This window comes from Cynocephalus volans, chromosome X (genome assembly GCF_027409185.1).
Source record: "Cynocephalus volans isolate mCynVol1 chromosome X, mCynVol1.pri, whole genome shotgun sequence".
Classification (NCBI taxonomy): Eukaryota; Metazoa; Chordata; class Mammalia; order Dermoptera; family Cynocephalidae; genus Cynocephalus; species Cynocephalus volans.
Window position 1 is genome coordinate 67,100,997 of NC_084478.1, and position 265,674 is coordinate 67,366,670.

The 265,674-nt window shown below is 40.2% G+C and overlaps 2 protein-coding genes and 1 pseudogene across 4 annotated transcripts; 1 reads left to right on the forward strand and 2 right to left on the reverse strand.

Annotated features, from left to right (window-relative positions):
• Positions 1 to 55,101: 55,101 nt before the first annotated feature.
• PHF8 (PHD finger protein 8) lies at positions 55,102 to 157,793 on the forward strand. Of its 3 annotated transcripts, none has more exons than XM_063084365.1 (22): positions 55,102 to 55,704; positions 56,607 to 56,796; positions 76,245 to 76,330; positions 76,697 to 76,805; positions 78,920 to 79,080; positions 80,062 to 80,203; positions 82,008 to 82,194; positions 84,213 to 84,375; positions 92,805 to 92,892; positions 93,234 to 93,340; positions 94,773 to 94,864; positions 97,593 to 97,682; positions 99,501 to 99,803; positions 100,588 to 100,691; positions 107,479 to 107,657; positions 107,955 to 108,040; positions 108,551 to 108,684; positions 109,263 to 109,576; positions 133,369 to 133,464; positions 149,966 to 150,075; positions 153,958 to 154,294; positions 155,213 to 157,793. In XM_063084365.1, exons 2-22 carry the CDS (start codon positions 56,699 to 56,701, stop codon positions 155,299 to 155,301), a joined length of 3,075 nt encoding a protein of 1,024 aa, XP_062940435.1. In that variant the 5' UTR covers positions 55,102 to 55,704; positions 56,607 to 56,698; the 3' UTR covers positions 155,302 to 157,793. The 3 variants fall into 3 exon arrangements, with proteins under 3 accessions (XP_062940435.1, XP_062940437.1, XP_062940436.1); XM_063084367.1 differs by having other exon boundaries at positions 153,958 to 154,014; XM_063084366.1 differs by lacking the exon at positions 99,501 to 99,803.
• Positions 157,794 to 213,517: 55,724 nt separating this feature from the next.
• LOC134368028 (HIG1 domain family member 1A, mitochondrial-like) lies at positions 213,518 to 250,473 on the reverse strand (annotated as a pseudogene).
• A 3,063-nt stretch (positions 250,474 to 253,536) lies between these two features.
• LOC134367342 (large ribosomal subunit protein uL14) lies at positions 253,537 to 254,004 on the reverse strand. Its single transcript, XM_063084064.1, has one exon. The coding sequence runs from the start codon at positions 253,983 to 253,985 to the stop codon at positions 253,563 to 253,565; it is 423 nt and encodes a 140-aa protein (XP_062940134.1). The 5' UTR covers positions 253,986 to 254,004; the 3' UTR covers positions 253,537 to 253,562.
• Positions 254,005 to 265,674: the final 11,670 nt, after the last annotated feature.

Consider the following 265,674-nt stretch of genomic DNA (forward strand, 5'->3'; position numbering starts at 1 on the left):
TACACTTGAGAGCAATGACTGTGCTAGACCAACTCTGTACTCTTGGCACCTACTACACAGCATGCACTTGGTAGATGTTTAATGAATAAATCAAGGACGGCTAGAACACCTTTGAAAATGTTCTTTGGGGGCCGAGCCCGTGGCGCACTTGGTAGAGTGCTGCGCTGGGAGCGCGGCGACGCTCCCGCCGCGGGTTCGGATCCTATATAGGACTGACTGGTGCACTCACTGGCTGAGTGCCGGTCACGAAAAAACGACAAAAAAAAAAAAAAAAAAAAAGAAAATGTTCTTTGGAACAAAGCAGATTATAAACTTTTGAGGCAAAGGATATGTTGGTGTCAAAAACACAGATAGATTGAGTATGAAGGTTCAGCCCTGAATGATATTCATGTTAAGTGTGTTTTAAAAGTGGAGTCTGAAAAAAAATTGAGCTCTGAGTCACCTTTGAGGGATGCTTGGAGCAGAGTCTGAAACCAGGACTCTAGGGCATTCTTACCTTACTGCTTCTGCTGAATGATGCTAGCTGTGCTTAGCCTCCCTAACCACTTTGTGCCTTCTATATACAGACTATAAAAGGAAACAGCTGAGCCTAAAGGTGAGCATTAGAGGTCTGCTGAAGCTTGCAAACACTTTATCATTAAATGAAAACTCTTATTTATAACATACTTTGTTTTATATAGCTTCATTATAGCTACAGTAGATGTCTTTTCCTAGCTTTTCATCTTTGGGTGTTGGGACTCAGAATTTAATAGGAAATCTTTAGCATTTGGCTTTTAAAAGTTACCATTTAGAGAGGGCCTATTAGGTACTGGGCATAGTACCAGGTTCTTGTACATTATTCCTAATTCTCAAACAACTCTGCAAAGTAAGTACTATCCCTACTGACAGAGTTTAGATGTATTGTCTCCCAGAACTCATGTGAAAATCTGATCCCCAATGTGGCAGTGTTGGGAGTTGTTTGAGTCATGGGGGCAGATTCCTTATGAATAGAATAATGCTCTCCCCCGGGGATGTGGGTAGTGAGTGAGTTCTCACTCTTAGTTCCCACGAGAGCTGGTTGTTTAAAAGACCCTGACACCTCCCCTCTCTCTCACTTGCTTCCTCTCGTCATGTGATCTGCTTGTACCCACTGGCTGCCTGCCGTTTTCCACCATGAGTAGAAGCAGCCTGAGGCCCATGCCAGATGCAGCTGTCCCAGAATCATGAGCTAAATAAACCTCTTTTAAGTAACCCAGTCTCAGGTATTCTGTTATAGCAACACAAAAACGGACTAATGCACCTGCTTCACATACGAGCAAACCAGTTCAGTGGTTCCCAGTTTCACACACAGCCAATAAGTAATAAAACCAGGCTTTAAATCTAAGTCTGTTTTGACTTGGTAAATAACTCTCGTTTCTTCTTGCCCAGCATTCCTTCCTCTTTCTGGCAATTAAACCCAGTTTTTTCCTTTGGGGAATTGCTCTTCTCTATCTTGGGGTTGACCATCAGTCATGTCTTCACCTCCCCCAGCATGGAGATGGAGGGGTGTGTGACCCAAGCAGGGCCGATTGTAGTGCTTTTTCTTTTTTTTTAAAAGATGACCGGTAAGGGGATCTTAACCCTTGACTTGTTGTTGTCAGCAGCATGCTCACCCAGTGAGCTAACCGGCCATCCCTATATGGGATCCGAACCTGGGGCCTTGGTGTTATCAGCACCACACTCTCCCGAGTGAGCCACGGGCCGGCCATAGTGCTCTCTTATGTACTTGAGAGAGAAAGTAACAAAGAATGAAAATATCTTCTAAGATCACAAGCATTAGGAATGATGTGTGCCTGGAACATTGCCTTCTATTTACATTTTCTACAGCTAGTCTTTATTTGTGTGTAAGAAATATGGAAATTCTATAGTCATTTAATAGCAGATACCCAGTGGCATCTGTTGAGGGCTTAAGTGCCAGAGAGAGAAAGTTCTAGGTGCTTTTTGTGCATTTTCATTTCATTATTCAGTCCTTACACATTCAAAATCTCTAACTCTTAGGAAAGAGGAATGTATCAGTCAAGATAGGGTGGGTTTTGCTACAACAACCCCCAAATCTCAGTAACTAACAAAGGTAATACTTGCTGCTTATATTTTATATCCAGCAGATTGCAGGGGAGCTCTGTTAATCCACATTCACTTGGGAACTCAGACTAATAGAAGTTCCATCACTGGGTCAGGGGAAATCATGTGACCAAAACATGCATTGGCTCTTAAAGCTTAGAATATTATACATCACTTCTCTCTTTTCATTGCCCAAAGCAAGTCACATGGTTGCAGCTAATTTTACTGAGGTGGAGAAGTACATTTCTACTATGTGCCTGAGAAGGAACAGAACTGGATGTTTGGTGAATCACAGTGGCAGCATCACAGGGAGAAATGATTCATTTCTGGGTAGACTTGATTCATTACCTTCTGGTTTGTTTCTATTACCTAACCACTTGAGTCTTTGTACCTAATATTTGGAATGGATTAGTGAAATATTCACTCCCATTTTAGTGTTATAGGGATTCTCTGCATGTGGTGGTGGTAACAAAAGCATTGAGCTTAGTTCTCTTAGCCCACCTCGTGGGGCTGGTTGTGAGGATTAAATGACATAATGTATGCAGAGTGCCTGGCATATAATACAGCCTCAATAAATGTTACCTGTTGTCGGTTTGGGAGGAGATGGTGGTAGATGAAAGACTTGTCTACGTGTCACCAAACCCAAGTCTGGCTGCCTGCCCCATACAAAAACCCTGGCTTGGCTCACCAAAATCTCTTACAGAACCCAGGGCATTCAGCTTCTGGCTGAGGCTCACCAAAATCATGTTACCAACCCAAGTCTGGCTGCCTGCCCCCAAAAACAAATGGCCCAAAAGTCAAATGTTGGTGAAAACGGAAGTCAGCTTTTATTCAGGAATACCAGTAACCTGTGGAGAGATGTTAGGCTAACCCATCACTCCCGTAAACCTGAAGGAGAATGGCCAGACCAAAGCCATCTCAAAGTCTCAGATTTACTGAGGGATTTTTAAAAAGGGGGTTGAGGGGATGGAATACGGGAAGTGAAAAGCAGGACGGAGGGGGATGTAAGATGTGGGGGCTCCATGCAAGGATCCAGGTGCAACGTTCCATCTGGTATGTTTTCATCCTTGACGTTATCTTAGGGTCCTGCAAGATTTTGATTTGCTTCAGGGTGGAATCAGCATAGCTTTGTTGATGTCCTCCTTGGTTTCTCAGGGTCTGTACAGTACATGTCTCTTGGCAAGTCTGCAACTCCAGGCTGACTGGAAAATAACTTTACATTTATGTAAATAATGTCATCTTGCCCTGTAACCAAAGTTCAAAATATCTAATAACCACAGGAAAAGAAGGAACTCAGAGAAATACATGCTAAGAAAAAAAACTATTAGAGCAAAGCCTTATAACACCAGAGTCATGGGTTACGATCCCCGTGCCACACAACCGCCAAACAAACAAACAAACAAACAAAGACACAAATTTATTATGTGCACAGGAGCATCACAGGAAAGAAAAGTGAGTACCCCCAAACCCAGTGAGATCCAGAAGCTTATATACCCCCTTCATAGGGGAGAGGGGGGATGTAGGTAACTTAGGGGAGAGTGAGTGACTTTTGGGAAAAATGAATGAACCCTCTGAATAGGTGATAGCCTGTGATAAAGTCTGTCTGAGTGTGATGTCAACCTTCACTCTCTTTTCCTGCGATATGGTTAATCTTTCTTGGTTGATGAGATTCCTGGGCAGAAGACTCATGAGAATTACATTTCTTCTGTCTTTAGTCAGATAAGGGAACTTCAGAGAAAGTCCCTCCCTGTGCTTCAGGGGAGAAAGGAGTGAGAGACGAGGGCAGGAGAAGGTCAGAGAGACTTGGTTCTGAATCGGCTAACAAGGCCTTCCAATCTTCTTTAGTTCAAAGTAATCAGCATGCCGCAGGGGATAGCCAGTTAGGTCAGTTGGTTAGAACGTGGTGCTGGTAACACCAAGATCTAGGGCTTGATCCCTGTACTGGCCAGTGGCAAAAAAAAAAAAAAAAAAAAAAAACAGTCAAAGTACTCAGGGTGCCAAACTGCCATACTTTGGGGTATCATTTTCTGATCTCCAACAGCAGTGTGCCGTGCTCCCAGTCACCAATTCCAAGATTTCCATACAGGTCTTATCTTGCTAAGGACTTCCATAGTATTTAACAGTGAAATACAACTTGCTTCCTGAAACTCTCTGGCTTCCCTGACATTTCTCTCCTGTTTCTCTTTTTTTGACTACCTAAAAAAATTATGTAATATTTGATAAACACAAAAGGATACAGGCAGCATACTTTATGAAATTCAATAATAAAATGGACACTCATTGCACTAAAATAATAGTTGACTTCGGGAAAAAAAAAAAGACACTCAAGAAGAGCCCACTGCCTAAATTAAGAACTATCCCATCTCCCTACCTTCCACCAGAGGTAACTAGCCTCTTTAATTTTTTTATTCCTTTGTTTTTAAATAGTTTTATGGCATGTAATTTATCTGAAAAATATATTGTTTTACTTGCTTTTTAATTTTATAAAATTGTTATTTTTATGTAGTTTTCTGCAACTTCCCTTTTTCATTCAACTTGATTTCTCTAGGACTTGAACATGTTGCATGTAGCCATTGTTAATTCATTTTCACTTCAGTATAGTATCCCATTGTGTGAATATACAATTAATCTACCCATTCTCCTGTCCAGTGGAAATATGGATTGTTTCCATTAATGTTGCAATGAATACTTTTGTACATGTCTTCTTCTGGGACCTAAGGCATACGAATGTTCACATTTATAAGTGAAATTTTTTTTTTTAAAGTATGTGAAATTTTTTTAAAAAATGTAAGGGTTGGCTGGTTAGCTTATCACAGTGATGACAGCACCAAAGTCAAAGGTTTATACTGGCCAGCCACAAAACGAAACAGAGTTCTGATCAAGATGGCTGAATAGATGGTCCCCAGTGTCACCTTCTCCCACAATCAATCAATTTACAACTATTAAAAAGTAACAACTGCCAAGCTGGGGCCACTAGAGCTCAGGGGAAGAGGAGGAGAGACCTGCAGAGTTCATGAAGGCAGGAGAAGCCACGGTGAGAGAAAGAAAGTACCGCTCCGACTGTTTCGAGCCCTGACTAATTCAAGGCTGGCCCTGCTGAGCACACGGAGCAAGAGCTGGCAAAAGCCACAGATGTGCCATTCTCATGAAGTTGCTTGGAGTCTGCAGAGGAGAAGAGGGCCTTGGTGGCCCCTGGGCCAGCAAGACCACTAACAGGGTTCCTGTGGACATACATAGGAGGGGCCACAGACAACTGAAAAAAGGAGCCACTTAAGGCCGGTGAGTCATTGCAAGGGACTGGTACATGGCCCATCCCATGGGAAGTGTTTGGAGTGTGGGGAGTGGGGGAGAAGGGCCCACTGGGAGAAAATTGGGGCACAGCAAGGACAGCTTATCTGCCCTCCAGTCAGCACAGGACTACTCAGTGGAGACTGGTCAGGAATTTAGAACTGCAGGGGTGCAGTTTGCTGAAAAGACTCAGACCAGACCAGAGTTTCCACACAAGCCAGGAGTACCAGACCTCACAAGACCCAGAAGTGGTAACAAGGTCAACAATTAAACCCTGAGCTGCACACAAAGCCTTTCCCAGAGAATCAGCAGCAAAGCAGCAATTTATATCAACCACAAGGCTCAAGTGCTGGTCCCCATAGGAAGTTCCCCCATCTTAGAAGTAACCAAAGGACAACAAATTAGTTCTAGTGCAGAATTTAAGTGGTGGGGGTAGCAAATAATCCAATACAGAACTGAAGGAAAACACAAAACACCCACAGATCAGAGACAAAGTTCTGATGTTAACCAGTAAATGTCTAACACCACTAAAGAACACCTATAAAACCTAGAAGGACCAGAAGCCTCCCAGGCTCCCAAGCTGGGGTCGTGGAGGGGCCAAGGGCCTCAGCCATGCCCCCTGACATCTGTACCTGACCCAGTGACAACCACCAAGCTACTGCCAGAAGCGCCCTTGGCTCCTTTGGTGGAGGGGGGCACCAAGGGCCTCACCACAGCCCCCAAAGTCTGCATCCAGCCCAGCCATGACGGAACTGTTATAGTGTGTTACCTCAAACTCACGAGGAGAGGCAGGACACTGAGGCTTCAGGCAGGAAGCAGAATTTATTGATGCCGGCACCAGCCCAGCGAACGCATCACAAAGGCTGAGCCCCAAGTACAGCGGGGCTGTTTCTTTTATATAGCTTTTACTTCCCGGTTTTTTACAGTGGGGCAAAGGGCAACCTTATAGGGTGATGTTTTTCTCTCAGGCGTGGAAAGTCCTAGATCAGTTAGCCATTGCAGCAGAGCAGGGCGCAGCTGGGCATGCATGATAGCAGGGTGGGGCGCAGCCGGGCAAGCATGGGTGCCTCAGAACCACTGCTGGAAGCCCCCTGGGCTCCCCTGCTGGAATAAGAGGGTTGCCACGGGCCTCAACCATGCCCCCACGTCCTCCTTTTCCAAACCTGTCCCCCACCCCTTTCCCTCCCCCCAACTGCTCCACGACATCTTAGAATGTAAAAAAAATATTAATAAATTTTTTTGGAAAATAAAACAAAAAAGTAATATTAAGTGGGAATATTAATACCCGCCTTACCTCCCTTGCAGGTAGATTTGAGAATGACACAAGATAGTGGATGTGAAAACACTTTCAATACATTAAGATGACATGGTTGACATACTGGTTTTGAGTCTAAGGTCAAACTCCTAAATGTTGGCCCATATGCATACTGGTTTCACAGACTAGAAAGATTGAGACTTTTCCATCTCAATTTCAGGTATTCCTAAACTTTTCTAATGAAAAGGCTAGACTTTTGAATTCGGAGGCAGATGTCTGTTTGTTTTCCTGTGTAGCAGCTTGTTTGTTTGTTACCTGTGTAGCAGCTTTTCTTCATTTCTTCCAGTAAGAGCACCTTAGTTTGCCAAGGAAATACTTCTATCCCAGTTTTGGAAGTGTTGTCATGTGCACTGCTCTCCCCAACAAGCTCGTTGGGGTTTGTAATTATTGTTGTCATGGATTTTTTCTGTTTGCTTGCTTGCTTTGTTTTGTTTGTTCCTCACAGATTTATTTTATTTCTGGTAAAACCAGCATGATAGATTGGTTACAAAAATGGCTAAAATTGTTCACATCTCCCTGTATCTATACCCTTTGCAACTCCTCCCATTAAGAGATGGCACCTATTTCTCCACCCTTAGAATCTGGACTACTCCCGTGTTTTGCTTTGGTCCATAGATTATGGCAGAAGTGATAACAGTGTCAGGTTCAAGCCTAGACTTCAGGAAGCCTTGCATGATTCTACTCATTCTCTTGGACCCCTGGAACTATACCATGTGAATGAGTCTAGGCTAGCCATCTGGAGAATGAAAGAGGCCCAGTCATCCAGATATCCCAGCCAAGACGACCCTAGACCTCTCAGTCCCCAGCCAACTCACCAGTGGACTACAGATACATTAATGAGCCCAGCCAAGATTAGCCATGTATAGTCCAGATTAGCAGAGTTATGTAGCCAACCCACAGACTCATGTGCAATGATAAATGGTTGTGGTTTCAAGCCATTGAGTTTTGGGATGATTTATTATAAAGCAATTGCTAACTCACATATCCAGCAATGCAATAAAAAAATAAAAATTATGTTTTACGCAGAATCTAGTTGCTCTGTAGCTGGAGGGCCCTTCAGAGTATCTAGTCTTCTGTACTGCCTCCCTGACTACTTCATTTCCTTCCTTAGCATATCTCTTAAGATTTGTATTTCCCAAAGTGTCTGTTCTCAGCCATCTTTTCCTTATATTCTCCCTGGTCATTTTCATCCTAGTCCATGGCCTCAACTCTTACCTTTACAGATGACTCCAAAATATACCCTCTAACTGAACTCTACTGAGCTCCAGATGGAAAGTTCAAATGTACTGCTGGACAAATCGACATAATACTCTCCCAGAAAATCACAACTCAATGTTTAAATGTGAAGTCCTGTTCCTACCCCTCCACTGTTTCCTACACTTCCTCCTCCAGCTTGGTTCTCCTATCTCTGGTTAACCTTACCACCTCTTCATAGTCCCCCAAGCCAGAAACCTCAGTCATCCCAGACTCTCTCCTCATCCCACATGCCCAATCATTCTACTTCTGTAGTGTCTTATATCTGTCCCCTCTTCTCCATCTTCATGGCCCCTCCCCCTCTTCCTTCTTCTTCCTCTTTCCTTTTTTCTTGCTATTCAAAGTGTGATCAGTGGTTCCGCAACATTAGTATCACCTGGGAGCCTATTAGAAATTCAGGGCTGGCCGCTTAGCTCACTTGGTACAGTGTGGTGCTGATAACAGTGATAGTGCCAAGATCAAGGGTTCAAATCCCTTTTCCAGCCAGCTGGCCCCTAAAAAGCCTTTCTTTTCAGTTGGTTAGATTACAGTGTTACAACACCAAGGCTCAGATCCCCATACTGGTCAGCCACCAGAAAAAAGAAAAGAAGAAATGCAGACTATTGGGCCCCACCTCACATCTACTCAATTAGAATGTGCATTTTAACAAGATTCCTGGATAATTCATATGCACGTTAAGGTATAATAAGCGGTACCCTAGTTGAGTCTCAATCTGTCCTTACCAGTTTATAACCTATGCCCCATGTCAGTGGCCCTCAAGCCTGGCTGCACATCAGATTACCTGAGAAGTCTTTAATTTTGCATTCATCTCTTCATAACTTATAATATTTATGGGTTGTTTTTTCAATATAGAAATACAGAGAAGTTAAAATTGGCTTATGCCTTGCCCAGATAGCTCCAAATGACATTTTTTTTAAAATAGGAAAACTTACCTAAAGTTAGACAAGTCAAACAGGGTAAAAATGTACAAAATAAAGACTGAAAAACCTGTGGCACCACCTCAATCCCAACCCCTCTCCCCAAATATAGCCATTCTTAATCATTATTTTCTTCCAGGAAATAGTTAAGCATATACCTGCATATATTTATCTGTTTTTTGTTTGTTTGCTTAAAAGCATAAAATTTAGTCACCATGATTTTTTATACTTAATATATCTTAGAGATATTTTTCTAACAGCATGTGCAAACTATTTCATGATTTTTAACACTACATAGTATTCCATTAGATGGGTGATTCCATTAGATGGATCAATTCGCTATTGATAAGTGTTTCAATTATTTCCAGTTTTAGCTATTATAAACAATGCTGCAATGATCATCCATGTACATATATTTTGGTGAACTTCTGCAAGGACATCCATAGGGTAACTTTTTAGTAATGAGATTGCTGGGTATATTGTTAGGATGCTTTTCATTGCAAGTAACATGACACAATTTCAGCAGTAGGGTGAGCTCGAGATACTAGGTTTCTTTTAGTCTCTCTGCTCTGCACTTCATACTTTATCCAAGTAGTTTTCTAAGCGTAATTGCATCACTCTGCCTCTATCCCTGGACCAGCAGCGTCACTATCACCTGGGAACTTCTTAGAAATTCAAATGTTTTGTAATGATAAATATGCCAACTATCCTGATTTGATTATCATATACTGTACACAAATACTGATAAACTCTACACCCCACAAATATGTATAATCAATTATTAAAAATTTACTTGTTAAAAAAAATAGAAATGCAAGTGATAAGTCCCTACCTCAGACCTACAGAATCTGGAACTCTGGGGGTGGAGACCAGCAATCTATGTTTTAACAACCTAGGTGATTCTGATGCACGCTAATGGTTGAGAACCATTGCTTTAGCCAAGGTGGCCATACGATGGCAACGGAAGCTCTGAGTCTCTTCCTTTAAATCCAGCAGCAAAGAGAAAACTTCTGTTCTAGCATTCCAAAGGCTTAGGTCACAAGTTCTCCCTCTGAACTAATAATCTGTGACCAGAAGAACTGGGAGCAGGATTAGTTTACCCCAGGGCTGGCCAGTTACCTCATTTGGTTAGAACATGGTACAGATAACACCAAGGTCAAGGACCAGTTTAGACCAAAGTATATATACTATGAGTGGGAAGAACAGATACACAAATAAAAATCTAGGAATTGTTAGGAAGGAAAAAGTGGGAAATGATTGTTGAGAATGCACTAGCAAAGCCCACACCATTCAGTAAAGGAATGTGTGCATGTTTTATTTATTTTTTATTTTATTTATTTTTGTGTGTGTGGCTGGCCAGTACAGGGAACTGAACCTTTGACTTTAGTGTTACAAAGCCATGCTCTAACCAACTAAGCCAATCGGCCAGCCCAATTTTCTTATATTGAAAAACTGTACCCTCAAAAGCTTGCACTTATAGTCCCACCAGCAGAGTATGAAAATGTTTCCTCATATCCTCACTAGCCATGCATATAATCAGACTTAAAAAAAATTTTACAATCCGATAGATGAAGATGGCATTTTATTGTTTTGATTTCTATTTCTTTAATCATGGATGAAGCTGAACATCCTTTCAAATCTCTGTTGAGATGTGTATGTCTTTCTCTGTAAACTACTTGCTTATTCCTTAGCTCACTTACTATTGGGTTTTGCTGTTTTCATATTGATTTTTCTGACCTCTTTGTAAATTGAAGAAACTAGCCCTTTGTCATATGTGTTGCAAAGATGTTTCCCCAGTTTTGTCGATCTTTTTAATTTGTTTATGGCATTTTTTGCCTCACAAAGCTTTTATTGTTGTTGCTATTTTTGGGTTTTTTTGCAACTGGCTGGTAAGGGGGGTCGTAACCCTTGACCTAGGTGTTACCAGCACCACACTCTCCCAAGTGAGCTAACTGGCCAGCCTCTCACAAAGCTTTTAAATTTTACACAGTCAAATTCATCAATCTTTAGCTTTATGGCGTCTAGATTTGGGATTTTGCTTTAAAGAGCCTTCCCCATTCCTGTTACTGCCAGACCAGGCTTGGCTTGCCCTCTTACATTAAACAAATAACTTGAAAGTCAGAAGTTGGTGCAAGGATTAGAAGGTTTATTCAGATAACTGGCATCTGGGAGATGACCAGGCTAAAATCATCCCACCTTCTGATGCTTGTTCTGGTGTTTATAAAGGGGAAGAGGCAGGAAGATGAGGTAAGGGTCTTTGTTCTAAAGAAAAAAAGTGGGGGAAGAATCTGGAAGCAGCAGATGGTCTGAGTCAAATGTCAGGGTCCCATGATAGACTGGAAATTTAAGCATCACAGAATCTGTGGTCAGCTTCAAGTCCTTGATGTTATCTCAAGGTTGGAGTCCTTATCTCCCAAGGAGAGCTCAAGGTTAATAACCTTAGTCAAACATCATAAAAATACCTGACTTGGATTTCTGATTAACATGAATACAGTTTTCCTTTAAGTAAGAGGGGGAGTTTACAAACAGCTAGGTTGTCTTGCCTCTCTCTTATATCTCCTCTTGTTTGCAGCCAATTAGAGAGGTAAGAAAAACAAGAAACTTAGTTTCAATTCTTAATTGTAGGTGCATCCCCTCTGAAGTAAATCAACATAAAAGGCAGTGATTTCATCTCCCGGCAGTCTCAATTCTTCTGCCAACATCAAGGAATTGATAATTATCAGTTTCCAGGTTAAGGGCTGACTGAAATGTTCTGCTTGGTCTTAGTTACCCCAAAGATGGTTGTTTTCTGGCTAAGGTCCCTTTCATTCCTAGAGTACAAATAAAGTACATTCATATTTTCTTCAAGAATTATTGTTTTCACTTTTTTGTATTTCCACTTCTGATCCATCTAGTATTATATTTTGGTATAAGGAGTGAGATATGGATACTTGCCCACTACTCTCTCACCACCAAATAGTTAGCCAGTTATTCCACTTGTGGAATAAGCCCTCTTTTCCCCCTCTGATTTCAATTGCCACCTTTATCATAAATGAAATTGCTTTATGTATTTGGGTCTACTTATGGAATCTGTTTGTTCCATTGATCTAATTTTTTCTTGTACCAAACTGTCTGAATCATTTTAGTTTTGTTGTAATTCTAATATCTGACGGAACTAGTTTTCTATCACTTTCTTTTTTTCAGATATGTTCTAGTTATTCTCCCACATTTACTTTTCCAGGTGAAAATTGCTGTTATTTGTCTAGTCAATAAAGCTTTTTAAAATTAGGGATACTGGGCCTCTGCACCAGACATAGTAAAGCAGATTTTAAAAATATGACACTCTGTACTGGGTTGGCTAGTGTCCCCCTAAAATTCTTTTTCACCCAAAACCTGTGATTGTGACCTTATTTGGAAATAGGGTCTTTTTGGATGTAATCACATTAAAATGAGGTCATACTATATCAGGGTGGGCCCTAATCCAATTCCTGGGGTCCTAAGAAGAAGAGGGAAATTGAGACACACAGGGAGTAAACCATGTGACAATGGAGGCAGAGTGATATGCCTTCAAGCCAAGGAATATCAAGGATTATACCAACTGAAAGCTAGAAAGAGGCAAGGAAAGACTCTTCCCTAGGACCTTCAGAGAGAACATGGCCCTGCCAAAACTCTGATTACAGACTCTAGCCCTCCAGAACTGTGAGACAATAAATTTCTGTTGTTTTAAGCCACACAGTTTGTGGTACCCTTGTTACAGCAGCCCTAGCAAACTAATACATAGTCTATATTTGAATAAAAAAAAAAATCTCGACCAGGGCTCAGTCTAAGGCCAGGAGGGAAGCACCCATACCCCAGCAGCCACCGAGGTGAGCTGAGGTCAGACCCTTGCAACACTGGGGCCCAGTCTAAGGCCCAGAGGGAAGCACCCATACGCCAGCAGCAGCTGAGGTGAGCCTAGACCTGCATGGCACCAGGGCTAACTCTAAGGACCTGGGGGGAAGGGAAGTGCACATAGCCCAGTAGCCCCCAAGGCAAGCTGAGACCAGACCCTTGTGGAACCAGGGTATGGTCTAAGGCCCTGGGGAGGGGAAGTGAAGTGCACACAGCCCAGTAGGCATTGAGGTAAGCTGAGACCTGCACAGCACCGGGGGCTCAGTCTACAGTAACAGAAAGCTAGAACAGGAGCCAAGGTGGTATAATGTAGATACTGCCACACCTTCTGTCACCACAATGACAGTTCACCATCACAGTAGCAGCCAGGGCCACTCTACAGGCAACCTGCCACAAACTTGACTACAATGATATAAGAAGGGTCAGCAGTAGAGACTGCAAATAAAGGAGGAAGTCCTTATCCTCACAGCCAACCCAAGAGTAACAGAAAAAGCAAATCCTCTATCAGATGACCAAACATCAATGAAAAAATACAACAACAACAAACAAACAAGAAGATATGACACCACCAAAGGAATACACTAATGCTCAAATTTCAGAACCCACAGAACAGGGAATCCTTGAAATGTCTGAAAAAGAATTCTAAGCAATGATCTTAAGAAAAGTCAAAGAGAAAAAAGAAGACTCAAGTAGAGAATACAAGGAAACAAGAAAAAGTATCCAGCATATGAAGGAGGAAATTTACAAAGAGATTAATACCTTAAAAAAGTATGTAGCGGAACTCCTAGAAATGAAAGATTCCCTCATTGAAATAAAAAATACAACAGAGCTTAAGCAGCAGACTAGAGCAAGCAGAAGAAAGAATTTCAGATCTTGAAAATGGTCTTTTTGAAATAACCCAGGCAGACAAAAAAAGAAAAACAATTAATTAATTTAAAAATCTAAGAGAGATAATAGAAAACCTCAAGCACTCTAACATCCAAATTGTGCATATTCCAGAAGGGGAGGAGAAAGGAAAAGATATTGAAAACGTATTCAAGGAAACAATAACAGAACACTTCCAAGGTGTAGGGAGAGATGCAGACCTTCAGATCCAGGAAGCTCAAAGGTCCCCAAACAGATTCAATCCAAAAAGATCTTCTCTGAGAGACTTTATACTCAAATTTGCAAAGTTCAAAGACAAAGAGAAAATTCTAAAAGCAGCAAGAGAAAAGCGTCAAGTCACCTATAATGGAATCCCCATCAGACTAGCAGCAGACTTCTCCACTGAACCCTACAGGCAAGAAGAAAGTGGACTGATACATTTAAAATGCTAAAAGAAAAAAATTGCCAGCCAAGAATTCTTTACCCAGCAAGGCTCTCCTTAAGAAATGGGGGAGAAATACTGTATTTCACAGACAAACAAAAATTGTGAGAGTTCAGCAACACATGACCAGCACTGCAAGAAATTCTCAAGGGAGTCCTGCATCTGGAATCTGAATAATAAGTGTCACTATCACAGATATACAGGAAAGAGCAAAACCTCCTATTAAAATAAAAATGCCAGTGAGAAAGAGCAAGAAGCTAAATCATGCCACCTCAAATTTCCAGCTAACATTGAAGAAGAGAAATAAAAGAGGAAGGATCAAAAGTTTCTTGAAACATCTAAACAAAAAGCAATTAAATGACAGGAATTAAGCAATACCTGTCAATAATCATGCAAAATGTGAATGGATTAAACTCCCCATTCAAAAGGCATAGAGTGACTGATTTGATTAAAAAGCTAGACCCAAGTATATGCTGTCTTCAAGAGACCCATCTCACATATAGAGACACACACAGTTAAAAAGTGAAGGAATGAAAAAAGATATACTATGCAAATGGAAACCAAAAACGAGCAGGAGTAGCTATTCTTATATCAGATAAAATAGACTTTAAATCAAAAGACATAAAAAGAGACAAAGAAGACCACTATATAATGATAAAAGGACCTATCCAGATAGAGACATAACAATCATAAATATATATGCACCCAATACTGGAGCACCGAAATATATAAAGCAAACACTCTTAGACCTAAAGAAAGATATTGGCCCTAATACGTTAATAGTGGGTGACCTGATCACCCCCTCTCTAAGGAACATACCTTCCAGGCAACAAATCAACAAAAAGACACAGGATTTAAACTACACCTTAGGCGAACCGGACCTGGCAGAAATATGCAGAATATTTCACCTAACAACTAAACAATATACTTTCTTCTCATCAGCACATGGAACATTCTCCAGCATAGACCACATATTAGGTCACAAATCTAGTCTCAGCAAATTTTAAACACTGAAATCATATCAAGTATCTTTTCAGAACACAATGGACTACAACTGGAAATCAATACCAAGCAAAACCCTGGAAACAATACAAATACACAGAACCTAAACAATAGGCCCCTGAATGACCTATGGGTCTAAGAAGAAATTAAACAGGAAATCAAAAAAATTCTTGAAACTAATGAAAATAAAGATTCATCATACCAAAACCTGTGGGATACTACAAAAGCAGCACTAAGAGGCAAATTTACTGCAATAAACGATTACATAAAAAGAATGGAAAGACTTCAAATAAACATCCTAATGCTATGCATCAAGGAACTTGAAAAATGACAATCCAATCCTAAAGGTAATAGATGGAAAGAAATAATTAAGATCAGAGCAGAACTAAATGAAATAGAGATTCAAAAAACAATAGAAAATATCAACAAAACAAAAAGTTGGTTTTTTAAAAAGATAAACAAAATAGAAAAACCATTAGTTATATTAACAAAAAAAAAAAAAAAGAAGAAGAAGAGAGAAGACCCAAATAACAAAAATCAGAAAGGAAAAAGGAGACATTACAACTGATACCACAGAAATATGAAGAATAATTAGATACTATTATAAACAACCATATGACAACAAATATGAAAACCTGGAAGACATGGATAAGTTTCTGGACACACACAAACTACCCAGACTAAATCAAGAAGAGGTAGAAAACCTGAATAGACCAATAACAAGCAATGAGATTGAAGCAGTAATTAGCAATCTTCCAACAAAGAAAAGCCCAGGTCCGGAGGGCTTTACAGCTAGATTCTACCAAACCTTTAAAGAGGAATAAATACCAGTTCTCCTCAAACTATTCCAAAAAATTGAAACAGAAGCCATTCTCCTAAACTCATTCTATGAGGCCAACATAACTGATACCAAAACCAGATAAAGACACAACAAAAAAAGAAAATTACAGCCCAATGACGTTGATGAACATAGATGCAAAAATCCTCAACAAAATATTAGCAATCAGATACAACAACACATCAAAAAAAATTATACACCATAATCAGGTGAGAAACATCCCAGGGATGCAAGGATGGTTCAACATATGAAAGTCAGTTAATGTGATACACCACATCAAAAAACTCAAGGACAAAAACCATATGATTATCTCAGAAGATGCTAAAAAAGCATTTGATAAACTTCAACATCCCTACATAAAGACTCTCAACAAATTTTTGTATAGAAGGAAAGTATCTCAACACAAGAAAAGCCATCTATGACATGCCCACAGCCAGTATCATTCTGGATGGGGAAAAACTGAAGGCTTTTCCCTTAAAAACAGGAACCAGACAAGGATGCCCACTCTCACCACTTCTATTTAACACAGTACTGGAGGTACTAGCCAGAGCAATCAGGCAAGAGAAAGAAATAAAGGGCATCCAGACTGGAATAGACAAAGGCAAAATGTCCCTATTTGCCAATGACATGATACTATATAGAGAAAAACCTAAAGACTCTATCAAAAAACTCCTAGAACTGGTGAATAATTTCAGTAAGATTGCAGGATATAAAGTAAATGCCCCCAAATTAGTTGCATTTATATTCTCCAATAATGAGTTAACAGAGAGATCAAGAAAGTAAGCCCATTTTCAACAGTCACACACAAAAAATACCTAGGAATCAATTTAATGAAGGAAGTGAAAGATCTCTACAATGAGAACTACAAACCACTATTGAAAGAAATTAAAGAAGACACAAAACGATGGAAAGACATTGCATGCTCTTGGATTGGAAGAATTAACATTGTGAAAATATCTAAACTACACGAAGCAATCTACAAATTCAATAAAATCCCCATCAAAATACCAATGACATTCTTCACAGAAATGGAAAAAAAAATCTCAACATTCATATGGAACAACAAAAGACCCCAAATAGCCAAAAAAATCCTGAGCAAAAACATAAAGCCAGAGTCATAATAATACCCAACTTCAAGTTATACTACAAAAATATAGTAACCCAAACAGCCTGGTACTGACACAAAAATTGACACTCAGACCAGTGGAGCAGAATAGAGAACCCAGAAATCACCCCTCAAGCTTACAGCCATCTGATATTGACAAATGCAGCAAAAACATACATTGGAGAAAAGACTGCCTCTTCAACAAACAGTGCAGGGAGACTTGGATGTCCATATGTAGAAGAATGAAATTAGACATGCACCTCTCACCATATACTAAAATCAACTCAAAATGCATTAAAGACCTGAAACTACAAAATTACTAAGTGAAGATATAGGTGAAACACTTCAGGAACTAGGTCTGGGCACAGGCTTTATGGAGATGAGCCCAAGAGCACAAACAACAGAACAAAAAACAAACATATGGGACTATATTAAACTAAAAAGCTTCTGCACAGAAAAGGAAACAAGAGGGTGAAATGACAGCCTATAGAGTGGTAGAAAATTTTTGCTAACTATGCATCCGACAAGGAATTAATATCTGTAATATACAAGGAACTCAAGCAATTATACAGTAAAAAAACAAATAACCCAATTAAAAAACGGGCAGAGGAACTGAATAGACATTTTTCAAAGGAAGACATAGAAAAGGCCAATAGGTACATGAAAAAATGTTCACCATCACTAGTCATCAGAGAAATCCAAATTAAAACCACACTGAGATATTTCACCCCAGTTAAACTGGCTATAATCAAAAAGAATGAGAATAACAAATGCTGGTGAGGACGTAAAGAGAAGGTAACACTCCTATACTGTTTCTGGGACTGTAAATTCGTACAACCACTATGGAAAACAGTATGGAGTTTTTTCAAACAATTACAGATAGATCCTCCATATGAATCAGCAGTCTTACTTCTGTGTATATACCCAAACGAATGGAAATCATCATGTCGAAGGGATACCTGCACTCCCACGTTCACTGCAGCTCTGTTCACAATAGCCAAAATATGGAACCAACCTAAATGCCCATCAATGGATGATTGGATAAGGAAAATGTGGTATATATACACCATGGAATAGTACTCTGCCATAAAAATGAATGAAATTCTCCCATTTGCAACAACATGGATGAGCTTGGAGAAACTTATGTCAAGTGAAATAAGCAAAGCACAGAGGGATAAATACTGTATGTACTCTCTCATAAGTGGGAGCTAAGAAATAAGAAAGGAAAGAAAGACCACAGTGGTGCCCTAGACTTGCAGAGGGAGAGAACATACCTAGGGATACAAAGTGGGGTGGGGATGGGGGATGAGGAAGGAGGTCGGGTATTACTGAGCAGATAATTGGGTGGTGGACATGGGATATAATCACGATTTGTGGTAATGGACATGCTGCCATTAGGGTCTGGCCATAACATCTTAGGCATGAGTGGTGACAATTTGCTTTGTAACCCATGAATATTCATAACCAATAAATACAAAACAGAACATTTAAAAAATAAAATGTCCAAGAGTGATTCTTTTTTTTATATATATTTTTTATTTTATTTTATTTTGTCAAAATACAATGTGTTTGATTATTGTGGCCAATTACCGAAACCTCCCACCCTCCTCTCTCCCCCCCCCTCCCTCCCAACAATGTACTTTCTCTATGCTTGTCGTATCAATTTCAAGGACTTTTAATTGCTATGTCTTCTTCCCCCCTGCCCTGGTTTTTTTGTGTGTGTGTATTTATTTATTTATTTTTAGCTCCCACAAATAAGTGAGAACCAAGAGTGATTCTGATACACACCTGTGTTTAGAATAACTGAATAATAATTGTAACCATCTTTGACTCATTTAGTATTTAGTACATTAGAAAAACAGGCCTAAACGGGCTGGCTGCTTAGCTCACTTGGTAGAGCATTGTGCTAATAATACCAAAGTCAAGGATTCAGATCCTCCTACTTCATGAAGCTTGCAATCTAAGCAGAGACAGATCATAAAGAAATAAACAAATAAATTGGATAACTTTAGAGAGAGATAAACAAACAAATAAATTAAGGTAAGAAATAGGGCATATCTTAATGAAAACTGGGGTGGTTAATTTAGTTAGGGTGGTAAGGAAAGGCCTCTTTGAAGAAGCAATGTTTAAGTTGAGCTCTGAAGTTGTCAGAAGCATAAGAACATCTGAAGATCTGGGGGAAGAGAGTTTCAGATAGTAGAAATGCAAAGGTTCTGAGGAATAAATAATTTTCACATAGATTAAAGACCTAAATGGAAAGCATTCATAATGAGAAAAAAAGATAATACGGTTGTTACCTTGGATAAGGTCTTCTAAAACAATAAACAAAACAGAAGAGCCATACAGGAGAAGATTGATATAAATATATCAAATGCCTACATAAATATTTAAAATTTCTGCATGATAAAGCAAATCATAAACAAGTTACATACTATGGTACAATATTAGCAACATACATAAGAGAGAAGGGGTTAATATCCAGAAATATAAATGACTTCTAACCTCAATATGGAAAAGACAAACAACCCTGTAAGTGAAAAACAGGCAAAGATTACAAACAGTTCATAGTGGATGGGCCAATATGTGTCACATGAAAAGATGCTCAACTTCACTAGTAATGGGGGAACTCAAATTAAACAAACAAAGAAACATGAACTACTATTTTTCCTTCATTGGACTGGCAAACAATTTAAAGGCCAAGGTCTTAGTAAATGAGAAAATACACTGTTGATGGGAATGAAAACTGGCATAGTGCTTTTAAAGGGCAATTCAGCAGTGTGTATTAAAATAAAAAATATCCATACTTTATGACTCAGTAACCCACTTTTGAGTGTCTACTTAGAGAAACATACCTGGACAAAAGGAGGTCCCTCCCGGGATGTTCACTGCAGCTCTATAATAGTGAAAACTTGACATGCAGGCACTGCACCATGGGAACCCCAGCCCAGGCCAATCCATGCTGCTCAGAGAGGCCCGAGAGCAGCCGGGCCCAGAGGTCCCAAGCCACATGTGTGGTACAGGCAGGCACAGCTTTGGGACTCCCAGCCCAGGACAGTCCCCATGGCCCAGAGAGGCCTGAGAGCCACTGGACTCACAGGACCCAGAGCCACCCACACCAGGACAGACAGGCACCATGCTGCAGGACACCCAGCCCAGGCCAGTCCCATCAGTCCAGAGAGGCCTAAGCCGCCAGCCCACAGGCCCTGAGGCAGCTGCCCTGATTTGGCAGTCGCTGCAGGATCCAAGCCAGACACTAGGGTCGAATGAGCAGACCATGAAATCCCCTGCCATAATGACTAAACACCAAAAGAAACATAAGAGATATATGAAAAATAAAGAAAGTATGACAACACCAAAGGAAAATAATAACTGTCAAACTCTAGATCTTATAGAACAGGAAGTCTTTGAAATGACTGACAAGGAACTTCAAGCAACAAATCTAAGGAAAGTAATGAGATACAAAAAACTCAGACAACACAATGAAATGAGAAAAAGTATACGGGATCTGAAAGAAGAAATGTACAAAGAAATCAATGCCCTGAAAAAGAATGTAGCAGAGCTTCTGGAGCTGAAGGATTCATCCAACAAAATAAAAAGCACAACAGAGATTTTAACTAGCAGGCTAGAACAAGCAGAAGAGAATTTCTGACTGAGAAGACAGGCTGTGCAAAATAACACAGGTGGACATAAAAAAAAAAGAATTGAAAGAATTGAAGAAAATCTAAGAGAGATAACAGGCAACCTGAAGCACTCAAATATCTGAATCATGGGTATTCTAGAAAGGGAGGAAAAAGGAAATGGTATTAAAAACATATTCAACAAAATAATAGCAGAAAACTTTCCAGATATAGGGAAAGACACAGATCTTCAAAATCAGGAGGCTCAAAGATCCCCAAACATATTCAGCCCCCAAAGGTCCTCTCCTTTTATAGTCAAACTGGCAAAACTCAAAGACAAAGAGAGAATCTTATTTCTTTTTTTTTCTAAAAAGATGACCAGTAAGGGGATCTTAACCCTTGGCTTGGTGTTGTCAGCACCACGCTCAGCCAGTGAGCAAACTGGCCATCCCTATATGGGATCCGAACCCATGGCCTTGGTGTTATCAGCACCACACTCTCCCGAGTGAGCCACAGGCTGGCCCAAAAGACAGAATCTTAAAAGCTGCAAGAGAGAAGCAGCAAGTCAACTATCAGGGAACCCCAATCAGACTAACATCAGACTTTTCACTGGAAACCATAAAAGCCAGAAAAGAATGGATGATATATTTAAAATATTAACAGACAGGGCCGACCCCGTGGCGCACTCGTGAGAGTGCGGCACTCGGAGCGCAGCAGTACTCCTGCCGCAGGTTCGGATCCTATATAGGGATGGCCGGTACACTCGCTGGTTGAGCGCGGTGCGGCTGGTCACAAAAAGACAAAAAAAAAAAAAAAAAAAATTAAAAGACAAAAATTGCTGGCCAAGACTAGTTTACCCAGCAAGGCTATCCTTCTGAAGTAAAGGACAAATAGTATATTTCTCAGACAAACAAAAACTGCAGGAGTTCACTACCACATGACCAGGCTTACAAGAAATTCTGAAGAGAATACTGGGTTTGGTACCAAAAAACAAGCATGACTGCCATAAATACTAAAGAAGAAAACTAACTGGTAAAATAAAAATGCTAACAATAAAGAGAAAAAAAGTTTATCTACCACCAAAAGAAACCAACACAGAAGACAAACAGTAAATCAGAAAGAAAGAAACAAAAGATAATTAAGACATCCAAAGAAAACTCAATAAAATGCTAGGATTAAATCAACACTTTTCAATAAGAACTCTTAATGTAAAAGAATTAAATTCCCCACTCAAAAGACACAGACTGACTGACTGGATTAAATAGGTGGATCCAACAATGCTTCCTTCAAGAAACACACCTCACCTGTAAGAACTCACATAGACTAAGAGTGAAAGGATGGAAAAAGATATACCGTGCAAATAGAAATGAAAAATGAGCTGCAGTAGCTATTCTTATATCATATAAAACAGACTTTAAACGAAAAACCATAAAAAGAGATAAAGAAGGGCACTATAAAATGATGAAAGGATCTATCTATCAAGAAGACATAACAATCATAAATATATATGAACCCAATGTTGGAGCAGCCAAATTTATAAAGAAAGCACTATTAGACCTAAAGAGTAAGATAAACACTAATACCATAATAGCAGGGGACCTGAACACCCCACTCTCAACACTGAACAGATCACCTAGGCAAAAAATCAACAGAGAAACACAAGATCTAAACAAAACTTTAGAACAATAGGATTTGGCAGATATCTACAGAACATTCCATCCAACAACCTCAGAATATTCATTCTTCTCATCAGCACATGGAACCTTCTGCAGGATAGACCACACATTAGGTGACAAATCAAGTCTCAACAAATTCAAAAAAATTGGAAATATTTCATGTGTTTTTTCAGATCACAATGGATTAAAATTAGAAATCAGTAACGAATGAAACTCAGGAAACTATTCAAGCACATGGAAATTAAACAACAATCTACTTATACACAGGAAATCAAAAAATTTCTTAAAGCTAATGAAAATAATGACACATCATAGCAAAACCTGTGGGATACTCCAAAAGCAGTACTAAGGGGGAAATTTATCACATTAAATGCTTACTTCAGAAGAATGGAAAGATGGCCAGTAATCAACTAAATACTTCACCTTAAAGAAACAGAAAACAAGAACAATAGAAACCAAAAGTTAGCAGATGAAAAGAAATAATTAAGATTAGAGCAGAATTTAATGAAATAGAAACCCAAAAAATGATACAAAAGAACAATGAAACAAAAAGTTGGTTCTTTGAAAAGATAAAATTGACAAACCATTAGCAAGGCTAAGAAAAGGAGAGAAAACCCAAATAACAAAAATTAGAAATGAAAAAGGTGATATTACAACTGATACCGCAGAAATACAAGGAATCAGTAGAGACTACTATAAACAACTATATGCCAACCAATTTGAAAATCTGGAGGAAATGGATAATTTTCTGGACACACACAAATGTTGCACTCTCTTGTCCTCACATGGATTTGTCACCTCTCTCCCTCTGGGTGATGCAAAGGATTACTCAAAGACCATTTCTTCTGAGCAGTGGGAAACCCCGAAGGGGTTAATTTCCAAGAACCTTCAAGAGAGAGGCATTCCTCCACAGGAAATTAACCCTGATCTGGGGTTCTAATTCAGTATTTATTCTTCAGGCCAGAAAGTTACAGAAAAGGAACAGAGGTGGAGTTATGGCTAAGGATAGTTTAACAACAGAGGCTGGTAACATCAGTGCAATAACAAAGTGACATTCCATAATGCAATTTGCAAAAGGTTAAATCGATCCACAAACAAAAGCTTGTTCTTAGCAAATACCATTTTATCCTACAGCAATTTCTTCAGCATGTTTACATAACAATAAAGCAATTTAACCTGCATCAAGGACATCTGTCCTTGAGCCTGCAATTTTGCTGTATTTAATTCTTTATTTAAAACAGAGCCTATAGCCTGGGGAAATTTTCCGGTCTTTGGCAAGCTTAAAATTTCTATGTGTTATTTTATTTTTTATTTTTTATTTTTTATTTTTATTTATTTATTTATTTTTTTTAAGTTTTATTTTGTCAATATACATTGTGGCTGATTATTGCTCCCCATCACCAAAACCTCCCTCCCTTCTCCCTCCCCCCCTCCCCCCCAACAATGTCCTTTCTGTTTGCTTGTCGTATCAACTTCAAGTAGTTGGGGTTGTTATATCTTCTCCCACCACCCCGGTTTTGTGTGTGTGTGTGTGTGTGTGTGTGTGTGTGTGTGTGTGTGTGTGTGTGTGTGTGTGTGTGTGTGTGTGTGTGTGTGAATTTATATATTAATTTTTAGCTCCCACCAATCAGTGAGAACATGTGGTATTTCTCTTTCTGTGCCTGACTTGTTTCACTTAATATAATTCTCTCAAGGTCCATCCATGTTGTTGCAAATGGCAGTATTTCATTCGTTTTTATAGCTGAGTAGTATTCCACTGTGTACATGTACCACATTTTCCATATCCACTCATCTGATGATGGACATTTGGGCAGGTTCCAACTCTTGGCTATTGTAAAGAGTGCTGCGATGAACATGGGGGAACAGGTATACCTTCGACTTGATGATTTCCATTCCTCTGGGTATATTCCCAACAGTGGGATAGCTGGGTCCTATGGTAGATCTATCTGCAATTGTTTGAGGAACCTCCATACCATTTTCCATAGAGGCTGCACCATTTTGCAGTCCCACCAACAATGTATGAGAGTTCCTTTTTCTCCGTAACCTCGCCAGCATTTATCGTTCAGGGTCTTTTCGATTTTAGCCATCCTAACTGGGGTTAGATGGTATCTCAATGTGGTTTTGATTTGCATTTCCCGGATGCTGAGTGATGTTGAGCATTTTTTCATATGTCTGTTGGCCATTTGGATATCTTCCTTAGAGAAATGCCTACTTAGCTCTTTTGCCCATTTTTTAATTGGGTTGCTTGTTTTCTTCTTGTAAAGTTGTTTGAGTTCCTTATATATTCTGGATATTAATCCTTTGTCAGATGTATATTTTGCAAATATTTTCTCCCACTCTGTTGGTTGTCTTTTAACTCTTTTAATTGTTTCTTCTGCTGTGCAGAAGCTTTTTAGTTTGATATAATCCCATTTGTTTATTTTTCCTTTGGTTGCCTGTGCTTTTGGGGTCATATTCATGAAGTCTGTGCCCAGTCCTATTTCCTGAAGTGTTTCTCCTATGTTTTCTTTAAAAAGTTTTATTGTTTCAGGGTGTATATTTAAATCCTTAATCCATTTTGAGTTGATTTTAGTATACGGTGAGAGGTATGGATCTAGTTTCATTCTCCTACATATGGATATCCAGTTATGCCAGCACCATTTGCTGAAGAGGCAGTCCCTTCCCCAGTGAATAGGCTTGGTACCTTTGTCAAAGATCAGATGGCAGTAAGTGTGTGGGTTGATTTCTGGATTCTCTATTCTATTCCATTGGTCAGTGTGTCTGTTTTTATGCCAGTACCATACTGTTTTGGTTATTATAGCTTTGTAGTATAGCTTAAAGTCAGGTAGTGTTATGCCTCCAGCTTTATTTATTTTGCTCAGCATTGCTTTGGCTATGCGTGGTCTTTTATTGTTCCATATAAATGTCTGGATAGTTCTTTCCATTTCTGAGAAAAATGTCTTTGGAATTTTGATGGGGATTGCATTGAATTTGTATATCACTTTGGGTAGTATGGACATTTTCACTATGTTGATTCTTCCAATCCAAGAGCATGGGATATCTTTCCATCTTCTTGTATCCTCTCTAATTTCTCTCAGCAGTGGTTTGTAGTTCTCATTATAGAGATCTTTCACCTCCTTAGTTAACTCAATTCCTAAGTATTTTATTTTTTTGGTGGCTATTGTAAATGGGCAGGCTTTCTTGATTTCTCGTTCTGCATGTTCACTATTGGAGAAAAGAAATGCTACTGATTTTTGTGTGTTGATTTTGTATCCTGCTACTGTCCTGAAATCATTTATCAATTCCAAGAGTTTTTTTGTAGAGGTTTTAGGCTGTTCGATATATAGGATCATGTCATCTGCAAACAGGGACAGTTTGACTTCATCTTTTCCAATCTGGATGCCCTTTATTTCCTTCTCTTCTCTGATTGCTCTGGCTAGTACTTCCAACACTATGTTGAATATGAGTGGTGAGAGTGGGCATCCTTGTCTAGTTCCTGTTCTTAAAGGAAAGCTTTCAGCTTTTCCCCATTCAGGATGATATTGGCAGTGGGTTTGGCATATATGGCTTTAATTATGTTGAGATATTTTCCCTGTATACCTAACTTATAGAGGGTCTTTGTCATGAATGAGTGCTGAACTTTATCAAATGCTTTTTCAGCATCTATAGAGATGATCATATGGTCCTTGTGTTTGAGTTTATTAATATAGTGTATCACACTTATTGATTTGCGTATGTTGAACCAACCTTGCATCCTTGGGATGAATCCCACTTGATCGTGGTGAATAATTTTACGTATGTGTTGCTGTATTCTGTTTGCTAGTATTTTAGTGAGGATTTTTGCATCTATATTCATCAAGGATATTGGCCTGTAGTTTTCTTTTTTGGTTATATCTTTACCTGGTTTTGGTATCAGGATGATTTCTGCTTCATAGAATGAGTTTGGGAGATTTGCGTCCGTTTCAATCTTTTGGAATAGTTTGTAAAGAATCGGTGTCAATTCCTCTTTGAATGTTTCGTAAAATTCTGCTGTGAATCCATCTGGTCCTGGGCTTTTCGTTCTTGGGAGCCTTCTGATAACAGCTTCAATCTCCTTTATTGTTATTGCTCTGTTCAAATTTTCTACGTCTTCATGGTTCAGTTTTCGGAGCTTGTGTGTGTCCAGAAATTTATCCATTTCCTCCAGATTTTCAAATTTGTTGGCGTATACTTGTTTATAGTAGTCTCGAATGATTCCTTGTATTTCAGATGTATCAGTTGTAATATCGCCTTTTTCATTTCTAATTTTGGTTATTTGAGTCTTCTCTCTTCTTTTTATTGTTAGCCATGCTAATGGTTTGTCAATTTTATTTATCTTTTCAAAAAAACAACTTTTTGATTCGTTGATCTTTTGAATTAATTTTTGGTTTTCAATTTCATTCAGTTCTGCTCTGATCTTAATGATTTCTTTCCGTCTGCTAACTTTAGGTTTGGATTGTTCTTGTTTTTCTAGTTCTTTAAGGTGAAGTGTTAGGTTGTTCACTTGCCATCTTTCCATTCTTCTGAAGTGAGCATTTAATGCAATAAATTTGCCCCTCAATACTGCTTTTGCAGTATCCCACAGGTTTTGGTATGATGTATCATTGTTTTCATTAGTTTCAATAAATTTTTTGATTTCCTGCTTGATTTCTTCTTGGACCCATATGTCATTAAGTAGAATCCTGTTTAATTTCCATGTGTTTGTATAGTTTCCAGAGTTTCGTTTGTTATTAATTTCTAGTTTTAATCCATTGTGGTCTGAGAAGATACATGGGATAATTCCAATTTTTTTGAATTTATTGAGACTCGATTTGTGACCTAATATGTGATCTATCCTGGAGAATGATCCATGTGCTGATGAGAAGAATGAATATTCTGAGGTTGTTGGGTGGAATGTTCTGTAGATATCTGCCAGTTACAATTGGTCTAGAGTCTTGTTTAGATCTTGTGTTTCTCTACTGATTCTTTGCCTAGATGATCTGTCTAATATTGACAGTGGGGTGTTCAGGTCCCCTGCTATTATGGTCTTGGTGTCTATTTCCTTCTTTAGGTCTAATAGAGTTTGTTTTATAAATCTGGCTGCTCCAACATTGGGTGCGTACATATTTATGATTGTTATGTCTTCTTGATGGATCACTCCTTTTATCATTAAGTAGTGTCCCTCATTGTCTCTTTTTATGGTTTTTAGTTTAAAGTCTATTTTGTCAGATATAAGAATAGCTACTCCAGCTCGTTTTTCTTTTCTGTTTGCATGGTAAACCTTTTTCCATCCTTTCACTCTTAGTCTGTGTGAATCTTTATGGGTGAGGTGGGTCTCTTGTAGGCAGCATATAGTTGGGTCCTCCTTTTTGATCCAGTCAGCCAGTCTGTGTCTTTTGATTGGGGAATTTAAGCCTTTTACATTAAGAGTTGTTATTGAAAGGTGTTGATTTATTCCTAGCAATTTATTGGTTGTTTGGTTGTCTTAGGTGTCTTTTGTTCCTTGCTTTCTGATTTACTGTTTGGTTTCTGTGTTTGTTGGTTCCTTAGGTTGTAGATAGTGTTTTTGTTTGTTTGTTTTCTCTTCATGGATGCCATTTTTATTATACTAGTGGGTATTGATTTTTCTTGGGTTTTTATGGCAGTGGTAGTTATTTTTCAGGATCCAAACCCAATACTCCCTTGAGAATTTCTTGTAATGGTGGTCGTGTGGTAGTGAACTCCCGCAGTTTTTGTTTGTCTGAGAAATATACTATTTGCCCTTCATTTCGGAAGTATAGCCTTGCAGGGTAGAGTATTCTTGGCTGGCAATCTTTGTCTTTTAGTATTTTGAAAATATCATCCCATTCCTTTCTAGCTTTTAGGGTTTGTGATGAGAAGTATGATGTTAGCCTGATTGGGGCTCCCTTATAGGTGATTTGACGATTCTCTCTTGCAGCTTTTAAGATTCTCTCTTTGTCTCTGAGTTTTGCCAGTTTGACTATGACATGTCTTGGAGAACGCCTTTTTGGGTTGAATACGTTTGGAGATCGTTGAGCTTCCTGGATCTGAAGATCTGTGATTTTTCCTATACCTGGGAAGTTTTCTGCCACGATTTTGTTGAATATGTTTTCAATGGAATCTCCATTTTCCTCCCCTTCTGGAATACCCATGACTGGGATATTTGAGCGCTTGAAGTTGTCTGATATCTCTCTCAGATTGTCTTCAATGTCCTTGATTCTTTTTTCTTTCTTCTTGTCTGCTTGTGTTATTTCAAACAGCCCATCTTCAAGTTCAGGGGTTCTCTCTTCAACTTCGACAAGCCTGCTGGTTAAACTCTCTGTTGTGTTTTTTATTTCGCTGAATAACTTCTTCAGTTCAGCAAGTTCTGCTACATTTTATTTCAGGACATTGATTTCCTTGTACATTTCCTCTTTCAGATCCTGTATACTTTTCCTCATTTCATCATGATGTCTACCTGAGTTTTCTTGTATCTCATTCAGTTTCCTTAGAATTATCACTCGAAATTCCTTGTCAGTCATTTCAAGGGCTTCTTGTTCTATAGGATCTAGAGTTTGAGATTTATTAACTTTTGGTGGTGTACTTTCTTGATTTTTTGTATTTCTGGTATCTTTTTTTTGGTGTTTATTCATTGTGGCAGGGGGTTTCACAGACCACTGGTTTGAGACTGATGACTAACTAGGATGTTGCTGTGGTTGCCAATTTCATATGGCTCCCTCCGTGACTGCTCAGTTGGCCTCTAGTGCCTTGTGTGTGTGGTTGCCTCGGGTCTTGGGCTTCTCCAGGGAGCCACCTTTCTGGTCAGCTTGGACTCTGCTGGGCTGGTGGATCACATACCACAGGGTGTGTGATCTCTGTTGAGCTTTCACTTCTCGTGCAGGACTTCTCCCTGTTCCCTGTGCTCAGGCCCAGGCTGTTGGATAGTGCAGTGGCGCCCCCACCAGGTGTGAGTTTTCTGTTAAGTCTCTGCCTCCCAGGTCGCACGTCTCCCCACTCTGTGCGCACTGTGCTGGGCTGGGGCGTGTCTTCTGCAACCCTCACCTATCAGCTGGGCCTTCAAGACCCTGCTCGGCACCACCTCGCCCAGGAAGTCTACCAGGTTTCTGCTAGGCACAGACGACCGGTCTCTCTGGGTGCCTTTGTAGCACTGTGTAGATCTCTCTCGGGGCTTGTTCACCTTTGTATCCCCCCAGCGTAGACCAAATCTAGCGCCCACCTGCAGCCAGCTCTCCGGCAGGTTGAAGTGGACCTGGGAACTCTCCTACCACGCTATTCCCAACCAGAAATGGGTTAGGCTTTTTTCCGAACTGGTGGCTGCAGAGATGGTATCTGCCTCCCAGTAACAGGAAGTTTACTGGGGGCCGGAGTCCAGGGTGTGGTGGAGTGACAGTCGGCCCGCCCGTACTTCCTTGCCCTCCCGACACTGGCTGGGGATTCCCCCCGCCACCAGCCCCGCCAGAGAACCGCGCGGAGGGAGTGGGAGGAGAGGCCGGTCCTCAGGCTCCGGAAAGCCCCGCGCCAGGCCAAGCAAGTGGGAGGGCTCAGTGATGGCCGAGCCGGGCGGGGCTGCGAGCACCTGGGAAAATGGAGGCAGCTCCGGGGCGGTGAGTGGCCTGGTGGTGCAGGCAGGAGTCGGGTGGGCGTAATCCCCCCCAAACAGATCTGAGCCCGGGGTCACTCACAGGGTTGTGCCAGGTTGGGTGCTCGCTCTCTGTCTCTGATTTGTCGTCTTCCCTGTTCTCGGCCGCTGCCGCCTCAGTCTGTTCAGTTGCCGCGCGGCTCGGGCGCTCCCAGGAGTCTTCTTTAATGCCGGCCTGAAACCTCGAATCCTGAGTAGGGCAGCTGGTTGCCTTCAGCGCGGCCCTGGCCTCCAGGATCCTGTCTGCATCCACAGCAGCCCTGGCGCCGTGTTCCCTGTTTCGAGACTCGCTTTTGCAGCTAAGAAACATTTCTTTTCCTGCTCCACACTTCAAAGCTGTTGCCTGTAAATGAGGCAGCCTCTGCTGCCGGGGGCAAAGTGGCGGTCACCCCCCACGACAAGCCAGCAGCAGTGGTCCTCCCTTAAGAGATGGCAAGAGGAAGGTTCACAAGTTTCCCGGCTGCCTGAGGCCCAGTGGCCGCCTTTTCCACCTCAGCTACTCCGCGCCAACCGTCGCAGTCACCGCCATCTTGAAACCTCTATGTGTAATTTGAAAAGGTTAGGTTATACCTGAAACTACAGGGCTTTGGAAACCAGGCCCTGTGAAATACATTTCTTTTATAAATGTTAGTATACTCCACAATCAAACTACCAAAACTGAGCCAAGAAGATATAGAAAATCTGAAGAGACCAATAACAGTAAAAGAGACTGAAGCTGTTATCAGAAGTCTCCCAATGAAGAAAAGCCCAGGACTGGATGAGTTCACTACAGAATTCTACCAAACCTTCAGAGAGGAACTGATAACAATTCTCTACAAACTATTCCAAAAGATTGAAACAGAGGCCATTCTTCCAAACTCATTCTTTGAGGCAAACATCGCCCTGATACCAAAACCAGACAAAGATAAAACAAAAAAAAGAAAACTACAAGCCAATATCCTTGATAAATATAGATGCAAAAATCTTGAATAAAATATTAGCTAACAGAATACAGCAACACATACACAAAATTATCCACCATGATCAAGTGAGATTTATCCCCGGGATGCAAAGTTGGTTCAATATACACAAATCAATAAAGGTGATACCCCATATCACTAAAATCAAAGACAAAAACCATATGATCATCTCTACAGATCCTGAAAAAGCATTTGAGAAAACTGAATATTTGTTCATGATAAAGACTCTCTGCAAGTTAGGTATAGCTGGAAAGTATCTCAACATAATAAAGCCATTTATGATAAGCCCACTGCCAATATCATCCTGAATGGGGAACAGGAACTAGACAAGAATGCCCACTTTCACCAGTGTTGGAAGTACTAGCAAGAGCAATCAGAGAAGAGAAGGAAATAAAGGGCATCCAGATTGGAAAAGATGAACTCAAACTCCCTGTTTGGAGATGATATGATCCTTTATATCAAACTGCCTAAAGTCTCTACAAAGAAACTCTTAGAGTTGAGAAATGATTTCAGCAAAGTTGCAGGATACAATATCAACACACAAAAATCAGTAGCATTTCTATACTCCAACAGTGAACATGCAGAAAAAGGAATCAAGAAAACTAGCCCATTTACAATAGCCACCCAAAAAATAAAATACATAGGAATAATGTTCACAAAGGATGTGAAAAATCTCTACAATGAGATCTACAAACCACTGTTGAGAGACATTAAAGAGGAGACAAGAAGATGGAAAGATACTTCATGCTCTTGGATTGGAAGAATTAACATTGTGAAAATGTCCATATTACCCAAAGTGATCTACAGATTGAATGCAAACTCCATCAAAATTCCAATGACATTTTTCTCAGAAATAGAAAAACTATCCTAACATTTATATGGAATAACAAAACACCACAAATAGCCAAAGCAATTCTGAGCAAAAAAAAAAAAAAAAAAAAAAACCCAGAGGCATAACACTATCTGACTTTAAACTATACTACAAAGCTATAATAACCAAAACAGCATGGTATGAGCATAGAAAAAGACACTCAGATCAATGGAATAGAGAATCCAGAAATCAAGCCACACACCTACAGCCATCTGATCTTTGACAAAGGCACCAAGTCTACAGACTGGGGAAAAGACTGCATCTTCATGAAATGGTGATGGGAAAACTGGATATTCATATGCAAGAAAATGAAACTAGACCAATATCTCTTACCATACATCAAAATCAACTCAAAATGGATGAAAGAATTAAATACACATCCTGAAACAATAAAATTCCTTAAAGAAAACATAGAGGAAAGACTCCAGGTAGTAGGAGTGGGTACAGACTTCATGAATATGACCCCAAAGCACAGGCAACAAAAGGAAAAATAAACAAGTGGCATTATATCAAACCAAAAAGCTTCTTCTTCTTTTTTAAATTTTTTATAAAAAGATGACTGGTTAGGGGATCCTAACCCCTGACTTGGTGTTGTCAGCACCATGCTCTCCCAAGTGAGCCAACCGGCCATCCCTTTATAGGGATCTGAACCTGTGGCCTTGGTGTTATCAGCACCACACTCTCCCAAGTGAGCCACAGGCTGGCCCAAACTAAAAAGCTTCTGCACAGGAAAAGAAACAATCAACCGAGTGAAAAGACAAACAACAGAGTGGGAGAAAATATTTGCGACATATACATCTGACCAAGGATTAATATCCAGAATATACAAGGAACTCAAGTAACTTTACCAAAAAAAAACCAAGCAACCCAATTAAAAATCGGGCAAAGGTGCTGAATAGGCATTTCTCAAAGGAAGATATACAAATGGCCACCAGACACATGAAAAAATGCTCAACATCGCTCAGCATTCAGGAAATGCAAATCAAAACCACACTGTGATACCATCTCACTCCAGTTAGGATGGCTAATATCCAAAAGACTGAGAATGATAAATACTAGTAAGGTTGCAGAGAAAAAGGAAGCCTCACACATTGTTGGTGGGACTGTGAAATGGTGCAGCCTTTATGGAAAATGGTAAGGAGGTTCCTCAAAGAATTACAGATAGATCTACCATATGATCCAACTATACCACTGCTGGCAATATACCCAGAGGAGTGGAAATCATCATGTCAAAGGGATACCTGTACACCAGTGTTTACTGTAACACTATTTACAATAACCAAGAGTTGGAACCAGCCCAAATGTCCATCATCAGATGAGTTGATAAGGAAACTGTGCTATATCTACCGAATGGAATACTACTCTGCTATGAAAAATAATGAAATACTTCAATTTGCAGCAACATGGATAGACTTTGAAAAAATTATATTAAATGAGATAAGTCAGGCACAGAAAGAGAAATACAGCATGTTCTCACTTATTTGTGGGATCTAAAAATAAATAAATAAATATACAAACAAATGGTGGGGATGTGGAGAAGAAGATACAACAATCAGAACAATTCCTTGAACTTGTTAAGACAAATGAACAGATATGACGTTGATGTGGGGGAGGAGGAAAAGGGAGGGGGTAAAGAGGAATTGGTAAAGGGACATGAAAATCAACTACACTGTATATTGATAAATTTATTTTAAAAATACTGAAAAATTAAAACCACTTTAAATAACCATCAGAGCAATGGAAAAATCAATTAAGACTCACCTAGATGATGGAATTCCCTGCAGTACTTAAAAAGAATAAAGGTGATTTTTTTTGATAGAAAGATCTCTATCGTAAAGTGAAGAAAGCAATTTGCTTCTGTGTTATTAGCCTGCCTCTCTCCACTACACAGTTGGAGAGGATTTTTGTTAGAGCAGTGAGGCTGTTTTAGCGGCTACAATCCCAGTTCACTCTAAATTGCCACCAAGCAGGAGTGGGGCCTAGGGTAAAATGAAAATGGAGAAGCATTTTTTCAAAAAGCAGAGGCGGGGGGAAGTACAGCTAAAGGTCCTAAAATATGAAGTTTTTTCTTTTAAAATTATTTTATTACTTAGAAAGCATAATAGGGGTAATAGTGATACATAAATAATGACATAAGCTTACAAATTGCAGTACAATAATACTTTTGTCATAATTATATAATTCAGTAAATAATCACATTAGTAATTTGATATCTTGATCATAAGATTTTTTTGATTCACTCTTCTGAAAATTCAATTATTTGGTCACCAAAATTTATATTTTTAGCAAATCATGTTTTGGGGGGAAGGGGGTAGCTGGCTAGTATGGTGATCCAAACCCTTGAACTTGGTGTCACAACACCATGCTCTAGCCAACTGAGCTAACTGGCCAGCCCTAGCAACTCATTTTTAATGGATGTAACTGCAAGCAACACCAGTCACAGGATCACAATAATTGATAATATTTCATTTTAAGTTTTCTGGTTATATAACTGTTACTGGCGCTGTTAAGAGTATTTTGTAGGCTTTGACAATATTGGGATAAAGTTCCAAGTTATACCAAAACACAGATTTTAAAACATCTAGAGCTGATCATTCTTGCAGAACTTTTCTAAAAACATTTAACTCTCCATATAAATCAGTTTAATGTAAGTCTGAATATAATTTTAAATATAATTATACAATGGCATTTTAATGTTTCCTGACATTTCCTGTAACTTGTGTAGGTCATATAAGAAATGGAAAGTGGATTCATGATCTGTATATAATTCAAAATGCCTGTTGGGGCCGGCCCATGGCTCACTTGGAAGAGTGTGGTGCTGATAACACCAAGGCCACAGGTTCGGATACCATATAGGGATGGCCGGTTAGCTCACTGTGTGAGTGTGGTGCTGACAACACCAAGTCAAGGGTTAAGATCTCCTTACCGGTCATCTATTTTAAAAAAATGCCTGTTTATTATCTTCCTTATTAATAATTGGTTCATCTGAGACAGAAACTCAAGATAGCCATATGAAAAATGGAAGGAAATACCCAGCCTCCACCCCACATGTATTGGTCTTTTTTTATGTTGCTATAACTGAATACCTGAGACTGGATAATTTATAAAGAAAAGAGTTTTATTTGGCTCATTATTCTGGGGCATCTGCATCTGGCATGGGCCTCATGCTTTTTCTACTCATGACAGAAAGCAGAAGGGCACACCCTGGGGAATTAGTGCTTAGCCATGCCAAGCACCTGTGCATCCCAGGGTTGAGATGAAGTAGTACCCCATGTCCCAGGGAAACAGAATAGTGGCTGACCTGAGACACCCTGCCCTAAAGGCTGAACAACTCTAGTACCTTACCTTCCTGGAGCTGGACTAACCCCCTAGAGATTGAGTGTTGAGACACGCTTTCCCTGGGGATAGGAGGCAGAATTGTGCTTCTCACTGCCCCCCAGGGCCCAAATGACAGCTTTACCCTGCCATTTTTGGTCCTTGTTGCCACTACACTTAGCCTCAGAGGCACTAGGAAAGTGGTAAGTCCCACTGTCTCAGTGTCTAGAATCACCACTACATGGTGCCTCAACCCCTGGGATCCAAGTGACTACTGAGCCCCATTTGCCCTGGTTCCCAAATTGCAGCTGTACCCTGTTCCCTGGGGCCAAACCTCCAGAGTACCCCTTCTTCCCCAGAGCCAGATATCTCAGGGTCGGAGTCACAGCTACAACCCAGCCCACTGGGCCGGAGCTTCCAGAGGGTCCCTCAGAGTCACAGATTCTGGTTCTGCTGGCAATCTACATCTAATCTTGCCACAGAGTGAACCTGTGCCCAAAGGCCTAGGTGCAACAGTAGGCTCAAAAGACCTTGAGCCCAAGACCCTGACTCCACAACTGCTCCAAGCACCAGTACCTGAAACCCAGCACCACAGCAGCTGCTTGTAGGTCATGACACACCTAACTCGAAGAGGGTCTTCTCAGTGAAGTCTCCCCATTGTGGTTAAAATGAGAATAGGAGGACACTAGATGCCCTTGCCATGGAAGAAATTAACAACCTATGCTGCTGCTGCTGTTGACACAAACTTTTACAGCCCAGGTCACTGAGACACCCACAGTTATTGATGACATTGACCGCAGCTGAAGAAGGTGCTCAGAGAGTATACCACTGCATCTATGTGGAACCAGAATCACAACACCTTTCCACCTTTCACATTCAGATCCATCAGCAGGTGAAATACTCTGTATGAAAGCCGCTCTGTAAAGTTTGGAAGAGGTGATTGTTCCAGCAGATACACAGACATTAATACAAGGACACAAGAAACATGAAAAAGCAAGGAAATATGACATAACCAATGAAATACAATAACACTCCAATGACAGACTTCAAAGAAAAGGAAATTTATGAACAGCCTGAAAAGGAATTGAAAATAATTATCTTAAGAAAACTCAACCAGATACAAGAGAACACAGACAGATAATTCAATGAAATCCAAAAAACAATTTATGATATGAAAGAGAAATTTAACAAAGTGATCAATATAGTAAAAAAGAACCAAACTGAAATCCTTAAGCTTAATAATTCAATGAATAAAATAAAAAAATACAGTAGAGAGCTTGAACAACAGACTAGAGCAAACAGAAGAATCTCTGAATTTGAGAATAGTTTGCTTGACATTACCCAGTCAGAGAGAGAGAGAGAGAGAAAATAAAAGAGCATGAAGAAAGTCTACAAGAATTATGGGATACCAATAAGTAAACATTTGCACTATGGTAGTTCCAAAGGGGAAGAGACAGGAAAGGCATAGAAAGTCTTTGTAAGAAATGATAGCTGAAAACTTCTCAAGTTTGGGAGAGATATAGGCATACAGATCCAGGAAGTACAATGGTACCCAAATAGATTCGACCCCCAAAGATCCTCTCAAAGGCACATTACAGTCAAATTGTTAAAAGTCAAAGAGAGAATTCTAAAAACTGCAAGAGAAAAACATAAGGTCACATACAAAGGAATCTTCATTATACTAACAGCAGATTTCTCAGGAGAAACGTTATAGGCCAGGAGAGAATGAGATGATATATTCAAAGTGCTAAAGAAAAAAAACTGTGAGCAAATAATACTATACTTAGCAAAGCTATCCTTCAGGTGACAGAGAAATAAAGTCTTTCACAGGCAAGTAAAAACTGAGGGAATTCATCATCAGTAGACTTCCCTTACTCATGGGAGTCCTACAATTTGGAAGCAAAAGGACAATAACTACCATCATGGAAGCACTCAATAGTACAAAACTCATTGATAAAGCAGATGCACAAATGGGAAAGAGAAAGGAATCAAACCTTATCATTACAGAAAACTACCAAATTGCAATGATAAACAATAAGAGGGGGAGGGAAAGAAAGGAACAAAGGAACAAAGCAACAAGAAAATAATCAACAAAATGACAGGAGTAAGTCCTTATCCAACAATAATAACATTGAATATAAATGGACTAAATTCTCCCATTAAAAGACATAGACTGGCTAAATTGATTTTCAAAACACAAACAAGACCCAACCATATATTGCCTACAGCAAACTCATTTCACCTATACACACATAGACTGAAAGTGAAGGGATGGAAAAAGATACTCCATGCAAACAGAAACAAAAAGCAAGCAGGGGTAGCTACACTTACATCATATAATACATACTTTAAGTCAAAATTTTAAAAAGAGACAAAAGATAATCAAACAATGCTAAAGGGATCAATACAGCAAGAGGATATAACAACTGTAAATATATATATGCACCCAACATTGCAGCAATCAGATATAAAGCATACATTATTAGATCTAAAGGAGGATACAGACATCAATACAATAAAGTGAGTGACTTCAATGCTGCAATCTCAGCATTGGACAGAACATGTAGACAGAAAATCAACAAGGAAACACTAGATTTAAACTGCAATAAAGACCAAATGGAGCTTACAGACATTTACAGAACATTTCATCCATCTGAAAGCTGCAGAATTCAGATTCTTCTCCTCAACACATGGAACATTCTCCAGGATAGACCACATATTAGGCCACAAAACAAATCTGAACAAATTTTTAAAAATAGAAATCATGGGACGGCCTGTTGCACACTTGGGAGAGTGTGGTGCTGATAACACCAAGGCCACAGGTTTAAATCCCTATATAGGGATGGCCAGTTAGCTCACTTGGGAGAGCGTGGTGGTGACAACACCAAGTGAAGGGTTAAGATCCCCTTACCAGTCATCTTTATTTAAAAAAAAAAAAAAATCATATCAAGTACCTTTTTTGACCACAATGGAATAAAACTAGAAATCAATAGGAAGAGGAACTTTCAAAACTTCCCAAATACATAGAGATTAAACAACATGCTGCTGAATGACAAACAGGTAAATGAAGAAATTAAGAAGGAAGTTAAAACATTTCTTGATACAAATAAAAACAGAAACACAACATATTAAAACCTATGGGATACAGCCAAAGCAGAACTAGAAGGGAAGTTTATAGCAATAAACACCTATATATAAAAAAGAGTAGAAAGATTTCAAAAAACAACATAATGATGTATCTCAAGGAACTAAAAAAGCAAGAACAAACCAAACCCAAAATAAGTAGAAGGAAAGAATAATAAAGATCAGAGCAGAAATAAATGAAATTGAGACTAAAAAAAAGAAAAAAGTCAGATCAACAAGGGCTGTCTCATTAGCTCACTTGGTTAGAGTTTTGTGCTGATAACACCAAGGTTAAGTATTTGGATTCCCTATCCAGCCCACAACCAAGAAAAGCAAAGAAAGACCAACAAAACAAAATGACAAAATGTTGGTTTTTTGAAAAGATCAACAAAAATCAATAAACCATTAGCTAGACTAACCAGGAAAAAAAAAAAGAAAGAAAGAAAAAACTCAAATAAAATCAGATAAAAAAAGGAGACATTACAACTGATATCACAGAAATACAAAGAATCATTAGAGACTATTATAAATAACTATGTGTCCCCCCAAAATGAGAAAACCTAGAGGACATGGATAAATTCATGGACACATGCAGTCTACCAAGACTGAACCGGGAATAGAAAACCTGAACAGACTAGTTATGAGTAATAAGACTGAATCAGTAATAAAAAGTTTCTCATAAAGAAAAGCTCAGGACTGAAGCCTTTACTGCTGAATTCTACAAAATATTTAATAAAGAATTAATACCAATTCTTCTCAAACTCTTCCAGAAAAATTGAAGAAGAGGGGATTTCCCCAAACTCATTTTACAAGACCAGCATTACCACAGTACCAAAATCAGACAAGGACACAACAAAACCTGAAAACATTAAGCCAATATCTCTGATGAACATAGATACAAAAATCCTCAACAAAATACTAGGAAACTGAATCCAGTAGCACATTAAAAAGATCACTCATCATGATCAAGTGGGATTTGTCCTAGGGATGCAGGGATGTTTCAACATACACACATAACGAAACATGACACATCAAATCAACAGAATTAAGTACAAAAACGATATGGTCAGCTTAATTAGAGCAGAAAAAGCATTTGATAAAGTTCAATATCCATTCATGATAAAAACCCTCAACAAATTAGGTGTAGAAGCAATGTACCTCAACACAATAAAGGTGGTATATGACAAACCCACAGCTAATATCATACTGAATGAGCAAAACTAGAAGCTTTTTCTCTAAGAACTGGAACAAAACAAGAATGCTCACTCTTCCCTACTCTTATTCAACATAGTGCTAGAAGTTGTAGCCTGAGCAATTAGGCAAGAGAAATAAATAAAAGGCATCCAAATTGGAAAGGAGAAAGTCAAATTGTCCCTGTTTTTAGATGACATGATCTGATATACAGAAAACCCTAAAGACTCCACCAAAAAACTCTTAGGACTTATAAACAAATTCAGTAAAGTTGCAGGACACAGAATCAACATACAAAAATCATTAGCATTTCTGTATACCAATAACAAGCAAGTTGAAAAAGAAATCAAGAAAGCAATCCCATTTACAATAGATACAAAAAAAGAAATACCTGGGAATAAATTTAACCAAGGAGGTGAAAGATCTCTACAAGGAAAACTATGAAACACTGACGAAAGAAATTGAAGAGGACACAAAAAATGGAAAGACATCCCATGTTCATGAATTGGAAGAATATTGTGATAATGACCAGTCTACCAAAAGTGATGTAGATTCAATGCAATCCCTATCAAAGTACCAATAACATTCTTCACAGAAATAGAAAAAAAGATCCTAAAATTCGTATGGAATCACAAAAGACCTAGCCAACACAATTTTGACCAAAGGCAACAAAGCTGGAGACATCACACTGCTTGACTTCAAAATATACTACAAAGTTATAGTAACAAAAACAGCATGGTTCTCACATAAAAACAGATATACAGACCAATGGAACAGAATAGAGAACCCAGAAACAAAGCCACATATTTATATCCAACTGATTTATGACAAAGGCACCAAGAATATTATTTGGAGAAAGGACAGTCTCTTCAATAAATGTTACTGGGAAAACCAGATATCCATATGTAGAAGAATGAAAATAGACTCCTATCTCTCACCACATACAAGTCAACTCAAAATGGATTAAAGACTTAAATGTAAGACCCAAAATTATGAAACTACTAGAAGAAAACATAGGGGAAATGCTTCAGGATATTGGTCTGGGCAAAGACTTTATGGAGAAGACCCCAAAAGCACAGGCATCAGAAGCAAAAATAGACAAACGGGATTATATCAAACCAAAAAGCTTCTACACAGCAAAGGAAACAATCAGCAGAGTGAAAATACAACCAGTAGAATAGGTGAAAATATTTCCAAACTATATATCCAACAAGGGATTATTGTCCAGAATATACGTGGGTACTTCATAAAGTTCACGGAAAAATAAAAATTAAAGAATTAAAAGACAATATGAATCTTTCCGTGAACTATTTGAAGTATCCTCACACAAGGAACTCAAAGAACTCAACAGTTAAAAAGAAATAATTGAATTAAAAAATGGGCAATTGAGGGCTGGCCGGTTAGATCAGTTGATTACAGTGCAGCCTTGCAACACCAAGGTCAAAGGTTTGATCCCTATACGGGCCAGCTGCCAAAAAAATTAAAATTAAAATTAAAAAATAAAAAATAAATAAAATAAAAAACAATTATTTTGGAAAAAATGGGCACTTGAGCTGAATAGACACATCTCAACAGAAGGTATACAAATGGCCAATTGGTATATGAAAAAATGCTCAACATAATAATCATCAGGGAAATGGAAATCAAAACCACAATATCATCTCACTGCAGTTAGAATGGCTGTTAATAAAAAGACAGAAAATAAATGGGAGTGAGGATACAGAGAAAGAGGAACGCATATACACTGTCAGTAGGGATGTAAATTACTACAGCCATTATGGAAAACAGTATTGAGGTTCCGCAAAAAACTAAAAATAGAACTACCATATGATCCAGCAATCCCACTGCTGGGTGTATATCCAAAGTAAAGAAAATCAGTAGTCTGAGGAGATATTTGCACTCCCATGTTTATTGCAGCACTATCCACAATAGCCGACATATAGAATCAACCTATGTATTTATCAACAGACAAATGGATAAAGAAAATGTGGTGTAATACATAATGGAATACTATTCAGCCTTAAAAAGGAATGGAATCCTGTCACTTGCAGCCACCTGGATGAGCCTGGAGGATATTAAGTGAAATAAGCCAGGAACAGAAAGTGAAATGCCACATGTTCTCACTTATATGTGGAAGCTAAGAAAGTTGATTACATAGAAGTAGAGTGTAGAATGGTGGGAAGAAGCTGGGAAGGATAAGGGGTGGAGGATAGTGAGAGGTTGGTTAACAGATACAAAGTTACAGCGAGGTAGAAGGAATAAGATCTAGTGTTCTGTATCACTGTAGGGTGACTATAATTAACATCAATTTATTGTATATTTCTAAAGAGTCAGAAGAGAGGATTTTGAAGGTATCCAAGACAAAGAAATGATAAGTGTTTGAGGTAATGGGAGAAAAAAAGATCAGTGTATGCCAGGGTTTCAGGGGGGAGGGAGGGAGGGTGGAGCAAAGAGGATTTTTATGGCAGTGAAACTGTTCTGTATGGTACCGTAATGGTTAATACATGACATGAGATATTTGGCAAAACCCATAGTACTGTACAACACAAAGAGAAAATCCTAATGTGTATTTTAGTTAATAATAATGAACAATATTGGTTCACAAATTTAACAAATGTATCACACTAATGTAAGATGTTAATAATAAGAGAAATTGGGGGGGGGGGGTATGTGAAGTGTCTGTACTTTCTGCTTACCTTTTCTGTAAACCTAAAAGTGCTATAAAAATAAAGTCTATTTAAAAAATAAAATAAAAGTAAAGTCAGAGAAGGGGTTCATAGATTTCACCAAAGTAACAGGGGTGTATTTCTTCCCAGGTCAGACTCAATACTTGTACATGAGATATTTAGGAAAGGTATGAATTTAATTTTTGTTCTAATTTTGTAACCTTCCCCATTAAATTCTGTATTGATTTTCAGCAATGTTAAAGATAAAATTCTCTTCGAAGAATTCTAATAACCCCCTCATATACTGTACTTTACTGCAAAATCCATGGGTACACTTTTATTTTGTAATAATTTCCGGGCAAAGTTTACTGACTGAGGACCAGCAGTTTCTGTCCCAGTGTGCAAGCCAAAGAGTTAGTCCTGGAGGGATCAGCTCTGTTGATGGAAGGACAAGCTTGCCTCTCACTCTGGGTCCGCTCGTGGCCCCTATGCAGAGGCAATCCTCTCTCCCAGGGCTATGGTCACTGCTACCTCTACTGCTGCTGCTTCTGCTACTACTGCCAACGTTGTCACTGGCCTGATGTTCCCCTCCAGGCCCTTTGGTGCCCTGGAGTGCCCTAGATGTGCTTGTGCACACCAGGTGGCCTGGCCAACAGCTCAGCATGCACACTGCCTGTGGGGCTGCCACTAAGTATATCTCCTGCTCAGACTACATTTACAAAATACAACTTCAAAAATAAAATTATTAAGAATTTCAGGACAGTGACAGCAGTGCATTAAACCAAATCTGAAGCCCCTTATGGGAGCAGAGCTCTGCACAGGTGGCATATACATGAAGCCAGCCATGGAAGAGTGGGTTGGTATTCTCAGCTACCTAGTTTGGTACCTGGGGCATGATCCTGCTAGTTTTTATTCCAAGTGTGTGCAAACATGCAAGGGTACTTCAAAACGTTCATGGAAATATAGAATTTAAAAATAATATGAATCTTTCTATGAACTTTTTGAAGTACACTCGTATTCTGCTCCTGTGATTCACATTATACAAAGAACCATTGATTTATTACCTTTCCCCATCATATCTATAAACCAGTTGCTGTTAAATCCATATCAGTGGTACAATGTAGTTGTTAAGAGCCTGGACGCTGGACCTGCATCACCAGGAACTCCAGCTCAGATACATACTAGCTATATGACCTTAAGCAAGTGAACTAAAGTCTCTGTACTCAGCTTTCTCATCCAAAAAATGGGGATAGTCCTAGTATCTACCTCAGAAGGTTGCTGTAAGGATTAAGTGAATTAATGCATATAGAGAGCTTACAACAGTGTTTAAGGCAAACAATAAGTTAAATTCTCAGGCCACATTATTTGTCATTATTTTGTCTTTTGTTCTTACTGTACTTGTACTTTCAAGTCTGTTTGGGGGCAAGCCTGTTCTTTGTCATGTGATTGTTTTCTTTTTTCCCTATTTCCTCCTTTTATCCTCAAGTACGTTATAGTCCATTTTAGCCCTCATCATTTTCCGGTGACAGCTGTATGGACATACATGCAGAGAAATGTATTGGAAAAGATCTTGCTGAGTTTCCCTCTAGGGAGGTAAGCAGAGATTGAGTGGTGGTCAGTTGGGACCTTCAGCCTAGCTGTTTGCTTATAGTGGGAATGCATTTTACCATTATTGGTGTAATTTAATATAAATGTTTACGACTGTTAAGTGGAGGTCGGATAGGGGAGGAAGGCTTCCAGGGCAGCCTATTCAGTCTATAGCAGCCAATTCAGATCATGCACTTCATCCTGTGAGAGACATGACCAGACCACGTATTTCCAGGGCAGCAGCTGGCTGTCTCCTGCCCTTGGTAGTGCGAAGACTTCTTTTCTCTGCAAATCTGACTGCCTCTAGTAAGGCCCCCAGCAGCATTACCCTTGCCGGTATCCTTTAGCACCCTCTGCCCATCTCTAAAGAACACTGGGCAGGAACTTTTAGTGGTGGGTACCACTATGCCTAGGTCAAATGTTACCTCTTGCGAAGCCTTTCCTGACATACCCACTGAACATGTTTGAGTTAATTGTGGCTCCCTCTTTGTTCCCACACAGGTTGCTGATGCATCTAGGTAGCACTTTAGGTTTTGATCTTTCAGCCTTGTTAATTTTACCTCACCTCGCCTCCTCCATTAGATTGTATACTCCTTAAGAGTACACACAGGATCTCCTATTCATGTCTGGAGACTCCAACCCCCCCCCCCCCCCCCCGTGCCCTGCCCAATCCTCCCACCACCACTTTAGGGCTTTTGCACTTTTGATTCCTTTTACCTTTTTCCTTAGCTAGCTCTTCTTGTTATTCATATCTTAGCTCATATGACACCTTCTCCAAGAGGCTTTCCTTGACTACCATATCTTAAATAGACTGCTTTCCCTCTACCTCATAATTTGCTTTATTTTCCCGATAGCACTCACTGTAATCAGAAATTCTCTTATTTGACTCACTTTATATTGTAAAATAGCACCCCAAGGGGAGACAGTGGGAAGTGAAGAGTTACGCTTTATGAAATCAGGAGGACCTTACTGGATGCTGACCTGTAAGGCCTCTCAGTTTATTTTAGGTTCCTTTTTATAAGCCAGTGAAAGTAACAAATTGTACTGATTAAATCAATTATATCTGGTACCAAACTATTTTTTTTTTTTTTTTTTTAAGATGACCGGTAAGGGGATCTTAACCCTTGACTTGGTGTTGTCAGCACCACGCTCAGCCAGTGAGTGAACCGGCCATCCGTATATGGGATCCGAACCCGGGGCCTTGGTGTTATCAGCACCGCACTCTCCCAAGTGAGCCACAGGCCGGCCCTGGTACCAAACTATTTACAGAACTTTTCAGCTGCCATGACACTTGAAGATTCATAGCTAACTACTTATCAACAAAATAAGAACATAAGTTTCTCATTTACAAAGCTTCCAAGGGCCTGGGTTCAAGCAAAGGTCAGACCTCAAAGGGAAGGAGTGTTGGGTCCGCAGCCAGCCGACCGGAACAGCCCTAGCCTCGTTCCTTTTGGTGGGCGAGCAAATGGCCCGGGATTCCCCTTTCCCTCCTGTCCCCTTTGGAAGGAGACGGGGGAAGAGAGCCGTGAAGAGAGGTGAGCACAACCGCCGGCCCCAAACCAGCCCAGTTAAAGGACACTCAGATGCGGTGGGGGTTCTGTCGAGCAGTTCTGTTTATCATCACACAAGCACTTGCTTTTAAAGGCAAATGGGGAAGGGAGGTTTTTTACATACTCTTATCAGCTTAAAGGTCAAGAGAGCATGCATCCTGTCTCAATGCCTAGCTATTGCAACCTTGAGCGCGGAAATGCGTATTTGGCCAATAAGGGCTAAGGCAAGGTTCCCGCAGACACCCCCACCCTACTTCCTCCCGGAACCATCTTAGGCTGCCACATTAATACGCCCTTGTGGGCCCATAATGGCGCCACTTGTAATGTCACTTAAGGTGGCGTTAGTTTTTAAAGCCCAACATCTCCCCCTTTCTGTTTTAATAAGGCAGCTGGAGGCGGCTAACCTTCCCAGCCTCGCCTCCATTCCCTCTGGTGGCTGTGCCTGTCTTAGGTTGTTTCCCTCTGGAAATCTTACCCGTCATTGACTATCCAGCCAAGCGGGGGTGGGGCAGAGCCTTAGATTCATGTTGATTTTTTAAAGGACCATATTGATCCAAGGGCTGTCAGGGCTTTCATTATGGGCCACCTCCTCTACCACCTGGGTAAGCATTACAAGAAAAGTGGTGTTGCGCCTTATAAGGGACACAACCTGGCAAATGGCGTAAGGCCCCAAGATGCTAGGGGGCCTGCCAGGGAGGACAGCAGGGTGGTGAGCCATGGGGAACTTGAAAGCCAGCTTTGGAACCAATTACTATTGGCTTCTCGCTCTTTTTTTGCACTTTTCTAGCCCTTCTCTAAGCTTAGCTAGGGAATCTTTGACCACTCCAGAGTGGTCAACATAGAAGCAACACTCTTCTTTGAGGGCGGCGCATAATCCTCCTTGCTGTAAGAACAACAGGTCTAGTCCACGTCGATTCTGTAAAACAGCCTGACATGCAGGTGGATTACTTCACGGCGACTACTGCGGTTGCGGGGGCCACTCCGCTGGTTGATCACCCTTCGTCGACCTTCTTTCAGGACCGAGCAGCCGGGGGCCTCACTCACTTGCCTTTCACCCACGAGTTTTAAAAACTCCTCACATGGGGCACCTCTCTGTCAGGTCTGCCGCCAGCCGACCCGAACAGCCCTAGCCTCGTTCCTTTCAGTGGGCGAGCAAATGGCCCAGATTCCTCTTTCCCTCCTGTCCCCTTTGGAAGGAGACGGGGGAAGAGAGCCGTGAAGAGAGGTGAGCACACCACTGGCCCCAAAAGCAGCCCGGTTAAAGGATACTCAGACATGCCGGGGGTTCTGTCGAGCAGTTCTGTTTATTATCACACAAGCACTTGCTTTTAAAGGCAAATGGGGAACAGAGGTTTTTTACATAATCTTATCAGCTTAAAGGTCAAGAGAGCATGCATCCTGTCTCAACACCTAGCTATTGCAATCTTGAGCGCGGAAGCACATATTTGGCCAATAAGGGCTAAGGCAAGGTTCCCGCAGACACCCCCACCCTACCCCCTCCCGGTGCCGTCTTAGGCTGCCACATTAATATGCCCTTGTGGGCCCATAATGGCACCACTTGTAATGTCACTTAAGGTGGCATTAGTTTTTAAAGCCCGACAAAGGAGAAGGGGGAAAAGGGCAAAACAGGGAGCCAGCCTTGCTGGCTTTTTCCCTAGAACGGCAAGGAATAGGTCAGCTTGCCGCTCAGCTCCCCACAACTTTATTGTCTGTAGGCCTAGGGCTCACAGATCCCTCAAGCCCTGTGGAGTATGCATAAAGCAAATGTACTTCACAGGGCCTGGTTTACCGAAGCCTTGAAGTTTCAAATATTAACCTTGCAAGGGACAGGAAAATTTCCCCAGGCTATAGTCTCTGTTGAAAGATAAAGCATTGTAACACAGCAAGATTGCTGGCTCAAAGACAGGTTACTGATTGATATGTAAAGACGCTAGGAAATTGGTATAAGAAGAGAATGTTTGCTAAGATCAGGCTTTTGTTGGTGGATCAACTTAACTTCTTGAAAAATTGCATTATGGAATGTCGCCTTGCTTTTCTTACTGAATGTTACCAGCTTCTATTGATAAACTTCTTAAACTGTACTTAGAAGAAACCCCACCTATGTTCCCTTCCTGTAACTTCCTGGTCTAGAGAATAAATGCGGGACGAGAACCCCAATCCGTGGTTAATTTCCCAGATGGAAGGAATGCCTCTATCTTGAGGGTTCTGGGAGATTAACCCCTTTTCAGGGCTTCTCACTGCTCAGAAGAGATGGGCTATGAGTAATCTTTGGCAGCTCTGTCACCAGGGGACAAGGGGTGACAAATCCATGGGAGGCAAAGGAACAGAGCCCATTTTCCAGACTGGGTCACAAACCCTTCACACGCAGGTCGACAAGCTAGGTAATAGGAACAGGTCCTTGAAGCCACGGGTGAATAAATAATAGGCTTTATTCAGAACTAGGAACAGTTGACCTAATATGGCTTCCCGGAACATCCTCTAGAAGCTTCATGCATCTGCAGCGTTAGTCCTTTATACTCAAGTCCATAATCCAAAAGAACACCTGGATGCACATGCACAATCACATTAGACAATAATAAGGAACACCCGTGTGCACACACATACCCACCTCAGATGCTCAGCAAGACTCCAAACATCCGAGGCACTCTGACCATTTTCCTTACATTTTCCCAACAGTCCACCCCTTCAGGGTCCCTCACCATACAACCTACGTGTTCAGAATCTTCCAAAATGTTCCCTTATTGAGCATAAATGACCCTTACATTCATATAACCTATTGTCTGTTCAATATGCCTTAAGGCTTGTCCTGTAGTTCTGTCCTTTCAACTACTAGCCTCTCATGTCCGGTTAGTAGTCATCATTGGTGTGATTTTCCATGGGAATCCTGTAGTCATACTGATGGGAAGTTCAATGCATATTCAGTAGGCTAACACATTAATCATGTGACTCTGGTGTGGTGCCTGTAGCCAGAACACTTAGCCAAGGCATCGGCTTCATCATTTCCTGGACTGACTAAGGGGAAGTGTCCTGTGACGTGGAAAAGAGTTACTTCTTTCTCATGTCCCAATTCCCATAACTCTTGCCACATGGCTTGTCCCCACAGGGGTCTGTGGCCTACCAACCACTGTTGATATTACCAAGTAGAGATCCAAAGGGTTAAACCTTTGAACACGGCCCAGCTGTCAGTACAGATGTTTAATGGCCCAGACTCAATTTTTATCACCATCCATACTGCTCTCAATTCAGCCCATTGACTGCTTTGCCCTGTGCCATCTTCATACCACATAGTATCTGTTAAGGGCTGGACAGCAACAGCTGTCCTTGATGCTGAGGGCCCCATGCTAGAGCCATCTGAATACCAAGCTTGCTCTGTAATAGGTCCCTGTACCTCATGTGGGGTTTAGCCTCCACTTCCATGGGTAAGAGTTGTGCCAAAGTTTCCTCCACAACCTCTAATGGTCCTAGCACAGTTTGCAACTCTTTGGACAGAGGACTCGTTGACACAGTGCTACTTTGTTCTATATATGCTCCCCATTTAGACAGAGTGGGAGTCTGAGCTATGCCCATTTTAGGGCTGGTTGTCCACATGCACCAGCCAACCTAGTATGGGGTATGTCGTCCTTACTAGGATTTTAGCAGTTCCTGTGATAGCTTCAGTGGCCATCAAGGCAGAATACACAGCCACTAACTGTTTTTGTTTTAGAGAACACACTCCAGTGCCCTATTAGAGGTAAGACCAGAATCCTACAGGTGTTCAGAATTGGTGTTGTCTCTGCCACAAACTCCATCCTAACCCTTCTTGGGTTATATGTATGTCTAATTCAAAAGGCTTAGTGGGATCAGCCACTTGCAAAGCCTGTACTTGCTGTATTGCCCTTTCTGTAACCCAGTAGGCTTGTTCTACTTCCTCAGTCCAATCCCAGGGGGCTCCTTTCTTTATTAATGCATACAGTGGTTGTGCCCTTTGGGCCGTATGGGGTACAAAAAGTCTCCAATACCCCAGAAGTCTCAAATATGTCTGTAGCTGAGCTACAGTTGTGGGTAGAGGGTATGCCTGTATCTTGTCTATAATAGCTTCTGGGATGACTCTTGTCTTACCCAACCAGACCACTCCTAAGAATCTGACTGACATCCCAGGTCCTTGCACATTGGCTGTGTTCACGGCCAACCTACATTGTTCCAAATGACTTAGCAGCATTGGAGCTGCCTGGGTTAAATCTGTAAGAGAATCAGAATTTAGTAACACATCATCAATGTAGTGAAACATTGTAACCATGCTGGGCCTAGTCCACTTGGCTAGGTCCCCAGCCGCTAAATCATGACGGATGGTTGGGCCACACAGATAACCTTGGGGCAATACTTGAAAGGTCCATTGCTTCCTCAGGTGAAGGCAAACTGATCTTGGCTATCGACCGAGATTGGAATAGAGAAAAAAGCATTTGCAAGGTCCAATACATAATGATAAGTACCCAGCTGAGTGGTCAGCTGATCCATCTAGTAGTGAACTGAAGGCACTGCTGCATGCAAAGGAGGCACTACTTTGTTTAGTTCTCGATAGTCTACAGTCATTCTCCAGGTATCATCAGGCTTTTTCACTGGCCATACCGGAGCATTAAACGGGCTATGAACTGGACGAATAATGCCAACTTTCTCTAACTCCAATATAGTGGCACCTATCTCTGCACGTCCTTCCAGTAGGCGAGAGTGCTTTACGTTAACTACACGTCTTGGCTTGGGTAACACCTGTGGGTCATGTTTAGCATATCCTCGTAACACGGGCTTTATTGTCCGTATTCACAGCCAAAACTCTCCAACTGTTGTTTGCAGGTGCAAACCATAAAGTACATCCACCAAGATGTATTTGGCTACTGAGGATATATATACAGTATACACATGAGGGGGCAATCGTCATATGCCCAATAGCAGTGACACAGCTTTGACTTCAATAATGTGTCCTCCATGGTCATCTATATGAACTGTGGCCACCCCTGGAAACTTATCTGGATTGCCACATATCAGGCTACATTCTGCGCCTGTATCCACCAACACCAAAACACACTGCAGATTAGTCCTTGACCAATGTATTGCCAATTCAATGTGAGCCTCCAGTCCTTGCCTGCCTGCAAAAGACGAGTACCTTGGCCTGTTCCCTAACTGAAACAGAACAGTTCATCTGCCTCCTCGGGAGCAACCAAAAAACCCTTTAAATCCACTGAGCATACCTTGCTACCTGTTTCTGGATGTTTAGTGAAACACTGTTCAGGGTGCAATTGCTGCCACAATGCAAACAGGACTGCACTTGGCTGCCGGTCAGTTTTCTTGCTATCAACCCCTGCTGCAAGCAAGTCAAGCCACATCTGCTTACAGGTAGTCTTACTTGGTCCCTTCGGGATAAAATCCCAAGCATTTCTTGGGGGGTTGGTCTTAGTCACCTTTCAGATCCCTTTTGCTTGTCTCCTATCCTCTACTTCATCGAAGCTGACTATCGTGGTCATTACTTCATGTATAGGATGACCAATGTATGGGGCTAGTATGACCATCAGTGACCCAAAGGACGTTGACGGGGCATTTTGCAGCACTATGTCTGTCATGCTGCCTGTAAAATTTTCATCGTCTAGGCCACAAGTGTTTACATTAAACACGGACTGCTGCATCCCCAGCTCTTGAATGATGTGAAATAACTCAGCATACATTTGACATTTACTAATGATCTTGGGCAGTTCTCCAGCATTTGCCCACACGGTTCGGGCAGCCGCTTTCACCCATTCTATTAAGGAGTGATTACCTGGCCCTTGTGCATATCTGTGGCTATTCTGTAGCAGCTGCCTCAGGGATGGGTGTATGGTAATGGAGGGCAATTTTTCCATCTCCTCCCCAGAGCACATCACACCATCCACCCCTAGGTCCCACAACTGCAGCAGCCAAGCAGCCAGGGGCTCCCCGTTTCTGCCAGTACTGTCTCCCCAAGTCAACTAATTCAACTTGGGTATATGGGACATAGGTAGTGAAATGGATCATCTGCGGATTGGCTGCTGATTGTCTGCCCAGTCCCATAGGCTGCTCGTGTTTCACTTTCTGATGCACAACAGGTCAAGCCTGGAGACACATGGTCTCCCACTACTCACCACTGGGTTTGTCATCCTCCCTGGTGTGAGAGGCAGGGGTGGCCAGTCACTACACGTCACCCTCCAGGACATTTATCTGCGCTTCCAACAACTCTGCTTTCTGCTTCAAATCTCAATCAGTTTGCAGTATAGTGAGCAGTAGCCAGGCTCCAGTCAGCAGAAAAGTGGCCACTGGCACCACATACTAAAGGATAGCCACATTTCCTCCCCCTCCCAAGGGGTTCTCTGCTGTAGTGCCTGGTCTATGCTGACTTGCAATATAGTGAGCAGCAACCAGATCCCAAACAATAGGAAAGTGGCCATAGGGCACAACATATTCAAGAATAGCCACATTTCTTCCTCCTCCCAAGGGCTTTTGGCTCCCGTACCTGCTCAGAGTCCTGCCGTCGACTATGCCAATTGTAGAGCTAGGGCTAGGGCTCACAGACCCCTCTAGCCCGTTGTCCAGACTGGGTCACAAACCCTTCACATGCAGGTCTACGAGCTAGGTAACAGGAAAAGGTCCCTGGAGCTATGTGTGAATAATAAGCTTTATTCAGAACTAGGAACAGTCAACCTAATATGCTTCCCAGAGCGTCCTCTCAAAGCTTCATGCATCTGTGCTGTTACTCCTTTATACTCAAGTCCATAATCCAAAAAACACCCGTATGCACATGTACAATCACATTAGACAATAACAAGGAACACCTGTGCGCACGCACATACCCACCTCAGATGCTTGGCAGGACTCTGAACACTCAAGGGGCTCTGACCACTTTCCTTATATTTTCCCAACAATTGCCTGTCTCCCTTGCTGAAAAGTGAGTCACAGGAGGGCAGGCACCTTGTCTGTTTTGTTCACCCCTGAATTCCCAGTGCCTCGAACAGTACCTGGCATAATACCAGCTGCTCAATAAACATACATAAAGAATTTTGACAACTGACCCATTCCCCCTGTAGAATGTCAGCTCCATGAAGGCCAGGACCTTATTAGGGGTCCCTCGACTCCTCAGTGTTAGGTTCAGTGAGATGGAGAAAAGGGAGAGAGACCCGAGCGAGGCGCTATTGCAGCCAAAAGCTTTATTCCACTCGCATGGAGGGCAGACTGAACCAGATCAGTTCCCCCAAATCAAGGAAAGCAAGAGGTTTATGACTTTTAGGGAGGGTTCTGACAGAGTAATGGGCAATTTCTAAATCAGTGGTATGCAAGATGACACAGCCCTTATGATCCAATAATATCTGGTTGGTTAGGGCATAGGCTTCTGAAGCACTCCTTCCATCCCAGCCCAACTGCCTTAAGCTGGCTAGGCCTAAGACTCACCACCTAGCACAGTGCCTGGTGCAGAGTAGACGCCCAATAAAGAATTGTTGCATGAGTGAATTAATGTTTCACACACACCTTAACGCAACATATTCCAAATTAAACTTGGTCTTTTCTTCCCCACCAAACCTTTTCCTTCTGTATACCCCTGCTCAGTCAGTGGCACCATCATCTACTCTGACACTCAACCCAGAAACGAACTCACCTCTTTCATCATCCACACACCATTTTTAATTAGCCCCCAAGTCCTGCCTATTCGACCTCCAAAATACCCAAATTATCTGATCGTTTTCTACTGCAATTATCCTGGTTCAGGCCTCATCTTTTTCCAGACTAGTGAAACATCCTCCTCCTTCTGCCTCCTTGTGAAGCTAAGAAAGATTAAGCTCCTGCAGGACCTGTCACTTGCCATATGGTCACATGGTCATATGTTTTATAAAGTTCACAAAATATACAGATGGTCTGCAACTTAAGATGGTTCAACTTACAACTTTACCATGACGTTAAAATGATATGAATTTAGTAGAAACCATACTTTGAATTTTGATCTTCTCCCAGGCTAGTGGTATGTGGTAGGATACTCTCTTGCAATGTTGGGCCAAATCATCTAACACAAAGCTTATTTTATAATGAAGTGTTGAAGATCTCATGTAATTGAATACAGTACTGAAAGTGTTCTGAGCACATTTAAGGTTGGCTAGGCTAAACTATGATGTTCTGTAGGTTAGATGTATTAAATGCATTTTCAAGTCCTACCCCCTCCCCCAAACTGTATAAGCTTCAGGTCCCACTAAAACATGGACATTCCTCTGGCTAAGACACAAAATGTAGGCTGGCCCGTGGCTCACTCGGTAGAGTGCGGTGCTGATAACACCAAGGCCACGGGTTCGGATCCTATATAGGGATGGCCGGTTTGCTCACTGGCTGAGCGTGGTGCTGACAACACTAAGCCAATGGTTGAGATCCCCTTACCGGTCATCTTTTTTAAAAAAAAAAATAATAATAAGACACAAAATGTGACTCAGTTATTCCTGCTCAAAAAACTTCAGCAGTTTCTTATTGCTTACAGAATGAAATCCAAACTCTTTTACATTTTTGCAATCTTTCATAACTCTGACCCCTTACTCAGTTTGACCTACCCATCTCTCTTTTTTCCTTCCTCTGTTCCAGAAATATTTAGCATCGTTTAGTAAATGCTTTCCTATGTGCCTCTATGCAGTTGTACATGTTGGTGCTTTTGTGTAAAATGTTCTTGCTTATTTAGTGATCTTTTATCTACCCTCCAAGTCTCTCCTCTCCTCACAGCAAGAAACATCTCCTGAGGCTCTTAGCTTCATTTTGCAATTTCAAAGAGGTATTTGTGTGCTTACCGGGCATTGTATTCCAATTGTTTACTTGCAAGCTTGTCTCCTGCACTGGCTGGTGATTTCCCACTGCAGAGACCCTCTTTTCAAGTATCCCCAGGGCCTAACCCACCCTCACTGGTTAGGAAATTGGTGTGCACACATACATTTTCTTTTTTAAAGCAGTGGGACCCTTTAAGAAAGTGAAATAATAAGATAACTCCTAGAGAATTTTCTGGAATGTTTGAAAAAACCAACCAGCGCCATCTTGATGCATATGTGTTGGCTCCACTCAACATCTCCTCCCTCCCCGCTCCCCCCTCCAGGCTGTGGTCAGAAAACTGTGGAACAGGTGCGTGGACATTCTTGAGCTGTATTTGAACAGATGTGAAGTGAAAGAGGGTGGAAGAAGGGAGAGTTGAGAGGAGGAAGCTGGGAAGCTGGCAGCAGCTTTAGGGAAGAACTACACTGAAGGAGTGGGGCAGGAACGCAGTTAATAGAGGTCGCAAGGTTCAACTTGCCCGTGCTGAAACGCGAGTCACTTGGCTTCTTTAAGCCGGTGTCCTCATTTGGGGATAATCACAGACCCTTCCTCACAGGGTGAAGAATAAAGGACACGGAGTCCGTGAGAAAGAGCGTCGCTCGCTGAACGTGCTCAATGAACGGGAGCCGCTGTGAATAGTGCGCCTCTACCTCAGCGAAGCCCGCCCCCCGTCGCCACCTATTAATTTTACAGTTTAGAGTCACAGAGTTCACCTCCTCTAATAGGAGGAGAAGGCTGAGGAGGAGGAGTATGAGTGTGGAGTTGCTTAACTCCCTGTTTGCCCGAAGGACGAGGAAAGTTAGGAAGTTTGTAGCCCCACTCAAAATGGAGCCAAGGCCGTGCCTCGCCTAAGATGGCGGCTTCCCCGCCTCTCGGCTCAAGGTTCTTAGCGGCGATTGGGTACCTTGAAGAGACGAGCGGGTCCAAAGGTAGCTGAGCACCGCCCTCCTTTCTCAAGGTGGTGCCCCGCCCCCGGTGAAGTCACACAGGAATCAGCGGCTCACCGTTCCCCGCCTCCGCCGCGGTTAACTCGCGTACCCGGCCCTCATAAGATGGTGGTTGGCTCGCCGCCCAGCGGCCGCGCAGCCACTCTCAATATGGTAGCTGTTTACCCTATATTTCTCCTCCCCTCTCCGCCTCAGCTTCCTCGTTTTGGATAAACTTTATTGACTACTTCGAATTGCCCACCACCGCCGCCGGGCTTCTCCCGGCGACTTTTCGGGCCGTCTTTCTCGGACCTGGCGCTTAGTTCGTACCATTTCTGGTTGGTTTGCTCACAGCTATCTCTTGCCGGCCCAGTGACGACGCCACTTGCCTGTTCGCTGGGCGGCCGCCGGACTAGGCCCGAGCCGCGGTCTCCAGTAGGCCCCAAGGGCCGGGCCGGGAAAAGCGCAGTGGAGAAGGCTGCCCTGAAGCACCGCCGGCAGCTGGCGCCGCGCGGCCCAGCTGGTGGCTCGAGGGGAAGGCTACCAAGGTTCGCAGTTTTACGGTGCAATCCCAGAATTCGGTGCGCGCCGGCGCTGGGGCCGGAACTGCCGGGCGAGCCTCTGCTGAGTGAGGCTCCGCGCTGCGCCGCCCCGAAGCGGCCCGGCCGCCGGCGTGTCGCTGGGACTGAGCTTCGCGGGCGGAAGGGGTCCGTGCAGCTCTGGCCATGAGGACATCCGCGTAGGATTTGGTACCGACGTCGTTCTTGTCAGGTTTGGGGCGTGAGGAGATTCCTGTCCTTTGGGGAGGCGTGAAGAGATTCTCGTAAGTTTCATGGGCTGCGAGGATATTCCTGTCAGTTCCAGAATCCAGGATTAGATCCCTGTCAATTTGCGGGGGAAAAGGGAGCCCTCATCACTTTGAGGCGACTGCGAGGAGATGCTTGCCAATTTGCGAAGGGTGAAAAAAAAAATCCTTGGTTTCAGGGTGTGAGAAAATTCTAGTCAGTTTCGAGGGATTGAGTTGCAGGGGCGCGACGAGAACCCTGTCATCTTTGAAGTAGAGGACGAGCTGATCAGTTCTGAAATTGAGATTTACTTCAGGTTGGGGGGGGGGGAGTAGGGTGATGAGACTCCTGCCTGGTCGGGGAAGGAGTGATACTGAGAGTGACGAGAAGGATCATTCAGAGTCTCGGAAAACGACCCTAGAACTGTGATTTGAGTTGGGCTCTTAGTCTTGTCTACCTTGTTCTAAAGGTTTTGAGATAATGTTCGAATAACGTGGCCCGGCTTTCAGGGACCCCTCACCTCTCTCTGGTTTGGGGGTGAGAGAAGGATCTTTCCTGAGGTACCTCAGCCTCAGTTTTTAGGCTGTGGTTTGTGTCATAATAAAAGGAGCCCTGAAAAGCCAGGGGCGAACAGGGAGAGGGCTCAGTGAGGGATTAAAGACGTTTCCTGAAAAGACTTCAGATGTTTCCCTGAAACCCGGAAAGAAGTTATCCCAGGCTCCAGGGCCAAAGAAGGTGTGTGGGGGGGGCGGGCCTCGACGGCCGAGCGCCGTTTTTTTCGTGTGAAAGAAATTCTGAAGGGGGCCGGACCTTCCCCGATTGCCCCCTACAGCCGTACCGACTGTGTTGCAGCCCGGCGGCTGTAAGTTCCCATTCGAGAACTGAGGGTGGGTGCCCCGGGGCCTTGATTCACTCTGTAAAAAGTGTTGTTTGTGCCCAGCCCTCGTCCACAGAGGACGTGTGCTGCTGCCTCCCGCCCCTCTTGACACCACGACCCTGGCCCGTCGCAGAACGCTCCAAGGCCAGGCGAAGATGGCCTCGGTGCCAGTGTATTGCCTCTGCCGGCTGCCTTATGATGTGACTCGCTTCATGATCGAGTGTGACATGTGCCAGGACTGGTTTCACGGCAGGTAAGGAGAGCAGGCCAGGCGGGACAGGGTGCAGCAGTGGCCAGATGTGGCTCTGTTTTAGGTTCTGGCCCAGACCCCCCCCCATTAATTTCACATTAATTCCAAACCCCCTCCCAGATCCAGGTTCTTCTATCCCTCCTTGCAGACCACGGCCTAGCTGACATAGGCCTCTGTTTTCTACTCTTTCTCTGTTTTCCCCGATGTACTTCTTTTTTGTACCCTTCTTTTTATTTTTATTTTTATTTTATTTTTTATTTTTTAGATCTATAAGCTCCTTCTTTCCAGCCACAAAGTATCACTTTTGTGTTCTGGCAGTTGTGTTTCGCCTCAGACACTGGCTGTGGGGGAAGATATTACTGCATTTTTTTTGAGACATTTGAGTCCAACAACCGTGGATTTGAGTCATAGCTTTGCAACTTGATATCAGGGTGACCTTGGACAAGTTGCTTTCCCTTTCTGAGTCTCATTGTTTTCACCTATAAAATATATCAAAAACATCCTTCTCTACTCTGTAAAGCAATTTGCATGCACTGAATAAACGGAGGTAGAAATGCAATAGTATTTTATCTGCAGAACCTTCCAACTAAATTGAATTAAGCAGAAGAGATATTGGGTAAAACAGGAGTAAAACTATTAATGAATTACCTCTAGTTAACCACATGTGCACATAAGCATTTGTCTCCCAGGATTCCAGAGAGGTTAGGATGTGGAGTAAAACTACAGTTTATTATTCCATTATTGGGATTTGAATCCCATCTATAGAAAGACAATCATGAGGGTGTATTTGTACATTGGAATAAAACAAAACAATATATGGAGCTCTACTCCTGTGGTATGTTAGATTTCAGAATTTAAGTTGTCACCTGTCCCTTCCAGAAGAGCTGTTTCTGTTACCACACCCAACACTGAACTAAAGGTGCTGGTGCTGCTAAAATCCTGCCCTCAGCAGGGATTGCTCTCATGAAGTGTATACAAATTCATATTTAACTGATATTTATTGAGTATTTACTGTGTGCTAGGTACAGAGTTCTGCTTACTGCCTCATGTTATTTCTTTTAAGAGGGGACAGGCCTTGAGGGTGGGGCCTTTTCCTTTGCCCTGGAAGTAAATGGAGATTAAGATGTCTTTGAGGATTACTGGTACCTTTGCTAGTGCTGATCAAGTCACTCCTCAGCTTAAAATTCTTCTTTCAGTGATTCCCCTGCAGGATAAATTAAATCTCCTTTGTGTGACAGACAAGACCTTTTGTGATGTACTTTTTCAGTCTCATTTCCCGCCATTCCTCTTACTTTGTTCTTTATGTCCCAGCAAGGTTGAACTATCCAAAATTCTGGGAAATTTTTATACTCTTTTATGTCTCTTTGTCTTTGCACATGCTGTTGCCCCTAATGTCCTCCCCTTACAACTCACAGAATATCTCCTTTGTAAAAGGCCTCCTTCCTCTGGGTCCCCATTAAACTTTGTGTTCATCCTTATGAAAAAGTAATTTTTCATCATATCATAGTTATAAGTATGTATGTGTCACTCATTTTAGCTAGAGCTCCCTGAGGGCAGAGATGTCATCTTTTTATTTTTGGTATCCCCAGAAACTAGTTCAATGCTAAACATGTAACAGATGCTGAGTATGTTTTGGAATGAATGAATGAATGAATGAATCTTCTTGAAAAATACTATTGCCTGTGGCCCCTAACTTTGGATTGTATGGGAAGTATGTAGGTTCAGACCTGGTAAAGGGGCTTCTGCCTGCAATATATAGGGACCTTAGCTCCACGCTCTGGAAACAGGGAACAAGAACAAATGCTTCCTGAGTGCTTACTGTGTGTCAGACCCCATGACAGGGACTTTGCATAAATTATTTAATCAACACCCAAGCTTGAAAGTTAGATATTTTTATTTTAAATAATGTTTTTTATTTTTTCCTGATTATATAGGTGAGACATCCTCATTGTAGGAAGTTCAGGAAAATAATAAAGAAGGAAATAAAAGTCACCTATGAATCCACTATCTGGCACAATCCACTGTTAAATTTTTTGGTGCATTAACTCCTGTCTTTTGACTTAAAATATGAACATATATTTTTACAAAGTGGGATTGTATTATAAATACCATTTTGTAACCCGTCTTTTATTCCTACTTAACATTTTAACGTGGGTATATGCCAGATTGTTAAATATTCATCTAAACCTGATTTCTGATATTCTACCATATATATGTGTCACCAATTAGTTACTTAGTTCCTTTATGGGTGGGCACTTAAATTATTTGGAATTTTTTTGAGGAAACTTTGGGAGTTCTGGAAAGATTTTGTATCTTGGTAAAAGTACTGGTTAAAACAAGAAGAAAAAACATTATTGTGGTGAACATCTTTGCACAGTAGATACTTGACATTTACTCAGAGCACCAGAGAGGGCTTTCAGAATTCCAAACTTACAAATATGGAAATGGGTTTATGGTCCAGGCCCTTTTAAAATTACATTTCTATGGTAAGTCCTGTGTTTCTGTGCCCTGACACAAGTTAACTGCCTTAATTTTTTTTTCCGTGAAAGAAGCCAATTTTAAAAAATCTCTTCTCTCTATGGGCTGCTGGAGAACAAGGAAGCTAGCTGAGAATCAGGTCCTTGGTGGGTGGCTGCTCTTGCTTATTCAGTGCATTGCACGTGCGCGCACATGTGGCTCTGTTTAAGTTTGTACTTCAGCACAATTGAAAATTAATATTGATTTTTCGTGGTTGCTTACAATAGTTAAGCCCACACATTTTAAATCCACAAATGCCTAGAGGTGATAGAAATCTGTTCACATCTCTGATGACTTCATAGGATAGATTTCTTGAAGTCCAGGTATGGATTATGGTATGTAATACTAAGTTACTCCCTGGAAAGATTATATAGCAAGGGAGGCAGCTATTCCATTTTGCTGATGAGGATCTGGAACTCATGGAGGTTAAGTGACTTTCTGAGTGTGGATTTGAACTTTGAGTTATCTAATTCCAGAGCCCAGGTTCTCAAAAGTGGGAAAAGTTATGAGAATACTTCAAGAAACTTGTGGAAAAATGGAATAAAAGATAGTATGAATCTTTCCATGAACTTTTTGAAGTATCCTCATATAGCGTCATTCCTCCTGTAATAGTCTGGGTTTTGCAAAAACACTTTGATTTGTAGAGCAGTGGCTCTCAAACTTTAGTGTGCATCAGATCACTTGGAAGACCTGTTAAAACACAAGATAGCTAGGCTCCAACTGCACTGTTTCTGATTCAGTGGTGAGCAGGGTCCACCCTCAAGAACCAGTGATTTAGAGCATTTATCCTGTCTCATTTACTTCCCCTTCTGTGGAGTGTGATAGCCTCTGATATTGCAGGATGGATAAGCTAACATATTACTGTGCACCAGTTGTTGGGGCTTACTAACTGGAAATTTGTTAAAAATGCAAACTCTTGGTCTGGGACTGGGACTGAGTAATCTGTATTTTAACAAACAGGTGATTCTGATGCACCCTAATGTTTGAAAATAATTGTTGTACACTAGTGGAGAAAACTAGTTGGTGAGCATCTATTGATGTCTGGGGTTCTGGCAAAAATCTCACTCCTTTACAGTTTTCCCGTTTATAAAAGAAATATTGGTTGACACATCCCCAAGGAGGTGGTTGTGGTGTGGATTTTAAACTCTAGAGGAGAGGGCACTGATTTCAGATCTGGTTTCAAATTCTGGTTCTGTTACTTATTAGCAAAGGATTTTCTCTCTGTGAAGCCTCAGTTTCCCTGAGAGTGGTTGTGATGATTTAAGTAAAATGGTTCTAGCAATCGTTTATTGAGCACTAGGTAATATGCCAGTCACTATGCTAAACACTTTGCTTGATTATCTTTCTTTAATCTTTTTTTTAAATTTTAATTTATCAATATACAATGTAGTTGATTTTCGTGTCCCTTTGCTAATTCCTCCTTTTCCTCCCTCCCTCCCCTCCCTCCCATCAACATCATATCTGTTCACTCGCCTTAACAAGTTCAAGGAATTGTTGTAATAATTGTGTCTTCTTCCCCACCCCTCCCCCCACGTTTGTTTTTATATTTATTTATTTTTTATTTAATCTTTTTTGGGAGCTTTAAAATTATGAATTCTATTTGATAGTTATAGGACTATTCAAATTATCTATTTTATATTGGGTGTGTTGTGGTAGTTTGTACTTTCCAAGGAATTGATTCATTTCATCTAAGTTGTCAAATTTATGTTTGTAGAATTGTTCATAGTATTCTTATATTATCCTTTTGATATCTACAGGCTCTGTAGAAATATCTCATTTCATTCCTGATATTAAAATTTGTGTCTTCTCTTTTTCTTTGTCAGACTTGCTAGAGGTTTGTCAGTTTTATTGATCTTTTTAGAGGTGGGAGCTTAGATTATTGATTTGAGACTTTTCCTCTTTTTTAAAGTAAATATTTAATGCTGTAAATTTCCCTCTTAGCACTGATTTAGCTGTGTCCCTCAAATTTTGATAAGTTATATTCAGTGCATTTTTATTTTATTTTATTTTATTTATTTATTTATTTTTAAAGATGACCAGTAAGGGGATCTTAACCCTTGACTTGGTGTTGTCAGCACCACGCTCACCCAGTGAGCTAACCGGCCATCCCTATGTAGGGATCCGAACCTACGGCCTTGGTGTTGTCAGCACCACAGTCTCCCGAGTGAGCCACAGGCTGGCCCTTGTTCAGTGCATTTTTAAATTTCCCTTGAGACTTCCTATTTGACCCATGAATTATATATGGGTCACATACACACACACACACGTGTTTTGTTTAGTTTCCAAGTGTTTGTAGAGTTTCCTGTTCTTGTTCTGTTATTGACTTCTAGTTTGATTCCATAGTGGTCAGAGAATGTACTCTGTATGATTTCAATACCTGTAAATTTATTGAGATTTGTTTTATAGTCCAGGATATGGTCTATCTTGGTAAATGTTCCATGGTAACTTGAAAAGAATGTGTATTCTGCTGTTGTTGGGTGGAGTGTTCTGCAAATGTCAATTAACTACTGTTGATTGATGGTGTTACTGAATTCTTACCTATCCTTGCTGATTTTCTATCTAGTTGTTTAGTCAGTTGTTGAGAGGGAGATGTGTCCAACTGTAATTGTGGATTTGTCTATTTCTCCTTTCAGTTCTATCATTTATTGCTTCATATGTTTTGGACTTTGTCATTTGATGCATATGCACTTAGTATTTCTATGTCTTCTTGATGCATTGATTCTCTTATCATTATGTAGTGTCCTTCTCTGTCTCTGGTACTTTTCTTTGTGTGGAAGTCTACTTTATCTGATACTAATGTAGCCACTCCTGCCTTCTTTTGATTAAGGGTTACATGGTATATAATTTTCCATCCCATTACTTTCAACCTACTTATGTATTATATATGAAGTGAGCTTCTTGTAGATAACGTGTAGTCTAGTATTTTTTTAATTCACTTTGCTAATCTCTTTTAGTTGGTATATTTAGATCATTTATACTTAATGCAGTTATTGATATGTTAAGGCTTAATTTAAAATTTCTGTTTGTTACCTCTGTTCTTTGTGCCTCTGTTTTCTTCTGCCTTCCTGAGGGTTACTTAAACCTTTTTTAGAATTCACTTATTTATTTATTTATTTGGGCAGCTGGCTGGTACCGGGATCTGAACCCTTGACCTTGGTGTTATCAGCACTGTGTTTTAATCAAGTGAGCTAACCAACCAGTCCCCTTTTTTAGAATTTAATTTTCATTTATCTATAGTGTTTTTGAGTATATCTCTTTGTATAGTTTTTTCAGTACTTGCTGTGGGTATTACATTATAGATACATAACTTACCACAATCAACTGATGTTGACATTTTACCAGTTTGAGTGAAGAGTAGAAACTTTACTTCCCTTTAAATTCCTTTATGCTCCCTTGTTTATAATATAATTAATCTTTAATATTTGTTCTACATTGAGAACCACATCAGACAGTGTTACAATTTTTGCTTGAACCATCAAACATGATTTGGAAAACTCAAGAGGAGAGGGAAAGTATACTGTAAGTACTCTTTCCCTTGTTCTTTTCCCTTATTCTCTCCTATTTCCTGATGTTCCAAGATTCCTTTTTTTTTTTTTTTTTTTTGACAGCTGGCCTATATAGGGATTTGAACCCTTGACCTTGGTGTTATAAGGCTGCACCCTAGCCAATGGAGCTAACCAGCCAGCCCTAAGATTCCTTCTTTTATCATTTCCTTTCTGTTTAGAGAGCTTCCTATACACGTTCTTTTAGGATAGGTCTTTTGGCAACAAATACTTTTAGTATTCCTTCATCTGAGTATGTCTTGATTTCCTAGAGGATCTTTTCACTTGATATTGAATTCTGGGTTTCCAGTTCTTTTCTTTCAGCACTTGAAAACTGTTGTGCTACTTCCTTTTGGCCTCCGTGGTTTCTGATGAGAGATCTTCTCCTTTAGGTAATGTGTCATTTCTCTCTCTCATTGCTTTCAAGATTTTTCCTTTGTCTTTTGCTTTCAGCCATGTCTAAGTATGGATTTCTTTAGGTTTGTCTTGTGTTATAGTCCTGTAGGTTGCTAAAGTACTGTTCATTTTTTTTTTACCTATTTTCTTTCTGTTGTTCAGACTGGGTAGTTTCTATGGTTCTATCTTCAAGTTACTGATTCTTTCTTCTGTTATCTCCATTCTGCTATTGTACTCATCCAGTGAGTTTTCATTTATTACTGTATTTTTCAGTTCTAAAAGTTCTGTTTGGTTCTTTTGTATCTTCTGTTTCTTTGCAGAGCCTTTCTATTTTTGGCTGACACTTTCTATTTATTCATTTGTTTCAGGAATGTTTGTAATTGCTCACTGGAGCATTTCTATGATGGCTCTTTGAAAATCCTTGACAGATAATTTCAACATCTGTGTCACATCAGTGCTGGCATCTGTTGATTTTCTTTTCTCATTCAAGCTGTGATTTTCTTTGTTCTTGATGTGATGAGTGATTATTTTAATTATATCCTGGGCAGTTCGTGTATTATATTATGAGACTCTGGATATTATTTAAAACTCCTGTTTTTGCAGGCCTCTTCAGACAGTGCACTTCAGTGGCAGGAAGGAGGTACCACTTCATTACTGCCAGGTTGGGGGTGGAAGTTCAGGTTCCCCACATGGTCTCTGTTGAAATCCACCACCTGTTAGGTGGGTGGGTCTTAGTTGGTGTTCCTTCTTCTCTCTACCTTTCAGAGTCTTCTTATGTTTGCTTTGTGTATAATGTCCAAGGTTTATAGCTGTACTTAGTGGGAGGAATAGGGAGAAATGTGTCTACTCTACATTGTTCCAGAACCAGAAGTTACAGAACCAGAATCTTTGCAACAGCTCTTTGGAGCTACTATCTTCCTCCATGAGGTTAAATAACTTGCCCAAAGCTACACAGCCAGTTAGCTGCTGGGCCACGAGTCAAACTTGGGTCTCTTGGACTCTTGCTATAAAATATAGTACTATAGATTGTATAAAGCACTGTTCATGTCAAGTTGTTAGAAAGAAGTTGGGGAAGATAGCGAAAATCAGGGTTTATAAACTCACACACGCACTCCACATTTTTGTTCTAAGTGAAATTAGGTTAAAGTGAACACCATTGTTTTTGGAACAGCAGAAGAGCAGAAGGGTAACCTGCAGCTTTGGGAGTGTGTGGCAAAGAGAAGTCCTAGCATTCATATTCAGGGCCTACTAGATATAATAGATAATGTATAGGCTACAGAATTTCTGCCCTGGAGAAATTCTTGTAGGGTGTCTTGTAGGGTGTGGAGTTAGAAGGGTCAGAAGGACAGCCTGCACTGTCAGGGTTCATAGGATGTCTTTTGGAATGGCATAATTTTTTTTACAACTTTTTATTTTAAAATAATTGTAGATTTGCAGGAAGTTGCAAAAAAATGTATGGGGATGGGGGTCTCTATACCCTTCACCCAATTTCATCCATGGTAACATCTTCTATAACTGTAGTGCAATATTAAAACCAGGAAACTGACATTCATATAATCCACTGATCTTATTCTGATTTCATCAGTTTTACATACACTCGTTTGTGCATGTGTATGTTCTGTACAATTTTATCACATTTGTAGATTCATGTAATCACCACAGTCAAGATGTAAAACTGTTCCTCAAACACTGGGGTGGCATAATTTTTGCCCCAGGCCACCTGGAAGGAGTTTGGGATGGCAAACATGTACCAAAGCTCAGCGTCCCTCAGAGGGGTGCCATGGAAATTCAGGATACTGTGGAAGGTCTGATAGGCATGATGTCCAGGACTGAGTTATGGCAGCTAAATGAAAGTCTCTTTTGGAAACAGAGGCAGTGGTGCACAGTGCAGAAAGCATGACTTGGAAGTCAGGAAAACCTGGCTGGAATACCATCTCTTCCATTTACTAGCTCTGTGACTGGGCAGGTCATTTCACCTCTCTAAGCTTCTGTTTTCTCACCTTTAAAACACGGATAGTTCTTATTTCATATGGCTATTGTGAGGCTTAACAGATATCTATAAAGCATCTAGCACAGTCCCTGGCACAGTAGATACTTAATCCTCTCTGTCACCTAGAATATTCACGCAATAAATACTTATAGATTAGTTACTGTTTGCCAAGGAGTAAGCTAAGAACTGTGGGAGATAGAGATGAATAAAATAGGCTGTGACTTCTAGATAATTTCAGGCTAGAAAATAAGATGGCTTCATTCATTTATTCACTTATTTATTCAACAGATGTGTGCTGTGGGCCAGCCATTGTTCTAGACACCGGGGGATACAGCAGTGAACATGAGACAGTAAACTAACAGCTAACTATATAGAATGTCAAGTTATAATAAATGGTATAGAGAAAAATAAAGCAGGGTGAGCAGGAGAGGAGTGCCACTCCCAGAGCTGGGGGTGTGGTTATTTTATATAAGGTGATTATGGATGGGTTACATATGAGCAGAGGTCTGAAGTAAAGTGAGGGAGGGAATGGTGCTGGTAAGTTGGGGAGAGGTTCCAGTAGAGGAAATAAAGGACCTGAATGGTGAGCAATCCTGGCATGTTACCATTCTGGTCACAGCAAGGCGGCCAATGTTGTTATAACAGTAAGCTAGGGGAGGGTAGTAGAAGCTGAGGTTAAGGGTGAGGGGCGGCGGTGCAGATCACATAGGGCAGTGATTCTCCAAGTGTGGTCCCTGGGACAGTGGGGTAAGCATCACCTGGGAACTGGTTAGGCCAATTCTTGCATCCCATTCCAGACTTAACTGAATCGGAAACTCTGGAGGTGGGGTCCAGGAATCTATGGTTTAACAGCCCTTCAGATGATGCTGATGCACATTAAAGTTTGAGAACCACAGGTATAGGGCCCTGTGGGCCATTGTAAGGATTTGGTTTTTACTCTGGATGGGATGGGAGCCACAGAAGGGTTTGGAGCAAAGGAGAGTTGTGATCTGATTTAGGTTTTGGCTGTTTGAAGACAGACTCAAAGAGAGGACCAAGGGTGGAAGCAGGGAGAATTTGAGGGCTATTGTAGATCGTTATTCCTTAAAATGTGGTCCCTGGACCAGTAACATCAGCATCACTTGGGAACTTGTTCGAAATGCACATTTATAGGCCCTACCCCAGACCTAGTGAATCAGGGTCTTTGGGGATGGGGCCCAAATCTGTGTTTTAACAAGTCCTCCAGATATTTCTGATGTTCTCTAAAATTTGAGAAACACCGGTGCTCTGTTTGGTCAAGGTTATTTCAGGAAAGCAGAAATTGACTTGGGTTTTTCTGATATTTTTTAGTGAAGGAAGGTAAAATGTGCTCTTTTTTATTCATGAATGAAATATTGACTTTCCAGGGCATAGGTGATGACAGGACCTGGCTCCTTGGGCACCCTCAGAGAGCAGAGGTTGAGCAGATAACAAGCCAGATAGGATCTTGAGCAATCTCATCACATCTCAGGCCTCTCCACTCCTCAGCTTCCACTCATTTCCATACATCTGGAGGAATTGAGTACCCACTTTTGTATTCTCAACAGCATTTGACTCTACTAATTACATCACATATTCTAGTTATATATTATAGTGTTTCAGTGGAGTCACGAAGACTTGAATTTTTATCCTGCTCTGCTACTTACTACTTTTGTAATTGCCAACAATTTATTTAACCACTCAGACTCAGATTTCTTACCTGTTAAATTTGAATAATATTAATGATGATAGCTAATACTTATCATGTTTGAGGTACTTTAAGTACTTTACCTTTTTACCTCATTTAATCCTCATAACAACCATATAAGGTGGGTACTTTTAATATTTCCATTTCACAGATGTAGAAATTGAGGTAAGAGAGGTTAAGTAAATTGCCTAAGTTCACAAGTGGCAGAAGTGAAATTCAAACCCAGGCAGTTGGCTCCCAAGTCTGTACTTTTTTTCATTGGTTATGAATATTCATGAGATGCAAAGCTGATTGTCATCACTTGTGCCCAAGATGTGATGGCCAGATTCATACCAGCAGCATTCCCATTACCACAAATTGTGATTATACCCTGTGTACCCCACCCAATTATCCCCGACCTCCCTACCCATCTCCCTTTCCCCTGCTCCACTTTGTATCCCTACAGGTGTGCTCTCTCCCTCTGCAAGTCCAACACACCACTGTGGTCTTTCCTTCCTTTTTTCTCTCTTAGCTCCCACTTATGAGTGAGTACATGTGGTATTTATCCTTCTGTGCTTTGCTTATTTCACTCAACATAAGTTTCTCCAAGCTCATCCATGTTGTTGCAAATGGGAGAATTTCATTCTTTTTTATGGAAGAGTAGTATTCCATGGTGTATACATACCACATTTTCCTTATCCAGTCATCCACCAATGGACATTTAGGTTGGTTCCATATCTTGACTATTGTAAACAGTGCTATGATGAACATGAGAATGCAGGTATCCCTTCAACATGATGACTTCCATTCCTTTGGGTATATACCCAAAAGTGGGATTGCTGGATTGTATGGAAGATCTATCTGTAGTTGTTTAAGAAACCTCCATACTGTCCATAGTGGTTGTACCAATTTACAGTCTCACCAATGGTGTAGGAGCATTCCGTTCTTTCCACACCCCCACCAGCATTTGTTATTCTCCATCTTTTTGATTATAGCCAGTATAACTGAGGTGAGATGATATCTCGGTATGGTTTTAATTTGTATTTCCCTAATGACTAGTGATATTGAGCATTTTTTCATGTACCTGTTGGCCATTTGTATGTCTTCCTTTGAAAAATGTCTATTCAGCTCCTTTGCCCATTTTTTAATTAGGTTTTTTTTTTTTTTTTACTGTATAATTGCTTGAGTTCCTTGTATATTATGGATATTAAGCCCTTGTCAGATACATAGAATTTTCTCCCACTCTGTAGGTTGTCATTTCACTATTGATTGTTTCCTTTGCTGTGCAGAAGCTTTTTAATTTGATATAGTCACATTTGTTTATTTTTTCTTTTGTTGCCTGTGCTTTCAGGCTCATGTTCATAAAGCCTGTGCCCAGACCTAGTTCCTGAAGTGTTTCACCTGTATTTTGCCTTAGTAATTTTACAGTTTCAGGTCTTATACTTAAGTCATTAATCCATTTTGAGTTGATTTTAGTATAAGATGAGAGATGCATGTCTAGTTTCATTCTTCTGTGTACGGATATCCAGTTTTCCCAGCACCACTTACTGAAGAGGCAGTCTTTTCCCCAATGTATGTTTTTGTTGCCTTTGTCAAATATCAGATGGCTGTAAGCCTGAGGGGTGATTTCTGGGTTCTCTATTTTGCTCCACTGGTCTTAGTGTCTGTTTTTATGCCAGTATCATGCTGTTTTGTTTACAATAGCTTTGTACTATAATTTGAAGTTAGGTAGTGTTATGCCTCCAGCTTCCCCCCCCCCCCCCCCCCCCCCCCCCCCGCTCAGGATTGTTTTGGCTATTCAGGGTCTTTTGTTGTTCCATATGAATGCTAAGATTGTTTTTTCCATTTCTGTGAAGAATGTCATTGGTATTTTGATGGGGATTACACTGAATATGGAGATTGTTTTGTGTAGTTTAGATATTTTCACAGTGTTAATTCTTCCAATCCAAGAGCATGGAATGTCTTTCCATCTTTTTGTATCTTCTTTAATTTCTTTCAATAGTGGTTTGTAGTTCTCATTATAGAGATCTTTCACCTCCTTCGTTAAATAGATTCCTAGGTATTTTATACTTTTTGTCACTGTTGTAAATGGGCTTACTTTCTTGATTTCTCTTTCTGTTAGCTCATTATTGGAGAATATAAATGCAACTGATTTGGGGGCATTTATTTTGTATCCTGCAGTGTTACTGAAATTATTAATCAGCTCTAGGAGTGTTGTTGTTGTTGTTTTTCCAGCTCTAGGAGATTTTTGATAGAGTCTTTAGATTTTTCTATGTATAATATCATGTTATCTGCAATTAGGGACAGTTTGACTTCGTCTTTTCCAGTCTGGATGCCCTTTATTTCTTTCTGTTGCCTGATTGCTCTGGCTAGTAATTCCAGTACTATGTTAAGTAGAAGTGGTTGGAGTGGGCATCTTTGTCTGGTTCCTGTTCTTAAGGGAAAAGCCTTCAGTTTTTTCCCATTCAGCATGATCCTGGTGGTGGGCTTGTCATAGATGGCTTTTATTGTTTTCCTCTAATACCTAATTTGTTGAGAGTCTTTATCATGAAGAGATGCTGAATTTTGTCAAATGCTTTTTCAGCATCTATTGAGATAATCATATGGTTTTTGTACTTGAGTTTGTTGATGTGGTGTATCACATTTATTGACTTTCGTATGTTGAACCATCATCCTTGCATCCCTGGGATGAATCCCACTTGATCATGGTGTATAATTTCTTTTTGATGTGTTGCTGTATTCTGATTGCTAATATTTTGTTGAGGATTTTTGCATCTATGTTCATCAAAGACATTGGCCTGTAATTTTCTTTTTTTGTTGTGTCTTTGTCTGCTCTTGGTATCAGAGTTATGTTGGCCTCATAAAATGATTTTGGGAGAGTGGCTTCTGTTTCAGTTTTTTGGAATAGTTTGAGGAGCATTGGTATTTATTCCTCTTTAAAGGTTTGAGAGAATTCAGGTGTAAAGCCCTCCAGACCTGGGCTTTTCTTTGTTGGAAGATTGCTGATTACTGCTTCAATCTTGTTGCTTGTTATTGGTCTATTCAGGTTTTCTATCTCTTCTTGGTTCAGTCTGGGTAGTTTGTATGTGTCCAGAAACTTATCCATATCTTCCAGGTTTTCATATTTGTTGTCATACAGTTGTTTATAATAGTCTTTAATGGTTCTTTGTATTTCTGTGGTATTGGTTGTAATGTCTCCTTTTTCATTTCTAATTTTTGTTATTTGGGTCTTCTCTTTTCTTTATTTTGTTAACCTAGCTAATGGTTTGCCTGTTTTATTTATCTTCTTGAAAAACCAACTTTTTGTTTTGTTCTTTTCTATTGTTTTTTGGGTCTCTATTTCATTTAGTTCTGCTCTGATCTTAATTATTTCTTTCTGTCTGCTGCCTTTAGGATTGGAGATTGTTGTTGTTTTTCTAGTTCTTTGAGGTGTAGCATTAGGTCATTTATTTGAACTCTCTCCATTCCATTGATGTAATCATTTATTGCAATAAATTTCCCTCTTAGTACTGCTTTTGCAGTATCCCACAGGTTTTGTATGATGTGTCTTTATTTTCATTAGTTTCAAGAAAGTTTTTGATAGCCTGTTTAATTTCTTTTTGGTCCCACAGGTCATTCAGAAGCCTATTGTTTAGTTTCCATGTATTTGTATAGTTTCCAGGGCTTTGCTTGTTATTGATTTCCAGTTTTAGTCCATTGTGGTCTGAAAATATACTTGGAATGATTTCAGTTTTTTTTAATTTGCTGAGACTAGATTTGTGACCTGATATGTGGTCTATCCTGGAGAATGTTCCAGGTGCTAATGAGAAGAATGTATATTGTTTAGTTGTTGGGTGAAATGTTCTGTATATATCTGCCAGGTCCAGTTGGTGTAAGGTGTAGTTTAAATCCTGTATCTCTTTATTGATTTGTTGCATGGAAGATCTCTCCCATACTGAGAGAGGGGTATTCAGGTCACCCACTATTAATGTATTAGGGCCTGTTTCTTTCTTTAGGTCTAAGAGTGTTTGCTTTACATATCTGGGTGTTCCAGTATTGGGTGCATACATATTTATGATTGTTATGTCTTCTAGCTGGATTGATCCTTTTATTATTATATAGTGACCTTCTTTGTCTCTTTTTATGTTTTTTGGTTTAAAGTCTATTTTATCTAATGTTATAATAGCTACTCTGCTCGTTTGGTTTCCATTTGCATGGTATATCTTTTTCCATCCCTTCACTTCTAGTCTTTATGTGTTTGTATAGGTGAGGTGGGTCTTTTGAAGACAGTATATACTTGGGTCTAGCTTTTTAATCCAGTCAGTCAGTCTGTGTCTTTTGAATGGGGAGTTTAATCCATTCAAATTTAGGGTAGTTACTGACAGATATTGTTTAATTCCTGCCATTTAATTGCTTTTAGTTTAGATGATTTAAATATCTTTTGATCATTATTTCCCCTTTTATTTCTCTTCTTCAATGTTAGTTGGAAATTTAAGGTGGCATGATTTAACTTCTTTCCCTTTCTCACTGGCATTTTTGTTTTAACAGTGGGTTTTTCTCTTTCTTGTGTATTCATGATAGTGATCATCATTTTTCATATTCCAGATGCAGGACTCCCTTGAGAATGTCTTGCAGAGCTGGTCGTGTGGTGATGAACTCCCACAATTTTTCTTTGTCTGAGAAATACACTATTTCTCCCTCATTTCTGAAGGGGAGCCTTGCTGGGTAAAGAATTCTTGGCTGGCAATTTTTTTTCTTTTAGCATTTTGAATATATCATTCCACTTTCTCCTGGTTTCAGTTGAGAAGTCTGCTGTTAGTCTGGTGAGGGTTCCCTTATAGCTGACTTGACACCTTTCTCTTGCTGTTTTTAGAATTCTCTCTTTGTCTTTGAGTTTTGCAAATTTGACTATAATGTGTCTCGGGGAGGATCTTTTTGGATTGAATCTGTTTGGGGACCTTTGAGCTTCCTGGATCTGAAGGTCTGCATCTCTCCCTACACCTTGGAAGTGTTCTGTTATTGTTTCCTTGAATACGTTTTCAATATCTTTTCCTTTCTTCTCCCCTCCTGGAATACTCACAATTTGGATGTTAGAGTGTTTGAGGTTGTCTATTATCTCTCTTAGATTTTTAAAATTATTTTTAATTGTTTTTCTTTTTTTTTGTCTGCCTGGGTTATTTTGAAAAGACCATCATCGTGCTCTGAAATTCTATCTTCTGCTCGCTCTAGCCTGCTGCTCAAGCTCTCTGTTGTGTTTTTTATTTTGTTAAGTGAATCTTTCATTTCTAGGAGTTCTGCTATACTGTCTTTTAAGGTATTAATCTCTTTGTAAATTTCCTCCTTCATATTCTGGATATTTTTCCTTGTTTCATTGTGTTTTCTAATCGAGTCTTCTTTTGTCTCTTCGACTTTTCTTAAGATCATTGCTCAGAATTCTTTTTCAGACAGTTCAAGGATTCCTTGTTCTGTTGGGTCTGAAATTTGAACATTACTGTATTCCTCTGGAGATGAGGTCTCTGCTCACCTCGGCAGCTGCTCTGGCTGTGGGTGCTTCCTTCCCCTCCGGGCCTTAGACTGAGCCCTGAGTGCCACGCGAGCCTTAGCTCACCTTGGCAGCTGTTTCAGCTCCCGAATCTGTACTTTTAACCTCTGTGTTGTAGTGTCTCTTAATATTGTACAGAATGCCCTGATTTGTTATGGAGATTAAATATAATAATATATGTAAAATTCATAGCTCAGTTTTCTTCTCATTTCCTATTATGTATGCTTCTAATTCACTCATTTACTTACCATTCTGTTACTCTGCTTTATTTACTTTGTAGCACTTAGAAAACTTTCTGGCACTGCGTGTCTTCCCCTCTAGAATGTCAACTTCATGAGGGCAGTATCTGCTCAATAAATATTTGTTGAATTTATGTATTTCTTTACTTAACAAATATTAATTAAGTGCCCACCTACCATGTGCCAGGCTCTGTGGTTCACATTGTGGATAATTCATCTTAATCTTGAGACCTGGTGCTGTGATGATTGTCCTCTTCACTAAGGAAGCCACCCAGAGGAAAACATCATTTAGCACCCTTGGTCCCTGGTGATAATTATCGACACAGTGCAACCAGAAGTCTGATTTTCATTTATCTACCTCCCTGATGTGAGGTGTTAATCTAGCACAATGAACGTTTGTTGAATTGGGTGGAATAATAAGTAAAGCAAGACTGGGAGATAGAGAAAGTGAGGACTTTTGATAGTGGCGGGAGACAGTAAGTAAATGGGCAGTTTAAGTCAGTGTGGTGAGAGCTGAAATAGGAATGGTGTGTGTGGTGGTGCGAATGGAGCCACGGCAGAAGGGGCCACATGTGATGAAGCCGGGATGCCAGAAACAGCATGGCACTCAGGTCCAGCTGGCTTTTTAGAGCATGGTCAGCTTTGTGGGTGTGCAATCACTGTAGTCACATGGGGCCACGTGCTTGAAATTTAAAATGCTCTGCGATTGTCTTGAAATTCTATATAATTTTACCTTTGTGTTCTGTATGTGATGGGACAATGGAGTGTGTGCTGTGGTCTTAGAGCCTTGGCTCATGTGTGGTCCTACCTTCTGCTGCCTCCCTAAACAGGTTCTTGGCTGGCTGCCTGGGGCTCTGGACCCAGGTGCAAGTGTGGAGAAAATCAGGTCAAGTGTGTATGCACACTGTATGCTGAGTCATATGCTGGTGGAGAGAGACCATGGAAGAAAGGGAAAAGTTTTTTTTTCTGTTTTTTGAACAAGAATCTCCTGCTTTTCATTTGCACTAGGCCCCACAAGTTATGTAGCTGACACTGTGTGTGAGGGGCAAGAGGTGAGCCCATAATAAGTTTATACTTTACCTTAAGAAAAATAAGAAGCCTGTGAGGGGTTTTAAGCATGGGTTGACAAGATCAAATTAGTGTTTTTAAATGATCGCTTTGGCTGTAGTGTGGTGGACCAGTTCGGTAGGGACAGAGTAGAGGCCAGGAGCCCAGTTAGGAGGGTAGGACAAGAATCCCAGTTAGAGATGATAGTGGCCTGGTTTAGGGCAGGGGCAGGAAGGATGACAGAAGGGCACAACTGAAAGCTAATTAGGAGATAGAATTGATAGGACATGGATTAATAATAGCAAACATATGTGGAGCACTTACTACGTGCCAAGCGTTGTTCTAAACACTTTACATAAATTAATTCATTTACTTTTGATAACAATCTTCTGAAGTAGGTACAGTTTTTATCCCCGTTTTACAGATGAGGAAACTGACGTCCAGAGAGGTTAAGTAACTTGCCCAAGATCCCACAGGTAGTAAGTGGCATAGCCAGGTTGGAAACCGAGACAGTCTGGTCCTAAAGTCTGAGTTCTTAATTGGATGCTAGAATGCCTACTTCAGGGTATAGTGGAGGGAGAAAGTGAGAGGTAAATCAGTGGCTACCAGGTTTTGGTTTTCTTGTAGGAGAAGCTGCATTCAGTTAAGCCAGGAAGGTGAAGGAGGGTTTGTTGAAGGGGATACAATTGTAGAACTGTTTGTTTACCAACAGATGGGATTGCTGAGGTACTACAGAAAAGTTAGGAAGGGAGTTGAGCAGTGGGTGTTTGGTGTAGAGAAAGCACATAGCCATATGGGATGAAATTTCAGGAGAAAAAGATGACTGGAGGGACTTCCTTCATGAGCAGTGTCCAAGGGTAACAGGGGTATGAGGCAGAGCATGCAGTCCAGGGATGTGAGTTAATGCTACAAGGTCTGGGGAATGTATTTAAAGAAGGTTTAGGCAGGTGAAGGGTGAGGGTTTGACTAGGTAAAAGAAATAATATCGGTTATCACTTATTGATTACTTACTGTGTACCAGACTCTGTGTTCACTGTGCTACATACTTTATATGCATGATCTGATTGAGTCCTTAAAGAAGTCCCTACAAAGTTGTTGGTGATAGCCCCCATTTATTGATATGCTATAGGTTTACAGGCATAGGATTATTAGTCGGGAAGATGGTGGGGTGATGGGGTCCTGATCCCAGGAAGTCAGTTTACGAGCATGATCTTGGCTGAAACTATTTGAGCTCTGCCCTATTTTTATGCTTCCTGCTGTGTGTGGCCAACCAAAGGTTTTAGGAAGTTAATCTTAGCCAGAAGTTATTTGGAGCACTGCTGGTGCCTTCCCTGGTGAGGGACAGGTTTAATTTTGTGAGATTACCATATGTATTAGTCCTTTTCTGTTACTTGTAACAGAATACCTGAAACCAGGTAATTTTGAAAGAAAATGAAATTTATTTCTTACAGTTTTGGAGGCTGGGAAGTCCCAGGTCTAGGGAACACATTGGTGAAGGCCTTCTTAGTGATGACTCTGCAGCGTTGCAGGTTGTCACATGGCAAGGAATGGCAGGAGCAAGCCAGCTAACCTTCTCACTCACTCTCTTTATAAAGCCATCAGAACCACGCCTATGATAACTCATTACTCCATGAATGTATTAATCCATCCATAAGGGCACAGTCCTCATGATCCAGTCACCTCTCAAAGGTTCTACCTTTCAAGTACCATAATTGGATTTCCTACCCTCTTAAAAGGCTGTTAACAATGAGTGTTAGGTTTCCATTACATTAACTTTTGCGGGATGCATTTAACCCTTAGCACCATCTCACATACATGCAAAGTCAAATTTTCAAAATTAAATAAATCTTTTTTAGACTTTAAAATATGAAATAACATATGTTCATTGTAGAAAATTAGAAAATACAGATAAGGAAAAGAAAAATGACTACCTGTAGTCCTTTACTCAGATCAATTGTTGACTATAAAATATGCTTTTTAATCCCTTTCGTTTAATAAAGTATCACAAAGTTTAAAATTTGGGTTATATGTTGAAATAATGTTTTGTGTATATGGGTTAAATAAAATATTGTTAAAATTAATTTCACCTCTTTCTTTTTACCTTTTTAATGTGACTACTAGAACATCTAAAATTACATTTGGCTCACATTACATTTCTATTGGATAGTGCTGCTCTAGAGTCTCTCCCAGCTTTGACCATTCTGAGGTTTAATGAATCTTTACTCTGTGTACATTTTTCATTCTGTCATAATTGTTTTAGACTAGTGTAGTCCATTAGAATTTTTGCATTGATGAAAATGTATTATAATTTGCCCAATATGATAACCATTAACCACATGTGGCTACTGAGCACTTGAAATGTAGATAGTGTGATGAAGGAACTGTATTTTAAATTTTACTTAATTTTAATGAATTTAAATGTAAATAGCCACATGTACCTGTACTAGACAGCACTATTCTAGGCCTTATAAAACATAAAATTCCCATTACCCTTGGCTGGTTTTCTCTTTTCCAGTTGTGTTGGTGTTGAAGAGGAGAAGGCTGCTGACATTGACCTCTACCACTGCCCCAACTGCGAGGTCTTACATGGGCCCTCCATTAGTAAGTAGATCTTAGGGTTTCCAAGAGAAAAAAGTCCAGAGGAGAGACAAAGGAAAGGAAGCTTGGGAGGGCAATTGCCTTTGCCCGAGTGCTTCAGATTCATCTTTATTAGGAAATATCAGAAGCCTGTGCAGGCCAGCAGCTGAGGGTAGAAGTACATAGCTTCACCTCCCTCCGTTTCTAGGGATTGCCTAGAGGATGCACCCATCTTCGTTGGGAACTTTCTTGAGTCTGTGAGTGCCTCATTGACTGCAGGTACTCCAAAGGGTTGTTGGATTGGTAGAGGAGAAGGATCTGCTGAGGCATTTGCTCTTGGAATCATAGCTTATGGCCATTCTTACAATCTCATGTCTTTTTGTGGCTTAGTGAAAAAACGCCGTGGATCTTCAAAAGGGCATGATGCACACAAGGTGAAGCCAGTGAAGACTGGGAGTCCTACATTCATTCGAGAGCTCCGGAGTAGGACTTTTGACAGGTGAGAACCCCTGGCTGAAGGGCTGGTGAACACCAGGGCTCTGGGAGACTGGGACCCATCTCTTCCCAGCTTACCAACATACTGAGGCTTTTTGTGGATGTTCAGGGCTCTACAAGTTCCCTCTATGGAGGGAACTTCTGTTTTGGTCAGTTTCTGAGAAATAGTAGGTAGAGTTTCATTTGATGTACAGAGTACATTAAGGTCCACTTGTAGAAATTTTTGGTGGTTGGGAGACAATATTTAGTTAAGTCTGCAGAGGACACTTACGTGGACCCAAGAAGTACTAGAACTAGAAGGAGTCTTAAAGATCAGAAAGTTTAATTCTCTCATTGTAGAGAAGAGAAAACTCTTTAAAAACAAAAAAAAATTTTTTTTTTTTTTTTTTGGTGGCTGGGCAGCTCGGGGATCTGAACCCTTGACCTTGGTGTTACGACTTCATGCTCTAACCAACTGAGCTAACTGGCCAGCTCCCCCTAAAAATTTTTTTAGTAGTCATGTATTTCTTTTACAATCAGAGTTTTTTCTATTAAGCTGAGCTTATTAATCTTCAATTGAGCAAAACTAATGAGTTAAAAATTAATGAGTAAAGCACTCTCTCTTGCTTGGTTTTTAATTCACTGGACCATTTTTAGCTTTCTGTAACTGGAATATTCTTAGGAATAATTGTTTCTTCAAAATATTTTTTGTTTAATTTGTTTATTTAAAGGCAGTGAATCTCCTCTCTACTCCAGACCCATCAGGTCCCTTCTTTAAAGTCAACCAATTTCTTGTGCATTCTTTCAGAAATAGTTTTTGCATAATCAACATACATGTGTTTGTATATCCTTCTTTTTCTTTTTCTTTTTTGACACAAATGGAAATGCTATATTGTTCTGCATCTTGGTTTTTTTTAAAAAAAAAAACCTAAACTTTATATCTTGGAGATCAATCCATAACAGCACATACAAATGTTCCTCATTCTTTTTTATGGCTATTTAGTATTATATTGTATGGATTTACAATTTATTTAACCAGTCCTCTATTGATGAACATTTGATTCCAATATTTTGCTATTAGAAAAAAAATGCTCCACTGAATATCTTTGTACTTAAATTTTTGCATGTGTGTTGATTATGTGTGTAGATTTACTGTCTAAAAGTGAAATTATTAGGTCAAAGAGTATTATGTGCTTTAAAAATATTTGTAAATATTGCCAATTGTTTCCAAAGCGGCTGTACTATTTCACACTCCCACAATGTACAGATTTCCCTATATCCTAGCCAACATTGTTTATTGTCAAACTTTTTTTGCCCTTTTTGATAAGATAAAAAATGAAATCTTGTTGTTTGCATTTCTTTAATTATGATGGAGGTGAGTAGATTTTTGTACATTTATAAGCCATCTTTATTTCTTTCTCTGTGAACTGCTTCCGTGTGCTGAAATTTTTCTATTATGTTACTATTTTCTTACTGATTTATAACAGCTTTCTGCGCAAAAAATTTTAATTTTTATGTAAATTTGTTTATTACTATTTTTAATTACTACTTGGCCTTGTCTCTCCCATGTTTTTTCTAGTACTCTTACGGCTTTATTTTTTGCAATTTAATCTTTGGACCATCTAGAATTAAGAGTGAGATAGACATTGAGCTTAATATGTTTGTCTCAGCAAAACTTGTCAAATAGTCTATCTTTTCTCCAGCATCATTTTTTCTCCTGTTTTCTAGTTAAGTGTGTGTGTTGAGAAAGTGGTTGTAAAAATTGTTGGGTTTTTTTTTAAATCAGTCTTTTCCCTTTATGCCAGTGTTTTAAATTGGATGATGCTGTTCTAAGTTAGAACAAATCAGCTAAACTTGTCAGATATATCTTTTCTTCCTGGGCAGGCTGTTGAATGATTTCTTCCTTTGTCATCTGTAGAAGAGCACCCTATTGACAGATATTCCCCACTTTTGCCAGTGACCTGGTCTCTTGCCTTGGACAGGTCATTTCTTCCCCAGCATATGAGGTTAATGCCATTAGTTGCCAGCCCACATTTGGTCCCCTGAGGAAGACCCCACCCCTTGAGTGAGTGGCAGTGTCCAGTGAGTCTTTTAGTGGGTAGGGCCTTGGGTTCAAGCTTTCTCTCCTGTGGTCTGCAGCTCAGATGAAGTGATTCTGAAGCCCACTGGAAGTCAGCTGACTGTGGAATTCCTGGAAGAGAATAGCTTCAGTGTGCCCATCCTGGTCTTGAAGAAGGATGGATTGGGGATGACGCTGCCCTCGCCATCATTCACTGTGAGGGATGTGGAACACTATGTTGGTAAGATACCATGGACCCTTTTAACTATGACATTGTTTATTCCTGTCAAGACCTGTGTCCCTTCCCTTCCTATCTACCTTTTGCATTTCCTTTTTAGCCATCTTGGGAATCTGAGGTAAAGTGCCTTGCCCAAAATCATTCTTTGGCAAAACTAGAGCCAAAATCCTTGTCTCCTCTTCCTTCTCCTCTTAAATACAACCCCTAGGTTGAGCCCCATTTTGTTACCTGGGGAATTCTAGGGATCTTGGTCTTTCTGTCCTCTGTCGATATGAGAAAGCCTTTGACTCTTGTTTTCACATGCCATTTGTCTTCTGGGCATGTGTTTTTGGAGTAAAGAGGAGAAAAAGTGAGGAAACAGGGTTCAGATAGGTGGGCTATACTATGTGTGAGGCTGTATGCCAGGTAGTTCCATAGCCCTACCAGTCCTGGATCTAGCACGTAGGTCTAAGGAGAGTGTGATGGATTCCTACACCCATCCCCAAACACACACACACACACACACACACACACACACACAGACACACACACTAAGGAGAGTGTGATGGATTCCTACACCCATCCCCAAACACACACACACACACACACACACACACACACACACACACTGTCTAAGGAAAGAAGCTTTGAGTGTAAGTCCATTCTAGGGACTGGTGGGGGTACCAGAGAGGCTACACACACACACACACACACACACACACACACACACACACACACACACACACACACACACACACACACACACACACACACACACACACACACACACACACACACACACTGTCTAAGGAAAGAAGCTTTGAGTGTAAGTCCATTCTAGGGACTGGTGGGGGTACCAGAGAGGCTACACACACACACACACACACACAGTGTCTAAGGAAAGAAGCTTTGAGTGTAAGTCCATTCTAGGGACTGGTGGGGGTACCAGAGAGGCTTCCCCAGTCCCTGAGACCACTTGGTGCAGAACCCATCTCTTTATTCCAGGTTCTGACAAAGAGATTGATGTGATTGATGTGACCCGCCAGGCTGACTGCAAGATGAAGCTCGGTGATTTTGTGAAATACTATTACAGTGGGAAGAGGGAGAAAGTCCTCAATGTCATTAGTTTGGAATTCTCTGATACCAGGTAGGAGGGGTAGAGGTAACAAAAAAGCCTAAAAAAGCGTGGAACTTGTGATATACTGAGTATATATTCATATTCCTTTCCCTTCCTCCTGGTGGTTTCTTCCGTAGAGATGGGGAGCTGGGTTATACTTTCTAGGGTAGCTGCTCACATTATAACAACCAAGTCATATTTTTCCTCCACAGTTTCTAGCATTGAATAAATTACACAGTAGTTATTTTAATTAATTTTTGTCTCCTTCAAGTCCAGGACAGCTTTGTTTGACCTTTTTATCGTATTTAGATTGTGGCATGGTCACTGTCTGACTGATAGGATAAGTCTTCTGTCCCTAAAAATAGATTTATTGAAATTACTCCCAAGTAATTTCTGTAAGGATAAGGTTTCTTATCACTTGGGAGAGTATAGTGCTGGTAATACCAAGGTCACGGGTTCAGATCCCCATACCAGCCAGTCACCAAAAACCAACAAAAGGAAAGGATTTCTGAGATTCACTTAAAAAAAAATTTTTTTTGTATTTCTTTTTTTTTTTTTATTGAAACATAATTGATTATACATGTCTGTGTGGCACAGAGTTGAATATCAATACCTGTGTACAATATATAATTATCAAATCAGGATAATTAGCATATTCATCATTAAAAAACAGTCATTCTTTGTGAGGTTTCTTTGATTTAAAAAGAAAAAACAGCTATATTATAACTTCTAAATGATCTATCTGGACTCATGCACTCTCTCTCTCTGTATATATGTATATACGATCTTCTCTGTACTCAGAACTGTGAGAAATATCAAGAAATCATAACGTATCTTTTTGCCCTTAAGTTTACTGTCTGATTGTTTACTTTTAGCTTTTAGTTTTGTCATAATTATAGATTCATAGAAAGTTGCAAAAAGATGTACAAGGAGGTCCTGTGTACTCTTTAGCCAGTTTCCCCAATGGTAACATCCTATATAATTATAGTACACTATTAAAACCCTTGGTGTTGTTTTTGATACAAGGCTAAACAAACTGAGTGTGTTTAAGAAACTTTATTTATACCTCACTTCATCCTAAAAGAGTATTTGAGGTAGCTTATAGAGATGCAGAGAAAAAAAGAAAATTGGAACAAACGGAAAATAAAGGTGGGAAAATAGGATGCATCTGGTGGGTACTCTACATATAAAATGCGTGTATAAATGTCTGATAGTTGGTGGAGATGGACCGTAGAGTTTCCTCTACAGTCTGAATTTCCTGAAGGTCAGAACAAAGAGGGGAGTGCAGTGTAAGATTTGCAGTGTAAGATTTGTGGTTTTTTGTAGGATAAAAACAACCAGATGTTTCAGAGAAACACTTCTTTACCTAGAACTGAGCCCTGAGAGGTTTCTCTAATGGTTTCTCCTAAAGAAGACACTGTGAGATGGGGCTAGTTATAAACCAAGTGCCAAGTGAGTTGACTGGGGTGGGAGGGAGTATAAACATTTAATGGAAAAAATGACCACCTTCAATGAAGAAGGCTGTGGAGCTGATAATTCTGGAGTTGGTTGGAATGAGAATGTTTACCAGATTTATAGAAATAAGTATCTTAGGGGACAGGGGAGAGGGAGGTGGAGAAAGAGGAATTGGTAAAGGGACAAGAAAATTAACTACATTGTATATTGATAAATTAAAATTTTTTTAAAAAACGTATCTTATGTGCCTTGGCGATTCTGTGGAGAGAACTTGTTCTCTGTCTTATCTGACCTTTACAGAGATGTGGGGTATTTTATTCAGGCTTCAACCTTCAATTCCCAATCAGCTGATATCTGCTGTCTACCCCTTCCTTGTTAGGCTTTCTAATCTGGTAGAGACACCCAAGATTGTTCGAAAGCTGTCATGGGTCGAGAACTTGTGGCCGGAGGAGTGTGTCTTTGAGAGACCCAATGTGCAGAAGTACTGCCTCATGAGCGTGCGGGATAGCTATACAGACTTTCACATTGACTTTGGCGGCACCTCGGTCTGGTACCATGTGCTCAAGGTAGGAAGGCATATAGCTTCTGGAGGCAGCCAGGCCTTGGGTCTTCCTGTTTGTGTCAGCTGTCAGCACAAAACAGGCTGCTGAGGCCCACCTGTCTCCCAGATTCTCTTTCGTTGTGACATTTGGTTTGAAATTTCCACATAACTCCTCTATCAGAGTTGATTGAGTACTTGGTGGATGTGCCATAATACCATATACACTGATGATGGCCTGTCTCTACAGTTTTGATGCTTAATCCAAAAGTGTTTTGAGGGCCAGCCCGTGGCTCACTTGGGAAAGTGTGGTGCTGATAACACCAACCCCACGGGTTCGGATCCCTATATAAGGATGGCTGGTTCACTCACTTCAGAGAGCGTGGTGCTGACAACACCAAGTGAAGGGTTAAGATCCCCTTACCAGTCGTCTTTTAAAAAAAAAAAAAAAAAGTTTTGAATTATAGCAGATACCTGGGGTTTTCCCAACTGTTACTTTACTTTCTAATTGAACCAATTTATACTCCTATCAACATGTATGGAAATATCCATAGTACTTCAAAAATTCCTGGTAACATGAGAAACTTCCCCTCCCCCCAACTTTATTGAGGTATAATTTATATACTATAAAATTCAACCATTTTAAGTGTATAGTTTGAGTTTTGACAATTGCATAGTCAGTTAAATGCCACCACAGTCAAGATAGAACATACGTATATGGGAAGTCTTTTTAAAGTCATAATTCCTATAGACAATTTCCTTTTTAGTGGTTGTTACAGGTTTGTAATTAGCATATTAATTATCAATGACTGTAAAGGATTTTTGAGGTCTGGAAAACAAATTTCTTGAAGAATTTTGATTGTTTTTCACCGTTGTTCACTATTTAGTTTTCTTATTGGAAATGCCAAGGAAGGAGCGGAAAACTTGAATTATGGTTCTTGTCCAAGTGATCACAAATCATCAGCTAGTTGTTTGGTTTATCATGAAGAAATTGGACCATGTATATGAAAGTACTGTTATGCAAATGTTAGATTTAACTTTTTAATTTTTAAATAATTTTATTTTTATAGAAAAGTTGCAAAAATAATGGGGAGAATTCCTGTGTCCCACCCAGATTCCCCAAATGTTATCATTTTATTATATTCTCTCTTTCTCTAAAGCAAACATAATAAAATGGGTATTTTTTTTTTTCCTGAGACATTTGAGAATAGTTGCAGACATGTGTCCTTTTATCTCTTGATAATTCAGTGTGTAGTTCTTAAAAACAAAGGTGTTCTCTTATAGTCACAGTGTAGTTATCAAAATCAGGAAATTAACATTGAAAATACTACTAATCTACAGGTCTGATTCAAATTTCTCCATTTGTACAGTAGATATTTCTAGTGTTGTTGCTTTTCTTCATTGAAATTTATCATTGTGAAATGTTGATTGAACCAGTCAAGCTGTGGGGATATCTTTGTGTTAGTGGATTTTTGTTCCTTTTTTGCCAAATTATGTATCTGGTGATTAACCAGGAAAAACACAATTAGGAAATAAAATGTTTTTCCAGCAGATAATCACCTAGCATGTAATCTTCCAGAAATCCTTGGCAATTGTTGAACTTGTAAACTTTTATTGGCTTTGATTGCAGGTGTGAGAAGGAACACTCTGTAAATGATATTTAAAAGCAAATTCAATTTTCTTTTCATCAGTAATGTGGCCTTAAATTCTCCTAGGGCTAGTAGTATTGATCTATTCATCTACAGAGGCCATTTTTCATTTGACATTGCATCTAAAGTAGGAGCACTTGGTGTACATTTGTCCTGACTTGAACAATTTTGTTTGAAATGCCCTTTCCAAATTGTTTTTGTCAAATTTATAGAAACTTAGAAGTGCAGAGGGCAAAAGAATCTTTTGAAGTTTTCTAAATCCACACACAAAAGATTTTTGAATGGGTTTGGGAAAGAACTTTGCCATGGTCTGGGAGCATAGGAGAGAGAGCAGCCTTTTGGAGTGCCCCTGAAGGACCCTTGGTATTTTTGGCACTTCAACCTCTTTTTGTTTCAGGGTGAGAAGATATTCTACCTGATCCGCCCAACAAATGCCAATCTGACTCTCTTTGAGTGCTGGAGCAGTTCCTCTAATCAGAATGAGATGTTCTTTGGGGACCAAGTGGACAAATGCTACAAGTGTTCTGTGAAACAAGGACAGACACTTTTCATTCCTACAGGTCTTCCCTGGGCCCCTCTGGGAGGGTTTGGGGAGGGTGGAAAGAAGAGAGCTTGTGGCACCACAGCCAACCCCTTCCCATAATCTATTAATCTGATTATGTGGGCTATCTTATCTCTCTCATATCACCTGAAGGCTAAGAATTGGGCATTAAGAAAATTCATGTGGTTGTCAGTGGGCAGCATGTTGCTTGGGGAGGCTGCAGGTGGTAGTGTCCAAAGGGAGGCTGGTGGACTCCTTTGCACTGGGTTGATGTCAGCTTGGTAGACAGAGAACTGGACTCTCAGCTCCATGATTCTGGGGATAGTGACTGGGAGTCTGGTATTGTAGGCTATAAATCAGAATGACCTGAGGTGGGGGTGGGGCTTTTTTCCCTAAACAATACATTACTGGGTGAGCTTCACCCCTAGAATTATGAATTCTTAGGTGTGGGACGGGGTCTGAGTATATTTATTTTGAAAAAGTCCCTCAGCATTTTTACTTGATTCTTTGATGAGCATAGTATGTCCCTTCATTTATTTAGATTTTCTTTGACTTCTTTAATCAAAATTAGTGTTAACTTTTCTTGAAATGTTTGGTAGAATTCTCTTGTGAAATCACATGGACCTGGAGATTACTTTTTCAATTTCCTTGATCTTTATAAGGCTATTCAAACTATCTGTTTCATATTGGATGAGTTATGGTAGTCTGCTTTTCAAGGAATTGGCCTATTTCATCCACATTGTCAAATTTATGTGTGTAGAGTTGTTCATACAAGGGTGCCTCAAAAAGTTCATGGAATAATAGAATTGAAAGATAACACAAAGCTTTCTGTGAACATTTTGAAGTTCTCTTATAGTATTTCCTTATTATTCTTTTGATGTCCTCTGGGTCTCTAGTGATATCCTCTGTTTTATTCCTGTTATTTGTGCCCTCTCTTATTTATGTCAGTCTTGCTGGAGGTTGGTTGATTTTATCAGTCTTTTCAAAGAAACACTTTGTGTTTCATTGATTTTTCTCTGATGTCTTTCTGTTTTCAATTTTATTGATTACTGCTTTTATTTTTATTTTTCCTTGCTTTTGCTTGCTTTGGGTTCGTTTTGCTGTCCTTTTCTCTTAGTCTTGGGATGGGAGCTAAGATTATTGATTTCTGACTTTCCTTCTTTTCTAATGTAAGCATTTAACACTTTATTTATTATTATTTTTTTTTTTGTCTTTTTTCGTGACCGACACTCAGCTAGTGAGCGCACCGGCCATTCCTATATAGGATCCAAACCCGCGGCGGGAGCGTCACCGCGCTCCCAGCGCCGCACTCTCCCGAGTGCGCCACGGGCTTGGCCCAAGCATTTAACACTTTAAATTTCCCTCTCAGAACTGATTTAGCTATGTCACACAATTCAGTTTTTTTTAGTATATTTACAAAGCTGTACAACTACTATCTAATACCAGAAAATGTTCACCACCTTAAAAAGAAACCATATATTCATTAGCAGTACTTCCTTTGTATATGGATTTGCCTCTTCTCAATATTTCATATACATGGAATCATGTAATATGTTGTCCTTTATGTCTTCTTTCACTCAGCGTAATGTTTTCAAGGTTCATCCATGTTATAACATTTATCAGTACTGCATTCTTTTTAATGACTGGATAATATTCCATTGTGTCGAATACCATATTTTGTTTATCCTTTCATCAGTTGATAGGCATTTAAGTTGTTTCCACTTTTTGGCTATTATGGATAATGCTGATATGAACATTCATGTATAAGTTATACATATTTAAGGTTCTCTTGGGTATATACCTAGTAGGGAAATTGCTGGATTATGGGGTAACTCTATGTGAATTTTTTGCCAAACTGTTTCCAAAGCAGCTGCATGTACTAATTTACATTCCCAACAGCAATGTATGAGGGTTCTAATTTCTTGGGGGGAAAAAAAAGATATATATATATCTTTTTTGGAGAAATGTCTATTTAAATTCTTTTACCACTCTTTAATTAGGTTGTCTTTTTATTGTTGAGTTGTAAGAATTCTCTATATATTTTGGATGCTAGACCTTTATCAGATATATGATTCACAGTTTTCTCTCATTCTTAGGGTTGTCTTTTCACTTTCTTGATAGTGTGCTATGAAGCACAAAAGTTATGAATTTTGATGTCTAATTTCTATTTTTTCTGTTTGCTTATGCTCTTGATTTCTAAGAGACTGTTGCCTAATTCAAGGTTATGTAGATTTATGCCTATGTTTTCTTCTAAGTGTCTTAGTTTTTGTTTCTACATTTAGATCTTTCATCCATTTTGAGGTTTTTTGTATATGGTGTGAGGTAAAGGTTCAATTTCATTCTTTTGCATGTAGATATCCAGTTGTCTCAGAATCATTTGAAAAAACTATTCTTTCCTTATTGAATTGTCTTGATACCTTTGTCAAAAAGTCAATTGACCATAGATTATGGGTTTATTTCTTGACCATGAATTCTGTTCCATTTGATCTACATGTCTCTCCTTATGACAGTATCCTACTGTCTCAATTACTGTACATTTTTAGTAAGTATGGAAATTAGGAAGTGTCAGCCCTTCAACTTTGTTTTTCATTTTCGAGATAATTTTGGCTAGTCTGGCTCCTTTGATTTTTTTTCTATGATTTTAATGGTTGTTCTAGTTGTTTTTTATTTTCTCTTGTTATATTTTTTACTAATTGCTCTAGTTATTACATTATACATACATAGCATATCACAGTCTACAGGTGTTTACCAGTTTGAGGGAAGGGTTGAAACCTTACCTCTGTTTACGTCCCTTTACCATTCCCATTTTTCTTACATTTTCCCATGTATTTTTCTTAAGTATTTCCTCTGAGTACATTGAGAACCCCATCACACAGTGTTAAAATTTTTGCTTCAACTGTCAAACATAATTTAGAAAACTCAAGAGAAGGAAATTCTATTTATTTACCCATTTTTTTTTTTAACTTTTATTTTGTCGATATACATTGTGGTTGATTATTGTTGCTACCCATTTTTTTTTTATTACTTTTTTATATTGGAAGATGTTGTAGAGCAGTTGGTGGGGAGGGGGAGAGGGAAAAGGGAAAGGAGATAGGTTGGAAGGAGGAGAAAGGAGGGGGTTGTGGTTGAGGCCTGTGGCACCCCCCTCATTCCAGCAGGGGAGAACGGGGCTTCTGGCGGCAGCTTAGTTGTTGCTGGGCTGGATGTGGATGTTGGTGGGGTGGGGGGTGTGGCTGAGGCCCTCGGCCCCCTACCACCCGGCTAGGGAGCCCAGGGCATTTCCAGCAGCTGCTTGGTGGTTGTCACTGGGCTGGGTGCAAACATCAGATGAGTGTGGCTGAGGCTTTTGACCCCCACTGCTCTGGCTCGGGAGCTTGGGGGCACTTCTGGTGGCAGCTCAGTGGTCATCACTGGACTGAGTGCAGACACTGGGGGGCCTCAGCCACACCTCAGCCCCCCACTGCCCCTGCTTAGGAACCTGGGCTGTTTCTGGCAGTGGCTCAGTGGTCGTCACTGGGCTGGGTGAAGATGTCAGTGGGGGTTGTTGCTGAGGCCCTCAGCCCCCCATCGCACCAGCTCCAGAGCTTGGGTCACTTCTAGCTATGGCCTGGTGGTCATTGTTGGGCTGGATGCAGTTGTCAGAGGTGCGTGGCTGAGGCCCATGGTGTTCCACCCTCCCTGAATTGGGACCCCAGGGGGCTTCAGGTCCTTCTAGGTTTACAGGTTTCTTTGGTGAGTTAGACATTTACTGGTTAATATCAAAACTTTGTCTCTGATCTGTGGGTGTTTTGTTTTTTCTTTCAGTTCTGTGTTGGATTGTTTGTTCTTTCCACCACTTAAACTCTGCACTGGAACTATTTGTTGTCCTTTGGTTACTTCTAAAATGGGGGAACTTCCTCAGGGAACCAGCTTTTGAGCCCTGTATTTGAGCTAGATTGCTGCTTTGCTGCTGATTCTCTGGGGAAGGTTTTTTGTGCAGCTTGGGTTTTAATTGTTGACCTTGTAAGCACTTCTGGGTCTTGTGAGGTCTGGTACACCTGGGTTGTCTGCAAACTCTGGTCTGGGCCTGAGTCTTTTCAGCAAACTGCACCCTCTGCAGTTCTATGTTCCTGACCAGTCTCCACTGAGTGGCCTGTGCTGATTGGAGGGCAGATCAGCTGTCCATGCTGTGCCCCAGTGTTCCCCCAGTGGGCCCATCTCCCCCACTGCCCATACTCCAATCACTTCCCATGGGATGGACCATGCACCAGTCCCTTGCAGTGATTCACCGACCTTTGAGTAGCTTTTTTTTTCAGTTATCTGTGGCCTCTTGTTCCTGTGTGGGTCCACAGGACCCTGTTAGTTGTCTTGCTGGCCTGGGGGCCACCAAAGCCCTCTTCTCCCCTGCAGCCTCTAAGCAACTTTATATGAAGGGCACAGCTGTGGCTTTTGCCAGCTTTTGCTCTGTGTGCTCACCAGGGCCAGCCTTGAAAGCTGCCCGGACTCGAAATGGTCGGAGCAGTCCCCTCCTTCTCCCATTGTGTCTTCTCCTGCCTTAATGAACTCTGTAGGTCTCTCTTCCTCTTCCCCTGAGCTCTAGTGGTCCCGGGTTGGTTGTTGTTGCTTTGTAGTAGTTGTAAATTGGTTGATTGTAGGAGAGGGTGATGCTGGAGACCATCTATTCCACCATCTTGACTGGAAGTTCCTGTATGTACTCATATTTTTACTCTTGTATTTTTTTTTTCTTCCTTCCTGGTGTTCCAAGATTCCTTCTTTTACCATTTTTTCTGTTTGGAGTTTCAGGGTACGTTGACAGCAACAAATTCTCTTAGTTTTCCTTCATCTGTAAATGTCTTGATTTCCCTTACGTTCTTGAAGGATTTTTTTTTTTTTTTTTTTTTTTTTTTGTGACCGGCACTCAGCCAGTGAGTGCACCAGTCATTCCTATATAGGATCCGAACCCGCGGCGGGAGCGTTGCTGCGCTCCTAGCGCAGCACGCTACCGAGTGCGCCACGGGCTCGGCCCTTGAAGGATATTTTTGCTGCATATAGAATTCCGGGTTTAGTTCTTTTCTTTCAGCACTTGAAAAATGTTCTGCTTCCTTCTGGCCTCCATGGTTTCTGATGACATTTGGGCTATCATTTAAATTGCTTTTCCCCTGTACATAATGTGTCATTTTTTTACTACTTTTAATGTTTTCCTTTTTCTTCAGTTTTCAGCTGTTTGACTATGCATGGCAAAACATGGTATGGATTTCTTTGGGTTTAAAATGGTATATGAGTTCACTGAGCTTCTTTAATGTGTAGGTTTATTATGTCTTGCCATATTTGTGAAAATTTTAGACATTATTTTTTCAAATACTTTTTTAACCTCATGCTCTAACTTCTCTTCGTTTGGGTCTCTGATTATACAAATGTTATGTATTTTGTGTTAGTCCCATAGGTCTCTGAGTTTATTTTTCTATTTGTTAAAGTTCGGGTTGGGTAATTTCTCTTGCTCTGTCTTCAAGTTCTCTGTATTTCTTTTCTCTATTGTCTCTATTCTGTTCAGTTCATCCACTGCATTAATTTCAGATACAGCATTTTTCAGTTCTAAAATTTCCATTTGTTATTTATGTCTTCTCTTTGGATAGCCGTTTCATTGAAGAATTTTGAGCAGGATTTGTATTTTAGACATATCACTTAGGATCAGATATAGAGGATAGATTTGAGATGGGTGTAGAGCAGTGGTTTGTAAACACTTTGTACTCACTCCTTTATACTCTTAAGAATTATTGAGGACCCAAAAGAGCCTTTATTTATGTGGGTTATATTTATCAATATTTATCATAGAAATTAAACAGAAAATTTAAAAATACTTATTAATTCATTGAGAAATAATAGTAAACCCATTACATGTTAGCATAAAAAAGTTTTTTATGAAAAATAACTTTTTAAGTGAAAAACATTTAATGACTGGGTTAATAGAAAATGGCTGAATTCTCAAGTGTGCTTTTGCATTCAGTCTGTTTGATATTATGTCATGTACCCTCTGGACGACCCCACTGCACACCCTTGAGAGAATGAGGGTGAAAAAGGCAAAGAAGAGCCCGTGGTGCACTTGGTAGAGTGCTGCGCTGGGAGCACGGCGACTCTCCCGCCGCAGGTTCGGATCCTATATAGGAATGACCAGTGCACTCACTGGCTGAGTGCCGGTCACGAAAAAACGACAAAAAAAAAAAAAAAAAAAAAAAGGCAAAGAACATCTTAATGCTATTATGAGCATAATTTTGGCCTCTCATATGCTCTGAAAGAGTGTCAGGGAGCCCAAGGGTTTCCTGGATCACACATTGAAAATAGTTGTTGTAGAGGAGCCAGTTTGCAGTAGCCTAGATGAGAGATAGTGAGGGGTCTGAACCAAGGCATTGGTAGGATGGATGGAGGGGGAAGGAGAAAGATTTCTTTTTTTTTTTTTTTTTTTTTATTGTGGTAAAATATATATAACATAAACTTTGCCATTTTGACCATTTTTAAATGTACAATTCTTTGGAATTAATTACATTCACAGTGCTGTGTCCTCTATTTCTAAAACTTTTTCATCATCCTAAACATAAACTCTGTACCCATTAAGTGATAACTTCCCATTATTCCTTCCCCCTAATTTCTGGTAACCTCTAATCCACTTCTGTCTCTGAAATTTTTTTTTTTTAATTTTTTCTTAATTGTCCCATGGTAATTATATGTATTTATGGAGTATAATGTGATATTTGGGTACATTTACACAGTGTGCAATGATCATATAAAGGTAATTAGCCTATTTATCACCTCAAACATTTGTTGCCTCTTTGTGTTGGGAACATTCAACATCCTCTCTACTAGCTATTTGAAGTTATACAGTAATGTGTTGTTGACTGTAGTCACCCTACAGTGCTACAGAACACTAGATCTTATTCCTCCTATCTCGCTACAATTTTGTATCCATTGACCACCTTCACTCCCTGCCTCCCACCCCTCTCCCCTTGCCAGTCTCTAGTAACTGCTTTTCTCCTCTCTTTCTATGAGATCAACTTTTTTAGCTTCCACATATGAGTGAGAACATGCAGTATTTATCTTTCAGTGCCTGGTTTATTTCACTTAACATAAGGAGAGAGATTTAAGAAGAAAAATCAGAAAGTCCCAGGAGGTACAAGGGCAAGGGTAATAATTGAGTTCTAGCTGGGTACGTGCTTCACAACCACTTGTAAAGTACAGTAGTGCCCCTTATCCATGGGGCATACGTCCCAGGACTAGTGGAATCCTGAAACGACAGATAGTACCAAACTCTACATACACCATGCATGAATTTCATTTTTCTTCCTCACAATTTCATGGATAGGAGATTTATTCTCACCATAGATCTTAGCAACCTCGCATATGATTTTTTTCTTTCTTTTTTTTTCATGCATGGAAGGAAATATAATTTTAATTTGTGCGACTCGCCAATAGGCAGCCTTGCAATTCTTTAGTCTCTAAATGACATAAAAAGGAGTGACTTACAACAATCTTCCAACTCTGAAACCAGTTTTTCCTCCTGAGTCTTATAAAGCTGCTATTGATGTTCTGTTGCAAGTTTTAGGTTAGCAAAGTGCCACTTTCTATTATGACATGCAACAGTGTTTAAATGTGGTTTTTATAGATCCTTGTTTACAAAGCACTCTGGTGGAAGATAAGCAGCTTGGTTACTTAAAAGATTTTTTTCTTTAAGTTGAGAACTTTCATCTTTTCATTTAAGGGAAGCACTTTATGGCTTCTCTTTGGCATATCTGAGTTCCCAGCATCACTACTCTTGTGTTTTGGGGCCATTACTAGGTATAATAAAGATAACTTGAACACACATCCTGTGATACCATGATAGTTGATCTGATAACTGAGATGGCTACTAAGTGACTAATGGGCAGGTAGCTTGTACAGCATGGATCTGCTGGACAGAGGGATGATCTATGTTCTGGGCAGGACAGAGTGGGATGGCGCCAAATTTCATCATGCTACTCAGAATGGTGCACAATTTAATACTTGTGAATTGTTTATTTCTGGAATTTTCCATTTAATATTTTTGGACTGCAGTTGACCATGGGTAATTAGAACCCAGATCTCACACAGAAGCTCTTTTTATTTTACTCAGGGTAGAGTTAGAAGGAGTAATTATGACAGGGAGGTGATGCCTTTCCAAGAGAAAAGAGGATAGATAAGGCAACAGAAAGATTTTGAAGTGGAGAGGAGGGAAGTGGAAGAAGTTTATTAACCCCATACATTGGTCCAGTTCAGGTTATAATGATGGCATGATGGCACATTAGGCCAGGCTGGGTGTTGGGATACTGGAAGAACTAAAAATGTTCTGAGTCACTGCCAGGCCAACTGGTCTTAAGGAGTTGAGGTTGAACTGAGTGGGCAGTGATGTCCAGAGGAAGAAAGGCCCTCTGCCAGCTATGATTTTGCTTTGTTGCCCTGCAGGATGGATCCATGCTGTGCTGACCCCTGTGGACTGCCTTGCCTTTGGAGGGAACTTCTTACACAGCCTTAATATCGAAATGCAGCTCAAGTGAGTCCTGAGGCTGTGGTGATCTTGAATTGGCCATTTCTGTCTGCTGGAGTCCTTGGGCTCTCCCCTAGAGTGAGGAGTTGCAGCATAGAAGAAGGCGAGATGATCAGAAAGGAATGGATCCTGGTTCCTGATGATGTTCAGTTAGAGGATTAATACTTTTTCCCCACTTAGTAGTTACATGACTTTGGGCAGGTCATACTTTCCTAATGTATAAAGTAGGGTTTTACAGGATCATTGTGAGGATTAGCGATAATGTATTCTAAAGCATCCAGAACAATACCTGATACATAGTAGGTGCCCAATAAATGGATTCTTGTTGTTATGCCTCCTTTTTCCAGAGCTTATGAGATTGAGAAGCGACTGAGCACAGCAGACCTCTTCAAGTTCCCCAACTTTGAGACCATCTGCTGGTATGTGGGAAAACACATCCTGGACATCTTTCGAGGTATGGAGACCTTTGCCAACTGTCCCTTTTGTGCTGCTCCCCTGAGAGTGGTGAGTGTGTGTGTGTGTGTGTGTGTGTGTGTGTGTGTGTGTGTGTGTGTGTGTGTAAGTAACTATCACCTCAATCAAGATACAGTACTGTTTTATCACCCCAAAGATCTCCACACTATGTATATGAAAACATCATGTTGTACACCTTAACTATATAAAATTAAAAAATAAAAAAATAAAGTGATAATTACTGTTTTAAAAATATAATCTCCCTAGTGCTACCCCTTTATGGTTTCACCCCTTCTCCCTATACCATTCATGACTTCTTGAAACCATGTTTTCTAGATGTTTTTCATCTCTATAATTTTGTCATTTCAAGAATATTATATAAATGGAATCATATAGTATGTGACCTTTTGAGATTCACTTTTTCTACTCAGGATAATGTATGTCAGGGCATGGATTTTAACCTTTTTATTTAGCAAGGGTGGCTGAGAAGATTGGATCATAGTGAAATTGTTCGTATTTCCTGCCATTTAAGGTAAGAAGCTCGATCTGGGTAGTCTAAGAGTTTCCTGGATATGTTTCCTATGGGAATAAGGCCTAGTCCTGACCATCCTGGCATCATTGTGTTGATTTCTGGGATTCTTTGGATTCGTGGAAGTCAACTTGCTGGGTTTCCTGTTTCCTAGTCTGCTCTGAAATAGAGTAGGTCCCTTGCTTAGGTCTGAGATTCTTCAAGGTGACTTGCCCAGAGGGATCAGTATCTCAGAGTTTAAAAAGAACCTCAGAGGCCAATGAGTACAGTCTCCTACCCAATACCTCAAGCCTTTATTTTGCCACCTAGACGTTGTCACTTAAGTATTTAATCATATGCTGAATAACTAACTGCTCATTACCTGTTCTGAACAGCTCAGTTCAGTAGGAAATTCTTTATAGAGCCTAAACCTGACTGTTTATAATAGCTTCCCCCTGAAGTAAGGCAGAACACAGCTAGTCCATCTTCTCCATTAATGGCCCTTCAAATCTGTGTGGGTAGCAATCATGGTCCTCCTGAGTGTTCTCATTTTGAAACCCAAGATACAGAGTAGTGTAATGGAAAGAGCACAGGCCTCAGATTCAAAAAGACGGTTGTAGTCTTGGCTCGGGCACCTCCTAGATGTGTTCCGTTAGTCAGGTCTCTTTCCCTCTCTGAACCTCAGTTTCCTGAACTGTTAATGAAGATAATAATACCTGCCATACAGGGTAGGTATAAGGATTAAATGAGATGTCAGATGCCTAGCATGTAGTAGGTACTCAGTAAATGAACACTCTTAGAAGAGCTGAGACCTGGAGTTGTACTCAGAACCCTGAGCATTTTCTTTGTGCCTGACAAAGGTAATAAGTCCTTCACTTCCCTGCATGGCTTTGTTGACACACTGCTTTCCTCTTTCCCTCTTTAGGTTTGCGAGAAAACAGGAGACACCCTGCTTCCTATCTGGTCCATGGTGGCAAAGCCCTGAACCTTGCATTTAGAGCCTGGACGAGGAAAGAAGTAAATATGCTTATTTCTTTACTTCCTCCACAGTTCTGTCCTCTGTGGGAACTGGTTTTGGGTAGATGCTCTGGGGAGACAGAAGAGACCATAGGACTCCTAGGTGTAGGTAGAATTGAAGAGACCATAGGGCTCCTGGATGTAGGTAGGATTGAGGACTGGGCTAGGATTCTTTGGATTACATTTTTAAACCTTTCTTTCTGCAATACATGCTTACTCAAGAAAATTAGAAAAGTGCAGAAGCATTTAAAGAAGGAAAAACATCACCTGTAATTTTAGCACTTAGTGGGAACTACCACTAACATTTGGGTATATTTCCTTCTCGTCATTTTTATATGCATTTTAAAAACATAATTGCTATCACACTATATGTCCAATTTTGTGTCTGAATCTATTGGCTTATCTTAATTTTCCCATGTCACCAAAGTTCACCATAAACATTTAATAGTTACATGAAATTCTTTTGCAGAGATGTACTGTCCTTACCTAACCACTTCCTTATTGTTGCTTCCTTCCTATTTATTTAGAGGTAGTTATAGAGAATCATACAGTATATATCTGTATGCATCAGTCTTTGTCCCTCAACTCTTGATTGTTTCTTCAGGATAGATTCCTGGAAGAACAATTACTGGATTAAAGTATATGAAAAAAAGGCTCTTGATACATACTGCCAAAATGGCTTTTTAGAAATGTACCAATATTTATCTATCCAACTGAATACTAAATAGCTATAAAAGACAATAAGAAAGCTTTCTATGTACCAATTTGGAAAGATCTCTAGAGTTTGTCAAGTAAAGTTGTAGAGTTGTGTGTATAGTGTGCTACCTTATATGTAAAAAAGCAGGGGAAGAAACAAGAATTATATTTGTATGTGCTTGCATTTGCCTGAAGACACAATCTGGAGGGATGTAGAAACTAATGAAAATGGTTACCTGTGGGGATGGGATGATGTGGCTGATGTTATTTTGCTTGATTTTTTTTTTTTTTTTTTTGTGGCTGGCCAGTATAGGGATTGAACCCCAGACCTTGATGTTATCAGCAACACACTCTAACCAACTGAGCTAACTAGCCAGCCCATATATTGCTTGATTTTTGAACCCTGTGAATGGATTACTTTTTCAAAATGTTGAGTTTTTAAAACATAACCAAGTTTAAGAAATACGAAAATAGAAAAAATACCAGTACATAGTCTTAGGCTTCAGATACTCTACAGAGTCCTTGCCCTGCATACAGTGACCTAAGGAGACCTTTCACCCACTGCAGGCTTAACCTGCACAATCTCCCCATTTCCTGTCACCAACCTTCCTCTCAGATATTCTTGGGCTTTGTGTTTTGGGTCTTCCCTTGCTCCCTGGGCTCACTTACACCTGGACCTTCGCCTGTAATTCTTTTTCCACACCTTTCAGGTGTGGCTACTTTGAGTTTCATCTCTGACCCCTCCCATGAAGTGAACTTCATAGTGACTGTGTCCAAGAACACCAAAAGGGATGGGCCGAGCCTGTGGCGCACTCGGGAGAGTGCAGCGCTGGGAGTGTGGCGACACTCCGGCCGTGGGTTTGGATCCTATATAGGAATGGCCGGTGCACTCACTGGCTGAGTGCCGGTCATGAAAAAGACAAAAAACAAAACAAAAGAAGAACACCAAAAGGGAGATGGATGGGTGGGTCTTAAGTACTCATGCCCCTGGTCAGGATGGACCCAGGGACCAAGGAATGGTCCCAAACAACATGGCCAAAGGGAGCTGGAGGAGAGCAGGGCACAGTTCTGAGGAGCCCATGCTCATGGAAGATGTCTTTCATGAAGTGCAGACGACTTGTATGGGAGGCACTTGGTCTTTCACCTTTCCAGAGCCCCTTGCCTGGGAGTGAGGGAGCCATTAAAGTTATCCAGCTGGGTCACATGGGTTCTCGGCCCTCCATCCAGCCACCAAAATAAATTCCAGATAGATTAAAAGAGTCGAAGAGAAAAAAGAATCAAACCATGAGCAATAAGAAAGAACTGCTGAAGAATTTTTATCAGTCCTCTGGATACAGAAATGAAATGAAAAGTGGTAGAAGAAATTATAAAGGAAAAGTTTGAGATCTACATAGAAATGTAAATCGTGATACTCAAAAAGATGGCAAGCAAATTAAGAGAGAGACAACTAACAGACACCTTTCTGGGTTACTGTTGAGCTAGCTGCTTAGCACTGAGTTCTGTCCTCACAAACGGAGTGGCTGGTTTGTTCCCATTGATCTCCTTGAGGTCCTTGACTTTGAGGTGTGTGGCCCAAGCCCACAACTGAGTTCCTCAGATCTCTGAATACTGTGTTTTATCAAATATATGTTTTGCAAATATTTTCTCTCACTCTGTGGCTTGTCCTAAAGTAGCAGAGGTGGTGAAGTTAGCAGAAGTTTTTCAAAGAGAAGTTTTATTTTTGATTAATTTGTCAATTTTTTCTTTTCTGTTTCATGCTTTTTGTGTCCTATCTAAGAAATCTCTGCCTAACCAAAGATCACATTTAGGTCTGTGATCTGTTTTGAGTTTTTCTCATGTGTATGTATATGGTACAAGATATGGATTGAGGTTATGTTTTGTTGGGGGGTTTTTTTTGCATATAGATATCTAATTGGTTTAGTACCTTTTGTTGAAAAGACTACCCTTTCTCTATTGAATTGCCTTGGCACATTGTCAAAAATCAGTTGATTGTTTATGCGTGGGTCTATTCCTCATGCCTCTTGTTTGACAGGCTCTGCCAGACCATGAGGATGAGATCCCGGAGACAGTGAAGACCGTACAGCTCATTAAAGATCTGGCTAGGGAGATCCGTCTGGTGGAAGTAAGAAGCATGGGTGGCAGGAAGGTATTTGGGAAGGGCTTGAGGTTTAAGTGGCAGGTCAAGCCTCTGCAGTTGGCAATAGAGCCCAGGGGAAGGGTTGGGAAGACCCAACCAAGGATACACTTCATTCATTCAGTCATTCATTCAAATAATTACTATGTGCTTCAAGTGTGCCACACTTTGGGCTAGGCTCTTAAAATACACAAGTAATACAATGTCTGCCCATAAAGAACTCACAGTTCTAGTAGAGGATCCTGAGAAAAGTTAACCTCTCTAAGCCTCACTTTCCTCCTCTCTAAAATGGGGATAATTGTATCTACTCAAGGATTGTTAAAAGGATTGAATACGGTAGTGTGGGTTGAGCACTAAGTATACTGCTTGGCACACAGTAGGTGCTCAATAAATTCTGATGGTGGGTTATGGTGGTGGGTGGTGATGGTAGTTGTAGTTGTTGTTATTAATATTTTGACTCAGTCTCTGCATTCTGCAAAATGACAGTCCTCTCGGATTGAAGATGATTACAAAGCCATGTTTCAACAGGTGGCATATACCACGAGGCAGTAAGGTATAGTGGTAAGAGACTCAGAGAAACCTGGGTTCTGGTTCCTGCTCTGTCACTTGCAAGCCTTTCAGAGCCTAGATTCCTCACCTGTAAAGTGGGAATAACACCAACCTTTCAGAGTTTTGTTAGGGTTAAGAGTTAATGTGTATAGAGCCCCTCGCACAGTGCCTGGCAGAGTAAGTACTCAATAAATGTGAACCATTGTTATTAATAGATTTTGCAGCAAAGAGAGAACTTAGTGTGGGCTGGTGAAGTAACAGAAGCACCAGAGGAGAATTAGACTTGAGGATGTTTTTAAGCTTTTCCTTTAACTCGGAAACTGTAAGGTAGCATTTAGTGCCCAGGATATACATCCATGCTGAAGGGTGGTCCGAATGAGCTACTGAGAAGTTGGGCTTCTAGCTCACTGCTCACAGCATATTTCACTGCCTACACCATAGCTTACAGTGTCCACCTCCTCCCTCATTTTCCTCCACTCCCATTCGTCAAAGTCCTTCAGGATTTAGTTAAAGGCCTACCTTTTCTCCAGCTCTTCCCAACTTATATCAATCTTGTATACACAGAACTTTGGGCTGGTTAGAAGAGGACTTATAGATCATATCTGCCATTGGCTTTCAAATATTTTAAAGCAATGGAGTCCTTTTTTTCAAATGAGATATTAGGTAGCATAGCTGCTTTGAATAGGGTGAAGGTAGGAGGCCTAGGGCTTCATTTGTTCCCCTCATCTGCCTTCCACCTACTGCTAGTCCGTGGAGCTCTGCCTAAGAAGCTCAAATGAGCCACAGAACATCTTTGGAAACCACCTTTATAGTCTAGTCCTTTAATTTTACAGCTGAGCAAACAAAGCCCTAGACTGGTCGGATTGAGGTCACAGAGCTAGATAGTAGCAGAATTAGGACTAGAACCTCTCTCTTCACAAATCCTATAGTACTTAGAGTTTGAACCACACAGTTTAGTACTTGATTATTTTCTGTCTCACGTCAGCTACTTTTTGGAGTCTTTTCTCTCCAATTTAAAAATAGTGCTGGGCTTTTCCTTTGCTCGTCTTCTCTTTACTTGTCAGTGGCTGGGTAAAGAAATGCCACCCAATAAATTCTTGATGACTCATTGTGCAAAAACTAGGGTGTGCATATGTGAAGCATCTGAAAGCCACTCCCATGGCAGTACCACCAGTGCCAGGAACAGACCTTTGCTCTTAGCATAGAGAGAACCCATGAGTAAGCTCTAACCCCCTCAATGTACTAACACTCTTGTAGGACATTTTCCAACAGAACGTTGGGAAGACAAGCAATATCTTTGGGCTGCAGAGGATCTTCCCAGATGGCTCCATTCCCTTAACCAGGCCAGCCCATTCCACTTCAGTATCCATGTCCAGGCTGTCACTGCCCTCCAAAAGTGGTTCAAAGAAGAAAGGCCTGAAGCCCAAGGAACTCTTCAAGAAGGCAGAGCGAAAGGGCAAGGAGAGTTCAGCCTTGGGGCCTGCTGGCCAGTTGAGCTATAATCTCATGGACACATACAATCATCAGGCACTGAAGACAGGCTCTTCCCAGAAAGCAAAGGTGGGTGCTGGCCCATGGGTTCAGCCCAGTGCTTTTGGGTCCCTTGGCAGAGCAGGGTTTCAAAAGGACAGGCTGTCCTGTCCTGCTCCTACCTCCCTTAGAGCCCCTGGTGTTTGGCTACCAGTCCCACTCATTTAATAGACATTTATTGAGACCTTTTCTATGCTGGGCACTGTGATAGGTGCTGTGGACGTAACTCTCAAGAGGCTGACAGGGTAGTGAGAAAGATAGGAATAAAAACAAATGAGTGCAATGAAGTGTTGTGGATGCCACAATTAAGGGTATGTATGGGACCCTGAGACACAGAGGCGGGTTGATTCTATCTGGATAGGGAAGATGGCCAGGAGCTCTTTTCAGGAAACATGACACTTGAACTGAATCTTGAAATGCTGGGATGGAAAGGAGATTTGAGAACATTGTGTATGAATGTCAGGTTGTAGTCTTGACAGGTCCTTGAGAAAAGCTCTCCCCCAGGGCTCTACCTTGTGTCAAGATTGTGGTGCCCTCCATGGGCATCTGAAGATACCCCCATCCTTTTTTTTTTTTTTTTTTTTTTTTAGGGAACATGTTTCAGAAGAGTGATAGGTTTCCCCTGAACCAGCCATACATTGTCAACCTTCTGCTGTTGTGATTGTTGGGGTGGGGGAGGGAGGGGCGGTAATTAAAAGGCCTTGGTTCAGGTGGTTTTGACAGTGAACTCAACCAGTGAAACTGGAGGGAACTGGCCATCCTGATTCACGTGGGAGTCCCAGGCAGGTGACAACTGAGTCTCCTCCTTCTGCAGTTCAACATCACTGGTACCTGCTTGAATGATTCAGACGATGACTCGCCAGACTTGGACCTTGATGGGAATGAGAGCCCGCTGGCCCTATTGATGTCTAATGGCAGGTGAGGTGGGAAGAAGGAGCACAGAGATACTGGGACTATCAGAGGCAATATGCCACTAAGATAGGGCACAGAATTTGGGACCTAAGGGTTGGTACATGGTTGGGGAGGGGCTGTACTTAGGGCAATACCCAAATATTAGCAGATATTATTACTTAGTTCAGAGAAGCTTGGTGTTGTTGGGGGGTGGGTAAGGAGAGTGGCCTGGAATCTAATTGTCAGTCTTGAGAAAGATCTTATATAAGTTCTAGAAATTTTAGCAAGTCAGTGGGTTAGAACCACTGGGAGAAATAAGAGGTAGATAGCATACTGGTTAAAAGCATTGATTTTTCATATACCTTTTGACTGGTGACTCAATTTTGAGGAATTTAGTTTACAGAAATCCCTGTACAAGTGTGTAAAGAGAAATGTTCAGTTTTCAGTGCATCATTGTTTGTAATAGTAAGTAATTGGAAACATCCAAACGTTCATCAGTAAGGGTCAGAGAAATAAATTACGGTATATCTGTATGCCATGGAATATTTATGGTGCATATATATACCATAGAATGTACCATAAGTTATGGTACATCTATATACCATGTCCAAGATATATTCTTAAGTAAAAAAAAAATCAAGTTACAAAATATTATAAAGTCAGGCGTCACTTAATGATGGGGATGCATTCTGAGAAATGTGGTGTTAGGTTATTTCATCGTTGTATGAACATCATGGAATATACTTACACGAACCTAGATGGTATAGCCTACTACACACCTAGCCTATATGGTATAGCCTATGGCTTCTAGGCCACAAACCTGTACAGTATGTTACTGTACTGAATACTCTGGGCAGTTGTAACACAACGGTAAGTATTTCTATATCTAAACATGTCTAAACGTAGAAACGGACACAATGGTATTTGTATATCTAAACACGTCTAAACGTAGAAATGGTACAGTAAAAATATATAGCAGTGTAGTAGATTTGTTTACACCAGCATCACCATAAACACATAATACGTTGCACTATGACATCAGGGTAGCTGTCATGTCACTAGGCAATAGGAATTTTTCAGCTCCATTATAATCTTAGAGGACCACCATCATATATGTGGTCTGTCATTGACCAAAATGTTATTATGCAGTACATGATTATATAGCAATACTTCCATTTTTGTTTTTAAGAAAGACGTGTGCACACATGTATGTGTGTACATGAGTAGAAAAGCAATATATAGACTTTTTCCTTTATTTTTAATTTAATTTTTTGAAGAGGTTTAAAATTCAGTTTACAAGGTTTAAAATGCAAAAAGTGTGAAAGAATATGGGGTGAAAAGTCATGCTCCCATCTCTCTTCCCATGGACAGCCAATGTCAGTGGTTTCCTTCCAGAGATATCTATATACATTCAAGGAAATAAATATATTTATTTATTTATTTATTTATTTTCTTAATTTTATTTTGTCAATATACAATGTGGTTGATTATTGTGGCCCTTTACCGAAACCCCCCTCCCTCCTCCCTCTACCCCCTCCCACCCAACAATGTCCTTTCTGTTTGCTTGTCGTATCAACTTCAAGGAATTGTAGCTGTTATGTCTTCTTCCCCGCCTCATCCCCCACCCCCCGGTTTGTGTGTGTGTGTGTGTGTGTGTGTGTGTGTGTGTGTGTGTGTGTGTGAATTTATTTATTTATTTTTAGCTCCCACCAATAAGTGAGAACATGTGGTATTTCTCTTTCTGTGCCTGACTTGTTTCACTTAATATAATTCTCTCAAGGTCCATCCATGTTGTTGCAAATGGCAGTATTTCATTCGTTTTTATAGCTGAGTAGTATTCCATTGTGTAGATATACCACAATTTCCGTGTCCACTCATCCGATGATGGACATTTGGGCTGGTTCCAGCTCTTGGCTATTGTAAAGAGTGCTGCAGTGAACACTGGGGAACAGGTATACCTTCAACTTGATGATTTCCGTTCCTCTGGGTATATTCACAGCAGTGGGATAGCTGGGTCATATGGCAGATCTATCTGCAATTGTTTGAGGAACCTCCATACCATTTTCCATAGAGGCTGCACCATTTTGCAGTCCCACCAACAATGTATGAGAGTTCCTTTTTCTCCTCAACCTCGCCAGCATTTATCGTTCAGAGTCTTTTGGATTTTAGCCATCCTAACTGGGGTGAGATGGTATCTCAGTGTAGTTTTGATTTGCATTTCCCGGATGCTGAGTGATGTTGAGAATTTTTTCATATGTCTGTTGGCCATTTGTATATCTTCCTTAGAGAAATGCCTACTTAGCTCTTTTGCCCATTTTTTAATTGGGTTGCTTGTATTTTTCTTGTAAAGTTGTTTGAGTTCCTTGTATATTCTGGATATCCTTTGTCAGATGTATATTTTGCAAATATTTTCTCCCACTCTGTTGGTTGTCTTTTAACTTTGTTAATTGTTTCTTTTGCTGTGCAGAAGCTTTTTAGTTTGATATAATCCCATTTGTTTATTTTTCCTTTGGTTGCCCGTGCTTTGGGTGTCGTATTCATGAAGTCTGTGTCCAGTCGTATTTCCTGAAGTGTCTCTCCTATGTTTTCTTTAAAAAGTTTTATTGTTTCAGGGTGTATATTTAATTCTTTAATCCATTTTGAGTTGAGTTTACTGTATGGTGAAAGGTATGGGTCTAGTTTCATTCTCCTGCATGTTGATATCCAGTTCTCCCAGCACCATTTGCTAAAGAGGCAGTCTCTTCCCCAGTGTTGTATTTCTTATATATTTTATACTTGTTACACCAAAATTTTGACAGTGGTTATCTCTGGAAAGTAGGATTAGGGGAGGTGAAATTTTCACTTTGGAAGCATTTGAATTTTGTACAATGACAATGTACAAGTGTACTTCACAAAATTCTTGGAAAAATATAATTAAAAGATAATATGAATCTATGATGTTTTTGAAGACCCCTTGTATTACTTATAATAATTTTATTTATTTTTTTAATTTTTTTATTATTTTTTTTAAAAGATGACCAGTAAGGGGATCTTAACCCTTGACTTGGTGTTGTCAGCACCACGCTCTCCCAGTGAGCTAACCAGCCATCCCTATGTAGGGATCCGAACCCATGCCCTTGGTGTTATCAGCACCACACTCTCCCGAGTGAGCCACGGGCCGGCCCTTATAATAATTTTTAAAAAACATTTTCCAAAACAACAAAACCTATTCACAACAAAGTCATGAGCTTAGGAATCAAACAATCCTGAGTTTAAATCCCAGCTCTGACATGTATTCGTTGCATGACCTTGTCAAATTAATTAACCTGTCTGAGCCTCAGTGTCCTCATTATATCTTTTCTAAAGATAAAACTTACCTTAGGGTTGTTGGAAGATTAAATGAGATAATGTATGTAAAGTGGTCATCAGAGGGCCTGACATATAGTAAATGCTTAAAAATGATAGCTCTTATAAATATGATGAAGATGGAGATGAAGGATGATGATGGTGGTGGTGGTGGTGGTATGGCCAGAAGGTAAGTAGGTCATCAGAAACCCTGAAATATGTAGAGAGGCAGAGGCAGGGTAAGATGGTAAGGGTTATCATCTGGATACTCAGTCCTTCTTGTTCTGCTTCTATTGCCTGCCGCAGCTGCCAGAAGCTGCTGTTAAGTGAACCTAGGGTGTCAGGGTACAGAAATATTCGCAGATGGTATTCTGTTTCCTTTATATATGTATATATGTCTGGGCTTTTGCGGGCAGTGAGGTGTAGATGAAACAAGATGGTTGTGTGTTGATAATTGCTGAAACTTACCTGGGTGATAGGTACATGGGAGTTCATTATTTTTGTATATGTTTGAAATTTTTCATAATTAGAAGTTAACAAAAGGTCAAGCTATAGTCAATAGCTATAATTTATTGAGTGTCTTTTCTATGTCAAACTCTATCTTAGCTGTTTATGTACTTTATTTTATTTAGTCCTCACAACAACCCTGAAGGTTATTATTGTTATTCCCATTTTTCTAATGTGAAAATTGAGTCCCAGAGAACTTAATTATGATATTAGCAGCCAATGGGCACTTGCCATATGTCAGGCTCTGCTTGCCATATGTCAGTACATGCTCATTTAGTCCTCCCAACAATCCTATGAGGTAGAAAATAGGCCAATTTAATGACAGCCAATTCACTGGAAGTCAATTCAACAAAATGACTATTTGCTATGTACTGATTTACCAAAAGGTTGTTTCTTTTTAACTGTTTATGAAGTTTATTCCAGCAGTTTGTACTGATTAATATTTTTTACCATGTATAACAGGATTGTCTAAGCCACTTTTAAGTTTTTTAAATTTCCTTTATATATTAACAGTTTTCATGAGGTATAATTTACATACCATAAAATTAACTTGTTTTAAGTGTTCAATTAAATAAATTTTAGTAAATTTACAGAATTGTGCAACCATCACCACAGTCCAATTTTAGAACATTTTTGTCACCCCAAAAAGATCTCTTGTGCCCATTTGCAGTCTGTCCTTATTCTCATCCCCAGGCCCAAGCAAACTCCAATCTACTCTGTCTATAGATTTGCTTATTCTGGTCTTTTCGTATAAATGGAGTCATAGAATGTGTAGTCTTTTGTGTCTGGCTTCTTTCACTTAGTGCATAATGTTTTTGAGGTTTATCCATGATGTAGCATGTATTGTTAGTTGGTTCTATTTTATTGTTGAATAGTTCCATTGTATGGACATACCACATTTTGTTTATTCATTCACTCTTTGGTGGTCGTTTGAGTTGCTTCTATTTTTTGGCTGTTACGAAGAATACTGCTATGAGCATGTGTGTGCAAGTTTTTATGTGGGCATATGTTTTTGTTTCTCACCTAGGATTAAAATTTTGGGGTCATACGTAGCTCTGTGTTTAGCTTTTTAGGAAACTGCCAAACATTATTCCAAAGTGTCTGTACCATTTTACATTCCCACCAGCAATCATGAGTTTCTCTGTATACAGGCCAACATTTGTTATTGTTTGTCTTTTTGATTATAGCCATTCTGGTGGATGTAAACTGGTATGTCGTGTTCTTTTAAAAATAAAAATTATGTATATTTAAGGTGTATAGTGTGATGTTTTGATATACATCTACATCGTGAAATGATTACTACAGCCAGGCTAAATAACATCCATCACCTTACATAGTTAACGCACACACTCACGTGTGTGTGTGTTGAGAACACTTAGATCTACTCTTAGAAAATTTCAAGCATACAATACAGTATCATTGACTATAGTCACCTTGCTGTACAGATCTTTAGAACTTATTCATCCTATATAACTGAAACTTTGTACCCTTTGACTAATATCTCCCTTACCTTCTGCCCTTAGTAACCACCATTCTACTCTTTGCTTCTATGAATATGACTTTTTAAAATCCCGCATGTAAGTGAGGACATGCAGCATTTTTCTTTCTGTGTCTGGCTTATTTTCATTTAGCATAATGTCCTTCAGGTTCACATGGTTATCACAAATGCTAGGATGGTTTTGATTTGCATTTTTGTAATGACTAATGATGTCAAGCATCATTTTGTGTGATTGTTACCCATTTGTATATTATCTTTGGATAAATATCTTTTTTTTAATTTAATTTTTTTGATTGGTTATGTATATTCATGAGATACAAAACTGATTGTCACCACTCGTGCCCAAGATGTGATGGCCAGATCCATACTGGCAGCATTCCCATTACCACAAATTGTGATTATACCCTGTGTCCTCCACCCAATTATCTCCGACCTCCCTCCCCATCCCCTTTTCCCCCACTCCACTTTGTATCCCTAGGTACTTCTCTCCCTCTGCAAGTGCAACACATCACTGTGGTCTTTCTTTCCTTCCTTCCTTTCTCTCTTAGCTCCCACTTATGAGTGAGTGCATGCGGTATTTATCCCTCTGTGCTTTGCTTATTTCACTCAACGTAAGTTTCTTCAAGCTCATCCATGTTGTTGCAAATGGGAGAATTTCATTCTTTTCTATGGAAGAGTAGTATTCCATGGTGTATATTTACCACATTTTCCTTCAGATAAATATCTATTCAAATATTTTGCAGTTTTTAAATTGACTTGTTTTTCTTATGATTGAATTCTAAGAGTTCTTTAAATATTCTGGGTATGAATCCTTTACCAGATAAATGGTTTGCAAATATTTCCTCCCAGTCTATGGCTTGTCATTTTCTTAATAGTTTCTTTTGAAGAACAAAAGCTTTTAATTTTACCTAAATCTCAGGTCACAGATATATTTTCCTCTAGAAGTTTTGTAGTTTTAGCTTTTACATTTAGATCTGTGATGATTTTGAATTAATTTTTGTGTATGATGTGAGGTAAGGGTTAACACTCATTTCTTTGCATGCGGATATCCAGTTGTTTCAGCACCATTTGTTGAAAGGACCTTTCTTTTCCCACTGAATTTCCTTGGCACCTTTGTCAGAAATCAATTCACCATAAATTTAAGGGTTTATTCTGGACTCAAAATTCTGTTCCACTGGTCTATGTCTGTCCTTATGCAAATATCACACTGACTTGATTACTGTAGCTTTATATAGTATGTTTATGTCTTAAAATTGAGTAGTATTAGTTCTCCAACTTTGTTCTTTTTCAAAATTGTTTTGGCTATATTAGGTCCCTTGCACATCCATGTCCGTTTTACTGTCAGCTTGTTAGTTTTTACAGAAAAGCTGGCTCTATTTTGATAGGGATTGCATTGAATCTGTAGATCAATTTGAAGACAAGGGCCATCTTTACAATATTGCATGTGACTATTTGTTTTTGTGTTCTCCTTCCCTTTCTCTCCAGTACCAAGAGGGTGAAGAGCTTAACCAAGTCTCGACGAGCCAAGATCGCAAAGAAGGCAGACAAGGCTAGGCTGGTGGCAGAACAGGTGATAGAGGACGAATTTGACTTGGATTCAGATGATGAGCTGCAGATTGACGAGAGATTGGGAAAGGAGAAGGCGACCCTGATAATAAGACCAAGTGTGTCTCTGTTCTTTCTCTCTCTTGATCTGCCTGGTTGGCATTTGTTTTTGGCTCACTTGATAGACTCAAGACCTTATGCCTGAGCTTGTTGACATTCTGATTTTCCAGACTTTATAGGCCTCCATTGTATACTTTGCTTTAGAGACTTATTTATGAGCTAATTCCTAATCTCTCTAAATTAGTCATTTGTGGTCATTACTTCCAGGAAAATTATAATCTTATTTTCTTTCCTCCGAGTGTTTGGCTCAGATGCTAATCTTAGCTTTGTAATAAGTACATTCCATTGTTTTGTAGAATTTCCCCGGAAGTTGCCCCGTGCCAAGCCCTGCTCTGACCCCAACCGAGTTCGTGAACCAGGAGAAGTTGAGTTTGACATTGAGGTAGGAGTGTGCCCTGTACCTAGTCTTCTCATTCTGGTCATAGAGACAGAAGACAGATTGTCATTCTAGTTGGGGATTGGGGGAAGACATTCTATGCATTTAATTCCTGCAATGTTTATTAAATGAAAGATTGTGTGCTAAGTGCTGAGAGCGTATAAATGAAGATTACAATTTAGTTGAAATATTTAAAAAATCCTTTAATATAGAGCAGAATAAAAGGCAGTATGATATAGCAGAAAGATTATCTGATTTGGCATATCTGATGTAACCATACACAAATTATTTAACTTCACTGAATCTTAATTTCCTTTTCTGTACAGTGGTAGTTATGTAATAACTTCCTCACAAAGATGCGGAGATTAAGATGAAGGAATGAATATTCTGCTTCATACTTCATCTATACTTGGTGCTCAGATGATCTTAGTATCAGGAGTCAGACTATCAGCCCTAAACTGGGGCTTTACCAGACCATCTGTGGGCAACTGAGGTGATATGCTCTCTTCTCAACAGGAGGACTATACAACAGATGAGGACATGGTGGAAGGGGTTGAAGGCAAGCTTGGGAATGGGAGTGGAGCTGGTGGAATTCTTGATCTTCTCAAGGCCAGCAGACAGGTGGGGGGACCTGACTATGCTGCCCTCACGTGAGTACTGGCTTTTATCTCCCCTTTACAGGCTCTCAGATAGCACCCCCTCTCCTGCTCAAGGGGCTAGGTCAGCCAATCAGAAGATATTTATTGAGCCATATAAAGGGACAAAGAATTATCTAGGGAATTGGGCCCAAAGAATAGACATGAAATCTGTCCTGAGGAACTTAAGATCTGACAATGACAAGATGTATAGACTTCAAGGAGAAACAATTTTAGGCACTTTAGAAATTGGAAGAAGGGCTGGAAGAGTCACGGAAGGAGAACTAGTTAAAAAAAAAAAAAGAATTCAGCATGGATGAACAGGGAGGGAGGTTTGTCCCTATTTCTTTGCTATCTCTCCTGCTTTCTATGGAGAGACTTGAGGCAAGAAGGACTAACTTTTCATGAAAATAGTCTTTGATACTATCTTGATCCTTTAGCTTGATTTCTAGTTTTTCACCTTGGATGGTTCTCCCCTTCTTTCTCCTACCCTGATTCCCACAGCTGTTATCCCTCCTCTTTGACTATTCTGAGACTGCTTTCCTCTGACAGCTAGAGAAACTCCCTCAGCATTTCTCCTTTGTCCCTTGCAGCGAGGCCCCAGCCTCTCCCAGTACTCAGGAGGCCATCCAGGGCATGCTGTGCATGGCCAACCTTCAGTCCTCATCGTCCTCACCAGCTACCTCCAGCCTGCAGGCCTGGTGGACCGGGGGGCAGGACCGAAGCAGTGGGAGCTCCAGCAGTGGGCTGGGCACAGTGTCTAACAGTCCTGCTTTCCAGCGCACCCCAGGGAAGCGGCCCATCAAGCGGCCAGCATACTGGAGAACTGAGAGCGAGGAGGAGGAGGAGAACGCCAGTCTGGATGAACAGGACAGTTTGGGAGCATGCTTCAAGGACGCAGAGTATAGTAAGGGCAGCTAAACACATGGGTTCAGATCAGGAGGGCTCCTCTCAGCTCTAGTTTCAATTCTAATCGCAGTAGAGGACAGACTGTAGTGAGCAAAGGCCTGGCCTTAAGCCATGTTTTCTTAAAATGTAAAATGGGCTTATCTCACAGATCGATATAAGAATTAGAAATTATGCTTCCATAAAGCTCATTGGAAGCCCTCGAAAAATGGTAGCTATTTTAATTAACTATCATCTATTTTTAGTATCGTCCAGCCTTCACTGCTGGTGACTTTTTTTCTCTCTTACTTTGATCACCTATATTGTTTGTGTTCTGTGTTGGCCAGTTCATGCCTTGCAGAGGTATATAATGACCTTTCCAGTGGGCTTTTTACATTTGAGATGATTCCTTTTTTTTAAGAAGCTAATATTTATTGAGTACTACAGTGTATGAGAGGTTTTCAAAAAGTTCATGGAAGGATTTGTATTATCTTTGAATTCAATTTTTTCCATGAACTTTTTGAAGTACCTTCATATAAACCACTTTTTTGTATAATGCGAGTGACTGCTGTATGGGTTTCTGCTTTAATATTACTTTTGAAATTTATACAAATACGGTTAATGCTCATTGGCCACAATTAGAACAAAGCAGAGGAAACAATTTCTTTTGACTAACACTCTTCACCCCCTGAGTCCAAATATCACCTTTGTTTCCTTGGGGTGTTCAGCTGTCTGGTAGGGGGATCTGAACCCTTGACCTTGGTGTTATGAGCACCACGCTCTAACCGAGTGATCTAACTGGCCAGCCCCTCAGAGGTTTTGTTACCAGTTTGTTGTGTATCTTTTATTTTGTTGTGTTTATACCCATATGTAGACATAAATAGATACAGGTATAGTTTTCTTTAGTGTGTGTGGTTCTATGACTTGGTTGGGTATCTTTCAACATTAGTACCTAGAGAGCTACTTCATCAATATATAGAGATCTACCTTCTGCATAGTATTCTATAGCATAGATGTACATCATATGTTTAACCGTTCTAAGTTTTTGCCGTTACTAACAATGCTGCAATGAAACTTCTTGTAATAGCCCTTTGTGCCCATGTGCCAGTTAATATTTCTTTAGGTAGATAGACTCGCTGGGTTGAAGGGTATGTAGAAGATAAATGTTAATAAATGGTGCCAAATTTTCCTCCAGAAGAGCCAGTATATGAGAAATATCTGTTTCCCCACAGCGTTACCAGCAGTGGATATTATCAGCCTTTTTAATTTTTGCCAATCCCATGGCAAGATGGTGTCTGCATTTTATATGTTTATTGGCTCTTCTTTATTCCTTTTCTTTGAAATATCTATTCAGTTTTTCACCCATTTTTCTTTTGGGATGTTTGTTTTTCTTATTAATTTGTAGGAATTCTTTATACTAGATTTGTTGGAATGTTTTTTTTTTTTTTTAAGTCAATTGTTATTTTATTATAGAGGAAAAATATCCCAAAATATTAGTTAAATAACAGTAATTCCTGACAAAATCATTCTTCAGGGCTTGTAAGTCTCATAATCTGGTCAGATGTAGTGAGCTGTCTTGTTGGAGTGTTTTTTTACTATATTCTGGATATGCTGAAAAATGTTTTCTTTGAGTCTGTTGTATTTTAATTTTGTTAATGGTGTCTTAAATGTCGAAGATTTTATTTTTTATCTAGTCGTTTTTATCAATTTTTTATAGTTTTTGTATTTTATGTTTTGTTTAAGAATCTAAAACCTGTATAGAATTAAAACTTTAGATCTTTATCTGGAATTCATTTTGCAAATTGTGAGAGAGATAGGAACCTAACTTTTTTTTTTTTCCCACATGCATAGTCATTTACCCTGACACCATTTATTGACTAGGTCATCATTATCCCCCTGATTTGAAGTTCTACCTTTGTTATAAGCTAAATTCCCATGTATATGTGGATTTGTTTTTCTACTCAAGTCCCAGTTCTGTGCCTGAATAGCTATGTGGCCTTGGGCAAGCTAGTTAACCTCTCTGTGATAATAGTACCTACCTCGTAGGTTGTTGTGAGGATTAAATAAATATACATAAAGCAATTAAAACATTGCCCAGCACATGGTAAGCACTGCATGTTACATATTATTAATATTATTCCTTTCCATAAAATAAATTTGTTTATTCCTGTGACAATACCATGTAGGTTAGTTACCATAGGACTTGTTTCTGGTAGAGCAAGTACCCCCTGCATAGCTTGCTTTGGACCTGAGGATAGCACAGATGCTCAGCAAGCTCATCATCTCTGGGCTAAGCCGTGATTGGTCTTAGGGATATGCCAAGCTCCCCTCGCCACCCACCCTACCTTCAACAGCCACAGTCACATCAACCTACAGCCAAGACATCTGAACCTAGTTTATTAATCAGTCCTCTCAGAACAAACAGCTCACTCAGCTTCTGCTTCCTCCTTCCCCTCCTTGCTTTGCCCAGCAACACTGGAAAGGCAGTTTAAGAAGGAGAGACCTCCCTACTTATTCTTATTTTTCTAGAATTTCTAGGCTATTATTGAGCTTTTTTAAAATTCCAGATGAATTTTAGAATTAACTTGTCAAATTCCATGAAAAATCCTATTTTTTAAAAAATTAGGATTGCATGGCATTTAAATTAACTTATGGATCCTAACGTATTTCATCAGAGGCCTTTCTGCCATAGTGGGATGTGTGCATTCCTGAAAAACCCCATGTCCTGAATATTTGTACACTGAAAGTAATAGGGCTTACAAGAAAAAGAGGTTAGGGGCACATCCTTCAAAATCTATGTGACTTTGAAGCAAAAACACTGACCCCAATAATGGCAGTCCTAATAATAGTCCTTGCCCACTTATATTATAGCCCATTGACATTTGCACCCAGCATCGCAGTGAGTGGATCCTCTGTAGCCATAATCTCTGGACTCAGGCTTCTTCCTACCAGATGTGAATTCTTAATGGTATTCGCTTAAAATAAATACCAGCTTCATCAAATCAAAATCTGATCCAGGGCATAGTCTTCATCAGTCTTTTGTTTATTTATTTAAAAAACAAAACGAACAAACGGGGAAATGTCTTCACAACTTCTCTTGTCCCACCAGAACTTAACTTTGTAGAAAACAGCTACTGCTTGCTCTTTCTCTGAGGGGAGGCACTATTGCAGGATTTTTAGCTTTTGTCTGTATGTCTTTGTATATTGAAAAGGCTTTCCCTGTAGTTGTGAGAAAGTCCACCACTGACTGGTTAAAAACAACATGCCAGGGAAAATTGCTTTTGAACCAGTGCATCTTCTGGATGGCATTGATGACATTCTCCTATTTACCTTTTGGGTATGAGCAGTCACAAAACAGGCCATCTTGTCTTTCTGTGTTGAAACATGGTCTCTCTCTCCATTTATTCAGGTCTTGATCTCTTCTGTTTGTTTCTTCTTCGGTTTATTCTTGTGTATTTTATTTTGATTCCTATTAAAAGTGGCATCTTTTTATGTATTATATTTTCTAATTGGCTATTGCTAGTATGGAGGAAAATAGTTAATTTTTCCATATTAATCCTGTATTGGACTGCCTTACTATACTCTTATTAGTGCTACTGGTTTTTCAGTTAATTGTCTTGAGTTCTTGAGGTAGGTGATCTATGTGTCCTATATTAGTTTGGTAGAACTGCCATAGCAAAATACCACAGACTGGGTGCCTTAAACAACAGAAACTTATTTCCTCACAGTTCTAGAAGCTGGAAGTCTAAGATCAAGGTGCCGGCAGGCTTGCTTTCTCCTGAGGCTTTTTCTCCTTGGCTTTTCTCTTGCTGCCTCTTCACATGGTCATCCCTCTGGGCACATGTGCCACTGATGTCTCTGTGTATCTTAATCTCCTTTTATAAGGACACCAGTCATATTGGGTTAGGGCCCACCCAAATGGTCTCATTTTGTCTTAATTACCTCTTTAAAGGCCCTGTCTCCAAATACAGCCACATTCTGAGGTACTGGGGTTTAATGCTTCAACATATAAGTTTGAGGAGAACACAGTTTAGCCCGTAACATCCCCGGTCTTTTCAGCATTTATACCTCTAGCTTTTTAAAATCTTATTGCAGTGTTGAGTCATAGTGGTGATAGGGGTCATCCTTGTGCTGTTTCTGACTTTTAAAGGAAATGCCAGTGTTTCTCCACTCAATATGTAGGTCTCTGGTAGACTACTCATAAAGTTCAGGGGAGTTTCTATCTCTAGTCTGAGAGGTGTTTGTTTGTTTTAAAATAAGGAGTGGTATTAGGTTTTATCAAACTTTTTTGGTATCTTTTGACATAAATACATAATTTTACTTTGTTAATTTGTTTAATATTGTGATTTACATCAATAGAATTACTGATTTTGAATCAACATTTTCTTCCTGAGATTAACTGTATTTGGATATGTGTTTAACTGTACTTGGATATGTGATTAACTGTGCTTAAATATGTGATTAACTGTACTTGGATTGTGTTTGTCTAGTTTATTTGATTAGTAGACTTCAAAAACTAGTTTATTGGTTTTATTGATCATCTCTAATGTTTGGTGTTTACTCTTTTCTTGATTTCTGATTTTATTTTATTCATTTTTTAATGTTCTTTGACATCTTGAGTTGGAAGTTCTGTTCATTTCCTTTTTTAAACAGTTTTATAACTTTAGTTTGTTCATTTATTTTCAATCTGCCTTTTGATAGAGTTTAAAATTTTATTTTTTAAATTCACACAAAGCAAATTCGAACTTTTTTGTATACACATTTAGATTCTTGCAACCACCACAATCAGGATACAAAACACTTTAATCACCCCACCCCTCAAACTCCCTTCTGTTACTACCCCTTTGTAGTCATACCCTTCCTCTTCTATTCCTAAACCCTGGCAACCACTATCTTTCTGTCATTGTGTGTCTTTGCCAGAATGTCTTATAAATGGAATTATGCAGTATGTACTGTTTTGAGATTGGCATCTTTTATTCAGCACAATGTCTTTAAGATTCTTTTATGTTGTTGCATATCAATAGCTTGTTCCTTTTTATTGCTGAGTAGAGAAGTCTGTTGTATGGATGTACCCACTGAAGGACATTTGGGTTGTTTCCAGTTTGGAGTGATTATAAATAGAGCTGCTGTGAACATTCTTGTACAGTTTTTGTGTGAACTTAAGTTTTCATTTCCCTAGGAATGGGATTCCTGGACACTATGGGCAGTGGATGTTTTAACTTTATAAGAAACTGCCAAGCTGTTTCCCAAAGTGGCTATGCCATTTTACTTTCCCACTAGCAATGTGTGAGAGTTCTAGTTGTTCTGCATACTTGTCAGCACTTGGTATTGTCGGTATATTTATTTTAGTCATCCTAATAAGTGTATAGTGATATTTAGCAGCTCATCTAATGGCTAATGATGTCGAACATCTTTCCATGCATCTGACATTTATATATCCTCTTTTTTGAAGTGTCTTGAAACAGACACTTTGAATAACTTCTGCCCATTTTTAAATTGGGTTCTTTTCTTTTTTTTAATTTTTTTATTTTTATTTTTATTTTATTTATTTATTTTTTTTAAGTTTTATTTTGTCGATATACATTGTGGCTGATTATTGCTCCCCATCACCAAAACCTCCCTCCCTTCTCCCTCCCCCCCTCCCCCCCAACAATGTCCTTTCTGTTTGCTTGTCGTATCAACTTCAAGTAGTTGTGGTTGTTATATCTTCTTCCCCCCCTCCGGTTTGTTTTTGTGTGTGTGTGTGTGTGTGTGTGTGTGTGTGTGTGTGTGTGTGTGTGTGTGTGTGTGTGTGTGTGTGTGTGTGTGTGTGTGTGTGTGAATTTATATATTAATTTTTAGCTCCCACCAATAAGTGAGAACATGTGGTATTTCTCTTTCTGTGCCTGACTTGTTTCACTTAATATAATTCTCTCGAGGTCCATCCATGTTGTTGCAAATGGCAGTATTTCATTCGTTTTTATAGCTGAGTAGTATTCCATTGTGTAGATGTACCACATTTTCCGTATCCACTCCTCTGATGATGGACATTTGGGCTGGTTCCAACTCTTGGCTATTGTAAAGAGTGCTGCGATGAACATTGGGGAACAGGTATACCTTCGACTTGATGATTTCCATTCCTCTGGGTATATTCCCAACAGTGGGATAGCTGGGTCGTATGGTAGATCTATCTGCAATTGTTTGAGGAACCTCCATACCATTTTCCATAGAGGCTGCACCATTTTGCAGTCCCACCAACAATGTATGAGAGTTCCTTTTTCTCTGCAACCTCGCCAGCATTTATCGTTCAGAGTCTTTTGGATTTTAGCCATCCTAACTGGGGTTAGATGGTATCTCAGTGTGGTTTTGATTTGCATTTCCCAGATGCTGAGTGATGTTGAGCATTTTTTCATATGTCTGTTGGCCATTTGTATATCTTCCTTAGAGAAATGCCTACTTAGCTCTTTTGCCCATTTTTTAATTGGGTTGCTTGTTTTCTTCTTGTAAAGTTGTTTGAGTTCCTTATATATTCTGGATATTAATCCTTTGTCAGTTGTATATTTTGCAAATATTTTCTCCCACTCTGTTGGTTGTCTTTTAACTCTGTTAATTGTTTCTTTTGCTGTGCAGAAGCTTTTTAGTTTGATATAATCCCATTTGTTTATTTTTCCTTTGGTTGCCCGTGCTTTTGGGGTCGTATTCATGAAGTCTGTGCCCAGTCCTATTTCCTGAAGTGTTTCTCCTATGTTTTCTTTAAGAAGTTTTATTGTTTCAGGGTGTATATTTAAATCCTTAATCCATTTTGAGTTGATTTTAGTATACGGTGAGAGGTATGGATCTAGGGGTTCTTTTCTTAATGTTGAGCTTTGAAAATTCTTTGTATAGTCTGGATACAAGTCTGTCATCAGATGCAGTTAACATATATTTTCTCCCAGTCCATAGCTTGTCTTTTATTCTTTTAATACAGTCTTTCATAAAGAAAACTTTTATTTTCTATAAAATTCAATTTATCAATTTTATCTTTTATGGAGTTTTGGTGTCCCATTTAACAACCTGGGTCTCTAAAAGTTTCATAGTTTTAGTTTTTACATTTATATCTAGGATCCATTTTGAGTAAATCCACTTATATAAATAAGGTATGATGTTTATGTTATTGTTTACTTTGTGGGGGGAGCATATGGATATGCAGTTGTTCCAACACCATTTCTTGAAAAGACTGTCTTTTTTTCCATTGAATCGCATATATACCTTTGTCAAACATCAAATGGCCATGTTTGTGTGGGTCTATTTCTTGATTATTCTATCGATCTTTGTCTATCCCTTTGCCAGTACCTCACTCTCTTGATTATTGTAGCTTTATAATAATTCTTAAAATTGAGTAGTGTGATTTCTTCAATTTTGCCTTGCCACATAAATTTTAGAATCAGTTTATCTGACTCCACAGAAACTTCTGGGATTTTGATTGAAATTGTGTTAAATCTATAGATCAATTTGGGGAGAATTGGCATCTTTTTTATTGAGGTAAAATTCACATAACATATAACCATTTGAAAGTGTACAATTCAGTGGCATTTAGTGCATTCACAATGTTGTGCAACTACCGCCTCTATATCCAAGACATTTTTATCACCCCAGAAAAACACCTCATATCCTTTAAGTAATTGTTCCCTGTGTCCCCTTCCCCTCATCCTCTGTTAACCACTAATCTGGTTTCTGTTTCTATGGATTTGTCTATTATAGATATATTATATAAAAGAAATATAACACATGACCTTTTGTGTCTGGGTTCTTTCATGCAGCATAATGTTTTCAAGGTTCATCCAAGCTGTAGCATGCATCAGTAAATAATATTCCATTGTGTGGATATACCACAATTTGTTTATCCATTCATCTGCTGATGGGCATTTCAGTTGTTTCTACCTTTTGACTGTTATGAATAATGCTGCTACAGACATTTGTATGCATGTTTCTGTGCATATGTTTTCATAAGTGTAGGATTACTGAATCATATGGCAATTCTATTTTTAATTCTTTGAGGAACCACCAAACTGTTTTCCACAGTGGCTGCAAGAGTATTGGCATCTTAGATATGTAGATTCTTCCAAACTATATACATGGTAGGTCCCTCTGTATTTAGTCTTTTTAAATTTCTTTCATCAGCACTTTATAGGTTTCAGCATACAGATCCTGCACGTGTTTTGTTAGATTTATCCCTACATTCTGTATTTTGTGAATGGTACCTTTTTTTAACCTTTGGTTTCCAGTTGTTTATTGCCAGTATATATAAATATGATTGGTTTTTGTGTGTTACCCTTGTATCCTGCAACCTTGGTAAACTTACTTATAGTTCTAGGACTTTTTTTTTGTATATTCTTGGGATCTTCTGTATAGATGATAATGTCATATGGAAACAGGGACATTTTTATTCCTTTCTTTCCAATCTGCCTGTCTTTTGTTTTTTCTTGCCTTTTTGTTCTGGCTAGGACTTCAAGCACAATGTGGTGAGAGTGGACATCCTTTCCCTGTCTCCAGTCTAAAGGGGAAAGCATTTAGTCTTTCACCATTAAGTATTATCTTAGCTGCAGGTTATCAGGTTAAGGAAGTTCGCTTCTATTCCTAATTTGCTGAGTGTTTTTTATTATGAATGGGTGTTGAATTTGGTCCAGTGTTTTTGTTTCATTGATTGGTATGATCATGCACTTTTTCTCCTTTACTCTGTTAATGTGGTAGATTACATCTATTGATTTTCAAATATGGAATCAACCTTGTATTCCTGGATAAATCCCACTTGATCATGGTGTATTATCCTCCTTATATATTGCTGGATTTGATTTGCTACTGTTTCACTGAGGATTTCTGTGTCTATGTTCATGAGGGATATTAATCTATAATTTTCTTTTCTTGTACTCTCTTTCTCTGGTTTTGGTATCTGAGCAATACCAGCCTCAAAGAATGAGTTGGGAAATGTTCCATCCTCTTCAGTTTTGTAGAAGAGGTTGTGTAGAATTGGTGTCTTGTCTTCTTTAAATGTCTAGTAGTGCTTGCAAGTAAAACCACCTTTGCCTTGAGATTTCTTTTTCAGGATTTAAATATGGATTTATTTTCTTTTGTAGATATAGAATTTTCAGGTGATCTATTTCATCTTGAGCAAGTTTTCATAGTTTGTGTCCTTCAAGGCATTGGTCCCTTTCATCTAAGTTGTAGAATTTATTTATTTATTTATTTATTTATTTATTTATTTATTTTTTGTTATTTTCGTGACCGGCACTCAGCCAGTGAGTGCACCGGCCATTCCTATATAGGATCCGAACCCGTGGCGGGAGCGTCACTGCGCTCCCAGCGCCGCACTCTCCCGAGTGCGCCACTGGGCTCGGCCCTAAGTTGTAGAATTTATAGGCATAGAGTTGTTTGTAGAATTTCCTCTATAAATGTATGTGGGATCTTTAGTGTTATCTCCCTTTTCATTCTTGATGTTAGTAATTTGTGTCTTCTCTCTCTTTTTTTCTTTGTCATTCTTGCTGGCATTTTGTCAATTTAATCTTGGTTTCGTTTTCTCTATTTTCTCTTTGTAATTTCATTAATTTTTGCTCTTAAGTTTATACTTTATGTTCTGCTTGCTATGGGTTTATTTGGTTCTTCTTGTGCTAGTTTTGAAGGTGAAAGTTTAAATTATCGATTTAAGACCTTTTTTCATTTCTAATGTAAACATTTAATTTCCCATTAAGCAATTCTTTAGCTGCATCCCCCAATTTTACATGTCATATTTTCATTTTCATTCAGTTAAAATATTTTATTTTCCTTTAAGGTCTTCTCTTTGACCTGTGGGTTATTTTAAACTATGTTTAATTTTCACGTGTTGGCAATATTCTAGATATTTTTCTGTTATTGATTTCTAGTCTAGTTCAACTATGGTCATAAAACATATTCTGCATGATTACAGTTCTTTTAATTTTTTAAGATTTATTACCCAGGGTTTAGTCTATCTTGGTGAATTTTCATTGTGAACTTGAGAAGAATGTGTATTGTATGGGTGGGTGATCTGTACATTTTAATTAGATTAAGTTGACTAATGGTGCTTTTCTATATCCTTGCTGATTTTCTATCTACTTAGGTTTATTGATTACTGAGAAAGATGTGTCAAAGTCCTCCAAGTATAATTGAGGATTTGTCTATTTCCCTTTTTGGTCCCATCTGTTTTTGTTAGGTAAATTTGAAAGCTCTGCTGTTAGGTGCATCCATATTTAAGATTATTGTGTCTTCTTGAGAATTCACCCTCTTGTCATTATGTTATGTCCCTTTTTATCCCTGGTAATTTTCCTTGATCTGAAGTTACTTCAGTAATATAGTCAAATAGTCAATACAGCTTTCTTTAATTAGTGTTGGTATGGTATATTCTTTACTGTCCTTTTATTTTTAGCCTACCTGTATGATTACACTTAAAGTGAGTTCCTTGTAGACATCTTTGATAATCTTTTAATTGGTGTTTTTTTGGATTATTTGAATAATTTTTAGTATTATATTTGAATTTACCAATTGAGTTTTTTACTATTTCTCTTTGTATAACACCAGTTCTTGAAGAGACCATTTTTTCTCCATTGACTGGTCTTGGCACTTTTGTTAAAAATCAGTTAACTATGGATGTATGGATTTCCTTCTGGACTCTTAATTCTATTCCATTGATCTGTATATCTGTTTTTATACCAGTACCATAATGTTTTGATTACTATAGCTTTGTAGTAAGTTTTAAAATTGGGAAATATGAATTCTCCAACTTTATTCTTCCCCACCCCAAGATTGTTGCTATGGACTAAATGTATCTCCCCAAAATTCATATGTTGAAACCTCATCTCCAGTGTGACTTTGTTCGGAGGTGGGACCTTTGGGGGGTGATTAGGTCATGAAGGCAGAGCCCTCATGAGTGGATTACTGCTTTTATGAAAGACGCACCACAGAGTTCCCTTGACCCTTCTGCCATGTGAGGACACAGTGAGAAGACGGCTGGCTGTCTGTCACCAGGAAGCAGGCCCTCACTAGACATTGAATCTGCTGGCACCTTGATCTTGGACTTTCCGGGCTCCAGAACTGTGGGAAATAAATTTCTGTTGTTTATAAGTCACCCAGTCTATGATATTTTTATTATAGCAGCCCAAACAGACTAAGACACTTGTTTTGACTATTTGGGGTCCCTTGCAGTTCCATTAGAATTTTAGAACCAGCTTTTCCAGTTCTGCAAAAAAGGCATTGGTATTTTGATAGATATTGCATTGAATCTGTAGATCTCTTTGGATAGTATTGCCATCTTAACAGTATTAAAACATCCCATCTGTGAACATAGGTTGTCTTTCCATTTATTTAGGTCTTTTTAAATTTCTTTCAGCAATGTTTTATAGTTTTCAATATACACATCTTGCACTTCCTTGGTAAATTTATTCCTACTTATTTTATTCTTTTTGATACTATTACAAATGGCATTTTAAAAATTTCCTCTATAGATTGTTCATTGCTAATGTGTAGAAAGACAACTGAGTTTTGTATGTTGATCATGTATCTTGTACCTTTGCTGAACTCTATTATAGTTCCAATAGGGTTTTTTTGTTTTGTTTTGTTTTGTAGCTTCTTCAGGATTTTGTATACATAGGTTAAGGTCATCTGTGAGTAGACATAGTTTTACTTCTTCCTTTCCAATTTGGATACCTTTTATTTGTTTTTCTTGCCTAATTGCTTTGGCTAGAACTTCCAGTACAGTCTTGAACAGTAGTGGTGAAAGGGGGCATCCTTGTCTTATTCTTGACCTCAGAGGGAAGCTTTTAGTCTTTAACTATTGAGTGTGATATTAGCTGTGAGTTTCATAAAGGCCCTGTATCAAGTGCCCTTTTATTTCTAGTTTTCTGAGTGTTTCTATCTTGAAAGGGTATTAGATTTTGTCAAATGCTTTTTCTGCATCAGCAGATGGTCATATGTTTTTTTTCTAGTTCTTTCGTTTTATTACTGTGCATTAAATTAATTTTCTCATGTTGAGCCACTCTTGCATTCCTGGGATATATCCCATTTCGTCATGATGTACAATCCCTTTAATATGCTGCTGAATTCGATTTGCTAGTATTTTGTTGAGGAAGTTTATATCAATATTCATAAGGCAAGTGATTCTCAAGTTTTTTTGTTCCCTATAGTATCTTTTTCTGTCTTTGGTATCAGGGTGTATTAGTCCGTTTTGTGTTGCTCTAACAAAATAGCTGGAACTGGGTAATTTATGAAGATTAAATTTATTGCTTACAGCTTCTGAGGCTGGGAAGTCCAAAGTCCATCTGGTGGTGGCGACAGTGACCCAGGGGTCCAAGATTGCAAGATGGTGGAAGCAGAGAGAGCAGAGGGAGAGAGAGAGACACATTCCTCTTTTTTCAAAGCCCTTGGAACCATGCCTTTGACCACCATTTTTAATCCATTCACAACTGCACGGTCCTACAATCCAATCACCTCTTCAAGTCTCCACCTTTCAATTGACATAATAGGATTTCCCACCCTCTTAACAGTCACAGTGGGGGCTAAGTTTGTAATACATAAAGCTTGGGGAACACAATTCAAGTTTCAGGCAGTTTTGGGGGGACATAATTCAATCCACTACACAGGGTAATGCTGGACTCATAGAACGAGTTAAAATGTATTCACTCTTCTGTTTGAGAACGGTTGGCGTTATTTCTTTTTTTTTTTAGTTGAAATGTGTTAATTGTATATATTTATGGGGTCCAGAGTTATATTTCAGTACATGCATACAATGCATAGTGATCCAGTCAGGGTAATTAGCAAATTCATCATCACAAAACTTTGTTGTTTCTTTGTGATGACAACATTTAAGCTCCCCTCTTCTAACCATTTGATAACATACAATAAATTATTGTTAATTACAGATGCCTAGCTTTATTTTTCCTATCTACCTGTGATTTTGTGTCCATTAACCAACCTCTCCCCCCTCCCCTTTTCAGCCTATAGTAACCAAAGTTCTACTCTCCCCTTCTGAAAATTCAATTTTTTTTTTTTAAGCTCCCACATATGAGTGAGAGCATGTGGTATTTCTCTTTCTGTGTCTGGCTTATTTTATTTAACAATTTTCTCCAAGCTTATCCATGTTGCTGCAAATGGCAGGATTTCATTCTTTTTTTTTTTTTATTCAAAATATTTTAACATTTACTCATACATATTTATATGGGGTACAGTGTGTTTCAATACATGTGTATACTGCACAATGATTCACTTAGGATAGACAGCATGGTTTTGTACCCATTAGTCCAACACATTTCTTTCTCGCCTTCCCCCTGCCCCCCACTGCCTCTGGTAACCATTATTCTACTCACTACTTCTATGAGAACCACTTTCTTTTTTTTAAGATTGTACATATTAGTGATACCATGTGGTATCTGTCTTTTTGTGCCTGACTTACTTCACTTAACATGATGGCTTCCAGTTCCATCCTTGCTGCTGCAAATGATAGGATACCATCTTTTTTATGGTGGTATTCCATAGTACATGTGTACCACATTTTCTTTATCCAGTCATCTGTTGGTGGACATAGGTTGGTTCCAAATCTTTGCTACTGAACTTGGGAGTGCAGGTATCCCTTCAACATGTTGATTTCCATTCCTTTGGGTATATACCCAGTACTGGGATTGCTGGACCATATGATAGTTCTCACTGTAGTTGTTTGAGAAACTGCCATACTATTTTCCACAATGTCTGTGCTAATTTACATTCCCACCAACAGTGTGTAAGAGTTCCCCTTTCTCTCCATCCTTGCCAGCATTTGTTATTTCGTGTATTTTTAATGATAGCCAATCTAATTGGGGTGAGATGGTATCTCATTGTGCTTTTGATTTGCATTTCTATGATTATTAGTGATGTCAAGCATTCTTTCATATACTTGTTAGCCATTTGTATGTCATCTGTTAAGAAATGTCTATTCGGTTCATTTGCCCGTTTTTAAAACAAAATTTTTTTTTACTATTGAGTTGTTTGAGTTCCTTGTATATATTGAATATTAATCCTTTGTCAGATACATAGTTTGCAAATATTTTCTCCCATTCTTCCGGTTGTCTCTTTGCTCTGTTGATGGTTTCCTTTGCTGTGCAGAAGCTTTTTAGTTTGATATAATCCCATTTGTTTATTTTTGCTGTTGTCACCTATACTTTGAGGTCTTATTCATAAAACCTTTGCTCAGTCCTATGTCCTGAAGCATTTCCCCTGTGTTTTCTTCTAGAAATGTTATAGTTTAGTGTGTTACATTTAAGTCTTTAATCCACTGTGAGTTGATTTTGGTAAATGTGAGAGATGGGGGTCTAGTTTCATTCTTCTGCACAGGGATCTCCAGTTTTCCCAGCACCATTTATTTAAGAGGCAGTCTTTTCCTCAATGAATGTTCTTGACACCTTTGTCAAAGATCAGTTGGCTATATATACATGGATTTATTTCTGGTTTCTCTATTCTGTTTCATTGGGCCATGTGTCTTTTTTATGCCAGTACCAGGCTTTTTGGTTACTATAGATTTGTAGTATATATTGAAATCTGGTAGTGTAATGCCTCCAGCATTATTCTTTTTGCTTAGGATTGCTTTAGCTATTAGGGGTCTTCTGTTGTTCCATGTGAATGTTAGGATTGCTTTTTCTATTTCTGTGAAGAATGTCATTGGTATTTTGATAGAGATTGCATTGAATATATAGATTGCTTTGGCTAATACAGTCGTTTTGACATTATTAATTCTTCAGTGCATGAGCATGGAGTATCTTTCCATTTTTGTGTGTGTCCTCTTTAATTTCTTTCATCAGTATTTTGCACTTTTTATTGTAATGATCTTTTACCTTCTTGGTTAAATTTATTCCTAGGTATTTAATTTATTTTTTTATTGGTAGCTATTGTATAAATAGGATTGCTTTCTTGATTTCTTTTTCTGGGTAGCTCATTGTTGGTGTATAGAACTACTGATTTTTGTGTATTGATTATTGTATCCTGCAACTTTACTGGATTCATTTGTCTGCTCTAAGAGTTTTTTGGCAGAGTCTTTAGGTTTTTCTATATATAAGATCATGTCATCTGCAAACAGGGACAACTTACCAAAACCTATGGGATACTGCAAAAGCGGCACAAAGGGGGAAGATTATTACCATAAGTGCTTACATCAGGAAAGTTTAAAGATCCCAGATAAACAACCTAATGTTACACCTCAAGGAACTAAAAAAGCAAGAACAGTTTGACCCCCAAATTAGTAGACAGAAAGAAATAATAAAGATCAGAGTAGAACTAAACGGAATAGAAACCAAAAACATTACAAAAGATTAATGAAACAAAAAGTTGTTTTGAGAATATATGTAAAATTGATAAACTGTTAGCTATACTAACCAAGAAGAGAGACCTGAATATCAAAAATCATTAACGATAAAGGAAATATTACTACAGAAATGCAAAGAATCATTAGAGATTATTATGAGCAACTATACTCCAGCAAATATGAAAATCTAGAGGAAATGGATTAATTTCTGAATACATAGCCTGTTACTTAATGTCTCAGTTGTGCTTTTTATTTCATTGAATAAATCTTCAGTTCCAAGATTTCTGCTTGGTTCTTTTATATAGTCTATCTCTTTGTTGAACTTCTCCTTTAGATGCTGAATTGTTTTTCTGATTTTGTTGTATTGTCTGTCTGTATTTTCTTGCATCTCATTGAGTTTTCTTAAGGTTATTATTTTGAATCCCTTTTCAAGCATCTCATAGATTTCCTTTTCTTTGGGGTCTGGTGCTGAAGAATTATTGTTTTCCTTTCAGGGTGTCATGTTTCCTTGTTGTTTCTTGTATCCCTTTGTTGATATCTGGTTATCTGGTGGAACAGTTGCTCCTTCTAATGCTCTGGAGTAGCTTTTGAAGGGAGAGGTGCTTCCCTGTAGATGTGTTCTATAGTGACAGTTAGTTAGGGTGTTTTAGATTTGGTTCCTGGTCAGCACATAGTGTAGTCTCTGTAATTTCTTTGACTGTATTCAACATCAAAATTGTCTGTGATCGATTCCATGGCCCAGGTGCTGCAGCATTTGACAGCTCCTTGGTGGAGTGGGTGACACTGAGCTGGGTAGCAGCATTGTGGATGATGTCCTGAGCTCTTGGGAGAAGTATTGGTGTGCTCTGCAGCAACTCAGCTGGAATGGGCAATGCTGGATGGGCTTGCTGGTACCCTGACCAGGATCCTGTGCCCCCAGTAGAGGCATTGGGGTGCTCTCCAGCTCCTCAGCTTAAATGAGCAATTCTTGGCAGGATTGCTGGGGTTGGGGTTAGGATCTTGGACTTTGAAGGAGACAGTGAGTTGCTCAGGAGGTCCTTAGCTGAAGTGGGCAACTCTGGATTTGGTCACTGGGGCTCTGGGCTGGGCCCTGCACCCCCAGAGTAGGTGCTAGGGTGCTCTGCAGCTGAAGTGGGCAGCACTGGGTGAGGTACCTCGGGGTATGGCAGGACCCTGTGCCCCCAAGAGAGACCCTGGGATACTCTAGCTTCTCAGCTGGAGTGGGACACTCTGAGGGAAATCTTTGGGTTCATGGGTGGGGCCCTGCACCCTGAAGAGAGACACTGGGTTGCTCTACAGTACCTGTGTTGGAGTGGAGCATTCTGGGTGAGGTTGTTGTGGTTTTGGGTGGGACCCTGCATCCCCAAGTGGAATGCTGGATTGCTCTGCACCTCCACAGCTGGAGTGGGCCACTCTGGATAAGATCACTGGTGTCATGGATGGGACCTTGCGCTCCCAAGAGAGAGATTGGGGCTCTCTTAGCTGCTCTTGATGAGATTGCCAGAGTCAAGGACGGGCCTCTGCACCCCTAAGGGAGATATTGAGTCATGTTGCAGCTCCTCAGCTGGAGTGGGCTGCTCCGTGCAAGGTTGTTGGTGTTGTGGGTGATCTACTGTACTGCCAAGAGAGATGCTTGGTCCCTCTGTAGCTCCCCAGCTAGGGCGTGTAGCCCTGGGTGAGCTCACTGGAGCTGCAGATGGGGCCCCTGAGAGAAGCATGTGTGCACTCCACAGTTTCCCAACTGGAGTGCTTGTTTCTGGGAGGCTTTGCTAGAGCTGCAACAAGACTCTGTGCCCCTGTGAGAGGAGCACGGGCACTCCACCAAAGAGAGCAGGGCCTCTGGCAGTGGCAGAAAACTCTGATCTGTTGGCTCTCTAGCTCCAGAACATGTGTGCATTGGCTCCCTCTGTCCTGGGGCTAGCCTCTGCAATGTGCTGGACTGCCTGTTCTCAGGGTGCAGGGCATCTCATGGGCTTGGGTGCAGGAGCCCCAGTGGGATGATAAGGCCTTATGGGTGTGGAGATACTGTTGCAATTGTGCCCTGGGTGCAAAATGCACTTAGGTATTGGCTCTGATCTGAAAATTGTGATGTGCTTTGGCAGCCCAGGACCTGGGGGATGGGGGTGGGACCTAGCATGAATTCCCTCCCTGGACTTATACAGTCACATGGGCTCCCAGCAGCTTCCCACACTGGGCTCACAGGGAGCAAGGGCCATGCAGCTCCCTTGTTGCTTGGATCGCAGGTGTCTGCAGCACAACTCTTACTTACATTTTCCCTGCAGGCAGAAGTTTCTCCTGATTCCCTGCTGCTCCTTGCTGGGGGATGAAGTGGTGGAGGCCGGGTATTACTTTTCATTCTCTTTGTGGCTATGCTGAGTTTCTGTGTTCACTAGCATTTCTGTTACTCCTTTGATGTGCTCCAGCACTCTTTGGTTATTTTCTTCCAAGTGTAGTTGCATATTTCTTGTTTTGTTTGTCTTCGTGGAAGAGATGAGTCAAAGTCTTTGAGTTGGCCGTCTTGCTCTGTGCCCCTCCTCCCTGTTTTGTCTTTTTTGGGGGAGGGTGGGGCTGGCTGGTACAGAGATCCGAAATATTTCTTCTTTAACTGTTTGGTGGAATTCACCTGTGAAGCCATCTGACCCTGGACTTTTCTATGTTGGAAGCTTTTTGATGATTGATTCAATCTGTGTACTTATTATATGTCTATTGAGGTTACCTTAACGTCAGTTTAGGTGATTGATATGTTTTTAGGAATTTTCCCATTTCATTTAGTTTATCTAATTTGCTGGCAGTCTGTTGTTCATGGTATTCTTATATAACCCTTTTTACTACTTCTATATGGTCTGCAGTAATATCCCCACTTTCATTTCTGATTTTAGGTATTTCTGTTTTCTCTCTTTTCGTTGTTAGTCTAGCTAAACACTTGCCAATTTTGTTGATATTTTCAAGAACTAACTTTTGGTTGGTTGGTTCTTTTGTTTTTCAATTGTCTATTTCATGTATCTACACACTGATTTTTATGATTTCCTTCTGCTAGCTTTGGGTTTAGTTTGGTTTCCTTTTTTTTGTAGTTTCTTTATGTAGTTAGGTTATTGATTTGAGATCTTTCATCTTTTTAATGTAGGTGTTCACAGCTATAAATTTCTCTCTGAGAACTGCTTTTGCTGCATCACAGAAGTTTTGGTATGTTGTGTTTTTGTTTTCATTCATCACAAAGTTTTTCTAATCATGGTTGTGTTTTTTTCTTTGGCCAATTGGTTGTTTCAGAGTATGTTTAATTTTACCTATTTATGAATTTTCCATTTTCTATTTATTTTTCTGTTATTGATTTCTAGTTTTATTCCAATATAGTTGAAGATACTTTATATGATTTCAGCCTTTTAAAATTTATTGAGACTTATTTTGTGGTCTAATATATGGTCTGTCCTTAGAGAATGTTCCATATGCACTTGAAGAAAATGTATATTCTGCTCTTTTCAGTTGGAGGGTCCTATACATGTCTGTTAAGTGTAGTTGGTTTGGGTCCTATACATGTCTGTTAAGTGTAGTTGGTTTATATTGTTGTTCAAGTCTTCTGTTCCCTTATTTATCTTCTCTGCATGTTCTACTCATTATCGAATGTAAGGTATTAAGGTGTCCAAGTATTATTATAGAACTCTGTTTCTCTCTTCAGTTCTGGCAATGTTTGCTTTGAGGCTCATGTATTTTGAGGCTCTATTGGGTGCATATATATTTATAATTGTTATGGGTGCTTGATGGATTGACCATCTTATTAATATGCAGTGCCCTTATTTGCCTCCTATAACAATTTTTGACTTAAAGTCTATTTTGTCATGTATAAGTATAGCCACCCCAGCTCTCTTTTTGGTTTCTTTTGCGTGGAATATCTTTTTCCAGCCTTTTGCTTTCAACTTAGTTGTTTGTTTTGGGTCTAATGTGTTTTTCATTGACAATATGGAATTGGATCAGGTTGAATACATTAAGTGCATTCTGCCAATCTCTGCTTTTCTGTTACACTTCTCACTGTGTAATGAAGACAAAAAAAGATTTACTCAAAGCACCATGAATGCAATGAGAAGCCCGAAGGGTCTGTACACCAGCAACTCCCCTATTAGAAGGAGAAAACTGGGTACAGCCCTGATTCAAAGTTAGCTTCTATTTTTTATTGTAAAGATAGTGAAGTTTCACAAGAAAATTCAGTTGATTCAATCATTACAAAAGGACGCAAGGATATGGGCAGTGTTACTAAAGTTGCCCATGGCTAAGTATAACTTAGACAATAGAAACTAGTAACATCAGTAAAATTAACAATGTGACATTTCAAAGTACAATTTGTGAAAAGCTAAGTTGGTCAAACTGTGCTCATTATCTAAAGTATAACCTCTTCTTAAGCAGAAGTTACATTCTTATGATAAAATCTAAGTATAATTATGTCTAAAGTTTCCCCCAACAGACAGCTTGCCCCTAGCAAACATTTTTTTTCACATGTTTTCCTTCAGCAGTTCTTAAAATCTCTTAACAGGATCAGTATGACAACAACCTGTTAGCTCTAAAATCATTAAAGTATACAGTCCCATACCTAAGTAGTGATTAGAGTTGATTAGATGAGCTGTCACCCTCTATCTGTAGGCTGTGGTCTCCTACCCAAGGACTTTTGCCCCATATATGTATTTACCTAAAATCCCTATTCTAAAATCAGATGAGAATCAAGATTTCTAACCCTCCACACCTTTCAATTAGTGAATTTAATTCATTTACATTTAAAGTGATTGCTGATAAAGGAAGGACTTAATTTCTGCTGATACGTCTTATGTCTTTTTGGTTTAACAGTTCTTCATTACTGCTTTCTTTTGTGTTTAATTGAATTTTTATATTGTACTAATTTGATTCATTTCTCCTTTCCGTTTTTATATATTTTTAAGTTTTTTTCATAATGGCTATTCTGGGAATTACATTTAACATCCTAACTTTATAACAGTCTAGTTTGAATTGATAACATTTAGCTTTCATAGCATACAAAAGCTCAGCTGTTATATAGCTTCACAGACACACACCTCTTTGTTACTCCCATGTTACTTTTTGTTACAAATTATATCTTTCTGCATTGTGTTACCTTTACTGGTGTTCTTTATTTCTTCATTTGGCTTTAAGTTACTCTTTATTGTCCTTTCATTTCAGCCTGAAGGACTCTCTTTAGCATTTCTTACAGGGGAGGTGTGTAATGACAAACCCTCCTAGCTTTTCTTTATTTGAGAATGTCTTAATTTTGCTTTCATTTTCTAAGGCTAGTTTTATTGGATATAAAATTCTTGGTTGACAGGTTTTTTTGTTTCAGTACCTCAAATACAACATACCACTGCCTTCTGTCCTCCAGTGTGTCTGATGAGAAATCCATTGTTAATCTTACTGTGGAACCTTTGTACATGACATGTTGCTTCTCACTGCTTTCATGATTCTGTCCTTGTATTTGGCTACTTTGATAGTTTGTATATAATATGTCTCAGCATGGATCTCTTTGAGTTTTCCTACATGTAGTTTGTTTTAGTGTCTTTCATAAAATTTGGAAAGTTTCTGGCCATTGTATCTTTATATATACTCTTTCTTCCCCTTTCTCTTTTACTCTCCTTCTGGGACTCTCATGTGAATATGTTGGTAAGCTTTGTGATATCCCACAGGTCCCTTACACTCTGTTCATTTTTCTTCCTTCTTTTTTTCTTCTCTTCAGACTGGATAATTTTAATTGATTTTTCTTCAAATACACCAATTCATTCTTTTGCCTGCTCAAATCTGCTGTTGAACCCCTGTAATGATTTTAATTTCAGCCATTGTACTTTTCAGCTCCAAAATTTTTATTTGGTTCCTTTTTATAATTTCTATTTCCTTTTTGGTACTTTTTGTTCATTGAGATATTATTCTCCTGGTTTCCTTTAGTTCTTTGTTAATGGTTTCTGTTAGCTGTTTCGGCATATTTAAGACAAATGATTTAAAGTCTTTGTATAGCAAGGCCAATGTCTGGGCTTCCTGAAGGACAGTTTTTGACAGGTGCTTTTTTTTTCCTGTAAATGGGCCATACTTTTCTTCTTTGCATGCCTCATAATCTTTTGTTGAGTAATGGAATATTATAATGTGGTTAACTCTGGAAGTCAGATTTTCCTTCCCCAGTTTGCTGCTTTTGCTTGTCATGAGCTACAGTCATCTATTTAGTGACTTTTCCAAGTTATTTTTTGCAAAGATTTCCTATTGTGTTTGGTCACTGAAGTGTTCATTCCATTGCCTCAGTGGTAAGTTGAGATTTCCTGGAAGAGAGTTTTTTAAACACCTAAATTTAGTAGCCTTTTTCTTTGTGAATCAACCCCCTTGTTATAAATTCTTGATTATATTCCTTAGTTCCAAAAAAGTTGTTCTGAGTGTCATTGATGGAATAGTGATAAGCATAACTGCCTTCCAAAAAAGTTGTTCTGACATTTTTGTCAGCTTAATTGTTGCTTCAGTGGGGAGACAGATCCTTAGAGCTCTGTATTTCTTTATTTTCAGTGGTGTTACTCCTCCCTACCTCCCCATGAATGTGTATGTGGGTGTGTTTGTGTGTATTTTATTGTGGTAAGTAGCACATGCCATTAAATTTACTATCTTAATCATTTTTAAGTATATAATCCATTAGCATTAAGTATGTTCATATTGTTGTGCAGCAGATCTCTAGAACTTTTTCATCTTGCAACACTGAAACTCTGTACCCGTTTAATACTAATTCCTCCCCTACCTTTGTACTTTGTTTTTATAATTTTGACTACATTAGGTACCTCACATGAGTGGAGTGATATAGTATTTGTCCTTTTGTGACCGGCTTATTTCACTTAGCATAATATCCTCAAAGTTCATTCATGTTGTAGCATGTGGCAGGATTTCCTTTTTAAAGGCTGAGTAATATTCCTTTGTATGTATGTACCATATTTTCTTTCTCCATTCATCTGTCAGTGGACATTCGAATTGCTTCTACCTCTTGGCTATCATGAATAAAGCTGCAATGAACATGGGTGTACAGATACCTCTTTGAGATCCTGCTTTGAATTCTTTTGGATATATATCCAGGAGGGAGATTGCTGGATCATATGGTAATTATATTTTTTTTAATTTTTGAGAAGCCTCCATACTGTTTTCCATAATGGCTGCACTATTTTACATTCCCACCAATAGTGCACAAGGATTCCAAGGCAGGTGGTATCGATTATTTCAATTTTATGGGTAAAAGTATTAAGACTCAGAGAAGTTCTCCTAGGCCACTAGTGAGTCAGTTCAAGATTTCAAAGTAATTACCTGACCCTGAGGCTCAAGGTCTTTCTACCATGCCAGACTTCTTTCCTTAAGGTGGAAAAACCTTTCAGACCCAGTAAAATAGCACTGACAACTACTGGGGCTAGTTGAGATAGGCCTTTCCTCAAAGAACAGTGTTACCATTAGTCATTTATTTCTAGGGACAATCACATTAGTCATTTATTTCTAGGGACAATCAGATACCTCTCTTTCTTAAAAGAAAATTCTTTAGGATGTCAGGAGGCAGAGGTTTTACCTCATTGCTCAAGGGTGAAGGCCTGAAAAATAAGACTCATTTTTCTGCAAAGAGGCCCTTCTGGAACGAGGTAGGAGGCTAGATCCCTCTGATTAAGTAGAATTCTAGAGAAATTTGAAGCTGATCAGTAGGAGGAGTGGGATTAGGGTCATGAGGAGGAAGTTTTTACTCTCTCACTTTGCTTCTCTTGTAGGTTTAGCAGCAGCAACAGAATTTGACCTCATCAGTAGGACCTTTCTAGACCATCTTCCCATTTGTGTGTTGCATGTGGATTGTGAGGAGAGTGATAAAACTGTTTGTGTATGTTAGTTTTAGATGGAATATTTGTGTATGTGTATTTTGTCATTCCGATCATGCAATTCCAGTACTCTTGTTCCCAGTTCAGCCCAAGTGGTCTTTTCTCTTTGTGTGAATTCAGTGTGTACCATTTATTTTTTCATTCATTCAGCAAGCACTTACTGAGAACCTACTCCGCGTGTGTTAGGCTCCCTTAATATGAAATATAATAATACATATCACTGCCCTCATGGTAAATTGGGGGCAACATGTTTACTAATAAGCTCTGCATGACAGATAACTCCAGTGAAGGTATGCACAGGATGCTATGGAGAGCTGAGAAGGAGGCATCTGAATCAGATTAGGAGAGTAGGGGAAGGCTTATTGCAGGAGCTGAATTTTGAAGAGTGAGTAAAGTAACTCATGAAGTTACTCACTAAGTGGATGTTGGGTGAATGAATCAGAATTATGTGACTGTGGGAGAAGGACATTTGCAGCAAGGGTGCAAAGGTAGAAAGGCATGAAATACATGTGGCCCATTCAGGGACTCCTGCAGTTGAGTATGGATTAAGTAAAGGGTGCACTTGTAGGGGTGTGGGAGGAGCTGAAGTAGGTATCATTCTGTCTTCACCCTTTTGGATGAGATCTCAGTTTACCCTGCTTTCCCTTCTCCCTGCAGTCTACCCTTCCCTGGAGTCTGATGATGATGACCCTGCTTTGAAATATCGGCCCAAGAAAAAGAAGAATTCAGATGATGCTCCATGGAGTCCTAAAGGTGATCCAGTATTTTGTCCCTTAAACTGTAGGGGTGGTCCAGGGGAAAAATAGGCTGGGAATAGAAGGGACGTTTAATGTAAGACTACTTGATTCATTCACTCCTTTGTTTATTCAGCAAACATTTATTGAGTGTGTGTTGTGTGCCAGGCACCATGTTAGGTGCAGGAGCTAAAATGATCCATAAGACACAGAGTTTATGTAATCAGTCCAGGAAAACCAGAGACAATGGAGCATGTTGCTTTTGACATTACATGGCTTGAGATGAAAGGAGGAAAACCTGGAACAGATTTCAGCAAGCAGTCTAAGGCTTCTAAGAACATTCTGATACCATCTTCCCAGCCCTCTGGTAATTTAGTGTCAAGGAGGGAGAATCTGCTGACTGTTGAGCTCTGCAAGGCCCAAGACTGAGAGGCCATCTCTGAGGAAGAAAAGAAGAATGATCATTGAGTTAAACATGTAATTTAGAGAGTGCTAAAAGAATTTTCTTCATCTCATCGGCTGGGTGGTTTTCACATTGGAGAGTGTATCAGTTAGCTTTGCCACTTAACAAACTACCCAAAACTTAGTGGATTAAAACAACAGTTGATCATTTCTCATGTTTCTGTAGGTTGCCTGAGCTGTTCTTCTAGTCTAAACTGGCTTGACTGGGGGCTAAATAATTTAAAAAGATCATCCTCAGGTGTCTGGGACCTAAGTTGGATGGCTAGGGCCTCTTTCCATATTGTCTTTCATCCGCTGGGAGGCCAGAAGGGTTTCTACCAGCAAGAGGGCAATTCCCAGGATGCAAGTGCTTTTCAAGCCCTTGCTTGTGTCATGTTTGCTATTGTCCCATTGGCCAAAGCAAGATCCATGGCCAATCCTTGATGCCAGGAGTGGAGAAATAAATTGCAGCTCTTGAGAGAAGAGCTGTAAAGTCACATTGTAAAGGAGCATGAATATAAGTAGGTACGACCAAACTGAGGCCATTATGCAACAGTCTGCCATAGAAGGCACTAGGATCTCAGTGCCTGTGGTTCCACAGGAAATAAAGGGCCTGCTGTTCCTGCCCAGCTTTATTTGGCCTTTCTGGTGTTTGCTTGGGGTTGGAGGAGTGGGGCATCAGGACATTCCTGGCAAGTGCTCTCTTAGTGAGTCAATCAGCAAATGTTTTTTGTTTTTTTTTTAATTTAGGCCTATTTTTTATTTTATTTTCTCCTATAGTTTCTAGCTTTATTTTTTATGGTAGTATGGAGGAGTTTAGGATGAAAAGCAATGCTCTTCCCCAGCTATCCCCACCTTCAATCCCATGCCTGAGAGGCAGCCTCATAGTTTTCATTTTCCTGGTAGATAACCTCCAAAACTCAAGATAATAGAGTTTATACCACCATTTCTTGATTTATCAACTTAACCACTATTTCTTCTTTCATCAATTTCTGTCAATCATTCTTGATTACTCACTTTGTAAGATATGGATATTAGTGTACCTACTGTTTGTTCTCTCCTCCATCCTTCTATGAACCACACTTTTTCATTTATACACTCAAGGTTGTTAACATATACATTGTCTTATGATTAATACTCTACATGGACTAGAGGTTGACTGTAAAAATTGAAAACCAATAAATATATCTGCACTTTTAAAATTAATATTATATCATAAGCATGTTCCTGTGCCACTGTTCATAAATAATATTTTTAATGGCTACTAATGATATACCTAATTTACCAAACATTTCCTTCAATGTAAGGCATTTAGGCTATTGCCAAATTTTCGCAATTAGTGGTAACATTTGAGGTGAACATCTTTATATGTAAATGTTTATATCTCTGATTATTTACTTAGTATGTATCCCCATGAAACCTTAGAAGGGCCAAAGTATGTGAAAATTCTCCCTCCTATTCCTGATCCACAGCCTTCCGATTCCCCTCTTGAGTCAACTAGTGTTACCAGTTTCTTGTTTATCCTTTCAGAGATAGTTTATTCATATACAAGCAAATACACATGTATATTTTCTTCCCCCCCCCCTTTTTTTTACTCAATCGGAAACATACTTCATACACTGTTATGCACTTTGCTTTTTTCACTTAATAATATATGTTAGAGATTGTTTACACTCCCACAAGCAGTGCATGAGAGTGCCTGTTTCCTTACACCCTTGTCAACACAGTTTAACTTGAACGTTTTAAAAGCTCTTGATATGATATATATGTATTGCCAAATTGCTTTCCAGAAAGGTTGTACCAGTTTACACTCCCACTAGCCATGTGTGAGAGTACTTATTTATGAAATCCTTGCAGGTGTTGACCATATCAGTTAGGAATAGTGTTTGCCTATGAGTAACAGGAACCTCTCAAGCATCCTTAGTGAATTCTTATTCACTCAGGGTCACGAGATGGCTACTTCACTTCCAGTATCAGTGTCTGGTCAGGAAGAAGTGGGAAAGCAAAAGGAATAGGCTGGCTAAACACCCTCCCTCCCCAAGGAGTTTTAAGTTCCACTTCTTTTTAACATCTCTTTGGCCAAAATTGTGTCAATTGGTCAAGGCTATCTGTCAGAGAGGCCAGAAAGTGTAGTTTTTATCTAGGCATATTGTTGTCCCACAAAATTAGGGTTTTTGTTAGTAAGCATGAGAGAGAGGATGATACTTGGTAAGAATGAGCAGTCTCTACCATGAGTTTTTGATTTTTGGTAATTAACAAGCAAACAACAATATCTCCTTGATTTAATTTGCATATCTTTGATTAAGTATTTCCTCTATACTTGTATTAGCATTAGAATTTCTTCTTTTCTAAATTGTTGCTGTCGTTTGCCCATTTATCCATGTGAGTCTTCAGGCTTTTCAAATTGCCCTTTTTTTAAAAAGATGACCAGTAAGGGGATCTTAACCCTTGACTTGGTATTGTCAGCACCACACTCTCCCAAGTGAGCTAACTGGCCATCCCTATATAGGGATCTGAACCCGTGGCCTTGGTGTTATCAGCACCACACTCCCCCAAGTGAGCCACGGGCTGGCCCCTCAAATTGCCCTTTTTATGTAGTAAGGAAATAGTTGTCCTTAGTTTTACACACACACACACATTTTTTCATATGTAATTTGCTTATGGTACTTTTTCCTTATTCTACGTGAAAAAATCTTAATATTTCTGTATCAAATGTTGACCTTTTCCATTGTTTCCCTATTTAGAGAGTAAATAATGAATAACCCTGTATTTTTCAAGCATGATTTTTTTTAACATCCGGTGTTTTAATCTATCTAGAATTATTTAGCATATGGTGTTGAGCAGAAGATCCAAATTGGTTTTCCCCCGAGATGGGTAACTTTTGGTGCTGGAATCACATTCCCACTAAGCTGGCTTCTTTACCATATTTGCTGACCCATACATGTCATCGGCTTTTTGGGGAACATTTGTTTTGTATCATCAATATTCTGTATGTTCTTGTGCTGGTAGACACTTATTCAATGCCTATTTATGACTTAAAAAAACACACAAAAACACAATAAAAAGCCCCAAACTTTTAAGTAACTAAAAATAAAAAGATACTTCCTTAATATGAAGAGGAACAGGTAGCTTAAACCGGTAGCATAAAACCGTAGAGCAGAGCAGCTTTAGTTGGTGTCTATGGACTTTTGGATACTTGAATCTCCTAAAATTGTGTTAGATTTTTATGTAAATTCATGCATATATGTTTGTATATTTCTTTAGCTAATAACTTTTATCACATTTTTAAAGTGGGTTCTTAACCCAAAAAAGATCGAAGCATTCTACTAAATGTATTCCCATTAAAATCAGGTATAAGAAAAATATGCCCTTTAATATTGCTGTTATTTAGCACTGTTCTAGAAGATTTAACCAGCATAATTAGAAATGAAGCAGAAATAAGAACTGTTAACTGTTAACTATTAAGAGACCAAAACATCATGATGTGAGGATCCCTCAGGATGGGAATCCTGTTCATTTTTGACCATCACTGTATCCGTAGCACCTTGCATAGTGCCTGGCACATGGGAGATGTTTAATAAGTATTTGACAAGTGAAAGAAATGATATGGTTGTGTAACATGTATAGAAAATAGCATTATGATATTATATAATCAACTAAAAACTGTTAGAACTAACAAGAGAATTCAATAAATTGAGTAATCACTAGATATAAACCAGATATTCGAAAATTAAGCACTGCCATATATCAATAATAACCATAATATATTAAGAGGAAAAAAGATCCTATTGACAATATCAACAATTATATAAAATACCCAAGAATAATCTTAAGATGATTATGAAGAAAACTTCAAAACTTTCCTGAGGAACATAAAAGAAGGCCTGATTAAATAGAGGTGTATCATGTGCCTGGTTACAAAGACTGAGTGTTGTAAAGGATCATTTTCTTCCAAGTTTATTTATACATTTAACACCATCCTAAGTCAAAATCCTAATGGAATTTTGTGGGGAACTCATTCTAAAACTTATTTAAAAAGTAACCAGGTATGATTAGCTGAAAGAGTTTTTGGATAGAAAAAGCAAATAAAAAGAAATTAGCTTTTTAAGTTATGTAAATATAGTGCTACAATGAAATTAATGTGGTTGTAACTACAAGAGTAGTCAATAAATATTTTTCCTCTTAAAAAAATTTTGTTATGAAAATTTTCAAACATATGGAGGGTACTTCAAAAAGGTCATGGAAAAGTGGAATTAAAAGATAATACTAATCTTTCCATGAAGTTTTTGAAGGCTCCTCGTCCAGAAAACGAGAACTTAGTACCGTGAACACCTATACAGGCATGCCTTGTATTGCAGGTTTGGTTCCAGACCACCACAATAAAGCAAATATCACAATAAAGTGAGTCACACAAATATTTTGGTTTCTCTCTGGTTATAAAGTTATGTTTACACTAGGCTGTAGTCTATTAAGTGTGCGATAGCATCGTGTCTTAAAAAAAAAATGTACATATCTTAATTTAAAAGTGCTTCATTTCTAAAAAATGCTAATGATCATCTGAGCCTTCAGCGGATTGTAATCTTTTTGCTGGATCTTGCCTGTATGTTGATGGCTGCTGACTGATCAGGGTGGTGGTTGCTGAAGGTTGGGGTGTGTAGAGCTAGGGCTAGGGTCTGGAGCTCACAGACCCCTCGAGCCCGTTCACAAACCCTTCACACACAGGTATATGAGCTATCCTCTACTTCACCCAAACTGGCTATCATGGACATTACCTCATGTATAGGACGACCAATGTATGGGGCCAGTGTGGCCATCAGTGACCCAAAGGACATTGATGGGGCATTTTGCAGCACTATGTCTGTCTCTCATGCTGCCTGTAAAGTGTTCATCGTCCAGGCCACAAGTGTTCACATTAAACACGGACTGCAGCATCCCCAGCTCTCAAATGATTTGAACTAACTCAGCATACGTTTGCCATTTACTAATGATCTTGGGCAGTTCTCCAGCATTTGCCCACACAGTTCGGGCAGCCGCATTCACCCATTCCATTAAGGAGTGATTACCTGGCCCTTGTACATATCTGTGGCTATTCTGCAGCCACTGCCTCAGGGACGGGTGCATGGTGATGGAGACCAATTTTTCCATCTCCTCACCAGAGCATATTATTCTGTCCACCCCTAGGTCCCATAACCTCAACAGCCAAGCAGCCAGGGGCTCCCCCTGTTTCTTCCAAAACTGTCTCCCCAAGTCAACTGACTCAACCTGGGTATATGGGACATAGGTGGTAAATTGGGTCACCTGTGGGTTGCCCACTGGTTGTCTGCCCGGTCCCATAGGCTGCTCGTGTTTCACTTTCTGATGCATGACAGGTCATGCCTGGAGACACACAGTCTCCCCCAACTCACCACTGGGTTCATTGTCTTCTCTGGTGTGAGAAGCTGGAGTGGCCAGTCACTGCATATCATCCTCCAAGACATCTATCTGTGCTTCCAACAACTCTGCTTTCCACTTCAAATCTTCCGGTAGCTGCACGTCATCCGCCAACAACTCTGCTTTCTGCTTCAGATCTCGATCAGTTTGCAGCAGAGCGAGCAGTAGCCAGCCTCCAGTCAGCAGAAAAGTGGCCACTGGGCACCACACGCTCAAGGACAGCCACATTTCCTCCCCCTCCCAAGGGGTTTTCTGCTGTAGTGCCTGGTCTATGCTGACTTGCAGTGCAGTGAGCAGCAACCAGATCCCAGTCAACATGAAAGTGGCCATAGGGCACATGTTCAAAAGTAGCCACATTTCCTTCCTCTCCAAGGCCTTCTTGACTCTTGTACCTGCTCAGAATCCTGTTCCAACTATGCCAATTGTAGAGCTAGGGCTAGGGTCTGGAGTTCACAGACCCCTCGAGCCCATTCACAAACCCGTCACATGCAGGTCTATGAGCTAGGTAACTGGACAAAATGGTCCTTGGAGCTTTGGCTGAAGTAGGAATAGTCTTTATTCAGCACACACAGCACTAGGAGCTAGGCAGTACAAAGGAGAAACTCAACGGCTACCAGCAAAGTCCAAAGAAAAACAACAGCTGCCAGCAGAGTAAACATGCTCTATTTTTAGACGTGAGCTCTGCTCAACAGCTTCTGCTTCACAAACCGAAGAACACACAATAGCAACAAAACTAAAAAGATACATTGGTGCACATGTGCACTAACTCCACCCACACACAACTTGTTTATGAGGAATGTGCTGCTCGACCCCCAACCAGACCTGAGCCAAGGGAGCCTGACTAAATTATCCTATTTTCCCCACAGGGTGGCTGTGGCAGTTTCTTAAAATAAGACAACAGTGAAGTTTGCTGCATCAATCACCTCTTTCGTGAAAGATTTCTGTGTACCATGTGATACTGTTTGATAGCATTTTATTTACAGTAGAACTTCTTCTACAATTAGGGTCAATCTTCTCAAACCCTGATGCTGCTTTATTGACTAAATTTATGTAATATTCTAAATTCTTTGTTGTCATTTCAACAATGTTCCCAGCATCTTCACCAAGAGTAGATTCTATCTCAAGAAACCACTTCCTTTGCTCATCCATAAGAAGTGATTCCTCATCCGTTGGTTTTATCATGAGATTGCAGCAATTTAGTCACATCTCCAGGCTCCACTTCTAATTATAATTCTCTTGCTATTTCCACCACATCTGCAGTTACTTCCTCCACTGAAATCTGGAACCCCTCAAAATCATCCATGAGGGCTAAAGTCAGCTTCTTCCAAACTCCTGCTAATGTTAATATTTTGACCTTCTCCCATGAATCACAGATGTTCTTAATGGCATCTAGAATGGTGAATCTTTTCCAGAAGATTTCCATTTACTTAGCCCAGATCCAGCAGAAGAATCACTGTCTATGGCAGCTATAGCCTTACAGAATGTATTTCTTAAATAATAAGACTTGAAAATCGGAGTTACTCCTTGATAAATGGGCTGCAGAATGGTTGTGATAACAGGCATGAAAACAGCCTTAATCTCCTTATACATCTCCATCAGAGCTCTTAGGTGACCAGGTGCATTGTCATTGAGCAGTAATATTTTGAAAGAAATCTTTCTTTCTGAGCAACAGGTCTCAACAGTGGGTTTAAAATATTCAGTAAACCATGCCGTAAATAAATGTGCTGTCATCCAGGCTTTGCTGTTCCAATTACAGAGCACAAGCAGAGTAGATTTAGCATAATTTTTAAGGGCTCTAGGATTTTCAAAATGGTAAATGAGCATTGGCTTCAATTTAAAGACACCAGCTACATTAGCCCCTAACAAAAAAGTCAGCTTGTCCTTTGAAGCTTTGGAAGCCAGACATTGACTTATCTCTAGCTATGAACATTCTAGATGGCATCTTCTTTCAATACAAGGCTGTTTTCATCTATGTTGAAAAGCTGTTGTTTAGTGTAGCCACCTACATCAATTATTTTAGCTAGATCTTCTGGATAACTTGCTGCAGCTTCTACATCAGCATTGGCTGTTCACTTGTACTTTTGTGTAATGGCAATGGCTTCTTTCCTTAAACTTCATGAACCAACCTCTGCTAGCTTCAGACTTTTCTTCTGCAGCTTCCTCACCTCTCCCAGCCTTTATAAAATTGAAGAGACTTAGGGTCTTGCTCTGGATCAGGCTTTGATTTAAGGGAATGTTGCAGCTAATTTGATCTTCTGTCTAAACCACTAAAACTTTCTCTATATCAGCAATAAGGGTGTTTTGCTTTCTTATCATTTGTGTGTTCACTGGAGTAGCACTTTTAATTTCCTTCAAAAACTTTTCCTTTGCATTCACAATTTGTCTAACTTTGGTTCAGGAGGCCGTCTACCTGTCTCAGCTTTTAAGATGCCTTCCTCAGTAATCATTTCTAGATTTTGATTTAAAGTGAGAGACATGATACTCTTCCTTTCACTTGAACACTTAGAGGCCATTGTAGGGTTACTGATTGTCTTAATGTCAATATTGTTGTGTCTCCAGGAGTAGGAAGGCCTGAGGAGAGGGAGAAAGATGAGGGAACAGCCGGTCAGTGGAGTGTCAGAACACACACATTTACCGATAGTTTGCCATCTTATATGGTGCCCCCAAACAATTAAAAAAGCAACATCAAAGATCACTGATTACAAATCACCAAAGTAGATATAATAAAATGTTTTAAATATTGCAAGAATTACCAAAATGTGACAGACATGAAGTGAGCATGTTATTGAAAAAATGGCGCCTATAGACTGCTCGACGCAGGGTTGCCACAAACCTTCAATTTGTAAAAAAAAAAAAAAAATGCAGTATCTGCAAAGCACAATAAAACAAGGTATGCCTTTATATATACTGCCCAGATTTAATAATTAATATTTTGCTACATTTGATTTATTCTTTTTTAGAGGCATTTTGAGTGAAATTTCAGGTACTTGATATTAGTACAGCCATTCCAGTTGTCATTTGGGTACTATTTTCACTTGGGTACTATTTTCATTATCTCTTTTTCTATCCTTTTATATTCAATCTCTTTGTGTCTTCAAATCTAAAGTGTGTGGCTTATAGGTAGCACATGGTAGGATCATGTTTTTTATCCATTCTACCAGTATTTGCCTTTCGATTAGACAGTTCAATCTGTTAATGTAGTAAGTGACAAAGTAGGATTAACATCATTCATTTAGCTATGTTTTCTATGTGTTTTATTTCTTTTGTTCCTCGGTTCCTCAATTACTGCCTTCTTTTGTGTTTGATAGCTATTTTCTAGTGTCCCATTTTAATTTTCTTCTGTACTATATATATTTGAGTGATTTTCTTAGTGGTTGTCCTGGGAGTTAACATTAACATTTTAATTTATACCATTCTAATTCAACTTAATTTCAATAGCATACAAAATCTTTGCTCCTATATAGCTTCATTACCCTTCTCCTTTATGCTATTACTGTTACAGATTACATCTTTATTTGCCAATATTTGTGAATTAGGAAAAAAACAAATTACATCTCTTTATGTTGTGTGTCCAGGAACATAGAGTTATAATTATTGCTTTATATAGTTGTCTGTTAAAGCAGATAGAATAAAATATTACAAACAAAAATACATTTATATTGTCTTAAGTTTACCTATCTAGTTATCTTTACCATTGCTCTTTATTTCTTTATGTGATTCAATTTACTGTATAGTGTCCTTTCATTTCAACCTGAAGGTCTCCCTTTAGCATTTATTATAGTGTAGGTCTACTAGCAACAAACTCTTTGTTTTTGTTTATCTAGGAATGTCTTGATTTCTTTTTTTTGATGGATAATTTTGCTGGATTTAGAATTCTTGGTTGAGTGTTTTTCTTTTATCAGTTTGAATATGTCATCCCACTGCCTTCTAACCTCCATGGTATCTGATGATAAATAAACTGGCAGTCTTATTGAGAATCTCTTGTATGTTATGAGCTGCTTCTGTCTTGTTGCTTTCAAGATTCTTTCTGTCTTTGGTTTTGGTTGTGATGTGTGGTCTCTTTAAGTTTGTCCATCTTGGAGCTTCTTGAACTCTTGAATGTATAAATTAATGTTTTTCATCAAATATAGAAAGTTTTCAGCCATTATTTCTTCAAATAGTCTTTCTGCCCCTTTCTCTTTCTAGGACTTTAATATTCATATGTTGATAAACTTGATGGTGTCTCTCAGGTCCCTTTGGTGCTGTTCATCTTTCTTCCTTGTTTTCTTTCTACTCATTAGACCAGATAATCTCAGTTGACCTATTTCAAGGTCACTAATTCTTTCTCCCTGCTCAAATTTGCTGTTGAAACCTTCTACTGAAGTTTGCATTTCAGTTATTTTGCTTTTCAACTCCAAAATGTCTATTTGGTTCCTTTTTATAATTTCTGTCTCAATTGGTAGTCTCTGTTTTGTGAGATAACATTCTCATGCTTTCCTGTAATTCTTTAGACATGGTCTCCTTTAGCCTTTGAAAGCATTTAAAATAGGTAAAGTCCTTATCTGGTAAGTCCAACTTTGTCCAAGAAGTCAGGGACAGTTTTTGTTGATTGATTTTTTTTTTTTGCGCGTGTATATGACTATACTTTCTTTTTTCTTTGTATGTCTTGTAAGTTTTTGTTGAAAACTGGACATTTTAAATACTGAGGCAACTCTGGATATTACATTCTCCCTACCCTACTCCCCAAGAGTTGTTGTTGCTGCTCATTGTACTTGTTATTTATTTATTGGCTTTTATGAACTAATTCTGTAAAGTCTGTATTCTTTTTGTTTTGGCCACTGACATCTCTACTCAGTTAGCTTGGTGGTCATCTAGTGACTGGACAGAGAGTTCCTTAAATGCTTGCAACCAGTGACTCTCCCAGTTCTTGTCAAGGGGGTCTGTGTGCATATTGAGGCTTGCCTTCAACTCTGAGCCAGACAGTTTACAACTCTGTCTTAGCCTTTACTTCCAGCTTGTTTAGAGTCTCAAAGTCAGCCAGAGGTGAGTACTTAGGGCCTTCTCAAGTCTTGCACACAGCCTCTACACATGCATGTGGCCTTCTAGATTCCCAGAAATATGTAGGAGCTTTTCAGGTCCCTTATGGACATCTTATTCCTCAGCTTCCTTTTAGCATTTGTGTTAGTCTATCATTTGCTGCAACTGTTATACACCACCTTAAGCAGCTGTCTTTAAACATTTTTTATAAATTCCTTCCAGGGAGAGGCTTTTAGTAGTAGGCTTTGAAAGAAAGCTCCACATCCTTTCTGCTCACTGCATTACTGGGAATGTGGTCTGTTTTTTTTCAAGGCTACCACTGAGTTGGGGCAAGGTGGATGTGTCTAGGGCAAGTTAGATGCCACAAAGCTCACTGTTCTTACTGAGATTCAACTGGGGTTTTTTTTGAATAAATGTTCTCCAGATTGCTGCAAGTCTTTGGTTAATTTCCAGAGTTCTGAAAAAGTTTATTATGACTTTTTTTTTTTTTGCTTATTTTATTGTTTTTATTGAGGAATGAGTGTGTGGAGGGGGGGGGCGCCTTGGTGTTATAACACCATGCTCTAACCAATTGAGGGGAGAGAGTGTGTGTGTGTGTGTGTGTGTGTGTGTGTGTGTGTGTGTGTGTGTGTGTGTGTGTGTGTGTGTGTGTGTGTGTGTGTGTGGCGCCTTGGTGTTATAACACCATGCTCTAACCAATTGAGGGGAGTGTGAGTGTGTGTGTGTGTGTGTGTGGCGCCTTGGTGTTATAACACCATGCTCTAACCAATTGAGCTAAATGGCCAGCCACGATGAATGAATTTTTGGATGTTCTTAATATACCATTTTTCACTGATGTCACTCACGATCACATCTCATCCTAAATACTTCAATATGCATCTCTAAAAAAATGTTGTTTTCTTCTATAACCACAGTACCACCAAGTCCATATTCAAATTCCCCCCAGTTATACCAGTTTTATATTTTATAATAGGCTTATTCAAACCAAGATCCATTCAAAGACTACACATTTCATTTGGTTATTATAATCTCTTAGTCTCATTCGTTACTTAAAGTTTTTTATTATGACAATTTCCAAACATACATAAAAGTAGGATAGTATGTGAATACCCATATTCTCTTTCTTTTTTAAAAATTTATTTTTTATTATTATTATTTGCATTCTAAGATATGGAGCAGTTGGGGGGGAGGGAGAGGAAAGGGGCACGGGATAGAGTGGGAGGAGGAAGAAATGGGGGCATGGTTGAGGCCCATGGCACCCCCCTCATTCTCGCAAGGGAGCCCAGGGGGTTTCCAGCAGCAACTCATTGGTCATCACTGGGCTGAGTGCTGACGTCAGAGGGCATGGCTGAGACCCTCAGTCCTCCACCACCCTGGCTCGGGAGCCAGGGCACTTTTGGCAGCAGCTCCGTGGTCATTGCTGGCCTGGATGTGGATGTCGGGGTGTGTGTGGCTAAGGTCCCCAGCCCCACACCACCCTGGCTTGGGAGCCTGGGCACTTCCAGCGGCAGCCTGGTGGTTGTCTCTGAGCTGGGTGTGGACATGGGGGGGCATGGCTGAGGCCCTCAGCGCCCCCTCGCTAGGGAGCCCGTGGTGCTTCTGGTGGTGGCTCGGTGGTCATCACTGGGCTGGATACAGATGTCGGGGGGGGGGGTGGCTGAGGCCCTTGGCTCCCCACCACACTGGTTCGGGAGCCCGGGGAACTTCCAGTGGTGGCTCCATGGTCGTCACTGGGCTGGATGCGGACATCAGGGTGGCGTGGATGAAGCCCTCGGCCTCCCATTGCCCTGGCTCAGGAGGTTGGGGTGCTTCTGGCATCAGCTATGTGGTTGTCACTGGACTGGATGAGGACATTGGGGGAGCATGGCTGAGGCCCTAGGCGCCCCCTGCCCTGGCTCAGGAGCCAGGGGCACTTCCAGCAGCAGCCTGGTGGTTGTCGCTGGGTGGATGCAGACATCAGAAGTGTGTGGCTGAGGCCTTTTGGACCCCACCCCCCCACCAGCTTGGGAGCTTGGGAGCTTGGGAGGCTTCCAATCCTTCTAGGTTTTATAGGTGTTCTTTGGTGGTGTTAGACATTTACTAGTTAATATCAAAAATTTGTCTCTGATCTGTGGGTGTTTTATGTTTTCGTTCAGTTCTGTGTGGATTATTCACTGTTCCCACCACTTAAACTGCACTGGACCAAATTTGCTGTCCTTTGGTTACTTTTAAAATGGGGGAACTTCCTGTAGGAAAACCAGCACTTGAGCCCTATGATTGCGCTAAATTGCTTCGTTGTTTCTGATTCTCTGTGGAACGCTTTTTGTGCAGCTTGGGTTTTAATTGTTGACTTTGTAAGCACTTCCGGGTCTTGTGAGGTCTGGTACACCTGGGTTTTGTGGAACCTCTGGTCTGGGCCTGAGTCTTTTCAGCAAGCTGAACCCCCTGCCATTCTGTATTCCTTACCAGTCTCCACTGAGTAGTCCTGTGCTGATTGGAGGGCAGATCAGCTGTCCGTGCTGTGCCCCAGTGTTCCCCCAGTGGGCCTGTCTCCCCCACTGCCCACACTACAAACACTTCCCGTGGGATAGGCCATGCACTGGTCCCTTGCAATGACTCACTGGTCTCTGAGTGGCTCTTTTTTTTCAGTTGTTTGTGGCTCCTAGCTCCAATGTGGGTCCACAGGATCCCTGTTAGTGGTCTTGCTGGCCTGGGGGCCACCAAGGCCCTCTTCTCCCCTGCCGCCTCCAAGCAACTTCAAATGAAGGACACAGATGTGGCTTTTGCCAGCTCTTGCTCCGTGTGCTCACCAGCTCCAGCCTTGAAGTGGTCAGGGCTCAAAACAATTGGAGCAGTCCTTTCTTTCTCTCATCGTGGCTTCTCCTGTCTTCATGAACTCCATACGTCTCTCCTCCTTTTCCCCTGAGCTCTAGTGGCCCCAGCTTGGCAGTTGTTGCTTTTTAATAGTTGTAAATTGGTTGATTGTGGGAGAGGGTGATGCTGGGGACCATCTGTTCCACCATCTTGATCAGACTCAACACCTTTATTCTCAATACCTAAATTCTGCAATTGTAACATTTTACTGTAGTTGCTTCATCCATCCATCTATATCTGTCTGGCTATCTATAGTTTTTGCGGAGCCATTTTAGAGTAATGTGCAGCCAACATCATACATTTTACCCTTTAGTACTTAAGTATCTCCTAAAAAGAAGGACAACTCCCCTGTGTAACCACACTAAGATCTTCTAATACCCAGTCCATAATCAAATTTTTTCAACTTTCCCCCAAAAATATCTTTTATAACTTTTTTTTTCTAAAACCTAGGTCTAATCAAGGAAGGTTTTTATTTGTTTTTTTGTGGGTTTTTTTTTTTTTTTTTCCAACTTAAAACAACCACCATTCATGTACTCTGTATGTCAGGAATTTGGAAAGGGCACAATGGGAACAGCTTGTTTCTACTCCATGACGTCTGGGGCCTCAGCTGGAAAAACTTTGAAGGCTGGGGGTGACTTGGTGGCCAAGAGTTTAAATCATCTGAAGTCCCATTCACTCACATGTCTGGTGCCTGGTCTTAGAAGACCCAAAGACTAAAAGTGCCAACATGTGGCTTCTTCACGTGACTAGCTTTCTTGCTGCCTAGTAGCCTCAAGGCAATCAAACTTCTTACATGGCAGCTCAGGTCTCCAAGCGTGAGTGTTCAGCAAGCAGTGCAGAAATTGAAATTGCCTTTCTGACTTAGCCTCAGAAGTCACACAGTGTCACTTCTACCATATTCTATAGGTTACAAATGAGCCTGCTAAGATCCAAGGGGGCATCACAGACCCCACCTTTCAGTAGGAAAGGTTTCAAAGAATTTGAGGCCATGTTTTAAAACCACCACACATATAAAACTATAGAGAGCAATATAAAAGATACCCAAATATTCATGGTCCAAAATTGTGCATTAATATCTTTGCTATATTTGCTTTGGATCATGTTCTAAACAAATAAAATGTTGCCTTTAAAGAAAGAACTTCAGCCTCCTGAATTGCCTGTCTTAGAATCTGCATACACCTTATCCTGAAATTCTCTATAATAACAATAGCTAACCAACCAAGGAGTTTTTAAATCTAGTTCAGCACCACCACCATGCCTTCTTTTCTGTGACATTAGCTTTTTTCTTTAAAAATAAAATAGTACAGTGAACTCTCATATACCTACCAGTGAAAATGAACAGTTATCAAGATTTTGCTATGTTTCAAGTCAATAATCAAATTTCCTAAATTGTCTAACCAGAGGCGTATTTTTATAATGGGCTTATTTAAACCAGGATCTAAACAGGGTCCATATGGCATTTGACTGTCATGCTTTTTAAGTCTCTCTAAATCTAGAGCAGTCTTCATGTTTTTGTTTTATGCTATTACTTTGTTGTAGAAACTTGTATAAAAGCCCAGTGGCACATCCTACTTTCTAGATTTGTCTATTTGCTTCCTTGTGACATTATGTTTTTTAAGAGATTAGGCCAGTTATCTTGTAGAATGTCTGCTTGTTTTCTCATGGTGTCATTTAACTTGTTCTTCTATCCCTGTGTTTCCAAAACACTGGAAGTAATATAAATGGTTTGCTTGATTTAGCTTTTTAACAATACTACTACACAGGTTATGCTGGAATTTCCTATTGCATCACGTAGGAGGTGCACAAAGTTACACTGTTTCACTATTAGCGATACTAAAGTTAATAGTTAAGGTGGTGATCTCCTTATCTCACCATTGTAAAGTTAGGTTTTTCTTGAGACTAGCAAGTAATCTGTGAAGTAATACTTTGGCACTGTGTAAATAACCAATTCCCTAGAATCAATTATTTCATGAGGGCTTGCAAACTTGTGATTTTCTAATTCTGTCATTCCTTCTGCTGGCATTTCTTTGTAAAGAAGAGCTGTTCCTTATCATCTGGGGCTGTTTGGTTCTCCTGAAATACACTTCCTATTGAAAAGGCAGGATGAGTAACTATTTTTTGATTCAAGGTTGTTAAGGCACTATGAAAGAATTATAAAAGAAGATGATGTTCTTCAGGAACTCATGTGTAAACAAAATAATACACATCAACATTAGAGAATGAGACAAAGGTGGTATGTGCTATGTATCAAGTGACTTGTATAGATCATAAGTTCGGAGGAAGGAGAGATCAAGGGGACCAGAGAAGTCCTGGGGATAGGATACTGATTTCAACTTATCTTTGAAGGCAGGTTTTGAATAGGCATACAAAGGGGAAGAGGGTACTCTAGGTAGTGTGGATGGTGAGCATAAAGGCACAGGGAGAGAGGATGAGCTTACATATTCTGGAGATGTAATAAAGAAGCCATCTGTCTGGATAAGCTGAGACTATGGGTGTGGACATAAGGTAGAGGGAGGGAGGTAGGCCAGGAGTAGACCATGGACACTCTTAAATACCAATTCAGGGAGGTTAACTTTTTGTCCTTTAATTAGTGTGTGCTTTGGACATTTGTAAATTAACATCACATCTGATGGGAAGCAAAATCTGGCTTTGTCAAAAGCTAGAAGCAGGAAGATCAATGAGATTACCTTTGGGGAGCTTGGAGGTGGGGAGTATGGTTGGCTTTCAGATAAATGTCTTTTATCTGAGTGTGACACCTTCTCATCCTGTTTCCCCCACAGCCCGTGTGACCCCAACTCTACCAAAGCAGGACCGTCCTGTGCGTGAGGGGACTCGGGTAGCCTCTATTGAGACAGGCTTGGCTGCAGCAGCTGCAAAGCTGGCCCAACAGGTAGGTGCTGGCACCCTAGGCTATTGCCCTGCTACTAATCCCAGTTTGACTTAGAGACTCAAAATTCAGCCTTCAGACAGATAGGATCCCACTATTGTCTTATTGGGGAGTGGATAATCTTTGATCTTTATTCTTGGCAGTATCCCAGCCCTCTCCTATATCCTTCACATCCCAACTCAATGATAAGCTACTTCCACAGGTTACACAGTTGACATGATTTAAGATGAAAGGAAATATGGGGCCAGAGAAAAGCCCTTGCTGATACCATTTGCCTTTCTGGGTGTGTAAAAACCTCTCAGATAGGAAGGACCAGATCCATCCTTTGCCCGCAGATGAAGCCCCAAGGAGGTGACTCAGCTGGGAACAAACATTTAAGTTCTTAGCCACCCACCAGTATTGAAATTTTGCCAGTTAGAGAGAGGTTTTTCTTGTACTCTTTATCAAATACTATTACCTTGATCTTCACCCCCCTGCTTCTGAAGAAAATGTCACCCACTATTTTTTGTCCTAAAGGGCTATCTTCACTAGAATCAAGTTCACCTCCTAGCATTACAGTTTACAAAGTTATTTAACATGTATAATGTGCTTAGCAACCCTAGGAGCATTTGGAGGTGAATCTTCTGGTGAATGTCCTTAACATTCCCTTAGCTCCTCATGCCACATCCTATAGCTTAAAGCATTATTGAGCATCTGCTTTATGTTAGGTGCTTCCATGTACAATGTCTCATGTAATCTGCCCAAAAGCCCTGTTCAATAGGTGATATTTTCATCATTTTACAGGTGAAGAAAATGAGGCTCTCTTTAAGTGACTAGTCCAGGATAATACAGCCAGTAAATGGAGGAGACAAGATTCAAACTCATATCCTCTAACTTCAGATTTCATGTTATTTGCTATTTAAGTAAAATAGTTAAATGTTTATATAATTTAGTAATTATATCCTACTTAAATAAAATTTAATAGAATGGTGTTTTTTATATGATGTTCTGTGAAGCTCTAGAGTTGCTTAGAAATGTCTCAGAGGCTGTTGTTGGAAGCCAACAGAGACCAAGCAAGCCAGGTGGCCCTTCTTTAACCAGAACTTCTCTCTGTTATGAATATCCCAGTGCAATGTAAATGTAATTTGACAAAAAGGAGTTCTACTGCTTTAAATAAACAGTTAAATTAATTAAAGCTGTGAAAACTACTCTTAGTGCCTTCTAAAGAGCTCACTTCTATTTGGGTTGAAGAAGTTTTGAAATTGGGGAGGGGTTTTACAGGCTAAGCTTTTAATAGGAGACAGGGAGGCCTTCCAGGAGAAGGGAACTCCTTGGTACAGCACACAAGGCCCTGTTGATTTGGTCTCTAGTCACCTCTCCTTCCTTACCTCCTGCCCCTCATGCACACCCTTTATACCAGCCATCCTGCACTACAGAACTCATAGTTCACTCAGTGTGTCAGATTGTCTCATGCATTTGTGCCTTTGCACAAGCTGTTCCTTCTGCCCACTGGGAATCATGCCCTCTTAGATGCCTTACCTAATGTGCCCTTCATACCACCTACCATCGCTTTATTTCAGTGGCCTTCTTCTGTGCTTCCATAGCATTCTCTCATGGTACTTATAATCATAAATGTTCTCTTCTGTGTCACATGTTAGACTATAAATGCTTCAAGAGTGGGCATATATTTAATTTAACTTGATATCCCCACTCTGGTAAGCATATGTATTTGGTCAGTGTTGGGGTGAGTGAATGAATGAATGAGCAGATCTTTCTGGATTGGAGGCTTCATGTTGGGGAATGGGGTAAAATAAGTAATGGTTAAAAGAATGGATTCTGTGGCCGGCCCCATGGCTCACTCAGGAGAGTGCAGTGCTGATGGCGCTGAGGCCGCGGGTTTGGATCCTATATAGGGATGGCTGGTGCACTCACTGGCTGAGTGTGGTGCAGACGACATCAAGCCAAGGGTTGCAATTCCCTTACTGGTCAAAAAAAAAAAGAGAGAATGGATTCTGGAGCTAGCCTACCTGGGTTTGAATCCTAGCTCTACCACTTAGGCAAGTTACTTAATTTCTCTTTGCCTCAATTTCCTCATAGACTTTGTCTTAAGATTAAATTAGGTAATATATGTACAAGCTCTTAGAACGGCACTTGGTACGAAGTAAGTACTATAGGCATATTAGCTTTGTACTGTTATCATTATGGGTTGGCTTTGAGGAAGTGGCCAGACTGTGGAAGACCATGCATGTCATGCCAGGGAGTTTGAACTTGGGTGGAGACCTGCTAAAAGCTTTTTGAGCAAGAGAATTGGCAAGGTGAAAGTGGTCCTGTCATAAAACAGTCTAATCATCTGTGCAAATATCTGGATAAATTATATGCAAAAGAAATTGGCAGCAAAGGTAGAAAAATTTAGGCTAAATGATCTAGTTATGAAGAGATAATTTCTGCAGTCAGATGAGAGATGAGGGAACAGAAATGCAGTTCCTGGTTTGGGTGGGTTAGCAGTGTGGCTGAGAGAAGAGATTCTGAAGCCAGCTGGCTTTGGTCTAAATCCCAGCTTGGCCACTTATTGGTCCTATAACCTTAGGGAAATGACTTAGCTTCTCTGTGCCACAGTTTCTTCAACCTTAAAATGGGATTATAATTCTTACTTCTCAGGTTCTTATAATTATTAAATGAGTAATTATAGAACAGTGCCTGGCATGTATTACTAATATTATTATTCTTGTCCCCCAGAAATTCCTATGGTAGCCACAGCCTGTCAGATCTTCCGAAGGCAAGAGTAGGCTCGTGTTGCCGAGAGAAGGCAAAGAAATGTAATCACTGAGTTGGTCTGTGTGGCTGTGTAGCATTTCAGAAGGTGAAGTCGTTCACATGCTCTCAGCACCACTTTTCCAGGTTCTCAGGGCTCCAGATGCCCACTATACAGGTACCCACTACGCAGTATATCCATAGAGCAATGGATGGATGAAATACAAGATATTGGGAAAAGTGACACAATTCTTTATTTGTCCCTCCCATCCAAAATGGAGGTTTTTAGACCCAGTGACCTCCGGAGGATTGTCAAGTCCTCTGTTAAAAGAAAAAGACCAGCAAGAGGAAAAGAAGCCTTTGTAAGATGAAGATAGAATAATAATTTACCACTTGTTGAGTACCTGCTATGTGCTATATATTTTTACATCATTATTTTGTTTAATCTTTCCAACCTGAAGAGCAGATACTATTTTACCCATTTTACAGATGAGGCAGCTGAGATTCAGAAAGGTTAGTAACTGACCAGTCATCCAATTTAGGGAGCACAAGCCTGGATTTGGGCCCAAGTTTATTTCATTCCAGAGCTAATAGTTTTTCTACTTTTCAGATGTTCCATTTTGAGAAGTTTGCAGGGTGTGTCGTTGTAAAGACCTGGTTAAATACTGGACCCAACTACTTTTCAGCTGTGAGGCTTTGGGCTCAAATTACTTAATATCCCTACACCTCAGTTTTCTGACCTGTAAAAGGAGGGGTTTTCTTTGTTAGGGCTGTTATGAGGATTAAATGAGATAAAGTATATAAAGTGCCTCAGCTGCTGGTGTAAATTTAGTTATTATTAGAAGTGTCCATGGTCCACCTCATTAGTGGCAATGCTAAAACCAAAATCCAAGTCTACAGACTCATTTACAGTTCTCTTGCCACTATACTGATAAGTGACAGTGATGACTTAAGGATGGATGATACCAAAGAGATGACCTCAGGTATTGTAAGGTCTGTGTGTTGTGTGTACATCCAGGCTAGACTTGGTGAGGGTGGAGAGTGGATAGTGGGTTGCAGAACCATGTTGACCATTGTCTAGTTCCCTTTCTGGAAAATTCCCTTCTTTGTTTCCTCCACTCCTGAATCTCCCCTCCCACTTGACTTGTGTTTCAGGAGCTGCAGAAGGCCCAAAAGAAGAAATATATCAAGAAGAAACCTTTGCTGAAGGAGGTAGAACAGCCTAACCCTCAAGACTCTAATCTCAGCGTGACAGTACCAGCCCCAACTCTGGCTGCTACAGCCCAGCTTCTCACCTCTTCCTCACCCCTGCCTCCTCCTGAGCCTAAACAAGAGGCCCTGTCAGGAAGTCTTGCTGACCACGAGTATACTGCTCGTCCCAGTGCCTTTGGCATGGCCCAGGCAAACCGCAGCACCACACCCATGGCCCCTGGTGTCTTCTTGACCCAGCGGCGCCCTTCAGTTGGCTCCCAGAGCAATCAGGCAGGACAAGGTACAACTGTCATATGGTTGGAAAACTGAGAGGTATCTTAGGGCCACCTGCTCCAAACTCTCAATGCTCTAGTAGATGAGAACACCAGGGAGGGACACCGAAGGCCAACCTAAGGTGCTTGGACTTGATGTCATGGGCTGTGAAGAGACACTGACTGATTTTAAGTAGAGACAAGATCAGGTTTGAGTTTGGAAAGATCTTCTTGGCGGCCTGAGTGGAGGGCAGACTGGAGGTGGGAACTCTAGGAAGGAGGGACATATACACATTCAGGCAGGAATGGAGAGAGACTGGGGCTCTGGCAGAGGAAATGTAGAGGGGAGGGGATAAACTGATCAGATAGGATGTGGGAGGTGATCTGATGTGGGGAGAGAGAGAGAGGCAAGAGGAAGTTAAGGGACTCAAGCCCTCCTTTCCCTCACTTTGGCCCTCAAAGCCCAGTCCCTAGGGTATGCGGCTTACAGACATTGAGGTTGGTGTGATGTTGGGGATTGACGAGGATGGGGATTTCTAATGAATTAAAGCCCTGGGGATGGCAACTTTAGGGACACAACTATAATCACTAGCCAGACACTTATCCAATCCTCGTGGGCAGAATAAGAGGGCATGGAAGCACATTCTCTTCTCTGCAGAATTTTGGAAGGAAACTGATTGGGATCAAAGAAATCAGTGAGGAAAAAGAGCCAGACAAACTGTAACCATGGAGTCTGTAGCTGCTTCAAGAGGTCATAGGAAGAGCCAAGGCATGTGGCGTTGGACAGAAATGGTTAAGGAGGGCTTCTTGCCCAATATGGCCTAAGGATGGGGAGGCTTTGTGGACAGAGAAACAGAAGAGGGGAGGTGGCCTGAAGACAGTTGGTGCCAGAGTTGCTGTTGAAGCCTTTTCCATAGTCTTTGCTTACTTTTTTTCTTCTCCCACAGGAAAGCGTCCCAAAAAGGGACTGGCCACAGCAAAGCAGAGACTTGGCCGTATCCTGAAAATCCACAGAAATGGCAAACTGCTTCTGTGAACCCCCTTGTGTCCCATGCCTCACTCCTTCACTCCCATGGCCTTCTCCATTGTCAACTCTTGGGGCACTCCTGGATCCTATCTGCCCCGGACAAGGTGCTGAGGTGCATGGTCTTGCTTTCTTGGGACTGACCAAAGGCACGGACTCCCCCCACAGACCCCCCTACTGACTACCTTCCCCACTTCCACTAGAGCATCCTGCTTTCTTTCTGCATACCCCTGAGTAGCAGGCAAACAGGAGAGGTTTCCAGTTGACTAGAATCCTCTTTTCTGCTCTTCCAACCCATTTCCCTTTCACCTGCCTTGTCTGTCCTTTACTCTTGTCCCTCTCCCACCTGAGCTGGAAAGCAGGATGAGAAGCATGAAGAGAGCATGAATGGACCTCTCAATATTACCCTAACCATGAAGTTGGAGGCCCTGTGCTCAACATTTTATGCAACTCCATCCCTGTCTCCAGAAGCCTACCCACCTCCACCCATTCTTTCTTCTCCTTTTCCCCCCAAGTCCAGTAGATGTGCCCCACCTCCAGACTCATTCCTGGGAGAAGGCTGTGGCCCCTGCCCCCTCTTGCCAAATGCTTCATGGAAATTAAGAAGAGAGCCCAGAGTCTCCTTACTGCCCCACGGTGGGCCATTTCGAGAGGTGGCCTAGAAAGGCTGACTTACCCTTGGGAAGAAAGGAGATTCCTGTCACTTTTCAAGGTGGGGAGAAGACAGATGCCCAAGCCTTTGACCGTGACTTTGTAGCTCATTAGAGGAAGCTACTTTTGGCTGCACATGAAGCCCTTTGTCCTAGGGTGAGCTCCAGGGATTTGCCTGGATTGTGAGGTCCTGCAGAACATTATCCACATGGCTATGGCTGTGGCTGGGCCCCAGCAGGCAAAAAACCATCTACCAGAAACTGGAGAGCACCTGCCACTGAAGCAGATAACCCTGGCACTACTGCCTGCTTCCTCCACCTGTACCACAGAACATAGCCTGGACCTTCCAGAGAGGATGTGGCAGGACAGCCCACCCCTGGGTTCTCCATTGGGAACCTCGATGCTTCTTTCCCCAGCCAAGATCTTGGTCTGAAGAAGACCTCAGAACTCACATCTTCACTCCTGGGCCTTTGCACTTCCAGACGACAGGTCAGAGTTCAAGCAGAGTGCAGACGGGCCACTCATGAGCCCAAACCTAGAAGAGATGCCTGTCTGTGAAGGAACAGACCATCTGATCCTCCCTTCCCCCATCTTTCCTTTGTGAGTTGCCTCCATTGTCCAGACAGTGCCCCCACCTCCTTCCTGTCTTGCCTCACTAGCAATCTGGACTTGATGGAGATTGCCTCTCTATTTTGGCACTGCCCAAGAGAAGTGTATCCTTGCCCTCTACCCCCCACTCCAACCTCACCCCAGCATGTCCAGTGCTTCTGGGGAATTTAACAGCTACCGTGCAGGCCACAGGGAATCTGTGAGGCTTCCTTTGTCTTCTTTGTGTCTCTACTTTGTCTGTCTTGTCTTCATAGCCCCGCCTCTACTCTCCTTCCTTGGAATCAGGGGTCCCTTAGCCCATTTCATTTTTCTACCTTGGGGACCCCAGGGACCAAGTAGTCCTCCATCTAGTCACACCAAAGGCAAAAAGCCTGGCTACCTCCCCTATAGCATGTGAGGTCCCTACTACCCTCCCCTTTTTCTACCCAGCTTTGCTTATCTTGGAGATTTCAAGGCAGCAGAGGATAGTGAGGGGAGGGTGGGAGAAGCCTGTCCTTGTGTAGGCAACTGCCTGACTAGGCGCTGACTGCTGTAACCAAGATCAGGTCCCCAGCCCTTTTGCCCATTAACACCCCCTTTTGATCTTTCAAAGGCAGCTAATTGCTAGCAAATCCCCCTGATTCCAGGCCTCTTTCCCCTCTGTTTCTTTGTTAGAAGTTTCTGCGGAGCTGAAACCCAGCCTCCATTTGACTGGGTTTCATTTAGTTTAGTTGGGTTCTCGGAGCCTCCTGTTTGTTGTTTTGTGTTGTTTCCAATGAAAAGCAAGTTTACCCTCAAGAGTTATGCTTTCCCAAAGAGGCTAGTGTTTTTTTGTGTGTTTGATTTTTTAATGTTTCAGGTTCTAAGTGAAGTGAGTTGGGGAGGGGTTGGAAGTGGTAGTAACCAAGGTTTAGAACATGGTGAGATAGTTACCTCTGATCTCTAATCCCCTGGAGAGAGGCAGGGATTGGATAGGGGGCAGAGAGAGAGGATTTCTATTCACCTTTAATATATTTTTACAAAAAAAGCAAACAATTTAAAAACAAGCCCACCGCTTCTGTACATGTCTAAATATATTTTTAGAAGTGGGTAGGATTGTGAATTTCTGATGCAGGGCCTTTTTATAAATAGGTTAGAGTAGCCTCATCCAGACTTCTCTGTTGGTTTTTTTTCCCGTTTTTTTCTTATGTTGTGTTACTAATGTAATTTATATTTTTTTTAGATCCTCCCTTTCCTATAGAGATAAAAGTGATTTATCTTGGCAATTGTTTTGCTTGGCATTTTTTTTTTGGTGGTGGTGGTGGTGGTGGTGGTATTGGTATTGTGTGGGGTCCAGGAGTGCAGTCTTCTTTTGTACTTCTTCGTCTCTCCTTCAACAAGTTGCCAGTGGGCACTTCGTTGGTGCCCAGCCTTATTCCTGAGGTGGGAAGGGGAAAGGATCCCTGTCCTCAGGAGGGACACAGTTCACACGCCTGAAGCAGATAATCAGAAGTACAGTTGAGCAGGAAAGAAACTGTGCAACAATTCAAAGGGGCCTGACAAATTCAATGGGAAGGCTTTCTGTAGCTTCCACGGGCCGTTTTTACTGGCTACATATGTGTAGCCAGTAAGATGTGGGATTTTGTTTTTCCTTTCTCTCTGACAGCTCCTCCAGGTACTTGTAGTAAAATCTGAACTTGATTACTGTGCTTAAGGCCAGTGCAAAGGATAGAATATAAGGGATAGCTATTAGAGCTAACATGCTTGGTTCCTTGTGCCAAGGCATTGCTCTTAGTGCTTTAGATATATTGAATCATTTCATCTTCACCAACATCCTCATCCTTCCAATGACGAAACAGGCAAAGTAACCTTCCAGTGTCACACATAGAGTAAGTTCTGGGACCCGCATGGTTCCAGAATCTGTGTTCTTATCACTCTGTTCTACCACCTCTCACTTATACCTGCCACTATTTAAGTGTCTTGGGTGCCAGGCATTGGACCAGAGATTTTACTTAGTATATCTCATTTAATCCTTACTCACAACCCCATGAGGAAATTAACCCTGTTTTACAGTTAAGGAGACTGAAGCTTGCTAGTGGTCTTCCACAGCAGGATCTGCCTGATTCCAAAACTCATGTTCTTTTTCCTTTACCATGTTAGAAAGTCTTTTGAAGGTCAATCACCCAACGGATGTTTATTGAGCACCTGTTGTGTGCAAGGTGCAGCATGGAGAGTTATGTCTTGAGGAGAGCCCCCAGGGTGATGTCGGGAACCTCAGTTCCAAATTCACCACCACCCTGATTCTCTGTGTGATCCAGGGTAGGCTGCTTACTGTCTGCAACTCACTGTAAAAGGAGTTTGAACCCAATCTAGATTTCTTCCTTCTGGAGATAGTGCTTCTGTGGGTGTGGCATGAAGCTGTGTAGTTTTGGCATCTGCTGGCTAAATGACCACCTCCAGTTCTCACAATCTAAGTCTCAGTATTAGGCTGGGTTTGGATAGAGAAAGTACATGTCTGGAGCATGGGGAACTGTCTCCGGGTAGAAAGGCAACAGGAAAGAGATGAGGGATTTCAGAGCCTTTGTAGAAATGGTGAGCTGGGTTAGTTTTGTTACCACCTCCTACTCCACCCTCCTCAGTGAAGGAACAAAGCACTGTCACCAGCCTTAGGTTAGATGATAAGCTAGCGTCTCGGTCACTCTACTCCTCAGTCCTGGCAGGAAATGCTAGCAGATCAGAAGCTCCTGTCTAAAAATTGGTAGGGGAACAAGGCACCCAACTTCAGTCTTCCCTCTTTCCAGCATGGAGTGGAAAAGTGCACAGGACTTGTTGCTGAGAGCCCTCCTTCTCAACGGCTAACCAAGTAATTTGGGGGAGATTGCTTGTCTGCGTCTCAGTTTCTACATTTGCAACATGGAATTATCTCACCCAAGAAGCCATCTAGAAGCTCGGTTGTCCCTAAACTTTCTGGTTGCTGTTGATTCCCACACTGAATCCTCTAGCCCTAACTTTTCCTGAGTACAGATTCCCACTTATGCTTGCTCACGTGTCCCCTGCCTCAACTACACAGCCCCTCCATCAGGACTCTGTTCACACCAAGTTGACTGAAATGGCACTTGCCTTCTAGTAATTTGAGTGGAGAAGAGCACCATACAACATAGTGCAGTGAGAGAGATGGGTGTGGGAAATTGGCCAGGGAATCCATCCATCCTAGGGAAGCAGGGAATTCAGGGAAGACTTCCTGTCAGGTGATGGCTGAGCCGAAAGATGAAAAGTAATTAGCCAGTCAGGCAGAGAACAGTTAGAAGAGTATTCCAAGTAAAGGCAATAGCATGGATAAAAACGAGTGCAGCGAGAAAATGTGTGTATATGGAGAAGGGCAAGTGATTTAGTATAACTGCAGATGTGACTTTCACCTGGGGGGACATGCAGAACTTCCAAGAAGGAATGGGTAGTTTGAGAAGGCGTGTGATCATAATTGATTAGTTTTTAGGCATAATACTTATTTTAAAACCACAGATAATGGATGATATCTAATTTTGACATTTGTCAAAAGACCTGACTCATGGGGTAACCATGAGTGACAGAACCATTAAAGGTGTTTAAGCAGAAAATGGCATGATCCAACTTGCTTTTAAAGAGGATCCCTTTGGGGGTGGATTAGGAGGGGGAGAGACTGAAGCCAGGGAAACGAGTAAGGAAATTACTGCAAGAGAGAGAGGGAAGGCACCATCTCATCTCCTAATGCCCCATCGAATGCCACTTTCCTAAGGAAGCCTTCACCCAATTGTCCAGTCAACTCTGACTTTTTCCTGAACTTGTACATTCCATAAAGGGCAGAAATCCCAGGCCATTTCCAGGAGGCAGAACCATGGAGTCAGCCATTTACACATCCCAAGAGAAAGACTATGGACTCCTCTATCCCCCTTTCAGCTTTTTAACTCTCAAAATAGTTCACCTTTTCAAGTTTTCTCCTTTTGCACAGGACCACATTATAATGCTAGCACTCACCAATGAATATGGTAAGAGAGATTCAGTACCCATTTTATATTTTCCTTGTCAGGAGCTCAGCAGCTCCCCCCACATTCAATTCCATTCTGTTATATACAACCTTTCAGGAGTATCTCCCCAAAGTTCTGTTTTTCGTCATTCCTCCTGCTTAAGAACATTCCATGGCTTCCCACTGCATATTACACCCTCTGGACTTCAAGGCTTTTTAGTACCTGGCCCAACCTGGAGATAATGGACTGTGGTGGAAAGAGGATGTTCCTGGGAGTTGAGAAAACTAGTGATTGAATTCCAGCTCTGCCACCTATGTGATTGTGAGCTGGTTGCTTCATATTTCCTTGCCTTAGTTTCATCATCTGTAAAATGAAGATATAATCCCTACCTCATTGAGTTGTTGGGATGAATTGTAGTAGCTAGCATCTTTAAAGAGCTTAATTCAGTGTCTGGCACTCAGGTGATCAGGAATGTAGTTTAATTTTTTCATTCAAAATTTGCCCAACAAAGCCTATAATCTCATAAAAAGAAGTGCAGAAAAAGTAAGCCTTTAAAGGAATTGGAGAGATTATTTCAAAATGGGGCAGGAAATTGAGTTGGCTTCATGAGGAAGGTGGTATTCTAAGGACATGGGGAGATGTCTGGTCAATAGGGATGGTGGGCTTTAAATTCCTATAGAGGAGGTACAATCAAATCTATGACACAAAGTTGTTGGAAGGTGTCAAAATATCATCCATGCCAGTTCAATATCAATGGTTCAGTTCTACAGTGGTTTATCAAAGCCTCTTTTGTGTCAGGCCCTGTTCATGCCATTGGAGGGATCTTCAGGGAGCATGTGGTTTAGTACACAGACATGGAAATCCAAGTACAGCATTGCTAGGATAAATACTATGTTACAAATAAGTACAGAGTGCTATGGGAGCATGAAGGAAGGAGACCCAACCCAATCTGAGGAGCAGGAAAGACTTCTGGGAAAAAGTAACACCTGAACTGAGTCTTGAAAGGTATTCACCAAGTAAGGGAAAGCAGAAGGATGAGTTGGAATAGAGCATTCCAAGCAAAGGGACAGCATAGGCAAAAGTAGAAAGTCATGAAGCAGCCTGGTGTGTGAGTGCAACTACAAGCCCTTGAGTTGAGCTGGAGTACAGGCTTCAGTAAGGTGGCAAGTGTCAGGGGGAATGAAGCTGAAGAGAAGACTGGATCATGGAGGTTGGATTTATGTTTCAGAACATTCTCTCTGGCAATCCTTGGGGTTGGGAGAGACTGGAGCGGGCTAGTGTGGAGGCCAGTGTGAAGGTGGTTGCAAGATTCTGGTTAATATGTAGAGCTCTAAACCATAGCAGTGGCTGTGAAGATACCAGAGATATGAACCCACACCCCTTATTTTTTTCCCTTACATTTTACTATGAACATTTTCAAACATTCAGAGTCATTGTATGTGAACACTCATATATACACTACCCAGATTCTACAATTAGTATTTTACTACACTTGGCTTTATCACGTATCTGTCCATGCATTAACCCATCTTTTTTATGCATTTCAAAATTACTGACGTGTACACATCCTCTTAAAAACTACAGCATGTATGTCATTTACTAGAGTTCAATATTTGTGATTTTTTTTGTAAGGTAAAATAGCCATATAATGAAATAAATGCACACGTCTCAAGAGTATAATTTAACGTGTTTTGACAAGTGCACAAGGGTACTTCAAAAAGTTCATGGAAGAAAAAAAAAAAAAGTTCATGGAAAGATTTGTACTATCTTTTAATTCAATTTTTCCATGAACTTTTTGAAGTACCCTTGTAAATACCTGTGTAACCCACACCTCTATCAAGACCCAGGAAAGTTCCATTGTGTCCCTTCCCAATCAGTCACAGCCCTAGTGTAGGCCTTGAGTTTGAAAGTGTAGGATTTGGAATGTGTGAGAATAGATGTTGCAGGTGGAGAAAACCTGGGTGGCTCCCTCTCCAACAAAGGGAAGAAGATAACTAAGGGGGGATACACAAGTATTAGTAAACAACCTTGGATGGATGCCCTTCAGTCTCTCTTCTCTCCTTACTAAGTCTCATCTTAAAGGGTAAAAATGCATGAAACAGTGAACTACAGTCGTCAAGGGATTGTCAGGCCCTCAGGAGCTAACAGTCTTGGTAGGGGGGTGAGGGAACAGAAACACTAACAGTCACAATTCAGTGTAACAAATGTTGGGTGTTAAACTATGCCAAGATCAGTGCTATAAACAAGGAAAGGATGGAAAATGAGGTAAAAGCACAAAATACCGCAGGGGTTTGGTGTGTGTGTGTGTGTGAGAGAGAGAGAGAGAGAGAAAGAGACGAAGAAGTGATAAGGTGAGTGGCTCAGAGTCTTGGGATGGAGGAGCTCAGAGGAAAAGGGAAAAGAGCATTTAGCAGCCATGAAAATTACAAGATGGCTGCCTGCAACAAATGGGGCTATGGTCATTTCCCTCAATTATTTTTCAAAAGTCCTGAGTTTTGTGCCAGTTGAACTATCCCTGATTCTATCCCTGTGGCCCAGGAATGCCATATACTGACTGTCCTACACCTGGATTATATGGTGCAATCATTGTGGCAAAAAAAGGACTCTGTGGAACTGGGAGTGAGGTCATTCTACATAAACCACTTGATTTCCATACCATGCTTCCACTTGTGCTTATTTGCCTTCTATATATCTTCTCTGGTGAGGTGCCTATACAACTCTTTTGATATTTTCAATTCGGTTTTTTGTTTTTTGACAGTTGAGTTTTGAGAGCTTTGTATATATTTATTTATTTATTTATTATTATTATTTTTTTTTAAAAGATGACCGGTAAGGGGATCTTAACCCTTGACTTGGTGTTGTGAGCACCACACTCAGCCAGTGAGCGAACCGGCCATCCGTATATGGGATCCGAACCCGGGGCCTTGGTGTTCTCAGCACCGCACTCTCCCGAGTGAGCCACGGGCCGGCCCAAGAGCTTTGTATATATTTAGCATACAAATTCTTTGTTAAATATGTGATTTGCAAATATTTTCTCCCAGTCTGTAGATTGTCTTTTTATTCTCTTATCAGTGTTTTTGGCAGACCAAAAGTTTTTAATTTTGATAGATTCCAATTTATGAATTTTATTTATTTTATGGATTGCCCTGTTTAAGAATTTTTTGCCTAACCCTAGGTCATGAAAAATCTCTCCTATATTATATTCTAAAAGTTTAATAGTTTTATGTTTTACATTTACATCTATGATCCATTTTGAGATAATTCTAGTAATATCATAAGAGGTTTATTTAGGTCAAGGTTTTTTTGTGGGTTTTTTTCCTATGAAACGTCCAATTGTACCAACACCATTTGAAAAAACTATCCTTGCTCCTTCAAATTGCCTTCACCAAAAATCAGGTAGCTGTATTTGTATGGGTGTATTTCTGGAATTTCTGTTCTGTTCTGTTGATCTTATGTATCTATCCCTCCACCAATACCATGCTATTTTTATTACTGTACCCATATAGTAATCCTTAATATTAGGTATAGGGATTTCTTTCCACTTCAAGATTGTTTAGCTATTCTAGGGCCTGTGCCTTTTCATATAAATTTAAAACAGGCTTTTCTGTTTTTTTTCTATATATATCTTGCTGGTATTTTGAAAAGAGTTGCATTAAATCTATCGGTCGATTTGGGTAGACTTGATGGGGTACTGAGGGTTCAAAAATTTTTTTTATTTTTATATATTTTTTAACTGAAGCATAATCGGTATTATAGAGAAGGGCACAAACTCTAAATGTACAGATTTATGAATTGTCACAAAGTGTAATCATCACCCAGATCAAGAAATATAACATGAGTAGCACATAGGGGAATGAGTCTTAATACAAAAGGGATAGGAGAGAGCTCTTGGACCCACTTGAGGTGATGGGGTCCTCAAAGAGCCAAAAATAGCCTTCCTACTGGCATAGGGACACAAAAAAGCAGCTTGTCTGTCTTAGCCCGGGCTTCGGATGGGGGAAATTTTTTTCTTCTCTATAGATTCTTAATCATGGAACTGAGCTTAGCATGGTTTGTGGTTCCAATCTAAACTACCCATATGGTCCCAGAACCTACAACTTGCGAGATTAACAAAAAAAATCGGTCTCTCTGGGGCATCTGGCGAAAGCAAATAACAAACCTCTGAGAATGACATGCAAGCCAGGCTGAACAGGATTTTTGTAGATAAACCACAGTTAAACATGAATGAAATAATCCACAGGAAGCAAGAATCAGCAGACGCAACAAACAGTAGGATTAAACTTCCATGAACTTCATATAACAGAAGAAGCTAGTAGAGATAATAAAGTATGTTTAAAATGATTAAGGACATAAAAGAAGAAATAAAAAAAAATAAAAAAGCAAAACAGTATCAAGAAAAGAACAGGCATATTTGAAAGAAGAACCAAAGAAGAAATGAAATGAAAAACATGATAACTGAAATTAAGAGCTCAGTGAATTCATCAGAGATTAGACACTGTTGAAGAGATAATTTCACTGGAAGATAGATCTTAGGAGATTACGCAGCAAGTAGCACAGAGAAAGATAAAAAGAGCAAAAGGATAAGAGGCTAGGATATGTGAAGGATAGAATGAGAAGGTCTCACAAATGAGTAATTGGAGTTACAGAAGGGATAAATAGGGGTGAAGGGGAGTAATATATATTTGCCTACTTGACATTTTCACTTGGAAATATATCAAAAACTTAACTCCATCATTCTTCCCCAAACCTGCTTCTCTCCCAGCCTCCATCATATTAGTAGATGGAAACTTTATCCTTCCAGTTGCTCAAGCCTAAAACCTTGGGTAATCCCAGATTCATCTCTTTCACAACCCATATCCAAGCTGTTATCAAATCCTTAAAAATATTTGCAGAATCTGACCACTTCTCACCATCTTCACTACTACCACCTTGGCCAGAACCATCATCATTTCTCACCTGGAAAATTACAAGAATCTCCTAACCTTTCTTGCTGTTTCTTCCATTGCTTCCCTACAGTTTAATCTCAACACAGCATCAAGAGGGCTCTTTTTCAAAATATGTCAGAAACTTCCACTTCTGAGAAAATGGAGTAGACATATTTTATTCTGCCCATTAGGTATAGAACCCTTGGTATTATTTAAAAATAAACTTAAGACTTTGAAAGATGGAGAGAAGGCAGATCAGTTAGGGACATTGTGACCTGAGGGACAACATAACTGTGAGTTCCTTGGTTTTTGTTTTGCCTCATACATCCTAGACTAAATATTGTAGTAACCAACAACCCTCACACACCCACAGATGCAAAGAAAAAAGCCCTAAGAAAAGCCTGCTTTCTCAGCCAAAGGATCAAGAAAGGGGCAGCCTTGCAACACAGAAAACTTTTAGACAATGACTGTTCTACTCCAGCCAAACACTACAAAAAAACTCTGGCTCCACCCTCACCCTCACCAGCATAGACTAAGTGATGAAGAGCCTAGACACTTTCCAAGCAGTGATGAGAGCTGTAGCCTCCCTCCACTCACGACTCAAGTGGTGTGAAAGAAAGCCAAGAGGAGAATCTGGACTTCCACCCTTCATCTGGCATTAATGAGGTAGTACCACACCTTCCCCTGCCAAAGCCTTGCCCTCCTCTGAGCCTTCTCAGAGGAGGGCAACTAAAACAGAAGATTTAACTGAGCTGCAGAGTCTCATAACATAATGCCCAAAATATCCAGGTTTCAGTAAAAAAAAAGAATGAAATCACTCATCATACCAAAAGCCAGGAAGATTTCAGCTGAGTGAGAAAAAACAATCAACAAACATGAACACCAAGATAAGCAGATTTTAGAATCATCTGAGAAGTGTAAAGGAGCCATCATAAAAATGCCTCAACAAGCAATTATGAACCCACTTGAAACAAAAAAAGTCCCAGCAAAGCAATAAAACATATAAAGAAGACAAAAATGCAAATTTTAGGACTAAGATATAAAATAACTAATATAAAAAAGTCCAATGGGTGGGGTCAACAGAATAAAGACTGATGAGAAAATAATCAGAGAACTTGAAGAATAAACAATAGAAGTTACCCAGTCTGAACAACAGAGAGAAAACAGACTGAAAGTAAGATGAACAGAGCTTCAAGCCCTGTGGGACTCTAACAAAAATTCTAACATGCATGTCAATGGAGTCCCAGAAAGAGAGGACTTAGACAATGGAGCTCAAAAAGTATTCAAAGAAATACTGGCTAAAATTTTCCCAAATGTGGCAAATTTATACTTTTGACAAGGATTGCATTAATGGTTAATTCATGCTGGGGGGAAATGAAATAGTTTCTTTCTTAAAAGGATTGTTAACTCTTTTTGCTACCACATAAATGAAAGTTATTCATATATATTTATCATGTTCATTTCAATTTAAACACAAAAGAAGCCTCATTCCTGACTTACTCTTAGAACATAAACCGTAAGGTAAGGTAAATTTCATGTAAATATTTTTTCTGAAGAAACTCCATTTTATATTTCAAGTTAGAAAAATGAACAATTTGGCAACTTTCATTTACATTTTACTGTATTATGGTCTATAAATTAATGTAGATTATGTTGTGCATAAAATTACTATAGATAAATCAAAATGGATTTTTTTTTCCAAAAAGATGACCGATAAGGGGATCAACCCTTGACTTGGTGTTGTCAGCACCACACTCTCCCAAGGGAGCCAACTGGCCATCCCTATATAGGGATCCAAACCCATGGCCTTGGTGTTATCAGCACCACACTCTCCCAAGTGAGCCATGGGCTGGTCCCTCAAAATGGATTTCTGAAACATGTTCAAGTAACCATCAGGAAGACAGGTAAAAGAAAGCAGAGAAATGAAAAACAGATCAAACAACACCAATAAAATGGCACACTTCAACTTTTAATATATCAGTAATTACTTTAAATTTAAATGGTCTAGACTTCTGGTCAAGATGGCAGAATAGACGGTCCCCAGTGTCACTCTCTCCCACAAATCAACCAATTTAAAACTATTAAAAAGCAACAACAGCCAAGCTGGGGCCGCTAGAGATCAGGGGAAGAGGAGGAGAGACTTATGGAGTGCATGAAGGCAGGAGAAGCTACGATGAGAGAAAGAACCACTCCAACCATTTCAAGCCCCAGCTGCTTCAAGGCTTGAGCTGCTCGGCGCAGGGAGCAGGAGCTGGCAAAAGCCACAGTTTTGCCCTTTGGATGAAGGTGCTTGGAGGCAGCAGGGGAGAAGAGGGCCTTGGTGGTCCCCAGGCCAGCAAGACTACTAATAGGGTTCCCCTGGGCACATATAGGAGCAAGGAGCCACAACAACTGAAAAAAAGGAGCCACTCAGAGGCTGGTAAGCCATCACAAGGGACTGGCACATGGCCCATCCCATGGGAAGTGTTTGGAGCATGGGTGGTGGGGGAGACGGGCCCACAGGGAGAACACTGGGGCACAGCAAAGACAGCTGATCTCCCCCCAGTCAGCATAGGACCACTCAGTGGAGACTGGTCAGGAATGTAGAACTGTACGGGGTGCAGTTTGCTGAAAAGACTCAGGCCCAGACTGGACTTTCTACACAAACCAGGTGTACTGGATCTCATGAGAACCAGAAGTACCTACAAAGTCAACCATTAAAACCTGAACTGCACAAAAAGCCTTCCCCAGGGAATCAGCAGCAAAGCAACCATTTACCTCAACCACAGGGCTCAAGTACTGGTCTCCACAGGAAGTTCCCCCATTTTAGAAGTAAGCAAAGGACAACAAATTAGTTCCAGTGCAAAGTTTAAGTGGTAGGAACAGCACATAATCCAACCCAAAACTGAAAGAAAAAACAAAATACCCACAGACCAAAGTTTGATATTAACTAGCAAAGGTCTCACATCACCAAAGAACACCTGTAAAACCTAGAAGGACTGGAAGTCCCCTGGGCTACTTAGCCAGGGAGGAGAGAGGGCTGGGGGCTTCAGCCATTACCCCTGACACCCACAACCAGCCCAGCAATGATCACCAATCATCAAGCCACTGCAGGAAGTGCCTTGGGCTCTCCTGAACTGGGGTGGTGGGGAGCTGAGGGCCTTGGCCACACCCCCCAAACACCTGCAACCAGCCCAATGATGACCACTGAGCCACCACAAAAAGTGCCCTAGGTGCCCAAGCTGGGGCGGTGGCAGGGAGGGGGTAAGGGCTTCAGCCACATCTCTCTGACATCTGCATCCAGCTCAGCAATGACCAGGCCACCACTGGAAGCCCCCTGGTCTCCCATGCAGGAATGAGGGGGGTGCCACAGGCCTCAACTGCACCCTCCTCCTACCTCCTTCTTCCACCGTATTTCCTTCCCCATTTCCCTCTTCCCCTCACCCCCAGCTGCTCCTCAACAACATCATAGAATGTAAAAAAAAAATTAATAAACTTCAAAACAAAATAAACAAAAAAAGTAAATGGTTTAGATGTACAAATTAAAAGACATTGACAGAGTAGATGAAAAAGCATTACCCAACTATGTGCTGTTAACAAGAAAGTCACTTCATATGTTATGATATATGTAGGTCAAAAGTAAAAAGATGGAATTTTTACCTTTAAAATGGTGTTTTATGGTATGTGAATTATATCTCAATAAAAAGAACATAAAACTAAATGAAAATACAACATATCAAAATCTTTAGGATGTGACTAAAGCAGTGCTGAGAGACATTTATGCCACTAAGTGCTTACATTAGAAAAGAGGGAAAGTTTCAAATCCCACCTCAAAAAACTAGAAAAAGGAGACCAAAATAAGCCAAAGCCATGCCAAAGGAAAGAAATAATGAGTAGAAATCAGTAAACTTTAAAACAGAAAAACAGTAGAGAAAAAAACAATGAAACAAAAAGCAGGTTCTTTGACAAGATCAATTGACAAATCTCTAGTAAGGCTGACAAAGAATAAAAGACACAGACTATTAATATCAGGAGTGAAATAGAATATTACTATAGACCCTGCAGACATCAAAAGTAAAATAAAGGAACATTATAGACAACTTTACACTCATTAAATCAACAGCTTAGAACAATGGACCAATTCCTCCAAAAGTATAAACTATCATTCACTCAACACAAAATAGGTATTTAAATAGCCCTATAACTATTAAAGAAATTGAATTTTGTTTAAACTTCTTTCCCAAAATCTTCAGGCACAGATGGCTTTACTAGGTAATTCTAACAAACGTTTCTAGAATGAACAATTCTACACTATCTCTTCCAGAAAATAGAAGAGGATGAAACACTTTCCAACTCATTCTGTTCAGCCAGTATTACACTGATATCAAAATCAGACAGTACAAGGAAATCAATATCCCTCATGAATATAGATGCAAACATCCTTAGCAAAATATTAGCAAATAGAATTCAGCAATATATAAAAATACATCATTGTCAAGTGGGGTTTATTCTTTTTTTTTTTTTAAAGATGACCAGTAAGGGGATCTTAACCCTAAGTGGGGTTTATTCTAAGGATGCAAGGTTGGTTCAATAATTGAAAATCAACAAATATAATCCACCAAATAGGTGAAAACTGAAAAATCACGTTATCATACGAATTGATGCAGAAAATAGTATTTGAGGGCTGGCCGGTTAGCTCAGTTGGTTAGAGCACTGTTATAACACCAAGGTCAAGGGTTCGGATCCCATACCAGCCAGCCACCAAAAAAAAAAAAAAAAGACACTTTTGAGAAAATCACATTCGACAAAATTCCACACCCATTCATGATAAAAATTCTCAAAAAAACTAGGAATAAAGGAGAACTTCTATCTTGGTCAGCTCGGGCTTCTATAACAAAATACTATAGATTGGGTGGCTTAAACAACAGACATTTATTTTTCACAGTCTGAGATAAGGGTGCCAGCATGGTCAGGTTCTGGTGAGAGCTCTATTCCCAGCTTGAAAACAATGGCCTTCTTGCTGTTTCCTCACATGGTGGGGGGAGAGAAAGAGAGTGAGAGTTCATTCTTGCTGGTCTCTTATAAGGACACTAATCCCATCATGAGGACCCCACCCTCATGACCTCATCTAAACCTATTTACCTCCCAAAGTTCTCACCTCCGAATGCAACATATTGGGAGTTAGGGGTTCAACATATGAATTTTGGGGGGACACATTCAGTCTATGACAACTTCCAAAGCTTGACAAGAAACATCTACAAAAAAGTTATAACTAACATATTAAATGGTCCTAATATCAGGAACAAGTAAGAATGCCTGATATCACTATTCTTTTATTTTTTATTTTTTTTATTTTTCTCTTTTTTATTTCATTTTAATTTTTTTTTTTTATTGAATCAAAATTGATTATACATATTTTGGGGGTTCAACATTGAGATATGTTGATCAAATCAATATTACTAGCATATATATTGTTACAAATCGTAATTATTCTTTATGGCCTTTGTCCACTCTCTCCCCCATCTCCCATTCCCTCCCTCCTCCTCCTTCACCCCTCTAATTACCCTAGATTTCTTCTCTCCTTCTGAAAGAATAATGGCTACTCTGTTGATTTGTTGCCTAGATGATCTGTCCAGTGCTGAGAGGTGTGATCAGGTCCCCCAATATTATCATAGAGCAGATGCTTCTTCTGTCACTCTGAAATGGGCTTTGTGGAGAGAGACATCCTCTTCTTTTCTTTATCTCTGCTGGTGACTCTCCTTGTGTCAATGCACTCCAGTGGTTGGTGGACCACCTGCATGGTGGTTGTGGCATCTAGCTACTTTTGTGGCAGCCTTGGTTATTGTGGTGCTGTGGTGGGCCACCCACATGGAGGTGATGTTTTTGGCAAGCTCCTTGGCGCTGGCAGTGTGCCTGGTTGTGGGAGGGGGGCTCCAGTCTCCTTCTCCATGCCTTGGGTCCCTGGGCAGGCCCTGAGGCGCTGGCACAGTGTGGCTGGTTGTGGGAGGGGGATCCAGTCCCCTTCTCCATGCCTTGGGTCCCTGGGCAGGCCCTGAGGCACTGGCACAGTGTGCCTGGTTGTAGGAGGGGGGGTCAAGGTCCTCCTTCTTCATGCCTCAGGTCCCCGGGCAGGCCCCAAGGTGCTGGTGCAGTGTGCCTGGTTGTGGAAGGGGGTTCCAGTTCCCCTTCTCCATGACTCGGGTCCCCGGGTGGGCCCTGAGGCACTGGCAAAATGTGCCTAGATGTGGGAGTGGGGTCCGGTCCCCGGCTCCAAGCCTCAAGTTCCCAGGCAGGCCCCAAGGCACGGTGGGGCGCATGGGCCAGAACTAATTTTTTGTCCTTTGCTTACTTCTAAAATTGGGGAACTTCCTTTGGGAACCAGTACTTGAGCTGTGTGGCTGAGCTAAATTGCTGCTTTGCTGCTGTTTCCCTAGGGAAGACTTTTTGTGCAGCTCAGGGTTTAATGGTTGACCTTATAGATACTTCTGGCTCTCCAGAGATCCAGTGGATCTGGGTTGTTTAGAAACTCTGATCTGGGCCTTAGTTTTTTTATCAAACTTTTTACCCCATGCAATTCTGCATTCCTGACCAGTCTCCTCTCGGTGGTCCTGAGCTGATTGGGTAGTGGATTGGCTGTCCTTGTTGTGTCCCAGTGTTCTTCCAGTGGGCCTGTCTCCCCCACCACCTGTGCTTCAAACACTTCTCCAAAGGGGCCCTGCACTGGTCCCTTGCAATGACTCACTGGCCTCTGAATGGCTCCCTTTTTTCAGTTGTTCTGGCTCCTTGCTCCTGCCTCGGTCCATGGGAACCCTTTTAGTGGTCTTGCTGTCCTGGGGGCCACCAAGGCCCTCTTCTCCCTGCCACCTCCAAGTAACTCCATCTGAAAGGCACACCTGTGGCTTCTGCCATCTCCTGCTCCATGCGCTCACCAGTTCCAGCCTTAAAGCAGCCACAGTCCAAAACGCTCAGAGGAGTTTTTCTTTCTCTCGTCGTGGTTTTTCCCACCTTCATGAACTCCATAGGTCTCTCCTCCTCTTCCCCTGAGCTCCAGTGGCCCCAGCTTGGCTGATGTTACATTTTTATAGTTGTAAATTGATTGATTTGTGGGAGAGAGTGATGCTCAAAACCGTCTATTCGGCCATCTTGACTGGAACTTCCTGATATCACTATTCTTATTATATTTAGTACTAAAGCCTGAGCCAGACAAATTAGTAAAAAATAAAATAAAATAAAAAGCATATGTATTGAAAAGGAAGAAATTAAACTGTTCTTATTTGCAGATGCAATGATGGTCTACATAGAAAATCTCAAGAATCTACATAAAGAATTTCCTGGAACTGATAAGTAACTTCAGCAAGGCTACAGGATACAAAATCAACATACAAAGAAAAAAAAAAAAAAAAAACCTTGTATTTCTATATACTAGCAATCAACACCTGGATGCTGAAATTAAAACTATGTAAATTAAAATATGTAAAGATATACAAATTTAAAATGTGCAGTTGCTAAAAAATGTAATGCGTAGGTTTAAATATAACAAAATATGCACAGGACTTGTATACTGAAAACCACAAAATGCTGATGAAAGAAATCAAAGAAGATCTAAATAAACAGAAATACATTCTGTGTTCATTGGTTGGAAGACAACATAGTAAGGATATCAGTTCTCCCAAATTGATATACAGGTTTAATGCAATTCCTATTGTTTTAGTCCGTTTTGTGTCGCTATAACAGAATACCTGAAACAGTAATTTATAAAGAAGGGAGGTTTATTTGGCTTATGATTCTGGGACATCTGCATCTGGCATGGGCCTCAGGCTGCTTCTACTTATGGTGGAAAATGGCAGGCAGCCAGCCTGTACAAGCAGATCACATGGCGAGGGGAAGCAAGAGAGAGGAAGCAAGAGAGAGAGAGAAGGTGCCAGGGTCTTTTTAAGCAACGAGCTCTCGTGGGAACTAATAGATCGAGAACTCACTCATTAATCCCCCCTCCCCCAGGGAGAGCATTAATCCATTCATGAGGGATCTGCCCCCGTGACTCAGTTTCCAACACTGCCACATTGGAGGTCAAATTTCCACATGAGTTTTGGAGGGGACAACACATCCAAACTCCATCATTCCGCCCCTGGTCCCCCAAAACTCACGTCACTCTCACATACAAAATACAATCATTCTATCCCAACAGTCCCAAAAGTCTTAGCTTGCTCCAGCACCAACTTAAAAGTCCAAAGTCCAAAGTCTCCTCTGAGACCAAAAGCAAAAGTCCTTCCAGCTGTGAACCTGAAAAACAAACCAAATTTATCTACTGCCAAGATACAATGGTGAAACAGACGTTGGTTATATATTTCCATTCCAAAAGGGAGGAATAGTCCAGAAGAAAGGAGAAACAGGCAGGGTAGACATTATGTCTTAAAGCTCTAAAATAATGTTCTTTGACTCCAAGTCCTGCATCCTGGGCACAACTGGGCATCTGGGCCCCCAAAGCATCAGGCAGCCTTGTTCCCACAGCTCTGCCAGGCACAGCCCAGTGGGCCACACTGGTGCCTGTGGCTCTTCCAGGCTTGCATTGCACATTACCGGTGGCCCCGGAGTTCTGGTGTCCTGGTGGCAGCCCCACTGCCTTGGCTCTACTAGACATTTCCCTGGTGGGGGCTTTCTGTGGGGGCTCTGACCCCACTTTTCTGCTCAGCATTGCTCTAGTAGATGACCTCTGTGGTGGCTCCACCCCTGTGTCAGGTCTCTGCCTGGGTCCCCAGGCTTTTCCAGACATCCACTGGAATCTGGGTGGAGGCTGCCACGCCTCCACTGCTCTCGCATCTGCCGGCCTGCAGCCTTAACACAACATGGACACTACTGAGGTTTCGGGCCTTTACTCTCCAGGGCTGCTGCACAAACCACACTTGGGGCCACTCCAGCCAGAGCAGCTGGGATACAAGGGAGCTGGTTCCCAAGGGCAGCTGTGCCCCATGTCTGTCCACTGGGACAACTCAGTCCTTCTAGGCCTCAGGGCCTGTGATGGGTGGGGCACCCTTCCAGACTTCTCAAATGCCTTTAGGACATTTTTTTCATTGTCCTGGTTCTTAGCATCTGGCTGCCTCACCACCAAGATAATGTCTTCAGCAATCAGTTTATCTGCTTCACCCTTGCATTGTTCTCCGGCTCTCTGCTTCTTTACCACATGGCCAGGCTGCAAAGTTTCCAAACTTTTATTCTCTGCTTCCATTTTAAATTCTGGCTTTACATCATGCCTTTGCTGCCATAACTCAGAGTAGGCTGTTAGAAGTAGCCATACAGCGTCCTGAATGCTTTGCTGCTTAGAAATTTCTTTGGTCAAATGCTCTGGTTCACAACTCTTAAGTCCCACTTTCCACAAAATCCAAGGGCATGGACATAATGCAACCAAATTCCTTACTATGGTGTAGCAAGTGTGATCTTTTGTCCAATTCCCAATAAGTTCCTCATTCCTATCTGAGACCTCGTCATCCCATCTGCATGGCCTTTACTGTCCGCATTTCTATCAGCATTCTGCTCACCACTACATAAGTCTCTAAGGCATTCCAAACTTTCCCTCGTCTTTTTCTCTTCTTCTAAGTCCTCCAAACTCCTCCAACCTTTGCCCATTACCCAGTTCCAAAGCTGCGTCCACATTTTCAGGTATCTGTTTAGCAACACCCCTCTCCTCGGTACCAATTTTCTGTTTTAGTCCGTTTTGTGTTGCTATAACAGAAATACCTGAGACTGTGTAATTTATAAAGAAGAGAGGTTTATTTGGCTTACGATTCTGGGACAGCTGCATCTGGCACGAGCCTCAGGCTGCTTCTACTTATGGCAGAAAGCAGCAGGCAGCTGGCAGGTACAAGCAGATCACATGGCGAGAGGAAGCAAGAGAGAGAGAGAGAAGGTGCCAGGGTCTTTTTAAGCAACGAGCTCTCGTGGGAACTAATAGAGTGAGAACTCACTCATTAATCCCCCCTCCCCCAGGGAGAGCATTAATCCATTCATGAGGGATCTGCCCCCATGACTCAATCAGTTTCCAACACTGCCACATTGGAGGTCAAATTTCCACATGAGTTTTGGAGGGGACAACACACCCAAACTCCATCACCTATCAAAACTCCCAGCATGATATTTTGTGGATCTACATAAGATTATTCTATTGTTTATATGGAAAGGCAAAGGAACTAGAATAGCTGCAGTGGGTTAAATGCTGGCCCCACATCCAAGCCCCTGAAAACTGTGAATGTGACTTTATTCAGTAAAACGATCTTTGGAAATGTGATTAAGTTAAGGATCTTAAGATGCAAGCATCCCGAATTATCTGGGTGAGCTCTAAATCCGATGACAACTGTCCTTATAAGAGATAGAGAAGACACAGATACAAAGGAGAAGGCCATGTGAAGATGGAGGCAGAGATCGGAGTCATGTAGCCACAAGCCAAGGAACTCTTGGAGCCACAGTGATCAAGACTGTGTGGTATTAGAGAAGAGATAGACACACAGATTGATGGAACAGATAGAGAACCCATAGGCAGCCAATCTATTTTTGTCAAAGGTGCAAAAGCAATTTAATGGAGGAAGGATAACCTTTTCAATAAAACAGTGCTCAAGCAATTGGATATCTACAGGCAAAAAGTGGACCTCAACTTACACTTCATACCATATACAGAAATTGACTCAAACTGGATTAATGTAAAACATAAAATTATAAAGCTCTTACAGGAGAAAATCTTCAGGACCTAGGGCTTGGTGAAGAGTTTTTAGACATCAAAAGCACACCCATAAAACAAAAAAATGATAAATTGGACTTTCTCAAAAAAAGCAAGCTACAGACTGAGAGCAAATATTTGCAAACCACATATCTGACAAAGGACTATCTAGAATATATAAAGAATTTTCCAAACTCAACATTAGAAAGCATACAATTAAGAAACGGTCAAAAGACATGAAGAGACATTTCACTGAAGAGAATATATGAATGACAAACAAGCACATGAAAAAATGTTCAATGTCATTAGCCATCAAGGAAATGCAAATTATGACTATGACGAGACATCTCTACATACCTATTAAAACAGCTAAAATAAAAAATAGTGACAATACCAAATGCTGGCAAGACAGGATAAACTGGTGGGATTGTAAAATGAAACAGACACCCTGGAAAACAGTTTTTTAGTTTTCTAAAAAACTCAACATACATTTACCATATGACCCAGCAATCCCACTCTGGGGACTTTACCCTAAAGAAATGAAAATGCATGTCTGCACAAAAACCTGTAGGTAGATGTTCATAGCAGTTCTATTTGTAATTGCTAAAAACTGGAAATGACCAAAATGTTCACCAACAGGTGAATGAATAGAAAACATACCATGGAATACCACTCAGCAATAAAAAGGAATAGACTCTTCATACAAACAACAACTTGTATGGACATCAAAGGCATTATGCTGAGTGAAAAAAAACAACCAGCCCCCAAAAGTCACATACTATATGTCAATAGGTAAACAGTTAAACAAATTGTGGTACATCTATACTATCAACTACTACTCAGAAACCAAACAAAGTAAACTATTGATACATGCAACAACTTGGATGGGTCCTCAGGGTCATAATGCAGAATGAAAAAAGCCAATCTCAAAATATGATATATTGTATGATTCCATTTATACGATATTCTGGAAATGACAAAATTATAGAGATGGAAAAAAGATTGTTGGCAGGGGTTAGGGATGGTGGGGTAGTGGGGAAATGGGCTGTGTAACTATAAAGGGGAAGCACAAGGGAGATCTTCGTGGTGATAGAATAATGTATCTTAATTGTGGTGGTTACATGAGTTTACACATATGATAAAATGACATGGAGCAATACACAACACAATGCAAAAATATCAAATTCCTGGTTTTATATTGTACAATAGTCACATAAGATCCATCCATTAGAGGAAACTGGGAGGACATAGGACCTCTCTGAACTGTCTTTGCAACTTCCTGTGAATCTATAATTTCAAAGTAAAAAGTTTTAAAATGTAAGTCAAATCGTATCACCCCTCAGTTCAAAATCCTACAATGATTCCTCACTTTATTCAGAGTAAAAGCCCAAAATTCTTAGTTTGCCAGGACTTATCTGTTACCCCTGTCAACTCTCTGACCTCCTCTTCTTCCACTCTCCCTTTTACCTACTCTGGCCACACTGGTCTCCTTTCTCTTCCTTGAAAGTGACAGGCATACTCCTGCCTTAGGCCCTTGCTCTAGCTAGAAATTTATGACCCTCAGTTCTGGGGATTTTTCTTGAATTGCTGATCATTTTGGAATACCTATTATTTGGAAGTTAGATCTTCTGTTCTGGACCTCTTATTTCTTCTCTTTTCTCTCCTATTTTCTATCTATCTATCTCTACTTATTATTTCATTGTTTGGTTTTACTTCCCAGAAGATTTCTTTAAACATATCATCCAACTCTTCTAATAAGTTTTTCATTTCTGATAACATACTTTTAATTTCCAAGGGCACATTATCTGTTTTAAAAATAGTATCCTGTTCTTGTTTCATGGACATTGCCTTGGGTAGAATGTCCCCCCAAAACTTAATTCCCACTGTAACTGTTGAGGGTGGAAAATCCTATTATGGTAATTGCAAGGTGGGTCCTTGAAGAAGTGATTAGATTGTAGAACCATGCCTAGTGAATGGATTAATAATTGTGGTCAGGGGAGTGGTTCTAAGGGCATTAAAAGGAAAGTGAATGAAGAGGTTGGTCTCTCTTCTCTCTCTGCTTCCACTATCTCTCAATGTGATAGCCTGTGATGCTGAAGCTACCACTGAGTAAGGCCTTCACCAGATGTGTTCCCTGGGTTCTGTACTTCCCAGCCTCTGAAACTGTAAGCAATAAATTTCATATTCTTATAAAGTACCCAGTTCCAAGTATTTTTTTGTAAGCAACATAAATGGACTAATACAGATATTTTATTTTCCCTTACCTCTGAGGAATGGTTAATAGCTTTTTAAAAAGATTTTCTGTTACTGCATAGTTTCCTTTAAGTTTCTCCCCATTCCTCTCTGTCTTTCATGTCAGAGACTTTCCTCAGATATCTGATAATCTGTTTGAATATGTTCACTTAACTTCCTATTACAATATGGGATTTCTAAACTCAATTATGCCTGGAGTCCACCATTCCAGAAACCCTATATTTTACCCTCTCCTAAAAATAATCCTTGAGTCTTTTTCCAGGACACAGGAGATTTAAAAGTTCTTTCAGCCCATGTTTGTCTGATAATATCTCATTGTCTCATTCTTGAATGATAGGGTAGGTTGTTGGGCATGTAATTCCAGACTGTCTCCTGACTTCTATTATTCTTTGTGAAGTCTTCAGTCAGTCTAATTGCCATTCCATGGTGGAAATCTGCATGATCTGTCTACTTGATTTGTCTTTGGTGTTCTGTAGTTTTACTATGATGTGCCTATAGATTTTTTTTTATCCTGCTCAGGACTTTTGCTTTCTGAATCTGAATATTCATGTCTTTCATCAATTCTGAAATATTCTCACCCACTAAGTTTTAAAATATTCTCTCTAGACTCTTTTTCTGGAACATATATTAGACATATGCTTGTCCTTCTTAGTTTCTCCTACATGTCTCTTTGCTTCTCTTTCATAGTCCCCATCTTTATGCTCTTTTGTGCTGTATTCTGGATAATCACATCAGATCTATCTTCTCTGTTATTATATCTCTCTTCAGCAAAGCTGGCAGCATTATACTTCCTGATTTCAAATTATTTTACAAAGCTATAGTAATCAAAACAACATGGTACTAGCATAAAAATAGTCACATAGGCCAATGGAACAGAATAGAGAGCCCAGAAATAAAACTACACATATACAGTTGGCTAATCTTCAACAAGAATACAAAATGGAGAAAGGATAGTGTGTTCAATAAATGGTGCTGGGAAAACTGGATATTGAAATGCAAAAGAATGAAATTGGACCCTTATCTCACGCTACATACAATAATAAACTCAACATGAATTAAAGACTTAAACATAAGACCTGAACAGTAAATCTCCTAGAAAAAAGCATAGGGAAAAAGCTTCTTGACATTGGTCTCCACAATGATTTTTCGGATATGACACCAAAGATGCAGGCAACAAAAGTAAATGTAAACAAGTGGGATAATATCAAACTAAAAAGTTCTGCACAGCAAAGGAAACACTCAACAACAGAAGAAATCCATTCTATGGACTGAGAGAAAATATTTGCAAGCCATATATTTAATAAGGGATTAATATGCAAAATATATAAGGATCTCCTGCAACTCAATAGCAAAAAAAGAAATAACCCAATATAAAAAATGGGCAAAGGACATGAATAGACATTTCTTTAAAGAAGGCATACAATGGCCAACAGGTATATGAAAAGGTGCTCAATATCACTAATCATTGGGGAAATGCAAATCAAAACCACAATGAAATTACACCTGTCACGATGACTGTTAGTGAAAAAGCAAAAGATAACAAGTGTTGGCAAGAATGTGGAGAAAAGGGAACCCTGATACACTGGAGGTGGAAACGTAAATTGATACAGTCATTATGGAAAATTGTATGAAGATTCCTCAAAAAATTAAAAATGGAACTACCATATTTCCAGCAACCTCAATTCTGGATATTTATCCAAAGGAATTGAAGTCAATATCTCAAAAAGAGATACTGCACTGCCATGTTCATTGCAGCACTATTCACAATAGCACCAAACTGGAAACAGCTTAAATGTTCATTGATGAATGAATAGATAAAGAAAATGTTGCATATACACACAACGGAATATTATTCAATCTTAAAAGGTAGGAAATCCTGCCATTTGCAGCAACATGGATGGACCTGGAGGACATTATGCTGAGTGAAATAAGCCAGACACAGAAAGAAAAATATTTTATGACCTCATTTTTATGTGGAATCTAAAATAGACTCATAGAAGCAGAGAGTAGAATGGTGGTTACCAGGGGTTGGGGGGAAGGGGAAATGGGGAGGTGGTGGTACAAAGTTTTAGTTATGCAAGATAAATAAATTCTGGTGATCTACTATAGAGCAGTGCCTATGGCTACCAATACTGTATTGTATGCTTAAAATTTGCTAAGAGGATAGTTCTTATATTAAGTGTTCTTAGCACAGAAAATAATTATCATAATAAAGGGGAAAAGAAAAAGAGAAAACTTTGGGAGGTGATGGATATGTCTACAGCTTTACCGGTGTATACTTTCCCCCAATCTCATTGAATTATATACATTAAATATGTACAGCTTTTTACATGACAATCATACCTCAGTAAAGTGGCTTAAATAAATAAATAAAGAGAGATGGATTTGAGTCCCAGCTGTGATACTTAACATGTGACTTTGGGATAATTATTTTAACTTTCTGAGCATTCCTTCTCTCATCATAAAATGGGGACAATAATACTGCTCTTACATCACTGTTTTTTGCTAAATTCAGGAGGGGTGTGTGTGTGTGTGTGTGTGTGTGTGTGTGTGTGTGTGTGTGTGTGTGTGTGACATGCTTTTCTTGGCGTCTTCAAATTTTGGCTAAAGGCTCAAAGCTGGAATAAGTATCTGACACAAACTTCCACATTCTAAAGAGGAACTGCCAGACACACCTTTGCTCATATTTTAGTAGTGGACAGAGACAACAAACAAAAGAAATTTGTAAAATATGTGAAGAGTCAATGGTAGTCAGTGCTGTAGAAAAAAACAAAGCCAGGAAGGGCAATCAAGAGTGCTGATGTGGGCAGGTTGCAATGTTAAATAGGGTGGTGAGGGCAATCCTCACTGAAAAGGTGGCATTTGAATAGACTGAGGGAGCTGAGAGAATGAGCCAGGCAGAAAAGAGTGGAAAGAGCATTACAGGCATAGGGAACCCTGGATGCAATAGGTCCGAGGCAGGAGCATGCCTGTCCTGTTCAAGAACCAGCAAGGAGGCCAGTGCAGCTGGAGCAGAGAGTTGGGGGAGAGACTATTAGGAGAGGAGGCCAGAGAGATCAGTATACATAAAAGAAAACTGAGGATTCCTTAAGAAAAAATTATATGAAGGGAATTTATAGGCATAGTGATCATTTTGGCCTCCTCCACCTTAAATCTAGGGTGGGCCATCACAGGAGAAACACTCACAGAGACTGGGGTTGTTGGCCAGAAGGGTTGATGGGTAGTGCTCTCCCTGAGAGGCAGAAACATGGAGGTTTGTGGCATGTTTCATCCAGAGTCAAAGATGAGAGAATTCTTGACATGTTATCTCAGGATTTTGGGGTGTATATAAAGAGAGAGACTGACACCTGTGTGAAGTATTGTCTGGGAAACGTGGCTGTCCAGGAAGTAGCTGAGCATGGAGCCCTCTGGAAAGGACCTCACCCAAGAGGGTGGCCCACCAGGATGTTGGGGAACCAAAAGAAAGAGGCAGTGTGAAAGACTGTCTAGCTACACGACCACGCTAGCTGTCTAGCTCTTAATCCTGTTTGTGACGCCACTTGTAAAGCTACTTGACCACACCAGTTGTCGGGCTCTTTTACCTGCTGGTAATCCTGCACCAACTGGGCCAATTGTTGAGCTAGGGCTGGGTCTGGAGCTTCCAGACCCCTCAAGCTCATTCACAGACTGGGTCACAAACCCTTCATACATCAGGCTGGGTCACCAGACCCCACACATGCCAGGCTGGGTCACCAGACCCCTTCATGCAGGTCTATGAGCTAGGTAACCGGCCAAAAGGTCCTTGGAAGCCAAAGGTTGGAAAGAATGGCTGTGCTGGGCGGATGCCCAAGGCAGACGCCCGCCTGCCTGCTTCACTAAAACTCTCTCTCTCTCTCTCTCTAGAACACAAGAATAGCAACAAAACTAAAAAGTTACATTGGCGGGCCGGCCCGTGGCTCACTCGGGAGAGTGCGGTGCTGAGAACACCAAGGCCCCGGGTTCGGATCCCATATACGGATGGCCGGTTCGCTCACTGGCTGAGCGTGGTGCTCACAACACCAAGTCAAGGGTTAAGATCCCCTTACCGGTCATCTTTTAAAAAAAAAAAAAAAAAAAAAAAAAAGATACATTGGCACGCATGTGCACTAACTCCACACACACACACACAGTTTGCTTATAATGGATGTGCTAAACCACACGCAACAGGACCCGAGGTGAGGGCCCTGACCAAACTATTCTATTTTCCCAACAAAGAGGCAGTGTGAATTGCAAAGAGAGAAGGAACCAAGAGGTGGTAGGGTGAGGGGAGAACAGTTGGAGAGAGTGTCACCTGCTTTCAGGGCATGGGGCAGTGCAGAAGTCCCCACCAAGTGACTCTGAGGAACCAACAAATGCAGCTCATGAGAGGGAGCCAGCACCTGGACACCTGCTGCAGCCCAGGGCTAATGTTCAGAATAAATAGAGACAGTTACTAAGACTTTGTCCTTCTCCCGCTAATAAATCCCCCCACCCCCACCCCAGGAAAAGACAGTGGGGTTTGAGGGGAGAGAGTGAAAGTGTTAAAGGACAGAACCTCTGTAAGCCCTGGAGCTAGGAACCCGAAGCCTGAACTGAATGGAGGAAAAGAATAAGCACTTTAAATTGATGAGAAGATGAAACCTTTACTTAGAATGAACTGGGGATTTAAAAAATTCTGAGTAGTTTGTGTGGGTTTTTCATATATCTAAAAATGAGACTGTTCTTTTTGTGAAAGTGATTGAAAACTGGGATCAGCATGAGATGCTGTCAAGGGGCGGAGAAGGTATACACTGTAGAAAGTGTTTAAAGGCAAAACTGGGAGAAATGTAAAAGGATTTTCCACTGTGCCTCCACTGACTTCATCCCATTCAAGAAACCAGTTACGTGTGTGTGTGTGTAATGTACCTGTAATCTAGGTAGCTGTTGTTATTGTTTCTTCGAGGCACTAATAGCCAGAGGCTGGATTTGTAAACTACAGTATCCTTAAAATAAATGTCTTTTGTGTTTTAATTAGCCAATGTCAGGTTTTGTTACCTGACACCAAGAACCCTGTGTCCTCACAGGGTTAATCCCGGGTTCTATTGTTGCTGAGATCCCCACAGCATTTTTGCATTTCCTGTAAATTGGTTGTTCACAGATTTAATATTATTTTTTTCTTAAGTGAATTCAAGCTGGGTTTCTGTCACTATGCAACCAAAGAATCCTATCTAATTACTTTGATGAGGGAAGATGAAGGTCCAGCTCTGGGCAGGCCCATGGAGAGGAGGAGTGAGTGCCAACTTTCTAGCCAATCATCCGAAACCATGGCCTAGAGGTGCCTCTGGCACCTGGTTCTAGCCCACATATCCAATATCTGTCGCCCCCATTTTACAGGAGATTCCCACACTCCACTTCTACACTATATGCAGTCCTCAACTGGTCCATTACATTTCTGCCTCTGGACTTCTAGTCTTGCACCCTGCCTCCACCACTCCCATCCACCTTCTTTTTGCTGTAACAAAAGCAACTCAGGATAACTTAAGGACCGTGTGACATTTATTGGGAAAATTCTGAGGTTTCCAAAAGATTCCAACAGGGAGTTGAGCAACCAGATTCCAGGAAAGAGAAGAACCAGGTAAATGCTGGGCAGCTCAACAGGGAAAATTTGTGAACGTTTTCTCCAGAACTCCACTATTAATATGACTTACTTTCCAACTTCCAGTTTCATCTCTTCAATACAAAATTCTAAATTCTGAAGAAGAGAAAATATGATTTTCCTAACTTGGCTCAGGAATCCAGCCCTGCACCAATTATTGGTGTATTGTATGCAGCATTACCCAACAGGTGTATCCCTGGTGCTGCACCCTCCTCACTGTGGGTAGGAAGCTATTCCTGGTGAAGAGCTGCTAGCTGTCCCCTAAATTCCACTCCTTTGCTGCTCAAGACAAACCGTCACACCATTCTTCCAATGTATTAAAAGTGCTTTGTCCTGTAACACATCTAACTATAACGTGCACAACTGGAAGCACACAAACACTCTTTTCAATAGGAGACAAACCAAACTCAGCTTCAGATACCTCATTCAGAGGCATCCAGAAGCAGGTTGCTACTTCTGCATGTCCATGATCTCATAAACATCCATTCCTCACTGAGCTTGATTTCAGTCCTGATACTATATTCTGCAAATAAATTTAGACAACACCAGCAATAGCGAGGAAGTGGAAGACCAAAGGATAAAAAATTATAACTTCTATTTTTAAGAGAGCAAAGAAGAAAGGGAAAATAATAAATTATTTTTCGAAGTTAGACTCTCCAGCAGCAAACATGAAAATACACATGGAGGGTAAGTCCTTGTGTTGGCAAGTGGCTGGGAGAGTGTAGATAGAATTTACAGATTTGACCTTCCATTGCTGTTTCCATGTCCACCTTTCCTCCCTCCAGTGTATCAGCTGGTCAGGGTTCTTTATCTGGTGTATCAATTAGGATCAGGTTCAGGTGCATAAAACACACACACACATTTAAGAAAACAGAATCTGACTTCTATTTTATATAAAAGAAATATGGAGTCAACCAGTCCAGAATGGGGTTATGCCTCCATGAACTCATCACAGACCAGATTCTCTCTGGCTCTTGGCTCTGCCATTGTTGGTGTGGCTCTCTTCCACATGCTCCAAAACAGCACCTGGAGCCCTAACCATCTCACCAGTATTCACCCAGCAAGAATGAGGAAGGGTAGAACTATGTGGCTCCTCCCCTTAAAATCACTTCCTAGAAGCACTACATCCTTTTTGATCTCATGGGCCAGAACTTAGTCACATATACACAACTTACTATGATGGAAGCTGAGGAATGTAGTTACTCTGTAACATTTTCTACATGTACTTTCACATACCTTTTGCCCATATCTCCTTGTCTTAAATCCTATGATCTTATTCCTTTCATGTCCCTGACCAACTGACCAAACCATTAGTGGCTAGCAGTTACTTTGTACAGATCTTACGAGTGGCCATCTCACCTTCTAGGCAAAATGAACAATCAATATAACAGCCAAAGTTTTGCTCCTTGAGAGGAATTCCTTTCTCAAGTGTTTTTCAGAAACACCCCTATGTGGGGCTGTAATGCTGTGGTCATATACTTCCTGCTGGTCAAATCACATGCTCAATCCCAGGTCTATGGATCTTCAGCAAATGAAGTAACACGTAAAGGAAAGATTGGAGATCCACCAGTACCAAAGCAGCATGTTCACTGGACTGTTCTTGCTGCCTTCCTCGTTTCACTTAATTTCTTTCCATTCCCAAGCCTGGTCCACTCTTCTCTTGTTGATTCCTTGAGATGCTACCACCACCGTATACTTTCAATGAACTCCCTTTTGCTTAAGTTGGCTATAGTCAGTTTATGTTGAATGAACCCCTGGAAAATTTGGGATTTCTTATCTGGTTGAGAGAGGATAGGAAACATTGAAGCTATTATTCATATGTCTGGACAGGAGTATAATGGTGAAATAGTTAAGTTATTGTGTCTGAGCACCTAGAATAAAGTGTCTACTGAAAACAAGCTTTGAATGACCACATAACTTCTGTCAGATAATGTGAAGAAGGCAAGAGGAATTCAAGTACCATAGGTCATGGTGGTTGCATCTGTCCTCATTAATTAAATTTAAAGAAGAAAGTGATGAACTCTGTTAATCATCATCACAAAGTGTGAATTAAAGCTATTTATGTGATTATTGCTTGGTTCCTGGGGCTAACTGTACAAAACGTGGTCATACAGTTCGAACAAGTATACCAGTTGAATTCACAGCCTCTCCAGGGTTCTTTTGTGAAAAATCAGAGTGTTAATAGATAGAGAAGTAGTGAAACCTGACAATTGGAATGGATATCTCTGGGAAGATTTGCAGAAGTTATTTGTGGAGATCTCACAACCATTCATGGACAAAAGCAAAGTCAAACATGAAAAGAAAGCAACACGATCTGAAGAGTATTTGTTGAAATGGATTTTTAGAGTGCTTGAACAGGTAAGGGGAACACAATTTAAGTTTGAGCTGAATTGTTAATATGGGAGAGAGACAGAGAGAGGCAGGGAGGGGGAGAGAGGGAGAGAGAGAGCGAGAGAGAGAGAAAGGCATGTTCAAAGAATTTAAAGAATGACTACATCTAGAAATATAGAAGAGCAGATATCCTCCATAACACATGGAGTAAGGGCTATTGTGTTAAGAAGGGCTAAGAAGTCACTAGATTGTTCCCTCCTTCCCTACCAATATACTAAATCAGTAGCAATATCACATGCCTGTGGCAATATCATAAATTTCATGCCACCAAAAAAAATTAAAACATGAGGAGGTAGTGATTCATTTTTTCATTTCCATTCCAATTTTAAACAGTGTGAGAGATGGATGGACCTTGGAGCATATCTTGTGGGTTATCATAAATATAATGAGGTGGTGACTACGAGCATTTGCTATCCCAGATGTGACCTCCTTACTGGAGCAAGTCAATACTCTTTTCTACATTCCAGCAAGCAAAGAACACTAAAAGCACTTGGCTTTCCTTAGCATAGAAAATTCTGTATGCTTACTGTCCTGCAGAGATATATCATATTTCCAAGTCTGAGGTCCAGTTTAGTCTTTAGAGATTTTGACCATACCATCATCCAGTGGGAATTACCCTAGTCCTCTCTGTTGATAACATATGCCGATAGGACCTACAGAAGAGGAAGCGGCAGATACTATAGTGCTGTTCAATTGATTGAACTGTGTCCCCCAAAGTCCATACATTACAACTTAATCCCCACTGTAACTGTTAAGAGAGTGGGAAATCCTATTGTGATGATTGAAAGATGGGGCATTGAAAAGGTGATTAGATTGTAGGACCATGCCCTAGTGAATGGATTAATAATGGTGGTCAGTGGCATGGTTCTGAGGGCTTTAAAAGGAGAGCACATGAGAATCTCTCTCTCTTTCTCTGCTCCACCATTCTGCCATGTGAAACCCCTGGGTCACTGTCACCAGCAAAGCCTTCACCAGATGTGTTCCCTGGACTTTGGACTTCCCAGCCTCTGAAACTGTATGCAATAAATTTTGTTTTCTTACAAATTACCCAGTTTCACATATTTTGTTATAAGCGACAGAAGCAAACTAAATACACCTAGATACCTCGGAAAGACTCATGAGGTTCCAATGGCCTTGAGTTAAATCCTTTGAAAAACAGAAGCCTGCCACCTCTGTGAAATTGGTAGTGGTCCAGTGGCCTGAGGTGTGTTAAGATATTCCTTCCAATGTGGAAGCTGAGTTGCTTGTTTTCATCCCCTACCAGTAATGAGGCACAATGCTTGGTAGGCCAATTTGGATGTTGAAGATGAAATTTGCCACATTTGGGTGTCCTGCTCATAGCCCATTTTGTTGGTGACAAGAAAAACAGCCAGTATTCAGGGGGGCTCAGGGTATATGAAGGCTCTTTCATTGTCCCAGGCTGTAGTTCATGCAGATCTGCCATCAAGTCCTTATGCCCCAGGGGATCCAATGATGCTTGAAGTGTCTGTAACAGATCATGATGCCATATGGAGTCTGTAGTAAATAATCCTTGATAAGAGAAACATGTCAGTGGATCCTAGGGTTGAAGCAAACCCATGCCTTCATCAGCAAGTAGCTATTGTCTTTTTTGCGAAACTGCTCCTAGCTCACTACTGGCCCTGGTAGAGAACTGACTATGAGAAACTAGATGGTCATGTGACCGGAGCTGTCCATCATGAACTAGGTGTTGACTAATCCACTAAGTCACAAAATCTAGCATAACCAGTAGAACTCCATCACCAAATGGAAATGGTATATAAAAGATTGGGCTTTTATTTCTCTCTACACTCCACCTGTTCTTCAACCCATGAGTATCTTGTGACTTGGTGACTGGGGAAAAAACTCTGTAGCCTGGTTTAAAGAAGGGCTCTACAGGATGTGCTGGAACCATGTGGAAATGGACTGCTGTGATAATACAGTCCCAATTAGATGTGGCCCTGAAGTACAGTGGGGAAAAGGAAATCCTCATTGTGAACAGAATATTTATAAATACATCTTACTGTCCATTTTCCCAAGAAGCCCAGAAGCCTGAAGTCAATATCTACAGGGATGTGTTGGCTGTGGTTAATGACTGGGATGGATATCAGGACTTAGAAGGAATAGGATTGGCAAATTGGTGACAAGGATTGAGGAAGAGGTGTGTGGATTGACCTCTCCAAATGGGCCCAGAATTTGAGAATATTTCTGTTCCATGTGAATGCCCACCAAGAGGCCGCCACTGTGAAGGAGGCTCTTAATAATTAAGTGAATTAGTACTCTCTGTGAAAGCCAGTCAGCCTGCTTCCCAGTGTTTGATCCACACTGCAATGAACGCTCTTGTACAGATCTCCTTTGGCACATATCCAAGAGATTCCCTAGGAAAGTGTTTTGCAAATGTTTCTGACAGAAATCTCAGAATGAAATACGTTCGGTATTGTGCCCTGGAGAACACAAGCATGCATACACACACATCTGAACACACAGAAGCATACACATGTTTATGTAAATGAAATACAATTTTCATAAAATAATACTTACCCTAACTATATGCCATGCACTCTGATATTTTCTATTCTATTTTCTTCTAGTTCACTTGTTTAATGTAGTCACAATCCACTGAATTAATTTCACAACACATTCACTATCGTGTTGTAGCCAGCAATTTGAAAAACGTTGCTCTATGATATACACCTGAAAGTGGAATTGCTGGATCAGAGATTATTGGCTTCTTTGATTTTACTTGGTTTTTCTAAATACCTATGTAAATGACACTCTCCAAAATTATTGTGCCTGTGCTTCATATTCTCATTAACACTCAGCATTTTCTAAATCTAAAAACTGCTCATCTCTTCAGTGTGAAATTGTCTATGAAGAAGAGTAGGAAAATACTGCAGTAGCAGGAGGAAGAAGTAGAGTTAAGTGAAGTCTCTTTTTTCATTTTTTTAAATCAAACATTTAATAAATTGCTTATTTGTAAATAGATACATATTACATACATACTAAGCCTAAAAATTTAGACAATCAAGGCATTAGCATGTACAATGAGACTCCATTTGCACAGACTTGAATGTTATGTAAATAGCATAGTCATGGAATACATATACCCTGAATGTACATAATTTATAATCTCATTTATGCTACCAACTGTCCTCAGAAAGGATGAATTCTACTTAGTTCTAGCTGAAGTATTATAAATTCCAAATTAATAAAATTTTACTGTATTTGAGGATGTCAAAGCTTAAGTACAGATCCCTTCAGCCATTTGTACCTTACTCAGATGTGTATACATGGATAAGTCATGCATGTGTGTGGTTTTTGTTTTAAAGTTTATACCAACAATGTATAGTTAGTAACTGGCACTCAAAGTTGCTGTGCAAAATTATCCCTCAGTTCTATTCTAAACTTATGGGTCAGTTGATTTTACTGTCCTCATCTGAGTATGTACAGCTGTCATACACGAGAGGGAGAAAAACACTGGCTCCTTAAAGTGATTATTTTCACTGTTTTGCTGAAGATTCATATTTAAACATAAATTGAAAAGTTAATCTACACAGTTTGAGAGATGTTTTGACCCTGTCATTCTTGAAGGAAAGTGATGCATCATTTCTGGATAATTTAGAGCAGTTATAACCTTTTCAGCTAGTTTTAAAATGAACAGTTCTGTGTATCAAAGTTCTAAGTTAATCTTTCTGAATTCACTGGTTTCTAAAACTGGCCTCAAGCAAAGGTCTGAAACCTAGGCAACTACCAGAAACCATGTAATCCAGCCCAAGAAGGTACTTCAAAGCATCTTAGAATTGTTTTTCAATTTAGGGGAAACAGTAGATTGCACTAAATCCTGAAACTAAGGGCCTGGTATACCACTGGTATACCAGGTTAGACTCCCAGGATAATTTCACATTTTACTAGGAGGCTTAAAAAAGTTTTGTCTTATGGGTAAATGATGGCTATTTTCAGCTGACATCATTACCACTAAAATATGCTTAAATGCTTGTGTTAATGAAGTTGAGGTGAGGGAGAGATGAATGATTTTGCAAAGTGTGTGTTTAGGGGCAGAAGGACAAAGGCTCCACATACTTGAGAAGGTGAGGTGGGATGGAAAGGGAAGTACAAGTGAAGGGATGTGAAGAGAAACATTTTCTCCGTGCAACAGGAGAAAGATGTTGGGTTCACAATTAACATAGTTTTAACATCTTAATGGTGGCAAGATGAGGGTTTTGTTTCAGACCAGACATGGTGCCTGTGCTCAGGAGCTTATGGTCCAACAGAAAAACACAGTACGTAATTAGAAATTATACGAGCTTAAAGTGGACATGGTGCTGTGGTAGCAGTCAGTGAAGGATTTGCCCTAGTCTCAGAGGTCTGTGGAAGACTTACTAAGGAAATGATGTTTAAACTGTGATCTGAATGATGAGGAAGAGTTATTGAGGCAAAGATTGGGAGAAAAGTGTACTAGACTGACAAAAGTGGGAACTTAAAGGAGTTTAAGTGGCTGAGAAAGTAAAAGAAAGTCAGTATTGCTAGTCTAGCTATTGAGGAGGACCGAAGTGGACGTGAAGCTAGAGAGGTGGGTAAGATTCACATCACAAAATGTCTTCTAGCCCTGTAAGGAGTTGGGACCTAATTCTCAGTTAAGTGAGAAGCCACTGGAGAGTTTTAAGCAAGAGGCAGACATGATCATATATGTTTTCTTTAAACCATTGCTATTGCTGCTTTTGGACAATGTATTGGAGATGGGCCAGAGAAGATGCGGTAAGAACTATTTTCAGTAGTCCAGGCAATTACTGGTGACTTGGACTGGAGTAGTGGCAGCAGATATGGAAAGATTTGACAGAGATTTGTAAGAAGCATTGACAATGTTTGGTGACTGAATATTAGCATGGGAGGAGGTGGGGGAAGAATCCAGGGAAACTCATGTGTTTTTGACATAGACAACTGGATGGATGGTGTACAATTTCCTGAGATGACTAGAAGAGAATTAAGTTTAGTGGAGAGGATCATGAGTTCACTCATGTTCCATTTGAGGTATGTGCAATAAATGTGTCTCAATAATTTTTTTGGCAACAGGTATGAATGCAGATATCAACAGGACACCCAAATAAGAGTAGCTTAAACAAACGGGGCTTAAATTTTCGCTAAAATAAAGTCTAAGTAAGATGGTTGTTGGAGTTGGTTTGGTGATTTAAAATGTCAATGCTGACATCTCCATAATTTTCTTGTCCTTTTCCTCATGATCACAAGAGCTGTTCAACACATCCAAGTCTAAGGCAGAAAGACGGAAAAAAGAGGGAAAAGGTTTTTCTCTTTTGAGACTTTGTCGTTTTGTTCAAGAAGGGGAAATAGAGTTTACTATTTTCCTAGGTGGAGGCAGATCTAGTGGCTTCCACTTGGCCTTTTCTACCGTAATAAGTCTCACTCCACAGGTCAGTGAACCAATGTGGGGATTCTGACAGCTGCTGAGTATGTCTGTTCCAATTATGCATTCAGGAACTGGGGAAATAACCACAGGGTAGGTTCAGGGATGCACTGGGCCCACTGTGAGACTGACCTGAGCTAAAACTCCATTGATCACCTGTCCTCCATAAGTCCCTACTCTGACTGGTGGGCCACACTGATGTTTTGGGCCTTTTGGAATTAGTATCAGGTAAGAGCCAGTGTCCAGTAGTCCCCAATAGATCTGATTTTTTCCTTTTCCTCAGTGCACAGTTATCCTTGTAAAAGGCTGTAGGTCTTTTGGGAAAGGTTTGGAGAAAGATTATAGTATTGATTTTTGGTAGTGTACCGGGGTCCTTCTTCATGAGGACCCAGCCTCCCCTTCATTAAGGAGTTCTGTGTCTGTAAATTGGCTGAAGTCTAGGAATTAATTGAGGGACTATTACTCTTTCTTCTTATGATTCAGGTTAGACTTTTGTCACTTGGCCTAGAAATTTTCTGATTATACACATCAACTATGAAGTTAGTAGGCTTCCTATCTATTTTACTTCTAGGAGTACCATGATGAACTAGCCAATGGCATAGGTCTGTGCAAGTCAGACTATTCTGATTACTGTTTTGACTCTGCTGTCCATTATGGTACCCATGGGCACCTTGCCTTTGGTGGTTGAGTGATGCCGCTTGGCCCCTGCCACCTCAAGATCCAATTACTCCCATTGCATTCAGGATTTCCAACTGAATGGTTGTGCCTCTCACTATAAGGTCTGGCCTACAGAGAAGAGTAATCATGGAGCTCTGGAAGGATGCTGGGGATCCCCTCATAAATTTATTTCTAGCTCTTCTGGTCAAGATGGTGGAATAGATGATCCCCAGCATCACTCTCTCCCACAAATCAACCAATTTACAACTATAAAAAAGCAATGACAGCCAAGCTCGGGTTGCTAGAGCTCAGGGGAAGAAGAGGAGAGACCTATGGAGTGCATGAAGGTGGGAGAAGCCACGATGAGAGAAAGAAAAAACCACTCTGACCGTTTCAAACCCTGGCCACTTCCAGGCTGGAGCTGCTGAGCACAGGGAACAGGAGCTGGCAAAAGCTGCAGCTGTGCCCTTCAGATGAAGTTGCTTGGAGGCTGCAGGGGGAGAAGAGGGACTTGGTGGCCCCCAGGCCAGCAAGACCACTAACAGGGTTCCCATGGACCCACACAGGAGTGAGGAGCCACAACAACTGAAAAAAGGAGCTGCTCAGAGGCCAGTGAGTCATCGCAAGGGACCAGAGCACAGTCTGTCCCATGGGAAGTGTTTGCAGCATGGATGGTGGGGGAGACAGGCCCACTGGGGCAACGCTGGTGCACAGCAAGGACAGCTGATCTGCACCCTGATCAGCACAGGACCACTCAGAGGAGACTGGTCAGAAACTCAGGCCCAAATCAGAGTTTCTACACAATCCCGGTGCACTGGATTTCACTAGACCCAGAAGTACCTATACAGTCAACCATTAAAACCCAAGCTGAACAAAAAGCCTTCCCTAGGGAATCAGCAGCAAAGTGGCAATTTAGCTCAACCACAGGGCTCAAGTACTGGTCCCCACAGGAAGTTCCCCCATTTTAGAAGGAAGCAAAGGACAACAAATTAGTTCCAGTGCAGAGTTTACATAGTGGGAACAACAAATAATCCAACACATAACTGAAAGAAAAAACAAAGTACCTGCAACCAGAGACAAAGTTTGATATTAACTAGTAAAGGTCTCATTTCACCAAAGAATACCTATATCACCAAGAAGGACTGGAAGTCTGCTGGGCTACCAAGCCAGAAAGCGGGGAGGGCTGGAGTCCTCAGCAATGCCCTCTGACATCCACAACCAGTCTTGAGGGTGGGAGACAAGGGCCTCAACCATGCCCCCCTAACACCTGCAACCAGGCAAGCAGCAACCAACGAGCTGCCAGAGGAAGCACCCCAGGCTCTCCTGAGCTGGGGAGTTGGGGGGGCTTTGGCCTCAGCCAAATCCCCCTGACACCCACAGCCAGCCCAGCAACAACCATTGAGCCACCACAGGAAGCACCCTGGGCTCTCCCGAGCCAGGGCAGTGGGGACCCAGGCTGAGGGCTTTTGCCACACCCCCCTGACATCTGCAACCAGCCCAGCAATGACCAAGCCACCATTGGAAGTCCCCTGTTCTCCCTGTTAGGGTTAGGGAATGAGAGGATTGCCACAGACTGCAATCCTGCCCCTCCTCCTTTCTCCTTCTTTCATCACATTTCCTTCTTCTTTCCCCTCTCCCCCTCCCTCCCAACTGCTCTGCAGCAACATCCTAGAATGTAAAAAAATAATATTAATAAAATAAAAAAGCAATTGAAAAAAAAAATATTTCTAACACTAGTGGAGAAACATATGTCCTCTGCATCCTCCCAGTGTGGGTGAGTGGGTCTTACATGACAAGTCCACTCTAACATTCCAACCTCTCTAAGCCTATGAATCCCTTCCTCTACATTAAATCAAGGTGGGTAAGGAATTTCCAGTTCACTCACTGTGGGCCATCTCATTGTCCATGTTTGAGCCAAGCAATTAAACAAACTGTTTGAGCTCTTTCTAACTCCCTGAGATGCACCATTAAATGCAGAATCTCTGTTTAGTGAGTCCCTGTCAATAAACTGATCCAACTTTATGTTCCCTTCACCTTTATCCCACACCTTTGGTATCCATTCCCATGCTTGTTCTCTGGACTTCTCTCTATATAGATTAGAAAACTCAAGTAATTCTTTTGGAGTGTAGCATACTTCCTCATGGGTCAAACTTTGTGCCTCACCTTTAGGGGCCTGCTGGGACTTGAGCTTAGTTATAGGTTTAGAAGCAAAGAGGGGTGATGGGGGTGGATCCTGAGAAGAATCAGCATTGTCTTGCTCAGCAACTGCCTCAGGGGAGGCCATTACAGTTTCCTCAGGCAACACAGACTTAATCCTCTCAGGCAGGAATGGAAAGGATGATACCACTGGGAGTGGACAGGCCAATACAACTAGGGGTGGGGATTTTTATTCTATTCAAGCCCTCAATGGATTGAATGATCCTACCCACACTGGTGAGGGTCATCCACTCTATTCAGTACACCAACCCAAATGCTAATCTCTTCTGGAAACACCCTCACAGATACATCAAGAAACAACATTTAATCAGGTATCTGGGCATCCCATTGCCCAGTCAAATTGACACATAAAATTAACCATCACATTCAGGAAGATAAGCTTCTCCCCTGTAGAATTCCTCTTGCATCACATTAGCCTCCCTTGAAAGTCCATCCTTAAGCCAATTAATAACTAAGGATTGAGAACACTATCACTCAGTTCAGTTCTGATTTCCTCCATTAAGTCAAAGGGTGCCTGTGAAATATCTGAATGGGAAAGGTGGGGCAGGAAATGTTTGTTGGGTAGGCCAGGGACAGTGACTGCCACAACATATAAAAGGAGATATTAATGACCCTGTTGGTAATATGGATCTAGAGAACAAAAGAGAAGTCTAGACTGGAAATATAAATTATTCTTTCAGCTGCCAGAGAAAAACATGATGGCATAAAGCCAAACTGTTGCTGGATAGGGCAAGACCCCAAAGAGGGAGGGCCTCGATCCCCTTGCCAAGAGGGTTCTTGGCTTTGCATGACAAAGAATTCAAGAGCAAGCTGAATAGTGAAAGTAAAGAAAAGTTTAATGAAAGAAAACTGCTTCATAGACAAAGCAGCAGTCTTCCCTCTGAAACGAGAATGAGAGACCCCTTTGTTCTTTGGGTGAGAGTTTTTATAATTCTTTCTACAGGTTGCTCAACTACATAGAAAAATACTATTTCTATCCTACAGCTTATCATTGACATCAATCTATTGTACAGTGAAACCTCACGTTCTTCACGCCTATGGATGATTAATGTATCCCTTTTAATAGTTCTTCATTCTTCAAGGAAGGAGGTCAGGTCCCCTGATCCTTGTCTGACCAGGTTGTTATTTTTAAAGTTAATGATTACATGAGAGGTTTCAAGTTGCCCCTCAAGAAAATGGCGTTACTTATGTCAATTAGCTATAGCCTCTCCAGGCCTCTTATCTAAAAACCTTAGAATTTCCCTCCTCCATTCAGGAAATAGGACTGGACACAGACTTCATGAATACGACCCCAAAAGCACGGCCAACCAAAGGAAAAATAAACAAATGGGATTATATCAAACTAAAAAGCTTCTGCACAGCAAAAGAAACAATTAACAGAGTTAAAAGACAACCAACAGAGTGGGAGAAATTATTTGCAAAATAAACATCTGACAAAGGATTAATATCCAGAATATATAAGGAACTCAAACAACTTTACAAGAAAAATACAAGCAACCCAATTAAAAAATGGGCAAAAGAGCTAAGTAGGCATTTCTCTAAGGAAGATATACAAATGGCCAACAGACATATGAAAAAATGCTCAACATCACTCAGCATCCGGGAAATGCAAATCAAAACCACATTGAGATACCATCTAACCCCAGTTAGGATGGCTAAAATCCAAAAGACCCTGAACGATAAATGCTGGCGAGGTTGCGGAGAAGACGGAACTCTCATACATTGTTGGTGGGACTGCAAAATGGTGCAGCCTCTATGGAAAATGGTATGGAGGTTCCTCAAACAATTGCAGATAGATCTACCATACGACCCAGCTATCCCACTGTTGGGAATATACCCAGAGGAATGGAAATCATCAAGTCGAAGGTATACCTGTTCCCCAATGTTCATCGCAGCACTCTTTACAATAGCCAAGAGTTGGAACCAGCCCAAATGTCCATCATCAGAGGAGTGGATACGGAAAATGTGGTATATCTACACAATGGAATACTACTCAGCTATAAAAACGAATGAAATACTGCCATTTGCAACAACATGAATGGACCTTGAGAGAATTATATTAAGTGAAACGAGTCAGGCACAGAAAGAGAAATACCACATGTTCTCACTTATTGGTGGGAGCTAAAACTTAATATATAAATTCACACACACACACACACACACACACACACACACACATGCACACACACACACAGAAAACCGGGGGGGGGGGGAGAAGATATAACAACCACAATTACTTGAAGTTGATACGACAAGCAAAGAGAAAGGACATTGTTGGGGGGGAGGGAGGAGAGGGAGGAGGGAGGGAGGTTTTGGTGATGGGGAGCAATAATCAGCCACAATGTATATCGACAAAATAAAATAAAATAAAATAAAAATAAATAAATAAATAAATAAATAAATAAATAATAATAATAATAATAAAAAAAGAATTTCCCTCCTCCAGCATCAAATAAAAGTTGTAAAGGCCAGCAAAAGAACACACCAAGCCACAATAAAACAAGGTAGGAAAACCTCAGCACCAAATGACTAAAAAAGTCTCTTATGCCAAAGTTTGCAGTGATAAAGGTCAGGGTTTATTTGAGTGGCCAGTCAAGGAGATCAAGGAAGCTAAAAAAGCTTGAAGACCTTGAATTCCCTGAAGGCTTAAAATCACAGATATTTATAGGGCAAGAATTTTGGTAAGGGGCTGGGGATCCTGTGGGAGTCTGATTGGTCAGCAGTGAAGTCAGCACGATTATTTCTGGCATTGTGAGAAATGTCTTCCTTGGATGAGAAATGTCTTCCTTGGCCTCTCCAAGTCAAGCGTAGAGGTGCTCAAAGGCAGGTCTGTGGTCACTGGTGGTCTTGGAAGTTATCTCAGGATTGGAGTCAGTGATGTTATCTATAGCCATTGTCCTAAGGAACAAACATCTTGTGAGCATTAAATCATGTCTCACCTATATTGCCTAAGGAATTATATGTTAAACTACCCCTATTCTCATCCTAGAGCTAAGCAAGCACAATGATTACTTTCAGAAACGTAACTCACCTTACTTGTTCAAGCAAATTGTTCCCTGTTATGTCCTCTTTTAGGCCTAAACCTGCACATTTTCCAAGGCCTACAGATGTTAAAGGCCTATTTAGCCTGCAGAGCCCAAAGGAGCTCTCTCTCCTGAGGCCTGCTACTGGTTCCACTAATCACCACCACCATTACCACCAACATGTCATGAACCCTTAAGCTACAGTAAGACAAATAGCTAGACACATACCTTAAAATGTAGTCCTCAGAAGGGGGCAAAAAGATTTCAAATCAAGTAAGTGTAGAGTGTGGGAGAATGCATCCATCCTACATCAGAGAAAATAGACTGAACAGAGCTTTCCATTTAAGTAGGAACAAGTTGAAAAGAAATAGGTTATTATGCAAACATAGTAAAACAAAAAAGAAAATAGCGTAATATGCAGACAGACTTAAAACCAAATTTAAAGGAAACACAACCCAAGAGACAGAAGAAAATCAACCATTAGTGCATCATTCTATAGAAGAACTTAATAACAACATTTTCTCATGCATCATGAAGTGTCTGAAATGTTCATCTAATGTTAATGATGCTTGTCTTGGGGTGTGTCATTTAATGGTGAGTTTTTTTTTTGTTTTTTTTTTTTACTTTCTTTGTACTTTTCTTTATTACTTGAATTTCTAATAATGAGCATTTTCCATCAGCACACAGGTGGTTCTTAGCTCCATAGGTGCATGTGAGATTGCTTAGGAAGAAAGACTAGACAAAAATAGAAGATGAAAAAGAAGGTTAGGAGAAATCTCTGAAGAATTTTCACAGTTAATGATTGAATATGGTAAAAATTCCTGACAAAATGGTAGGGATATGTTATCAAGAAAGTTAAGGTCAGGTGTTCAATATGTATGTCAAATGTTGATGAGGGATCAAGGAGATGAGGACTAAAAGGTGGCCATTGAATTTAGTGACCTGTTGGTCATTGGCGACCTTAGCAAGAGCACTTTGAACACCACTGGACACCAAAACACACTGAAGTGTGTTAAGCCACGTATGAATAGTGAGAAAGTGAGGACAGTGCCACATAGACTATTGTTTCAATACATTTAAGTGTGTTCTAATACTCATGAGATGGAGCCCATAGAGAGGGAAAGGTTGAAAATACAGTAGCACAAGTAGATAACCAATACTTCAGGATACTGAAAATACAGGAAGGACAGAGAAAGCACAGGTGGTGGGTAAGTGTTAGCTAAGAGGAGGGTAGGAGAAGAGGTCCAGTGCAAATGGAGATAGATTTATAAATTCAGTGGTGGAACGTTGAAGTTGTTCCCAAATGATAGTTTCTATGTTTTCTGTGAAGGAAGAGGAAAAGCCCTTTGCTGAGTGTGAGGGGATAGGAGGTGGAGCAAGAGGTTTCATTATAATGGAGGAATAAATTGACAGAAACACGGATAAGATCCCTGGGCAGTTTAGAGGGTCCATTTGACATTCGTCACCATTTATCTAGAGTGGTAACAGTCTGCTACATTATGCGACTTTCTCTAGCTGCCAAGTGCAAGCAGGGAGGGGACATAATCATCCGTGGTTAGGATTTGTTCTGATAGTTGCAAAGAAAAGTCAATGAGGAAAGGAAATTGGGGATGTTTACAAGACAGTCATTGAAAACATGAACCATGGATTCTAAGTTGGATAGGGAAAGCAATGGATGCAGCAGAAGGCAAAAGAAAGGGAGAAAGTATTGGGTCACTTAACCATCCTGATGAAGTCAAAGAAAAGGTAGAGTGAAAGCAGTGGTTATCAAGCTTTACGGAGAACAGGCTTTGGTCAGAGCAGGATATTTAAATAGGAAGTTTCTGAGGTGAAGAAATTTCACTTTATGATAAAATCCAGGATGTGATTATAGGCATCGTGGACTGAGATGAGTGGAGAAAAGGGACATTGGAGATGAGATCATGGAAGGGAGAAGCCAAGTTGTTGGACAGGATGAATATTGAATTTATCCAGGATGATGGCAGGAATTGAGATGAAGAGGACTGTTAGTCAACTGCCAAGGTTATAAATATATGAAGGGGTGTGTCTAGCAGGTTTGTAGGTGACAGGGACGAAGAGTGGTAAAGCCAAATGGCAGAAGCCTCAAAGGAGCATGACCCTTTTCATGATATATAGAGAGAATATTGGTTGGCAGAAGCACAGTGGAGTCATAACGATAGGATCTTTATGTCTGCAACCTGATGTGTGAGGGGAATGTCAGTATGAGCAGCTTCCCTGCAGCTAGCCACAGTGGCAGTGGGGCAGCAGGACGTTGAGGATAGCCAGGGCTGAGTTAAGGCAGGAAGAGAAAAGACTATTCACAGAGGCTGAGGATGTGGACGCGTTTGTGCACCACAGAGCAGGAGTTCCAGGGAGTATGTTGTGAACATCGGAGAGAGCAGGGAGAAGGGGTGGAGTGCAGTACCGGAAAGGAGAGGAAGCTGGAACATTAAGGAGATAGGAAAAATGATAAAATGTATCAATGTGGGCATGACAAAGGAAAATAGGGATTAGAGGCAGGATGGGATTATCTGGGTCATCAGGTTTTCAAGTCCTGACCATAAAATAATGAACACAAACACTCAGAATTCTGATATAAACTGGTGGACAGACTCCAAAGCTAGCATGATAGACCATGTATCTCTGGACCTAGAGACTTCAAGGACCCTCATGCTATAAGGGCAGACGCAGTGGTGTTGCCTAGTCTCAGGAATCACTGGGTCTGGGGTAGTGGGGAGATGCTGCGTAGTCAGGTAAGTGTCTCATCAGTGGGCATGCTGCTGTGGATGGTGATCATTGTTGGAAAGTGCGTGGTTCTGGGAGTTGGATGTGGGGGCAAGTGATGAATATGTTACAAGGAAAAACTTTAGGGCTGACCCCGTGGCGCACTCTGGAGAGTGCGGCGCTGGGAACGCAGCAGTGCTGCCGCCGCGGGTTCGGATCCTATATAGGGATGGCCGGTGCGCTCACTGGCTGCGCGCGGTGCGGCCGGTCACAAAAAAAGACAAAAGAAAAAGAAAAACTTTAGATTCAGAGAGTTTAAATGACGTGCCAAGGACACAGCTGACAAGTGGCAGAACTGAGACTCCAAATCAGATCTGTGCCTGTGAATCTATAATGGTTTCAAAATAAAGTTTTTTTAAAGGTTAAAAATATCAGATCTATGTAGTTCTGAACCACTGTGCTGACTTTTCAGACAGAAAGGGATGCCTACAAGAGAAAGGGTATCAAATTGCCTTTAGTGCTTTCATTCCCAAATCTGAATGCTAAGAGATAGTGGAGCAATTTCGGGCATTGGCCTATGGATAGCACAGTCCCCTAAAACAAAATCAAAAGTGACTGCCCCCCAACAAAGAGTTGCATCACCAGAAAAACCCCAAGCCTTGAAAACAGGGGCTTGCGTATGACTTGACCTAGCATTATGAGGAGTTTCGGTTTCTGTGGAAATCCCAGTCTCCAGGAGAAAGATGCCAGCTTCAGCCAGAGGTAGGTTGACATAGGTTGACCCCGTGGGGTCAGTCATCTCCAGTGTTTCTTCCAGGACTGATGGAGTTTGGGTGTGTTGTCCCCTCCAAAACTCATGTGGAAATTTGATCTCCATTGTGGCCCTGTTGGAAACTGATTGAGTCATGGGGGCGGATCCCTCATGAATGGATTAATGCTCTCCCTGGGGGAGGGGGAGTAATGAGTGAGTTCTCGCTCTATTAGTTCCTGCGAGAGCTGGTTGCTTAAAAAGACCCTGGCACCTTCTCTCTCTCTCTTGCTTCCTCTTGCCATGTGATCTGCTTGTACCTGCTGGCTCCCTGCCACTTTCCGCCATGAGTAGAAGCAGCCTGAGGCCTGTGCCAGATGCAGCTGTCCCAGAATCGTAAGCCAAATAAACCTCCTTTCCTTATAAATTACCCAGTCTCAGGTATTCTGTTATAGCAACACAAAACGGACTAAAACAAGGACTGTCCCTGAAGAACAAGGATAAGGGAAATCTACCAAGAGGAAGAACCTTGGGAAGCCAGATTTGCTGACAAGAGACTCATTTGTCTTCCAGGGATGTAATCTAATAGTTGATGACCATGAGATTCACTGTCCTGACACTTAGGTGCCCTGCAGGATACAATATATGCACTGAGCGGGTGACGCTGAACTAAAGGGTCTTCTTTCTTTCTTTTTTTAAAATTGGAGTTTTGTTGTGGTTGCACTGTTTTTCTTCTACTATTTTGGTGGGTCAATCTTCTGAATTTTTCTCCTGGAATTTGGCTTATTTTGGTATAATTTGTATGGTATTAAGATAGTATGATTGTCAGAAGACCCAAGGATACTGGTATCTTTCCCCAGACCACTGTCACCACTCCCTATAAGGTTCTGTATGGAGAAATATATGCAGGTGAAAATGACAAATGAAAAATAAGGTGCAATTCCCAATCTACTGCTGTAATGGCAGGATCTTAGTCCTACCTCAAAGTAATCCATAGTTATTTCTCCTTTGTTTTTCGTTTTTGTTTTTGGTTTTTTTGGAGTCTGGCTGGTACAGGGATCCAAATCCCTGAACTTGGTGTTAAAACATCACGCTCTAAGCAACTAAAATAACTTGCCAGCCCTTATTTCTTTTAAAGCCGTTTCTCAGGCTCCCTCCTGGTCACTAAGCCTCCCCAAATGTTAGCCAGTACACTAAACTTTTAACATTTTAAATGAATTTTGCCTATTTTTGAATTTTATGTTTGTGAGATTCATCCCAGTTGTGTCTACCCTCATTCATTTATTGTCATTGTTATAGGTTTCCAACTTGTAAACGCCCTTTTTTGTTGTTAAAAGGAGACACTTTTCAAAGTATTGGGGCTTTTAAAAGTCACTGATATGGGAAGGGAAGAAAATGCCAATGAAAGACTTTTTTATTTGATAGAACAAACTTACAAGTTACTATTTAAATTCTTTAGTAACACAAAGATGTCAATTGCAACATTATTACCAGGGCAAAAATACATCAAATAAGACAACCAATCAGAATTACAGGTTTCTTTTGAAGGTTATTTTCACACAGCATGGCAACAATTTCTCAAGTGTTTGCAATCTTACAAGGTCCTTGTGCAAATGATATTCCCAAGGTTAGGTTTACATGAAGAAAGAATGTAACAATTGATAACAGCTATTCAATACACAGAAGTCTTTATTTTGCACAAATGAGAAAATTTAGCTTTTTGTGACTGTTTCAGCCTAACACTTTATCAAATCAGATTCTTTTAAATTGTTTGGAATGAATAATGGTAACTTTCTGCAGCTACAGAAGTAAGTGGACAACAGCTACATCTATTTCTGAGACTTTTTAAAAACAATCTCTTTATTGCAAAATAACATAGATACAGAAAACCACACAGATCACATGTATGGCTTAATGAATTATTAAAAGATGAAAACCACCAGGTATGAAATAGAACTTTGTGAGTCACCCGGGAAGCCCCTTCTATGCGCATTCCAATCACAGACCGTCCTACCCCTAATAAGTAACTACTATCCTGATCTTTATGCTAATTAGCTCCGTGCAATTTTTTGTGGTTTTATCACCCCAGTGTCAATCCCTAGACACTATATTGCATACTGCTCACAAATCTATAGATCCTCCCTTCATCTTTTTTACTTCCTTACCATTTATATTTATATTAATAATACTACCAGTATAATTAATGAAGATATTAAAACATTTTTGGCATATAATCCCCCTATTCTCCTCTACTACCAATTTTCTAAAAATAGTCATACAATATTTACACTGTCAGAGCACATAGCCTATATAATATACTCTTTCCCTCTTAACTCATGTTGATTCTTAGTTCTTCAATAATTGTACATTGCTCACAACCAGTCCTAATGTCTGGTTATAGACATGTATCTATTTATCTGGGGCTGGTTCTTTGGCAGATTCTTCAGGAAAGGCTGGTTGGAACAATATTCCCTGTGTTCTCACACTGATAACAGTTTGTCTGTGTTGTTTACACTTGAAAGTCAGTTTTGCTTGGTGTAAAATCCTTAGCTTACACTTTCTTTAAGTATATTAATTAAGTGACTGCATTTTCTTCTGGCATAAAATGTTTCTGTTGAAAAGTCTGATGATAATTTAAATTTCTTACCCTTGTAAGCCACAAATTCTTTTTTTTTCTAAATACCAAAAATATTTTCCCTTGAAAAAAGGTCCAGTAATTTTGCTAGAATATGACTTGATGTTGGTCTCTTTGTTGATGTTAGTCTCCCCAATAAGGGGATCCAAACCCTTGACCTCGGTGTTACAAGGCTGTGCTCTAAACAGCTGAGCTAACCGGTCAGCCCTGATGTTGGCCTCTCTGGGCCAACATTGTCCAGTACATAGTGTGCTCTTTTAATGTTTAAAGGATGGGCTACATTGGTTCTAGCTTTCTTCCTTCCTGTTAGTTGAATGTTAGTGAACTGGTTGGTCTGGACTGCTTCTCTCTCCCAGTTCTTGGTATTTAGGTCTTTGATTTCTTTCATCAGCAATGTATAATTTTCATCATACAAATCCTGTACACTTTTTGTTAGGTTTATACGTTAGTATTTTATTTCTTTTGGGCAACTGTAAATAGTATTAACTTAAAAATTTTTATTTTCCATTTTTTCATAGTCAGTATATAGAAAAGAAAGTGATTTTTGTGTGTTGATTGTGTGACCTTGCTGACATCACTTATTAGTCTAAGGTTTTTTGGGTTGATTTCTTCTGTTTTCTACATAGATAATCATGCTGTCTGTAAATAGAGATAATTTCATTTCTTCTTTCCAACTTGTATTACTTTTCTTTCTTTTTCTTGCCTTATTGTAGTAGCTAAATCTTCCAGTACTATGATGAGTGGATATTCTTGCCTTGTTCTCAATCTTAAAGGGAGAGCATTTAGTATTACACTATTAAGTACAATGTTACCTGTAGGGTTTTTTTTTTTTTTTTTTTTTTTTTTTTTACTATTTTTCTATTTTAACTTATCAGTATACAATGTAGTTGATTTTTGTGTCCCTTTACCAGTTCCTCTTGCCCCCTCCCTCCCCCCCATCTACATCATATCTGTTCACTTATCTTAACAAGTTCGAGGAATTGTTGTGATTGTGTCTTCTTCCCCCTCTGCCACTGTTTATTTGTTTGTATATTTATTTATTTTTAGCTCCCGCAAATAAGTGAGAACATGTGGTATTTCTCTTTCTGTGCCTGACTGGTTTCACTTAATATAAATTTCTCTAAGTTTATCCATGTTGTTGCAAATGGTAGTATTTCATTCTTTTTTATAGCAGAGTAGTATTCCATTGTGTAGATATACCACATTTTCCTATCCACTCATCTGATGATGGACATTTGGGCTGGTTCCAACTCTTGTCTATTGTAAATACTGTTGCAATAAACGTGGGAGTACAGGTATCCCTGAAGATGTTCTTTTCAAGTTGAGAAAGAACTTCCTAGTGTGGTGAGAATTTTTTCTTCTTGTAGCCATGAAAGGATGTTTAATTTTGTTAAATCCTTTTTCTATGCCAATTGATGTGCCAATCCACATATCAACAGGATAAAAAAAGAAAGACCATATATATATGATCATACAATCAGTCATATATATAGTAATATGTATGATTTTTCTTCTTTTATCTTGTTGATATGCTGGATTGCATGGACTAATTTTTGAATGTTGAACCTGCCTTGCATACCTGAAGTAAATCTTACTTGGTTATGGGATATTATTGTTTTTATACATTGTTAAATTCCCTTTGCTTATTTTTCAGGATTCCTGACTCTATTCATGAGGGATATTGGTCTGTAGTTTTCTTTTTTGTGTGCAATCTTTGTTTTCTTTGTTATTAAGGTAATTCTCTCTTCATAAAATGAGTTGGAAAGTGTTCCCTCTTCTTCCATATTTGTATAAAATTGGTGTTATTTTGTTTGAATGTTTGGTAAAATTCTCTGGTGAAAAATGTCTGGTGCTAGAGTTTTTGTTTTGGTGGGGGGTTTTTTTGAGATGTTAGAATATATTACTTTTCTTTAATGGTTATATGTGTATTCAGGTTGTCTATTTCTACTTGGCTGCTTTTGGAAGTTTGTGGTATTTGAGGATTGGTCTATTTTGGCTCAGCTCTCAAATTAATGAACACGAATTTATTTTTAGTATCTCTTATTTTTTCAATTAAAATTTTTAAATTTTACTAAAACATACATAATGTAAAATTTGCCATCTCAACCATTCAAGTGTACAGTTCAGTAGTGTTAAAGTACATTCACTGTGTTGCACAACCAACCCCCAGAATTTTTTCATCTTGTGAATCTGAAATTCTATACCCATTAAACACCAACTCCCTTTACCTCTTTCCCCCATCCTCTGGTAGCATCATTCTACTTTCTGTCTCTAAATTCAACTGTTCTATGAACCTCATTTAAGTGGAATCATACAATACTTATTTTTTTGTGGTTGGCTAATTTCTCTTAGCATAATGTCCTCAAAGTTCATCCATCTTGTAGCATGTGACAGAATTTCCTTCCTTTTTAAGACTTCCCTGTTTTTTTTTTTTTGATTCTTTATATTTGTTAAGATTTGTTTTATGACTCAAGGTAGGGTCTATATGAGGGGTCTTCAAAAAGTTCATGGAAAGATTCATATTTCCTTTGAATTCTGTCTTTCCACAAACTTTTTGAAGTACCCTTGTACTGGTGAATGTTCCATGCACAGTTGAAACAAGTGTATCTTCTGCTATTGTTGTAGTGTTCTATTTATGTCAATTAGATCCTGTTGGTGATGGTATTGTTGAATTTTTCTATATCCTTACTGATCTTCTGTCTAATAGTTTTATCAGTTGCTCAGAATGGAACATTGAAACCCCAATGAAAACTGTGGATTTATGGATTTATTTTTTCAGCTCCATCAGTTTTTACTTCATGTATTTTGAAGCTCTGATGTTTGGTGCATCCACATTTAGGACTGCTACATCTTCTTGGTAGATTGATACTTTATCATTATGTAAACTCTTTATTTTATAATTTTCTTTGCTCAGAAGTCTACTTCATCTGATGTTAATATAGCCACTCCAGTTTTCTTTTAATCATTTTGAATAGTTTTCTTTGTGGTTCTGTAGGTATTACCATATACATCTGTAACTTATCACTGCCTACTGTGTTGCTGTTTTACCACTTCGAGTGAGTTATAGAATCCTTCCTTCTATTTAGGTCCCTTTAGACTTCCAACTGTTTTTGTATTTTTTATTGTGGCAAAATATACGTAATGTTAAATTTATAATTTTAACCATTTTAAATGTATGATTTAGCAGCATTAATTACAGTTGCAATGTTGTATATTTCCAAAACATTTTCATCATCCTAAACAGAAACTCTATGACCACTAGATAATGACACACCATCCCCCACTCTTCCCACGCCCAGCAACTACTATTCTACTTTGTCTTTATGAATTTGCCTATTCTTGGTACATCATCTAAGTGAAATCATACAATATATGTACTTTTGTGTCTGGCTTACTTCACTTAAAATAATGTCTTCAAGTTCATCCATGTTGTGGCATGTATTCATTCCCTTTCATGGCTGAATACAATTCCATTATGTATATGTACCACATTTTGTTTCTCCATTCTTCAGTTGAGGGACATGAGGCTTTTTTTTTTTAACCTTCCCACCAGCATAAGGGTTCCACTTTTTCCAGTCTTTGCTAATATTTCTTATTTTCCATTTTTTGGTAATAGGCATCCTATTTCATCCTGTTTCCTTTGCCAAATTCATTTAGTTGCTCCAACAGTTATGTGTTTGTGTGTGCGTGTGCGTGTGGTCTTTAGGGTTTTCTACACATAAAATCATGTTATCTGTGACAGAGAATTTTACAATTTTGCTCCTTTCCATAACTTTCATTTCTTTTTCTTGCCTAATGGCTCTGGCTAGAACTTCCAGTACTATTTTGAATAGAAGTGGTGAAAGCAGGCACCCTTATCTTGTTCTTGATCTTAAGGAAAAAGCTTTCAGTCTTTCAGCATCGAATATAATGTTAGCTGTGGGTTTCTTACATGTGGCTTTTATTATGCTGAGGAAGTTTCCCTCTATTCCTAGTTTGTTGAGTGTTTTTATCCTGAAAGAGTGTTGAATTTTGTCAAATGCTTTTCCTGCATTATTTGATATAATCATATTATTTTCTTCCTTCATTCTGTTAATATAGTATATTACTTTGGTTTATTTTTATATGTTGAACCGTCCTTACACCCCATGAATAAATTCTACTTGGTCATGGTATATAATCCTTTTAATATGCTGCTGAATTTGATTTGCTAGGATTTTTGCATTAATATTCATAATGAATATCAGTCTGTTGTTTTATTTTCTTGTAGTGTTTTTTTCTGTCTTTGGTATCAGGGTAATGATAGCCTCATAGAATGAGTTAGGGAGTGTTCCCTCCTGTTCAATTTTTTAGAAAGGTTTGAGAAAGATTGGTATTAACTCTTGTTTAAATATTTGGTAGAATTCATCAGTGAAGCCAACTGTTCCTGGGCTTTTCTTTGTTGGGAGATTTTGGTTACTGATTAAATCTCCTTACTAGTTATAGCTTCATTACATTTTGTGTTTCTTCATGATTCAGTTTTGGTAGATTGTTTTTCTGTTTTTTATTGAATTTTCCCATGCCACCTAGGTTATCCAATTTGATAGATAAAATTTTTCATAGCACTCTCTTATAATTATAATTTCTGTAAAATTGGTAGTAATGTCCCCAATTTCATTTTTGATTTTAGCAATTTGAGTCTTCTCCCTTTTTTTCTTAGGCAATCTAGGTAAAGAATTTTCAATTTTGTTGATCTTTGCAAAGAACCAACTTTTGGTTTCATTGATTTTCTCTATTGTTCTTTTATTCTCTAATGTATTACTCTCTGTTTTAATCTTTATCACTTCCTTTCATCTGTTAACTTTGGATTTAGTTTGCTTTTATTTTTTCAGTTCCTAAAGATGCAAAGTTAGGTTATTAATTTGTGATCTTTCTTCTTTCGTTCTTTCTTTCTTTATTTATTTATTTTTTATTTTTTATTTTTTTAAAGATGACCAGTAAGGGGATCTTAACCCTTGACTTGGTGTTGTCAGCACCACGCTCAGCCAGTGAGCGAACCGGCCATCCGTATATGGGATCCGAACCCGGGGCCTTGGTGTTATCAGCACCGCACTCTCCCGAGTGAGCCACGGGCCGGCCCATTCTTTTTTTTTTTTTTTTTTAAATATATACATTTAAAGCTGTAAATTTTACTCTTGGTGCTGTTTTAAATGCATGGTATAAGTTTTGGTAAGTTATGTTTTCATTTTTATTTTTCTCAGAGTTTTTTTTTCTAATTTCCCTCATGATTTCTTACTTGAACCATTAGTTGTTTGAGTGTGTTAATTTTCACATATTTGTGAATTTTACAGTTTTCTTTCTCTTTTTCTGATTTCTAGTTTCATTCCATTACAATTGAAAAAGATACTTTGGATGATTTCAGTCTTTAAAATTTATTGAGATTTGTTTTGTGGCCTAAAGCATAGTCTATCCTGAAAAATGCTTCATGTTAACTTGAGAAAAATGTGTATTCTGTTCTTGTTGGGTGGAATGTTCAAGTCCTTTGCAGTAGTCCCACAGTTTTGCTTTCTGTGGTTTCACTTACCCGCTGTCAACCACGGTCTGAAAATATTAAATGGAATATTCTAGAAAGAAACTATTCATAAGTTTTAAATTGCACACTGTTCTGTGTAGTGTGATGAAATCTCACACTATAGTAGCCATTTTAGTTATCAGATCAACTGTTGAGGTACTGCAGTGCTTATATTCAGGCAACCCTTATTTTACTTAATAAGGGCCCCAAAGCACAAAAGTAGTGATGCTGGCATATTGTTGTAATTGTTCTGTTTTATATTAGCTATTGTTGTTAATCTCTTACTGTGACTAATTTATAAGTTAAACTTTATCATACGTATGTATGTATAGGAGAAAGCATAGTACATACAGGGTTCTGTACTATCCCCAGTTTTTGGCATCCACTGGGGGTCTTCGAATGTATCCTCTGCAGGTAAGGGAGAACTAGTGTATTTCCTTATTGATCTCTGTCTAGTTGTTCCATCTATTTCTCCACTTCTTAAGTATAATTTTGTTAAGTATTTCCTCTCCACACATTGAGCATCACATTAGATTGTGTCATATTATTTGTTTCAACCATATATATGATTAAATATACCAATTAGGTGAAGGATTGTGTATGAGGTTTACCTTGAGTTTCACCCATTTCATTGTTCTTTCCTTTTTGTAGGTCACAGCTTTCCTCTGTTATCATGTGTTTCTCTTTAAAGAGCTTCTATCAGCCATTCTTTTAAGTATAGGTCTGTGAGTAACAAACCACCTCAGATTCTCTTAGAATGTGTTTATTTCCTCTTTATTCCTGGAATAGAATTAAAGGTTGACAGTTCTATTTGTTCAGAACTTGAAAAATGTTCTGCCACTTGCTTTGGGTCTTCATGGTTTCAGAAAAGAACCTCAGTGTCGTTCAAACTGGTGTTCCCTACAGGTAACTTGGCATTTTTACAATTTGTTATTCTTTTCAGAAATTAATTATGACGTGTCTTAGTATGGATTTCTTTGGGATTTGCTCACTTCTTGAATCTGTGGGTTTACTTATTTTACCAAATTCAGGAAGTTTTCAGCCATTATTTCTTCTAATATATTTACTTTCTCCTCTCCTCTGGGCTCTGTTCTTGCAAACATGCTGAATTGGTTTATTAGATTTAATGGCTTTTTTGTGGATTCCTTAAGATTTTTCTATGTTCAGGATTATATAATCTACAAATGGAGATAGTCTTATTTCTTACTTTCCAATTTGGAAGGGTTTTATTTCTTTTTCTTGCTTAATTGCCCTGGCTAGAACCTCCAGTAAAATGTTGAATACCAGTGGCAAGAGTGGACAATCTTGTCTTGTTGCTGATATTCAGGGAATAGGATTCAGTCATTTGTCCTTCAGTATGATGTTAGCCGTAGATTTTTTTATAGATGGCCTTTGTCAGGTTCAGGAAGTTCCTTTCTACTTTTAGTCTTATAAATGAGTTTTTGTTGTTGTTGTTAGTTTGTTTTAACTATAAAAAGGTATTTGATTTAGTTGAATGCTTTTTCTTCATCTATTGAAATTATCATACCGTTTTTGCCCTTGCTATCAGTACACTGCATTTCATGATTCATTTTCCTACGTTCAAATAACCTTGCTTTCTGGACTAAATCTCACTTGATCACATTGTTTAAATATTTTTACATGTTTCTGGATTTGGTTTGATAGTATTTTGTTAAGGAATTTTGCATCTATTTTATAAGGGATATTGATTGGTTTGTAATTTTCTTCTCTTGTGGTATCTTTGTGTGGTTTTGGTTTTAGGGTAATACTGGCCTCATATAGTGAGTGGGCAGTGTGTCCTGCTCTTATTGTTGTGTAGAGTCTTATGTGGGTTTGTTTCTGTATTCTTCTATTACTGCCTTTTTTGCATGTTAAATTGATATTTTCTAGTATGACATTTTATTTATTTATTTTTTTAAAAAAGATGACCGGGAAGGGGATCTTAACCCTTGACTTGGTGTTGTCAGCACCACACTCTTCCAAGTGAGCTAACCAGCCATCCCTATATGGGATCCGAACCCGTGGCCTCGGTGTTATCAGCACCACACTCTCCCAAGTGAGATACGGGCTGGCCCTCTAGTATGACATTTTATCAGCACCGCACTCTCCCGAGTGAGCCACGGGGCCGGTCCCTTAGTATGACATTTTAAATCCATTGTTTCTTTCGAATTATTCTCTGAGTGGTTGCCTTAAGAATTACAATTTACATCTTAACTTAAAACAATCTAGTTTGGGTTAAAATTAACTTAATTTCAAGGGTTTACAAAAACTTTGCTGACATTCATTTCTATTCTATCCCCCCTCCTTCATACTATTATTTTCACATGAATTACATCTTCATATATTATAAATAATCAACACAGTATTACAATGACTGATTTGTGTAGTTGTCTTTTAAATTAGAAGAGGGCCAGCCCATGGCTCACTTGGGAGAGTGTGGTGCTGACAACACCAAGTCAAGGGTTAAAGATCCCCTTACCAGTCATCTTTAAAAAAAATTAATTAATTAATTAATAAAATAAATTAGAGAGAAGAAAAAAGTTGAAAACAAAATATGCTTTCTTTTATATTTACCTATTGTATTAGTCCATTTCTGTTGCTTATAACAAAATACATGGAACTGAATAATTTATAAAGAAAATGAAATTTATTGGTTACAATGTCTGAGGCTGGGAAGTCCAAAGCCCATCTGGTGGTGGCAACAGTGACCCAGGGGTCTCAAACTGCAAGATGGTGGAAGCAGAGAGAACAGAGAGAGACAGCCTCTCCTCTCTCTTCTTTTAAAGCCCTCAGAACCATGCCCCTGACCACCATTTTTAATCCATTTGCTACAGAATGGTCCTATAATCCAATCACCTCTTCAAGAATCTGCCTGTCAATTACCATAATAGGATTTCTCACCCTCTTAACAGTCACAGTGGGGGCTAAGTTTCTAACACAAAACTTGGGGGACACAATTCAAGCTTCAGTGAGTTTTGGGGGGCATAATTCAATCCACTACACCTATGTATACCTTTACCTGTGGTCTTTATTCTAATTACCGTCTAGTGTCCTTTCAGTTCATCCTGATGGGCCTCCTGTAATGTATCTTGTAGTATATGTCTGTTAGCAACAAATTCTCTACATTTTTGTTTATCTAGAAATTTTTTTTCTGTATTCACTTACTTTTAATAACAATATATATACCATGTTATAACCATGGAATGTAAGTTCAAGTTAGACAAGAGAATTTCACAAGTGTAATGAAGCACTCTGTAGTATATCAAAGTTTATGTATAATGTCTGACCAATCAGCTTGATCATAAATCATTAATAACTTCCATTATAGGTGAATTGTTTAGCTTAACATTTATGATTCTTACAGAGAAAATAAGCATACTGCACACACTTAAAAAGTGTTCATTTACCTTTGCATCAGCACTTAAAATATGTACTTCTATTTCACGATAACATTTAAAAATTAGTCTAATATAACATCAGCAGCAAAAATATAATTCTGCAATTATGAAAGAGCTAAACTGTAACCATAATTATTTTTATGTTTACAAGTGTGATTCTGAAATAAATACTACTTCTATGCAGCTCTGTTGTAAACCTTGTAGATTTGGTTTAAACACACACACACACACACAATTTCAGTTGTGGGAGGCTTTACAAGTCAAATTCCACGCACTTTTTTGAAAGAGTTGCTTGAGCCAACCAGTCCTAAAAACCGAAGTACTCAAAGAGTCCATAAGGCAGGCAGAAAAAAATTAAATTAACTGGAGTAAACAGGACACCTACATAACATCCAAAGCATATGATATTCTGCACCAAACCGTGAATACTTCAGAGTTGGCCTGCTGTCATCTTTCGAACTACTGTAATTTCATTATAATGGTTTAAGAAAGGAGATATTTTAACATTATTTTGTCTTTTTTTTTTTTTTTTTTTTTTTGGTGGCTGGCCAGTAAGGGGAACCAAACCCTTGATCTTGCTGTTACAAGGCTGTGCTCTAACCAACTGCGCTAACTGGCCAGCCTGTATTATCTCATTAACACTATTTTAAATGACATGTTTCTTTTGTGTTAACTTAACTTTCCTCAATGACCTAGTTAGTGAACTAGTCACTAATAATTTGATCATTAGGCAAATCAAGCTTGCAAGAAAGAAAGCCAATATTCATAATACCATGTTATTGTCTGAACCCTCTCAAATAATTTATTTTCAACATAAACATGTAACCTAAACAATGAGATGTCAAACTAAAGCAAGCTCCTCCAACAAGATCAAGACGTTTAGGTTTTTCCCGGAATTCCCAGTACATGGAATAGCCCATACCAAGAATCATTGTTCCCACAACAAAGCCTTGGGACATGTGGATCAGATGAATGGACATTTTAGTATTTCCCCTGTTCTTCAATTTGTATAATCCATATGCAACAATTGCTACAAACCCCACCATTCCAATGGGGACAGTTGGTGCTTCTTTAGCTTTTTGATAAGTTTAGATCCCTGATCTTCATCATTTGAAGAAAGAGAAACATCTGTGTCAGTTGAGATAGTGATTGCTTGAAGAATCTTCTGACTGTGACAAATCCCTCATGATCCAACTGGCTTCTGATGCCAGGCCACTCACCCTATCCCTGTGAATGTTTTGTCTTTTGTTTTTGAAGCATAATTTTTCTGGACACAGAATTCTTGGTTGAGTCTTTCTTTTAGTTCTTTGAATATTCCACATTTTCTAATGAGAATTCAGCTATAGATCTTATTGAGAATCACTTGTACATGATGAGTGTCTTTTACTTCTGCTAAGATTCTTTCTGTCTTGCCTTTTGACAGTTTGGTGATGATGTATCTAGGTGTGGATCTCTTTGGGTTTATCCTACCTGGAGTTTGTTGACCTTCTTTGATCTAGACAATTTTTAAATTAAATTTGTGAAGTTTTTGGCCATTCTTTCTTTCAATATTATTCCTGTCCCTTTCTCTCTCTCCTCTCCTTCTGCTGTTGCCATTATGCATATGCTGGTATGCTTAATAGCTCATTTTTCTTCGTCTTTTTTATTTCTGTTTCTGTTGCTCTTGGATTGGAAGAATTAACATTGAGAAAATCTCCATACTACCCAAAGTGATCTACAGACTCAATGGAATCGCCACTAAAATACTAATGACATTCTTCACAGAAATAGAAAAAACAATCCTAATATTCATATGGACAAACAAAAGACCCCAAATGGCCAAAGCAATCCTGAGCAAAAAAAATAATAAAGCCAGAGGCATTATACTATCTGACTTCAAATTATACTACAAAGCTATAGTAACCAAAACAGCATAATACTGGCATAAAAACAGACACTCAGACCAATTAAACAGAATAGGGAACCCAGAAATCAACCCACATACCTACAGCCAACTGGTCTTTGAAAAAGGCACCAAGAACCTACACTGGGGAAAAGACTGCCTCTTCAATAAATGATGTTGGAGAAATTGGACATCCATATGTAGAAGAATGAAACTACACCTGTACCTCTAGCTATATACCAAAATCAACTCAAAATGGATTAAAGGCTTATACACAAGACCCCAAAATATAGAACTACTAAAAGAAAACAAAGGGGAAACACTTCAGGAAGTAGAACTTGGCAAAGACTTTATGAAGAAGGCACCACAGGAAACAAAAGAAAAAATAAACAGATGGGATTATATCAAACTAAAAAGCTTCTGCACAGCAAAAGAAACAGTTAACAGAGCAAAAAGACAACCTACAGAATGGGAGAAAATATTCACAAACTATGCGTCCAACAAGGGATTAATATCCAGAATATACAAGGAACTCATACAACCTAACAGTAAAAAAACAAGTAATCCGATTAAAAAATGGGCAAAGGAGCTGGATAGGCATTTCTCAAAGGAAGAAATACAAATAGGCAACAAACACTTGAAAAAATGCTCAACAATACTAAGAATGAGGGAAATGCAAATCAAAACCACATTGAGATATCATCTCGCCCCAGTTAGACTGACCATTATCAAAAAGACAGAGAATAACAAATGCTGGCGAGGATGCAGAGAAAGGGAACCCTCCTACACTGTTGGTGGGACTGTAAATTAGTGCGGCCATTATGGAAAACAGTGCGGATGTTCCTAAAACAACTACAGATAGAACTGCCATATGACCCAGCAATCCTGATGCCGGGTATATACCCAAAGGAGTAGAAATCAACACATTGAAGGGATACCTGCACTCCCATGTTTATCATAGCTCTATTTACAATAGCTAAGAGTTGCAACCAACCTAAATGTCCATCAATGGACAACTGGATAAAGAAAATGTAGCATATATACACAATGGAATACTACTCTGCCATAAAAAGGAATGAAATTATGCCATTCGCAGCAACACGGATGAACTTAGAGAAGATTATGTTAAGTGAAATAAACCAGGTACATGTCCTCATTCATAAGTGGGATCTGAAAAAAGCAAAGAAAGAAAGAAAGATATAACAATCACAATAATTCCTTGAACTTTCAAAAGGAGAGAATGGAACTAAGGCCACCAAAAGTGGGAAAAGAGGTGGAGGAGGGTTTAGGGATAAATTGGTAAAGGGCCAAAAAAGAGTTTACATAGTGTAATGATAAAATTTTTTTAAAACATACGAAATCCTCTATGTCATTCCCAGATTTTCCTCTAATTTTGGTAAAATCCAATTTATCATTTTTTCTTTTAAGGATTGTAGTTCAGATGTCAAGCTGAAGAACTCTTTACTGAGTGCTAGATCCCAAATAATTTCTCCTTTTTTTCCTAAAAGTTTTATATATATATATATATATATATACATATATATATATATATATATATATATATATATATATATTTTTTTTTTTTTTTTTAACCAAAAGATGACCGGTAAGGGGTTCTTAACCCTTGACTTGGTGTTGTCAGCACCATGCTCCCCATTGAGCTAACGGGCCATCCCTATATGGGATCTGAACCCGTGGCCTTGGTGTTATCAGCACCACACTCTCGTGAGCCATGGGCCAGCCCAAAATTTTTATATTTTTAAAATTAAATTTAAGTCCAGTGTGATGGCCAATTTTATGTCACTTGTCTGAGTCACAGTGCTCAGATATGTGGTCAAACATAATTCTGGATGTTTTTCTGTGAGGGTGTTTTTAGATGAGATTGACATTTAAGCCAGTGGACTTTTATTAAAACAGATTGCCCTCCTTATTGCCGGTGCACCTCATCCAATCAGATGAAGGTCTGAATAAAACAAAAGGCTGACCTCCCTCAAGCAAGAGAGAATTCTGTAACAGATGGCCTTCAGACTTGAACTGCAGCATTGGATCTTCTCTGGGTCTCCAGCCTGCCAGCACACCCAGCAGATTTTGAACTTGCCAGCTTCCGTAGTTGTATGAGCCAATTCCTTAAAATAAATTGCTTTCTCTATATATACACATACTATTGGTCTGTTTCATTGGAGAACCCCAACTAATACATCCAGCAACCATTAAAAGGATAATAAAAGAGTAATACAAACAAATTTACTGTAATAAATTTGACAACTAAGTAGAAATATACCAACTATTTAAAATCCACAAACTACCAACATTCAACCAAAATGAAATAGACTACTGCATTATGTTTCAATTTTTAAAATCTGTTGAGACTTGTTTTATGGCTCAGGATATGCTCCTTCCTCTTATATATTCTGTGGGTGCTTGAGAAGAGCGTGTATTCTGCTGTTGTTGGGTGGAGTATTTTATAAATGTCAGCTGCAGGGCCAGCCAGTGGCTCACTTGGGAGACTGTGGTGCTTATAACACTAAGGCCACGGGTTCGGATCCCATATAGGGATGGCTGTTTAGCTCACTGGGTGAGCGTGGTGCTGACAACACCAAGTCAAGGGTTAAGATCCCCTTACCGGTCATCTTAAAAAAAAAAAGTGTCAGTTGCATCCTGTTGATTGACGGTGTTTTGAGTTTTTCTGTGTCCTTGCTGAATTTCTGTCTAGTTGTTCTATTAATTGTTAAGAGAGGGATTTTTTTGTGTTCTTCATCTAACAGTGTTTGGAAGGAACAGATGAGAGAGAGATATTAAAGCCATAATGGTGGGTTTTTCTATTTCTCCTTACAGTTCTCTCAGTGTTTGCATCACATATTTTGAAACTCTCTGGTGCATATGCCACAAAACAGAAGATGTATGGGGACCGAGAAAAGGCTTGGAATAGACATCATTTCCTGTCTCCTTTTCTCTGCTCCCTCTCAGAACAAAATTTCTACATGACTTTTCCATACACGTGGTCTTTTTATTTTTATTTTATTTTCATTTGATCTTGTCTCCCCAACCAACTTCAATCTCTTGTTTCTGCTACACTCTGTGAACCACTCCTGTCACTGTTACCAATGTCTTCATAATGCCAAAAACAATGGTCAATTCTGAGTGCCCATTTTACTCAACCTCTTAGTAATATTTTACATAGTTGATCACTCCTTCCTTCTTGGAATATCTTTACTTGACTCCCAGGGTACCACACCCTCATAGCTTTTCTACTACTTCATTTTTGGTCACTTTTCTGGTTCCTCCTCATCTCCTCAACCTCTAAGCCTTCCAGTGCCTTCAGGCTCATTCTTTGGTTCTTCTCTATATCTATAGTCTTTGCCTTAGTCATTTTATCCAGTCTCATGGCTTTAAAAACCATATATGCATATGATTCAAAATTTTTCATCTCTAGGCCTAAATTCTTTTCTGAACTTCAGGATTTTACACCCTACTATTGACATGAAATCTTCACTTGAATGCCTAACCGGCATTTCTAACTTAACATGTCAAAAACATAAATCTCAATCCTCTTCCCTCTTCCAAAACGTTTAATTCCCCTATTCTTTTCCATATCCATTATGGCACAAAAAATAACTCAGCTTATCAGATTAAAAAACATCTGGAAGTCATTTTTGATGCTTTTCTTTCCCTCACTCCCCTGACTAATCACTCAGTAAGTCCTGTCAAGTCTACCTTCAAAATACTATCTGAATCCCACCTCTTCTGTTACCACTCTAGTCCAGATTTCTGTCATCTTTCTCCTGAGTCATTGCAGTGGCATCCGAGGTGGTCTCTCTGCTTTGGCTCTTGTCCCTACCTGAGCTTATTTTCCATACAGCAGCCAGAGTGATCTTTTTATTTTATTTTATTTTATTTTAACTTGTCAATATACATTGTAGTTGATTTTCATGACCCTTTACCCATTCCTCTCCCGCCCCACATCATATCTGTTCACTTGTCTTAACAAGTTCAAGGAATTGTTCTGATTGTTGTGTCTTCATCCCCCCGAGCCTTTATTTGTTTGTGTGTTTATTTATTTATTTTTAGCTCCCACAAATAAGCAAGAACATGTGGTATTTCTCTTTCTGTGCCTGACTTGTTTCACTTAATATAATTTTCTCTAAGTCCATCCATGTTATTGCAAATGGTAGTATTTCATTCTTTTTTATAGCAGAGTAGTATTCCATTGTGTAGATATACCATAGTTTCTGTATCCACTCATCAGATGATGGAAATTTGGGCTGGTTCCAACTCCTGGCTATTGTAAATAGTGCTGCAATAAACATGGAAGTATAGGTATCCCTTAGGCATGATGATTTCCATTCCTCTGGCTATATTCTCAGCAGTGGTAGAACTGGGTCATATGGTAGATCGATCTGCAATTGTTTGAGGAACCTCCATACTATTTTCCATAAAAGCTGCACCATTTTGCAGTCCCACCAACAGTGTAGGAGGGTTCCTTTTTCTCCGTGACCTCACCAGCAATTATCATTCTCAGTCTTTTGGATATTAGCCATCCTAACTGGAGTGAGATGGTATCTCAGTGTGGTTTTGATTTGCATTTCCTGAATGCTGAGTGATGTTGAGCATTTTTTCATATGTCTGTTGGCCATTTGTATATCTTCCTTTGAGAAATGCCTATTCAGCTCCTTTGCCCATTTTTTAATTGGGTTACTTGTTTTTTTTTTGCTGTAAAGTTGTTTGAGTTCCTTGTGTATTCTGGATATTAATCCTTTGTCAGATGTATATTTTGCAAATATCTTCTCACACTCTTTTGGTTTTCTTTTAACTCTGTTAATTGTTTCTTTTCCTGTGCAAAAGCTTTTTAGTTTGATAGAATCCCATTTGTTTATTTTTCCTTTGGTTGCCCATGCTTTTGGGGTCATATTCATGAAGTCCGTGCCCACTCCTACTTCCTGGAGTGTTTCCCTATGTTTTCTTTAAGGAATTTTATTGTTTCAGGATGTATACTTAATTCTTTGATCCATTTTGAATTGATTTTGGTATATGGTGAGAGGTACGGGTCTAGTTTCATTCTCCTGCATAGGGATATCCAGTTTCCCCAGCACCATTTACTAAAGAGGCAGTCTGTTCCCCCGTGTGTAGACCTGGTGCCTTTGTCAAAGATTTGATGGCTGTAGGTGTGTGGGTTGATTTCTGAGTTCTCTATTCTATTCCATTGATCCATGTGTCTGTTTTCATGCCAGTACCATGCTGTTTTGGTTATTATAGCTTTGCGATATAGTTTAAAGTCAGGTAGTGTTATGCCTCCAGCTTAATATTTGTTTTGCTCAGGATTGCTTTGACTATGCATGGTCTTTTGTTATTCCATATAAATGTCTAGATAGTTTTTTCCATTTCTGAGAAAAATGTCATTGAAATTTTGATGGGGATTTCATTAAATCTGTAGATCACTTTGGGTAATATGAACGTTTTCACAATGTTAATTCTTCTGATCCAAAAGCATGAGATATCTTTCCTTCTTCTTGTGTCCTCTTTAATGTCTCTCAACAGTGGTTTGTAGTTCTCTTTGTAGAGATTTTTCACATCCTTGGTTAACTTTATTCCCAAGTATTTCATTTTTTTTGGTGGCTATTGTAAATGGGCTAGCTTTCTTGATTTCTTTTTCTGTATGTTCACTGTTGGAGTATAGAAATGCTACTGATTTTTGTATGTTGATTTTGTATCCTGCGACTTTGCTGAAATCATTTATCAACTCTAACAGTTTTTTTGTACTGGCTTTAGGCTGTTCAATATATAGGGTCATATCATCCACAAACAGGGACAGTTTGACTTCATCTTTTCCAATCTGGATGCCCTTTATTTCCTTCTCTTCTCTGATTGCTCTGGCTAGTACTTCCAACACTGTGTTGAATAGGAGTGGTGACAGTGGGCATCCTTGTCTAGTTCCTGTTGTTATATCCCATTCAGGATGATATTGTCAGTGGGTTTTTCATATATGGCTTTAACTGAGTTGAGATACTTTCCATCTTTACCTAACTTGTAGAGTCTTTATCACGAACAAATGTTGAATTTTGTCAAATGCTTTTTCAGCATCTATAGAGATGATATGGTTTTTGTCTTTGCTTTTATTGATGTGGTGTATCACATCTGTTGATTTGCGTATGTTGAACCAAGCTTGATTCCCTGGGATGAATCCCACTTGATAGTGGTGGATAATTTGGTGTATGTGTTGCTGTATTCTGTTAGCTAGCATTTTATTGAGGATTTTTGCATCTGTATTTATTAAGGATATTGGTCTGTAGTTTTCTATTTTTGATGTACCTTTGCTTGGTTTTGGTATCAGGGTGATGCTTGACTCATAGAATGAGTTTGGGAGAATGGCCTCTTTCAATCTTTTGGAATAGTTTGTAGAGAATTGGTATCAGTTCCTCCATGAAGATTTGGTAGAACTCTGCAGTAAACACGTCTGGTCCTGGGGTTTTCTTTGTTGGGAGCCTTCTGATAACAGCTTCAATCTCTTTTATTGTTACTGGTCTGTCCAGATTTTCTATATCTTCTTGGCTCAGTTTTGGTAGTTTTTATGTGTCCAGAAATGTATCCATTTCCTCCAGACTTTCAAATTTGTTGGCATATAGTTGCTTATAGTAGTCTCTAATGATTCCTTGTATTTCTGAGATATCAGTTGTAATATCACCTTTTTGATTTCTAGTTTTTGTTATTGGGGTCTTCTCTCTTCTTTTCTTACTTAGCCTTGCTAAAGGTTTGTCAATTTTATTTACCTTTTCAAAAAAAAACAACTTTTGAGCAGCCCAAGGCGGCGGTGGCCGAGGACAGGGACGGTGACTATGCAGAGGCAGAGAGGGAGCCACCCGGCCCGGCACAGCCCCATGAGTGACCCCCGGCCCTGCCATGCTCGGGGGGCGGATGCCCACCCAGCTTCTGCCTGCCCCACCAGGCCACTCACCGGCCCGGGGCTACCTCCATTTTCTCAGGTGGTGGCGGCTCCGGCCCGGCTTGACCAAGCCTGTCCTCTTCACCCGGCTTGGCTCCTCAGTGAGCCTTCCCACTTGCTTGCCCCAGCGCGGGGCTTCCTGGGGGCTGCGGGCCAGCCTCCCCTCCCACTCCCTCCATGGTTCTCTGGCGGGGCTGGTGGCGTGGGGCATCCCCGGCCAACATCGGGAGGGCAAGGAAGTATGGGCTGGGCCGACTGTCACTCCACCGCACCCTGGGCTCCAGCGCCCGATAAACTTTCTGTTACCGGGAGGCAGACACCATCTCTGCAGCCACCAGTTCGGAAAAATGCCTAACTGATTTCTGGTTAGGAATAGTGTGGTCAGAGAGTTCTCCAGTTCACTTGAACCTGCCGGAGAGCTGACTGCGAATGGGCACCGGAGTCAGTCTGCGCCGGGGGGATTCAAAGGTGAACCATGTACTGTGGGCTCCTCCCCCGAGGAGCTCACGCTCTGGTGTAGGAGATAAGACAAGTACACAAATAACCGCGATACCAGGAGGAAGGTGGTAAGTCCCAAGAAAGATCTACACAGTGCAACACAGGCACCCATAGTGACCGGTTGTCTGTGCCTAGCAGAAACCTGGTAGACTTCCTGTGCGAGGCGGTGCTGAGCAGGGTCTTGAAGGCCCTGCTGATAGACGAGGGTTGCAGAAGACACGTCCCAGCCCAGCTCAGTGTGCACAGAGTGAGGAGACGTCCGGCTAGGGAGGCGGAGACTTGACAGAAACCACACACCCTGGGGGGCCGCCACTGCATGATCCAGCAGCCCGGGCCAGAGTGCACGGAACAGGGAGAAGTCCTGCATGGGAAGTGGAAGCTCAGCAGAGACCACACACCCTGCGGTACTGCCCCATGATCCAGCAGCCCAGCAGAGTCCAAGCTGACCGGAGAGGTGGCTCCCCGGAGAGGCCCAAGACCCGAGGCAACCATACACACAAGGCACTAGAGGCCAACTGAGCAGTCACAGAGGTAGCCATACCAGAAATACAAAAAAATCAAGAAAGTACACCACCAAAAGTTAATAAATCTCAAACTCTAGATCCTATAGAACAAGAAGCCCTTGAAATGACTGACAAGGAATTTCGAATGATAATTCTAAGGAAGCTGAATGAGATACAAGAAAACCCAGCTAGACATCATGATGAAATGAGGAAAAGTATACAGGACCTGAAAGAGGAAATGTACAAGGAAATCAATATCCTGAAAAAAAATCTAGCAGAACTTGCTGAACTGAAGAAGTTATTCAGCAAAATATAAAACACAACAGAGAGTTTAATCAGCAGGCTTGTCAAAGTTGAAGAGAGAACCTCTGAACTTGAAGATGGGCTGTTTGAAATAACACAAGCAGACAAAAAGAAAGAAAAAAGAATCAAAGACATTGAAGAAAATCTGAGAGAGATATCAGACAACATTAAGCACTCAAATATCTGAGTCATGGGTATTCCAGAAGGGGAGGAAAATGGAGATTGCATTGAAAATATATTCAACAAAATAGTGGCAGAAAACTTCACAGGTATAGGAAAAATCACAGATCTTCAGATCCAGGAAGCTCAATGATCTCCAAACGTATTCAACCCAAAAAGGCCTTCTCCAAGACCTGTTATAGTCAAACTGGGAAAACTCAAAGACAGAGAGAGAATCTTAAAAGCTGCAAGAGAGAAGTGTCAAATCACCTATAAGGGAGCCCCAATCAAGCTAACATCAGACTTTTCATCACAAACCCTAAAAGCTAGAAAGAAATGGGATGATATATTCAAAATACTAAAAGACAAAGATTGCCAGCCAAGAATACTCTACCCTGCAAGGCTATCTTTCCGAAATGAAGGGCAAATAGTATATTTCTCAGACAAACAAAAACTGCGGGAGTCACTACCACACGACCACCCTTACAAGAAATCCTCAAGGGAGTACTGGGTTTGGTTCCTGAAAAATAACTACCACTGCCATAAAAACCCAACAAATATCAAAACCCACTAATATAATAAAAATAGCATTCATGAAGAGAAAACAAACAAACAAAAATGCTATTTACAACCTAAGGAACCAACAAACACAGAAACCAAACAGTAAATCAGAAAGCAAGGAACAAAAGACACCTAAGACAACCAAACAACCAATAAAATGCTAGGACTAAATCAACACCTTTCAATAACAACTCTTAATGTAAAAGGCTTAAATTCCCCAATCAAAAGACACAGACTGGCTGACTGGATCAAAAAGGAGGACCCAACTATATGCTGCCTACAAGAGACCCACCTCACCCATAAAGATTCACATAGACTAAGAGTGAAAGGATGGAAAAAGATTTACCATGCAAACAGAAAAGAAAAACGAGCTGGGGTACCTATTCTTATATCTGATAAAATAGACTTTAAACTAAAAACCATAAAAAGAGACAATGAGTGACACTACTTAATGATAAAAGGACTGATCCATCAAGAAGACATAACAATCATAAATATGTATGTACCCAATGTTGGAGCAGCCAGATTTATAAAACAAACTCTATTAGACCTATTTCCTTCTTTCTAGAAGGAAATAGACACTAATACCATAATAGCAGGCCCACTGTCAATATTAGACAGATCATCTAGGCAAAGAATCAGTAGAGAAACACAAGATCTAAACAATACTCTAGACCAATTGGAATTGGCAGATATCTACAGAACATTCCATCCAACAACCTCAGAATATTCATTCTTCTCATCAGCACATGGATCATTCTCCAGGATAGATCACATATTGGGTCACAAATCGAGTCTCAATAAATTCAAAAAAATTGGAATTATCCCATGTATTTTTTCATACCACAATGGATTAAAACTAGAAATTAATAACAAACGAAACTCTGGAAACTATACAAACACATAGAAATTAAAAAGCATTCTACTTAATGACATATGGGTCCAAGAAGAAATCAAGCAGGAAATCAAAATATTTATTGAAACTAATGAAAATAATGATACATCATACCAAAACCTGTGGGATACTGCAAAAGCAGTACTAAGGGGGAAATTTATTGCATTAAACGCTCACCTCAGAAGAATGGAAAGATGGCAAGTGAACAACCTAACACTTCACCTTAAAGAACTAGAAAAACAAGAACAATCCAAACCTAAAGTTAGCAGATGGAAAGAAATCATTAAATCAGAGCAGAACTGAATGAAATTGAAACCCAAAAAACAATTCAAAAGATCAATGAATCAAAATGTTGTTTTTTTGAAAAGATAAATAAAATTGACAAACCATTAGCATGGCTAACAAAAAAAGAAGAGAGAAGACTCAAATAACAAAGATTAGAAATGAAAAAGGCGATATTACAACTGATTCATCTGAAATACAAGGAATCATTCGAGACTACTATAAACAACTATACGCCAACAAATTTGAAAACCTGGAGGAAATGGATAAATTTCTGGACACACACAAGCTCCCAAAACTGAACCGTGAAGACGTAGAAAATTTGAACAGACCAATAACAATAAAGGAGATTGAAGCTGTTATCAGAAGGCTCCCAACAAAGAAAAGCCCAGGACCAGATGGATTCAGAGCAGAATTTTACCAAACATTCAAAGAGGAATTGACACCGATTCTTTACAAACTATTCCAAAAGATTGAAACAGACGCAAATCTCCCAAACTCATTCTATGAAGCAAACATCATCCTGATACCAAAACCAGGTAAAGATATAACCAAAATAGAAAACTGCAGGCTGACATCCTTGATGAATATAGATGCAAAAATCCTCACTAAAATACTAGCAAACAGAATACAGCAACACATACGTAAAATTATTCACCACAATCAAGTGGGATTCATCCCAGGGATGCAAGGTTGGCTCAACATACGCAAATCAATAACTGTGATACACCATATTAATAAAGTCAAACACAAGGACCATATGATCATCTCTATAGATGCTGAAAAAGCATTTGATAAAGTTCAGCACTCATTCATGACAAAGACCCTCTATAAGTTAGGCATAGAGGGAAAGTATCTCAACATAATTAAAGCCATATATGACAAACGCACTGCCAATATCATCCTGAATGGGGAAAAGCTGAAAGCTTTTCCTTTAAGAACAGGAACTAGACAAGGATGCCCACTCTCACCACTCCTATTCTACATGGTGTTGGAAGTACTAGCCAGAGCAATCAGAGAAGAGAAGGAAATAAAGGGCATCCAGATTGGAAAAGATGAAGTCAAACTGTCCCTGTTTGCAGATGACATGATCCTATATATCGAACTGCCTAAAACCTCTACAAAAAAACTGCTGGAATTGATAAATGATTTCAGCACAGTTGCAGGATACAAAATCAACATACAAAAATCAGTAGCATTTCTTTTCTCCAATAGTGAACACGCAGAACGAGAAATCAAGAAAGCCTGCCCATTTACAATAGCCACCAAAAAAATAAAATACTTAGGAATTGAGTTAACCAAGGAGGTAAAACATCTCTATCATGAGAACTACAAACCACTGCTGAGAGAAATTAGAGAGGATACAAGAAGATGGAAAGATATCCCATGCTCTTGGATTGGAAGAATCAACATAGTGAAAATGTCCATACTACCCAAAGTGATATACAAATTCAATGCAATCCCCATCAAAATTCCAAAGACATTTTTCTCAGAAATGGAAAGAACTATCCAGACATTTATATGGAATAATAAAACACCACGCATAGCCAAAGCAACGCTGAGCAAAAAAAATAAAGCTGGAGGCATAACACTAGCTGACTTTAAGCTATACTACAAAGCTATAATAACCAAAACAGTACTGGCATAAAAACAGACACACTGATCATTGGAATAGAACAGAGAATCCAGAAATCAACCCACACACTTACTGCCATCTGATCTTTGACAAAGGCACCAAGCCTATTCACTGGGGAAGGGACTGCCTCTTCAGCAAATGGTGCTGGGATAACTGGATATCCATATGCAGGAGAATGAAACTAGATCCATACCTCTCACTGTATACTAAAATCAACTCAAAATGGATTAAGGATTTAAATATACACCCTGAAACAATAAAACTTCTTAAAGAAAACATAGGAGAAACACTTTAGGAAATAGGACTGGACACAGACTTCATGAATACGACCCCAAAAGCACGGCCAACCAAAGGAAAAATAAACAAATGGGATTATATCAAACTAAAAAGCTTCTGCACAGCAAAAGAAACAGTTAACAGAGTTAAAAGACAACCAACAGAGTGGGAGAAAATATTTGCAAAATATACATCTGACAAAGGATTAATATCCAGAATATATAAGGAACTCAAACAACTTTACAAGAAAAAAACAAGCAACCCAATTAAAAAATGGGCAAAAGAGCTAAGTAGGCATTTTTCTAAGGAAGATATACAAATGGCCAACAGAGATATGAAAAAATGCTCAACATCACTCAGCATCCGGGAAATGCAAATCAAAACCACACTGAGATACCATCTAACCCCAGTTAAGATGGCTAAAATCCAAAAGACTCTGAACGATAAATGCTGGCGAGGTTGCGGAGAAAAAGGAACTCTCATACATTGTTGGTGGGACTGCAAAATGGTGCAGCCTCTATGGAAAATAGTATGGAGGTTCCTCAAACAATTGCAGATAGATCTACCATACGACCCAGCTATCCCACTGTTGGGAATATACCCAGAGGAATGGAAATCATCAAGTCGAAGGTATACCTGTTCCCCAATGTTCATCGCAGCACTCTTTACAATAGCCAAGAGTTGGAACCAGCCCAAATGTCCATCATCAGATGAGTGGATATGGAAAATGTGGTACATCTACACAATGGAATACTACTCAGCTATAAAAACGAATGAAATACTGCCATTTGCAACAACATGAATGGACCTTGAGAGAATTATATTAAGTGAAACAAGTCAGGCACAGAAAGAGAAATACCACATGTTCTCACTTATTGGTGGGAGCTAAAAATTAATATATAAATTCACACACACACACACACACACACACACACAAAAAATCGGGGGGGGGAAGAAGATATAACAACCACAATTACTTGAAGTTGACACGACAAGCAAACAGGGGGGACATCGGTGGGGGGAGGGGGGAGGGAGGAGGGAGGGCGGTTTTGGTGATGGGCAACAATAATCAGCCACAATGTATATCGACAAAATAAAATTTAAAAAAAATATTAGTAATAATATCAAATACTGAAAATGTTGTGGAGAAAGTGATTACTCATACCATGCTGATAGGAACATACAATGACACAGCTACACAAAAAGAGTATGGTGGTTTCTTACAAAACTAAATAAATGCTTCCCATACATACAATCCACCAACTGCAATCTTTGGCACTTGGTCTAGAGAAATGAAAATTTATGTTCACACAAAAGTCTACACATGAATATTCATATCAGCTTTTTTCATAATAGCTCAAAACTGGGAACAGCCGATGTCTTTCAATAGTCGAATGGTTAAAAAAAAAAACTGTGGTTCATCCATACTATGGAATACTACTCAAGAATAAGAAGAATCAAACTACTGATACATGAAGCAACATTGACCAATCACCAGGAAATTATGCTAAAATATAAAAAGCCATTATGAAAAGATTATACACTGTATGATTTCATTTATATGACACTTTTGAAATGACAAAATTTTAGAAACAGAGAGCAGTTTAGTGGTTGCCAGGGGTTAGGGACTGGGAGAGGTGGATAGGAGAGGGAAGTGAGTGTAGTTGTAAAAGGGTAATATGAAATATCCTTGTAGTGATGGACCTGCTGAGTATTTTGACTGTGGTGGACTCAAGAACCTACACATGTGATGAAATTGCATAGAACTAAATACACACACACACACACACAAATGAGTGCATATAAACCTGGTGAAATCTGAATAAGGTTGAGGAATTGTGTTGATATCAGTTTCCTGATTGTGACATCGTACTATCGTTATGCAAAATGTTACCACTGGGAGAACCTGAGTGAAGGGTATACAGGAAATCTCTTTATTACTTCTTGCAGTTGTGTGTGAATTTACAATTATCTCAGAATAACAATGAAAAAAATATATTACCTAGAAAAATATAAAAGGATGAAAATGATATTCAAACAGTAACCATAAGAGATTTAGAATGGCTGTACTTTATGACCAAATATATATATATATACACACATATATATTTCTAGAGACAAAGAGGGACGTTATATAATAATGAAAGGGTTAATTCATCCGGAAGATATGAGGGGTCCTCAAAAGTTCATGGACAGATTAATATTATCTTTAATTCCATTTTTCCACAAACTTTTTGAAGTAACCTCATATAACAGTTAAAAGCATACACATCTGAGAAGAAGGTCTAAAATATATGAAGCAGAAGATGGTGCAATAGACAGTCCCTAGCATCGCTCTCTCCCACAAATCAACCAATTTACAACTTAATAGTTGTAAGTTGCTTTTTAATAAAAGCAACAACAGCAAAGCTGGGGCTGCTAGAGCTCAGGGGGAGAGGAGGAGTGATCTACAGTGTTCACGAAGGCAGGAGGAGCCACGATGAGAGAAAGAAAGGATCACTCCTACCATTTTGAATCTCAGCTGCTTCAAATCTGGAGCTGGTGAGCACATGGAGCAAGAGCTGACAAAAGCTGCTGCTGTGCCCTTCCTATGAAGTTGCTTGGAGGTGGCAGGGGAGAAGAGGCCCTTGGTGTCCCTCAGGCCAGCAAAAGCACTAATAGTGTTCCTGTGGACCCACATAGAGGCGAGAAGACACAAAAACTGAAAAAAAAGAGACACTCAGAGAGCAGTGAGTCACCGCAAGGGACAGGTGCATGGCCTGTCCCATGGAAAGTGTTTGGAGTGCAGGCAGTGGGGGACACGGGCCCACTGGGGAAACACTGGGGCACAGCAAGGACAGCTGATCTGCCCTCCAGTCAGCACAGGACCACTTAGTGGAGACTGGTCAGGAATATAGAACTGCAGTGGGTGCAGTTTGCTGAAAAGCCCCAGGCACAGACCAGAGTTTCTACACAAACCAGGTGTACCAGATCTCATGGAACCTGGAAGTACCTATAAAGTCAACTATTAACACCCGATCTGCACAAATAGCCTTCCCCAGGGAATCAGCAGCAAAGCATCAATTTAGCTCAACCACAGGGCTCAAATGCTGGTCCCCACAGGAAGTTCTCCCATTTTAGAAGTAAGCAAAGGACAACAAATTAGGTCCAGTGCAGAGTTTAAGTAGTGGTAACAGCAAATAATCCAGCACAAAACTGAAAGACAAAACAAAATACCCACAGACCAGAGACAAAGGTTAATATTAACTACTAAAGGTCTCACATCTCCAAATAACACCTATAAAACTCAGAAGGACTGGAAGTCCCCTGGGCCCCCAAGCCACGGAGGGCCTCTGCCATGCTCTCCAACACCCATGACCAGCCCAGCAACAACCACTGAGCTGCCACAGGAAGTGCCCCAGGCTCCTGAGCTGGATGTGGGAGGGGCACAAGGGCTTTATCCACACCCCCCTGACACCTGCATTCAGCCCAGCAATGGCCCAACCATCACTGGAAGCCCCTTTGTCTCCCCTGCAGGAATGAGGGGGGTGCCACAGGCCTCAACCATGCCCTGCCTCCTTCCTCCTCCTCCCACCCTATTTCCTTCCCCCTTCCCCACTCCCCCCTCACCCAATTGCTCTGCCACAACATCTTAGAATGTAAAAAGAGATGGAGCCAGGGACTGTCCCCTCCTCCCACCATCAGGCATGCCGCCACTGCCATGGGGCCCACCAGGGGCCCTGAGGCATGGAGCCAGAGACCAATCCCTCCTCCCACATCCTAGTAGGCTGCCACTGCCACGGGGCCCACCTGGGATCTTGGGGCATGGAACTGGGGACCAACCCCTCCTCCCATAACCCAGCAAGGAGCATGCCAAAAACCCACTTCCACGTGGGTGGCCCACCGCAGCCACCACAATAGCCACAGCTGCTGCAAAAGTGGCTAGATGCCACAACCACCATGCAGATGGCCTGCCAGCCACTCAAGTGCATTGTTATAAGGAGTCACCAATGGAGTCCAAAGAAAAGAAGAGTATGTCTCTCTCCACAAAGCCCAATCTAGAGAGATAAAAGAAGCATCTGCTCTATGATAACAGTGGGGGACCTGAACACACCTCTCAGCACTGGACAGATCATCTAGGCAACAAATCAACAGAGTAACCATTACTCTTTCAGAAGGAGAGAAGAAATCTAGGATTATCAGGTAGGAAGGGGTAGGGGGATGGGGAGAGATTGGATAAGGGACATAAAGAATATGTACAATTTGTAATAATATGTATGCTAATAATATTGATTTGATAAAAAAAAAATAAAGACCCTGTATTAGTCTGTTTAGGTTGCTTATAACAAAATACTTGAAACTGGGTAAGTTATAAAGAAAAACGAAATTTATTGCTTACAGTTTCTGAGGCTGGGAAGTCCAAAGTCCATCTGGTGATGGCAACAGTGACCCAGTGGTCTCACATTGCAAGGTGGTGGAAGCAGAGAGAACAGAGAGAGAGAGCAAGAGAGAAAGACTCTCCTCTTCTTTTAAAGCCCTCAGAACCACTCCCTGACCACCATTATTAATCCATTCACTACAGCATGGTCCTACGATCTAATCACCTCTTCAAGGATCCACCTTTCAGTTACCATAATAGGATTTCTCACCCTCTTAACAGTCACAGTGGGGGCTAAGTTTCTAATACATAAAACTTGGGAGACCCAATTCAAGCTTCAATGAGTTTTGGGGGGACATAATTCAATCCACTACAGACCCTATTTCCAATAATAATAATAAAAATAAAGCTTCAAATTTCTAAAAAAAATAAAAATAAAAATAAATATGTGAAGCAAAACCTGACAGAGATTAAAGAAGAAAGAAACAATTAAATAATAATTAGTGGAGACTTCAAAAACTCATTCTCAATAATAGATAGAACTAGACAGAAAATCAGCTAGGATATATGTCGGGTCTGCTGCCGGCCGACCCGAACAGCCCTAGCCTCGTTCCTTTATGGTGGGCAAGCAAACGGCCTGGGATTCCTCTTTCCCTCCTGTCCCCTTTGGAAGGAGATGGGGGAAGAGAGCCGTGAAGAGAGGTGAGCACACCACTGGCCCCAAACCAGCCCAGTTAAAGGACACTCAGACGTGGCGGGGGTTCTGTCAAGCAGTTCCGTTTATTAGCACACAAGCACTTGCTTTTAAAGGCAAATGGGGAAGGCAGGTTTTTTACATCCTCCAATCAGCTTAAGGGTCCTGTCTCAATGCCTATCTATTGCAATCACGCAGTGTTCACAAGTGTGGCCAATTAAGGGCTAAGGCAAGGTTCCTGCAGACACTCCCACCCTATTTCCTCCCGGTGCCATCTTAGGCTGCCACGTTAATCCACTTGTAATGTCACTTAAGGTGGCATTAGTTTTTAAAGCCGGACAGATATAGACTACTTGCATAATAATATCAACCAATCCTACCTAACCTACATCTATTGAATACTCCATCCAACAATAGAAGAACACACATTTTTTTCCAATACCCATTGGACAGTCTCTAGAGCAGATCATCTTCTAGGCCATAAAACAAGGCTCAATAAATTTTAAAATGTTTAAATCATATAAAGCATGTTCTTGATCACAATGAAATTAAATTAGAAATCAACAAAATAAAACAGGATATAAAAAAAAATAAAAATAAATATTGGAAATTAAACAACACACTCCAAATAATCCATGGGTCAAAGAATAAATCATAATGGAAATTAGAAAAATGTTTTGAACCAAATGAAAATGAAACACAATATATCAAATTTTAGAGGATATAGTTAAAATAGTGCTTCAAGGGAAATATATAGCTTCTATTAGAAAAGGAAGACCTGGGAGTGATGTCAACAAGATGGTAGAATAGGAAGCCCCAGACCTCATCTCACCACAGAAACACCAATTTAACAGCAATATACAGACAAAATACATTTATTAAAAATTCAGAATCCAGTTAAGAAGTTTTAGTTCCCCAAACAAGCACAAAATCAAGAACAGCCACATCAAAATGGGTAAGAAGAGAAATTTCAGTTTATTTGCACAAACTGCTCTCTCAGACTGGTGCTGCTCAGTGCCAAAATTGATAACCTCAGCCTATGAATTCTCCCTCAGGAGAAAGAGATAGTGGAGCATGCATCCAATATCCCTGGCCTTTTGAGACAATACCTGAGGGACTTGTTTCTGTTCTGCCTCAACCAAAGCATTGAGAGAACTGACATAGTTCCCCCCATAATTCACTATGGGCATCCAAGAAAAAAGAAAAGATGTGGATTGTTTCAGGCAACTAGCTTGGCTCCACAGGACTGAGAGAAGGTGTACGACCCTGAGACTTCTTCCTCAGGAGGGAAGTAGAGGAGTGGAGCATGTATCCAATGTCCCAGCCTTTCAGTGCATTGCCCTAGGGAAGAGGAGAGGACAGTTTACTGTAGCCAAGGGGGCTCTGTGAGATTGGGAGAAGGCACACAACCCTGGTACTTCTCCCTCAGGAGGGAAAGAAAGGAGTACAAAATGCACATCCATAGAAAAGGTTTAAGAGGCTCCCAGAATGCCCAGCCAGGCTGAATGATGAAGGTCTTTCCCTGTGGAATCCAATTCATAAAGACTTGTGAAGGTAAAGTTTTCTTCAAATACATAGACAACAATGCAAATTTACAAAGAGTGTAAAGAATCAGGAAAATATGACAAAACCAAAGAATTATCTTCAGTTCTTCTACCCTAAAGAAATGAAGATCTATGAATGGCCTGACAAAGACTTCAGAATAACCATCTTAACAAAGCTCGGTGAGTTGCAAGAGGGCACAGATAGACAACTAAACATAATTAGGAGAATGATACATGAACAAATTAAAATACCAACAAAGATATAAAAAAGAACCAAACAGAAAATCTGGAACTGAAGAATACAATAACTGAACTAGAAAATAAAATAGAGAGCTTCAGCAACAGACTTGATCAAGCATAAGAACGATACAGTAAAATTGAAGACAGATCAGTTGAAATTATCCAGTCAGGGGAGAAAAATGAAAAAAATAGTGAAGAAAGTCTGTGCAGTACCATCAAGTGAGCCAATGTGTGCAATATGGAATTCTCAGAAGAAAAACAGAAAAGGGAGCAGAAATGTTATGTAAAGAAATAATTGCCAAAAACTTCCCAAGTCTGGGGAGGAAAATGAACATCTAGATTCACAAAGCCCAAAGGACTGAAATGCGAAGAATCCAAAGAAATCTACAGCAAGACACATTATAATCAAATTGTCAAAAGTCAAAGACAAATAGAAAATATTGAAACCAGCAAGAGAAAAGCAACTCATCACATTCCAGGTAACTTCCATGACACTATCAGTGGATTTCTCAGCAGAAAACTTGCATGCCAGAGGGAGTGGGATGATACATTCAAAATATTGAAAGAAAAAAAATGACAGCTAAGAATACAATTGCCAACAATGCTGTAATTCTAAAATTAAGAGAATGAAAGACTTTCCCAGACCAAGAAAAACTAAGGGAGTTAATCACCATTAGACCTGCCTTACTAAAATTGCTAAAGGTAGTTCTTCACGTTGAAATAAAAGGACATTAAACAGAATTGTGAAAGTATACAAAAGTACCAAACTCACTGATAAAGTTAAATATATGGACAAATACAGATTATCATAATACTATAATGATGATATTTAAATCATTAGAAATTTTAGCATAAAAGTTAAAAGAAAAAAGTACTAAGAATAATCATAACTACAAAAATTTATTAATGGATACACAATAAAAAAACTTAAACTGTGACTTCAATAACAAAGTGTGTGCAGGGGTGTAAAAGTGTAGTTTTTGTATGTGATTGAGGTTGGATTTTTCTGCATTTTTTTTTCATGAATTTGATAATTAGTATTTTTTTTTCACTTGCACCATGCCTAACCTTAGTTTCCCTGTTTGTTTCATCTGTTCATTCATAAACCTATTAGCATATTTTTATAAATGCTCAAACCTGTCAGCCCCTTCATTTAAGACGAAGACAATAAAAAGTTGACCGGGAGCTCTGTATAAGGGGCAAGAGTCTATCAAGTCCATCATTAGACTTCCCTTTAAAGTGACTGGGTGGGGACCTGTGTGATCTGCTGGAGTACCTCTAAGTACAGAAAGGGGAGGTCTTTACTCTGGGACTGTTTGATTTCTTTGGAGAACCCTCTGGTGTTCTACTGGAGTGTAGATGCTTGGCTCTTGTTACTTCCACCCACAAGCATGGAAGAGGTGAAGGGAGATTGGGAGGAGGTCAGCTGTTCCAACACATACTTTCAGTGATCCCCTGGTAGAGGCTCTATGTCTCTCTCCCACTATCAAAGTTCTTTTTCTACATCTCTCCCGGATATTGCAGGGTAGATCAGACCTCTCTGGTGGATACCTTCCAGGTATGGACCATGCCTATGCTTTTCCCTGCCCTGCCTCCTCCAACCCCTTTCTTCCTGCCAGAAAGCCTTTGAAATCTCTCCCCCATTGATGGGAACTCTTCCACTTTTCTTTGGAGTTGTGGGTTTATACCCTTGATTCTTTTATTTTATGGAGTCTCAGGAGTTAGAGGAAACAAATGTATCCAACCTTTTTGAGTGGAAGTTACAATCTGAATTTTTAACTGCACTAGGTTATCTGGATATACTGAGTCTGCAGACCAACATTTGTGAACCATTGGCAATGGGAAAAGCCTGGGTTTGGAAATCTTAAGGATTTGAGTTTGAATTTGACTCTAACCTCCTCACTCAAATCACATCCATAGACCTCAATTTTTTCCTTTTTAAAGTGAGAATAATAACATCTACCGTTAGAGTGCTGGGAAGATTTCATTAGATACTACATGTAAAGTATCAACACAGAGCTTGGTAGACAGAAGGTGTCAAAAAAAATAGGAGAGACAGTTTTTTAATGGCAGCAAGTGGGAAATGTGATTGGAATGATATGAATCAGGTTTTGGGGGGGCCTGGAATGTCAGGAATTATTCTTGTGACACTGAGGAACCTTGGCAAGCTCATGAGCAGGGGAACAATGTGATCCCAAAGAATTTGTCGCATTGTCACATTGTTCTCTTGGTCTGGTCTGGGGAGGGAGCAAGAAGCCCTTGGCCCAGCAGCTCTTGGGTTAAAATCTTCTTCTGCATCTGAGTTATTTGTAACCTGTTGTCATGGCAACAAGTTTGGCAAGCGAGCCAGTGCTGCAAGCTCCTGACAGTGGGGAGGGGAGGGCAGTGGGAAAAGACAGAAGATTTGGAAGGGGGCGATGTCTGTGACCAGCGCCTCACTTTTCTCTGATTTGTCTGAAGCTTTCAGCTGGAGATGAGGATGAGCATCCTCTAGGGGCAATCACTGGATGTTGGAGACTCTCCTCCCAAATCTCCTGATTTTCAGATGTGAAAATAGGCCCAGACAGGTCCAGCACCTGGCTCAAGGCCACACAGCAAGTCAGGGATGGAGACAGCACTAGACTTCTTAAAAAAGGACTCAGGGTCATAGAACTGAAGCATAGCAAACCTGGGGGGAACCTTTGGAAACATTGCATCCACTTCCCCACCAACACACACATGCCTTTTCCTTGTTGTTGTTCATATGGGAAACCTGGGACCCAGAGTGGTTTAGAATGGACTCAGGGTCACAGAGCAATTCCAGTGCCGACTTGAGATCAGAATCCAGAGGCCTGGGGCCCCCCAGGCCTGGGAACTTCCGAGGATTCACAGTTCAGAGAAGCCCCTCTCTGCTGAGTGCCAAGGTAGGGCCTCCCAGAGAAAGACTGATTTGACTGCCTGGATCTTTGACCCTCTCAAATCCAGCACACGTGTGTTCGGGTCCCATTTCCCCTTCCCCTACAACTCCTTCATCTACATGTATGTGTGTTCTCCTGCCTGCAGCGACACTCTTACTCAAATGGCAGCCCAGCCCTACCCCAGCCTGGACCAAACACACCTGCCACATGCCTCCCCATCCAATCACCCACAGGGCTAGGCACTTCCTGAACATTCTCTTATGTAATTCAATCCTCCCAATTATCACTCTATGTTTCCCAATTTAGCAGGTGGAAACCTAAAGAACCAGAGAAAGATAAAGCATCCCTCACATGAACAACCCAAGTCTACTCCCTAGCTTCCAGATTGGCCATTTATTGCATGAATCCAGGTGCATGAATGGTTGGATGACAAACGAAATCTAGATTCAGCTCTGTGATCATGCGCTCTTGACCAAGAGGGCAGTGTGAGGTCAGTGTCCCAAACTCACACAGTGAGTCTTAGCCTGAATCCCTCCTCCTCTAGAAAGGTGCTTCTGCCCATTCTATCCCACACTGATTTCTCAGCCCTGAGTTCCCCCAGCACTTATTTTTGTCTCGATCACCCCCTTAAATTTGTGCAATATGTTTCCTCTGTGTTCTCTGCCTTATGTGCATCCTAAACTCCTCCTGTCTCCTCGTAGCAGATCCCTCACCAAGTCCAGTTGATTTTCTCCTTTCTGTCTGCCAAATCTACCTTCTTTCCTCATCCTCTGCCACTGCCCTGCTCCGGCCTCAATATCCCTCACATGAACAACCCAAGTCCACTCCCTAGGTCCCAGACTAGCCATTTATTGCATGAATCCAGGTGCATGAATGGTTGGATGACAAATGAAATTTGGATTCAGCTCTGTGATTGCACACTTTTGCCCAAGATGGCTTGTGTGATGTCACTTGTTGCCTGGCAGTTTCTCCTCTGCCCCTAAATGTGGATTCTTTGGGATGGGGCAAAGCTTGGGTCAGCTGATGCAGGGGGAAGTGACCCAGCAATCTAAACCAAGCAGATCTTGAGTGACAAGCCATGTTGGAAGAAAAGGCATGTGAAATGAAAATTAAGCAGCCCTCTGAGGTAGTAGGTGCTATTATTTTTCTACCCTCTTATAGGTACGGAAACTAAGGCACAGGGAGTCTTAAATGACTTGCCAAAACCACACAGCTAAATATGGGTATGGTTGGACTCCACCTCTGATCAACGCCTACTCACTTTCTACACTTTCTACATTTTTCTGCTCTCTCATAGTATTCCCTTTGAATAACAGCGTGGCAGTTTTTGATGGTAGAATTGTGCCTTGAACCCAGGTCTTGGAAAAACAATTGTCAAAGCAGAAGAGAGAGGAGAAATCATATTCTGAACACCTACCATGACCTTGTGCTGTGGAGTACCAAGAAGAATTGGGGGCAGGGATGGAGCTTGAACTTTCTTTCAGTTCTTATTACCCATTTAGTTTTTTTTTTTATACATGACCTCCTAACACTCAAAGCAGCCCTTTTGGGTGGGAATTATTAATATCCCAATTCATCACTTAAAAAACTGAGGACCATAGAGAGGAATTGACTTACACAAGTTTAGGCACTCAATAAGCAGCAAGGGCAAGACTTGAATAGGTGTGTCAGGCTACACAATGTAAGTGGAAGAGAAAAGTCTTAGAAGCAAATTGGAATATGACTTCTGCAAGCAACTAGGGAAAGAGTGGCTGTATCAGAGGGGCCTGGCTGATAGGAGGAACCAGTAGAAGCTGTGCTTGGAAAAGAGGAGTAGAGTTTGGCAGGGATGGCCCATAGCTAGAATTCCAGGCCCGGAAAAGACCCTTTCTATTAAAAAATTGTCTATTTATATATAGTCAGAAGTTTCTGGTGCTAAAAGTAAAATACACAAAGTACATTAAAATTTTTGTTGTTGGGGGGAAGGGGAAAGGGAATTCCAGAGAATGAATAAATAAAGAAACACAGAAATCAAGAGAAGAGCCTTGAACAAACTAATGATGACAATGTGTCTGATCTGAGAAGCATGAATAACCTCATCCTCTGTCCAGAAGTCCCAAAAAAGAAAAAATAAACTCCTCTTCCCCCAAAAGTAATGCATGTTCATTGATGAATATTTGGGAAAGAGGAGTGATATCAGCAAGAGGGCAGAGTAGAAGTCTTTTACCATCAACCCCCTTTAGATGCATTGATTCTGACAACTACTCATGGATAAGAGTACCTTTATGAGAGTTCAGGAGTCCAGGAGAGAAGTTCTAGTACACCATTAGAGCAAAAAAATCTGAGAATAGGTGCATTGAAGAGGGTAAGAAGAAAAATATTACTTTATTCGCAGCATCCCTCACCTAAGGTGGCACAGCTCAGTGCAAAAGAGACCCTCTTAGTACACAATTCCCCCACAGGGGAAAGTAAGAGCACAGTGAGTGGGATTGCCTGCCTCTCCCAGCTGTGCAGGATGCTGCCCAAGAGGCCCACTCTTTCTTGCCTCAACCATATTTCTAAGGTGATCATGCAGCTGACTGGTTGGGAGAGGCTGAGAACAGGGAAGATAGGCCACAGACCCTACTAACAACTCCATGGACTCCATCAGGAAGCCCAACCATAAGCCACTTGGGACAGCTCACCTGCAGACACTCCCAACAGGCTCATGGGCATCCTAAATACTCTGCAGGCATTAGCCCCACCACAGGCCAGCTTTCCAAGTACTCTGCATGGATGGCAAGTACAAGTGTCTTGCACAGAAAGGCAGCTCGACTCTGCAGGGTTTGGAGAAAGCACACAAACTTGAGCATTTCAGTGCACCACTCCAGGGAAAATGAACAGGAGGCTCTCAGCACCTGGCCAGATGTGCAGGATCAAGATAAGGCACAAAATCTCAAGAATTACCTCCCGAGAGGGAACAAGTGGTGTGGAGCAGGCACATCCAAATCAAAGGTCTGAGAAAGCTTAAGAATTCTTACCTGGACTGACTGGTGAAAGTGTTTCCCTCCCAAAGCCAGTCAATAAAGCCTAAGGAGGTGATTGAATCTTCAAGTATGAAGACAGCTGCACAGGACTTCAAGGAAAAGGAAAAATCAAGGGAGCATGACACCACCAAAGGAACACAATATTCCAGTAACCAACTGCAAGGAACTGAAGATATATGAATTATCTGAATTCAGAACAATTGTTTTAGGGAAGCTCAGTGAACTACAAGGGGACATAGATAAACAACTGAACAATAGCAGAAAAATAATGCCTGAACAAAATGAGAAGTTTAATAAAGATAGGAATCATAAAAAAGAGTCAAACGGAAATCCTGAAGCTCAAGGATGTGATGAATGAAATAAAAAATAAAATACAGAGCATCAATAGCAGACTTAATGGAACAGAAGAAAAAAATCTGTGAACTTGAAGATAAGTCATTTGAAATTATGCAGTCAGAGGAGAAAAAAGAAAAAAAAGAATAAAAAGAAATGAAGAAAGCTTATGGGATTTATGGAACACCAAAAAGAGAGCTAACATTTGCATTATGAAAGTTCAAGAAGTAGAAGGGAGAGAAAAGGAACAGAAAGTTTATTTAAAGAAATAATGGCTGAAAACATCCCAAATCTGGGGATCAATATGGACAGCTAAGTACATGAAGCTCAAATAACCCCAAACAGATCCAGCCCAAAAAAGAATATACCAACACACATCATAACCAAACTGTTAAAAATTACAAAGAAAGACTTTTGAAATCAGGTAGAGAAAAGAGGTTCATCATATAACAGGGAAGCATCACAAAGCTATCAGTTAATGTCTCAGTGGAAATCTTACAGGCCAGAACAGAGTGTGGTAATATATTCAAACTGCTGAAGGAAAAAACTGCCAACAAAAAATATTTTATCCAGCAAAGCTGTCATACAGAAATATATGAGAGATAAAGATTTCCCCAGACAAACAAGAGCTGAGGGACTTCCTCACCACCAGACTTGCCTTGCAAGAAATGCTAAAGAGAGTTCTTAATGCTGAAAGAAAGCATGAGCATATGAAAATATGACACTCTTGTAAAAGTAAGCACATAGTCAAATTCAAAATATTCAAATACTGTAATGAGGGTGTGCAAATGACATATCATTAGTATGATGGTTAAAAGATAAAACTATTAAAAATAATAATAGCTACAATAATCTGTTAATGGATATACAATATAAAAAGATGTAAATCGTAACATCAAAAACAAAATGTGGGGGAGTGGAGTAAAAGTGTAGCTTTAATGCAATTGAACTGAAGTTGTTATCAGCTGAAACTAACTTGTTATAACTATAAGATGTTTTCTGTAAGCCTCATTGTAACCACAGAGCAAAAACCTTTAGTAGATACACAAAAGATAGAACATAAGGAAATATCACCACAGAAAATCATCTACTCACAAACTAAGAGCAAGAGATGAAGAAAGAAATGAAAGATCTACAAAACAACTAGAAAACATTTAACCAAATGGTAGTAGTAACTCTTTATCTCTCAATAATTACCTTGAATGTAAGTGGTTTAAATTCTCCAATCAAAAGACATGTAGTGGCTGAGTAGACAAAAAAATATGACTCAACTATATGCTGCCTACAAGAGACTCATTTCAAATTTAAGGACACACGTAGATTGAAAGAGGAAGGATGAAAAAAGTATATCCATTCAATGGAATATTTTGCAGCCATTTAAATAATGTTTGTAAGGAATTTACATGAAAATTGCAGCATATAATTGACTATACACATGATCCCAAATACGTTCTATTTATTTTTTAAGACCTAAATTATAGACTAAATACACCAAGATGCTAATGTTGGTTGTGTCTTAGTGGCAGGTAGGATATGCTTTCCCCAGATTTTCTTTTTCAAAAAATTTTAAGTCATTTAACTAATTAACTCATTCATTAATTTTTATTGTATATATTTAAGGTGTACAATATGATGTTTTGATACATGTATACATTGTGAAATGATTACCACAATCAAGCCATTTAACATATCTATCACCTCACATAGTCTTCAATAAATGGTACTAGGAAAACTGTAGAACCATATGCAGAATGAAACTAGACCCTATCTCTCACCATATACCAAAATCAACTCAAAATAGATTAAAGTCTTAAATGTAAGACCTGAAACTATAAAACTATAAAACTCCTAGAAGAAAACATAGGGGAAAACCTTCAGGACATTGGTCTGGGCAAAAACTTTATGAATAAAACCTCAAAAGCACAGGCAACAAGAACAAAAATAAATGGTATTATATCAAACTAAAAAGCTTCTGCACAGCAAAGGAAGCAATCAACAGAGCAAAAAGACAACCTAAAGAATGGGAGGAAATATTTTTAAACTATACATCCAACAAGAAATTGATATCCAGAATATGCAAAGAACTCAAATAATAAAATAACAATTAAAAAAACACCAAAAAACAAATAATCTGGTTTTAAAAAATGGGCTAATGAGCTGAATAGACATTTCTCAAAAGAAGACACACAAATGGCCTACAGCTATATGATAAAATGTTCATCATCACTAATCATCATGGAAATGCAAATCTCACCCCAGTTAGAACAGCTATTATCAAAAAGACGGAGAATAATAAATGTTAGCAAGGATGTGGAGAAAGGAGAATTCTTATACAGTGTGATGAGAACATAAATTAGTACAGCCATAATGGAAAATAGTATGGAGGTTTCTTTAAAAACTACAGACAGAACTACTGTACCATCCAGCAATCCCACTATTGGGTATATATCCAAAGGAATGGAAATCAACATGTCAAAGGGATACCTGTACTCCCATGTTTATCATGGTTCTATTCACAATAGCCAAGAGTTGGAACCAACCTAAATGCCCATCAATGGATGATTGGAGAAAGAAAATGTGGTGTGTGTGTGTGTGTGTGTGTATATATATATAATATATATATATGTATGTATGTATATGTATATATGTATATGTATATACACACACATATATACATATATATGTATATGTATATGTGTATATATATATATATATATATATACACCACATTTTAATTCTACTCAGCCATAAGAAAGAATGATATTCTGCCATGTTCAGCAACATGGATGAGCTTGGAGAAAATTATGTTAATAAGCCAAGCACAGAAAGAGAAATACCACATGTTCACAATCATATGTGGAAGCTCAAAAATTGATCTCACAGAAGTAGAGAGTAGAATAGTGGTTACTATATACTGTTAAGGGGAGGGGGTAGATGGGGAGAGGGTGGTCAATGGATACAAAATTGTAGAAAGATAGGAAGAATATGATCTAGTGTTCTATAGCAATATAGAGAGGCTACAGCCAACAATAAATTGCTGTATAAGTTCAAGTAGCTAGTTGAGAGGATGTTGAATGTTCCCAACACAGAGAGGTGACAAATATTTGAGGGGATGGATATGCTAAACACCCTGATGATCATTAAACACAGTATAAATGCACCCAAATATCATATTGTACTCCATAAATATATACAATTATTATGGGTCAATTAAGAAAAAATAAATTTAAAAGAAAAAAAATATTTCAGAGACAGAAAGAAATAGATTAGAGGGTACCAGAAACTGGGGGGAAGGAATAATGAGAAGCTATTGCTTAATGGGTACAGAGCTTATGTAAGGATAATAAAAAATTTTGGAAATAGATAGAGGTAGTGATTACACAGCATTGTGAATGTAGTTAATTCCACACAATTGTATGTTTAAAAATGTTTAAAATGGAAATTCTTATGTTATATGTGTTTTACCACAATAAAAATAAATAAATAAACAAACAAACAAATAAAAAGTTAGTTATACATTATGTTAAGTGAAATACTGCATATTCTCACTCATATGTGGGAGCTTAAAAAGGTGAGCTCATAGAAGTAGAGAGTAGAGTTGTGGTTACTAGAGGCCAGGAAAGATAGGGAGAGGTTGGTTATAGATACAAACTTACAGCTGAATAGGTAGAATAAGTTCTGGTGTTTTATAGTAGTGCTAGGTATCTATAATTAACAATAATTTATTGTATATTTTCAAATGGCTGGAGGAGAGGAGTTCAAATGTCCTCAATGCAAAGAAATGATAAATGTTTTTGATGATAGAAGTGCTAATTACCCTGACTTGAACATTACACATTATATACATGTATCAAAATATCACTCTGCACCCCGTAAGTGTGTACAATTATTGCCTGTTAATCAAAATAATAATAATTTTAAAAATGATTTTTAGTGGCTTCTAGCTAAGATGGCAGAATTGACGGTCTCCGGTGTCACTCTCTCCCACAAATCAACCAATTTACCACTATAAAAATCAACAACAGCCAATCTGGGGCTGCTAGAGCTCAGGGGAAGAGGAGGAGAGACCTAAGGAGTGCATGAAGGTGGGAGAAGCCATAATGAGAGAAAGAAAAAACCACTCAGCCCATTACATGTTGCAGGCGCTTTAAGGCTGGAGCTGCTAAGTGCACAGAGCAGAAACTAGCAAAAGCTGCAGCTGTGCACCTTGGATGGAGTTGCATGGAGGTGGCAGGGGAGAAACGGGCCTTGGTGGCCCCCAGGCCAGCAAGACCACTAATAGGGTTCCCATGGACCCACATAGGAGCAAGGAGCCACAACAACTGAATAAAGGAGCTACTCAAAGGCTGGTGAGTAATCACAAGGGACCGGCAAATGGCCCATCCCATGGGAAGTGTTTGCAGCACAGGTGGTGGGGGAGATGGACCCACTGGGGCACAGCTAGGACAGCTGATCTGCCCCGCAATCAGCACAGGACCACTGAGAGGAGACTGGTCAGGAATATAGAATTGCATGGGGTGCAGTTTGATGAAAAGACTCAGGCCCAGATCAGAGTTTCTACACAACCCAGGTGCACCAGGTCTCTGGAGAGCCGGAAGTACCTATGAAGTCAACCATTAAAACCTGAGCTGCACAAAAGGCTTTCCCTAGGGAAACAGTAGCAAAGCAGCAATTTAGCTAAACCACACAGCTCAAGTACTGGTCTGTAGTTGACCAGTACCCAAGGGTAGATGGTGGGAAATGAAGAGACATGCCTTATGGGATCAGGAGGACCTTACAGACTGATGACCTGTAAGGCCTCCTAGTTTATTTTAGGTTCCTTTTTATAAGCCAGTGAAAATAACAAATTGTACTGATTAAATCAGTTATATCTGGTACAAAGCTATTTATAGAACATCTTCAGCTGCCATGACACTTGAAGGTTCATGGCTAACTACTTATCAACAAAATAAAGCATAAGTTTCTCATTTACAAAGTTCTCTGGGTTCTGGGTTCAATCAAAGGTTAGCCCTCAAGGGGAGGGAGCAGGCAAAATGGGAAGCCAGGCCTTGCTGGCTTTTTCCCTAGAATAGCAAGGACTTTGTCAGCTTGCTATTCAGTACCTCATACTGGTCCTCACAGGAATTTCCCCCATTTAAGAAGTAAGCAAAGGACAAAAAATTAGTTCTGGCCCAGGCACACCACCAGTGCCTCAGGGCAGTCCAGGGACCGGAGGCATGAAGCCAGGGACTGGGCCCCCCTCCCACAACCAGGCACACCGCCAATGCCAAGGAGCATGCCAAAAACATCACCTCCATGTGGGTGGCCTGTCACAGCCACCACAATAACCATGGCTGCTGTGAAAGTGGCTTGACGCCACAACCCCCATGCAGATGGTCCACCAGCCACTGGAGTGCATGGACACAAGGAGAGTCACCAGAAGCAACCAAAGACAAGAAGATGATGTCTCTCTCCACAAAGACCATTCCAGAGTGACAGAAGAAGCATCTGCTCTATGATAATATTGGGGGACCTGAACACACCTCTTAGCATTGGACAAATCTTCTAGGCAACAAATCAACAGAGTAACCATTGCTCTTTCAGAAGGAGAGAAGAAATCTAGGGTAATTGGGGGGAGGGAGTGGGTTGGGGAGAGATTGGACAAAGGGCATAAAGAATAAGTTCAATTTGTAACAATATATATGCTAGTAATAGTGATTTGACCAACATATCTCAACATTGAACCCCAAAAATATGTATAATCAATTATGATTCAATAAAAAATTTTTAAAAAGATATTTAGTAAACTTAACTTTTAAATTTTGCCTGATATGAGAAGATAACATAACTAGCTGCTAGATAGTCATTCAGGCATTGCTGACATTCTTTCTGTTCAGCACTTGACATAATTAATGATGAGTTGAGTAACTTTTGTAGAATTAAGTTTAAGCTATTTATATTTAATTCTCAAAGCTCAAGTAATGCACAAAGGCCATGATAATCAAACATAAACCAGCTAATGGGACACAATAGGCATACACAATGTAGTGGATTGAATTATGTCCCCCCAAAACTCATTGAAGTTTGACTTGTGTCCCCCAAGTTTTATATATTAGAAACTTAGCCCCCACTGTGACTGTTAAGAGTGTGGGAAATCCTATTATGCTAATTGAAAGGTGGAGCCTTGAAGAGGTGATTACATTGTAGGACCATGCCATATTGAATGGATTTTAAATGGAGGTCAAGGGTGTGGTTCTGAGGGCTTTAAAAGAAGAGAGAGAGGATAGTCTGTCTCTCTCTCTCTCTGCTTCCACCATCTTGCAATGTGAGACCCCTGGGTCACTGTCACCACCACCAGACGGACTTTGGACTTCCCAGCCTCAAAACCATAAGCAAATAAGTTTTGTTTTCTTTATAAAATACCCAGTTCCATGGGTTTTGTTATAAGCAACAGAAATGGACTAATACACACAGGCCAACTCTTGCAACAGAACTTCAAAAATGAGCAATCAAAAGAAAGTCCTCCAATCAGTCATCTATTCACCTTGGCTTTATAGTACCAATCTTGGACACATTTTTTGTGCATCTTCCATAAGCTCAATGTCAGTGATGTTTGTGTAATATGCAAGAAAACCCAGCAAGACAAATTAAATGCTAAGGAATAAGATTCTGTCAGATAAGCCATTGTAGTAGTTAAGATTTTTTCCCCAATGAAGCACAAATTTTCACCCCCTAGGGGGCTATATCACCCTGTTGAGTATGCATGCCATAGAGCAGCATTTGCCTTGACTGAATAAAGCAAGGTAGAATAAATGCTGGGTAGCAAACTTTTCCCCCATCTAATACTTTCAAAAATGTCTTGGTCCAATATAATGCAACTAAAGCATGTATAATTACTATTCACCCCTTCTCAGAAAAATATTATCTCAAATCTTATCATCTGCTATCGCCAGTCCCAAGTCTAGGAAATTTGGGTGATATCTTTTCCTCTTCTAGTTACCTTCCAATCCCTTTCAGATATATTGCAAGCTATGAACTAAATTGTACATTAAACCACCACTCACACTATATTCAGCAATGGGTTGAAGATGAAGAAAGACAATGGAAATAAATTAATCTATGTACAGTATGTGCTGCATAACAACATTTTGGTCAATGCTAGACTGCATATATGATGGTTCCATGAGGTTATAATGGTGGTACCATATAGCCTAGGTGTGTAGTAGGCTATACCATCTCGGTTGGTGTAAGTACACTCTATGATGTTGGTACAACAAAATTGCCTAACGACACATTTCTCCAAACATATCTGCATTGTTAAATGATGCATGACTGTATATACATATGTAGAAATACACGTACACACAGAGCAAGGAAGGAAATAAGGAGAATTGTTGTAGTCCTTGTTGCTCAAACTAGTTCAGAGACCATTACTGGTGTTTCTAACTTTCCTTTCTCTTTTGAATCTATGCATGACCCGTTGCCTTTAACAAGCACCTTAATTGGTCACAGTTATTTTTTTGGTTTGGTGAGGCCCTTTGTAGTCCTGCATGTGTATGGCTACTGCATTCTTTGGCTAACCTTTATCACTGGATATAGTATGGATGAAAGCACCTAAGTGATTTCCTGGGACTCACATAGAAGGTAGATTGAACCTCCAGCAGGTCTAGTAATCCTGAGCATGCCTTGTCAGAGTTGTGTATTATGCTCCTAAGGGACCCTAGAAATTGCCTCCACAATGATTTTGTAGAATTTGAGCTCTCAGAAGTCCTACCTTTATTGGGTTGTTGTAATCTGCCATGAACTTTTGCCATTGGACATGGTAGTAAGGGTCACACATTGAATTTCCTAGGTCCCAGACATACTCTTCCCTACCCTATTGTATAGCAGACTCCCTATTTCCCCTTGATAATTAAGATCACTCATTCCTGTTGACATAGTAATATCCCCCTTTTTTTTTGCTTATTGATTCTATGGCATGAGGATCTCCAAATGGCCAAGTGGAAGTCTCAACTTCCTATGAATCAAACTTTTTTCAAGAGTTCTACTAAGTTTTCCACCCTTTGGCTTCTAGACCTGTGTATTCTGTTTATGGGAGAAACATCATAAACTGGTTGCTAATACAGAGAATATACTGAATTCTGTAGGATGGCGCTCACACATCACAAAGTATTGTTTCCTAACTGTCATCATGACTAAAATGTTCCATAGGCCATTCCGCCTTTCTGGAAGGGCAACTGATTATAAGTGATTGTGCATGTGATAAGAACAGGGAACCGCATAGTCATGAGATCATTATCTTATCTCTTTCACTGTGAAATGTGTTCCCTGATCAGAAAAAAATATTGTGTGGGATATTGCAATGGTATATAAGGTAATTAGAAAACTCAAGAATGATGAAGCACTGCAGGCACGGAAGGCAAATTCATTCCAGAATACATGATTATTTCAGTGAGGATAAGTTGATGCTAACTCCATGGATGAAAGGGGTCTAATGTAATACTCCTATCATCCAAAGACTTGTTGGTCCCTCCAGGAAATGGTGACATATTGGGGTTTCTGCTGTTGAGAGATTGGGCACTCAATGGTGTTGGCAGCCAAGCCAACCTAAGTGAGGGTAAATCTATGTTGAACTCATGCATAACATCCATCCCTCCTGCTATGGCAATTTTGTTCACTGCCTCACTGAACAAGTGCTGGGGTGTCTGGAGCAAGAGGTTGACAGATTTCCACAGGCTGGTTCATGATGCTCCTTTTGGTGAGCATTCACAGGGGACACAAGTATTCCCACACAACCCATTCTAAGATATCTGTTCACTTACTCCTCCTATATATGCAGGCAAAGCAATTAGAACCGTGCCTTGCACACAATGAGTGCTCTCTAAGTTATTTTATTGCACATGGTTCTTGCAATCAGTTCTCCAATCTTGTTCCTTCCTAGTCTGACCATCTGGCCAGACTTAATCAGTATTGATCAGTGCCCCTGGACAGGTTACTTTCTGGAGAAACAGATCAACCAGATGGGCTGCTCCTAGTTTAGACTCCTAGTAGGATTTCCCTTCCCAAGGTCACACCTGAGTGGGACTGTAGCTGCACAGCTCAACCAGGCTTTGTTTCTTCTTCAGGAAGCTGGCTACTGGGAACTCCCCATGAGGCCCCAGGTGTGAGCTTAGGGAGAGCAAGCAGCCTGGTCTCTGTGAGCCTCACTTTAGATAGTGGGTGGGGAGCACCCAGACCACTCCCACTATGCAGTAGGGGCTGCATAGTGAGAGCTGCAGTGGGGGGTGACAAGTCCATGGAAAAGTGCTTTGTAAACCAGGCTGGCACAATGTGCCCATGAGTCTGAACATGCACGTGCTCATATTTGTGTGTGAGGGAGGCAGCCGTGTGGAAATGGCCACGTGTCCAACTGGACTCTGAGCTATGCGGGCAGGGCTGGGCAGCATCAACTGAGAGACCCCAGGCTGCGGGTGTGCCATGGGGCAGAGGTCAGTCCTCCAGTGGCCTCTGACTCTGCTCTGAAGAGCAGGAGAAGTGGGAGTCAGAGGACACAGTACCTTGAGGGGAGGCTGCCAGTCTGGAGGTGACAGAAAGGGAGCCCTGAGGACCTGGCCTTCTGGGGTAGCATCTCACCTGGGAACCCTCCCGATGGGGGTGCTGAAGCACAGACAGGTAGGCCTGCTTTTCAGTCCACCTTTGTCTTGCTCTGGCTGTGTGACCTGGTGCCTCTATCCGCCCTTCTCTGGGCCTCAGCTTTCTCATCCATAAATCAGCAATGGTAATGCCCACCCCACAGAGCTGTTGTGAAGATTAAATGAGGCCACACATGTGGAAGCACATGGCACCGTGACTGTGTATAGGTGTCCAACAAATGACAATAATGACAGTAAAGGTCCCTCCTGCACTTTATTTCCCACTTGTCCCACCCCCAAGTGATCCTCTCACCAAGAGCAATACCTCCACTAACAAGCTCAGGCACAGGGCCAAATGCTGGGAAAATGTATTCCTTTACATAGTCAGTGCCCGGGAACATGCTCGGCTGGGAAGAAGAGACTCATACCCTGAACGAGTCAGAGATGGGCCAGAACTGGGGGAGATGGAGCCAAGGCAGGGCAGCCTGGCTGGGAGCAGAGGAGAGGATGGAAGGGCTTCCTGGACCATACCATAGAGCAGGAGCTGGGCCTTGGCAGGAAAGCCATGGTAATGCGTGGGGCAAGTGCTGACAAGAGGATGCCTGTGGTGGGGTTGGGGTGGGGAGGGCAGCATCAGCCCCAAAGTGGGGAGAAGAGCAATTCAGGGATTGGGCCTTCAGGGCAGCTGTGTGTGCTAGTGAAGGTCACCAGCTGACAGAGGGGACACTGCATGAGCAAAGGCACAGAGTTGTGAAAAAGATGAAGAGACAAGCAGGCAGTGGCGAGGCTGGTCACGGTAATGGGGCTGGAGAGGCAGCCAGTGGGCAGGCCTTGAAGGCCTGGACCAGGCTCTCAGACTTGCAGAAGCAGTTGGTGTGTGGGAGGCATTCGATGGCTGGGTCAAGGCTGAGTGGCAGAGGGGGTGGGAGAGCAGAGTGACCAGAATCTGCTTCTACCCCATCACTCGGTCCCCTCTCTTTAGGCCTTAGGCAGTGGCTTGCCCACCCACCCCCAGCCCACCTATCTGGGTGCAGGGGGCCCTCCCTACCTGCTTGCCCCGAGCTGAGAGGCCAGAGTCGCCTCTGATGTGGTCTCTGGGGTTGAGTTTGCTCTGGCCATGTCAGCACAGGTGGAGGGAGTGGGGTGTGACATGGATGTTCATGGGGTAATAGACTGTCGGCTCTGGATGTGGTTCTGCACTCAGTTCACCATGTAGCGTGTGCCCACATCGAAGATCTTGACGTAGGACAGGTGGCTGGCCCAGACCCGAGCAGAGCAAGGGCACCTTGGGGGCTGATGGTGGGGATTCTCTTCATTCCTTTCCACTTGCTCCTCTAGGTCTATGCTCCACCCGGGCTGTCCTGCTCCAGGCCTCAGGAGACTGACCCTTGTTGATTGCACCATCTGGGCTCCCTTGTTCTGCAAATAGGAGACAGACGGTGCTCTGAGTGAGTTTGGGGGTTTTGTTCCCATGCCTCCCTATCTGCTCAGTTGTGCTTTGGCCGTGTCAAAGCTCCCCTAGCTATGGCCATAGCTTCCCTGGGCAGCCCCTATTCCACGGTTGTGACCCTTGCCACTTTCTTGTAACCTCTGCAGTTCCTTGGCCCTTCGATTCTTGGGGCAGTGATGGCTTCCTGCCCATGAGGCCCTTGGTATACGACCATCCTTCGTGGGTTCCCTTCACGCTGCTCACCTATGTACACTATGTCCTCATTAATTTATCTTTGTTTTGCCCACTGAGTGTGCCATCTGGTTTTTGACTGCATTCTGACTGACACAGAGTGAATGTGAGTGAAAAAGGAATGAATGAATTGTGAGGAAAGGAAAGAGTAGGTGAATGTAATGTGAGTAAATGCATTAATGAGTGTGTAATAAGTATGAATGACAGAAAGACTGAATGAATTGATGTGTGAACCTTTCCCTGTTTATCCCTCCAGGGCTGTAGAAGTCACACAGGCCAAATTTTGCTTTCCCTGGAACCAAGCTGAGAATGGAAGGACGATGGGAGGACTGGAAATGCAGCCACCCTGAGGATACCCTCTCAGGCCTGTAGGGCAGAGAGGCGTCCTGCCCGCCAGGCTTGATTCGTTTCATCTAGAGGTTTTCGAAGGCCAGGCTGTCTACATCAGAATCAAGACATGGGCTTTCAGAAACACAGATTCCTGGACCCCACCCTTCTGGAGGCTGGTTCAGTAGGTTGCGGTGGGGCCCAGGAATCTGCATCCTTAACCAGTTTCAGGTGAACTTGAAGTCCAGCCAGGCTGGAGAACCACTGAGCTGCCCTACACACCTCATCTGAGTCGAGTGGAGAGGCGCAGGAACCCCAGCTCCTGTGGCCCCTCTCAGATCAGTTTAGCACTGGAGGCCCTGCCTGACTTGACCCTGCTGATGCAGGAGGCAGTGTGGAGGGCGTAGTGGACAGAGACAGGCACACAGACTGCGCTCACACCCCAGCTTTGACACTCCCCTAGCGTGGAACCGTCACATCCATTGCTCTGCTTCAATTTTCCCATCTGTGAAATGGGGGAGCTGCCATCAACAAACAGCCCGGGACCATTGTGAGAATTTGCGAAAACTCATCCCTCCAAGTTATTGGGTGCAGAGTGATGAAGATGGGGTGATCCTGTAGTAGTTATCATCATCTTGCACTCGCTAAGATCCAGGTATTGTTCCAAGGGCTTTACATAAATGGTCTCATTGAATCCCCACAGGCACTGTCTATGAGAGAGCAGTGACCATCACCCCATGCTCTAGACAAGGGCACTGAGGTTGGAGAGAGGGGATAATGTGTTACACAGTTGGGGACACACAGCAGGGGCAAGGACCTGGGCCCACTCCCCAGCATACAAGAAAACTGATGAAAATGATGAAAAGAACAACCATTTAAAATCACTAGGAATTGTCCTAACTGCATGCAATTAGTGAAGATGCATTTATTCAAGAAAATCTACTGAAACTTGATAAGAACAGTGACAGTCCATGGCTTTTTAGCTACAACCCACTCCCTCCTTTTTGCTTCCCCACTTAGCTTGATGGAATCTCCACTCTGGGTTGGTGCAGCCAAGAAAATAAGCTCCCTCTCTCCTCAGCGCCCAATCAATAAAGACCATATCTCACCTGGAAGGACAGGCCACCAATATTTCTCATCCCTTCCAACTCTGAGTTGAAGAGGCTAGGTTCCTGGTCTATGCAATCAAGAGGCAAGGGGCTCCCTTCCTCCACGTAGTCCCCTATTCATAGGGCAGAAGCCCTACCTAGACATGAAAGTCCAGGAATACAGGAAGCCCAATCAACTTCACCCCAGCTCACTCATAGGGCAGAGGTTCCACACTGGAAGAGGCAAGCTGAGAAGACAAGAGTGTACTGACCGGCTCCTGGACTTCTAGACTCCAGAATCATGAGAAAATAAATTTCTGTTGTTTAAGCCACCTATTGTATAGTACTTTGTTATGGCAGCCCTAGCAAACTAATACAGGGATTAATATTCAGAATATATAAGGAACTCCTACAACTCAACAACAACAAAAAACAAACAACCCAATTTAAAAGTAGGCAAAGGACTTTAGACATTTCTCCAAATAAGATATATTAATGGCCAATAAACACATGAAAAGATGTTCAGCATCATTAATCACTAGGGAAATGTAAATCAAAATAAGCAAACATACAAAAAAATAGCAAATAACAATTGTTGGTGAAGATGTAGACAAATTGGAACCCTTGGGCATTGTTTTGAGAATATAAAAATGTGCAGCCACTGTGGAACATATTATGGCAGTTCTACAAAAAATTAAACATGGAATTAACAAATGATCCAGCAACTCCACTTCTAGCTATATACCCAAAAGAATTGAAAGCAGGGACTTGAGCAGATATTTGTAACTAATATTCATAGCAGCATTATTCACAATGGTCAAAAGTGTAAACAACCCAAATGTTCATCAAAAGATGAATAGATAAACAAAATGTGGCACACACATACAATTATTCAGCCTTAAAAAGAAATAACATTCTGATACATGCTACAACATGGATAAACCTTGAAAACATTATGTTTAGTTAAATAAGCCAGACATAAAAGACAAATATTGTATGATTCCACTTATGTGAGGTAGCTAGAATAGTCAAATTCTTTTTTTTTTTTTTTTAGGAACAAGTACTTTTTTAATGGATATATATTTTTTTTCCCCCACAAATACACTGGACAATCATGCAATGCTGCCAGCATTAGATGCAATCCTGGGCCACAAGTCGGCACACTCCTTTGCAACTGGTCCTGTGATGGCAGAACCTTTCATCTCGCCTTTATTGTTTACTATGACTCCTGCATTATCTTCAAAATAAAGAAACACTCCATCTTTTCTTCGGTATGACTTTCGTTGTCGAATTACCACTGCTGGATGTACCTTCTTTCTGAGCTCTGGTTTGCCTTTCTTGACTGTGGCCATCACCATATCACCCACACCAGCAGCGGGAAGTCTGTTCAGGCGTCCCTTGATCCCCTTCACTGAGATGATATACAGGTTTTTGGCTCCTGTGTTGTCAGCACAGTTGATCACGGCTCCCACCGGAAGACCCAGGGAAATCCGGAATTTCGCACCGGAGGACCCACCACGTCCTCGCTTCGACATCTTGGACGCCGGAAACGGACAAAAAGGTAGAATAGTCAAATTCTAACAGAAAGTAGAGTGGTGGTTACCAGGGGCTTGGAGGGAAGGGAGAATAGAAATTTATTGCTTAATGGGTACAGAATTTCAGTTTAGGATGATGAAATAATTCTGAAGTTGTATATGGTGATGTTTGCACAACAATATGAATGTACTTTAAGCCACTAAATTCTACACTTTAAGATGGTCAAAATGGTAAGTTTTAGGTTATGTATATTTTACTGAAAATTTTTTTAAATGGGCAAAGTTTCTGAATAGGCATTTCTCCAAGGAAAATATACAAATGGTCAATAACCACATGAAAAGATGCTGAACATCATTAGTCATTAGGGGAATGCAAATCAAAACCACAATTAGATACCATTTTACACCCATTAAGGTGGCTATAATTTTTTATAAATGGAAAACAAAGTGTTGCTGGAGACATGGAGAAATTGGAACCTTCATTCATTGCTGGTGGGAATGCAAAATGGTGCAGCCACTGTAAGAAAAGTTTGATGGTTCTTCAAAAAGTTAAATGGAATTATCATATGATCCAGCAATTCCACTCTTAGGTATATATCCAAAAGAATTAAAAACAGAGATCAAGATAAATACTTGTATGCCAATGTTTAATTGCAGTATTACTCACAATAGCCCAAAGGTGGAAATAATCCAAGGGCCATGGATTGGATGGTCCCCCAAAGCTCAAAGAGAATTAATTCCCACTGTGACAGTGTTAAGAGTGTAGGAAATTCTATTGTGGTAATTTATCGTTTTTTTTTTTTTTTTCGTGACCGGCACTCAGCCAGTGAGTGCGCCGGTCAGTCCTATATAGGATCCGAACCCGCGGCGGGAGCGTCGCCGCGCTGCCAGCGCAGCACTCTACCAAGTGCGCCACGGGCTCGGCCCCTATTGTGGTAATTTAAAGGTGGCGCCTTGAAGAGGTGATTACATTGTGAGAGCCATGCCATAATGAATGGATTAATCAATTGATGGTTTAACGGTGGTTATGGGTGTGGTTCCGATGGCTTTAAAAGGAGAGCACATGAGAAGCTCTCTCTTGCCAGTCAACCACCATATGATACCCTGCGTTGCTGTAGAGTTATCACCAACAAGACCCTCACCAGATGTATTCCCTGGACTTTAGACTCCTCAGATTCCAAAACTCTAAGCAATAAATATTGTTTCTTTACAAATTACCCAGTTTCAGGTATTTCTATTATAAGCAACAGAAACAAAGTGATACAAGTGTCCAGTTGCAGGGATGCTGGTCAGACCTTACTCCATTTTCATGGCCTTTGGAGCTCTCGTTTTAATAAACTACAATCTTTTCCTGCACTGGTTACTTACCAGTCGAGACAGAGCAAGGAACGGAATGCTATGTTTATAAAATATAAGGCCTTGTGAAGCGAGTAACTCTTAGTCTCCCACATCAACAGATATTTTCCTTTTGGCATAGTTCCTCCTGTGTCTCCAAGCCCTTTGTAAACTCCCGGTTTGCCTCCTGCATTGCAAAGTAAAGCTGCACAGCCCCGGATTGCTGTCCACCCAAGCATTTCCTATATGTAAATTACCCATCAATAAACTTGATAATAATAATTAATGGATTTGCCAGCTTCGTTCTCTGGTTTCAAGATACCTTCTCAGTTTGGTGGGCACTGTGCTTTTAGCTCACCTTCAGACACCATTATCAGATGAATGAATAAACAAAATGTGTATATACATACAATGGAATAATATTATTTAGTCATAAAATAGAATAAAATTTTGACACATGCTGCACATGGATAAACCTTGAAGACCTTGTACTATGTGAAATAAGCCAGTCACAAAAGCGCAAATATTGTAAACATAATTATGCTATGGAATTGTAAACTGAAGAATGGTTAAAATGGCAAATTTTATGTTACATATATTTTACCACAATAAAAAAGTAAACAGAAGATGGCCGACTAGAAGGATCCAGCACTTGTCTCTCCCACAAAGACAGAGAAAACTATGAATATGCAACTACACTTGGATGATAATAATTAAAGGAGACAGCTGGAATATATCAAAGAAGTAGCAGAGATGCTGGTGAGTACAGAAACTCACGATAGCCACTTAGAGAGTGGAAGAAAATAGCTGGCCTCCACCACTCCATCCCTGAGACAGGTGCAGCAAGGACCCAGGAGTTTCTGCCTGCAGGAGGGAGGTGAGTGAGTGTGGCACCATGGCACTGGCAGTCCAAACTACACGGGAGTTGCACAGCCCTTGAGGACCAGGCGCCCAGTGTGGGAAGTTACTGGGAGCCCATGTGACTGCATTGATCTGGGGAGGGAATTCACACTGAGCTGCCCCCAACCCCCAGGTCCCAGGCTGCTGCAGTGTTTGACATTTTAGGATTGGACCCAACACCCCGGTGTATGTTGCCCTGGGGCCCAACAGCCCTGGTGTTTCCACAGCCCTGAGGCCCCATCACCACACAGGATCACCTGCACCTGAGTCCACACGATGCTCTGTGCCATGGGAACAGGTGGTTCAGGGCAGCAAGGCGACTATCCTCAGGACACAGGGGGTAAGTGTATGTACTTTCCAGAACCAGAAAACCACCTGATCAAGGACTTCTGCCAATGCCAGCAGCCCGCGCCCTTCAGTGAAGCACCCTTGCAATTCTCACAGCCATGCTAAGTTGCTCCATGGCTCTAGCAGAACCGTGCAGACCCGTGCACCCCAGTGGGGAGGCTGTGGAGACCCCACATGCCTCTCTCAGGGGCAAAAACTCACACCTGTAGCACCAGTGAGCCCACCCACGGCTACCCACCCCAGCAGGGGTCTTCAGAGGGACCCAGCAGAGTGGCCCACTGACAGCCCCAATGACCTCGTGCAGGGAAGCCCATCACAGCTGAGGAGACTCAGAGTGACACAGTGCCTCTCTTGCGGGTCACAGGGGTCTGCCCACAACTGCAGTAAACTTACCCAGCGTGGCCCACTTCAGCCAAGCAGCTTCAGAGAACCCTACCATCATCTCCTCTGGGGGTGCAGGGTCCTGCACATGACCACAGCAGCCTTACCCAAAGTGGACCACCCTGGCTGAGAAGATGCAGAAAGACACAACATCTCTCCTGAGGCACAGGGTCCTGCAGGGCTCCCTTCCCCAAGAGGGAAAGCTGTTAGGTTCTCCCCATTGATTATAATGTTAGCTGTGGGTTTTTCATAATTGGCCTTTCTTATGTTGAGGAACTTTCTGTCTATACCTAAATTGTTGAGAGTTTTTATCAAGAAAGCATGCTCAACTTTTTCAAATGCTTTTTCTGTGTCAATTGATATGATCATGTGGTTTTTGTCTTTCAGTCTGTAAATGTGATGCCTCATATTGATTGATTTGCATATGTTAAACAAGCCTTGCATACTAGGGATAAATACCCTTAATCATGATGTATAATCTTTTTGATATGTTGTTGAATTCAATTTGCTAATATTTTATTGAGAATATTTGTATCAATGTTCATCAGAAAAACTGGCCTGTTTTCTTTTCTTGTGGTGTATTTGTCTGACTTAGGTATCAGGATGATGCTGGCCTCATAAAATGTATTAGGAAGTATTTCCTCCAGCTCTATTTTTTTGGAAGAGTTTAACAAGTCTTGGTATTAATTCTTCTTTGAAAGTTTGGTAGAATTCAGCTATAAAGCTGTCTGGTCCTGGGCTTTTCTTTGTTAGGAGGTTTTTAATTACTACTCCAATCTCTTTGTTATTACTCTGTTCAGGCTTTCTATTTCTTCCTGATTCAACCTTTGTAGGTTGTCTTTTTCAAAGAATTTATCCATTTCCTCTAGGTTATCAAATATGTTGGCATATAATTGTTTGTAATAGTCCCTTATGATCCTTGTTATTTCTGAAGAGTCTGCTGTAATGTCTCCACTTTCATTTCTAATTTTCTGTATTTGAGTCTTCTCTCTTATTTTCTTATTTAGCTTACCTAAATAATTAATTTTTTCAAAAAACCAACCCATAGTTTTATTGATTATTTTCTATGGTTTTTGTATTCCCTATTTGATTTATTTTTGCTCTGATCTTTATTGTTTCTTTCCTTCTGCTAACTTTGGGTTTAGTGTGTTCTTCTTTTTCTAGTTCTTGGAGGTGTAATGTCAGGCTATTTATTAGGGATCTTTCTTCTTTTTTAATCTAGGCATTTATAGTTATAAACTTCCCTCTTAGAACTGTTTCTGATACATCCCATATCAGTAATAAGCTTGAAAGCAAATAGATTAAATGCCCTTGTTAAAAAACATAGACTACCTGAATGGATAAAAAACATGAATCCTCCAAAAGCTGCCTACAAGAAACACACCTCACCTACAAAGACACATATAGATTGAAAGTGAAAAGATGGAAAAAGATATCCCATGCAAATGAAAAACAAAAGTGAGCAGGAGTCACTATACTTATATACTTATATCAGATAAAGATGATATATACTTATATCAAATAAAGTAGACTTTATCTGATTATCTGATATAACTATACACATATCTGATAAGAATACACATTCTTCTCATCAGCTCATGGAACATTCTCCAGGATTATTATGTATTGTACCATAAAACTAGTCTCAACAAGTTCAAACAAATCACAATCATATCAGGTATCTTCTCTGACAATAATGGAATAAAACTACAAATCAATAACAATAACTTTCAAAACTTGAATACATGAAAATTAAACGACATGCTCCTGAACAACCAATAGGTCAAAGAAGAGATTAAGAAGGAAATCTAAAAATTTATTGAAACAAATAAAGACACAAACACAACATTCCAAAGTCTATGGGACACAGCCAAGGCAGTATTAAGAGGAACGCTTACAGCAATAAACGCCTACATTAAAAAAAATAGAAAATTTCAAATAAACAACCTAACAATGCATCTCAAAGAACTAGAAAAAGAAGAACAAACTAATGCAAAAATAAGTAGAAGAAAAGAAATACTAAAAATCAGCAAAAATAAATGAAAGTGTGACTAAAACTTCAATACAAAAGATCAAATGAAAAGTTGGCTTTTTGAAAAGATAAACAAAATTGAAAAACCATTGGCTAAGCTAACTAAGAAAAAAAGACAAAAGACCCAAATAAGTAATATCAGAAATGCAAAACAAAACATTACAACTGATATCGTGAAAATAGGAACAAACTTTATGCCTGTAAATTTGTAAACCTAGAGGAAATGGATACATTCCTGGACACATGTGACCTGCCAAGACTGAACCAATAAGAAATAGAAAACTTGAATAGACCAAAGAACAAGATAGACTCGCTAAGAAGAAGTCTCCTAATGAAGAAAAGCCCAGGACCAGATGGCTTTCTTGCTGAATTCTACCAACATTCAAAGAAGAACTAATACCAACACTTCTTAAACTATATTTAAAAACTGAGGTGGACAGAATTATTCCCTCATACTATGAGCCAGCATTACCCTGATACCAAAACCAAGAAAGGAGACAACAAGAAAAGAAAACTACTGGCCAATGCCCCTAATGAATGCAGATGCAAGAATCCTTAATAAAATACTAGCAAACCAAATCCAACAGCACAGCAAAAAGATTATACACCGTGATCAAATGGGACATATCTCAGGGTGCAATGACGGTTCAACACGTGCAAATCAATTAGTGTGATACATCATATCAGCACAGTGAAAGAAAAAATCATATTATGATCTCAATAAACACAGAAAAAAACATTTGGTAAAATTCAACATCTATTTGTGATTTTAAAAACTCTCAACAGACACCCAAGCAAACACCAGAGGGGCTTGCAGACCTCACTGAACTACCACTTGGGCTGTCCAGGTGAGTGCATGCAGGAGCCAAGCCACTTCACACCCTGCCCCACACATACCTGCACTGACACAGCTGCAGGGCCCACACATACCTCAGCAAGCACTGGAGGGGCTCATAGGCCCCACTGAACACCCAGGCTGCCCAGGAAAGTGCACACAGGACCTGCTCACTGACCAAACAGAAGCCAGGGCAGCCCATTGCACTCGACTGCACTGATAAAGAAGAGTCACCAGCAGAACCTACAAACAGAGGAGGAAGTTTTCACCCTCATAACCCACTCCAGAGTGATAGAAGAATTAAGTGTCCTACCAGATGACCAATCATCAGCATAAAAATACTAGAACTACAAATAAACAAGAAGATATGACACCACCAAAGTAATATGGTAATTCTCAAGTACCAAACCCCATAGAGTGAGAAACCCTTGAGATGTCTGAAAAGGAATTCAGAGCACTGACTTTAAGAAAGCTCCAAGAAATAAGAGAAGAATCAACTAGAGAACATAATGAAACAAGAAAAAATATCCAGGATATGAAAGAGGAAATTTACAAAGAGATTAATAACTTAAAAAAGAATGTACAGAATTCCTGGAAATGAAGGATTCTCTCAATAAAATAAAAAACCCAGAAAGTTTGAGCAGCAGGCTAGAGCTAGCAGAAGAAAGAATTCAGAACTCAAAGACAGCCTTTTTGAAATTACCCAGGCAGACAAGAAAAAGGAAAAAAGAATTTTTAAAAATGAAGGAAATTTAAGAGAGCTAGCAGACAACTTCAAGCACACAAACATCCAAATCATGGATATTCCTGAAGGGGAAGAAAAAGGAAAAGGCATTGAAAATTTATTCGAGGAAGTAATAACAGAAAACTTACCAGGTATATGGAGGGATAAAGACCTTCACATCCAGGAAGCCCAAATATCCCCAAACAGATTCAAACAGATTCAATCCAAAAAGATCCTCTTCAAGACATGTGATAGTCAGACTGGCAAGACTCAAAGACAAAGAGAGAATTCTAAAATCAGCAAGAGAAAAGTGCCAAGTCACCTAAGAGGGAGCCCCCATCAGACTAACAGCAGACTTCTCAACTGAAACCTTACAGGCCAGAAGAAAATGAGATGATATATTCAAAAGACTAAAAGAAAAAAAATTTCCAGGTAAGAATCCTATATCTAGCATGGTTATCCTTTACAAATGAGGGAGAAATAGTGTATTTCCCTGACAAACAAAAATTACGGGAGTTTACGACCACACAACCAGCCCTGCAAGAAATACTCAAAGGAGTCCTACATGTGGAAACTGAAAAATGATAATCAATATCACAGAGTCACAGGAAAGAGCAAAACCCATCATTAAAACCAAAATGCAAATGAGAAAGAGAAATAAGTGAAATCATGTGACCTCAAACATCCAACTAACATTGAAGATGAAAAATAATAAGGGGGAGAAAGGGGAAAATGATGTTTAAAACATTTAAACAAAAAGCAGAGCTTCTGGTCAAGATGGCAGAATAGACGGTTCCCAGCATCACTCTCTCCCACAAATTAACCAATTTACAACTATTAAAAAGCAATGATAGCCAAGCTGGGGACACTAGAGCTCAGGGGAAGAGGAGGAGAGACCTACAAAGTGCTTGGAGTTGGGAGAAGCCACAATGAGAGAAAGAACAGGCCGCTCTGACTGTTTCATGCTGTGGCCACTTTAAGGCTAGAGCTGCAGAGCACAAGGAGCAGGAGCTGGCAAAAAGCCACAGCTGTGCTCTTTGGATTAAATTGCTTGGAGGTGGCAGGGGTGAAGAGGAACTTGGTGGCCCCCAGAACAGCAAGACCACTAACAGTGTTCCCATGGACCCAAACAGGAGTAAGGAGCCACAACAACTGAAAAAAAGGAGCCATTCAGAGGCTGGCGAGTCATTGCAATGGACTGGCACATGGCCCATCCCATGGGAAGTGTTTGGAGCATAGGCAGTGGGGAGATGGGTCCACTGGGAGAACAATAGGACACAGCAAGGACAGCTGATCTGCCCCCCAATCAGCACAGGACCACTGAGAGGAGACTGGCCAGGAATGCAGAATTGCATGGGGTGTAGTTTGATGAAAAGACTCAGGCCCAGATCAGAGTTTCTACACAATCCAGGTGCACTGGGTCTCTGGAGAGCTAGAAGTACCTATAAGTTCAACCATGAAACCCTGAGCTGCACAGAAAGGCTTCCATACAGAAACAGCAGCAAAACAGAAATTTAGTTAAAGCACACAGCTCAAGTACTGGGTCCCCACAGGAAGTTCCCCCATTTTAGAAGTAAGCAAAGGACAAAAAATTAGTTCCAGCCCAAGCACATTGCCAGTGCCGCAGGCCTGCCACAGGACCCAAGGCATGGAGCTAGGGACTGGACCCCCCCCCTCCCACAACCACGCACACCGCCAGTGCCTTGGGGCCCTCCCATGGTCCTGAGGCACAGAGTCTGGGACCAGACCCCCACACAGCCAGGCACACTGCCAGTGCCATGGAGCATTCCAAAAAATCACCTCCATGTGAGTGGCCCACCACAGCCACCACAGTAACCACAGCTGCTACAAAACTGGCTAGAAGTCACAGCCACCATGCAGATGATCCACCAGCCACTGGAGTGCATCAACACAAGGAGAGTCACCAGCAGAGACCAAAGAAAAGAGTAGGGTGTCTCTCTACACAAAGCCCATTCCAGAGTAACAGAAGGAGCATCTGCTCTATGATAATATTAGGGGACCTGAACACACCTCTCAGCATTGGATAGATCATCTAGGCAACAAACCAACAGAGTAACCATTAATCTTTCAGAGGGAGAGAAGAAATCTAGGGTTATCAGCAGTGGGAGGGGGGAGTGAGGGGGGATAGGGAGAGATTGGACAAGGGGCATAAAGAATAAGTACAATTTGTAACAATTTACATACTAGTAATATTGGTTTGATCAACATATGTCAACATTGAACCCCCAAAATATGTAAAATCAATTATGATTCAATAAACATTAAAAAAAATAAAATGAGAAAAGAAGTCCAAACAGAAATTGACAAAATGCTGGAGTTAAACAGTACCTTTCAATAACAACCCTAAATGTAAATGGACTAAACTCTCCACTCAAAAGACACAGACTGATTGGATTAAAAAGCTAGACCCGACTATATGCTGTCTTCAAGAGACTCACTGAACCTGTAAAGACACATGCAGACTAATAGTGAAGAGATGGAAAAAGATATATCATGGAAATGGAAACCAAAACTGAGCAAGAGTAGCTATTCTTATATTGAATAAAATAGATTTTAACCCCCAAACCATAAAAAGAGACAAAGATGGTCTCTATATAATGATAAAGAGATCAATCCAGCAAAAAAACATGACAATCATAAATATATATGTACCTAACACCGTAGAACCTGGATATATAAAGAAAACACTATCAGGCCTAAAGAAAGAGAGAATCCAATATGATAATAGTAGGGGACCTGAATCCCCCTTTCTCAGCACTGGACTGACCATCTAGGCAACAAATTAACAGATAAACACAGGATTTAAACTACTCTTTAGGCCAATCGGACCTGGCAGTTATCTACAGAACATTTCATCCAACAACAACAGACTACACATTTTTCTCATTAGCATATGAAACATTCTACAGGATAAACCATGTTAGTTCACAAATCAAGTCTCAACAAATTTTTTAAAAATTTGTGGTCATTTCCAGTATCTTTTCAGACCACGATGGATTAAAACTAGAAATCAAGAACAAGTGAAACTCTGGAAACTATACAAGCACATGGAAATTAAACAACATGCTCCTGAGCAACTTATGGGTACAAGAAGAGATTAAACAGGAAATCAAAAAATTTCTTGAAACTAATGAAAATAAAGACACTTCATACCAAAACCTATGGGATGCTGCAAAAGCAGTGCTAAGAAGGAAGTTTATTGCAATAAACACTTACATCAAAGGAATAGAAAAATTTGAAATAAACAACCTAACACTACCACTCGAAGAACTAGAAAAACAAGAACATCTCAATCCCAAAATTAGTAAATGGAAAGAAATAATTATGATCAGAGCAGAACTAAATGAAATAGAGACCCCCCAAAATGATACAATAGATCAATGAAACAAAAAGTTGGTTTTTGAGAAGGTAAACAAAATAAACAAGCCATTTGCTAGGGTAACTAAAAAAAGAAGAGAGAAGACCCAAATAACAAAAATCTGAAATGAAAAAGGAGACATTACAACCAATACAACAGAAATACAAAAAGCATCATTAGAGACTATTATAAAAAATTATACACCAACAAATTTGAAAACCTGGAGGAAATGAATAAATTTTTGGACACAATAACAAGCAACAAGATTGAAGCATTAATCAGCAGTTTCCGAACAAAGAAAAGCCCAGGACTGTATTACTGCTGAATTCTACCAGACCTTTAAAGAGGAGTTCTCTTCAAACTATGCCAAAAAAATGAAACAGAGACAATTCTCCCAAACTCATTCTATGAGGCCAGCATCACCCTAATGCCAAAACCAGACAAAGACACACACAAAAAAGAAAACTACAGGCCAATATCTTTGATGAACATAGATGCAAAAATCCTCAGCAAAATATTAGCAAACAGAATACAGCAACACATCAGAAAAACTATATGCCATGATCAAGTGGGATGCATCCCAGGGATTCAAGGATGGTCCAACATACACAAGTCAATAAATGTGATACACCACATCAACAAAATCAAGGACAAAAACCATATGATTATCTCGACAGACATAGAAAAAGCATTTGACAAAATTCAGCATCCTTCATGATAAAGACTCTCAGCAAATGAAGTATAGAAGGTAAGTGTCTCAACCAATAAAAGCCATATATGACAAACCCACTGCCAATTTCATCCTGTTCCTTAAGAACAGGAACAAGAAAAGGATGCCCACTATTACCACTCCTATTTAACATAGTATTGGAAGTGCTAGCCAGAGCAATCTGGCAAAAGAAATAAAGGGCATCCGGACTGGAAAAGATGAAGTCAAACTGTCCCTGTTTGCAGATAACATGATTTTACATGTAGAAAAATCTAAAGACTTGTATTAGTCCAGTTTTGTGTTGCTATAACAGAATACCTGAAACTGGGTAATTTATAAGGAACAGAGATTTATTGGGCTCACAATTCTGGAACAGCCACATCTGGCATGAGCCTCAGGCTGCTTCTACTCTTGGTGAAAAGCAGCAGGCAGCTGGCAGGTACAGGAAGATCACACGGTGAGAGGAAGCAAGAGAGAGGGGAGGTGCCAGGCTCCTTTTAAACAAACAGATCTCATGGGAACTAACAGAGTAAGAACTCACTCACTAACCACACCCTCCAGGAAGAGCATTAATCTATTCATAAGTGATTCACCCCTATGACTCAAACAGCTCTCAACACTGCCACATTGGGGATCAGATCTCCACATGAGTTTTGGGGGGACAACACATCCAAACTCTATCAAGACTATACCAAAAAACTCTTACAACTGATAAACAATCTCAGTAAAGTTGCAGAATAGAAAATCAACCCACAAAACTCAGTAGCATTTTTATACTCCAATAACAAACTAGCAGAAAAAGAAAGCAAGAAAGCAAGCCAATTTACAGTAGTTAATAATAATATTTAAAAAATACTTAGGAATCTTTTTTTTTAAGTTTTCTCATTTCACCAATTTAATTAATTTTAAATTAACATTTACAGAACTCTACAAAATTCAAAGCTGCTTAATGTAAGAAAGCAACTAGGTATCAATTTAACCAAGGAGGTGAAAGATCTCTACAATGAGAACTACAAATCACTGCTGAAAGAAGTTAAAGAGGACAC

Coding starts and splice junctions, on each gene's coding strand:
- LOC134367342 (XM_063084064.1), bottom strand. CDS start 253,985: ATGTCGAAGCGAGGACGTGGTGGGTCCTCCGGTGCGAAATTCCGGATT.
- PHF8 (XM_063084365.1), top strand. CDS start 56,699: ATGGCCTCGGTGCCAGTGTATTGCCTCTGCCGGCTGCCTTATGATGTG. Junction 82,195..84,212: donor TCTGGTACCATGTGCTCAAG/GTAGGAAGGCAT, acceptor TTTTTGTTTCAG/GGTGAGAAGATATTCTACCT. Junction 108,685..109,262: donor CCTGACTATGCTGCCCTCAC/GTGAGTACTGGC, acceptor TGTCCCTTGCAG/CGAGGCCCCAGCCTCTCCCA.